Source organism: Centruroides vittatus, unplaced genomic scaffold (assembly GCF_030686945.1).
Source record: "Centruroides vittatus isolate TY-2023 unplaced genomic scaffold, ASM3068694v2 contig_905, whole genome shotgun sequence".
Taxonomy (NCBI): domain Eukaryota; kingdom Metazoa; phylum Arthropoda; class Arachnida; order Scorpiones; family Buthidae; genus Centruroides; species Centruroides vittatus.
Window position 1 is genome coordinate 54,259 of NW_027122595.1, and position 221,470 is coordinate 275,728.

General features: G+C 30.0%; 2 protein-coding genes across 2 annotated transcripts; one reads left to right on the top strand and one right to left on the bottom strand.

Moving 5' to 3' along the window:
* The first annotated feature begins 16,309 nt into the window (after nucleotides 1-16,309).
* On the top strand, nucleotides 16,310-28,606 carry LOC136984186 (DGAT1/2-independent enzyme synthesizing storage lipids-like). Its single transcript, XM_067281118.1, has 9 exons — nucleotides 16,310-16,521; nucleotides 16,692-16,837; nucleotides 17,194-17,365; nucleotides 26,557-26,724; nucleotides 27,048-27,241; nucleotides 27,313-27,376; nucleotides 28,116-28,191; nucleotides 28,305-28,368; nucleotides 28,445-28,606. The coding sequence occupies exons 1-9, from the start codon at nucleotides 16,515-16,517 to the stop codon at nucleotides 28,550-28,552; spliced, it is 999 nt and encodes a 332-aa protein (XP_067137219.1). The 5' UTR covers nucleotides 16,310-16,514; the 3' UTR covers nucleotides 28,553-28,606.
* A 1,918-nt stretch (nucleotides 28,607-30,524) lies between these two features.
* Nipped-A (Transcription-associated protein Nipped-A) lies at nucleotides 30,525-219,509 on the bottom strand. The gene is given in 67 exon segments (XM_067281093.1): nucleotides 30,525-30,878; nucleotides 32,799-32,898; nucleotides 32,970-33,166; nucleotides 35,439-35,580; nucleotides 35,723-35,938; nucleotides 39,077-39,301; nucleotides 43,736-43,864; nucleotides 46,931-47,024; nucleotides 48,095-48,184; nucleotides 48,611-48,918; nucleotides 49,264-49,412; nucleotides 49,497-49,664; nucleotides 50,515-50,761; nucleotides 55,079-55,172; nucleotides 56,256-56,476; nucleotides 58,154-58,265; nucleotides 58,850-59,205; nucleotides 61,647-61,838; nucleotides 65,512-65,647; nucleotides 66,668-67,068; nucleotides 72,637-72,780; nucleotides 72,859-73,146; nucleotides 74,185-74,578; nucleotides 76,968-77,289; nucleotides 79,614-79,774; nucleotides 79,842-79,996; nucleotides 81,446-81,595; nucleotides 84,716-85,060; nucleotides 86,519-86,695; nucleotides 94,727-94,933; nucleotides 95,006-95,159; nucleotides 99,283-100,136; nucleotides 101,788-101,985; nucleotides 109,461-109,703; nucleotides 109,773-110,062; nucleotides 112,686-112,884; nucleotides 113,887-114,043; nucleotides 114,936-115,076; nucleotides 118,782-118,867; nucleotides 119,118-119,389; nucleotides 119,460-119,560; nucleotides 121,774-121,925; nucleotides 122,056-122,145; nucleotides 123,482-123,682; nucleotides 129,910-130,076; nucleotides 131,892-132,057; nucleotides 136,630-136,724; nucleotides 148,598-148,694; nucleotides 148,910-148,948; nucleotides 149,045-149,098; nucleotides 149,480-149,537; nucleotides 152,752-152,893; nucleotides 158,227-158,353; nucleotides 162,363-162,564; nucleotides 167,218-167,309; nucleotides 167,393-167,597; nucleotides 167,684-167,762; nucleotides 172,507-172,645; nucleotides 173,560-173,656; nucleotides 178,887-179,053; nucleotides 179,800-179,994; nucleotides 188,261-188,344; nucleotides 189,455-189,559; nucleotides 189,903-190,013; nucleotides 196,171-196,220; nucleotides 202,092-202,280; nucleotides 219,355-219,509. Coding segments are annotated over 66 exon segments (11,739 nt in total). The 5' UTR covers nucleotides 202,192-202,280; nucleotides 219,355-219,509; the 3' UTR covers nucleotides 30,525-30,768.
* Between the last annotated feature and the right edge of the window lie 1,961 nt (nucleotides 219,510-221,470).

Consider the following 221,470-nt stretch of genomic DNA (forward strand, 5'->3'; position numbering starts at 1 on the left):
TGTGGTCCTGGGCGTCTTCGATAGTCGATCGAGAGTGGCCCCGGGACAGTGGTGCTGACGAGTCTGTAAGGCACGGGGAGATTTCGTCCGTTGGAGTCGGGGACACGGTCTAAGTCCGAAGTGGCACGGGTTAGAGGTTGGCACAATAGACGAGAAATTGTTTTTTTTTTTCTTGCGCGTTGACACACTGCGTTTTGGTTATTCGAACGTTAACCGAGTGCCAGGTGTCCTCGATTGTCGGAGATTGATATAATCTCCGTTCTTTCTTTCGTCCATTTGATTGGTCATTCTTCCCCAATCACGCTTCCCTGGTTACTAAACGTAACGAGACTCTTACCTGGAGCGGGAGAAAAGTCAAAATCGAAGACGAATTCGATCTTCCACCGATCATAGGACGACTTCCTTCCGTGATTTATGATTTCTGCTTCGCAGTTTGATATAAACAATGGATGTCCGACTACAAACGACTTTTACTTATGTTTTTTTAAACTAATAAATTTTTCTCTAAATTAACCGTTTTTTCGCGTCTTTCGTGACGGGTCAGACCTGTCCGGAACCTCACATTTCCATAAAAGTTTTAAACAAATACTGGAAATGACAAAAATAAACAATTTATGTATTTTAGTTCTAAAATACAAATAATACAAATTGATATGATACAATGATAGAAAAACTTGTTTGTTTAATTTTTTATAAACTAACTCTATTTGGCGATTTTTTTCTGCAAAGTCGTTAATTACTTTATCGTAAAAGTCGCTGGTCGTCGACTCCATCGACGTATTTAAAAGCACTTTTTCTATCGAAAGCAACGCTAGCGACGCGACAATCTTTCCTCTGACCGGGTGTTCCTGGCCAATGTATGAATTCGCTTCGTGGTCGAAAAACTGCGCTCAGCAGACCCACTGGTAGATGGTACCGTAAAAATTAATGATACTAAAAGAATTATATGATTTAATATGTCGTTGTTCGGATCGACATTAATTATAATATGTTTTATGTCTAAGAGTTACTCGTCAATATAGTCCGGACACGAATATAAATATTGCGATTCGCTACGTAATTTCGATAAATCAAAAAATTTCCCATAAAATTTATTTAATTTAAAGAATTAAAACACGCTCGGAAAAATTGTTAATAATTTTAATATGAAAAACATCTAAAAGTGATAAAAATTCTAAAGATTTTTGTCTGAAAATCTGTCAATATAATTATAATTTTCTTATAATTATACTGTAATTAAATATAACTTTGCAAAAAAGTACATAAAAATAACATTGAATACTCTTTACTTTTTAAATCTTAAACAATTCACTTAGTCAGATAGCTCCTTGCCAGTGGCTAAGGGATGGAATCGTTGGAAGCATTACAGGGTGTAGTTTCCACCGGCTAAACCGGCTGAGGTTGGTGCTCTGTAAAGCACATGCTCTAATGCCCTCTGGCTGCTTTACTCCATTCAGTTATTCTCGCCATGGAAGCTGTCTCGGAAGCGCTTCCATTCCGCCACTGACATTCGAATATGCAATAGCAATCTTATCGTTTTTTTCACATATAGTATAGAATTTTGGAACTTTGAGTATATTTCTGAACTGAGGGGACCGAGACGAGTTAAGTCCTAAAATATATTTTGTCAAACCTTTTATTTTTTGTTTTATTGATCAAATATGACGGATGCGAAAAGGGGAATCGCGAACATTTTTAAAAAAACTAAAAAGAGTCGCGATTAAAAAAAGGTAGGGAACCACTGGTATAGAGACATTTTGAGCCCCCTGGACCTAATAAAATAAAAAAAAAACGGAAAAAATTCTGTGGGTGAGTGTGTGTCTTGCCTTCTATTTCGTTTATTATCTAAGGATGGGGTAAAGATAAGGAACGAAATTTGGCAAGATAACTTGTATTTAAGAGACATTGAGGCGATTAAATTTTGAAGTAGGGAACTCAAGTGGGTGGAGAGATAGAGGGGGTCACGATTCACATCTGCCGTGTGGTCGGACTTAATAAAAATTTCATTCGTTATTGGCATTTATATTATTTTTAAAAAATGAGCAAGATCCTTTACCATTATTTACCTATTTTTTCAAATAGTTATTCTATTATTTTTGTTGCTTTTTCCAATACAGTATCAAATATATCATCTCGTTATAACTTGTATGATATAGTATAATGCATATGTTATAACACTTTTATATCCGTTTTCATATAAATCTAAGACCATACTTACACTTCTGATGTCAACGTTGTTTAAACGTGAATGCTGTAACACTAGTATTTTATATATATATCTTACAAACTAAACTCTGTGAGATAGCCCGTGAGAGTAAGAGATTAAGGTTAATAAATATGGATGAGAAAGGAGGACAAAAGCGAAAAAAATTATGAAACAATATAAAAAAAAATTTTTAAAGTCAATTCCTACTTAGATCAACAAAGAAAAATTTTATTTTAGTTGCTTGTGTGCTGACCACTTGTTCTAACGTCCGTCTCCTGTCGTTGTTGGTCCGAAAAGTGAATGAGTAGTTCAAAGTTCGCTTTTTTCTCCTCGCGCCCTCTATCGGTCGGAATTGACATATTGCTGACGGGCGCCACAGTTTAAATTTAATTAATTAATGAATTAATATTTGAAAAAACTGTATTAACATCAAGTGTCATCCATTACAAGTTTTAAAAAATGTATTTGAACTTGAGTGGATGAATAAAAAGTATTTTATTAACGATTGAAAATTTGAACAAGATATATAAATACAGGAGAGTGTGAACTAATAGTAGGAATTGAAAACGAAGGGCACGGGAGTTCGCAGGCAAAAGGTCAATTTTTATTATACCGAAGTGGCATTTTATTATATAAATTACAGGATGTATAATCTATATTTATATTTAACGGCATTGTGTTCTATATATAATTCTTATTTAGCAGTTCCTTATTTTTCATAGTTTCATTCAAAAAAATTAAATTTATCCATTACTATTTATTTTTATAATACAGTATCTACTAGCATTTTATTTCTTATAAAATTTTATAAGAAAGATTTTATAAGATTTTATAAAACTAAACATTCGGTCGTGGCTCTGTCCGGATAGAGAACATATATATTGATAGATAGCATATATATATATATTTAAATTGGGAGCACGGTTTTAAGGTTCGGGGTTGTTTACTAATTGAAAAAATACTGAAGTAAAAAATACCACCAAATAAAAAAGAAAATAAAACAATCTCTTCGTCTTTGCTCTTAAAAAGAAGAGATTGGACCACTCTCATGGGCCCCACAAATTGCAACACTGAACGAAAACTAAATGAATAGAGTAGTAGTAGTAGTAAATACGTTTATTGTAATAGGGTTTAACCTGTTACAAGGAGATTTCAGATGGTAACCAATCACAGTTGGTTTAATCTTATTATATAACACATTATTTCTGCTACAAAACATGGTATCCATTTTCTTTAATTTACCTCTTTGGTAAACCTCTTTGGTAATCATACATTTTTGTAATAGTATAAACTTAATTATTTACAGTCACAAAACATATTTCTCGATTACAAAAACTTAAATAAGTTATTTATAAACTATAGATATATATAATTTTTAATAAATGAAAAATTAGTTACTAAATATGTTCATTAAAAAACTTGTTCAACGCTCGGAGGTAGTATCTGAATCATAATTCCCGTGCCTTCTTACAAAGTTGAAACTTATCATTTTGCATATAGCCTTACGTCTATGACATCAACAATTGGATTTCACAAGCACACTATGAGCTGTTAACTTCTTTTATTAATCATAACATAGAGACTATTCCAATTACAATCCTTGTTTTCTTGAACTAGCAGATTCAAAAGTTTTGTATCAATTGAAAAACTTCCAATATAACAGTCTCTAGTATATTGGTACTCTTCACACACATGAGTATATAATTAACAAATTTAATGAGGAAATACACACTTTTTAAATTGTTTTCGTTAAGTCAAATTAGTATAATTGTGTTTTTTCAATATTATATTCTTGCAAATAATGAATCGATGTAAACGTATATAACGATCAACCCAAACTCATATAGAAATTATTAATACAAAACTAAATTAATTTAACTAATGAGTAAAATTACAATAGAAAAGATTATGTTGACTATAAAAAACATTGATTTATTACAACTGCTAGCATTAATTTGTTCTATTGTTTTCGGATTAAAAAAAAACACGGAAATTATTTACTAAACTTTCCCTATGATTATAGTGCATATAATTATAGGCAAATTTCTTCTCAATACATTGAAAATACAGTACTAATTTTGATAGTAATATAACTAGTTTTGTACCATGTCGAGTGAAAGTAAGCAGAAGGGCCCAAGGTTAATGAAAGTTAACACGGCATATACAGGTATAGGACAAAATAATAGGAACACCTGTAAAAGAATGCAAAATATTTATTAGTAGGGATTATATTAATAAAAAAAATATAATCATTTTATTCGTACAATTAAATATCTTATTTATTAATTATTGAGAAAATTTATGCTTTGTTTTTAATTATTATTTAATGTTAATTTTGATAATGGGATGAAACTATTTATTTGCAGTCAGAAGAATTTAAATTATTTGAAATCAGTTTGACAAGTGTTAAATGAAAAAACTACTTTACTTTCTTAACAAAAAGTTGATTTGAATATCACGTGATACTTCAACATGCAGAATTGTTCTGACTTTAGAACAGTCGAACTTTTTAAGAAAACGGAGTATGAAATTATTGATTTTTCTCAAAAATGTTTATAGAATATAATGAAAGTAAAATTATATTAGCTACAACTATTGTTTATAATATTTAACATAATGATGTATAATATACAAATAGCAGTTACAGGAAAGTGCATTTAAAGATCTGACAAAAGAATTTCCAGCAACATTCGGTGGCACATTCTGTTATCGTATTTTATTAAAATAATTTTTTTATTTAACTATTACGAAATGGCAAAAGCTGAATTTTGATCACATGACAGGAAATGAAAATTTACTTTATTTGAATTAATCCCTTTTCTCTAAATATTATACAATTTTAGATATCTAAATTGAATCACTTCAATCTTAAAACACGAAATGTCAGAGAAATACGTATACTAGAATAATTATTTTAGAAATGTAGTCACATGACGGGAAATAATTGGCATGAGTATTTTCAGAATTTTTTGTCTTGTTTTGAAGTAGAAATTATTGGTGGAAATTGTAGATTTCCTAGTTAAAAATTAATAATTTATAAATCGATTCCTTTCTATCTCACTACACTAGTCTACTAATTGAATCCAATTCTCAACATATAAAATTGATGGCAAATTTCTTTTCAATACATTGAAAATACAGTACTAATTTTGATAGTAATATAACTAGTTTTGTACCTGTCGAGTGAAAGTAAGCAGAAGGGCCCAAGGACCAAATGCTTAACATATTTAAAACGTACATTTAACATTTAGAATAGTTGGTACTGCAGAACATTCGAACGTTTTAAGAGTAGAGAATTGTCGATTTTTCTCGAAATTGTTTATAGAATATAAAGAACGTAAAATTATAGGAGCTACAACTATTGTTTATATTATTTAATATACATTTATGTCTCTAAATATATAGGTATATTTAGTTTAATCTTATATATAAAATTGTCGTGTCACAGTTTTTGTTACCGTACTCCTCCGAAACGGCTTTACCGATTTTTACCAAATTTTATATGCATACTCAGTAGGTCTGAGAATCGGCTACTATCTATTTTTCATACCCCTACACCATTTTCCCCCTTTCAAAAATATATTTATATATGGATTACGGCTTTTATGTCCAACAGATGGCGCTAAATTCCGACGACCTAAGTTTGCTTTTCTGTGAGGCATTATGCTTTTCTGTGAGGCATTATGCTTTTCTGTGAGAATGGACTGAAGCAGATCATTTTCTATCTATCTATATAAATAAAATAAAACGTTTGTTTGTTCCTACCGATTCCTTTGAAATTTTGACATAACGTTGCATTCGAATACGCACGTGTTTTTATATAATATACATGTCGAAATTCCCCCAGTGGGGGAGATGGACGGGATTAAGGCTTACTGTGAAGAACTCTGTTTTTATTATACTATTTTAGATGCGTTTTTGATTGCGTTTTAATAGGGTACGTCAAGAGAATGTACACTAAGAAGGGATTTTTTGAAATTCTCCCCACGGGGGAAGTGTTATACATTTATAATAGATACATTTTGAGCCACAACAACGCGTGGCAGGGTCAGCTAGTAATATATAAAAATTAAAACCAGAATGTAAAAGAAAATTTCCCTTGTATGATAGATCTGTGAAGATATCTAATTATCACTGAACTACTTATGTTTATCTCATTTTTTTCTAATTCTTAAAGCCTACTATAATTGTAATTTTCTATTATTAATATAATCGTGGATAAAATAGAAAAATTTGTTTTCGTTTCAGAGTTTTTAATAAATCGCCTTAAATGACGTAACCAAATTATCGTCGTCAATATTGGTCCTATAAAAGGACTGAAATTCATATTAATCTTATTCTAATGGTTCTAATAAAACAATAACTGAAATCAGAATAATAAATAGAGGAGGTTATTATGGAATACCATTTACATTTCTAAAAATAACTTTACTGCTTTTGATTAAAATCCCCAAAATCATCATGAGTACATACTATAACTAGTTGTAATGAACTGTCACTTGTAAAAAAATACTATTTATTTTGTTGTTATAAAAAAAATTATTTATTAAAAGTCACAAATGGAGGTTATTATGAAATAGTCCGGTAATGTGGAGTAGGTGTTTTAAACCATTTAAAAACTAATTATACCTCATAAAACATAGTTATTTTTAACTATAAAAAAACCACATTTTTACGATTATGTGCATGTCATTTCTGCTTCGAGTCTATTTACAAAGTCACAGATATAATTTTCTTTCTCTGCTCCGGTACAGTCAAGGTGAGCCCACAGAGAACAGCTGAAGCATTGAATCCAAATTTCCCCTCGTTGATTCGGAGAATTTTCCGTTACAGAAGATACATTTAGCGTCTTCGTTTTCCAGTTATATGGAATACTATACTTTTACGTCGGGTATTATGAAATACCTAGTATTCCATAATACCCGACACGCCATCTTGGAAAATGAATCTTTACACTGATGGACAAAACATTGTCAGCTAAAAAACGACCACAGTATAACAAACTACAATTCTTTTAGTGTACTGTACATTATGCTTAACATCAATGTTCAAGTCACATGTGTACTAGTAGATTAAAATGTTTGAAAACTTGCTTGCAAAAACTCTTAAAAATCACAAAACACACTTTGTTCTGTAGCGAGGGGTACAACAACAAGCGGTCAACTCTCACTGGACTGCACCATACGAGTCTTTCTTGAGTAGTTTATGGTATTCCCAAGTGATAGCAGCAACAAACAGAGCCGAAACCTCAATATTCCATATTTCCCGACTATTCCACAATACCCTCTTCTCTATAAGTCAATGAATTATTTCATACGTAAATTCAAAGATTAAGTTTTTGCTAACCTAAAAAAATTATAATAATAATCTTAATCAATGGCATATACCGGGTGGTTATAAAATAAGTGTCTATTTGGAGCTGTCGGTACCTTGAAGGAATAAATCACTCCTGGGCCCACTAGTGGCCAAGTGGTTCCGTTCCCTGAACACTGGGAGTTCGGACGTAGGACGATATGGCGCGAACCACATGGCTGGCCACGTGGAGTTTTCTGGGTTTTCTCCGTGTCTGTAACGCCTTAATAGGGGCTAGTTACTCTTAAAAAGACCTCTCGGAAGGCATTATTCCTCGCGTATGAAACAAAAAATATATTCGACAACTAACCACGTTGCATAACATGTCCATTGCAAAAACTTACCATGGGGCGTCATAGCCTAGTAACTCTCGCCCAACATGAAAGACGAGGGGGGGGAGAAACCACTCCGATGCGTTACATTCCGCAGTTGAGCACGCCGTGCACTGGCTGGAATACCGACATGTACCGTAGTCCAGCACAATGGATACACCAGTATCGTGGAACCTGAGCTACATTAACTGTGACCTTTTCCGATAAATACCTCTATGCCATCATTTTTGCACCTTAATTGTTTTTTGTATTACACATTTCAAACTTTACAGCGCCCTCTATCGGCGATTTTGTTCTTATTCCATTCTTCTTCCCCTTCTTAAATAGTAGTGTACCAATTTTGGTTTCATTTGAGTTACTCCGTCAAGCTATCGACAGCACCAAATAGAGATAGTTATTTTTAATTTTATTCGGGTTTGTTTTTAAGTAAACAGATTAGAGTAGGCTACTGTAAAATTTCTAGCCTCCGTACGTCAGAAGAGTCGAGATTAATTTTCCGTGTACTAACATATATAGTACAAATAATAAAAAAAATGATTTTATCTGACTCCACCGATTTTAAGATAAGAGTTTTTTCGAAGTAATTTTTATCTTTTACATTATTTTATTAAGAAATAGTTATCTTTTGACCACGTGGTATAGGCTATATGCTTAAATCTAAAGGAAGATTTAATGTACAGTATATTAGTCTTGTTTGTACTATTTAACAATACACGGAAAAATTAATTTTCCAATCTTTTCTGATGTATAGAGGCTGAAAACTCACAAAACTCTAATCTATTTACTTAAAACTGAACTAGAGCTAGGACTAAAAAAATTAAAGACAGACAGGTTAACTTTGAGAGAGAAGTTTTTATTCAGTTTACGTTACCTCAAATGCATTTCGCCGTTATCGGCCTCTTCAGTAGAGATTTTCACAAAAGGATCTTGGTACAAATTAGCCATTAGTGGTAGAAACATCACCCATACAGTGAACAATGCTGAACATCACGTTTACAGTTGTTATATCTGATCAAGCTATCCCAGCATGCCGCTGGTATCACACCATTATTCAAATTCATTATACTAGTTTGCATAATGATTGCATAGTGTTCTTTAAATTTTCGTTTAAGTATGTGAAAACCGAGGGGGGGAAAGAGCGGCGAGCTTCTTTCTCCCTCTTACCGGCGCGGACCTTCGAGGTCCGTCACTATGTCAATGGATGGCGGTAATTCGAGTGGAGGGCTAAAGGGGGGGGGAAGCCGGGAGTAGAGTGGCCAGGTTGTCCGTAGTCAACTAAGAGACAGATTGAACAAAACAATACACATTTATTAGCTCTAAACTAAGGATTACAAGTGGGATAAATATGAATATCTAAAACTATACAAAGATACAACCAGCGCGACAATCTAAAAGTCTATTCGGCGCGTTCCGCGTTCCTTTATGACCATAGAGACGCGAATATCCCTTTAGTAACCGCGGATATGCGTTACCCTTCTACTTAACCTATTATTCTAATAGTGAGGGAATGATCAGAGAGAGAGTTTACAAACAAGTTAATACCTCTGATTAAAGACTCACTGTTCATAGATCTTGATTATGCGTCGTGTGGAAGACATACGCTGATCTAGCTGAGTGGTCATCGGAGCTTCAGGCGATACATATGGCGGAGGTGGGTTGGAGATGACCGTCGGTGGCTCCGCTTCTTAGTCCGCCGAAGCGTATGGCGGGTGGACTTCTTCTGGAGTGGACGCCGCCCTGAGGACTGCATTTAGCCCCTTTTTATATTCGTCTGAACGGAGGCTGATTCATACATCAGGTGATGAGTGCACGTGTGACTAAGAATTGTTGATGTCAACTGTCCCGTATCGAAGTTTCTAGTTCTCCACGACCGGATGGAAGGGTCGGGAGGTTAAGCTTTTTGTTGGGACTTACATGATGATTGTTGCTCTTTTTTGTGAATCATCGGTTTAGTCGTAGGCGAGAAAGTTTAGTTCGAACCTCTCAGCAAGGTGACCCTTTCTCTACTCTCTATCGAGGGACTTGGTTATCTATCGGTGATTGGGCCTGGAGGATGTCCTCCGAAAATAGACACATATAGTTGAAACCTCGGTGGGAGGGGAGGAATTTTCTGGGACATCTGGGATGTCGTTTTTGTAAGAGGAGGCGATCCCCTCATATCTGCGTCGTAGTACGAAGGGAAAACAATAAGGTCGTTCTCGTGACCTCTCCGGAGAAATAATTGGGGTGAAAAAAGGAAATTAATTAACATCGGGGTGTAAAAAGTTTAATTTGCGCGGGAAATCTCACAACTACATTTTTTCCCGATGTAATATTTTTATATTATTAATATCAACATAACAATTATTCGCGTGACAATGTAAGAACGCTGGAGAAGTATTAACTTTGAGACGTATCGAGGCCAGGTGTTCCGACAGTCTTACTTGTAGTTTCCTTTTCGTTTCACCAACGTAAAAATTCGGCGTTCGACATGTACTGTACTATTATTTATAAAAGACTACGTGAACAAATTTAAAAATATAAAAATGTAATAAATTCGAATGAACAATTTATTTTAAGAATTTTATTTTTAATTATTAACGATCTTTTTATTATTATTATCATTAATCAACATCATAATATTCATTTTTATATTAATTTTAATTTTCACAAAAGGACGCAAAAAACTTCGACAGATCGACCAGCTAGTGCACGTGTAAACAGAAACTTCATACATAAAACAAGAGAGAATAGAAACCACATTCTCTTGCCATATTGGTTACATCTTGACTAAGGCCAAGAAAATAAACTACATGCTGCTAAAATGTACTAGGTGCACCGGGGGACTAAATCATAAAGCTTATAAAACTCTATATAATGGGACAATACAACCAATGCTACTTTACGCGGCCTCTAGTTGGGGTCATGTAACTACTAAAATTCAGTAGCAAGTAAATTACTCTCTTCAAACACAGTTTGCCATCAGAATTTCAAAGTGCTGCAGAACTGTTTCTACTAATGCCTCTCTGATTCTAGCAGAGCTCCTTCCTTTACCACTATGTATTGTAGAAAAGGTTCTAAACTACTACATCAGAACTACAAACATCAAGGCTCAACAACAGTCTCTACTCTTATCTACTGCTGTTCAAATGCTACCATATTGCAATTACCCTATCTGATCATCATCCTGTAAACAAGGTTATCCCCAGGTTACGTTTGGTGTCATCTGCTTCCTCCATGGATAACCATGCAGGACAATGGACATTATGCAGACATTAATATCTACACAGATGGGTCCAAAAGCCCCCTTTACGTCTGCTCAAGTATCTGTATCTTCCTCCAAACTGACATATTTTGCCCAAAATATGTTAGAAGATACACATACCCCCACATATCAAGCTGAAGAAGATGCTGTCTACCGAGCTGTTCAGTGAGCCACTTCACTACCAAACAAAACTCTATCAACATTTACAGTGATTCTTAGTCCGTCCTAAAAGCTCTATTAAATCCCAATTGCAATAGCAATAAAATCACATATATTCTGCACCATATTAAAAATCTTGTAAATAAGATAACTTTTATGTTTGTTCGTGGCCATACTGGCATACTAGGAAATGAAAAAGCCGACTATGAGGATAAGTCAGCCGCAAAGGACACTGACTTGGACTACACTCACAACCCTCTCTCACGCAGCTGCCTTAAAAATTATATTTATGACAACGCTATGCAAAAGTGGAATCAACAATAGTTGAGCAGTAAAACTGGTAGAATAAGAAGACTATTTTCTCAGTGTTGAATGCAGGTTCTCATCACCACTTAGAGATTTAACGTTTGCTACTGCTCAACTACTTACTGAGCATGTATAACCGGGCAGAAACTGCCTCTTGCTTTTACTTTACAGAAAACCTAGACACCGTCGACCACATGATCTATCATTGTCCAATTTACGATCAAGATAATTTTTACGCTTGGTTTCAGGTGGCCATATCCACTTGATAAGCTTGTTCAGAAGCCACTGTTTGATGCTTTTTACAATTATGTTCAAAAAATATGGAAGATAAGACTATTTATACAGTAATTTCTAATTTCTAGTTTTACATTTTAGTTTTCACTAAAAACCGAATACTAATCTTATGTTAACTTTGTATCATGTATTTTGGTTTATGTATTCTTAGTGTTATACACCCTTAGGAGTGGTGCACTTATTCAAATAAAATAAAACGAGAGAGAAACAACTACACGGCCTTTCTCCCACGATAAAAAATGTGTAGAGAGTGATTCTGCTAGCGTTATTATTCTATCACGTCACACCTGATAGCGTTAGTACAACGAAGGTTCTTAACAGAAACCGCCAAATTAAAGCCAAATTCAGAACTCCACCACTCAACCAGATCGAAAAATAAAAACAAGAATAATACGTAAGACGAGATCTATTATCTCTACCCCTGAGTGAGAAATCGTAAGAAATCCTTGACCCCCCACCCACCCCAACATACCTTACATAATTTATAAACGGCCCCTAATCTCAAATTAGGTTTTTTTTGATATAAATTGGTTTTATTTCTCTATTGGTCAAGGTTATTTTCTCATAAACAATATAAACAAACGTAAAAAGACATTCTTTTCATCGAAATCTGTCTAAAAATTGTAGTAGTATCTATTTTCCACCGTAGTACATGGTGGTAAATAAATATTTATTTACATAAAGAAATTATTAAAACTAACTGACAGACTGGCATGGCCCGGGTTATAACTAAATATCTACGCAAGACGTGAAACAAAATCACAACTGCAATCAAACGGAAGTTTATTAATTTGACGGAAATAGATAAATAAAAAGAAATAAATAATAACTTCTTAAAAAATTGTTAGTTGTCTTATAAACGGAAGTATATAAGATGATTAATTATAAGATTTTTGTATTATAAAATGGTTTAAATTTAATGCATTCATTCATATTCGCCTGCAATAAAATTATTTAATTTTTCCTCTTTTATCACCAATTATCATAGGAATCGAAATTGCATTTAATAGTTTATTTTACAGAAGAAATTACCAGATTCTCGATTCCCATATTCCTAAGAATTGGGTGTACTGTACGTTGGCGCGGAAAAGAGACAGTCTCATTGAGCGTATTTCGTTATATTTTAATAAATTAATTAAGCAAAACTGCTATTTTAGTATTTAAAAATAGCACCATTAGATTCCTCTTGAAAAGTTACGCCTATTAGATCTTTTTTAGGCCTGTATACAGTTTCTCTTCAACTTTTATAGCGGACAAACACACAGTATAAAGAAAAGATGAGCTGAATATACTACTCGAAAATTATGATAAAATATAAGGTTTTTCTTATATAAACTTTAAATTATTCAAAGAAATTTTAAACCTCAATAAAACAGGAATAAATTTAGAACTATATAAAATAAGGATACCTTATTTACAATATAAAATCACGCAATAATTTATTTATTACATAATAAAATCTTTTGTTGAACGAGATTTATGATCGCTATTTAATTTTATTTCTACTCGTTCCTTTTAAAGAGATTATTGAAAGTGAATGCTATACGGATCCATTAACCAATTTTTGCAGGAAAAATACTGATTATACAATTTTCTATCTAGGTCTATAATTTAAAATTTCTGACAAACTCAGGAAAAACTTGAATGAAATAATTTTACAACCAATCTTGATTATTTTATGGTCACGATTTAATATATAGAGTAGGCCCGCTGGATAACGCAATAGCGTATTTTGACCTAATTTGCATATTATGCATGAAAACTTATCTAGAATCTTCACTTTGATAAAATCTCCGGCAAACGCCATTTAAAGATATTATTTATATAAACTAGTGCATAAATTTTTAAACATACAAAAACACGTTTATGTTTATTTCTGTAGCCTACGACACAATAAAAAAAATTTGTCAAATTGCTCGTTAATTTTCGTCACCTCTTTACTAACAAACAGGTTAAATCAAATGTAAGATAATTGTTATTTATATACACAACCTTTAATTTTTGTAAAAGGAAAATATAACTTTACACGGGATTTGTTCTGTTTTTGTTTAAATTTTAAGTGATTATTAATTTTTTAAATGTGCGTTTTATACTTTATAAAGCCACCAAAATACCGGATAAAATTTAATATAATATAGATTGTATTCGTTCTAAGTTTAAATTTTGTGGGCTCGCGTGAACCTAAATTAGTTTATATACATATATTATGGCCTATTTCTTATGCAAGTTTTTAATTTGGAGTGTGGGAGAGAGCAAAAAGTACCCTAATCTAGTCTAGAATTCAGTATTAAACACCGAGGTTAATCACCCACAAAATCAGAATGTATTAACACGGATGTAATAACAATAATTTTTTAATGCTTTTTTAATGAACCGAACCGTGAGAAATTTTCAATAATCGGAAAGGTTTTTTTTCCTCCGAATTTATCCAGTGTCTATCGATAATGCAGTGGCGCGTTATAGCTTCATGGGGCCCAGGCAAATTTGAATCAGGGGGACCCATGTATAGTGTTGACTTTAGCCATTTTTCTTTAGGGAAAATCTTTGCTCATAAGATTGTTTCAGGCTCCCTGTTGGTGGTGCCTCCAGGCAATTGCCCTTTTCAATTGCTCATAGAGTAATGCGCCACTGCGATGATGGCGTAATGTACAGTAGACCCCCTATAACACGGTAGATACGTTCCATGTTATATGAATCCGTGTTGTACGAGTCACTTAAATACATGAGGCAATCACAGCCCGGCACACGGGCTGTGATTGCCTCATGTATTTAAGTGACTCGTACAACACGGATTCATATAACATGGAACGTATCTACCGTGTTATAGGGGGGTCTACTGTAGAGAGATACTGAAACTGTTTATATGAAATATATACTGTTTGCAATATTATAATTAAAATTTTATTGTATTTATGAATGAAAGGGTAACATAGCCATTTTTCCTAAAAAAAAATTAATAAATAATTTACAAAACCTACCCATTACATGTCGTATATTCTAACAATAAAGGAATTTAATGAATGTTGATAAATATAAAAATTAGATTTTATATCACTGTAATATGAATGTTATGTTTTATTAACGATTTAAAAGTATGTCTGAATAAGATCTTTCTAAAAAACATTATCTTTAGCTTTTTTTTAACGTGTCATATTTTTCTTAATATAAAACATAAAAATAAATTCCTTACAAGCTTAATTTAGTTTATAGATTAAGATTATAAACTACGAAAAAGTGAGACAATTATTTATTTTTCGTAACAATTACGTAAAAGATGTGGATAAATGGACAAAAAAACGATCACAAAAATTACCCATTATGTCAGGAGGACAATGGAAACTACCGTAATGTGGTACAGAGCGAGATGGTCCTAAACATTTTTTTTTTTTCAATAAACACGTTCTACTTTAAACCTTAAATACAGGAGTTTGTTCAAAAGATTTACCACGCCTTCGCCAATAGCTATCATGTGAATGAACTCGACCGGACTCAACGGGTCAATAAAAAAATATAACTTTTATGCCGGTTGTTGTTATCATACAACCTAAACATGTTTTGGTACTTCATTCCTCTTTAAAGTTCAATAAAATTACGATGAAAGTTTATTTTGGAAGAAATCAATCTATCAGATTATAGAGAAAAATAATTTTCTGAAAGAATGAATGCAAATGGGAAAATCAAAGAAAAGCAGTTGATATAAGGAGAATACAAAGTATCTGTAAGTAGTACGTGTAGATAATAGCCTATATTCTAAGTATAATTTCACGAATAATTTATTAAAAATAAATAACATAAATGCAGAAATTCTTATAATTAAGATCTATAAAAACAGACCTACATTTTCTAGTATTTTTTTTTTCTTTTTCTGTCATTAATATAGTTTATTAAGCTTGTTTGAGAAGTGTTTCGGAGCATAAAAATTTTCTGAATGTTTATATTTACATTTCGAATGCTAGATCTAAGAAACATAAATAAAAAAAATGCAAAAAAATTGCCTGTAATGCCCTTCTCGACGCCTAATTAGTTTAAATTGTTTATGTGGACTATTTTTAATATATTAATTAAATATTGTTTACTTTTAAAATTGAATTTCTTATTAAGTACAGACACAAAGCGGAATAAAAATTAAATCAGAGAGAAAGATAGAATTACATTAAATTATTAATATAAAAGTATTTGATTCATTTTACCAAAATAAGTGCGAAACGAAGTATAATAATTTTACAAATAATTCATTTAAAATTCAATTTGATTAACTGTATAATGTATAAAATTAGGTTTAAAATTCTAGTTTTATTTTAAGCAATTGTTATAAAAATAGAAGACAAACATTTATTCTACGTTACCTCAATTACACAAATAAATCAGAGAATTAACATTTATATATATATATATATATATTTATTTATTTATTTTAAAATTTTAAAGTAAATGTTCTTTGTGGTCTGGTGATATACTTTCTCCATCAGAGTCTTTGTCCTACATTCAAACGTTGACGAGGAAGTAAATGTCCTCTGGCGTGAACATTCGGACAATCGCACTAACGACTGTTCTTCACGCTTAAAGGAAAAGAAAATTTTCTTAAATTTCGAATGGAAATCAAACAGTGGAGAAAATTGTTATGACGGGTGAGCAATTCTTGGATTCTTGGTGAATGTATTCTTGGATAACTTTAGACAACGTGTACCTATTTTAAAATTTTTTATATTCGGTTTCCTTTCAAAAAGTTATTGTTCCGAATACATTTCTGCAATTTAATGGCTAAGTGTTACAACTTTGTATTCATTATTTTTTACAGACAAATTAGAAATGTCTCTATCTAATCATACCTACGAATTTATGGTGGAAGAAATGTTTAAAGCCTGTAGTATCCTAGCAAAAGATGTGGCCGGAGGATTATCCGAATTTTCTTGGATTTTTGCTCCTGTACTGATCAGCACTGGGGTAAGTTTAGAAATAACTCCTTTTCACATTAGTAGACAGAATTCTGTGGGAAGAAACTAACTATTCTGTATAGTAATAATAATAATAATTTAATTTTAAAAATATTAAACCTGAAATGGGCTATCTTTAAATACATCTTTTGTACCAATAAACCGGTGATGGCTGATTTGTTTAGATGTAGTACAACAAATTGAATCGATTGATGTAAGAGAATGACATAGTTATGTAATTCTATTAAAGTTTAAAATAACGGAAATTTCCTTAATTAATTTTCCCATATTAATTTACTTAGAAACTATTTCCAATTTGCAAATAGCCTCTTAACTGATATTTAATTATCATTTAAATTTTTCTAGGTGTTGTTCTTGATGCCAATGCTAACAATTGTATTTGTTTATTTGAATGGAATATTTCTTGTGTTGTATCGTTGTTGGTACGGAAATAAAGATCGATTATCTCCGGATTTTTGGGATACGGGTAGACGACTGACTATGAAATTTTGGTCGACGTATGGGAAAATATGGCACGGTAAGTACACCCCTTTTTAATAAATAACGCTTTCACAATGTAATCTATACTATTTATTGATTTATAGCGAAGCTAAATCTTAAGCTAAAACACACTGTATCGTTTTTAAAATTTGAATTCCTTTTAAAATTACACCAGAATTAAATAAGTTCATAAAATGCCTATCACATATGTACTGTACATTATAGTCGGATAAACTTGACTTCATTTTTTTTTCTATATATCCGTCAAACAGGTTTAATTTTGATCGTTATCTCGAAAGTTATGACCGTGTTTCGAGAATTAATTTCTAAATATAGTTGTAGTTCAAAATAACACAGTATTTTGAAAAGTTTGAGTAGTTTAATAAATAAGCTAAATATAAAATATAACTTGAATGATATTGTTGCGCTGTCGACGGATACAGATATTGATTTCTACACGAAATTATAATAATTATGCCAGCGTATCTTTTAATTATGTAATTAATTAAATATACATTTTCGAAACACCGGCAAAAAGTGTGCATTTTTTTAATATCTCATTTAATATCTGTATATTAAGAACACGAAATTAATATAAATGATGAAAAACTTAATTGTTATCATTAAGAAATAATTTATTGAATTAACTTTATTACACAGACAAATTCAAAAACTTTCTGCAGTTTATTTAGTAAGAGCCAAATCAGTACCTTAAAAAAATTGATATACTGTAGGCCTATTAATATAGAAGTGTTGATTTATAGTTTGTGAATTTAAGCTTTTTCTCCTTGCTTTATATATACCGTTAACAAATGTATATTATGAATTGTAATATTATAATATACAATTTATTAACAGATTTTAATAGTTAAATTTAGTTATAGGCCTACATTAGGATTATCCACGATTAAAAACTTAAGATTAAATACAAAGTTAAATGAAGATCTAAAATTTTTCTTTAATCGTTCAATAGCCAATCGTTTATTTTATCCATTTTTTAAAAACTACTCCGAACTCATTTTCCCATTCTGTATGCACGTCTATTGTCGATTTTTCCTGTATTTTAATTTTAATATTTTAATTAAATTTGTCTTCCTGTTACCTACAGATTTACTGACACAATACTTTGTTTTTCATCTATTAAATAATTAGTTCCTTTTTATTGTTATATGATGCTAATTTATGCAAGTTTTTCATCGAGGTTTGTAGTACGTTTGTAGCTTTCGACTTCTTTCTTCTTATTTAAATACACGATTCTCGCAGACAAAAATACTTTATCTTAATAAACAACACATTGCACTGATAAAAAGCATAAAATAAATATATTTCACTTAAATAGCCGTAAACTGTCAATATTAAAAACAGCTACACACACACGATATGCAGATTTATGCATTAGAATCAATACGTAAAGACAAGTAGTCTCAATTGTCTTCTTTATTTTTAACTTCAGAATTTTATGTCAAAATGCACAAATAGAAAACTTATCTAAGAATAGTTAAACATAAAAATGATCATAGTTTATTTGTATCGATATAATTTTATTAAGACATTTAAAAAATGAAAAAATTACAATTACATATTAATCAATTTGTAAGTAACGGGACAAGGTTTTCTTAACGTTTTAAAAGTTAAGAAAATCTTGTTTCTTTAAAATAAATGTAAAAAATTAACAATAGATGTTCAAATAAATAGAAAAATGCGTGTTGCGTGGTAGAAAAGGATATAACATGGCTGTTGAACGATTTAAAAATGAATTTTGATTTAATCCTATATTCAATCGCAGATAATCCCCGATGTACGACGAAATCTAATCACCTGAAAGTATTAACAAATTGTATGTTATAATATTTGTATAAATTCTTAACGTGGTTAATAATTATTGCTATGAAACTATCTCAAATAAAATAGGAAAGAAATGTTTATTAGGAATTTGAATCCTAAAGATATCCTTCAGATTAATAGCATTAATAACGAGCAAATATTTATTGTGGCATCGTGACAATGCCGGGCTTCAATTTTTAATCATATTTTTAATTAATTTAATTTAAAACACATCCTCCTCACCTCAAATTAGTATTGGCTGGCCCCTGTACTTTTCCTGTGAGCAATAAAATCGTACCGGTCATCTAACATCTTTCAGGGAAAAGGTTTTTATATTAAAATAACGTGACTTCTGTTTTACATCAGAGGTTTGCATATAGGTAATCGGGGTCTTCTACCCCAATCTTTCCATGTCTGGTTTCGGCTCTCATCCACCTAACTCCGTTCTTGAGATTAAGGAAGGACGGATAGACAGCGGGAATTTATAGGTCTACAATTTTTTCAAATTGCAACCCAATCATTTGTCCAGTAAGTTTCTTTGAAGAATGTGGATATTTAAAATCAATTTGATACTCAATTAAATAAAATTTTAGGATTAAAAGTTTTCATCATCGAAAGAATTTAACACGATTAATTTCAGTAACAATGATAGTTCTCGTGTACCCATAAACAGTATCAATATTAATAACTTACAACAAAATTCCATAAAATACGATTTTTTTATAATCTCACAGGCACTCATTCAATAGCCAACGTCGTATAGAGCAGGGGTGGCCAACAAGTCGATCGCGATCGACCGGTCGATCGCCAAGCCAATTTTGGTCGCTCGCTAGCGATGTCTTGACTTAATGTATTATATTTGTAACCGAACGCAACTGTATGCATGCAGTTATGACTCGACTCATAAGCAGTGAGTGCACTTCGTACTGAAACAGTGTATAAACATAGTATGTATTTCACACTTCCCCCTCCCCACTTAGACTATGCCTATGACAACGAGTCGATCGCGACACATTTTTACGATAAAAAGTAGATCTTATGTGCACAAAAGTTGGCCACCCCTGGTATAGAGAACAGACCTTAAATATGTCTTTAAATAAAACATTTTCAAATAACATTTATACAATATTACTAAACATTTAAAAGATTCTAATCCTGTCCAGCATCGGTTTTAGAGTTATTTCAAGGAAGTGGATAATAACAACAACAACAACAACAACAACAATAATAATAATAATAATAATAATAATTGAAGGGTAACTCTCCCTATGAAAGCTTTGAAAGTCCCTACAAAATGGTTATTCTTAATCAATTCTCACATACACAGACAAAAGAAAAATAAATATGCAACACTCAAAGTCTTTCTTATTTGCGAAATTTTCCATAAAAGCAAATGTACTGTACCCTAAGCGAGAACAGTACAGTCCCGACTGTTCGGCTATATCATAACTTATGGCAACGATGATGATGATTAATCATCATCGTTGCCATAAGTTATGGTATATATTATACATTATATATTATACATATTATACATATATACATATATTATACATATTATATATTATGGTATAAATTTTGACAATGGAACGATGATTAATCATCATCGTTGTCAAAATTTATTTTATGGTTACTGGAGCACTAAGGCGTACATGGAGCCTGACATTGTATGCAGCAATGGTTCCTAGTGGACAAATTCAATCTAATATTACGTACAGGATATTTATATAAATATTTTCAATAATAATCAATAACAATAATATATTCTCTTAGCTATGAATATATGATACGAATTTTTTAAAGAAGGAACAGTAAATCTGCATTAAAATTAAGCGCAGCTTCTTTTGTCGACATCAAAAGGCCATTATGGAAGTAAAAAACTTACTGTAGATCTCAACCACCATAAATTTAAATCATACTGTAAAAAATATTGTATAATAACGTCGACTAACAACTTTGTTTTGTATATTTCCGACTTGTTATTCATTTTAAATTAATTGTTTTGTTTTAGATTTGTATCTATGGGTCTGTTAAATAAGGGATAGCCATTATTTGCCTTGCGGCATAGCTTGAAATATTTGTAAAAATAAAATGAACAACAATCGATAAAAAAAAATGAAAATTATATACATTGAAACCTGTCTATGACGACCACCCACGGTTCCTTCAAAAGTGGTCTTTTAGACAGGTGGTCGTCCAATACAGGTGTTGCTGTAATACCGTATTTCCGTACGTATTTTGCGCACTTTTTAGGCATTTCTACTAAGCAAAACTCGAGATGAGCAAAAATAATCGAATTTTTTCAACGATAGAGCTACATTGGTATTGTATTTTATTCTTATCGGATAACTCGATTTACAGGAGTCGTCGTGATTTTATAAGGCAGATTTAATACCAATATTTTAAAGATTAATATTAATACAATACTCGCATTTTCTCGATTATAATGCACACTTTCTTTTTTCCGATTTAATTAATTCAACTTGGTTCTTTTCGTTCGCTCCTCGGTAGTGATGCCACCAATGTTCCCTCTAGGCTGCGCCGCCGCGCACTGCTCAAATTGTTGCCGCGCAGGCGAGCATGCACACTGATTTGAATTGTTGTTTACTTATTTCTCACTCTGTCTGCAACATGATTATTGCTACGTATATTTCGACTAAATACATTAAATCATTGACAAAAGATAATATTTTGTATGGAAGTATGTTTTAAAATGAATTTTAATCTCTACTTTATAATTAATTGCTTTAATTTTTATAGGAAAAAATAAGATTTCATATGTTCAGAAAATTTTGTTTTGCTCAGAGAAGTATATGTTCCTCTCATCTACAAAAAAAAATTAGAGGGAACATTGGATGCCAGCTTTTCAAAATTGCTGACCCGGACGGCAAATCAGGTTTATCCGAACAAAAGTCTCTGACGCATGCGCAATGTTATTTTACCATGCGAAGAATAACGTGCACGCCAGTTTTAAACCAGTTAGAGACTTGTATAGGAACTTAAATTAAGAAATGAAATAACTTAGATTTAAGAGCTGAGAAGCAAAAAGAAAAAAAATGATCGACAAGTTGCACGAAATCCCGGACGAAATTAATTGTTAACCCGGACTGTCCGGGTGAAAACCGGACGGGTGGCAACACTACTATTCAGTTACGTGTGTTATACAAGCGCGTCGTTTCTCTCCATCACTTTGGTTTTGGTTTTCGTTAGTTTAATCTTATTTTAACTTTAAAAATACTGTATTTTTTAATATTTCAATATTTTCTTAAGTACAGTAAGAAAAATTATTAATTAATAATAAAACGATTTTATTATTTTTTCTCATAATACGATTTCATTACATTCCGCGATTGGCAATCGCGGAATCAAAAAAGGAAGGTTGCCTGACAGTTAAACTTCGCTGCTAATTGCCGTTGTGATAAACCATTTTCACATTCTCTGATAACTTTAACACGATCTTCTAACGACAGCACTACGCATTTCTTTCGTTTTTGGACAATTTCGAACAAACTGAAATAAATTTCTTGTCTTGCTAGACTAATTCATTAACACCTGCACTTAATTTCAACGGTGGGAGAAGTACCCGAAGTGGGTTCAAACAAGAGTTTAGACTAATTCATTATATTAGGAGGGGGAAACGTTGTTGAGATGGGTTCGAACAATAGTTTAGAACGGATATATTCGCGGAGTGGTCGCTTATTACAGTTGTATGTTGTTTCGGATCAAAAATCGATGCCCGCGGTCGCGTTACACAGGTGATCGTTTAATAAGGGTAACTTATACGAAGACTCCATGTATAAACTATTCCGTGCCAGAAATTTTTGCCCGTCGAATGCAGGTGGTCGTCTAAGCAGTTTTCGCTGTATTTAAATTATTTTGAAATGTTTGAGAACTCTACAATTTACAGAGTCCACAGAAATAGTAAGCATTAGAAACAGAACTCCATATTAACATAGTATAAATAGCCTAAAATATATTGTTGTTGTTAATATATTGCAAATTTTAATTATAATTTGCATGAAACTATAACACAAGCAAATGTCCGCGAAAATATCTCTCATCTGAAGAATAATTTGTTTAATTATTTTTGAGACATGATTTTTAAAAGTTAAAGCGTTTTTAATAATTTAAGGCCTGGGATGAAATCGATATAAGATAATCTGAAACTTGATTAATATATTTTCGTAAAGATTATTATTTGTAAATAGATTATTCTAAGTTAGCAAGTTCACTAAGATATTAACACTTCTTAATATTGAAAGATTTATTAAAAAATTCAAAAGTTTTAGGTTATTTACATATGCTAAGTTTGATCTTTATTATAATAAAATAAAAATTAATTTAATGTAGAGTAAGCATAAAGCACAATAGTTCTTTAAAAAGGAACTATACATATTAAGTCTAAAGAAAAATAAAATACAAATATACATACGAATGCGATAAATCTTACTTAAAAATAATTATTCAACCAACTAATAATCAAAGATTAAAGAAAAACAGTATCTATTGCTTAATTAAAAACAACTATTTATTTTGAAAATATTCCAATTTTTGTCGTTATTCCTTAAAATTTAGTTTCTCTTTTAGTCTGGGTTTTATTTTTTTAAAAGCTTTTATTTTTGCCTATATAAAGTTTTTAAAAAATACTCATCAAAGTATGCCAAATATTAATAAGATTAATATTTGATTTTTTAACTAAATTGTTGCAACAAGAAACATGATGATTCTTTTTATAAATATATATATAGTGTAATAAAATATACTTTAAACAAGGTGTTTTGCCTTATTCGAATCTAATATTTTTCTTGAAAAAAAAGTTTAAAATATCGGCTTATTTATCTATCATCTAACTGACAAAAATGTTTATTTGATATTCAATAAATAAGCAGGGTTGTATAGCATTTGCTTAAAGATATATATATAAAAAAAATTAAATATTTAGAAAATCAATTCCTCTGATGATCAGGCATTATGCATTAGCTGCCTCATTGACTATAGTAAGTAAAAGTTATTTTAAAAACAAATAATAATAAGAATAATTTATGCGATAGGATCGAGTAACAATGTAACTGGTAAAATAAAATTTCAAAAGTATTTCAACTGCAACTTTAATCCTGTTGCATAATTCTTTAATTGCATTTATATGTTAATCATAAAGATTTTATCTGTAATCTGAAAAATTACATTCGTCACAGTTGAGTATACTTTTCTGTCCTTTTACGAGAAATAATTGTTTATTTCGTAATTCATGAATTCAGTCACGTAAAGAAAATAAAAGGAAATGATAGAACGGATGTGGCATCATGTATACATGACCTAGTTTAAGTAATGGCATTGTTTCTATAGCTCTTCAAGAAAATGGATCACGTCAATATTTTAATTACGCATAATTGATATTGAATCTCCCCGATTTATCAGTAATTCATAAAATCACAAGAAATTCGGCGTTATGATGGCGACTTTCACAAGAATTTTGAAGTGGTATATATCGAATATCTGTTCTAAAAACTACCCTTGAGTTGCGCTTATTGCATTCACGTAGTATTGTAATAAAACTTTATTTCAAAGTGCATTATAAAATTATTCATTCGACATTTACAGTATAAATAATTTGCAAACATTAGAAAAAGTATTTATTAGAAAAGAATTTCACAGCAATTGCTTAAATCAGGTGGACCCAAAGAGATGGATAAGGCATTTTCTAGGATCGATTGAATATGATTCATTAAAAATTATTAGTCCAATGGTTTTGTATATGACAGTTTAGAATGTCAATTATAAGATCTTTTCTGTGAAAACGGTGTGTGGATTAATACTCTGACTCACTAGATTTATTTATTTATTATTAACTGTATTAACATAAGATAGGGATTCGATAAAAGGTCAAAGAATCCTTGAATGAGCCGATAGTCAAAAAAGTTTGGGATCCCTGGAATCAAAAAAGTCATGATGTGGGAATTTAATACTGACAAAATATTACTATTAATTACATCCAGGAGTATACTTAACAAGACATTTTCTGTCGAGCGTAAGGATTTTATCTTCCTTATTTGTAACTATGAATTTCTGATTTATTTTGAAAATGAGTCGTGTCAATCAACGAAATAATGACCGAAAAAAAACGAATTATAGTCATATAAATTTCTTAAGACCCGCTGACAGCCTAAGATTTATCACTTTGATGAGTAATATAAATTGTTTTATGGAAATAAGACTTTTAATACAATTTTATTATTTGCATAAAATTCTAATTTATTAAGAATATAAAGTTATCGTTATTGAAAAACGAGTTATAAAATCATTTTTATTTTAAATTGTTTATAAATATTCGCACTAATGTTTAAAATCCATCTATAATTTCAACACCAACTTGTTATTTTTTTAACCGTTACATTATCGTTCATTAACATATCTACAACCAAATAAGACTTATTTGGTTGTAGCGTTGTTAATGAAAGGTTTCTTAAAGTACAGTGTACCATTTATTATTTTAAGTGTCTTTTATTCATAATAGTTATAACTGTTGCCGGCTTATAACGCTGTGTAATTTTACTGTTTTAATTGTATTGCTCTAGACATCGTTTCAACATAATTAAATACTTAATGGAGATCTGTAACCGATAATTTTATCAAATGTTGAGATTTCATTGTATCGTACATTTCCAGACTGAAAATGTGTCAATTTCATGAAGATTGGTAAAGAAGCTGAGGGACTGTAGGTCCGAAATGCATTCTTTTTTGGAAAATAAATTGATGTTCTAAGGCTGATCTTGTGTCTAGGACGGTGTAATAGCTAGGAATAGAGAGGCCATCATAAAGCTAATTTAGCTACATTCGCTCCCAACAGATATTATTTCTACAGTATTTAAGTCTAACATTTAGTTCTATTAATATTATCCCTTCAGTCGATTTTAGCGTAAGAACAATTGTAAAAAGCATAAATATTAGCAATAAAATTATGGAATAATTGCAGAACACTTATAATATGCACACACAAACATACCATTCTTGTTCAAAATTAAACTGGCTCTACTCTAAATGAAATCTAGTAAAAAGAATTTAAATTCAAACGACCACGATAAACGAAGATTTGAATTCTGAAAAAACATGGCTCCTCTATTTCTTCCCCAGTCAAAAGAATCTCATCGCAACTGTCTTAAAAAATTACTTGATTTATGCTAGATGCCTCTTATCCGAAACAAAATATTTCAGCAAACAAGTAAAAATATTCGGTTGCTTGTTTGATAAGCTCTATTATTATTTTTTGTTTTAAAGTATATGTAAACAATGAATGTGATAAATAATTTGTTAGAAAGTTATTCAGAAATTAAAGAGAATCTATGATGCTTTACTATTTTAAAATAATTTTGTATATTATGAATAATAGAATTTTATCATTTATAGGACACGAAATCATAGGATTAGAAAACATACCAAAAGAAGGGCCGGGCGTAATCGTGTATTATCATGGTGCTTTACCTGTGGATTGGTACTCCACCCATTCTACCATCTACTTAACACTAAACCGATTGGTATATTCTATTGGAGATAAATTCGTCTTTCAATTACCAGGTATTGAATAAATCCTTTCTGGTTTATTTTATAAATATAATTAAAATTTTGTTTAAAAATCTTCCTTAAAGTGTAAATGAAAAAATTTCGAATTTACGTTCAGCGTGAATTTTATTTCGTGGCGTTGACAAGATGGACATTTATCAGAAAATTTAGTTTAGAATTGTGCTTATAATTTTCCTCTTAAGAAAATTTTCTGTTTCTTACTAATCATCCTGTTCATAAAGTGCTGAACCAGGACGATTAGAACTTTCGGTGAATAATTACAATAGCATCATTACTGGAGCCTGGTATTGAACATTCAAACATAAATATATTTCCAGTCTTCAATTCTTTTATCGAATCTTTGAGAATTCATATTGGTACGGTTGAAGAATGCGTCAGTTGTCTCCACAATGGCGATTTATTAGCCATAGCTCCAGGAGGAATGAGAGAAGCACAATTTGCAGATAGTTCTTACCAGCTTTTGTGGGGAAAGAGATTAGGTTTTGCTAAAGTCGCAATAAAAGGAAAAGCGGTAAGTAGATTTTTTATTTGGTACATTTTTTGAGAACATTTTGTAATTAATTATTATTTTTTTTTATGTAGCCAATAATTCCAGTTTTCACAACTAATATTCGTGAAATATTCTGCCCTTTATCTATAGGAAAACGTAAGAATTTTTTTAAATCTTTAATATTCGATTGCATTTTAATGACTTACAAGATTAGTAATAACTATTCACAAACATATATAAATTTGTTTTTATTTAGTACAAACGTGCTTATTTATTTAGTCCCTAAAGATATCACAAAGCAGTTTTTTGACTAGTAACATGGAAGCAGACAAAAGTGTATAGCTACAGTTGATGCTTATTTTGAAATGGTGTGATAGTAAGAGTTTGTGTGTTGTGTAATAAAACCTGTTCCAAAAATTAGACTTATTTTTGGCTTTACCACGTCCATAACACTAACTTTTAATAGTTTCTTCTGTTACTTTTATTATAATAAATCTTCAATGCCCCATTACATCCATCTATTTCAATAATTTATATTCCACTTATTTCATTTTCGTTCCAGAAATACATTATTAATTTCAACCAAGACCTAAGTTACTGTAGGTAAATACTTGTAATGAAATTAGTGTTTCTTCTATTTACATCATATAATTTCAATACACAAGTAAAAAAAAAATCAGCCTGATCATCTTCCATCACACTTATCAATTGTTTAAACCAGCATTTCGTTTTTAGGGTTTTTTCTTTTTTAAATATCTATGCTAAGAAATGATCTTCCTATTTGTTATCTAATTTGTCAATTCCTGTAAGTTGAATCTATTATTAAAATTCCTGTTTACTATTGAAAAGTTATCTACACACAAAACAAATTATGAAAAAACTTTTTTATTAACAGATTGGTTTAGAAAGTGGTACGAAGCAACCAGAATACCAATTGTACCTATTTATGGAAATTTCCCTGTAAAACTGAAGTAAGCTGCTTAATTTTATGTTGAGTCTGAAATTTACTGATTTTAGATTTTAAAGAATTAGAACAATACCTATGCTTAATAAACATTTAATCAATAAATTTATTTTATATTAGAACAGTAATTGGAAAACCCATCCCTTACGATCCAAAAATGTCAGCTGAACAACTGGCAGAAAAGGTAGATTATTATTATTATTGTATTGTTTTGATTACATTCAATTGAATTTTTTATTTTGTACATTTGTAATTTATAGACGTCAAAAGCAGTTAAACAACTCATTGCCCAACATCAACGAGTACCTGGAAATGTCACTAGAGCTCTATTGGAAAGATTTCCTCATCTTTGCAAAAAAATATATTAGATAAATTTGTTTTTTTTTTTAAATATTTACTCATGTTATAAAAATACTCATTTTGATATTAAAAATATACTTAATTTTTTAAATGAGTGAATTAATCATTATTTTGCCATATAAACACACTTTTAATTCACAAACAATTCTATTTTTTAAATATTTCTAATAAAAAAGCAGCTGAGTCATTATGCTTTTTTTTTGAACATGAAAAAATTAGTTAATTATTGCTCCTTCCTCTTATTTTAACTCTCTCCATCCTATGGGCACTAAATGGGCATTCTAAAAAGACCCTCTATGGGTTTGACCAGGCCAACAAAGTAGCAGATTGGGAGGGACAAAAGATGACATATCCAGAACTAGATAACTACTACTAAAACATTCTTGGAATTTTTTGACCCATCCAGATTCAATCCCAAGTTCCCCAGAGCGTCAGACTGCACTTTAACAATTTCAGCCATCACGACTACTTGCTTTTTATTTATTAATTTTATAATTATCTGAATTAAATATTTTCAATCTTTAAGTGAATGTACAGATAATCAGCAAAAATTACAAGAATTTTTTTTGTTAGAGCTTTTTGTATGGAAAATTAATATAAAATACATTAGCAAAATACAAATCCTTAAACTGTTTTCCCTAAAATTTATAGCATATGGCCTAATGAATTTAGATGTTTTAATTTTTCACAGAATTTATAATAGTAAGTAGCCTATGAGATCCAGATACTTTTTATTTTTCATTTTTTTTAGATATTTTGTTTCAATTAGAGTTGGCAATACTGAAACTTACACTGGCCACGTCATTACTGTGCATGTCATATCTTAGTGGAGTTCAAATTGATGGTCGGCATTTGCGATTATTTTTTACTGTACAGTACATTAAATTCATTTAATCTCTAAAATGCCAAAAAGAAACCATGTTTTTACTGATGATTGAAAAAATGTCTGTGATCATATTGACCAAGTGAAATATGAACTGTGCTTTTCAGAATTTTCAGTAACTCATGGTGGGAATTCAAACATTAAAAATCACTTAAAATGTGCAAAACATAGGCAAGCAATAGAAACTTCCTCAAATTTACCGATTTAAGTGACAGAATTTTTAAAAAAGTTCACACTAATGATAAATATTAATAACTTAACTGAGCACAACACATATATTAAAAATTGCTTTTAACTTGTTTTTGTTAACAACCACTTTATTTAGCCTTTTCAATCATAGGTACAGTACTTATCCTAGTAGGTTTAATTTTCTGTTGCTAGTATTTTCTCAAAATTGTCCTGTTTTGAAAAAACAAATATTATGGTAAAACTAAATATGTGTAATTAATTTGCACAATACTGTATATTGTGCATATTCAAGAAACGAAAGTCAATTCAAATCTCAACTACTAACATTATATAACAATTTAATGTAATTAAAATGGAAGTTTCAAATATAATTTGCCAAATAAAAAATTTTAATGGATATTTTAAATATTTGTTTAAAATGTGATTCAAGAGAATTATTTATTTTCCACAACACCAATAAATTTAAACTCAGAAAAATGAATATTCCAATAGAAAATATAACTGTAAACCTCACTATTCATGTACACATCTTTCGATGAAAACAATTAACAAGAAATTAAAAAATATACTTACTTTCAAATAGAAAAAGTGAATTTAAAATATTTACACAATATTTTAAATTGACATAAACGTTTTTTACATTGATACTGAAAATGAAACAGATTAAATAATAATTATTCATCTCAAATACATTACTTTTGCACTTTTAAAAAAGTTTCTATGATTTCATATATAACGCATATGCTCATTTTTATATGATCAAGTATATTTTTATTGGATAAAGCATATCAAAAACTTGATTCAGTACAAGAATTCACTGCATTAAAATAGTATTTGTTTTCAATGAACAAATCAATTTAAATTTGTCATGAAAATGTTTCTAAATTTAGAAGTTAAAACAAACAAGATTATAGCATCTAATACAAACTGATACTTTATTATAGTTTTTACATTCACAAAAGTATGCAAATATGCAAAATTTTTGTACATGTCATATTAAATTCTACAAATGTTACTTGGCTTGTTTCATTTATACATTTACAATATGGAGACTTCTGAATCTTAAATATGGGAATGGAAATGATTTTTTTAAATGTTTAAAATAAAAAAAAGTTGATGTTATCTGAGATGAATATTTTACAAGATTACTACTCATAGCCAAGGATGCCATGCTGGATCCATTCTGCACAAGTTGTCATGGCTGTTTGCTGCTGCAACAAGAGTACTCACTTTACTGTCAGCTCCATCAAATGTTGCTAAATCTAAAAGGAAAAATGAGAATTTTTAATCTATTTTATTTTGTAATGTTTTAAAATTTTAATTTTATTTATATAAGACTAGCAGGTAGGCCTGGCGCTGCTCGGGCAAAAGTAACGATAGCAAAGATTAAGATTATTACATTATAGTCACAAAAGAAAAAGAGTAATTTCATCAACAAACTAAGTATTTCTAAAGAAAGGTCGAATTTAAAAGTCGAATGTTCTAATATTGTTCGATTTTCGTCGAATGTTCTAAAGAAGAAAAGTCGAGAAAAACCGAACTAATCTGTTTAAATTTGAAAATCGAATATGTTCTAACATATTACTCTCTTTTTTTTTTCCTCCAGCACCTGTAAATCATGCACGTCGCTTTCTCTTGTTCTCCATTGTTACTTAACACCTTGGTATTTAAATTTGGTACCCTGTGTATCGAATTTCAACTTTCAACTCCTAACCGTTTTAGCAAAAATTAAGATTATTACATTATAGTCAACCTTACCCGTTTTCACAGAATGCAAGAATTGGGTCCCCCTGTTTCCAGACTAATTACAGAATTTTTAGATGGGTCTAAAAATATGTTCGATTTCCCGCAAAAACGAAAAAAACTGCATCTGTGTCTTGCACATCGCTTTCTCTTTACACTTCCATCAACAATGGAAGTGTTAAGCCTTAATCCTGTCCCTCTCCCCCGTGGAGAGGAATTTCAAAAAATCCCTTCTTAGTGTGCATTCTTGTGACGTACCCTGTGTACCAAATTTCAACTTTCAACTCCTAACCACAGACCCATCTAACGTCTCGATAATGTATATAGATTTAAGTTCAGTTGAGGTGAAATAATGTAATGCTTCTAAACATTTATCATGGACAAAAGCATTTTCTGATAAATTAAGTAATAAGAATCAATAAACAGAATATTTGCAAGCTTGTTTGGTTATTCTACTTTATGGTGAAATATTGATAAGCAAAAGAGAAATACATTCAAGCTAAGTCAATGGTTTTCAAACTTTTCACAAAAGGACGATCATTTTAAAAAGTTCTATATCTTACACTTTTTGTAAAAGCATATTGACTTAAGATTTCATTATAAAAAATGATAATTTTATTTTTTGATAGTACACAATTATATTTCAAACAAAACAAATGGTATTTTAGCATGCTATTTTAGTTTACATCATCAAAATTTTTTTTAATATATGATTACATTATAGTCACAACTACATCAACCTACAATAAAATAATGCTAATGAAATAAATTAATTATGATTTGATGGATTTCATGTTTTAGATATGTCTTATTATAAGTGTAAACGTTATATGTATAACTTCATGTGTAAGTTTTTAAACTTTGCATAATCTCTAACTATAGGAAATGATATCTATGAATTATTTACATTTCTATTTTTATGCAAGTAGCATTCAGTTGATTTTTTAAAGAAATTTTTTCTTACAAAACATAGAGTTTATTTGACTTCACCTTATCAATCGCCAGTTGTTTTACACTTGACAATAAAAAAATAAACATGTAATTACGAACCTAAGGAAAAGCTTTATACAATATAAAATAATCAAAATTGCAAAATTGTTGTTTGAGTGTTCTATTAATGTGTGGGCATGATTGGTTCATGAGTTACATTCAAGTCAACACTTACATATATTATAATAGTTAGTATTCTCATAGTCAACAGTTCTTTATTTAAGTCATAAGCAGTTTTTTGGACTTTAAAAAAATTTTTTTTTCTTGACTCCCAGCATTTCATACCCAAAGACATGTATAATTGAAATTATCTGAGATATTGAATATCAAAATTGATACAAAATTTTGTATCAGAGTATCCATGTTCTAATTATAAATCTTCAAAATTTAATAACAGTCTTTTTTATTAATTATTATTTTAAATAAAATATGATTACAATTTTACTTACTGTGTAACCTTCCCATAATGGCAACCACAGCTTTTGTAACCATAGTAATCAACTCCCCTTCTGTGTCACCTTGAGCAGTACAGGGTGATTCATCTTGTCGCTAAATAAGACATTTTGTTATTTATTTTATAATTATAATTAATGATGCACCTTGAAGTAAATTATTTTTACCTTTTTATACCAAGCCAGAATTTCATCAATCAAAATTGCTCTTAGTAATGCCTGAACTCTAAAATTAGGCTGAACCAAACATCGAGCTGTGGCAATCATTGCTGCAGTCATAGGACCACCAACACCAATGGGTGTGATAAATTCTGATATATTTGGAGTCAAACGGAAAGGAACAGGTCGATTGGCATCCAATTCACCTAAGAAATAATAAACAGAAATATTTAAAAACTAAATTATGTTTAATGAATAAAAATCACACTTTGTCAAAGACTTATTTTATTGAAGTGTTTAAAAAACTTAGAAATAATGATAAATGACTGCTAAATTTGTTAACAAGCTATTTTACAAGTGATATTATCACTAGTGATAAATTTTTTCAGTGGGCCACTAGTGATAATATCACTAGTGGCCCACTGAAAAAATTCCCAATTTTCTGATGGGCTAGTATATTTCACTTAATAAATAAAATTGCACTATCTATTTTTTCTCAATTTATCACATATTAAATTTTTAAGTCTCATTCTAATATGTATGGTCCATATAAACAGTTAGATTGCATTTGTGAGATTCTGGAGCAATTAATTAGTTTAACTGTGTATTAATGTTTTCCCTTTAATTAAATTTGAGAAGTGGAAAACCCCACTTTCTTTTTCCCACCACCTGGCCTTTCCATTGACCTCTGACCAATAGATAAGGCAATCAAATAACCATACAAATTGACAAGAGAAGCTAAACATATGGTTATTAATGAGGAGAAATGTCAAAATCGGTTAAATTATGAGGTAAGAAGAGTCACAACACCTCGATGGTGATGTTTAAGAACTTCAAATTTGTTGCCTTATATGGTAAAAAGAGTCAGAGCACCTGGCAAAAACTATCAACAATCTGGACATCATCGAAGCCATACGGCCCGTATCAGCCAGACCAGTGACACATCTCGATTTTGATTTAATGTGGTCTAAGTTCATCTGATTTGACTCCCACGTTCTGGGAGAATAAAAAGGGCTTGAACTCGATTGTCTGGGCGGACTCCACCATAGAAGCAGGTGGCCCAAGATTCCTGTCCAGCCATTCTCCAGGCCAACTTGTTTCTCCAAACGTCTCTCCTCCAAAACCGTTGCTAGATGCCTAAAGCAGGGACATTAAGTAAAATACCTCCATTGGACCAAAGAAATGTAAACTCTCTCTCTCGGTTTACTTAGATCTTTAGTTTGGAGGTAGTATATGTCCCATAGATATTGGATTGCATAGGGATGAGTTCTATACATATATTTGTAATCATAGCTAGTTATTGTAAATCGCTTTATTTTCCTATAAGTTATTGTTTAGTTAAACTGGCATTAACTTGAATTGTTCAAACTAGACACCTCGTCAACTTATCCGCAACCTTTCCACTCTACTTATAGCCCTCCTAGCCATCCAGTGACAGCATGAGTGGGTTTTACCAACTTGATGCTAATAAAAAAAGTTTAGAGCTTTACTCTCTAATCCCAGGCTTCTCACACATTTGTCATTAACCATATATTACTTGAAATTTTAAAATGACTGTCCTCATGTAGACACAGACTGCAGTGGAATGGCCTATGAAAACTGACACTGGCCTGTCACAATGTGCAATTTTTAACTCTAATTTGAAAATAACTGATCACAATTTGGGCTGTAGGTCACCATGACGGAGTCCACATTGTACTAATACTTATTTTACATTTTACAGCCATTACTAAAAAATCAAAGTAGTAAATAATACTACTTATGAAACTTATATCAACAAAATACATTTTTACACAGTAGTGCATCCAGAATTTTGAGACTACGCATGCTGCTCAAGGCAGATTTAGGATGACCAGACATGTGCCCCCTCCTGTAATTTTTCATAGAATATTACTCAATTACACTAGAATTACTTGAATTAGCTGAGATTAGGTAACTAAAGTTATGCAATATGCATTATTTTATTTATTTTAAAGTAACTGATTGCTGAAGAGGGTGCCGCAGCAACATAAGTGTCCCCTGGATATGTTAATTTTTTAAATTATAACTCATTGCAAGAAAATCCCTACAATTTTTCTGACTGCCTGGACCTTAATCTGAGATCCCCAGAGCAGTGGACTGATGCTATAACTATCTCAGTCATTTGACCAATTATATACATATACATATGGGTCTCTATTTGGTATATATTCCCAGGATAAAATTTGTAACTAGTCTAAAGCTGAAAAAGAGAGGCTCTGTCCCCAACCCAATGTTAACTCAGTGTTTGGAGGCCACTCCAAACATTATTCCATAGCACTCTCCATATCTGTGTTTATAAATAGTAAACATAGTAATAAGTAAAACAAAAATTTAAATAATGTTTTCCATTGATGTATATTCTGTACACTTCAAGTTTTTGATAATTTGAGGTGGTCTCATTCACAATAAACTTGAATTATCAGGACTCCATTATATATTTAATTTTTAAATAATTACCAGTTCCATCATCCACATCAAATTTAAAATATGAGATATTCATGAGACCGGAATCTTGATGAATGTACATCATATCTGGATTCAGACGAGTCAAATGAAGCACAAATTCTGCAAATCCTGCTAGAGACAACTGCAATGTAAACTAGAAAAAAAATTTATACACACATTGTATAATTGTATAGAATTATGTATTAAACTATTAATAATTTTTGAATCTGGTTTAGTAGTCAAATATTACAGATATTAAAGTAATTATTTTTACAGTAATTATCAAGTTTTATTACCTGTTTCCGGAATGTCCAATAATTAGTAGCACCTGTATAAGTGTGAGATGCCCATTCACGCATCATATCTCTAGGAACCATAATACTTTGTACATCTTTCAGAATGTCTCTTAGTACTTGATGACTAGCCTGAGAACCTCTTGCTTGTACTGTAGCCAATCTTTCATAATAGCGAGCAATAGGAGCATCATGTTCAATACCTCGCTTTGCACATCTCTAGAAAGTTTTAATTACCATACGAATATTAAAATTACTAATTTTATGATACACTTGAAAGTAATTAAATTTCTGAAAAGACAACTAATGTGTAATTAATATAATTAATAAAGTAAATTCTACAAAATTTTTATAATTTTCTGGATATTATTATTCTTAAATGTCCTAAAAATGTTTCCAAAAGAGAAATTGCTATGCAGGAGGGTCCTATCTGCACTTTTGATCAAAATCGAGTTATTGCTATGCAACTCTATGACCTTGCATGCTGTATTAATGGCATTAAAATTTTATTAACCATACCAGTTTATGCAATTTAATTCCATCTGCATTCTATACAATTAGAACTATTTTGTTAATAATAGTTAATCTATTGGTTGTGTCAGATATATAATGTCCAATTCCATAAAGGTCTTCCATGCATGCACATGCAGAGTGAAGGGAAGTTTCCCATGCCACAGAGTTACCATCTAAATATCAATAGAACATCAGATAATTATTGACACAAAGTGCAAGTGTTTGACAAGTGGCTATCATATGAACAGGAAGACACTGAATTTGGTGGGGTTTTCCCAGAATTACTTTACAAAATTAGCAATTTCATTATCTCAGTTTCAAATAGCAATTAGCAGTATCCACGAGAGGAGTACCTTTTCAAAGATAAAATAAGAAATATATGTCACAGATTGTGAAGAAATGTTGTCAGATGATAAAATACAACCAATATAAGACAAGTAAATAAGATTTGGATGATAATATATTTACACTTAGCATGCAAAGCCTTAAAAATTTTCTAGACACTTGTGAAAATGTTCATGCTAACATTACAAAGTAGATAATGTAGAGTGACAGCTGCATTCTAAAAAAAAAAAAAAAAAAAAACATTCAATTTGTTCTTTTGCAATGGCTGATTTGCTTCAATGTTTTCTTAAGGTAAAAAACATAGTTATGAAGTATTCTACTCTGGGACATTTCTGCATTCAAGAAATAGACAATGTCCATTCATGAATTGAAAAAGCATATGATGTTGCTAAAGTATAGTTACCCTTTAATGCTTATATGAATCTTGTTCAAAGTGGACAAGTAAAATTCATACGGAGTCATTCAAATGAAGGAGAACCAATTCCTTGATTTTCAGTCACCCTCAAAAACATTGCATATCAACAGGTTCCTTATGCTCAGGTTATACAGTTGTAGTTCTCTGTGAATCTTTATTCTCTTGGATGCAAAACAGGCTACAACAGCAATGACTCATTTACCATTGTTGACATTTAGTTGCACCAAAGATAGAACAGATTGACAACAACTAGCAAATTTCAGTCATGACATTTTCTATATAAAGAAGAGTTCCATTGGAAAGAACCACAAATGTTCTTTCCAATGGGACAGATTTCTGAAGCTAAGAAGACTGGTATCAAATCCATGTTCAAGTGGATACCACAGACTGATATTGAATACTACAAAATTGCTTCGAAAAATAAAATAAACAGTGATGACAATGCTACTTAATTACAATGTGAAAAGTTTTGTGATGATAAATTGTCTACACAACTACCACGCTAAAATCCTAAGGACTATAAAGAAATTATAAAAACATATACTTTTTTGTAAATATTTAGAAAATAAATTTCATTAATAGAAGTAGGTCCCTGTTGGGTTTAGTTTAGTGAATACAACCTTACAGGATCATAAGGTTCTACCTGCAAAGTTGTTATTTTTTTGCTGTGAAACTATTAAGGACAATGACATTGAAACTACATGTGAAGTCCCAAAAACGGGTTAACATTAATTATTTATATTAGAAGATTGTTAAAACGAATGTAGAAAATCGTCCATTGTTAAAGGGGACAAAAGCCGATCAAAGATCAGATTAGATGCGTTAGTCATTAAAAACCGCGACGCATGAAAAAAAAGGGAGAAAGGTGTCAAAAGGCTAAAAGGGCCTAATGTAAAGTAAAACGCAATAATTGTAATGATTAATAATTGTAGACGAACGTCCTCCAGCAGAGATGGACCTTTGATAAGTCGCTTGTATACAAAATTTAATCATCAAAATTTGGAAACAGGGAGAGGTTTTCAATAAAAAGAAACATCATATCAAAGCATTAAATTTCAAAAATCTCTCAGACTAGACAACAATGGGGAAAATATGAGCGCAAGTTTCAAAGTTCCATCAATTCTTTCCATCCTGAGTAAAAGGAGGGTGTCAAGTAGCTTCGTCGAGGCGGCTCTTTCTCGTGACTCGAACAGGGGTCGTTTTTCGCTTGGAGACAAGCGAGGGACCAATCGAGAAGCGAGAAAGGAGGGACGTAGAGCCAATCAACATGAACAATACGAAAAAGAGAGATCAAGATAATCGCAGAGCAAGGAAGAAGAGAAGTCTTTTTCCTTCCACGTGTGGAGAGGCCGGACAAAAACTGTGAATCTGCTTACGGCTAATACGCGCTCAAAGACAATTTATTTTTCCTGCATCATGCCGATCTGCTAATTAGTGCCACTAAGGACAGACCACCAGCGACCTGAGGCGAATATCTCCACCTGTTGCTGCCCCGGGGCCTACAGTAGAAGACGTCAGGAAAACGCCGGCGTGACTGAGACCTTTCGAAAAATTTCATCGTTCGAGAAGAAGTCTGTGTTAAGTGTAAGTTCCTTTACGTCTAAATAAACGACTTTTTGTGAGACACTTGTCTGTGTCACCTCCCTCACACCCACATGCGAACGACCCTAGACCATCCTGTCGCGGGATTAACGATTCCCCCCTAAAGGTCGGCAAACTTACATACATCACTGATACACGAGCTACAATTTCGTGTAGAAAAAATTATTCATCTGCCATTTATACTTTTGTCCATATCTACTGTCAAACTTTGAGATCATCTGAAAAATTATACTTTTTGCAGATAGAACACTCTTGTTCTAGTGCAACAAAGTGTCTATAAAATATAACTACTTATTTGAGACAGGATGAGGAAAACCTATTAATATTAAGATTATCTTTTCAGATACGTAACTTAATCATTAGCCATTACTCAACAAATGAAATTAAAAGAAATTTTTAACATTTCCCAAAAACTTAATATCTTAATTGAAATTATTTATAATAAGAAAGAAAATAATATTTTAAAGCAAATGATGAAATACCTGCTTATAAATATCCAAAAGTGACACAGATGTTGGATTATCTTCAACTAATCTCATTTGTGGACTGATAGGAACAACACGTGGCACCGTAAAATTTAAAAATCGACGTGATGTTTCTTTCTGTTTACCCAAATAATTGTTGAGCATTCTCAGCAACTGAAGAACACGCTCTTCACGCCTTGCATCACTCAAACATGCATCGTTAACAACAAGATATGGACATATCTATAAATAAATAAATCACATATTTTTATTTAAACACAAAATTTTACTAAAATAAATATCATCAAATCACAGTGTCTTAGAGCTGCCACAAACTACAGGAAGCAGGAGCTAGTGTATGCTCAGTTGTGCTCCAAAGCTCTGCCTTCTTTCTCCCGAGGCTGTGAACCATTTTTGCTAGGTAAGTTATGTGGGCACGAAACAGCTGCAATCTACACAATGTTTGCTCGTGTAAAAGTGCTGCATCATGAGAGATTAGCAACTAGTGTTTCTACTAGGCTGGTTTTCCCCAGCCTAGTAAAACAAGCCAGTTTTTAAATTCATGGTTAGGATTAATCATCAATTTGTCTGGTTTTTGTAGAAATTGTGAAATTATGATGAAACACAAAAAATTTATAAAATATTTGCAAGTATTTTCCAAATATTAGTGTTTATGGACTTGTGTTTGTTCCAACACAAGTCCATAACTGGTTTAAAACTGGCATGCACATTATTCAGTTCTTGGCTGTAAAATGACATTGCACATGCCTCACTCTCTCTTGCTAGCATGACTGCTCTGTCTTAAATTTTGTCAACAGTGAGTGTAGGCTCATATCACTGCGCTAGCAAAGGGATAACCATGTGGGCGTGAAGAAAGGGATGGGGCCTTTGATATCATCAGGTGTGCTAGCATTTTGCTCTCTCAAAGCTGTAGTTTGCAACAGCTCTTACAAAAGCATATATTGTTTATTGTTATAAAACTTATAGTGTAATTTTAATCAATGTTAATTATTATTTACAGAATAACTCAAGATTAGTTTGTCTAGAAAAAAACAGCTAAGAAGTTCAGTTTTAAATTATTCATTGGTAAAAATAAATTTGTTTAATCATTAAATCTATTAACAAATCATGTTGCTTACTTGAAATAATTTACTATAATTATTTAAAAAAAGTATTATCATAGCACAGTATTTCGTCACTATCATTGCAATTATTTGATATAACTAATTAGTTAATTTAAATGTTATCAACAATATAATAAATAGGTACATAAAATTCAGAAAAAAAATTAATTTTTGCTATATACATATATAATTTGTTGAAAGTATTTTTTGATCATCAAACAAAATGTGAAATTTATATATTATGAAAAACTTTGAAATTATATTATAGAATTTATTATAATGGAATTACAGTAGAGCATCGATTATCCGACCGTGTTCTAGTTGGCAAATTCAAATGTCTGCTAGTGATGTGGTGCTACAATATTTGGTTGTCTTGGCTAGTTTAATATTATTTTTGTTAAATTTTTGCATGTTTTAGCTGGCAGCACTGGCTCGACCATGAAAGGGAGGCTAGTATTTAAACCAGGCCTAATACACTATACTAATAATGTATTTTTTCATACTTTTCGATTATCCGACTTTTCAGTTATCCGACCAACCCCAGTGCCCAATTAAGTCGGATAATCGATGCTCTACTGTAATTACAAATTTAAATTTGTAATTACAATAATTTATATTATATAAAATATTCAGATTTTTATTTAATATACCATATATCTCAGCAGATATGATAGTTGAATCATAAAAAAAGGCCCTAAAATCCATGGTTGTCTTATAAGACAGATACAAAAAAAATTAGATTGAAATTTATATAAATTAAAACCATTATAAAAAAACGGACAAACCATAATTATTTACTACTAGAGAGTAGGGCATGTGCACAGAGTAGAATAGCCCATACGACGTTTTTGTGAATAGTCAAGGTCATTACCTGAATGACAAATCACTGCGAATGTTTGCAACAATTGCAAGGCAGTGCTGCCAGATGCAAGAAAATAAAATTTGTTCATTTGAAAAGTTACAAATAGGACATAATTCTGTATACGCTATACAGTGTTGTTATCCAGATGATGATAGCTGATCTAAACTAAATTCATAGGCCATTGATAGTTTGGGGTCATCTTATAGGACAGATATATGCTAAAACTGTAAAACTTCAATGAAAATTTATACCTTGTCTTATCTGAAGTCATCTTATCTGCCAAGATATACGGTATTTTAATTTAATCTATGTTGAAGACTACTCAAATGCTAGAACTTTCTTATAATGAACAAAAAACTACCTTTCTTACTTTTTCCAGCAATTTTATAACACAAATGTTTTCAAACTCATTTAAGGGTCTGCATCAGGTTTTTGAAAAAACCAAGTGTTTCAAATTACAACATTATATACAATAGAACATTGTAATAGCGATTACTTGGTTTTTTATTTAAAAACTTGATGCAGGCCCCTAAATGAGTGAAAAACATTTGTGTTATAAAACAGTTTGCTGGAAAAAGTAAAGGAAGGTAGTCTCTTGTTGGTTATAATCTGTGTTATTTCATTTATAACACAACCAGTGATTTTTAACCAATTTGTTATCCAGTAGTCATATTATTTGGTTTTATTTCTCTATTAATTTTCACCTTATCATATGTAAAAGCAAAATAATTTCAAAGTTAATTTCTATCATCCATTATTTACGAATATATATATAAAAAAAATGTTGCATCAAGTGAAATAGACCCTTAATTAGTAATAAAATAAAAAAATAAATAAAAAGATCATTCAAGGGTTGTTGAATAGATAAAAATAAATAAAAAAAAAGAAACAAGAATAAAAGATTATAATCTTTGTATAAAATGGAATTATATCTGTAATTCTAGAAAAGTTTATATTAAAAATATAAATTATTTTTAGAATTATTTATACAAACACTTGAAAGTTAGAAAATTTGCAATGTTAAATTTACTTTAATAGAATATTAAGATATATTTTAATATTTCTTTTATATTTCTTCTAAGTGCTAATTTTTATAATGTTTTACTATTGTAAATTTTATTGTTAATAATTTTAGTTTTGTTCTGTTGTTTCTTTTTTTCCTTAGGAAATATGGAAAAATTGTTAGAACATGATATCCTATGATCTACAATGTAATATTTATTTTTGTACAAATATTCTAAGATGAATAAATTTGAATCTAAAAATTATAAATTAACAATTTGTTTTTCAAAAATCAAAATTACCATTATAATAACTATTTTAAACATACACAAAATATTCATAAGACTTCTCTAATTGCTATTTTATTATTTTGCTTGTCTTAAAATGATTTATTGTTTACAATGATGTTTGTACAAAAATAAATATTACATTGTAGATCATAGGACATCATGTTCTAATAATTTTTTCCAGCAGATTATTTTATAATTTTCAAGAAAAAATAGTCAATCTGATTTTAACCCTTTCAAAGGCATGTTTAGTTTTTTTGCCTTTTTTAATAGAAAATATTTGCAACTTCTATAATAACAAAATGGTAATTTTAGTTTTGTAAACCGGTAAATTTGTAAATCTAGTCTAACTGTAATAATTGTAAACATTTGATTGTAACTGTGATTTAATTGATTTACAGAACATTGTGATTATTCAATAATCAGATCAATTACAAATGATTATAAAATCTTGGATCTGTGTAAACTGCATATTTTGTATCAAATTTATTAAAAGTACTATTATTATTATATCATAATTATAGAAATCTTGGAAATTGACTACTACTGACTTAACAATGTTTCTTTTATTAGTAATAATCTGATTAACAGAAAAGAACTTAATTTTAACTAATATCAGTTTAACTAATCATAGTTTTATAGTTTGAACAATTTTGTATTTTGAAAATAATCAAATATATACAAAATTCAATACTGTAAATAGCTGGCTTAAAGTTTTGGTTCTTCTGAACTGTAATACAAAATATTTTTTACATGAATAATTTATATCTTGCACCATAAATGTAATAAAAGTTTTCACATCTGATTTTGCATAAAAACAAAATTATTTATTTTGTTGTATTAACAAGTTAAAACTATGATACTCCTAATTGTATTGAGCAGTATACTGCTATGGAGGATTAAATGAAAATAAACAAAAAGATCCATTATTTGAAAAGAATTAGACCTAGTATCTGAATATATTTTACAATTACAATTTTTAAAAAAGTGTCTTCTTTTTTTAAAATTTTTTTTTAAATATTTGAAAATAAAGTATAAAATAATTCCTATATTAAAATACATGACATACTTTTAAAGTGTTAGTCATTTAAAGATTTTTTAAATTAGTAGGTTGGAATTGTCATAGAAGATTTAAGAGAAATTCCAATTATAATTGTTCAAGAGTTTGAATGGTCAATCTGAATGAGAATGATCATGTGATCACGGTTTATGAATAAAGAGAATGCATTTTAATAAAAATCATCTTCATTTAGTTTTTTTATGGTACATTTAATTTCTTGTTTTATACACAAAAATTATATTTCTACTTTATTTTTATATGAATATAATTTTTATCCTCATTTAATTCTAATTATATTTTTAAAAAGTTTAATTTTTATATTATCTTAAATAAATTGCTTACTTTTCCATTATGGCCTCTAATATAGAGTCGTCGAGCAGCAGTATTATGTTTCTGTACTATCTCAACTCTTGGCATAAATCTTCCTATCCTCAGAAAATAATGACCATGTTGCAAAGTAACAGAGAAGGGCTACAAAAAAAATATGCTTATATATAAATCTATCTAAGAACATCCAAAATATTCAATTATCAGGATTAATTATGATTATTATAATAATATATTTAAGTTGTCACAATATGGCAATAATAATATTACTGTAATTTTGTATGAATGATCTAAGGCAGTGTATAACCTGCACCAGTATTTACTCCATAGAAAATTACTAGAATGGAAATAAAACTGCATAACCCATGCTACTGTATATTCTGAATCTCCAGAGCAGCTACTGAAAGCATGAGATTTGACTAAATGTAGTTTAAAAAGTATCATATCAAACGTTAAAACATTGCTTTTTCTGTTTTACTTTCCATTAGAAGTTCATTATAGATGTAAATATAAAATAAAAAAAAACAGCAAACAGACTGAACTTCAAGTACTTAAATACAAATGGCTACTGAATAACAAAAGTTTTTAATTGTATTGCTTCATTTCTGTTTTACTTATTAAATAACATTATCAAATAAATAAAGTATTTATTTTTGAAATTTGAATAAATTCTTTGATTCACTGAAAAAAACATTTTCAGCTTTGTAAAATAGGGGTCACGGAAATACAGTATTAAACGTAAAAACACGTAAGCAGATAATAAAAATATCTTCTTTACTCGTCATGTCCAATCACCAAAAACAAACTATTCTCCACAGTAGAGACGACCTTTCTTTAGAGGCTATGCCTCTGCCTTTACAAAGAAATCTTATATTTTTAATTGTGAAGGGATTGTCACCCGTGGACATTTTAGACTGTTTTACATAATTTGGCAGAGGCGTAGCCTCTAAAGAAAGGTCGTCTCTGCTGTGGAGAATAGTTTGTTCCTGGTGATTGGACATGGCGAGTAAAAAAGATATTTTTATTATCTGTTTACATGTTTTTACGTTTAATACATTTTCAGCTTTGTTTAAGCATTCTCAGTTCAAAATATACAAACTTCTTTGACTTTGTTAAGGAATAATATGATAAAAATATTTGATTTCCTTATAGAATAAAATATTTAAATTATTTTCTAGCATGTTCTTCAATTTAATGTAAAATTTTAAAATATAACATAAACTGTACATGAATTCAAAACAAACTAAAAACATAAATAAATACAAAGCAAATTAAAATCAAATAATTACTGTACACTACTAATGTCCCTAGAATTGTTCTTCACTGCCTATTTCTGTTTCTGTTTGATTATGTTAACGAGTTTTTCAAAATTTAATTCATCCATTATTATTATTATTTTCTAGTTATTAAGAAGCACTGTTGCATTCTTACGGCTAATGATATTAATATACTTTGATAGGCAATAAATATAAATTTATTCTAATATCCTTAAGGGAAATCTTTCCTTACTTTTTTGCTTGAATAAGGACTGGTTTATTCCAATATACTACTGCATTAGCATATCATGCTGATTGTATGAACAATGTAATCATATTACATTTACCTCATGCTATTGAATTAAAGTATTCTTTTATCCTTTTAGCTATAGACCTGGTTGTGAATTCAACATAATTTTTCTTGTAAAAAGTTAAAATATGCTTAACAGTATTTACATTTAATAAATATAAAAATATTACATATATACAAATAAAAACATTGCTTTTGAATTTTTGTGGACTGTTGCTGGTCTGTTAAAATGATGGATAAGAAACAAGAGTAAGCAAAGTTTTTCTTTGTATATATGTAATATTTTTATATTTAGTAAATTTTTCTTGTTTTGAGAGTAATTCTCAAAACAAGAAAAATTTATTAAATATAAGACTATTACATATATACAGCATAAATCCCTAGTTTTGATACTTTTCATTAAAGCCAGATGAAGATCATCTGACTTTAATCAAAAACTGGGTTTGTGGAGTTGTTGTTTGGTGATACTAATAATTAAATAATTATATTATTATTATATAATTAAATAACTATATTATTATTAATAAATTTAGAAGTTTGATATATTTTAGAAAATCATGAATATCTTACACAATAAAAAATCTGAATTAGAGCCAAGTCTAATTTTTACTTAACCTAATAAATTTAAAAAAATCAATTTATTTAGCATAAAAATTCTGGTGGAGATTTTCATTATAAAACAATAAATTATCAAAAAATGATAACTTCACAACATACAGTCAAAATTTGGCCATTGCAATCAATTTTTTTTATGATCAAGTAATTTCTCATATGAATAGTTTAAAGAAACTTATTTGTAGATTCAATCAGATGGCATTTCTGTTTGTTAAGTGTGCATTGTCATTCAAGCTGTTTGTTGAATATGTATGTGCTGGTATTATAATAATATGAATCTAATCTCAAAAGTAACACTAATTGAATTTTTATCTCTACTACTTGACTCATTATCAATTTATAAACATTGTTAATTTGAGATATATATTAATCAAAATTTCTGTAATGTCTAAGCATTAAAACACAAATTAACATAACATTTTCTAAATTTTGACTTCAACTGTCTTCAGTTTGATATTCAAAGATACAAATTTTGTAACTATTTCTGAAAAAAATAATAGAATTACTGACATATACTTCTCTACTCTAAATATATCTTAAACTGAAATTAAGTAGGATTCTGAAGCAGCAATATATAAATAATTGAAATTTTGTGTTCATATAATATATCACATTCAAATAAATCATGTGATTCAATAAAAAGCAAAATTAGGATTTGCGATTAGTCATTACGATAATGGAATAAGATATCAATTTTTAATCAATATACTACAACAACTTTAAAACATTTCATAAATTTGATAATGCATTTGTAAAGTTAATGTCTTGCAATTAGCAACAGAATAATGTATGAAAAGAACGAATGTTCTACTTGTGGTGTAATATATCATATACAGTTTCTCATTTTAAAAAAATAAATTGACATACTGACGATTTTAATCATTTTTGTGAACTGCTTTTACTCTTTTGATATTTCAGAGAATAGAATATAATTTCAATTGTGATAAACACTTCAAAGAGCCATATAGAATTTGACTTAAAAATAAAATTATATGCATATACCAAAAAGAAATAAATGAATATATTTACTTTTGGCAAAAGAAATTCTCCTGGAACTTCAACATCTGCTGTTTGTTGAGAAAAATTACTCAAAAATCTACATTTTTCTTCTATCAAAAATGATCTATAAAAAAATCAATTTATTATTATATGGAATTTAATAATAACTAATTAATTAATAATAATTTTTTTATTACAAAACATAGTATTACTATATTAAAACTGATTATTACAGGTCTATAAGGTTATAGCTGTTAATTCAGTCATGCTGAATTTAAAAATAATGCATCTTTTTCTATCACAGTTTTCTCATAAATATAGAAATATTTAAATTAAAATTATTCAATATACTTTTTATAATGAAATGATTAAAAAACCAAAAAAATTGTTTAATCAATACAGGTAAATATAAGATAATGTTATCTGAATATTTAATAAGTATTTGACAGACAGATTTATATTTTTCATTTTCCTATTTGTTTCAAAAAAATTTTGAAAATTTTATAATTATTTCAACATAAAAAATTTTGATATCTCATTAAATTCCTAAAAAAAAACAAAAATAAAATACTTTAATTTTATCCTATATTGCATTCCAATGGTTTAAATTCAAGATTTTATTTAATAGCTCATTAAATAAAAGCTTGAATTTAATAGCAAATAGAATTCAATGTTTTTCAATACTATAGAAAATTTCCCTTTATGTTCTTGTTTTTGAATCTCAGCTTGCATTTTTGTTTTTTCTAAGTGAGCCTGAAGCAGGCCCCTAGAAGAGGCTGAAAACATTTGCTATTGTGCATTTGAAATTAAAAACACTATCCTGCTAGAAAAGTGTGTAAGATTATTGCATGTTAATACATAGAAGTTCCAGTTTTAAAAGTATTTCATGATAAGTATTTTCTTTGTACCATATATTATATATGAAAATGAAGAAATATTTTAATATATTATTGTCAAAGTGTATTTATATAATTCATATAATTTATACATTAAGCAGCTGCTGTTTTGTTTTTTTAAAAAATCTGTTTTTTGTTTGTTTGTTGTTTAGTTAAATTACAATATAAATTAGACGTATAATTTTACATGAAAAATTTTAAAAATAACATAGAATATTAACATTAAATCATAATTTTAAATTTGCTTTTTAAATTGCAAAATTAATGAAATTCATAAACAACAATATATAATACTTACTTTGGTAGCAATTTTGTTTTTGCTTCTAAAATTTTAATCCATTTCTTCAATTTGTTAATTAAATTATGAAGTTTCATTGCACCTGGAACACTACAAAAAATATTTTTAAAAAATTATGAATTAAACTTAAGAACATATATCATAATTTCTTAATAAATGTTTAAATTCTGAATTATTCAAACTAACTTTTTTATAAGCAGAATAAAAAATTCTAATATAATGCAAGATTAATTATTTGTAATTTTCAATTACCAAAAACACACTTATTATTTTCTTTTAATATATCTAACTTTCATATTTGTTATTAAACTGAAATTTAAAAATTTTATTAATTCAAGAAAATTGTATTAATAGAAAAATTTCATTTTTATATAAAAATATATTTTATCCAAAGATGAAAACTGTTACAAAAATAAACTATAGTTATGAGTAATTTTTTTGTTGCTAATTTAAAGTCAAATTATCAGTTTATTAATTAATATACATTTTAACCATTCTTATTTTATCTTAATTCACCTAAAATCAAAATCAGCTGTAAACTGTCCTTTCATCTTTTGAAAAACTGGATCTTGTGCTGTTGCTTGAGCACGTCTAGCAAGAGATTCAGATGCAGCACTAGAAAAAGTTGTTGTAACACTAGAAACATTTTCAATACCAACTCCAAATGTTGAAACCAGTTTTTTTACAAAATTTAATGTATGCAGTGTCACTGGTGCTTCTGATACAGCACCTCGGTTTTCAAATGCAACTGCATAACATTTTGCCAAACCCTGTCTCAGCTGCCTTAACACTTCCTCATACCAATTTTCTCGAAACCAAACCATCTAAATAAAAACAAAAACGTCAATTGTAATAACAGGTATTCTTGAAATATGTTAATCATAAATATTTCTGTTATGAAATGGCATTAATAATACAAATAAATTTTGTAATAAATGCTAAAAAAAAATGCCCACTAAATTATATACATAAAAATTTAATTTCAATCTTATAAATTTTAAATGAAAAAAAAAAAAAAGCAGTGTATATAATTGATATTACTTAATCAGTAAAATAACACAAAAATTATTATTATTATTAAATTTAGTAAAGATTAGTTCTTTCTATTTCATTCTTTTCAGATAAATCATCCTTATATATATAAATACAAAGTTAAATTTATAACATACTTGATCAACAATTCCTTCCAAGGAAGAAAGTATTGTTGGATGTAAATCACGCTGCATGTGCATTATGCGACTACACCGCCACATTGGTGGTGTGGCTCGAATAGGACCCGTTTCTGATGCTTGTTGTTGCTGAGAAGATTGATGTGATTCTATAGAAAATATATGAGAAATATAGTTTTTATGTATGAATAATAATTATAAATTATTATTTTATTATTATTTCTCATATCAACCTGTTGTATTAGGTGAATTGACAGGAATGTTTGGAACACCTTCTGTTGAAGAAGTGGATGTTGATGGAGATGAAGATAAGCTACCAATTGAGTGAGAAGGAGCAGGACTAGATACTTGATTTCCAGACCGCCGTACATCAGCCTGTAAAGTCAGTTCTCCACTTTTATCTGTTAAAAATGAATGAAGAGATAATTCTCAAATTTCTGCACATATACACACTACATATAATCTAATATTAGAATTTTATCATTTAAAAAAAATTTTAATTACAGACTTTTATAAAATTAAATTATTTAGAGTTCAACATAACATTTCAATGTTGAAAATTTCATATGCAAATATGTTATTTTGATAATTATAATACATACAAAGATTATGTCAAACATATTTTCATATAATTTATTATTATTATTATTATTATTATATTTTTTTAAAATTTTAATTAAGTAAATTTAACATTAAATGAAGGTAAGATCATTAGAAGTCATTCATATCACATTCATATTAAAAAAATGGCAATTGTCATCATAATTGTAAGCTTGAAATTAACAGCAAAATAAATTTAAATGTAACAGTTTTAATACTGATTGCCAATTACAAGCACAGTTATTTGATATGACATGTTATTAAAATATATAAAATATATATATAGTTTTATCTTTTAAAATTAAAAATAAGAAGTCAATAAAATTTTTAGATGATAAGTATTATAAATTTCTGTTGTTATTATAAATCATTATCAATTAAAAAATAAATAAATATTAAACTAATCCATTTCTTAGATATAAATTTTTCAGTCTTCAAAAACATCATTTAAAAATAAATTTGCTTTGAATTTTTTAAATAAAATTTTCACTCTTTAACTAACTTCTTTCTAATAAAGATATTATACAGACTTAAAGTATTTAAATTTAACAGCATGTTTTTCTTGTTTGATTAAATATGTAGACAGTCCTGGAAAACTAAAAGTTTATATTTGCAATTAAAATAAAGATCATTTATAATAGATAGACTTACATCTTTCTCTTTGTTCAATTTTTAATGTGAGATATAATGTGCGTATAGGAAAATATACAGCTTGAGGAAACATACGTCCTACATGACTTAATAAATTCATTATTACTCTTCCTTCAAAACGAACAAGGCAAGTTAGAAGTTGCGGTATCCAAGGTAACCATTGAACAGGTGGAACACCAACATTATATTTATCAACTGCTTCTGCCAGCGAAGATTTTTCATCATCATAATTTAATAGCCACAATACCTTATAATAAATAGAATTAAAATACATTTATATTAATTTATTATTATGTTAATTTAAACACAGTTTTGTGTATCTAGTATAAATAAAAAAACAATGTTAAAAAAATTTTTAACAACTATAATTCTAAATGATTTAAAATCATAATTATCAAAAGAAAACCCATATATTTTGATGATTCTTAGGAAAAATAAACTGCATTAAAAATTGTAAAATATTATAACAAAAATAATTATAAGATATCATGAATGATCCTAATCATAAACAAGATTGGTCAAGCCTATTTGATAGCATGCTCCACAAAAGCAAATCAAATATTTTAAAATAAATTTATTATAATTATTATTATTCTATTAATTTATTATTAAAATTTAATTTAATACAATATACATGGTACTAATCTATTTTACTATAGCTTACAGTGACCGTAAACAAAAATGTTCAGTCTCCTTTTGCACATGTACGTGGTGGTCATGTGCAATGAATGGATTCAATGGAACCTAACACTTAGATAATGAAAGTGAACAGAGTCATTGCACATGCATATGGATGAATCTGACAGATCCACAAAAATCCTAATATAAGCACTTCACCGCTATCATGGAGAATGCTAAAAACATGAAATATTACTACAAAGGTAATCCCAAAAGTAAGATCTATTTTTTTAGAAATACAAAGAAATGTTAATTTTCAATAATGTTTAAAGCTTGAACATTTATCTATATTTTTACATAATTGCTATTTAGATCAATGTATTTTGTAGGTGCTGTGGCAGTTTTTGTATACCATGTCATACCAGCTTGTGCCATATCGTGTTAAACTGATTGAAATTCATCGCCAATTGATGGAAGTATATGGAGAGTCATGCATGGATGTCAAAAACATCTGCAAGTGATGTAGGAAGTTTGCAGCTGGTCGTACTGAAATTCACGACGAAGAAAGAAGCAGGAGATCATCAATTTCCGATGAGACAGTTGCAAAGATAGAGCAAACCATGCGTGAAAATCAGCAGATCACTCTGGATGATCTCTGCATTTTGGTTCCTGGGATTTCCCGAAGCACTATTCATAAGATTTTAACGAAAAAGTTGCAGTATTGGAAGGTGTGTGCAAGATGGGTCCTGCAACTTGGCAGCAAGCTAGTATGACATGAGCATACAAAAACTGCCACAGTGCCTACAAAAATGCATTCACTGAAAAGGTGATTATGTAGAAAAATAAATAAATGTTAAAGCTTTAAAATGATGTAAACATTATTAAAAATAAACATTTCTTTGTATTTTTAAAAAAATAGGAGACCTTACTTTTGGGATTACCCTTGTAATTTAATTAAGAAAACTAAATTTAAAATTTATTAAAACTGTAAGATATGACTAAATTTAGGTCATCTTCAGCCCATTAAAAATAAGCAGAATGCACAATTAATAAAACTGAGTATATACAGGGTGCAGCGTGAGAAGTTCCTTATTTGAAACGCGTGCCACACAGCAGTCGTTACTCCTTCAAGAGTGGGGTTGAGCACATTCGAAAGGGTGGGGCCTAATGTTTTTTGTACGGTTAGTTTAGTAACGATCATACAGTGGATAAGAGAGGAGCGCACATTTGCCGTGGCAACTTACTTTTCCAACAGCTGTTTGGTCATTGAAACCCAGAGTGCATTCAGGAAACAGTTTAATATCGCACCTGCAGGTTGTGTTCCTGACCAAAAATTGATTGTTCAGTGGGTGGACACATTTATGGATACTGGTAGTGTGCAGAAAAAGAAATCAGGACTTTCAAGAACCACCAGGACACCAGAAAATGTCAAGAGAGTAAGGGTGGTTATTTTGAAATCATCTAGGCAATCTGCATGCAAACATGCAGCTGCGCTTAAAATTTCTGATCGCACAATGAGACAAATTCTTCATGAAGACCTGAGATTTCATCCATACAGGTGATGGTGTAACAACTTAATCCACATGATTTTGTTTGAGGAGCGATCTTCAGTGGCCAGCATACCCACCAGATTTAGCCCCCTGCAATTTTTTCTTATGGGGATATCTTAAATCCTTGGTGCATACCAATCATTCAAAGACCCTGGATGAGCTGAAAAACAATATTCATGCTGCTATTGCCAACATAGACACAGACATGCTGGACAAAGTAAAGTAAAACTTCTGATTTCGACTTTCCAAATGTATTGATCAGAACAAAGGCCACCTTCAAGATATCATTTTCAAAACCTAATGAAATGAAACTTTAAATGTACCTCTATGAAAAAAAAAAAAAAAAAAAATTAAATCAATATCTCCAATACTTTTTGTTTTATAATTTTTTAAAATAAGGAAGTTCCTGTGCTGCACCCTGTACATTTAAAATTATAGAACACTAACATTTTAAAAATTAAAACAAAGAAATGCTTTGCTTATAGGAACAGTAATTCACAACGTTATCAATTTATGGACCACTTAAACTGAGTTATAGATGAACCATGGACCACCTACATATATCCCCATCTACTTCTTATCCTGTAAATATCACCTGAAACAGTAAAAAATTGTAAACCAAAATATTCTCACTATCTCTCAACTTAACATTAGAAATATGTAATCCATGAAAATGTTCTTTTCTCTGGCTAAAGCATAGAATTACATTTTGGAAAAATGACTAGGCTAGTCTGTAGACAACCTGGAACATGCTTACACACTACCAATATTTTGAGAACCACTGATATAGAACATGCTACAAAGCTATATATATAAACTTATACAACATAATAATTTATTAAGAATATATTAAATAAATCTTAGTTGTTCAATACTATGTTCCAATAAATAGTTGCAACAGAGAATTAGCTAACTTTGCTAATCATGTTGTAAAGAGACGAAAAAATCAATGTTATTTATTCACAATAGTGCCAAATTTCATTCATTTCAATGATCCTAGTTATGTTTCAACATATTTTAATTAATATAAAGACATAAAAGACTTGATCAAATGAAACCAACTGAATTCTTTCAAAAGTTTCTATTAGAGTCTTCAAAAAATTGCAACTACAAAAAAAAAAAAAAAATACAGATATCTAACAAATTAAAGAAGAAAATATATACCATATACAGGAAAACGTCCTAATTAACAAATTTTAAAGAACAAAATTCTCAATAGTCTGTTAATTAGGATGTTCTTTATTTAGAATTAACAAATTTGTGACAAATTCTATGCATACTGTAGCCAGTATATAGTTATAAATGCTATACACATTTCTTGTCAAAAACTCTATTTCACTTGTTTGTCTTGTTTTTAACTAATTTAAATCCTACTGATTTTATCTTTGTCTATATTGTTTTGGCCCACCAGTGGCCAAGCAGTTCCATTCCCTGCACACTGAGAGTTCAGTTGTGGGCTCACACCTCACCAGGACCGGCTGGCCATATGGAGTTTTCCAAGTTCTCTCCACATCTGTAATGCCTGAAAAGGAGTCAGTTATCCTTAAAAAATCTACCGAAAGGCATCCTCCCTAGGCAGATCGCCCAAGTGTTGCATTGCCGTAACTTAACAAACAAACATTGTCTATATTGTTTTGGAGGTAATACTGGCAGCTCTTTCATAGTATCTTCAATTTGAAATAATGCAATGCCAAAATGGAAGACAAGAAGAATAAGCAGAAATTACTCACTGGTAAAATATTATTCAAAGTCAGATGGCATTTGATCATTTCAGACAAATGCCATCAGACTTTTTCTCAGATTTAATCAACTTTGATAGAATGATTTTCCACTAGATCAACAGGAAGTTAAAGAGGAAGAAAAATGCATGTAAATAAATATAAAAACAAAATGTTTGCTATTAGGACTTTTCCTATATTACAAACAGATATGATAGTGACTCTTACGAGAATTAGAGACTCAATCATTTGCACCAGTTAAAAAAAGTTTGCATTAAGAACTGTAAAAATTTAGTTGTTTCAAAAATTATTATTATTTAGTTAGATTTTATCATTTTTTATTCATAATGCATCAACTATAATAAAATACTGTCTTAATCAAAAGTGTTATGAAATTTTACAGTATTGTATTATTTTTACATTAAATATTATTACATAATTTTTTTAATCTAAATGTAACACATATGCAATTTACATAATAGTTAATTCAAAGTGAACACAATAAACAAATATTTAAAGCAAATGAATAATTTTTCCTAGAAATATAAACATTAAAAGTTTTTATGTTTAGAACAATTTCAGCTATAAATTTTCAAATAAAGCTTGATATTAAATCTTAAGCTGCACAATATTAATTACAATAAATTTTTGATTGATTATTATTTTTTTCACACTTACTTTAGCAAGATACTTTCGAGATTTGTTTTCATTCTGATGACGACAAGCATGCAAATAACAAGTAAGAGCAGAGATCCCCACATGAATCTGTCGACTGTAAATTTAAAAAATTTACATTTAGTAACTATTCATATATCTGTAACAATTAAGTTTTATGCTATTTTTAAATACTAGAAACAAAACTATCACAAAACAATGATATCAAAATAATCATTCAATTATAAAGGAATATAAACTTTTTGATGTTTTATGTATAAAATGATTATTTGTTATTGTTTACAAAGAATTTTTATTAACAAAAAATTTTATTGTAAATATAATTTAAAAACAGAAATGAGCAATTATTCATTGTGACAGTTATAATGCTGAGCTGTAATTTTTAATCATATTTTTAATTTATTTAATTTAAAATATATGCTCTCCCCCTTAAGTAAGTAGTGACTTGCTCCTGTATATCATACTTTTCCTTTAACAATATTCATGCTGGTCATCTAACACCTTTCTGTAAAAAATTTTTGAATTGAAATAACATGACTTCTAGTCTGCATTGGAAATTTGTATATAGTTAATCGTGGCCTCCTGCCCCTAATGTTTCCATATCTGGTCTTGTCTTTCATCTATTTAACTCCATTCTCAAGATTAAGGAAAGACAGACAAACAGCCTTACTTTCAAAAATTGATATTTTATTATATTCTTTCAGCATTTATTTTTTTTAAACAGCTTACTTTTATAATTTGTTATTAGATTAATTTCTTAAGTTAAAAACTTCAAACTAAACAAAAAAGTTTACTTTATAAATTAAATGTTCAAAATTCCTAAAAACTTGTCATTTTAAGTAGCAATTATCAAATTTATTCTATTTCATGTTTTTTTTTTTTCTAATAAATATAACAACAATAAAAAGAAGCATAAACATCCCACTATTATAATAGTTTCCTGTTAAAATAATTAATATACTTTTATTTTTTATTATTTTAACAAGAAATAATAAAAAACAGAAGTATTTTAAAACATGCTAGTAACTCTGGTTAGATTTAACATTCAAATTGAAAAATTCTCAATAGAAATCAGAAGACAAAAAGGATGTTATCAGAAATAAACATTACATATTTTAAATTTTACATAAATATTGTTATAAAATATAAATAGTAAATGTTTAGTTTCAAACAAGATTACCTTTCCCATCGATCTCTTGTGAAGATTGATTCTAAATAATCACCCCACAATGCCCATGCTTTGACTAAAGTATCATGCATTTGAACTGCAGCACTGAAAGCCTTATTGGCTTCATCAGATCTTCCACTTTGAGCTAAAAACATTCCTTTAAGTGCATAAAACTCTGCTATCATCTCTTTGCCAAAATATTTAAGATTAGTTGATTCAATTACTTCTAATCCCTGAAATTCATAAAAATTCATATTATAAAAAATATGCATCACTAAAAATTTTTAAATTCAAATTCATTCAAATGATTAAAGTAATATAATTGTTTCAATATTAGTTATTATTAATTAAATACATATATAACTGATAAATAATACAAAGGATGTCATTTCATAAGAATTTTTCATAATTGTGAGAGCAATTTTGACTAAACTGAGGTAAATGATACATACTTTGAGATGCATATAGTACTAGAATATTAAAATTTTTAACCTAGTGAAAATGAAGAAGTAATTTTCTTTAAGTTATGTCTATGGAGAATTTTTTTTTTTTCAAGCATTTAATTTAAACTCCTTCCAACTTAGGCAATAAAATAAAAATTGGTTACTGAAATAAAGAAAATTAATAGATGTTTTTGAAATAGGTATTTACTAATTTTTTCAGTATATGTATTTTATATGTAATGAGTATTTGGTATAACTATGTCTATAATGCATGTGATTTTGTTTCATCTGTAAATAATGTGATATCTGATCTGTTAGAATATACTGTTTTGTCTATAATTATAGCTTAGTCAATATGTATTTTGTGAATCTTATTTTCAAATGATTATATGAAAATTGTATTTATGGTTCCTGAGTATATAAAAAGCTTGTGTTTGGGTGCAAGCTTTTGATGTAGATATTAGTTTTGCTATTTGATTATGGTGATGTGAGTAGTCAATTTGTGTTAAAGGCTTGCAACCAGACATGTTATGTTGTATAGTTTTGTGCACTATGTAGCACTTCCTACAAGTGTCATGTCTTTTAAAAATGTGCTTCCCTGTAGTTTCATGTATTTAAAACTTAGTCTTGTATGGCAATCTTATGTCTCTCCAAAGAGGCATCCATGAGTCAGCCAATAGTTTGACACAGTTCTTTCAACATGATCCTGTTGAGATGCCTATTATGGAGCTTGTTCCAATTCCAAGACTAAATGATGGTTTCTCTGCATTTTGTGGTCAACATTCTGTAAATTTAATGATATACTGTTTTTGTCTACAAGAGTTACAGCTATGTGTTATTGTGATGTTTCTTGTTTTCTGCAGAAAAATTCTTGTAGTGTCTGTATTTGTTTCTAGTATGGATTTAAAATATTTGTGATGCTTTGTCTTCCCTCTTTATGAGAAAGAGCCAACCTTTTTTATAGAAGAATTAGGCTGATATTAGACTATGTTTGTTAATGTTGTTCATGATTTCCTTTGGAGTTGTTCTAGTTCAGAGAAGTAGAACAACTCCAAAGAATGTAAAACACACATTTAGAACTAGAATGCAAAACACACATTTAAAGCAATCAATATACAGGGTGTCCCAAAAAGATGTACTCACTCTTTGATAGACGATTAATAATATGTTTTTTTAAATTTAGTAATAGGTTTTAAATTAATGTATTTATTTATTTGTTTATTGTAACTTCTTAGGACTGTGTGTTGTCAAGACACGTCTATTTACAAAAAAATATTTATATATTTGACAATCAAAGAGTGAGTACATCTTTTTGGGACACCCTGTATATGTATTGATTTCTTTAAATGTGTATTTTGTATTCAGCTGTGTTATTAGTATTTTATTATTATTATTATTATTATTTCTGGTAACAAACAAACATTTTTTAAATTTAATTTATATAATGTTACTTATTCGTTAGATTACCTCTTGTAATTCATTCTTTCCCATAATGCTAGACATCTGCAAGTAACATTTCACCTGCTGACGAATTTTTTGGAAACAATCCACAATTGGCACACTTGGAATGCTATGTATTCTAATAATGAAGTTAGTCATTACAAATCTTGAAATAAATAAAAAAAAAAAACAGTCAAAATGGTATTTGGTTGATAATAAATTACTATAAAATTCTGTAAACATATTAAAATATTAAATATTTGAAAAATAGACAGCACATTAAAAAATTAGTCCTAAGAATCCAGTTTTCAAAGATATTCCAACTAGTCACAATATATAATTAGAATAGATTATATATTGTGACTGACTGAGTATTCTTTAAAAGTTTGATTTAATATAGTGCTTCTGATCAACATAGAAATGGATAAAATCTTAATAATTTTGCTATATTATAGATTAGAGGCATAATTTATAGATGAGAGAAGTTTCTTAAAGCATTCTGATGGCATAAATGACAATTATATGAAAGATTTACAAGTTTGAAGTCTATTCAAATTGTTCTTTTCTCTGAGTTTAACCTAATTTAATACATTAATCAGACAGTAGCAATACGTTCTTTGTATCTATAATAATTTATTAGTAATTGGAATAATTAATTTTTAATTTTTAATCAAAAATATTTCTTTAAATATTTCTCTATAATGCTAGAACACCTATAATTACCTGTTCAAAGTATCTAAACAAACTCCTGTTAGATTATGCTTTCTTGCTATTTTTCCATAATGAATAATTGACTGAGCAGATGCATGTACACCAAGCATTGCTTGATTACTTTCAACTGCAGTCTGTGTCCCTTGATTTACTTCATAATGAGATACAATTGCTTGATAATGATGTTGTCGCCATGTAAAAATATCACTCCAATGTGAAAGATCATCACTCAATACTGGTAAACGATTACGCCATGTCTTAACAATTGCTTTCATATCATGTAAACTAGTTGTACGTGCCATATGAGTTGGTAAAAGACCTTGGTGTATCTGTGCAGCTTCCTGTAATTCCATAATTTGCTGAGCTGCCTGTACAAATATATTAAGAAATAATCATTAAATACATAATATGAAAGAATAGTTTTCTATCTAATATGGCTTTTAAAAATTTTATGATAATTGAAAGTAATTTTTAAGGAACTCAAACTAATAAAAATATTTATGTAATGTCATCTATCCAATAATATATGATTGTGGAATAAATGACATTTCATAACACTTAATGAAAGAGAAGGAATGCTCAAAAGATGAGTGAGTTAAATGGATGACAAGGAAAAATTATAAGTAAACATTTGAAGACATCCAGACTGAGTTCTTTCGCTGTATTTATTTTTTCAAATAATATTTAATTAAATAGTATTGTTTATAATGATTAACACATCTGAAATTTCTTTTTTTTTTCTAAATACTAATCCACAATATCTTTGAAAAACCTTCTTAGTTTAATTACTGTAGAAACCCTAACCTGAACTGGATGCATATAATATAACAACACTTCCAAACCTAAAGTCTAGTGAAAAGAATAAAAACATTTATTAAACAACAAACATTTTCATCCTTTACAAAAGACCATCCTCAGGTTCTACTGGTAGAACGCAAATCAAACAGAAACAAAATTTAAATAATGTTCGTACACAACAAATGTTATTTGAATTCTGTTTCTGTTCAATATGCTTTCTACCAGTAGAACCTGATGATGGCCTTTATGAAAGTTGAAAACTTTTGTTGTTTAAATGTTTTTATTCTTCTCACTGGTTTTATGTTGTATTACTTTAATGCTTTCAGAATTACTCACAAATCTTTTTTATAAGGTTTAATTTGATTATTCAAGATTTCTATGTTTTTCTTTCAAAATTTTGGAATTTACTTCTGAAGTAAAACCAGAAATTAATCCAAAAACATTAAAATACTTTAATTACTGTAAAGGTCTGCTTTTAATGTAGCGGGTCGAAAAGCCACGCAACTGAGATAATTGGTCCCACCTGGCGTTGGGGCTGTAAACAGCCAAGAAGAACAAAAGAAGTAGCGTCTCCGTTTAGAGGTCAATGTGTTTGCCACGTGTCGGTCGGCTTGGAAAAAAATGTAAACAAGGGACGAACGTCTTTGGAAGCTCCCAGGGGAAAGGAAGGACCCGATTGGTCGCAAGTTGTCGCCGTGGAACTCCTTAAATTGTAAGGGTGGCGAGAGGAACGGAGAGAAGGGCGAGAGACCGGATACGTGGTAGTCTCTGACACTTAGGAAGCCCATGAGGTGTAGAGAGTGTGTTCTCCTCTTAGGAACTCCTCGGAGAAGGGTTAGTGTAGAGACCGGACAGCCACGTGGTTGAGCCAACTCCAAAAACCAACCGAAGTTTTCCCCAGAGTCTAATAGTCCCTAACAGACAAGCTGTACGTGAGATACCACACCTTTGTTGCATCGTGTGTGTAATGTTGTCAAACTTGTACATCCTGTAAATATTTGTTCTGTAAATAAACTGTAAATATTCATTGAACTGAGTGTGGAGGTGTACTTTTCTACGAACCAACGTATGGATATTCTCAGGTCGTAAGAACCAACTCGAGACGGATCATCGTAAAGATCTTAGCGGATTACATAAGGATCTTCACTATTACATTACTTTCAAACTATATAATGATAATATAATTACATTATTAAGAAATTTGGCTATTAAATAAAATTATACCCTTACAACAATTACATGAATGAAAACATTTATCTATCACTTGCAATATAAATTTAAATGTATTAAAATTTAAAAAAATAAAAAGTTCAATTAATTTTACTTCAATTTAAGATTATTATGAAGAATTTTACACAGCAATAAAAAACTATTACTTATAATTAATTATAAATAATAATAAGTACATTTTTTATAATCTTGGAAGATTCCAAAACTTTTCCCACATTTTTTGACATAAAATATGGGTCTTAATATGCAAGTTAATATAATTAAAACAATTTCTGTTTGTGTAATTTGCTGTATCATATTTTCAACTAATATAGTTTTTTCTGTACTGTTTCTAATCAAATTTTAAGAAAATGTTTAAAATCCATGCAAGATTTTTCAATTTATATACAATTTAAAGATACAGATGTAACTATAAGCAAATATATATGCAAGACATTATATGAAACTGTTAAAATAATGTAGGGATTATTGTATTTGAAAGATTACAGAAAAATTATATAAAATAAAAACTATAATTTTGTTACTTTTATATCTAAATAATTAACTTCAAATGCGTCTTATTACTTTAAAAATTTATCAAAAGAATACAAACTTAACTCTTAAGAATATTTGCCAAAAAGAATTGCCATAAAATATGCCACACAAATATGCAAATAAAGTTTTTACATCATATAAAAAAATGAAAATAAAACAAAATTTTGTTTTTTTTTTCCTATTAATTTTTAAATCATAAGAGAACACCAATAAATTTAAAATTATACTAGAAATAAAATTTTCATACTTGTAACATTGGTAAATGTATATGTGATACGATATGTGGAAGTCGTCTCCATTCTCGAATACACAAACCAGTTGCTACTTCTACAACACGTTCAACAATATTTAAATGATGTTCATCAGGATGGCAAATTGCAAGATAACCTCGATATAAGTTCACTTTCCAAGGCATTTCTTTTGGAGAGCTATTTTCCACCTAAATAAAATAAAAATTATTGAAATTTACTCTAATAAAATTGTTTGTACAGCATTCAGAAAAAGTAATTTAATGAAATATTAATTTTAATTAAAAAATTTTAATTAAAAAATTTGATATTGTCATAAAGTAAAAGCAATAAAATTGCATCAAAACAGATTTAAACATTTTCAAAAAAAACCTGAAATGTTTAAATCCATCTATCTGACATGATATGCCTTTATACAGTAATTATTATAATTTGACTATTCAATAAGATTTATCATTGTGTATCTAATATTATCACTTACCATTTAAAATATGAATGTAGACAGGAATAAAAGGTGGAAACCTTACTTCATTTACAGGAAATGGTAAGCACGCCATTGTCACAGAAGTATATAAATAAGTTTTGTTTTAGTAAACAAACATTTTCCTATGAATTCTGGAAATTTGTACATCAACTCTGGTACTAGACCAGATATATCTTTCAGTGTAAATTATCTGAGCCAATTCCAAAATTGTTATGATGAGACACATTTTAAATATGCTTTGCGAGTTCTGAAGTATTTGTATTTGACAAAAGATCTTAAATTAAAATATTGTAAGAATAATAATGCTGATATCTCAGATTGTTTTGTGGATGCTTACTGGGCAGGAGACATTCTAGATAGGAAGTCTACCACAGGATTTATAATTAGATTGTTTGGAAATATAATCTTTTGGAAATCCAAAAAGCAGAACAGTGTAACAAAGTCTTCTATGTTTGCTGAGTATATTGCTTTATCAGAAGCTGTAACAGAAATAAATTTTCTAATTTGTCAAATCAAATACAATATCAAATCCCAGATTCTATGAAGATAAGCTTAAATGCCTTCTAATTTATAAGCTTATATTTAGTTTTATTATTGTTGTTAATAAAACAGAGAAACTACATTTATCTTTAAGCCAAATTTCAAGATTACAAACTAGCCATAATTTATTGCAAAACTAGTCTGTTGTTTGGGCTTATCTTTAGAATTTGTGTAGTTGTGTAGTTCATGAAAATACTTGCTTTCACAGATTACTGGGCAGTAAAAATATCTGGAACTTAAATGACAATGATGGGTTTCTGTTTGTTTCCTCCACAACAAATAGTTTTATTTTTGTCTATGCTCATTTTTCAAAGTAGTGAATGCCAACATTGGATATGTGGTAATTAATCTTATTAATATATGTGAATTATAATATTTTATTGCTATTTCATTCTTAACTCTCATCCAAGTGCTGTCAAGTTTTGTGATGTCACTTGGCACATTGTATCTGCTGAATACATAAAGCAAATTAATGTAATTTTTAATTTATATGCCTCTATGTCCTTATTTTCTATTTGTTATATATTTTGTCTACAAGAACTTAGCCTATTAATAGGATGTATTGCAATAGTGTTTTGGCTTTAGCAATACAGGAAAAAACCTATTCAGAGAAAACAAGCAATCTTTATTGATCATCTTGTATAATACCTGTACACACTTTATACAAAAATAAACTTAATACCAGAAAAACTAAATACAACTAAACAATATTTAAATTATAGAGAGATAAAAATGGATAAAATAGAAGAAAAAGATGTAGATTATTCATTTGATTGCAGCTGCGGACTAAAAAAACATACATAGGAGAAACAAAAAGAAAATTAAAAATACGTATAAAGGAACACATCAAGCAATAAAAGGTAATTATGCAAATTCGGTGGTGGCTGAACATTATAATAAAGAAAATTGTGAAATTGTTTTAGATATGACAAAAATAAAGAAAAAAGAAAAAAACAATTATAAAAGACAGTTATACAAACATATTTACATAAAACAGCAAAGCAACAGAATAAACAATAATTTGGGCAGAGAAATCCACCAATCATGGAATCAGTATCCTCGATAACAGAAGCAGTGAAATAGAAAGTTTATAAATGCGTACACTAAGTGAAAAAGCTATTCATTGTATGCTGCTGCAAGGCACAGCTCTGTACTGTGATATTCAGATAAGAATTTTTTTCGGTTTATTCATTTACATATCAACCTGATCAACCTAGGTTGCCAACATGTCCTTCCAATGCAATATCATCACTGCCTGGACTGTGATGATATTGCACTGTTAACTATCATCACAACTGGTTCTGTAACTTCCATCATGGAAACAAACCTCGTCCACACCATACTATACGAGAGTCACAGCATCAGAAACAAACTGTCTACTTGTTTCATATAAGCTAATCTTTGATTCACAATAAACAGTTTCTTATGTAAAGATACCTCGTATCTGTCTCTCCACCATCACCACCCACATACAGTATATCCCTTGACCATTCTGTCATTGGAATTTAACAATTCCCCTGTTGTCTAATCCACACTGGTGTCAGAAGTGCAATCTTTAAACCTAATCCAGACTAGTGTCAGAAATTTGGGATATTTTACATAACATTGCACACCCAAATGTAACAGATATGTCCATTTTACTTGGTCCAATATACTCAAAATTTCTATTTATTTTTTAATTGCTGAATTTCAGGAGTTTAAAACAAAAAAATTCACACATTGAATAAAACAATATTAAACGTTTTCTATAGTTTACAATTTCTTTTTTTTTAAAATATAAAATATCTGACGAATTCCAAATGAGATTAAAAGCATTTGGAATCATTTATTTTTTATTACGGATTTCCCTAAAAAGTAAGAATTTTAGATTTTGTATGTATTGATTCTCTTAATATTTCCAATCATCAAATGATACAGAAAATCACATGAAATGCAAAAAATCAGTTAATAATTTCAAGAATTAATATGAAAAATTTTATGCATTATCTACTGATTCAACTACTAATACTAAATATTTGTTTATATGATCAAATGTTTAAAATTCTATAATTTTAATAACATTTACTTAGGATCATTGAAACAAAATACATTAACATTAATCAAAATCAACAAACAAAATAATGAATAAAGATGAATGAAAAGGCTTTATAAAATAGAGTTTTACAGTTTATAAATTAACTAATTATTAATAGTTCTACTAGTAAAAATCTAATAGAAAATAATCATAAATTCTGCAATTTTAGAAGTTAAATGTAAATTGATAAAAACTTTGTAACTGCCTGAGTAATATATACAGAAACATTTTTAACAAATAGAATTCAACTGTTCACAAAGTAGTAAAGTAGTAGATTCTTCTTATTTAAACAGCCAGCTCTATAATAAAATCATAAATATACTGTGCTCTTCATCCTTTTATCAAATTTTCATACTTTTCATACTTTTTCACACCTTTCTAAGATGAAACAATTTTAAATTTTAATAAGCTTCTTTATGATTACAGCTTTGAAATGATGCTTATTAAAAGACTTAAGAGTGAAAGAGAATAATTCAAAACATTTTTTCACAACAGAAAATAATAATATATTAAATTCTCTTAGAAAGAATTATTATTATTTTTTAATTTATAAAGCTTATTATACTTAGTAAATTATGTAAAAAAATTTACTACTTGATTATAGCTGTCAAATTACTTTTAAATTATACTCTTTACTGGTTTTTCAATAAGGTTTCTGGATTTATATTGAAATCATTATTTTTAAATCAGATTATGTTCTTAATTACTTTGAAAAATTTTATTTTTATAAGAAAACACTTTTTTAAAAATAAATATTTTATTTCACCTGAGCAAGAGCTTCTTTCATCAAAGTCCAATTAGGTATTCTCCAAGCACTTTCCAGAATCAGAGGTGGATTACTGCAACCTTTTGTAGTACTATAATCTAGCAGCATATCCCACTGATTAAGCTCTTTTGAACATCTAATGAAAGCATAAAGTAACTTTTGAAAAATGTTTTAAATAAGTTTAATGTTTTATAAGTTAATATTGTATGAAGTTTCTTGTAAATTAATGAGTTAAATACATTTTATGAAACACATTGTATTTAACATTGGATAGTTTTAAAATTTAAATCAAAACGTTATTATAATTTTATGTGAATATACCACAGCAAATTGCTAGTACAAAAATAAAACATCCAACATAAACCACAACTTCAAAATAGCTGTTAAAACAATACTTATCATTATGCAATTTAGAAAGTATCATCTCAAGCATCCTGTTTTACTTATTTCTTTCATTTCACTTCCATTATCAGTTCATTGCAGAAGTAATTATAAAATAAGTGAAAAGAAAAAAATGAAACATTTAGATAGACCTTTTTAAAGTATATAAAGTTCCAAAAGATGGTTACCAAATTATTATATAGCAAAGGAAATTCCTGAAAACTTATTAGCTTTCAAAATACAACAGAAAATGAATGGGAGAGAATCATATGTAGGATGTATACATATATGCCTTTGGTAGTTTCAAAAAACAATCACAATGGCAACAGACAGGTTTTTTTTTTAATTCTGTATAAAGACGATTTTAGCAAGTTTAAACAAAAGAAAAGCTCCTTGAGATTTTGTAATAAATTAAATTAAAATTAGCAGATTAACTTCATAATCAGATACCCACATCTAACTTACAATCTGCAGGTTATCCACACAAAATTAAGGAAGTTATAAAATTACTTTTTGAAATAAAATAATTATCATAAAACTTTAATTTCTATTCATAATACACTTCAAAATTTAAACAAATCTCAGATCATAAAATGTTTCATTTCTATAATAAATCTAATAACATCAGAGGATGCTTACACAAATTTCATTTAAACTTGAACATAAATATTCATTTACTTTTTTGAATAACTGAAAATACTTTTTTAAATCTAATAAAATTTAAATTAATAACTAAAGACTATTTTACTAAAAGTCATAATATAAATAAGAATACCTAATCCAGTGCTCCTCCCATAATCTATATTCACTATGTAAAGCTGGTGAAGCTGGTGCAGTATTATGATCTTGTCTAGCTTTACTCATTGCCAATTCAAATGCACCTTGAGCTTGTTCAAAGAAACCTTGCTGTTCATAAGCTATTGCAATGTTGGTTTCTGTATATTTTGCTCTTTTTTGCCATAACCCAGCCCACAGATCTTCTTCTTTTAACATTGAATACATATCTGCAAGTGCATCAAGTGTTTCATGTTGTGGTGAAGTAACTGGCTCAAATTCATAACAATCAGCTGCAGAAGCTCCTCTTGACTTTACTTGAGGTGCAACTCCTTTTTCAAAAGCCATATTTTCAAGCAATAAACTTGACCTATGCCATAGATTATGTGATTTTCCTATATACTAAAATAATTTTAAAGATTGGTAATTATTATTTATGAATAATAAATAAAACAGATATTTATTTTTAAAATAATAAACCTGACAAATAACTAATAGAATCAAATATTTTATTGTCATTTTTTAAATTTTTATCACATAAGCTTGAAGTGTAAAAAATGTTAATTAATGGATTCACGAATTTGACAATTATCAGTTAAATATTATATAAATTATATTTTTTGTGTAGGAAAACCAATCAGATATACAAATAACAACAGTAACAAATACACCTTTAAAATTCCAGAAACTCAAAACTGCTGAAAACATAAATAAATAACGACTAACCCGTTACAAAGCTATACATCCACAAGAGCCGAATTATCGGGCTAGAGTTGGCTATAATAAATAAATAATTAATAAGACAATTTGGCACTAGAGCTTAGCGTTAGGCGCCATCTCTTACTAAATTTAATAATTATAATTAAATTAAATAAATAATTTTAATAATTTGGAACTGGAGGAAAAGAAATCGGCCCGAAGCGGGACTCGAACCCGCAACTTCTGCTATCCGTGCAGACACGTTACCAGTTACGCTACCCGGACCTTCAGTCCGATCGCCTCCTCCAGTATATATAACTATATATACGCTTAACTATATATACTATATATAACAGTATATATATAACTATATATACTGTTATATATAGTATATATAACAGTATATATACGCCTTGCCGGGGTGGCGATGGCCGGTTGAGTGCCTTGGGAGGACGTGGGCACTTGATGTGTTTCCAGCCGGCATTGTAATGACCGTCGATGGTCGTCATGTTAGCTTATATATACTGGAGGAGGCGATCGGACTGAAGGTCCGGGTAGCGTAACTGGTAACGTGTCTGCACAGATAGCAGAAGTTGCGGGTTCGAGTCCCGCTTCGGGCCGATTTCTTTTCCTCCAGTTCCAAATTATTAAAATTATTTATTTAATTTAATTATAATTATTAAATTTAGTAAGAGATGGCGCCTAACGCCAAGCTCTAGTGCCAAATTGTCTTATTAATTATTTATTTATTATAGCCAACTCTAGCCCAATAATTCGGCTCTTGTGGATGTATAACTGCTGAAAACATTTTGAGTTTCTGGAATAAATTAGAGTTCCAAATTATATTAGATTATATTATAGATTATATTTTGAGTTCCAAATAAATTAGAGTTGCTGAAACTTCAAAAGGTGTATTTATTACCATTATTAATTGTATGTTTTTTGCATCATTATTTTTAACAAATATTTACATATAAAAAAGCCAAAATGGGAAAGATCTTCATTAAAGTTAAATGCCAAATATAAAGATTAAAATTTTTTACTTGGCAATTCTAAATGAGGCATTGATACAGAAATATTTCTGACAATATAACTTAATAAGCAATAATTAATACAGTACAAAATAAAAGTGATAAAAATACATAAAAATGACTGATTATAAACATTAGAAAATAAATAGTATTTTAAAGATGTATTGAAAGTAACAATTATTTCATGCAGAAACTTAAGAAAAATTAAAATATATTACATTCTTTTCCATTAATATAACAATTTATTATACAATTATACTATAAATATGTGAACATTTTATTGAACTATAAATATAAAACCATCTCATTCATAGTTGATGAATGAAATAGATTTATATTAGACATCACGAAAAATTTTTCATAAAAATTTTGAATATAAATGAAATAACTTAGTTTATTTGTATAGAACTTCCAATTAATTAAATAAACTAACAGAAAAAGGTTTATATCAATTTTTGGTATTCTTAATGCAATTTACATGAAATGTTAAATAATGACAGATTGTCAGAAAAAAAGAAAATTTAAAATGCTTGTACACTAATTTTACCCTCTTCAGATTGCACAAACTGTTGATATGTTTTATTATGTTCTATTCACACATACAAGTATATTTTCATTGATAAAAATAAAATGTCAAAATGAACAAAGAATATTTTTAATGTGTTATTTAACTGTTAATTGTCTACATCTTAACTTCAAAATAAAACTTTTTATACAAACTATTATTCTAAAAAATTAAATTTTGAATTTGTTGAAATTATTAGAAAAATAACACTCTATTGAAATACTGCATGCATATACATTTACGTTTGTGAAAATTGCAACACCATGAAGGAATTGTGAGAAATTAATGAAATTTATTCCACATATTACTGATAATAGTACAAATAAATGATCAAATTTACAAGACAAAAAAACAAAAAGATCGTCAGAAAACAGTACTTTGTGTGTCTGCCAAGCTGAGCGATGAGAGCCTGTACACGTCATGGCATTGAATCATAGAGGTTCTGAATGTAATCCTGGGGAATGGCATTCCAGATGGCTTCGACTTGACGCCAAAGTTCAGTCTTATTGTGTGCCCCACCAGTTGTATGAGCAAGTTGCCGACCAATGAAATTCCAGATATGCTCGATGGGTGACATATCCGGGGAATAAGCAGGCCATGGAAGAAGCAAAACCTGTTGTGAACCAAAGAAGGCTTGTGCAGTCTGAGAAACATATGCACGGGCATTATCCTGCTGAAATACAGCACCAGGAATGCATCGAAGAAGGGGAGGACCTCTGGCTCCACAATTTCCTGTATGTAGCGATCACTGTTGAGGTTGCCCGCAATGTGCACTAGATGGGATCGACAATTATACCCGATAGCTCCCCACACCACGATGCCAGGCGTTTGTGCGATATGATGCTGGTAACACACTGTGGGAGATGTTCCCCTCTGTAATGTCTGATACGTACTCTTCCATCATTGTACTGCAGATTGTAGCGAGATTCATCGGAAAAAAAAACTTGTTGCCACTGGGCACGCCACTCGCTGTGTTGCTGACCCCACTGAAGTCAAAGGCATCTGTGAATCAGCGAGAGGGGAATACTGCATAGAGAAACCCTTGCACGCAGTTCATGCTGCAGCAGACGGCGACAAACTGTAGAACTAGACAACAAAACACATGTAGTCGTGCTCCAACGTTGTGCTAACACACAAGAGGATGCTGTACGGTCTGTCACAGCCATGCAGACGAGGTGTCTGTCATCCCGTGCTGTTGTGCTATTGCTTGCCCCACTGCCAGGTTTTCGCCTTATTTGGTTCTCCTCTGTCCATTTCTTCCAAACACGCATTACTGTTGTGGCATTACACTGCATGCGGGCTGCGATTTCTCGATATAAAATTCCACCCTCTCACATACCAACGATGCAGCCTCGTACGAACTCCGTTAGTTGTTGGTATGGCTTTCTCTGCATTTGACGAGGCATATTGATCACCAATGAAACATTTACCACAGAAAGAGGAAGATAAATGGATTTCAATGCATCTTTACAGTCCTTTATATACCTGGAACAAGCGGCTGATAAGGAGCTGTTTCTCGTTCCACGTATGCGCAATTGCTTTGTAATTCTAATCATTTGCATGTCTTACCTCACTTTACATTTCCTGTAAGTTTGGTTTGGTCCTGTAAGTTCAATTTGCACAATTCCTTCATGGTGTTGCAATTTTCACAAACATGAGTGTATATACATATGCATGCATGATACTATCATAGAGTTTTATAGTTTGGATTCTGTATAAATATCTATATTATATATAACAATATATAACATAACAATATTGCATTTATTTTATATTAATTATCATCTTCTACAGAATAAAAACTATAGATAAACATAAATAATGCAATATAAATATCAAATGCAATTACCTGAAACAGACTAAAACTAATTATATCAAACCCATCTTTATTATATAAATTTTTAAAAATTAAAGAAATCAGTTGAATCCCATGAAAGCTAACTTTGAAGATACAGTAGCCACTCATTATATTGTGCCTCATCATATCATAGATTCAGATATATCAAGCTTTTTTCTGTGCCCCAAATTTTAAAAGCACTTGAATCGATAATTTTTAAAATATCAATTGCCAGTGAATTTATTTTTGCAAGGAAATACAGTACTTTATTCCTAGCATTGTCCTTAAAACTACCACTGCAGGTGAAACAATAAATTTGTCAAGATCTAAATAAGCAAAAGGTGAACAGATCAATTATCATTTATTTTCCTTTTGATATTAAAAGTTGTTTATTTATTGGTTTTAAGTGCTGTCTCCTCATTTACAAGTCTCTGTGAATTTGAAATTTCACACATCTATATGAATTGACTTATTGTGTCAATTCACATAAAGGTGTGAAGTTTAGAATTGGCAGCATGTGCAAGGAAAAGATTTCTTTATTTCTGAATGGACAGTTTTAAAATTTTTATACAGTAGTAACTTTATTTTGCTTTTTAGAAAATTTTTATTCTTTATAATTTTGTAAGTTTTGATGTTCTATTATATAGTCAATATTTACTTTTTAAATTTTCAATTACTGTATTTATAATTTTTATTGAAAAATATAAATTATACAAATGTTTAATAAATGATTTATTATGAAATATAGCACTGTAAAATAAAATTGCAACTGATATTTTGTTTTTTATATCAACAGTATTTATCTTTAGATGTCATTGTTAAAGAAACAATGATGCTAAACAGGGCATTTGTGGTAGCCACATTTATGTAAACATCATTTAATACAACATAACCACGAATAAAATTCAGTATTGCAAAACTAAGCTTATTTTATATCAGAAACACTTGCTGATGAAAGAATGAAAGACAGAGATTCCATTGCATGCTTAATCTATTTAATAAAAGCACAAAATTTTTAGTACTCTGTTATATTGTGCTTTTTCTTTGACTCCCAACACGCATGATATAATGATGGACTACTATATTTTGAAATCATCATTAATATCTTTTTTTAAATAGTAAATTGTGTTCAAACTATTTTTATGTAACGAAAAAACTACTTAAAACTGCTTTATGTAAAGAAAAAACATTAAATCTATTTTCACCTACTTAAGTATTTGATGGCTTACTATTTTAAACTAACTATTTCTTGTAAAAAATATTATAATATTATTCTCTTCATAATAAAATAATTTTAGAGAAAGTGTATATTGTAAAAGCTTTATATCTTTCTAACCAAAATATTAGAAAAATATATTCCACAATATATATATCTGCATGTATGCACACAAACCACACATTCAGTGTGGTTTGTGTGCATACATGCAGATATATATTTTTACTATCTGTAATATAGAATTAGATATATATTTTTACTATCTGTAATATAGTTGTGCAGTAAGCACAACTATATTACAGATAGTAAAAATGTAATAACAGTTTAAACAGTTTGGATTCTAATTAGAATTCTATGACGGCAAATATTTGTCACACAGAATTTCCTATCTTATGGATTTACAGTCAACTCAAATATTGAAAACGCAATTAAGCAACTGGAAATAAAACTTCATAATCATATATTGAATTCTTATTTATCATGTATAAAACAGAATAATGTCTAAAAAGTCTTTTATGATCAAGAACAAATTTTGTTAAACATTATTTTCTGTATTTTTTCCTGTACATATATTTATCAAAAAGTACATAATAGTATTATTTTAATAATTTTATACATTTACCTTAAGAAGTGAAGGCTTGATTGGAACAGATGGTACACATTGAGAAAGGGCTTCCATAAAAGTTCCAATTGCACTCGGATGACAATCTTTTTGTACAACATGACTGCCACTACACAGAAAAGGTATCAATTCACTGGCCAAAACCTAAGGAAAATATATTTAAATATTAAATAACATTTTTTATATTCATAAATTTTATCAGTGTATAAAGTTACTTCTTACATTCTGCTGTTTATCACTTAAAATTTTCCATAATTTAGGAAATACTTGAATCCAAAGATGCTGAGCAAGTGATGTATCAAAATGACAAAGCTGACTAGTTGCTGTCAAAAAACTGATTGTTTTTACTTCTTTTAATCCTTCTATAAATTTAGCTTGCCTAATTATTTGTTGTTGTAAATTCTGATGAGGATCTGTTTCTTTTCTTAAATGCCCAATTGATGTACTCTCAGAAAGAACACTTTTAGTATGACCATCTTCTGTTGATGATAATTCAATATCTATTTCTTCCTACAGAATTATTCATGCACAAACATTTCATGTTTTAAATTCTTAAAATTATATTATTAAATTATAGTTAAATGATTTGTAAATTAAAAATAATCCAGTAATATTAATATAGTTCATTGTCTAAATCATTTTTGCTGACAAACATCTTTATTTAAAATCCTAATCTGAATTATAAATAAAAACATGCTATTTTCATAATTCCATATCCTATAAAGAAGTTATTAAACATAGGTATCCCTCATACAGCATGATATTTCTACAACACAGTTTAAAAATTGGGGATATCCCCATACAATACAACTTCCAGTTTCACTCTAACATGGTTTTGGAAACCCTCTGTACAAAATTTCACAATTTTTAAGTGTAAACTTCATTATTTGATATTTTCTTTTTATTCAGGTAATCATACATGTTATCTCAAATTTGCACATGGATTTTAGATTATTGAAATTTTAAATTATTTTGTGCTTTTTGTCAGGTCTTTAATAAAAACTGAGAGGACAATGAAGACAAAAATTGCAATAACTTTCCTATAAACCAGGTGTTGATGTTGTTGCTTTCAGACTTTAGCCCTTAATAAAAACAACCAGTTATAAAATATATTTTTAAAAATGTTCAATAGAAACAGATAATGATGAAATTAAATATTTTCACTTTTTTCCAACTTAAATTTTATATTTTTAATATAACAAGTTCATAAAATTTATATTTATTTTTTTGCATTCAAATTTAATTAAATATGTAAACTGTTTTATGATATTAGAAGTGTTTCATAAATTGAAATCTTAACTAAGAAAAAATTTATTACAAAAATTTAAATAAATAAATATTGGAAAATACTTTAATATGCTAAATTTCAACTAGATGTTGTCTTATAAAATTTTATATACATTAAAATAGTTAAAATAAAATATTTTATCTTTATACTTAAAAACTATTTAAAATAAGAAATACAACAATTATATATATTTTACTAATGAATTGTGCAATATTACTTAATTCTGGGATTAAAAATATACTGGAATCATAAATACTCACATCATCTTTGTTTTCAACACAATCAACATCAGCTGGTTCTTCTTTTACAGATGTTACCATAGCAAAGTTAGCTCTTTCTTGAGAATCAGCTAAGTTAATAACAGATGTAACAGAAGGAAGCAAAGAAGTAGTTGTTGAACTTTGAATAGTTGTTGTAGTTACTGCAGTTACAAGTAGTAATTCTAAACATTGTTTAATCCAGAAATGAGGGCCCATAGTGTCCCAATTCTGTGAACAAACAATGTATAACAATCTATCATGTAACCGTTTTCTCATACTTGCATCAAATACTTCAAAAAATTTTGCTCTAATATCAGACTGTACACAACGCAATCCTGCCATAAAAGCAGGCTCCAATTTTGAAGTTAATTCAGTTCCTTTTAAGGTTTCATCTCTAAAAAAATAAATAAATAAGCTTTATATTTATTATTTATATATCAACAACTTCTCTAAAACCATTTATAGTTAATTAAAACAAAATGATCTGCCAAATTATCAGGCTATTATATGCAGATATAGCCCAATAATTTGGCAGATCATTCAGTTTGAATACTTTTATTTCAATTTTTATAATAATTAATAAAATTATTGAAAACTTTGAAACTCAATTGATATTCATATTTTATTTAAAGAATACAGTTATGTAATATTAGACTTTTTACTGGAACAAAAATTTTAAATAAGATGAATTATTATTATTCCTTTAATTTTACATAAGAGAGAGAACTTTTCAAATGCTTTGATATGTACATTTTATTGTTTCTAGGAGATTAAAGAAAGAATAATCCAGATGTTTTCTGTACCTTTCAAAGCAACTTCAGTTTGTTCATCTACAACACACAAATCTTTCTTAATTTTATTTAGAAATAATGACTATGTTTTATTTTTCTGATACAAATATTGCTTTTGTTACGAACAGATTGATTACAAATCTGTTCATAACAATCTGTTATTTGACTTCTATAATTTAATTATTTTTTTGACAATTTGGTATTTATTTCAATACTCTTAATTAGGATAATTCTGATCAAAATTTATAAATGTTTTGTTAAATTATTATAAATAATGAAATAATACCAGTAATACCTAAATAATAACAAAAACAAGAATTTGACAATCTTTAAATCATCATCATCAGGTTAAAATAGTAGTCAAACATATATATAGAAATTTAAACATCACTTTAAACAAAATGAAATAATTATTTCATTGGTGGAAAGTGTGGATGTCAACAATGACACAGATATTTATTAGAGATAAGACTTAAATTTATAGGTATACTTCAAAGACGAACTAATTAAGAAGTACCTAATTGATTATAGGTGTACCTAAAGATGGACCTAATTAAACTGGATTCTCAATTAGCAACTGGACAAACGTGAAACATCTGGAGAAACTAGAAATGTACAAAGCTACTTTCTGAAACACTGCAATAAATTACAGAGATGTCAAGACAGTCTATAAAGCATGGAGATCCATCTTTGAAGTACATCTATAATTTTAAGTCTTATAGTATCTTTAATATATATCTGACTACATCATTGTTGACAACCATACTTTCCATCAATTAAATAATTATTTTATTTTGTTTAAAGTGATGTTCAATTCTTTATATATATGTTTGACTGCTACTTTAACTTAACTTGATGATAATTTAAAATCACCAAACATTTGTTTTTGTTATTATTTAGTAAATTGTTGGATATTACTGGTATTATTTTGTTGTTTATACTTAATTAAATCCAGTTTTTCAGATATTGAATAATTATCATTAAATTACTATATTTTCATGCATAAAACCAGCAGAAAATTTCTAAAACAAAACTAAAATCTTTGAATAACCCACTCCATGTCTATGGGAATAATAATTGCTCCATAGATGCAAGTTCATAAATGCAATTTAAAAATTGATGGATAACCTGCCTAATCATATAACCCAAACCCCTTTCAACAAATAACCTGAGGGTTACATGCATCAAAGTAGAGTAATGTAATATTTAGGTACAAATTGATTATATGCTAAATGAATTACTGTTAATTAATTAATTAATTCAACAATAAATATGACATTAAAATAATAATATAATGTAATATTTTAACATGTCATTTTAATGTGAGTCAACCAAACTAGAATTTCCATTAATTAGAGTCTTACTTACTTACCCTTCTTAATGTTATTTGTTAGTTATTTTTATCAGTAAATGTAAATCCTAAAGTGGTTACAGTAAGTGTATTTTACTATAAAATACACTTATTGTCCAGAATGAGACTCAAACTCATTTAAGTTCCACTCTGAGCTGATCTTTTCTTTCAGAATATTCTAAATATAAGTTAAAAATTAATTTATTTTCTAATTATTAAATGTATCTTGAGATAGCAGTCTGATCCATACTTCTATTCAAATTGCTTTATATCTAATTATTAAATTAGCCTAGATACAATTGAATAAGTAATCTGGCATACTGTTTGGCAAAACTTAAAAATAAACCTAACTTTAAAATGTGAACATTTAATCCTTGCTTTATCTGTTTGAAGTTGAATAATTTCTGAACCCAAAATTTCTGTAAAATGTAGTTAATATGTTTTAATACGTAATTAACTATATTTTACACAAATAAAAATATTTTGATACTGTTGTAAATTCATGCAATAATTTATAAAACTAAAAAGATTACATGAATTTGTATTAAAATATCTTGACACTTTTTTATAATCAAAACATCTTTCCATGTAGATTCTGTAAAATTAAATATATATTTTAATGAAATTAATTCAAAACTTACCTATATACATAATTAACTAATTCTAGAAATTGTGCATTAAGCTCCAAATCATCAGGGAAGCGTTTTTCAATAAATTGCATCATTTTGACTAATAAGATTGATTTTTCTCTCAGTGTTGGAGATTGATTAACTGCTATTGGGCTTTTGCTTTTAACCCAATCTTCTACCATTTTGGTTATTGCTTTCAACACTTTGACATCTGGTGATTTTTCAATTAGACCAACCAAAATTGTTCCAATAAATGCTTTTCTCATTTCTTGCCCCATAACTCCAACACGATTTTTCACAAGATCAAGACTAAGAATAAGTAAATCTGTACCCACTAAAAGCAAAAAGATGAATGAATTAATAATAAATCTTATAATTATTATTTATTTAATACTAGTTAAAATATTACTTCAGTTAAAAAAGAAGAGGATTACTATACATTTCTATTTTTAAAGATTAAATTATTACAAAAAATACTGAATAATACCTACACAACAAAAGTAGATTTTAATTAATCTACATTCATATCTATATTTATTTGCAATGATTAAAATTTTTACCTTTCAAATAAGGTAACTCTGTCCATTTATCAAATTTATCTTAAAATATTCCTTTCTATTAATATTAAAATATATAATTTATCATATTATAAATAAAACAAAAATTTCACACACTCACAAAAATAATGCTTTCTTTTTAGACCAAATATTTGTACATTTGTCACATTCTATTTAAATGTAATGAAATTATCCGAATTATATTGGAATCTTCCACTTTTTCAACTATAAAAAGGAAATTTTTCAAAATAACATTCTGTTATTTTGTCCTGGCTAAATGTACTGGTTTCTTTAGTGATTCGTGTTTTATGCAACAATTTATCCAGTTAGTTAACATGTAGAGTTAAGGGAAAATAACATGATATTCTATTAGCATTTGAACTATTAAGATAAGATAATAAAATGATTGACAGTTTTGATGACAGTTTTTGAATGATATTTTAATAGTATCAAAAATATAGAATTAAATTTGCATGGATTCTTAATTTCCCAAGATCATTTTCTTCTTATTTTATCTATTATTCTTTATAATCTAATTTATATTTATTTATAAGAATTCATCAAAAATTAATTCTAAAATATCTTGTTTCATTTTGCAGAAAAAATTTATATACAAGGTAGGATCCAAAAGTTTCTGGCCTAACTATATTTTAAACAAGATAGGAATAAAACAATGATAGTATCAGAGAGCATCATCTGTATGTAGACTGATAAAACAGTTTTTCATACCAACTTGCATAAGTTGCTTGGAAACATTCATTTTAGTTAGACTTGTTGCATTAATTTGCATCATATTCATTTCTTGCAAAACAATGTGCCAATGCACACAGCTGCCAATGCTGTTATGAAGGAATATGGGATTTAGGAGCTTGACCATCCACTCTATAGCCCAAACCTGGCTACTACTGATTACTATCTATTTTTGAGTTTCCAAAACTCTAAAAAAATACATTTGAAAAACTGGTGAATAGTTGCAGGAAACAGTTTAAGAGCATTTTTCAGACAAAACTGCAGATTAGTTTTTCAAGGGTATTGAAATGCTAATTCCAAGATGTAATAATTGTTGAACTGCAAGGAGACTATATTGAAAAATGATATCATTGTTTTGTACCTACTTTTGGCAACTACTATGTATAATTTAACTCACTTAAAATTTGTTTTATTTATAATTTCAACAAGCTGAAATGTAAAAAACAATGACTTTTTTAACAATAAAAAAACATCATTATTTTATTACATAAATATAATGCTACTGATTCTAAAATTTCTATCAGTAAAAGTATGTGTTGATTATCTCACCCAATTTTTACTCTACCTTCAGTTATTACAAAAAAAGCATCTTTATATAGAAATCACAGTAATTAAAATCATTTATTTGATTGTCAAAAGGATTCTATTAAACAGAATTAAATAACAGGTTATAATTACGTATTTTTCTTTTTTTGAATTAAATACAGGCATTCCTCAACTTTACAAGATCTAAATAAATAAAACACTTTGATACCATTAAACTGCTTTTTGTACACTAAATTTGCAGTTTTCATGCATTTTCAACTTCCTAAAAATTCCTAAATATCACACAGTGGTTCTTTCTGTCAGTTTTTGTTTCAGTAACAGCAAAATAATTTGTGCAAATTAATTTTTATTGTCTGTTTTCTGTTTAATATGATTTTAATGTTTTAAAAAACACATTATGTAATATAACATACTCACTTTAAAAAATTAAAACTTTTTTACCTTAATAAAAAGGTTTTATAATATTTTTTATTTTCCTGAAAACAAAAAACCATTTATAACATGTAACTTTGTTATTTGACTTTTTAGCATTTTCAAGAATGCACTACACACTCAATTGTCAGCAACTACCTTTAATAATTTTTGATCAAATACATTAAATTTTGAAAATTAAATGTATTCAGCCTATGCTGTCTGTTCTATTTTTAAATACTAAAAAAAAAAAGTTCACTTTGTTAAGGCAATGTTTATCATATTAAAACTTTTTCTGATCCTCTATAAGTTAGTTAAGTGTACTATTTTCTATTTTTTGATTAAATATATAAATTCTTAATTGAAAGAAAGTTTAAAATTTAATGTTACTAACTTGGACTTGTTTCAGGAGGAGAAGGATTTAGATGTTCCCTTGTCATCTTTTGCAGAACTTTCATAAAGGATGTAATCAGTCGATCTATGTAACATGGGTTATTAATACAAGCTGCCTTCAAAATCATTAGTGTGCCAAATAAACTAGAAGTAGTTGCTCCTCTATTGAAAGTTTACAACTTAAAAATCAAATAAATACAAACAAATATTTGTAACAATAAATTTTTACCTTTCATAATTGCTGAGCCCTTCATATACAACTTTACTTACAGAAGCATACAGGCATTCTAATTCTTCATATTTTGAAGCTACATTGGAAGTTGTTGGTTCAGTGGGAAAAATACTCATAAGTCTTGACAGAAGACTGTGTACAGATTTGATTACCTATAAAAAGAAAAAGCAAATATAAATCAGTATAAGACAACAGCAGATATAAGTAATGTAGATATAGATAATAGTAGATCTGTAATGAACCAATTCTAGTAGAAATAAAAATCACACAAAATTTTCATATTCTTTAACATAATATATTTTTAATATGTATGTATACATACTAAACATCTAATCTATTCAATTATAGTTTTACCTATAACTAAATAATTTACAAAAATATCATATGCAAGTTATTTCATAATGCAGTAAACACGTTTGGGAAATTACTGTAATGAAAATAGCAAAAGGATAGTGGTAATATTTATTGTAAAGAAACTTTTTATACTCCAAAATTCTTTCAAGCAGTATCAGTTGCTCACACTTTTTTAGCAGAGGTAGTACTGGTAACAAGTCTTAGAAAATGTCAAGTTTTATCAGTACAGAAAATGCAATCTGTATGTGAAAATTTTATGAGACAAATAAGCCAGGCACTCAATTGCAGTGATATTTTTGCATCATTGGTATATGGTTTATACATATGGTATTTCTGTCCTAACCAGAAAAATGATAGAAAATAGATTTCACTGAATGATGTTACCATGTATAAATCATTCAGTGAAATCTATTTTCCATGTGTAAAGAAAAGCACTGAAACTGTGGAACAGAACACTATCCACAGTTTGTGCATAGTCCTAAAGGAATGAATCAGAGTGGTGAATAACGAATTAGGAAATGACCAGGGACTATTAGGAATTAGTTGATGAGGATAGCTTGAACAAAGTATGACAGGATATCAGATTTTATTGGGATGTGGGTCAAATCATTGGAGGCCACAATGAAAACTTATAGATATTGATAAAACTAGAAGTGTTACTCAGGCCCGTCTTTAGGTGTGCGCCTACTGGGCCTGGGCTTCCTAACATTTGAGACCTTGACAATATGAAAAATTGAACAGAGCAACAAATAATAAAACTATTATAAACAGTAAACAATCAAAAGATATGTTTGATAAGTTTTCTTAAACATAAATATAACAATAAGTTTAGCAGAGAAAGCTAATTCAAAAAATGTATGAACATTAACCCTCCATTACAAATTCCTTAAGGGGATCTCTAAGCTTTTCTTGGCCCAGGGCCTCGCATGTACCAAAGACAGACCTGGTATTACTGCATAGTTCAGACAAATCTCAGATCTATATCATTGATAGTGTAATCACAATAAAGTGTCAAAATCATTTGTTGTATTATGAAGCATCTTATATTTAAATAACTAATAAATATTAATAATCTATTGACAAATTGTTAAAATTAAAGTTATGACACCCAAATTTTTAAATTTACATTTAACAAAATACACGTTATTAAATTAAATATTAATTTTCATAATTTTTAATTTAACAGTACTTTATATATTAATATTCAATATTACCAATTTTATTTTATAATCTTTTTCATTACTTACTTTACAATTATTACAGCTCATACATGCCGCAATACCACGTTGCAAAGGCCGAAAGCTTGCAAGTATAGTTTCTTTCCTTAAAATTGTTAAAAGAAATGCCAACAATTCCAATGCTGTACAAATGTTTCCATAATTTGACTGAGGAGTATCCTATATTTAAAAAAAAAAAAAAAACATTTCTAAAAATTTTATTTAAAAAAGCTTACATACATTAGAAGAAAAGTTATTTCTAGTTACAATATTAAATAAATTATTATATTTTAAATTTGTTTAAATCAATTAAGAAAATTCACATGAATGACAATTTGTTTTTAAATGGAAAATAAGTTACTTTAACACTTTTGACCTGATAAACATGTATTTGACCATGAACACTGTCATATCTCATATGATGCATTTAATCATTAACACTCTTACATACTGAAAAACAAACATATGTTCATTTGTTTATTATAGTTTTAAACGTGTTTTCTCATACTTCCAATGAGCACAGATCTTTTGTTACATAATATAACACCTAGTACCATCTGTTGACAAGACTCAAAATAAAATTTTGTAAGTCTTTCAATTTTTACCAAATTTTTTGTAATGAACAGTTTTTCTGCCATTTTTTTTAAATCACAGTTATCACTATTATTAAATAATTTAATATTTAGTTCTTTTAAAACAAAAATACAAATGAGTAAATAAACAAAAGCATCACAATTATTGTAATTTAATGCATTTTTTTATGGAGTGCTAATTTGCTTATTTACTGGGAAGGTATATAAACAAAATCAAAAATTAAACTTCTGTTGAATACACTGTCATAAATCTTTGTCATATGATAGAAAACAATCTATAGAATGAAAATAAACCATTACCAAATCAGAATTGAGTGCAGATTTTTCAAACAGTGCAATTATAAAAAAAGACTGAAACAAATTGTTTTCTCCATTTTTCACATTAAATTCAGATTATATATAATCAAACCTATTATCAAGAAATCCTTACTTATTATATATCAAATTAAATTGGAACAGCAATTATTTATTGTGACATTGTCACAATGCTGGGCTGCAATGTTTAATCATATTTGTAATTTATTTAATTTAAAATACAGGCAGTCCACTACTTATGAACATTCGAGTTACGAACAAAGCCTACAGATGGCAGATTAAAGTGCAGTTGGTTATTTTTTATGTATAGTTAAGTTTATTTTTGAAGTTTTACGTTAAAACATTTACAGTACATACATATGTACTGTAAAGAACTGAGTTCGAGCTGTATTTTTATTTTCTATATTTTGTTTTCGTTATGTGTATTTTATTTTGGGGCTTATGTTTAGTTAGGGCGAAAGTTCCCCACTCACCTTCTGGAACAAACAAAAAAGATAAAAGAACCAACTCACTGTTACCGACGAAGCGCCATAGAAAAAAAAAACGAACGCGCCATTGCGCGCCCGAAATCGGAAATTCCTACGAACAGTCCGATTTGAGAAAAGGGGGGGTCCACACACACATTTAGAAACAGGAGTGCTAAACGACTTAAAAAGATATTTCAAATGTGTAAGTACTTTCACTTAATTATTTTATGTAAAAGTCGTTAGTCAATTGTAAAAATCTGCTGACCAGGTAAATGTAAACCATTGTTAGCAACTAAGTATGTAAATGAGGGGGTGGTCTCAGCAAACAAATTATAACGTCACCTCACCACTATAAAGAAAACGAATTCCAGCAAGAGAGCGAGGTGAGCTTCCAAACTGATTGCGAAGGAGGTGTGCTACCTAGCGAGACTGAAATCGAGGTTCGAACAGCTGATTCCAGAGTGGGAAGGAAAAGGATAAGAAAGTTTTCGACAGAAAGGAATTGGAGAAAGGGTTCTTATAGTGGAGGTGACGGATAGGCTTAGAGTCTAGGTTTGAATTGTAAATAGTCTTAGCTTGAAAATTTTGATTTTGTGTCGGAAGTCTCAGGGGACTAGTTGTAAATAATAATGGATAAGTTTTCTAGTGTTGGTTCAATAGAAGTGTCTTTTATATAATAAATTGTGTTTTAGAATTTACTAATTTGTATAGTCTTAGTTCATATTAAAACTTGATTTTTTTTTCATTTAGACTTGATTGACTCATTATAGTTATATTTTCCGGGGCCGCGAAGTCCAGGCCTGGCTTAATTTTTTGTACGCAAACCTGCGTAAGGTATCCGTTGGGTCTTAACATCATACTTTAGTTATTCGGTTTTGATTTAGTACTTTACAGTACATTTGTATTTGTTTTTAAATGAGTAATTTTAATAAATAATGTACTGTACATGTGATTGATTTAAATTTATACTTCCCTTTAACAATCTTAATTCAACATTATTCAAGTAGCCTAAACATTACATATTTGTAAAAACAACGTTGTATTTGAGTTTTTGCGCCAAACATCGTCTTTTCGAGCTATGAACTTTTCGACTTGCAAACAACCGCTACGAACGGATTAAGTTCGTAAGTAGAGGACTTACTGTATACTCTCTCAATTTTAGCAGTGCATTGCTCCTGTATATCACACTTTTCCTGATAACAGTAGAGTCATGCAGTCATCTATCTAACTCCATTCTGAAGATAATATTTAAATTGAAATAACATGACTTCCATTTCAAACCAGAAGTTTGTACAGTACATAGTTAATCAGAGCTTCCTGTGCCTAAGCTTCCCATATCTGGTCTTGACTTTCATCTATCTATCTCCATTGTTGAAATTAAGGAAGGACAGACAAACAAATGGACACCAGTGGAAATTTATAGGTCTGCAACAATTTATAAATTGCAGCTCAAAAAAATGATCTCTAACACAGACTAATAATAAAAACCTAAAGTTATTTGTTTTCAAATGTACACAATTTTTAAAAAGATCAGTCCATAGATTCATAATGCAAAAAAAAGTCAGCCCCAAAAGTGTTAAACAAAATCATGCAGCAAGACATTATGTACATTTTTATTTTTATCATAATCATTTGTACATTAATACTATATAGTTTTTTGCATATTTTATGAAAATTTATCAATATTTATAATTTTCAATCATAGGTTAAAATCTGAAAAACATAAATAACTTGCAGCCATTGGTTTTCTTAAATGTATTTAGAGAAATCTTTGTATAGAGAAAGAGAGAGATTACTCTGAATAATAATTCAAAAAGGATTAAAAATCTGATAATAGTTCAATTTAATAATGTATCTAATGTGTTGCTGATAACAAAGTATCATGAAGTTTAAATAATTATTATAATACTTTATATTGCACTTACCACAGTACTTAATAGTTTATCAAACCATGCTAATTTTAATTCTGCATTAGGCCAAACATCAGGTTTCAATGCTGTCTTCAAAAGACCAACACATTTTCTAGACAGAAGTTCACCTGAGGATCCAGCTGCAGTTGCTGTATCATTCACTTGACATGCCATACGTAATAGAAAATTAACAACTGCATCAGCATGAGCTTTATCCACTGGTCGATTACTGTCTGGAACTGGTTTTACATTGGTGCCTGAAGGATTTCGTACTCTCTTTAATTCTTGCGGATCATTTGTCGGTATTGTTCTTCTTACATTCATAATAGATGATGTTGAAGGACCAGCTTCAACATAAACCTAAATTATGTGCATTAATTTAAAAAAAGAACACATAGTATATATGCATAAATATTAAAGACACACCAATTTGTTTATATCCAAAAACCAAGAGAAAAACTTACATAGAAATCACATATTTGGAGAGAAAGAATGAATAAATTAAAAAAAAATTAATTGTATTTTCATTATAAAATGTTTCAAGAACTCTGTGGAAATACATAATTTATTCTGTTCAAGCTAATTTTTATAGTACATAAAGTTTTAGTTTCTTCTCATTACCAAACATTTGTTAAAAAAGAAAATAAAACTGAAAATTTCTTTTTTATATTTACAAATTTTTGTCTTCTCATTATAACATGATTTATTTATTAATAATGTCTAATTTGTTAATATTTTTAAAAAACATAGAATGAATTATTTAAAATGTATACCTACAAAAAATAAATTTAAAGAAATTTCAATTTACTTATCACTATTTAAATTTTCTTTAGTTATGGAAATATAAAAATCTTCAAGCTGAGTTAATCAAAGATTGAAGTCCATGCCATATCATGAATACTTTAAATGTAAGTTGATATTAAGTTTGATTGCCTTCCATTCAATAACAAAATAATAAATATGATTGAAAATAGTAATCAGATTATCATTCTTGAATCAAAAATTATTAAAAGATTTAATTGCACATTCAAATGGAAATGAGAAACAAAATGGAAAAGCATTATAAATAAATTATAATCAAAACCGATCTTTTCATCAGAAATTTGGATGAAAAATATCCATTTTTAGACATCTTAAGAAAAACTTGAAAATTTCAAAACATGCAAATGAATTATGAATATAAATAAATTAAATATAAAGTTATAGATAAAACATTAAAAATATCAAAATCTATACAAGATATAATTATATTTACCATTTACAATTAATCCAAATTATTGTTCAAACTTTTTATATTTTTTGAATAAAGGATTGGAGGAAATTTTGTATGATCAATACACTTCAAAAGATTGCATTTTAGCTTTAATACAAGGCTAAAACTGTAGAAAATTTAAATTTTGTTTTTGGAAGTTATACATGACTAAGCATAAAAACTTCTCTTTAGTCATTTATAGCTTTTAAAAATAAAACTAAAATTTCTAAATACATAAAAATTATGATATTTATGTTTTTAGGAAATTTAAGTTTGTGTTTAATTCCAAAGAACATTATGATTTTTCAATTTCTGAAGAAAAGCTCATTCATTCATATGAGTTGATACAATGTTCTTTAATGCTAACAAAATATAATTTTTTATAATTTTGAAAAGATAAATTTTCATTAAAAATATGATAAGGATAATGGTTATAAGCAGAATGTATCACTAACAGATCTCAAATATAATTTTAATACAATGTAGTATGTGTTCTTTATAGACAACAGGTTAATAAAATATATGAAATTTTAAAACATATTATTAAAAATAATTAATGATTATACTTCTGCTGGAGGTTGTTCAAGTTCTTCTCTGTGATATTGAAGTTCCCAACGAATGATCACTTCGGCTAAATCAACTGCCAGTCTCTTATGTTCTATTGTGGCATTGGGAGTGAAACACAGTCTTTGTACAGAACTAACCATATGTTGAATGAGATGATGTCTTACAGGATAATATACCTAGAGAGCAAAAATTTGAAATTACATATGACTACATTAAATATTAATTATTTATCAAACTAACTCTATATACAGTGGACCTTCGTTATAGCGCTGCTCACTATACCATGCACTCGGTTATAGCGCGGGTGATGTTCGCGATGCAATAAGCTCAAACACATTTATACAGGTCCATGCGATGTTAGCGAGTAGCGCATTTTACTGTTACTGCGTATTGAGTAATTGTGTATACATTGAGTTCCTGCATGTATTTTGAATAGTGTTTAATTATTGTATGCATGATGAGTAAAAGAAAAGCTTACAGTGTGAAAGAAAAGCTTGACATTATTGCTAAACTAAAGAGGTGAACCGCATCACACCACTCCGCTCGGTATAACGTGGTTCACCTTATAACACGAGTGTTGTTTCCAGTCTGACAAGCGCGTTATATCGGGGGTCCACTGTACTGTACATAGCAATCAATAGAATAAAATCATTTAAGTAAATTTAAAATATTTAAAAAAGTATCCAATTCTATATTGAGAAAAGGAAAAAAAGCAAACCACCACCACATTAATCAAATAATTAACATTTTAATATTACTGAGAAAGTTTTAAAAAAAGTAAATTTTAACAACAAATTTTAAATTTTCAAAAATATTGAGCTATATGATAATAAAACTTTGCTACATAAACTCTATGCAATTCTTAATATTTTTTAATTCTCTTTCAGAAAACAAATATATATCAAACAGATATATATTAATCACAAATAGATTACATATAAGAATACTCAAAAAATATTTGCAACATATTGTTAAAAATTAATACAAGAATGTGAAAAAAATTACTTGAGCATTATTTTTTATAATATAGTGTATTACTTTATCATTATATTTAGTTTAATGTTAGACAAATTTTTATACACTGTCAGAAAATATGGATTTCCAATTGAGTAACAAGGTTTCATTTTGGAGAAGACACAAAAAATTTGCTTCTGAAAACTTCTGTATCTTCAACAAAATGAAAGCTTTACTGAAGAATCATGAATTAAAATTAGCAGAAGAGGTAAAAAAGTGCTGTAATAATTGCAGTCATGAAAGTAAAAAAGAATGGGCTGTATGACTATTTTATTAAGAGATATAAACATTAGCAAAAGTGTGTAGATGATGCTTATTTTGTCTTTTCTGTAAATACTTGCACTATTAACGTAATGAAAATTACATTAAAAGTTTATTTTTGACTCTACTATGTACAAACATTTCAAAAGATTTAAGGAAAAAAAATAAAATTAACTAAATATTTATGAATTTTTTTATTTAAAAGGAGTTATTATGTATAAATTCTTTATAAAAGCATTATCAAAATATTTTAAATTAACTAATTCTATAAAAGTTTTTGTACAAAAGCAGAATAACCCAGAAAATGAAAAATCTAAATTCAGAAATAATACATTAACAAGCATAAAACCAAAAATTTTCTCTGATTAATTTATAAGAATTTATATTATTTTTGGAAATCTCATATAATATTAAAATTACAATATTTTTTTAAAATTTCAATCCAATTAAAAAGGAACTCATTTTACCCAGTAGATAAACAATAAACCTCTTCTTTCTAAAAAATTTGTTTTCTAAAACATGTTATTTTTAATTTTTAAAGACAAACATGCTTTATTGAAAAACAACACACAAATCAATACTATTAATAATAATTAGCTGATAACAAATAAAAAAAAAAAAAAAGAGTATAAAAAGTTATTCATACAAGATGTCAAGATTGTAAAAACAAAAAAGTACACTTAAACATTTGATGTATCTTGAGAACAAATAAATTGAATTGTTTTAGAACACCTTGTGTGAGAAAAACAAATACTTTTATGTATATTTTTTGTACTAGCACACTTTTTCCAAAGACAGACTTAACAAACTAGAATAAACACAGAATGACATGGAACTGTTCTGTGTGATAAGTCCAGCATTGGGAAAAGTGCACTAAAACAAAACATACAAATAAGACAGTAAACAAAAAGCAATCAGAATAAAAAAAACTCTTAAAGATTAATAATATTCATTAAAGTGTAATTGTTAATATTAAATCAAATAAATAAATAATTTGCAATTTTAAAAAATTTTTAAAAACTGAATAAAAAAAAAGAAAAAAAATAGAGTCAATTTTATGTAAATTTATTATAAAACTTTATAAAAAATGAAACAAAGTAAAATTCTATAGCACAAAAATCTGATATATTTTGAAATATATTAGTTAAGAAGACCAGTTTTTGTCTTCCATTATGAATCTACTATTTTTAACTTATTTAGATCTTTTGATCTATCGAGTATACAAAATTTACAATAAAATTATTAAGGATGCACCGATTAATCAGTAAATAATCGGTAATTGGCCATATCGGCCATTTCACCGATTAATCGGTTTGAATAATCGGTCAATTTTGCATTTTAATATTTTTGTTAGAATGTCATGTATAAGGCTAGTAATAAAAATAAATTTCTGTTATATATTTATTATATATCACATGACAAACTGAATATTAAAAAATTTTAAGTTAAGTTATTTATTTTATCAATACATATTATAAGGTATAATATAACCTTTTCAAAGCTATCTCTTTTATTTAAAGTTTAAACTTTAAATATATAATACCAATAAAAATTTAATATTCAAACTTTAAAACCCTTAAATTGTGATGTAAAAACACGAGAATTTCATCATTTTCAGGGCATAGCCTATTTCTTGCCAGCTCAAAACTGTTATCTCCAGTGCTGAAAATTCTTTCACTTTCAATGAAAGATGCTGGGGCATTGAGATATTTCATAGCTATTTTGCTAAAATTAGGAAAAAGTTCTTTTGAACTTCACCACAAAAATGGGTGACTTTGTACAAAATAAGAGGTAAATGTAAATATTTTTCTAATTCTTGATCAAAACATTTGTTCGTTTGTTTCGTTTTTTCTTCCTTTTTAAAAACATGCTCTTATTCATGTTTTTGTTTACCAAAAGCTAATTCATCAAATAAATTAGAAAAACTTAGAACTCCATCTTGATCATCTCCAGAAATGGAAGCTTCAGGATTTAATTCTTCTTGAGATTTTGAATTATCAACATTATCTAAGCTATCGATTGTCCATCTTTTTATTTCCTCTACCATATCTTTTTTTTTTTTTGAAATTTTATTTTGAATCTTGAATCTAATAAAGATGATAGGCATAAAGACTTGTTTTCTATATATGCTGAAAATCTATTTTTATTGAATTTTCTAGTCCTATTGTGGTATTAATGCCACTAAAGGAACTTTAGTGGCATTAATGCCCTTTGCTTTTGATAAGAATAATTTCAGAGTCTCTGCTGCGTGAATTATTGAAGATGAGGTGGTTTCTCGGTTGCTGGCTTCCACAGTAAAAGAAAAAAAAATAGCTTCATATTGAAAATTATTTTTATAACAAATTGTTATAAAATTATTTTTATTGTATGAAATTTTATATTTTCATTAAGAATATATAATTTCATGCAATAATAATCATAATATAATTACCTATTAATACAATAAATTATTAACACTAATCAGCCGTTTAATCGGTATCGGCCGATAATGCGTGACCGATTAATTGGTAATCGGTAATCAGCCATTTTGCTTATCGGTACATCCTTAAAAATTATCATTAAAATTCTATTTAATTTAAAAGATTCATATAAAAATTATATTTAATTTAAACATGACTATAATAAATATTAACAAAATTCATTCATATATTAACTAATTATAAATAAAGCTTTAAAAAATTAAGACACAGTCGTTCCGGAAAAATTTTTCCCTAGACGATCTCCATTCTTTCTTTTGTTATAGAACAATTTTTTCTCCTTAGATGACCAGACCTTCCTTTATAGGCTACTTAGCCATCTAATATTAAAACTTTCTTTAACATTTGAATTGTTTTAGTTGAATTGTCTAGGAAATAAATTTTTCCAGAACAACTGTGTCTTAATTTTTTAAACTAAAAATTTAACATCCGACGGAACTTCAAAACACTTAAAATGAAAAATCGTTGCCAGAGGGAGACTGAGTTAACAAATCTACATTTTCCAGTGCCTTTTTTTTTTGAGTGGATAAAGACCCGAACTCCCGAATGGATATGGATGTAAAAGAAGACATCATAAGATCCCATTTTCCAATTTTTAAGAATTTTTATAATTTTAATTGGACTAACTCTGTTTTTTAAAAAACATTTTAATATTAGATGGCTAAGTAGCCTATAAAAAAAGGTCTGGTCATCTAAGGAGAAAAAATTGTTCTAGAACAAAAGAAAGAATGGAGATCGTCTAGGAAATAAATTTTTCCAGAACAACTGTGTCTTAATTTTTTAAACTAAAAATTTAACATCTGATGGAACTTAAAGAACAAACAAAAAAAAAACAAACAAACAAAAAATATATATATATATATATATATATATATATATATAAAGCTTCAAAAATACAGAATAAATTGAATACATTTACCGTATTAGCCCGAATATAACGCGATATTTTTTCTACCATTTATTTTCCGTTAAAAAATCGACTCGCGCTAAATTCTAAATTCGGGGTTTAAGTAATGGAATGTAATATAAACAAGGACATTTTCCTACAGAGATTGAAACGCAACTGAACGTCAGACCTAGCTCGACAGACCGCTTCAAAACAACCATGTGATTTAGTTAGTAGGCCTGCGCTTTTGTTTGCATAGCGCTACTATAGTAAGGCTATGTCTCCGCTTGTTCGAAGTTCATTAGTCACGTGATATTTCGACCGCCTTTTAGTCACGTGGGCTCTCACAGACGCCATTTTTTATCTTAAAATTGTGAAATTTTTGGCTTTGCTCGAAAAATTATTATTACATCTTTCTTTTCTTTATTTTCTCTACTTTTAAACAATGTAAAATATTTCTATATTGACAAAAATGCTTTCTTTGTGTCGAATTTAATGTAATTTGATACGTAAAATGCAAAAAATAAACATATCAAATTTCAACTCGCTGTAATTTATCTCATGTTTCACTGATTGCCATCGGGTTTGTTTGTAAATGGGGAAGAAATATGACTCATTCAAGTTAAGTCAGTAGAAATTTCGTACTACTGCGAGAAAATTTGTCAATAGACCCGCTTTACCCTCTAACGCGAAAGTCAATAAACGCTAATTGTTTTATAACCCTATTTTCAAATGCTTTTTTCTGAGTTGTAAATCGACCAATTGACTAAGTTTTTATTTTGTTTTACTCAGAAAAATGTTGTGTTTAAGATTTAACAGATATTTTCTTTACATTTTTACACATGAATTTTATTTTTAATTTTTTTATGTGATATAGTCATGTGTTAGGCTTAACTCGATCATTGACATGAATGTAACCTGTGTTATTAGCTATAAATACCTAAATAAATGCTTATCTGATTGAATTTTACTTTCTTTGAATTCTTTTATGAGTATTATTATTTTTTTTTTCTAAATATCTTTATGAAAATTTTGGAGTCGCGTTAAATTCGGGGTTGCGTTATATTCGGGCTAATATGGTAAAATTCACAAATTTAGCAAACATTTTAGAAATTACTGTTAAAGAATACAGGATAAAGACACCAAAAAAATGTTAGAGAGAAACTATTTTCACTATTTAAAAAAACATTCTGGCTTCTAGCAGAGATGACAACCTTAAAAAATAGTCATCAGTATCACAGGATCATATGTCATGGCTAGAGAGGGGAGCAATTCCCCATCCCCCTCCTATTTCTGACATGATGTCATCACTCCAATTTTAAGATATTCACAAATTACCTTAATTCTGAAATTTGATCTAAGGTTTTCAAATTTTAATTTTATAATTTGTTTCAGATGATAATATTACAAAGGGTCTTCAGTCTCCCACTTGCTTTGCTTTCTCGCCCACAGGTTTCACCCATTGTTAAAAAATTTTATGATTATTCATCAATTCTCCATGCCATCATTTCTGTTTTCTTTTCTTTGGTGACAGAAAAACATGTCATTACCCTTTTAAGCCAAGTAAATTTTATATATATAAAAAATATAATTAAATTTATAAAATTAATCTGAAGTAACTGAATATATAAATCAAACACAAGCAATTGCTAGATTAAATATAGTTACTATTAATATTATACAAATTATGTAGTATTTAATTATACTACATGATTTGTCCTAGAGGTAGGCATTATCCACCATCTCTTATTAAATTTAATAATTATAATTAAATTAATATTTATGAAATAATTTAGAAGGTTCTGGGAGAAAAGAATCAGCCCAGAGCAGGATTCAAACCTGCAACTACCACATACCATGCAGATGGGTTGCCAGTATAATATAGCTCAATTTAATCCCATAATCATTTAGCTTTAATGTAACTATCAAGGTTCGAGATGTTTATATTTGTATACGTAAATACGAGGGCTATTTTTAAAATAAGGTCTGTTTGTGAATGAAAGTGAGAATAATGCGCAATCACGGCAGTATGCATACGCTTCTGCTTCGAGCAAGCTTGGCACGCGTTTTGACGCCATTTGCAGCCATATCGCCTGTCTGTATGCTGAGCTGTAGAAGTTTAAAATGTTTAAGAAAATTGAGTCTCCCGCCGACTTTGAGATACAATCTGTTATTCGATTTTTGAATGCAAGAAACTTGGCAGCAGCGAAAATTTACCATCAGATTTGTGAAGTTTACGGTGATAATGCTTTGAGTGACAGTAAAGTTCGAAAACAGGTAAGAATGTTCAAGGATGAGTAAGTTAATGTGCATGATGAGCCACGCCCTGGTCGACTTTCTCTGATTTCTGAAGATTTGATTCATGATGTGAATAACAAAATTCGAGAGGACCGACGATTCACGATTTCAATGTTATCAATTGAATTTCCACAGATTTCAAGATCAGTTTTGTATACCATTGTTTCGGAGAAACTGAATTATCGAAAATTGTTTTCTCGGTGCGTTCCAAGACTGCTTTCTGACGATCACAAAACAAAAAGATTAAACATGCTTTATCGTTTTGACTCGATACAATCATCCACACAGTCCAGACCTTGCATCCAGTGATTTTCACTTGTTTCGATACTTAAAGGAGTTCCTTGGTGATCAACATTTCAACGACGAAGAAGAAGTGAAAACTGCAGTCGTGGATTGGGCTTCTTGACAGGCAGCAGATTTCTTTGAAGTCGAAATTCAAAAAATTGTTGAGTGGTATGACAAATGTTTAAACAAAATGGAAATTATGTAGAAAAGTAGATAAAAGTATGTAGAATATGGAAAAAAATATATTTTAACAATATTTACAGTATCTTTCTTCTTATTAAAAAACGGACCTTATTTAAAAAATAGCCTTCGTATAAAATATTCACTTTAACATAAAGTTCATAAAATTTTGAATATTTCTTATTAAATTATTTTATAATAAATTTTTTAAGATAAAATTTATATTTCTCATTCAGTAGAATAAAATTTATATAATTGATGGACTCCTTCATTTTGTCTGTCATGTACTATTCATACTATAGTCTTTTCACTTGAGCTTTTCCGACACACCTGATCATGATGTCAGAATAGCAGGCATCATTTTTAGATGCAACAGTAGTCATTTGTTGACAGGCTTCAACACAATCATACAACTCTGTTGTTCACAAAAGAAAATTTTAGACAGGCTGAACTAACCAGTTGCAAACTGGAAGAACTCAGTCTGTACATTCCACATTATTGGTATGAATATGCTGATTGATTTCAAATTTGGCATACTGGCAATTCTATGTGGACAAAGTGATAACTTACACCTATGTATGTTGTTGCATTAACTTACTTATTTGAGAGTATAAAAATCATTCTATAGTTTTTAGAGGATTATTTGTAAGTTCATAATTTACACATGATTTCTGTAGAAACTATGGAAAATCTATAGTGACCAGCACTACTGTTCTACTAACAGATTTAAATAAATTTTATATATAAATATATTTTAGACAATTTGTTTTATATAATTTTAAAATTAGAATTATAAATAGTAATACCTTGTAATGGCGTACTAATAATTGAAGCATGTGCACTAATTGCGCAAGGGTATGTCCTTCTTCAACAATTATTTTTTTAGTCCAGTGAGTGAGCATTGTGTTACCATCTTCCATCCGTGCTGGCATTGCAGGGGTAAGAATTTCCAAAGCTTGTTTTACAACTGTTCTTGCTTCTACAGCATGAGCTTTCAACAGACTATGAAAAACCTAAAAAATTTCATCAAATTAAAAATAAATTATTGATTAAACTATCAAAAATGAATGAAAAGTATAACTAACCTGTAGTACGATTCTCTTATGAATAGCAAATTTGGCAATGATGTGAGCTAGGAGAAGATGGCCATGATATTTAGTTGCAGGATCAACACAGTTTTTAGCCAATAAACAAGGCCAAGCAAATGTCATTAGTCTGCGAAGTTTCATACCCTGTCTCCTAAAGTATAATAATTTTCTAAAATAGCTTTTCATTACAAGAGAATTATTTTAAAAAATACATTTTTTTTATTGATTTAAATTACTTTAAAAAGTTGAAATTTTTATTACTTACTTTATACATTTTATATAATCATCATTATTAATTTACTCATTGCATATATTTATGTATTAGTAACATTTTAATGGTTGCTTCAGAAATTTCTTTTATTTATATTAACTTAAGTACCAATTCTTTTATATAAATTATCACACAATATATTTTATAATTACTAAAAGCTAAAAAATAAACAAATCAAAAAAAAATATATATATATATATAGCTATAAGAAAACTATCAAACAATGAATTGCCAAATTAAGTTGATATGTTATATTTATATAAAAAGTGAACAAAAATTCTGAGTAAAAAAAAAAAAAGCAGTCTCTGCTGCCAATAACAATCAAATCTGATGCTAGAGTTAAAGTAGTTTCAAAAACACCAATTTTTCATCTCACTTCTTAAAATCAAGCAGATTTAATTAAACAAAACGTAATCAAGCATTATAACATTTAGAAGTTATTAACACCAAAATATATGCATATATGATATACTAAAATTTATAACTTAATAGTAAATTATTAATAGATAAATAAAATAAACTGCTTGCTTTCAAAAAAGCATAATAAAAGTTGTCAATGTGATAATACAGCTCAATCCCATCATAACACAGTTCTCAATGTGATATAAATGTGAAAGCACACGTAACATAACCACCACCAGAGGGCCTGAACCAGTAATATATTGTGCTAAAGGACAAGGTAGTTGTGATTTAAATGTTGTAACCATGGTTTTAGTTTAAAGAACGCTGGATCCTCTAATAAAAGGTCGGCGTTTCGATCAATTTTAACTTTGTGTAAAAATTTTTTTATAATTTACCTGTTGTTCGAATGAAGTTTATTCAAGCCAATACGCTGTTACTTCTGTGGTGGAGTGAAAAAGGATGTAAGAAAGGACTCGAAAATTTTAAAGTTTTGTAAATAGTCATATTCAGTTTCTAAGTGATATAAATGGATGTTAAAAATCACAATGTGATATAAATGGATGTTAAAAAATTCTAGCGATTTTCTACATTCAACTTGTATACCTGCTATTAATTTTGAATGCCTTTTTGTTTTTGTATAAAATAATTAAAATACTATAGAAATACAATATATAGATCATGTTTCAATCTTTTATTAATACATTTTGTACAATAAAAGATAATGCACATTTGTATGAATCTGAAATATCACTACACTCTCACATACCATAGAATAAAAAGTATATATTCAATAACAAAATAATTTCAAATAAAAGTACATGCAGTTTAATGGCAGTTTTTTGTTATTTTTATGGAAATACAAGTAAAACATAACATCGTTTGGCTTAGTTCAAATTTTCGTATTTGAGTTTGATCCAGCTGATTTACCTGAAGAAGAACCCAGAAGGGGTTAGAAAAATGTTTGTTTTGGATGATTAAACTTTGTACGCACCGGTTAAAGGTTCAAGTAGGTCTTATTTTGTTAAATACAAGTAAAACGGCAAGGTCATATTTGAGACAAGACTATGTCTTGGAGACTCACTACTAAGCAGGATCACTTTGACGCTCAAGGCAGGTCTCATTCTCATTCTCCAATCTTATTTGGTATCACTGGTTTTGAGCATGATTGTTCAAACTTTGCCGGCCTTGGCTACAGCCATGAGGTCATCCACAATGCATTTTCAGTGAAATTAACCTATCCAATATCGAAATTTCTCTCCGTTGCATGTCGTCCCAGGTTGAATTTTTGTTGATGCCTAATAAAAATTTCCAGTTTTTGAAAAAATAATTGTGGCTATTGTATCATCCGAAATCATTTTTTTATTTTGCACAAACAATATATATATATATATGTTATGGACAAAGTGATTAATCGGGCATTATGAATAATGCCCGAGCATTATGAATAATGATCAAAAAGGGCGGGCAGTGTGATAAATATTCATTCATTTATCAAATTGACCGGTCATTATGAATACTGCTACCACCTAGTTGGGCAAAGTGATAATAATACGTTGAGGAGTGATCATTCGACATACGCTAGCCAATCGGCACTCAGTTGCGTGTGCATATCGTGTTTAGTACCAAATTTTAAATTTGATTAAAAAAACTCCACTTATTTAGTTTAGAAATATTTATTTTTTGTAAATTATTTCAAAGTACTATTAACTATATAAATTAAACTAATATTAACAAAAAGTATTTATTAACAAATTTATACTTAATTAAAAAATTAATTTACAGGAAACTTCTGGAGTTTCATTTTTGGTATAAATTATATAAAATATTAAATGTTTTATAGTTTATTTATTTGAGCAATTAAGATTTTGATGACATTTGGAATTACATAATTTTTTTTTCTTTGTAGCATTTGCATCTATTAGATTTGCAACCAATTTTGCAGCAGCATCACTATAGCCTTGACCTCCAGAAATTGATGACATTCTTGCACATTCTCTAAGCGAAATTTCTTCACCTGGTACATCTTCAACAGAAATGAAGTTTTCTTTACAAACAGTAAATTGGTTTCTTGAATATAATACATTTAATATGCCATATTTGGTACCCAGTTTGTAAAGGTTTTTATCTTTAACCGCAACAACGACACCTAAAATATTTTTTCCATCACTGCGGGCTCGATCTACATCAGGTACACGAATCCTTACTGTATCACCAACATTAGCTGCTGTGTATTTGGAATTTGATGTACCAATCATTTTTTCTGCTTGCTTTTTAAGATTTAACAAAGCCATCTCCCTTGTTTTAGATACATTTCTTATTTTTTCTTCTATTTTTGGATCAATTGTTTGGATTGTTTCTTCTTCACTCATCAATTCTGTAATACTAATAACATCCTGGTTTAGATTTTTTTCATGTGAAGACGATGTAGATCTTTGAACTTCATCAGTTATATTGCTATGTGAGGATGGCATTATCGAATAATCTTTTATAATGTTTTCTTGGATGGTACCTGAACTTTCAGAGTTTGAACAACTTTGACTTACTTCGTCGACAGTTTTAAAATGTCGGATGATCACTTCTCAACGTGTTATTATCACTTTGCCCGACTAGGTGGTAGCAGTATTCATAATGACCGGTCAATTTGATAAATTGTTGAAATTTATTACAATGCCCGATTTTGTTGGTCATTATTCATAATGCCCGTATTAATCACTTTGCCCATAACACATATATATATATATTAATAAATGTAAAAAAAAAAAAAAAATTATATTTGGGAAGTTAGTTTTAATATAAAATTATAACAACTAGCACCATCTTGTTTCAAAAACGTTCCAATGCTGAAATGAGATATCTCAAGTCATAGTCATGGTCAGCATGTTGCAATCAGAGATATGTTGGAAATAACATGGGACAGGTAAATGGGTTTTTTTTAAAGATTCGTTTGTAAAAGTTCAATTTTGCAACATTTGCAATTCGAACTTCCCAACGAGCAATGCATGCGCAAATCTCGCACTAGTGTCTGTTTGTAGAAAGAGTGTCACCATTTTGTATTTTATTTTGACTTGGTTCTTGGTCCTCTGACTACCTATGAGTCTGTTGTTTTTTATATGCACATGATTTTGGCGTCTAATACTCTGTGCCAAATTGCAACTCCTGACATGTACTCCTTTATACCTCTAAGCTGGTAAGCCAGGACGGCAGTGAATTTTATAAACAAAACATAGTCTTCTCAAAAATAAGAATGGATATTCTGTATTTATAATAAGATGAAAACATTAACACACATTCAAAACAACCATTTTTTTAAATTTTTAGTAACTAAAAATACATTTCAGCTATCAGCTAACAAAAATTGGGAGTCATGCTTGCATCCCATTATAAGCGGATTCACTTTGTAACAAACTGCATTATAATGGGTTGAGCTGCAATAATATTTATTATTTTTAATTCAAACTTTATACAGCCCAGTCTATAAATAATTTAATTATCATCATTTATTTCATTATTTAATAAGAATATTGAGACTTTTCCCCATAACTAAATATTTAAAATTTTCATATATAAAAATATTTTTATATAATGTTGTGCAAATACATACTTGTTTGCTGCATCATGAATGTGTGGTGATGCCTGTTCTACTAGCAAGCAGGAAAACTGAAGTAATAGAATCCTGACTGCATCTGATGTTCCAAATGGTTTTTCTGGATCAATTACTTTGTTAATAAACATACTAATAACATTATCTGGAAGATCCTGATCAGGAGTTGGTGGCCCACCAATCAGTCTCTCACCTTCACCACGTTCAAAAGCAACCGCAAAAGATGGTATAATAATGTACTGTAAAATTTTTGCTTTTAGTTCTTGAGGGAAAGAATTGTCATGAAATAATTCAACAAATTTAAAAAATGCCATTCTCTTCCATTCAACAGTGTAATTATTTGCAACTGTATTCTCTAAAAAGTCTCTTAAAAACTCAAAATCTGGTATAAATCTACCAGTGAAAGCCCTTAAAAGCTGAAAAAGCAATTCAATTTCATTTGGATGATGTTTCACATAATTCAGAAGACATTTAGCTAACAATTTTGGTTCTTTCCACTGTACAAAATCAACAGAATCAGCTTTTTGGTGCCTTAATTGAAACTCATCTGATATCCATACTTTTCTAAGACATTCAATCAAATGTGGTTGAGTTGATAACCATTAATCATCATGCTGCACTAATAAACTTACAGTTCTAATTGCTTGATACTGTAATTCATTTCTGGAAGCTGATTGACATAAAGTACTTCCAGACTGACTGGGAGATAACTGGCCTACCATTCCTGGAACAGGAGGTGAAGGTGATAACTGTGCTTGTGACTGGACCACTCCCAGTGCCATATTGATGAGATGGGCAGGATTCTGCTGAAGAATTTCACGAAATGGTCTTCCTGATTCTCCTTTCAGAAGATACTGTAAATATATTAGGAATTAAAAGGTAACTTTGATATTTTGTTTGATAACAAAAAAAATTCATTTAATCCACTAGTTATTATAAAAATTTTTTTATAAATATTCAGTTTTTATAAGATTAATATGCATATTAAGGCCGCAACTCCACTAACACAAAAACGGCTGTAAAAGCTTTTAATCATGTGACCAAAATATTTTATGCCTGAGCAGGTCGTAAAACCAGAGTAAAAGCGAGTTGAGCAGTGTTCAACTTTCAACACAAATATGGCTGTAAAACAGTACCATCCACCAATCAGAATTCAGTGAAATCTAGGTCATTGTGACACGTGTGAAAATGGCGAAAAACAAACTTTTGTGTACATTTTCTCGTGGCTACTTAAAAAAGAACTACAGTAGATCCGGAAAGATTTATCAAAGACATTGGAAAGTATTCATATATCTATGACAAGAGGTATCCCGATTATAATAATGGATGCCTAAAACACGAGATATGGATGACCAAAGGAAAATCCTTCATTTAGAGAAGTATATAATAAAAAAGCTAAGCTTATAAGTGCTGTATATTATCTTAGTAATACAATAATAATCGTTAATATATGAAAGTAAAGATATTATTTTTACTACATTTGTAATTATAGTACAGAAAAAACTCGTAGAATATACCGTATTTTATGGACTATAAGATGCACCTTAATTTTTAAGCAATTTTTTTAAAAAATGCCTATAAGACGCTACAGACTATAAGACGCACCTGAATTTTGGAGGCAATTTTTCGAAGAAAAAAGTGCTTCTTATAGGGTCCATAAAATACGGTAATCATTGTCTTTATATCGATATATCACGTATACAACTGTAATAGTACCGTCGCCGTAAAAACTTTGCTAGCCGGACCTCCATCACAATCCGAGTGCAAACACAAATAAGTCACGTGATTAAAAGCTTTTGCGGCCGTTTTTGCACTAGTGGAGTTGCGGCCTAACAACTTTTTATTATGCAAGAGTGTCTTTATCTTTCAATTTATAAATATTTATAATAATAATAATTTTAATTAATAAAAAAAACCCTAATTTCCAGATTAAATTGATGAACTTTTTCAAATTTTACTAAAATATTTATTATTGAGATTCAATACAGGCTGACCATTAGTTTTCCAGTATACTTGGTCGCAAAACCACGCTGATCACTAAATGATGCCAATGTCTAAAGCACTAAAGATTGCTAAAAATGTAAACTATGCATACATTAAACAAGCATATAACAAGCAAAAAAATTTATATTAATGGGTCTTTCCTATATTAAAGCATTTCTGGCTTTTAAAACAGTAGTCTAAAAATCCAAAAAAACAAAATAACTATTCAATAATACTTAAATACTTTTCAACATTTTTTAGAGATTAACCAAATATGTTTATATTTCTTTTAAATTTAAATAATGTAAATAATTTACATTAAAAACTACTTAGCTTCATTTATTTATTTCCTAAGGAATAAATAAAGCTAACTAGTGAAAATAAATAAAAGCTAAGTAAAAATAAATAAAACATAAGAAGAAATTCATAAATTTTATCTATCATTTTTATATCATATTGAAAAAATTATATAAAAATGAATGAATAGTAATTTAAAATTAAATTTAAATATATAAAGCTTACCTCCAAAAATCTGCTTACAGACTCATCTTGAATATATGTCTCATTAAGTAAAAGTTCTAATGTATGACTTGGATAATGTTGTAAAAATTTTGTAAGTGGTTCACGAAAAGGACTGCTGGCTTCCAATAATAATGCTTTTTCAGTTTTTAAAATAAGAGTTACTAATGGCTCAATGAACTGTTCTGTGGCAACTGGCATCTATTAAAAAGAAAAATAATATTCTTAGACTTCATATTCTTATATAAATTTTATCTAATTCGAATTTATACTTTTATTTTACATAATGAAGTTCTAAATTTGATTCGTGAGAGCTAACTATAATATAAAAGATGAAAAATGAGTGTGTGTTGTGTATGTGTATGTATATATAATATATATACACACAACACACACATACATATGCATATATATATATATATATATATATATTATATAAAATGATAATTTAAATATAATATAATTTAATGCATTTGATGCTATTTGCCTCCAAGTGACATCATGCAGTTTTTTCCAATAAGCCAATTACTTTTACTGATATCATGACCAGTCATAATACAAAAAATTATGAATTAGTCCTGTGTACAAAAAAAATTGTATATTTTCAAACATCTGTTACACATTTCCAAGCAGAATGGTATGGTCTTGTTTTGTATTTAAAGGATATCTTACTTTTATCTAAATATTTTAATCTATATATCATAATAAACAGAGCCTCATTGATTATAATTTTTCTTCACTATTTTTTTTTATTAATAAAAAAAAATAATGAAGAAAAATTAAAAACAAATAGATCTTCAGAATGTTTATTTTAATATCCAAGTAGTATCAAATCTTTTGAATCATCATCATGGATTAAAAATTACAGCTTTAAAAAGAATGAATATGATTGAATTTGAAAATCAATAATGTTCTAATTGTCTCCATAGATGGCACTCACAAATAGATAATTCAATACCACAACTTTGCTAGACAAATATTATGTAGAAAATGTTTACAAAATAAAATCAAATAATGCAATTTTATTTTTACTGATAGTTCCAATTAGGGTTTCACTTCCCAGTCTTTTGCTTGTCCTGGATTTCAGGAAAAAAGTGAACTGTTTCCTGGGATCCCAGGATATAATTAATTATTTTTAAAATATAAAAAATGTCTTGAAATCAAGTGATATAATTATTTTTCATTTATAAAAGTAATTTAATACATTCTGCAACTTCCAAAATCATAACTGTAATAATGCTGTGTAAAATATATATTACAATTACCTTTGAATTACCATATATCTCGGCAGATAAGACGATAGTTGAACCATAAAAAATGGCCCCGAAAATCCGGGGTCGTCTTATAGGACAGATACAAAAAATTAGATTGAAATTTATATAAATTAAAACCGTTATAAAAAGACAGACAAACCGTAATTATTTACTAAAAGAGAGTAGGGTATGTGCACAAAATAGAATAGCCCATAGGATGTTTTTGTAAATAGTGAAGGTCATTACCCGAATGCCCAAATTAGTGCGAATGTTTGCAAAAATCGTCAGATGCAAGAAAATATTTGTTCATTCAAAAAATTACGAATAGGACATAATTCCATATACGCTATACAGTATTATTATTCAGATAATGATTGCTGATCTAAACTAAATTCATAGGCCGTTGATAGTTTGGGGGTCATCTTATAGGACAGATATATGCTAAAACTATAAAACTTCAACGAAAATTTATACATTGTCTTATCTGAAAGTCGTCTTATCCACCAAGATATATAGTACGTAGAAATTTTCACAAATAGAAAAAATTTATTAAAGTTTGCTGGAAACTGCATACAACAACAAAAATGCTTTAAACTTAGTTGAAAATTTAAAAAAAATGAACTTAGATCAAACTTCTAACTTAGAAGGCAATTTCCATTTTTTAAATAAAACATAATACAAAATATTGTAAATTTTTATAAGATTTTGAAAACCAGATATGGTCAATACTCTGATCACTCAACCTGGTTATTATTTTAAGAATGAAAAGTCCCACTACTGAAAATGCCCTTTCCAATTCAATGGATGTGGGTGGAATTGTCTTTAATGCATTTAAGAGAAGGCAAATGTTATGTGTTTTTCACCTGTAGCCTCGAAGATTTCTAGTTTGTTTTTGAGATGCTGTGAGATGTCATAAAAAGCAAAAAAATTTCCTCAATCTTAACACAAAAAAAAAAAAAAAAAAAAAAGTGAACTTTTAAGAAATTTGTGGGATTTCCCAGGATATTTCCCAGGTTAAAAAACAGCTGGGATTCCATTCGAGAAACCCTAGTTCTAATGATGCAAAAACTGCACATGTAACTACAGTTGAAAAACTTTTTCCAACTAAGTATAAAACAGAAATTTATTTTAGTATTGCAGACAATCCACTCAATACTTCTTGTAATTCATATCTGTCATTTTTATTGTTGAAAAATTAAAATAGATTAAAAATATTATATGTAAAAATATTGATATCTAGTACTATAAGGACTGAACTAGTGTTTCATGTGATAGTGAAACTCTCAGATAAAACACTATTTTTCATTTATATAATATTTATTTCCCATATATAACATATTTCTTTCTAATTTCATTTCTCAAAATTTTACTTATTTAATACATTATACTGGCTTATAATTATTATCATTTTTTTGCCAGAACTGATATTACTAAACTGCAAAATAAAATGTAAAAAGACTGTTTTTTACTTTTACCTTTTATTTTGGAAAACTTAATAAACACTTTTATTTTCCCTTATAATTTAGCAACTAATTTTTTGTGTAGAGTTGTAATAACTTATACAAGATCCACAAATAAGAGAATTTAGAGAATGACAACTAGATATATATATACACTCAAACCTGTTTTTGTGCGGTCTTTTTTTGTGCGATTTTTTATATGTGCAATGTGTTTTGTGCAATTATTTTGTGCAGTATACCAATTTGATTGAAATTCATATACCGCACACAAAAAATCACACAAAACAAATCGCACAAAAATAGACCGCACAAAAACAGGTTTGAGTGTAATATAATAGACAAAAACTTACAGAATAAAAGAAAAACCAAACAAAACCTTATATAAAAATACAGAGAAAAATAATTCTAAACAATTTAACAAAATGAAAATAGTATTAAAAAAGATCCATTAAACAGACTAATCACAATTTCTTTAAAATTCATTTTTATTTTATTTCTGAATAATTATTAAAGCTGTTTTTTCCTCTCTCTCTCTTTTGTGCACTTCTTGTTTTATTAGAACATTAAAATTTCATAATTTTCAAGAATTCTGGTTTAACTTGTTGTTTGTGGAGAATTAAGATAACATTCTTATATTCATATATTGTATTTAACCCATGATCAAATGCACTTTTTTTTAAAACAAATACATGCATAAGATGATAATCTGCAGATTTTTTTTACCTGTAATTATGCTGCATGTAATTACCATTCTTGAATTTGTGTAAGGCTGCCGACAGGTGGGGATAAGTTAATCCCGTGTCAGGATGATCCTAAGGGACGTTTGCATGTGGGTGTGGCGGAGGAGGCAAATGATGACAAGTGTTTTACATAAGGAAACCCATTTATTGGAGAACATATATGCTTACATCCACAATAGACAGTCCACTTCTCTACAGTCTTTCAGAGAGGCGAGGATTTCCCTTCCGTCGAAGCCCCGGGGCGAACGAGATGAGATCGCTGGACTGATGCTCGCAGAGGTGCGGAGGCGTCGTACGTCGTTGGCGACAACACAACACAGATCTCAGCTCTTTGCGGGATGCGGAGGAGACTCTCTCGACCTTCGGGATCCCGGGTTTTTATAGTTCTTCGCTCGCTATTCTGATTTCCGATTGGCTCCTCATCCCCTTTCCCGTTTTCCGATTGGTCTTTCCCTTGTTTCTAGGCGAAACTCGGAATGACCCGAGTCATGGGAAAGGTCCGATTCGAAGTGCCTATCTGGCGTCTTTTTGACCATTGTGTTTGGAGGCTCGTTGTTTACATTTTGCGTCGCGATGTCTAGATCAAGAGTTTTTTTCTTTTTCTCTCTCTCTCTTTTCTATATAATCTATTGTTGTAATTTAAATGGAAGAATTTCGTGATTTACGGACCTCGTCTGCAACCTCACATTTGTCAATTCTGAAAAATCATGTAATATGTCTTCTCAGCACTACCAAATTTCATTTTCATATACTGTTTAGTTTACAAAATACTGTTTTATTTAGAGAATAATGTACTTTCAAGTGCTCCCTATGGAAGCCCTTGAATTATCAAGAAATGCAAAAAATTTGAGAATTTTTTACATATGTATGGACGTTAGTATGTGTGTAGAAAGCACATGATTTTGTTCACTCACTTTAAAGCTTAATAACTCCTGTGTTTTTTATTGAAAATTTCTGAAATATTAAATTTTGGTGGTTAAAGGTCAAGGAGATGGTGAGATAGAGCATGTCATATCTTGAGTAGGATTAGACTTAAAGAAAACTCATTAGCATTTACAATTTTTTAAATAAAAACTCATCTCTACCCTTAAAATTAAGCTTTTTCCCATTTTATAATAATTAATAATATAAGAAGTTTTGGTTAATGTTACCTACAGTTCCAAAATGGCGGCTCATCTCTGATTCCAGCAAATAGAACAGTGGTTCTTAACCGGTGGTCCATGGACCACTGGTGGTCCCTGAAAGCACCCGAAGTGGTCCATGAAGTCATCCTAAAATTATTAAATAAATGACGACGAGTTTTGTCAGTTCAAATTTCAAATACATCTTGCTTATTTAGTGGATTTTTTTGCACAAACTAAATAAATTGAACCTTCAACTACAATAGTCAGGAAATATGAAATTGGAAGGCACTAGCAATATATTTGCATTTGAAGATAAAATCAGTACGTTTATCGCTAAAATCGACCTATTGATCAGCAAAGTTGAAAGAGAATTTTTCTGCATTTGATACATTAAACCCAATTATTGACAGACAGTGTGCTGAGATGCCCACCAGTGGCTGAGCGGTTCTGTCGTGGGTTCCCACTGCATTCGGACGGGCTGGCCACGTGGAGTTCTCCGGGTTTTCTCCACGTTTGTAACACCTGAATAGAGACCAGTTTCCTTTAAAAGACCTCCTGGAAGGCATTATTCAGAAACTGATCCACAATCCTTTCATAGTCAACATTTCTGAGGTGCCGGATAAAATACAAAAAGAGTTAATTGAAATGTAACACGATAGTAACTGCAAGAATACTTTCGAGACAGGAATTAATCTTGAAGATTTTTGGAGCCATAAAGCTATTGCTTTCTCTAAAATTCGAGAAATTGCTTTACGGTACCTAACTTTATTTTCAACCACATATTTATGCAAGCAAGGATTCTCAGTGCTTTTGATAATTAATTAAAAATAAACATTGAAATCGGTTGGATGCCAGTGCCGACATGCGTTTGGCTTTGAGTAGCACTGAACAAAGAATCCAGCAGTTGGTAAACACTATGCAGTTACAAAAATTGCACTAAAATAATATAATTAATGTAACATTTTCGCAAATAATATACAGCAGAGAGTTGTTAATCAGAATCAATTGGGGACTGGGGTTGTTCAGATTAGTGATTTGTTCTGATTACCGATTATGTACGAAAAAATACATTAATCTGTCCGATGTTCAAATTTTTCTCCATTGCGTGTCACTTTGTGTTGAATTTTCATCGATTTTAAGCCTAACGAAAATTTTTATAATAATAATCAAGGCTATTGTATCGTTAAAAATTATTTCTTCATTTTGTACAAACAAAATAAATATATTGAAGAATATAAAAACATGAAAATTATACTTTAGAAGTAAATCTAGTATCAAAAACGTTCAATTCAGCACGACACAGTCCGACTGAAAATCGTTCCGATTACCGGCGATTCTGATTACAGGAGTTCCGATTAACGACTCTCTACTGTAATACTCTTGGTTTCGAATAATTTTATACATGTTTAATTTATAGAACAACCTTATAAGAACTTATATTACTGCCAAACAGCTCGTAGTCCATGGCAAGAGAAAAATTTTGATAAATGGTCCCTCATCACTAAAAGGTTAAGAACCACTGAAATAGAAGAAAGGAAACAGTGGGGACGCACATTCTAACCTAACCTAACCTATTCTAATAAATTACCATAATTATTACCAACAAAATTATTAGAATAGGTTAGGCTAAGTTAGAATGTGCATCCCACTGTTTCTTTTCCTCTATTTGCGGGAATCAGAGACAAGCCACCATTTTAGAACCATATGTAACATGAACTAAAGTTTTTAAATAAAATCTCATAACAGATGGTGCAACATACAATTCAACTTTTTGCCAGAAAAATTACGTAACTTGTTACTGAATTTTCTTAATGCACTTTTATTTTCAGTAACTTATTTTTAGAAATGCATTCATTTTAATACTGTAGAAGCTTTTTATTTGTGCATTTCACATATTCACAGTTAAGTACTATAAATTAAGCCCAAGAAAAGTTCATTTTTAAAATGTATGTATCCACTGGAGTTTATCTGAAGGCATGTTTTTTGAGACTGGAGTTTATTACTTGCAACAGAAGACAAGTGGGTAAAAATTGAAGAAAATACCTTAATTACTGGTACATTTTCTGAAATATCAAAACCATTTATTGACTGTATTTGTGGGTTAAAGCTACAACATTTGAAATAATTACTGTTTTCATAGTTAACCCAATTCAGTGTCTTCCAATTTGGTTATCACATTATCATTTATTTCTCCTTTGATGTCATTGTAGAAATCAAGATTATGATTATCATCATCTGATTCAAATTCACAATCTCCTTCCGATTCAAATTTTCCCAATTATCCTTTGCTCAATAACATCTCAACTTAAGACCTCAACTCTGACTTTCCCACACTCAATAGTCAACAATATTTATAATTTTATCTAAAAAAAAATGTCCATTAATCTTGGAATAGAACGTCTGACTCTAAACAATTTGAAGAGGTAGAATTTTACTTGTACTCCATACCTGTCACTCTAATCTATACAGTATGGTAACAGGTAGAATTTTAAACTCATACCTTATACAATGCAGTACTTCAACATGTTTCCTGTGATTTATTTGAGACCTAGTTTTATTTTTAACAGCACCTTTATTATTCAGGGTTTAAAGGAAATATTTATAATTATTTTTCATATTTGTAAAAACTTAAAATTTGTGTATTCATGAAAAGATTAACAACAGCAACAAAAAATGTACAAAGAGATAATTAAAAAACTTTTTGTCATTGTTAAACTCATTCTATTGCAATTTGTGTTGCTGACTATGTATAGATTGTGCTATTGGATATCATCTCATAATTCCTCGCATTATTTTAGCTGTGCATTTGCCCATATACCAGACATTATGTTTTATGTTAGTATGCATTGTGAATGTCAGCATACTTTGAGAGGCTTTTTGTTTTTTTCTTATTTTAGATTTATAAATTAACAATATCATCTAAACAAAAAGACTTTAGTGGCAAATACCAAAGAGGCCATTACTTTCTTTGATTTCTCTGATATTTTTCCACTAAAGTATTTTTGTTTAGATGACATTGTTGATTTATAAAGATAAGTACATTTAATCAACAAAACAAATTTAAACATTCTAATTTCAAATTATTTTAAAATTGATTACCTGATGAAATATATTAACAATACAAATACACATCTTCATTTCTGAACTATTCAATCTTTGAGAACCACGAGAAACAATTATTTCCAACCAGTGTTTCAGATGATTTAATAGATGTTCACAGAATTTTTTATTAAATATATTAGGAAACAACTGAGTTAAATAACTGTAATGCTGAACTATACCAAGATTTAAATTTCTCACATCTCCCAGCTGTCCTAATAATCCTCTGATCATGTTGTGAATCTAGAGATGAAATAAAATGAATCAAGAAATAATTATTTTTTATGTATTAAAACATTTAATAAAACTTACCTTTTCCATATCAAATTGGGCACCACCTAAAAATTTTTTCATACATTCAAAGCTCGCTACCTGCAATTCTACATTTGAAGTATTCAGGGCTTTATATAAAATATTAAGAATTTTATCTTTGCACTGAGGAATATAATGACATGCTGCAAGTGCTCTTAATGCAGATTTTCTTAATGGCACTAAATTAGTAATTGATTTATAACAAGGTAATCTCAATAATAAATTATCTTCTGTTTCACAAAGTGCTATCAGTTCTGTAAAAAATACTTTATGTTCCACTATGTTCAAATCTGAAATAAATTTATTAGTTTCATATTTAATCTTGGTATAGTTTAATAAAGAATGCTTTAAAAAACATTATAAAAATATATTACACTAATGTTATTTCAAAATTAATTCTCAATAAATTAAAATTAGTTGTTGAATTTCCGTAGACTCATCTGAATACTAACCTTGTATAACTTTGCAGTTAACTACTTAAAAATGTAACACAAACGTTTTTGACCCATTTCTAGGGTCTTCTTCAGGTGTTTTATAAGTTTTTCTGGTGCGACTCCAATTTTTAACAGTTCAGGTCTCCAATGCTTCTGTCTTAGGAGTTTTTTAAAATTTCAAAATTCAAATCTCCAAACGATGTGTGCCTGTGCCAGTTGTTATAGTGTTGCATCATAAATAGTCTGCCATGCTCTTGATAGTTGTTTTTCTTCTTTAAAATTGATTGACAGGCCTTTGTAGTCCGTTTTAAAAATTTCTGACGCCTCTAGATTTTGTAGTTGGTTTATATGTTGGGTTTATTGACTTGTTGCTTGTTGTAGGTTAGGGATAATGCCGTTTTCGTTGGAATATATCGCTAAGGCGGTATTGCTTTTATTTTTTCAATGTCCGTCTTGTGCTCAGAGAGGTATTGCTTCAGGTTTTTTTTGTAGATCCAACATACACAGTGTATATGAGGTCCCTATCGAATCTTTTATCTTTTAACAGGATTTTATATACTCCTGGCATTCTTTCGATTTCGGCCCGATCTTTTTCGTTTCTCAACATAGCGAATGTATCTGGCTTACGTCTGTAGGCTATTTTTGCATTAGTGTAAGCTCCAATTTCTTGATATAGGGACTGCATAGGGCACTCATATGTTATAGCTATACAGTAGGGAGATGCATCTTGTCGTGGATCCTTTCCTGGGATCCTATTCAATTGGTCTTCAAGCTGGTTTCATTAGTTATCAGCCATTCTATAAATTAGGCCATTATTGTAGCCGTGTCTCTCAGAAATTTCTGCTATTTTCCTTATTTCTCTCCATTTGTCTTGTTCTTTGCTACAGTCCAGATACATTCACCATGTTGAGAAACAAGAAAAATCAGACCGAAATCAAAAGAACATCAGGAGTATATAAAATCCCGTTAAAAGATAAAAGATTCGATAGGAACCTCATATATGTTAGATCTACAAAAAAAAACTGAAGCAATACCTCTCTGAGCACAAAACGGACATTGAAAAAATAAAAGCAATACCGCCTTAGCGATATATTCCAACGAAAACGGCATTATCCCTAACCTACAACAAGCAACAAGTCAACAAACCCAACATATAAACCAACTACAAAATCTAGAGGCGTCAGAAATTTTTAAAAACGGACTACAAAGGCCTGTCAATCAATTTTAAAAAAGAAAAACAACTATCAAGAGCATGGCAGACTATTTATGATGCAACACTATAACAACTGGCACAGGCACTCATCGTTTGGAGATTCGAATTTTGAAATTTTAAAAAATTCCTAAGATAGAAGCATTGGAGACCTGAACGGTTAAAAATTGGAGTCGCACCAGAAAAACTTATAAAACACTTGAAGAAGACCCTAGAAATGAGTCGAAAACGTTTGTGTTATGTTTTTAAGTAGTAACTGTAAAGCTATAGGTTAGTACGATGTATCTGTAATTATCGCTTTGTTTGCTAGATGGATTTGACTCATATGAATTTTAAAATGTTAAAATAAATTTATTTAAATATTCTAAAATAAATTGTTATTCTTAAAATAATTTTATTTTGACTTCATTTTAAAATTAAAATTTATATTTGTTAGTTAGAATAAAATATCTGAGTATTTGTAATTATATAGCTACTTAAGCAAAGTGGTAAGTATTCTATTATGTCTATTTTTTCTTCAAAACAGTGAGATTTTAGAAAAGTTTAAAAAATTATTTATATCATCCAGACTGTTTTATCATCTTTCCACGTTCTTTCCTAAGCTCAATTAATATAAATATTAATATATATAATTTCTTTAAACTCTGTAAGCAAATGACCCTTTCACTTTAAATCTTAAATTAATCTAAACATATTTATTTATCAGCTCAAATATTTTTTTCAAATAAATAACAATCATTAATAACTGAATGAGTCAAAGTTTAAAAATCTTTTAACTATTTTAACTATATTTAAAAAGTCATCTGAAGATGAGATTAAAGTCTCTGTGGATACAGAGAAACTCATAAACATCATTAATAATTACAATGTTCCAATGTTGTAATACTTCAATAAAGAAATATTCAAAAACCATTTTAAAAATCCTCCTGATAATTTTCTGTTTGTTATTTTCTTCAATAAAAATATTTTATATTTATTTTGGTAAATAAATTATTATATTCAGATTACTTTGTTCTTATTCTTTTGCTATTAGTTTGTTTTAATTTTATTTTAAAAATTTACTCAATTATTTTAAACATAGTTTGAGACGTTTTCTTTTCATATTCTTTTAAGCTGTTTTTGTCTTGATATTTTTAAGTACTTTCATTTTTTTAACATTAAATGTGCATATATTAGTATGTTTATAGAAAAAAGTTACCATTCTTTGTTTTATAATGTATGTTTCTTCTTTAAATTAAATAATATATTGAAATACGTTTCATTACTCACCAATTGTAAACAATCTTGGTTCAAGTGTAGTACAAAAAGTGTTTCCATCCATGAGTCCAATCTGGGCATTTGCAGGTTGATGACGTAAAAGATGTTTTTTAGGAGGAATCATATCTGCTAAAACATCTTTATGTGGATCCATTATTTCTGTAACACTCTTATTAGATACTTTTGCTAAAACTTTTAAAGAATGCATAGCCTACATAAAAAAAAATATTTTAAAATAAGAACAGTATTATCAAAATTAAATAATTTTATTACATTATTATCTTTCAAATAAAAGAATTATATGAAGTTTAAATTATTTTTATAGCTATTACAATTTCATTACTATATTAAGTAAAGAAACTAATCACATAAAGTTATTTAATTTTAATTAACATCATAAAAGTTTCATATAACGTAACAACCCGGAATTAATTAAATGCCAAAATTTATTAAAATTCAGATTACAATAGGATTCAGAATAGGATTTAAATCAGTAATTTTTATCTAATGTCATTCAATTTCTCTTTTGATCACATAATTTAAATTGCCAAAAGTATCATGATTTAAAACCCAAGATATATTAAAATAAATTATCTAACTGAAACAAAATTTTATATATCAAACTAAAAACATAAATATGTTTTATAAATAATAAACTCTAATTTCTTAAATTAATAACAAAATTCTGCTTTATTAAAGTTCACTTACATTAATTAACATTAATTAATGTATGTGAGCTCCAACAAAACAATTTATTTTATTAATGTTTTGTTTACCTTTAATGAATTCAAATAGCTGTAACCATTTTTAACATGATTTATTAGATATTCTCAAAAATAGTTTATGAATAAAATATATTAGATGTTTTAACTTTTTGAAATATGTTATTATAAGAAAATAAAAGAGAAATTTGTAGTTTAGAAAAAATTGAAAGTAATTGAGATATGATTCTTAGTTATTCTTCATTTTCATTCAATTATTAAATATTTTAACAGCTTTTTAATTTATAATAAATGTAATTAATTTACAGATTTTTAAAACTTCATTAGATACTTTTATTTATTTCATTTAATAAAAATTAAATAATTTTCTGAATTTTTATTATTAATGGTGATGTAAATGAAATTTAGAAAAAATCTGTATAGCAAAATTCTTTTATAATTTGTTTAAACAGATATTTATAAACTCCAATTAATTTCATGTTTATACATACTTGTTCTCGTACACATGTATTAGGAGATGTTACTTGACGAACCAATTCTTGAATAACTTCATGAAGTGATTTTGTTTGTGCATCAATAAGTTCTTTATTTGTTCCATCAGGAATAATAGGTGTTCCACAAAGTGTAAGCATTTTTTCAAGATTAGATCTAATTCAATATATAAATAAAATCTAAGTTATTCTAGCAAAGATTAAATATCATGTATACTTAACTAGTATTTGTAAAAATTTAGTATTAATAAAATGCTAAAATAATCATATGCTATATTAAAATTTTACTTATCAGAATTAAAACTTCAAAGTATTAAATAACTTGTAATATATGTTATCATAAAAACACAATCTTTTAATAATTTTACATAAATATCTTCATTACTTAAATATAAATTATACATAATATAGTAGATTTTAAATTTATAGACAATCAATAGTAAATAGAACTAGATTTGATTATAAATATAATATTTTAAAGTCAAGTAGTAATGGAATATTTATGAAATTTGAAGTTTAGAATGTTTGGTTGTAATAATAGAATAATTATGTTCTTCAGAATTAGAATGTTTTGTAGCTATATTATTGATAATGGATTAGTATTCTCACAAATATTACAATTAAAACTTTCTTGATTTTTTGAAAAAAGTTTGAAATGTGTGATTAAAATGTTACATTAAATTATGATACTGTTTTATTTCTTTATTTATAAGAAAATGAAGTTTTGTTATTGAAAATGTTACAAAATTAGAAATTCACTGAGATTAATGAAATTGCAGATTATTATATATAAAACTAATAATATGTAAAAATGGAAGTTTAATTCTCTGAACTAGTAATCATCTTTACTACACAAAGTATCATTTTTAGCTGAAAATAAAAACATGAGAATGGAGCATGCAACATGTCATATGTATTAGAAATTTATAAAACAAACACATAATAATTGTTTGAAAATAAATACATTGGTACTGACAGATTAATAGCTTCATTTCACAAATTCTAAACAGCTGAAATATGAAGAAGTATGAAAATAAAATAGTACTCACTTTGCCATATCTACTGCACCACTTGATACTTCTCCTGTTAAATCCATCATGACAAATAATAATGCTCTCAAAAATAAGTACTGATGAGCAAATACCCATTTTAATGTCATCCGTTCAAATAAGAATTTTAATGAAATACATCTGAAATTTTAAAGTATTTCAAAATTTTAAAATGTGATATTAAAATGTCACAAACTTTTACAATATTAGTTAGAACATAAATAAATTTATGAGATGAAACAGATTTATTTACAGATTTAACTATAAAATTTGATAATTTTTTAAAATATTCTGATGTTTTATTTTAATTTCTAATAAAATTATTGAACCAAACAACAATTATTCAGAAAATTGACCTAAAAAAAAAAATTTTATTAAATTGTAATTTATTATAAGCCATTTCAGTCAGCATCTGAATTCATTTTTATTTCCTTTCACTATAATTAATAATATAAATTAATTGATATAATTAATGTAAATATAATGTATGTCTATCAATGTAAATTAATCAATAATTTTAAAAAAAAAGCAAAAACTTCATTATAACTTACATTACCTAACAAACATTTTTCAAATTCATTTATTTTATATTTGCTATTTGAAAGCTATCTTAAGTCATGCCTTGAAAATTTGGTTTGAACCAAACCTGATTTTGATATATGCAGTATATAAAAATAGTTTACATAACAGAACTATAAATGCAATTATTATTTACTATAAAATGTCTCGTTTTGATCAAAAATTATAATAAAATTATGATATAATACTTTAATTTTAAATTTGGATATTTAGGTCAAGTCATAAGTAACTTCTGTTTTTTTATCAGGCATTTATCTTGCTTTCATTAAATAACAAAATTATATTAATTTACTAGCAGATAAGCCCAACGTTGCTCAGGCAAAAAGTAACGATAGCGAAGATTAAGATTATTACATTACAGCCAATCTTAGCCATTTTCACAGAATACAAGAATCAGGTTCCCCCTGTTCCAGACTAATTAAAGAATTTTTAGACAGGTCTAAAAATGTTCAATTTCCTGAAAAAACCCACAAGAGAAAGCAATGGGCCTGTAAATCTTGCACATTGCTTTCTCTTAACACTTCCATTGTTAACAATGGAAGTGTCAATCCCCCACAGGAAATTTCGAAAAATCCCTTCTTAGTGTATGTTCTCATGACATACCCTATTAAAATGCAAAAAAACCACATCTAAAATAGAATAATAGAAGCCAATTTCTTCATGGTAAGCCTTAATCCTGTCCCTCTCCCAGCAGGGGGGAATTTTGAAAAAATCCCTTCTTAGTGTACGTTCTCATGACGTACCTTAACTGTGTACCAAATTTCAATTTTCAACTCCTAACCGTTTGGGCCCTGCACTTATTGTTATTATCGTCAACCCATCTCAATTATATATATAGATTGTGTATGACCTTATCCCATCTTTCTGGCAGTTTATCAATTCCTTCCTTGTAAAATGTGGTTGGTTTGGACTGGAAAGAAATTTTCAACAGTCTGACTGACTTTCTCTTCAAAATTGAAGGTTTTTCCATTCAAAAAGTTTTGTAAGGAACAGAAAAGGTGGTAATCTGTCAGGGCAAGGTCTGGGAAGTAAGGTGAGTGTGGTAAAACAGACCATCCAAGCTCAAGAATTTTTTCTTGAGTCACCCTTGCTGTATGTGGTCACGCATTGTCATGTAAAAGAATGACATTTTTGCAATTGACAAGTGCAAGACACTTTTCATAGAGTTTCTCTTGCACTCTTTGCAGCTGCTGAATGTATCTATCCACAGTAATCATTAAATTTGACTTCAACAACTTGTGATGTATCATTATGTCTTGACAATCCCACCATATACACAATAAAATCTTTTTGCCATGAATGTTTGCTTTCAGATCTGGTAGGGATGGTTGATCCTTATCGAGTCGCTGTCTTTTGCAAATGATATTGTCATAGGTAACCCATTTTTTATCGCCTGTTATAATCCTGTTTAAAAAAGGCTCAATTTTTACCCGTGAGAGCAGACTTGTGGTGATTGACATGCAATCTTCTTTATTCCATTCACTGAGATTGTGAGATACCCATACTCCTTACTTGCTGACTTTCCCTATTTCTCCAGGTGATAGTTAACAGTTGATTGTGATGTATTCAACCTTTCTGCTATACCTCTTGTTGATTTTGCTCTGATATTGCCTTTAAAAGGTTGTCATCAAAATCAGAAAGACATCTCACCCTCGATTCGTCTTTTAAGGTTGTATCTCCAAAACAGAATTTTACAAACCAATTTCTAACTGCCTGATCAGTTATCAGTCCTTCACCATATACACTGCATATTTTCTTCAGCTGTTGCCTTAGCACCATTGTCTTGTTTAAATTCCCAAAGCATTACATGACAAATATGCACTTTTTGACACTCCATTTCAGATGTTAAGAAAACAGTTTAATGTAACGTGCATCATACAAAACAAATGACATAAGACTAACTGAACCCTCATCTATATAGTGAAAACAAAAACTCATTTGTCCCAGTGACTCATAGTGGGTAGATATGAACAATAGATTCTATTTAGCTGCATTGGAAGTTACTTATGACTTAACCTGATATATACACTTATAGAATGTGTTATATATATATATATATAAAAATGACACATTTATAGTAGTTTGCAAGATGATAATCATCAATCAATGTCAAAAACATTAAAATGACTGATCAAATTTGGAAACTAAAAATTTAAATAATGGGTATTATAGAGATATGTTTATGTGCATGAATATAAAGTAAAATCTTGTTTTAATGGATCACTCAGGCCACAAAAAATCATCCGTTGTATTATGTTACGTTGTGAATCAACATAATACAATAATATTATATTGCAAAGATCAGATTTCCTGCACACCCAGGAAAATATCTGTTATTCAAAAAAATTTGTTATTTTAATCACCTATATATAAGAAATACAAGTGTTTGAAATTATTTAGCGTCTTGAGATCTCTGTTCTTTATTCTATAAAAACATATATGTTAAATGATCATATGTTTTATATGTTTACAACAAAGTTAAAGGAAACTGTATACTGTATGCAGAAAGAGAGGCAAATTATGTATGATCATTAGCACTTTACTCGACTTCATGAGTTGTTAAAAAGCTGATCCATCTTGGTTTGTTATGATGCCGCTCTTCTGCTTATTGAATACAACAACTGCTTGATATTAGCAGTGTCATGTACAGCCAATTCATTTATGCTGGAACTCTTCAGGAAGGTCTTCATGACTTGGAAAGACTTGATGGCCTCACTAAATTTTGTCACTACACTTGAACCAGAGTCAAAATGTCCACTAGGCGGCTCTTCCTCAATCATATCAGACTGCTGACTTTCTTCATACAATTCTTCAATTGTACATATTCCAGATGTAACAAGTGCATCATCAAACTTTACAAATTTCTGGAAACACCCAAATATTAACTAAACATTAAAAAAGTGTGAAGTGTAGATAATGCTAGAAAAATCCACTATTCTGAGTTATAGATCCACTAAAAGGAGGTAAAATTACATTGATTTGTCACAACCTAGAAAAAATAATCTGTTATTCTGAGAAATTTGTTGTTCCACAATCCATCTAAATAAGATTCTACTGTATATATAAATTATAACAACTATAACTAATAATTATTATAAGTTATTAATTATAGTTGTAGCTTTTATAATGGGCAACTATTTACCTTTTATTTGAGCAATTTAATTTTTACTTATGATTTACTTATGAAATTATGTGTTAAAAATTACAGTTAAAAAAAATTGTTAAAAATCAAAACATAATTGATTAACAAAATTTATAAGAACTTACCCTCCTAATTTTGCATACCAAGCTCTTTCATAGCACAAAGAGCACATTCTTTCTGCAAGATATTCCAAAAATGGTAACTTGCAAGCCTATTTCATAAAAACAAATTTTTATTTATATATAAAAGAAATAATGCATAGACTTAATAAAGAAATTATTAATAATTGTAAGAAATAAATAAAATTATCAATTTAAATTCATAGTATGATATAGTTATTAAAAAATTTAAATTATACAGTATAACACAAAAACACTTGAAATTTCTAATTCTCTTAAAATTACTTTTAAAATATGTTATTAATATTTTTCAAAAATTAATTATTCTAATTAATGTCTTACTCTTTCTTTTGATGACAGGATAATTGTTGCTGTATCTAAAATGATCATCAATGCGAGATGACCAGGTTTACAGAGTTCCTTTTCTTCATGGCCCATTATTGCTACTAATGCATCGACCAATACTAATGGATCCATACCTTGCAATTTATTTTGTCTTCCCATTGATGCAAATGGACCACACTGCTGGCTAACAGCAACCATTGTATAATGTCTTACCAATGCTGCCATAAATGGAAGAACCACTGCACGAAGTTCTTTGATTGCAGCGGCAACTAAATAAAGTAAAATAATTTAATTTTATGCTCTTTGTACTTACAAATAAAAATAATGACATTAACATACCAAACATTCCAGTCAAAGCCATTTCATGAATTTTTCGTGTTTCATTGTCAAGACATTTATAAAAGGGTCCTTGAACAGCACTGATATCGGCATTTGCGAAGCTATGAAATATTTAAAATGTGATATAATAAATTTAATATTTTACAATTCAATAAAATTATAGAACATAAATTTACTGAAATTTATTAATTCACTAATGATTATAAAATAATTTCCAGTGTTTAGAACAACAGATCTCCAGAAACATTTCACTAAATGAACTGAAACTCTGGAAGTGCAATTTATTGTGGATACATTGAAGACTTTTGTAAAATTATATAATATAATACTTTTCTAAGAAATATATTTTTGGAGTAAACAATGAACAGTAGTATGATTTCATTGAATTCAAAATACATTTCTTATGCATTAAAATCTAGATACTTATTGAAATCATCTATTTTAAATTTTTGTATTTTAGATAGCTTATATAAGAACACTTTCAATGAATTTCACAAAACCTTCCATATGGTTCATTTTTCTAATCACATAATACTGATTGTACGCTGTACTGTCAGCCATTACTAAAATTTTCTTGGTAAATTTCCAACTATGCTCTAGCTATATCTTGAGTCTGTGACCACTGATCACAAACAAAACTTGCTTTTATGACAGCAATTGTTTGCATAATGAAATATTGCTTTCTTGACAATTCATATTTCAGATGCAATTCAGATTTCTTCAAATTTATGCATCAGATTCTGTATCACAAGAATAGTACAAGAATTATACCACAACTTCTGATAATGTTATACTTATGAACTGCAGCTTCTACATTGAAATCCTGACAATAATAATATTAAATTATTTCTCTCTATTACAAGATGTCAGAGGTCTTGTTGATTACTGGGTAGCTGCACATAACTGCATCCTACTATGGTGAAGTCTAATTCATGATGAGGCTGAAAAAAGGCCATCTTAGTGCAACAAGGCAGAAAAATTAAAAAACAGATTTTTAATCTTAAAAATAACAACTAATAATTATCCCTAAGTTATCTTAAATAAACATTCAAATCTTCACTAGAAGTGAAGGGCTACATCAGACATTATCTGTTTTCTCAATCAAAGAAATATTTTCCTATCAGAATACATGTATTCAGTGTTCTACATACATTTTCAATAAAATAAACTGTTATTAAGTTAGCATTTATGAATAATTTGTAAAATTCTATTTCATCTAATGACTTTCATGCAGATGACAAGAGTGAATAAAGGTTGATAGCTATTAGTTGAGTATTAATAGCTATTAACAGGGATATTAGATAATGGCAGATCAAGATCTTCACAGATGCATAGTATCAATCTTTATAAATTAGAATCAGAGAACAATTTATATTTTATCTTTTATAATATAATATCACATTTCATATACTGTATATCAATATTTAAAAATATATATATATGATATGCTTGGCAAGTCAAAAAGAGATGAATCCATTATCTTGTAATATTTTAACTTCCATATACTATGATACACATTTTCAAAATAATATAAGAAAATTTACTTGTTTAAAACCAAGTACAGGATTTACAATTTACATATTTTCAAAATACCAACAATAATTTCTACTGATGCAAATCTTGCCATTTAAATTCAAATGTCTGTAGTTTTATTGCTTAATTTATTCACAACAGACTATAAAAAATATCTTAAAATATCTATACACATGTTCACAGAAGTTTTCATTTATGTTATGATTTAGTATATAACGTTAAAATTCATTTTGAAAAATTTTCATATGAAAACAAATTATCTATAAAAATTTAAACAACACTTTCAATTAAGTTAAAAATTTATTCAACAGCATTAATAACAGATTGAGTTGAAATATGAATATTTCAAGACTTACAAAACTCATTCTAAATCTGTTATCAATTACAAATCATTTAGCTACAATATTCTGATAGTAGTAAACAAAATATGTATTATATTGTAAAAATTATATTCATAATTAAAACAAATCTTTATTTTAAATATTTTTAGTATAATAACATTATGATGAGCAATTATCAATAATTATTGATAATTTCTCATCGTGTTATTTTGTTGTATTCATTGCATTTTCAAACACAAGTTGTAATATGCATACTTTAATTTTTATTATATAAATTAAAAACATAACAGCATAGTAAACAGAATCTAATAAATATATAACTTAAATAATAAATTTAGATAATAAATAAAATAAAATAAAACAAAACTGTTATTTTAAATAAATACAGTTTTTTTTATTTTATGAAAATGATCTCTTAGATAAAAAAAACCCCCCATTACCTAGGATGAGAAAATAATTGCTGCATGTTATGTCTGTTATCATCTTGTTGTATATTGGCAACAAGAAATCCTTTTATAACTTCCCAACATTGTTTCCTATAAAATGGATCTGTTGTACTTGATTTCAAAGCATTAAATGCTGTTTCAACAATCTGTAAAAACACAATTCCAAATATACTTAATTGTAAAACTATATCAAATTCTATAAAATTTATGTAAATTTATAAATTAATAATTTGATATATCTATCTATATTATAACAACTGCTATTAATTGCCAAACCTTATCCACAGGTAATGCAATAGGATTTTTTTGTTCTTGAAAATAAACAGTTATGCATGGTCCAACACTTTCACTATCATTATATTCCAGCTGAAATTAAAAAATAAAATATAATTCTAATGCATAATACCTAATAATCAATAAAATAAAAATAATTTAAATTATAATTTAATGTAATAAGCAATCATCAAATGTTCAGTAATATAGTAGTTCATCAACAAAATCAACATTCACATGACTCACACACAAATTTATTTTCCAGACATGTATTAAATTTCCACCTTAAAGTCTTATCACATCACATGTCCAAATAAATTCCAATTCATAGAATGCTGTACTATTAATAAACAATTCCAGATAATTTGCTACTTTTCAGATGCTAAACTAGTGGACATTCCAGATTATTAGATGCCAGAACAAGGTTGGAAAACAGAACATATTTGTAAATGAATGGAACAAATTTAAAATATAAAGTTTTGAAAGAATATAAAAAAGTTAATTATAATAATAACAATTAAAATTATAAAATATTATACAGAAGGAGGAAAAAATTGTTTTCATATATATAATGATATATTACCAATGTAGATGTTACAAGTATTTTGTATAAAAATTTCTAAGAACTCTCTAATAAAAATTAGAGTTTTCCTGTGACAAGAGGCAATTTGTTAAATATGATCCCCATCTGGAGAATAGCTTTCTGTTACCATTAGCTTAGCTAATTCTGTTGTAATCCTGTTGTTTAATGTACTGTCCTTATGTTCTTTAATTTTTTCTTGTAACATACAAGCTATAGCATCAATGTAAATAGTTGTATTTGTACCAGAACTTAAAAAGATTTTGTATACCCTGGATTATCGTAAAAATATTAATAAATTTCTTTCATTTTTAGTAGTATAACAATGATACAGAACTTATGGAGATATCTAAACCAAGATTTTTGGCATGACTTTTAATTTTATTTGAACAGTTACCAAAAACAGGTTAAAAATATGATAAATTAACTTTTCGAAGCTGAGGAGAAGTGAATCATGAAAGATGTTGTGAAGATAATTAAACTTACTTAGAGAAGATTTTCTCTATATGGAAAATAAGAGGATAGTTTCCAATGTTCTGTATTTTCAATGTTCTGTATTTGTCTCAGTTTGCACTATTTCTATTTACACAAAACTTATTTTGAATCCAATCTATTATGTAATTTGAGGGTTAGCAATATACACATTCCCTTTCAATATCCATGTATTTTACCAATGTATTCATTGATAAAATATTGATATTGATAAAATTATTTTTTATCCAGCTGAATATTTAATTATTTTATACGTATTAGAAATTTTGTTCTATATGAAATTATATCATTTCAATTTGTAAAATTATTTATCTTAATAAAATTTTAGTATTACTATATTAAATATTTTTATGATACCTTCTGTGGCTCCATCATCATTTTTCTATTTCCTCCTCCAAACTTTCCAAGAACCCTAAATGCTACCTGTGCAATTCCATCTACTGGGTTTCGTAATGTTCTCCACAATGCTTGCATCAACTCTGCTCTGACAGGTTGAATATGATCATATAAAAAATCAGGCTGCAAATTATCTACACATAACTCCAATGTCCTCAATCCCTGAAATGATATTAAAAATATCAGCAATGATATAATACAAATACGTTGTGAATTAATATTTTTAAATATCCAATGATTTCTATTGAATAAGATTCCAAAATATACAATTATATAATATTTAGATATCCTAGTTTAAATGTACTATCAGTACAAAAATTTATATTCAGATTATATGTATACATGATCATAATGTAAGTTTTTGTGCTGATAATAAATGTTAACCAAATAGTATTACTATGATCAAAAAGTATCAGAAATGGTTCATTTAAGCTTTACATATACAAGAGGATGGTGTCTTCGTTCTTTTCATCAATTGGTTTGACCTTCATTAACATCTAGCAGTGATCTGTATATCGTCATCTGTTTTCATTTGCAAATAAACACTTGTTTTGTGTGTACAGAACTTTTGTGATTTTTCAAAATGTCTAGCAATGGTGGACAAATAGACTATCAAAAACAAGATGTCTGAGGAAAGCATCAAAGATGAATTATGCTCTGGTAGACTAATCCACTTCAATTGATAAATGATGTCACTCAAGTCAGAGATTTGGTGCTCAATGATTGTCATTTAACACATTAGGACATTTCTGTAATCCTGTGCCGATTGTAAGTCCGATATGGCACCCAGGACCTTCCCAAGATGGGAACTTGTCAGCAAAGGTTGTCGCGAATGCTTGCTTTTCGTGTATTGTCGTGGTATTGTTCTGTTATGTCGAGCCCTGGGGCTCTCACCGGGTGTTCGTCTTTGCACCCACGTTCGGCTTCCTAAAGGCTATCTCATTGTGTTCGGTTTATCGGGACCGAGTGTTCTGTCGGGCGCCTCTTCACTATCGGGCTCTGTTCTCCCACTTTGGGAATGTTATGTTCTCATCTGGGGAATGTTCATCACGCGACCTTTCTTGTACCCCTGAACCTGTAGTAAGTCCTACATAGTACTCAGGGTCCCCCAAGACAGTGGTTCGTCAGTTTATGTTCATCTGCCACCTGTGCTTTACTCGGAATTCCATGTAACGGCGTTTGCTTCGTGGTGTTTTTCGTCCATTCCGAGTTGGTGTTTGTGTGCTACCTCTCCTTCGAAGGAGCATTTTGTTCTTGTTTTAGTTAAGTGTACTGTAATTGTTGGGTTTCATCTGTCACCTCCAATTTGGAGCACCCACACTGTTCTCTGTGGGCCTAGGCCCACATTTTGTAAAAGCTTATCTTGGCATTCTTATCTCTGCCCGGTACTTACCGCTCACGGCCCTCTCTTCACACTTTTCTATCATCCTTGCCCCATCTTCCCCCCCCCTCTTCCTCTTCTCACTTCTCTTCTAAGGCTAAGCCATAGGTACGGCCTTCTAAACTTTTATAGTAGTAGTAGTAGTATCATTCGAGCCTTGTCAAGCATTTGAAAGATCATTTGAGTTTGAGGTGCATTGCTTCTCAAGTTGTCTAGAAAACATTAAATTTTTTCACAAAAACAACATGTTCAAGTGGCCAAGGAAATGCTTTTTTAAGGTAAACCATTATGAATAATGAAACATGGATATATACTTTTGACACCAAAACAGCTCAACAATCAAATAAATATGACTCAAAAGGCGAAGCAAGACCAAAAAGACCACATCAAAGTCAGTCAAAAAATTAACCATTTCCTGGCTGGTGATCTACAGAACATTTTTGAGTGGAATTCATTCTGTGGCGCATTTTTTGGATAATTTTTTAAATCACGATATTTTGCTTCAAAATCGCGCTATGTTTAATCAGTTTTTTTTTGTGTTTGATTAAAAACATACTACAGTTTATGACTGTTTAATTTATAGTTTAATACAAATTTTAAATAATATTAAAATTTGAAGTTTACAAACAAAAGAAAAAAAAATTAATTTACAGAGAATCGCTGAACTTTTGCATCTATTAAGTAGACACATCTGTCTTCTTTTAAATAAAACAAACGTCGGGGAGAAGTTATTGCCATTATTTTCACTATGTCTCTAATTACTTAGCAGGGAGAGGAGTTGATTGTTATTGTAAAGTGACACATTAAAGTTTATCATCATATATTTCTGCTTATCATCATATATAAAGTTTATCATCATATATTTACTGCTAGTGAATTTTTGACACTTTTTTATATTTTTTCAATGCTTTATACAATAATACACTAAAATAAGTGATTAGTTAATTTTTTCCTGCTATTACACAATATCCGGAAGTAATGAGTTTCCCGGTAAATTTTTCAGCTAGACGCTTTTGATAAGAAATCTTCTTGTCTAAGTAAAGTCAAATAACATGAAAACTAGTAGAATTAAGACTCTAAAATGAAGAATATAGCTATTTTTTAATGTTTGTTTACATTCTGACTTTAATCACGTGGACTGGTTCTTGGCAATAAAATCCTGACCAGATGGGTCTAAAAAAACCTCACATTTGTTGAAGTTGATTCAATCATAATATAAATTACCAATTAGAGCAAAATAGACATAGAAACATAAATTTTAAAGCCAATTAACAGAAAGAAGATCTTCCATAGACTTACTATAGGGAGGTCAAGTTTCCCGAGAATATTTATTGCTATATAGTTTTTAAAATATATTTATTCGCTTAAATATTGTTGAATTAGCTAATTTAATGTCTAAGTGCATTAAATTAGTTAATTAGAGCTAAAAAACGATATAAAAAGCAAATTTATTGCAATTGTTTACATTTTACTTGGAATATTGGAAGGTTGGAGGCGGGGCTTTTCGCAGCAATTTTTTCAAGTCTGTGATTAGTTAAAGTAATATCAACAAAGACAGAAGATACCCAATAAAACTGTAGAAGGAGTTTCCTTTTGATTGTTTTAAGTCAACTGTGTAGTTAACTGCGAAGATTTGCTGTAGAAAGGTAGGGGGTTCTTTTTACCGAAATATTTATGGCCCAGGGGTGGTAACAAACCACTTATTGGTTAAACAAAGTCAATCGACTTACAGAAGAGCGAATCACAGCTAAGATCATTGGAAAACTCGAATATAACGCAAATTAATCAAATTTTTTGATTAATTAGCCTAAGGGAGAATCTCGCATCACCGCTCTCGCCCGCATCACTCTAATGGCGAGTCACGTGACATATGCCTAAGGGCGTATACCACCATGAAAAGGGTTAACCCCTTTTCATGGAAAGGGTCATGCTGACTGTTTTCTTTGATTGTTGTGATGTTGTGCATCACAAATTCCTTCTGCCTGTCCAAACTGTCAACAAAATATTATTTAAACATTTTGCATCATTTGCATAAAGAAATTCATAGAAAATTAGCTGATCTGTGGCAAAAAAACTCATGAATTTTGCACCACAATAATGCATCTGTTCACAATGCAACAAGAACATGGTGAACAGGTGCATTATGCATTCATGAATTTGTTGTTCAAGAATTTTTGGCCAAAAATTCAACAAATATGATTCCATAAGCTCCATATTTATCTGATATGTCACCATGTAACTTTACCTGTTTCCTCAACTAAAATTTTCCCTTCATGGACACTATTTTGAGTCGATTGATGTCATAAAACAAAATTTGCACAAGTCTTGAAGGGGTTTCACAAAAACTATTTTAATGCATGTTTCAAGGATTGGAAAAAATATTGGCATAAGTGCATTGCAGTGGAAGGGGATTACTTTGAAGAAAACAAAATAAATTTTGATGAATAAATACAAATCTTGTGAATGGTTTAGTAAACTAAAGCATTCACAATACTTTTTAATCATGGGAGTATATTTTCAAAACCATTCTTGGCATGTTTTATATTATATACAGTGGAACCTCACTTAACGAGCATAATTCGTTCCAGAGTTTTATTCTTAATGCAAAACACTCGTTAAGCAAAACAATTTTTCCCATAGAAATAAATGTAAAATATGATAATGCGTTCCATGCCAAAAAAATGCTCAAATGTTTTATGTATAATGTTTATTCAAAAAAAATTGTATAATATACATTGTTAAAGAGCATGAATCATTATCATCTTTTCTTCTAGCATGGAATGAACCATCCTGGAATGAGAATTCAATTTACAGAAACAAAAAAAAAAAAAAAAAAAATCACGGCTAATATGTTAGATAAATACTGCAAACAATATGCCAAATTCTTGGGTTATGTATAGGCTATATTTAAATATTAGAAATTAATTAATTTGACTAGAGGTAGGCAGTTATGTTTCCATATCATATTAAATTTAATAATTATAAATAAATATTTAATTCAGACATTTCTAAAATTTAATTTGGAATTGGTCATTAAATTTAATGACCCAAGAATTTGGCATATCGTTTGGCATGTTTATTATATAACGGGCTATGGTTGTTGATGTTTATAAGTAATATGTGTAAACACAAGTTTTGAAAAATATGTGATCACAAGCAACACTAAGATGCTAGTGGAACGAGTGGAGATGAAGCATGCTGCATGCACATAATTCAGGACTTCTACTCTCCTCATTACTTGTTATGCAAAACATTGCTCGTTAAGCGAAGCAAATTTTTACAATTTGTGTTTCTCATTATGCAAAATACTCATGCAAAGTGCTCATTAAGCAAAGTTCTGTACTTAAAAACAAACAATTTCTGATTTCAATGATGCAATTATATTATAAAAATATTTTAGAAAATTCTTAAACCTAAAATTAGAATAATAGTCTTAAATAATATTTGAGAATATCTGTCAAATATTATTTAAGACTATTCTTCAATCTCTAAAACTGAACTTCATTGTGTTTTATTGGAGTACTCAATATAATAAATAAAGCAAAACAAATAATGTCTCTATTATTTTTGAGCTTTTCAGCTCAATCTTTGAAACTGTAAGCATAAAATAATTTTTCTATTCAATATGAAACATTCTTTTACAGATATATCTCCAAAGACGAAGTTAAAGATAAAGTTAAATATAATCTAATAACATTCCATATAACAATATTGTATATTGTAATATGGAATGTTATTAGATTATTAGATGTTATCTAAAATGTTATCTAGCTAAAATTATAAATATCTGCAGATAAATATACAGGTATCCCTTGTACAACACAATACTTCTACAACATGGTTTCACTCCAACATGGTTTGAAAATTGGGATATCTCTAATACAATATGACTTCCAGTTTTGGAAATTTCACAAGTTTTAAGTATAAACTTCATTATTCAATTTTTTTTATTCAAGTGAGCATTCATGTCATCTCAAATCCGCCCATGGATTTTAAAATATTGAAATTTTCAAATTATTTTGTGCTTTTCCTCTGGTTTACTTTAATGAAAACTATAAAGCAAGGAAAAAAAAAATTGCACTAACTTTCCTATCAACTAAGTATCCTTGTCATTTCTTTCAGACTTCAGCCCTTAAGACTGTAACTGTGTTTTCTTTTTATAGATTAATCTTTGTATTTAGTAAAGTTTATTAAACTTTTTTCAACTGTAGGTATTACTTACCTACGAATGATTACTTCATTTGTAAAAATGATGAACAAAATACGGCAGTATCTTAGTACTCTAACAATTCAGTATCCAATACAAATTCTGGAAAAAAGTTGCTCAGTAACTGACTGAACAAATGTAACCTGCTAGAACAAATTTTCAATTAATAACATATTTTTATTTTGTCATCCATAAAAATTTTTATAAAAATAAAAGATATGAAAATGTTGCTGATACTTCTGATCAAGATCAACAAAAAAGCTGAGATGATGACAATACTTTGTAGAAAGAAAATGCCCTCGTTTAACTAAAATTAATATTAACACATAATACAATACCTTTAATTGTGATTGTTAATTAATTACTGATTATTAATGAAATTGATAATTTATTTTCAAACATATTTCTCTCAGTAATGAAAAAAAGAGTATACTTTTGCTAACTTCTGGAACATAACCCTATGTTTTGCATTAGTTCTTTGTTTCTTATAGCATGGATTCACGTAACACAGCACACTTTCAAAAAATAATTACCATGTTATACGACGGATATCTGTATATTGTTTGTGTTTTTTACAGAATCTATATAAGAATTCCTGTGATTTTACAATAAGTAATTCTATAATTTATGTTTCTATGAAGGATATTTTAAATATTTTCTATTTACTGTAAAATATATGTTATAAATAAACCAATTCTTATAATTAGAATTTCAAAATTACATATTACTTATATTAAAATTCTCTCTCACTTTCATAGATGTGATAATGAATTAATTAACATTTTAACCATTATCACCTACCTGGCTAACCAGAGTCTGTGATCCATTCAGAGCTGAAACTAAAGGATCCATAAGCATTGGCAGATACGGCAACAGAGAACTTAGTCTTACAGGAACAGTCAAACATAATTCTACAAATAAATCCTTCATGTGTTGCTTATGCAAACCACTCTGTAAACTATTTAATCCTATTAAAAAAAACCATCAATCAAAAATGTTAGTTATAAAAAATAATCCTCTAAATTAGTAATAAAATTTCAAAAAAGTACACACATACAGTGGTATACTTCATATTTAATTCATTCCAAGAGGCTGTTTGAATTCTAAATTGTTCATAGTCTGAATCAATTTTTCTCATTAGAAATAATGGAAAGTGAATTAATCCATTCCCAAACCTTAAACATTTTGATAAACTTTAAAATAAGTGTATTTGCTGTTTTAAGTAAAAGTAAGACAATTAAATGCCCTAATAATAAATTAAAACATGAGAACAATACATAAAATATGTGAATACTGCTTAATAAAATAAAATCTCATTTATTGGTTGCAAACCAATAAATGAGATTTTATTGAAGTACTCAACTGCTGGATATACTTTGGCATATTAAATATGGCTACCATTCCACCTGACATATATTGCTTTCCTGCTTTGTGATTAGTTCTCTTTCACTTCAATCATCAGTATTACAGCTTTCCTCTTAAGCTTTGTTGCTACCACACATTTCTAGGATGCCATGATTAACAAGTAAAAGTTATATTGAATTGAACATAAAATTCTCCTATTTTTAACAGTCATGGTTGTGATTTAATTATAACAGTTGTGAAATTTAACACACATTCCTAATGTAAGATTGTATTCTTTGTTTAGAAGCTTATTTTAAACTTTTTACTTCACATTTTGTTTGAATAACATCAAGTTGAAATATCTTCAGATAAAAAGCATATCAGGTATATTAAGCTTTGAGTTTGAAAAAAGATATAAATCTGTATGAATAGTAAAAAGTATCATATTTTATAAGGGGAATATTATCTTAAACTTTCAAACATGTCAAATGTGGTTTAAAAAGTTCCATTTGTAAAATTTTGAACTGAAGGAAACAAAATGTATGAGGTGTCACTATATATAATTCTATGAATTAAATTTAATTTGTGATCAGCTTAAAAATTATTTTGGAGCTGAAATTTAATCTATCAATAAATCAATCTGTATAATAAGAAAGCCATATGATTACAAAGATAAAGAAATTGTTTACTATTAAAAATTTAAATAATTATTTTCTGAAAGAAAAAGACATTTGAAAAACACAGGAGTTATTTTAAAATTTACTATATTTGCATGACAGAGAATACAATTAAGAGAAAGTAACTGGATTTATTATTATTTTGTTAGTTTAGCAAACTTATTAGTTTTAATCTACATATTTTATTGTTAAATACATTTTAATAAAAATGTTGTAAGATATCATTACTTTTGCAATAGAAAAACATGTGTATTTTAAAATTATAGATATCAAAATTAAATTTTCTTTAGATGTATGTTATACTGTAAAAATAAAATATTTGGAAATTGAGATATGAAAGATCTTTTTAATTTTTCTAAAAAGCCCTCTTGGTTTAAATAAATCTTATTTAAATACTTCTAGCCAACAAAATATTGCTTAAGCTAATAACTCTTTATAAAAGCACTAAACCATTACAGATAAATTGCAATTATAATAAAATGATTGCTTAGAAATATGTCAACTTTATGGCCTATCTATAAATACAGATAGGCCATAAAGCAGTTGTAACTTTCTAATTATTTTTAATAGCCATTTAAAATATAATTTATTACTGTCAAGGCATGAAATTTTGAAAACAATTTTTAAAAAATAATAAGACTAAATTCCAGAAAATGGTGACTATTACAGGTAAACAAGAAAACTGAATAAATGATATAAAACAAATGCTTCAAAACAAAATTTATATTATCTATTATAAAAAATTTATTATAAAATAATTACCTTGAAGTAAATTAGGTAATAATGGTAAAAATTCTTGATACAAGAGATCATGACTTCCACCTCCTATAGATCGAAACAGAGCTCTCAATAAAAGAAAATAATTGTATGGTTCTTTTGCACTCAATGCTAATTCCATGGATCTGTTTACAATTTCATGTAAATGAGGCTTCATAAAAATAAAAATAAATATTTTAAATTTCTTTTTTATTCAAAATGAAATTCTTAATTTAAAAATTTATTAAATTAAATTTCTTAAACATCATTAATGTTCATAAAATTTAAATAATTTTTAAATTACTTGAATTAAAAATAAAAATTTGCATAATTTTGTGTAGTTAACCTACTGACATAGTACTCACACTGGCATTTGTCTCAAAAACTGAAAATAAAAATATTTGCATAACACACACCTCCAAAGTGTCCAGTAAAAACATAACATTTAGCAAAATGCAGTTTAAAATACAGATTGATCATCACTAATCCATCATCACTAGGACCTGTAGATGCCTGACAAGCGATTTTGCCAAATTACTGATGGTTAAATTAGAATATACTTAACCAACAGCTAACCAGTTAATCTTATTTGTAAACAGTTAACAACAGCTAAACAGTTAATCTTATTTGTAAAATAAGCTGTAAATCAGTATAAGTTGGCAACATCAAACAGTAGAGGCACACTCATGAAATGACCTAAAAAATTTCAAATTGCTCTTGTGGAAATTAGTGCCAGATTATTTATTGAACTAGATTACCAATTGTCAGATTGGTGATTATCAACTTATAATTCCATTTTTTCCCATTACTTTTATTTCACTTCCATCAGCAATTCATTATATAGTTAAGTGAAATGGAAAAAATAAAATATTTCAGACAATAAGTATTTTAAATGTTAAACTGAATAAGAGTCAAAAATACAAATGATGCTAATCCACAAAATTTTTTGTTGTTTCACTTTGTTTCTACTTTTTTATAAAATAATATTAAAAAATAAAATTATTATAATAATAATAATAAACATTAAATAACCTTAAAAAATACAATAGAAAATATTTTAAAAACTTAATAATCAGTAAATTTTAATTAATTCTAATTTATTAATTATTAAAATTTCAAATAAATGACAAACCCATTAGTACTAAATAATCAATAGTCTACAAATTTAATTCCAGTTCAAAAATGTTTTAATATATTTGGTAAGCTGTCATATAAACCAATATATATGTTACAATAATAATAAAATAATTCTAATTATATTTTAAAAGTTTATATTTTACAAATCAATATTTTAAATTGTGAAATTCATGAATTGATATTGTAAGTTCAAAATACAATATGTAATCTGGAAGAGGGCAAAAACATCACAAGTGCATTTCAGAGCACTAAGTATTAATTAAAAAATAGAAAGGTGTGTGATTTGTCCAAAAATTGTAAAAGCAATGCAAATATGCTTGTATAGTTACTTAAAACCCTTAGTAGATTGTAGACAGAAAGCTTGTAATGCATGTTGAAAGCATAGGATTAAAAATAAATTATATTTTAATTCTAGAATTAATTTTATGACAGAATAAAAATATCTATTAGAATAGAGAAGTTGCGGCCAAAATTTTTATCTCTAAAATGTGAACATTGAACATTGCACCACCATCTTATAAGCCTAGAAGTTTGACAATGGCATTTGGAACATCAGTGGAATCATGATCAACATTCCAAACACCATTGTCAAACTTCTAGGCTGACAAGATGGTGGCACTCAACATTCGACGTTCATGTTTTAGAGATGAAAACTTTGACTGCAACCTCTCTATTAACTATCTATAATTTTAAGTATCTGTAGAGCAAATATTAAACATCATTTTAAAGATTTCAAATAAATATATAAATCACTGCTGATTTTGGGAAGTCAATGTTTTATTAATTAAGAGAAATGTTTTCAATCAAAATCCTCTGCTTAAAATCTTAAATTTAACAGTTTAGAATAATATAGCATAGAATATATTCTAGGCTACATTATTTTAAACTGTTAAATCATTATTTAGTTACAAAGATGTTTCTTTTTGTCAATCAGAAACCATGTCGCCATACATTTTTGCTGTTTAAACACTATGAAGTCCAATTAATCGACCACTAGGAATCCTTTCATCTTTTATTTGTTTATTTAATTGATAAGTGTTGTTTTACAATAGATATTTGAAGCTGGTTGAAGAGGAGCAACATAGAGCCTGAAACATGTAAAACAACGCATTTCAACTAAATCTATATAAATAAAAATTTAAGTGTTCATTTGTTCAAAATGTTAAATCTCCGAAGGTTATTCACCAATTGCTTTGAAATTTTGACACAACGTTGCATTCGAGTACGCACAATTTTATATACCTATTATTATATAGATGTCACACCTGTGACAGGTAAAGACACGCTTTTTTTTAAAAGCAGTGCCATCTGTTAAACGTGAAAGTAACACATGCTATACTAAATATTTTACAATTCCATTTCAATGTTTCTGATTGCATTGTTAAATTGAATTTATTTTCATTTTGATTTAATTATTTTGTGTGACATTGTGATAAACAATAAATAAAGTTGCAGTTTATGTTTTTATTTGTTGGTATTGTCTAATTGTCTACAATTTAATTAATTTCTATAGATATACTTATTTAATCTAAATATATAAAATTACTTGTCCTGACTGACTGAGTGATTGATTCATCATTGCCCAGAGCAAACCGCTGAACATAGAGGTGAGATTTGGTACATGGTTAGGGTACATTATGAAAACGCACACTAACAAGGGGACCTTACGATCTTGGAAATTCAGTTTGGGATGAGACTTTGCAGGTTAGTAGTATACCTCAAGGGTGTCCACCTAGAAGAATTGTAAAGCGCACTAGCCAGAAAATTCCGAGAAAAAGGGCTCTAAAGTTTTAAGCGTAGCTCATATACCGATCGATTTTACATTATGGCAGCACGGCGAAATGGCTGAGTCTGTAGTGAACTTTCTTGCCACGCATGTGAGCTAGGTTTGATCCTACCTTTGGCTAATTTTTTTTTTTTTAATTGTTTTAAAAATTATAACAACTTTTAAACAAAGTTAACGACCTAAAAATATTATTAATTAAATCATAAATAATTTTATTTTATTTATGAAATGACTGTTACAGCTAATTAAAATGTGAATTAAAGATAATATTTTATTTTTAAAAAGTTGAAATAATTTCAAATGCATTTTTAATGGAAATAATTTAAAACTTTAATTACCACTATAACAAATTTTCGGGTAGGGTTTTATTTATATAAAAATTTTTACAATATTGTCTTTATTTGTCAATTTTTTATTTTACGTACAAGCACCAGAATGATAATTATCATAAAAACATCGAAAACAAAAACTATTTTGACATCTTGCACAATTTATGAAGGTCGATTATTTACACGAATAACCTTTTTTTAAAAGATCTATTGAAAAACATACTTCGTTTACATTCATATAAATTTAGGGTCTTGAAAATTCCTGACCTTTTGCCTATCTTTCAACAAATATTTTTAACCTCTTCACAGCTTATAATATCTTAAAATTTGTAATAACTTTTTAATGACAATAGTAATTAAAGGTTTAATTTACATCCATTAAAAATGCATTTGAAATTATTCAACTTTTTAAAAATAAAATATTATCTTTAATTCACATTTTAATTAGCTGTAACAGTCATTTCATAAATAAAATAAAATTATTTTGATTTAATTAATAATATTTTTAGGTCGTTAACTTTGTTTAAAAGTTGTTATAATTTTTAAAACAATTAAAAAAAAAAAAAAAAATTAGCCGAAGGTAGGATCAAACCTAGCTCACCTGCGTGGCAAGAAAGTTCACTACAGACTTAGCCATTTCGCCGTGCTGCCATAATGTAAAGTCAATCGATATATGAGCTGCGCTTAAAACTTTAGAGCCCTTTTTCTCGGAATCTTCTGGCTAGTGCGCTTTACAATTCTTCTAGGTGGACATCCTTGAGGTATACTACTAACCTGCCAAGTCTCATCCCAAACTGAATTTCCGAGACCATAAGGTTACCTTGTAAGAAGGGATTTTTCAAAATTCTCCCGCGGGGGAGAGGGAAAGCATTAAGGCTTAACCTGAAGAATGGCTTCTGCTGTACTATTTTAGATGCAATTTTTTGTTTCTGATAGTAATAACTTAATTTCCAAACGTACAATATTTATGTATTACTACTTTTTAACCAAATGTTCGAACCATTTTAAATTTGAATTTGTTATTACACATTGGTTCGATTATAGAACGATTGCAAATGTCCTAGAAAATTGATCAAATTGAAAACGTTTGAAACATTAAAAGATTCTCAGTAATAAGGGGTATGTGTAAAGCAAGAAGTACCGAAGAAGGGTTATTTCTATCAAATTGCAAAATCCCCGCAGGCGAAGCTGCGGGTAACAGCTAGTAAACAAATAAAGGATGATAGGATGCCTAGTGATTGATTAATTGCACTTCATAGTGCATAAACAACAAAGATGTTTCTTTTATTAAACAATTCAAATACATTGGTTAATATAATGATAAAATAATAATAGATTTTTAAAAATTCAGCTATTTATGTGAGATCCATTACTGTATTCAGCTATTTAATTTCAAAATTTTCTATTAATTTCACTTCTATTATTACTTAAATCAACTGAAAAAAATCTTACTTTTTTAAGTGAAAAAGTAAAAATAAATTGAAATAGTTACCTTTAACATTTGTTCATTTTCAGCAGCAAACAATGAAACCGAACCAAATACTAACTTGAAAAGTTTTAGGTACAAGTTAGAACGTTCCATATTTGCTATAACAACAAAATTGTTGTTTATGAAATAATAACATAATCTGAAATTTATTTTAAGAATAATATAATAATATATGTATAATATACTAGAAAAAACATATATACTGTTAGGTAATACTAAACTAAGGCAAGTGTTGATACAACATATTCACTGTGAACTGGCAACACCCATGCAAGACTCTCGAAACAAGGAGAAACCTGTTTTCAGTTGCCTGCCAAGTTATGGATATGTGAACAAGTGCATGTATAGTCTTAGATTAGAACAAAGTTTAATTCTAAGTTAAAGGACTGCCTCATCATTGTTCTAACATATACACACATACAGATATATATTTTATTAAAAATCTATAATATAAAGCTATACTTCTAAAAAACTGAATTGAATTAGTTGTTGGTTATGCACATAATATATATGTCGTATTATTTTGCAGTCGTAGTCGTGGGGTCGAGTGTAGGGTTAGCAAGACAAAAGAAAATTGGAGACCATAAAAACACGTCCGTTCACTTTCAGGTCCTCACTCGAACTCTCCTTTATTCTTTATTGGTGTTGTTAACCTCATTCCAAAAGGGGCGAGATTAACAAAGTAAATTACAGAAAAATATACAAAAATATATACAAAATTTAAAATATGTTAAATGCCCCCCTCCTGAAAAGGCGACATCATGGAGCCTCAGGGAGGTTGGGCTGGGTGTTATACAATTTATCGGCTTGAACTCTAAAGTTGGTTGGATTATAATACGGTATAATTTTATCTACATTTACAATATCAGTTAATTTATTTAATGATTGGACAGGTCTGTCTATTTCTACGTTACAAGGAGATACTATCTTTAATATGGTGAAAGGTCCATGATACTTTGGAGCAAGTTTTCCTTGGTCGGGATGGAAAAAGGTTTGTAGTAGTATTTGGTCTCCTACTTTGAAGTTTGGAGTTTGGTGTTGACTATTATATTTATCTCTGTTTCTTTCATGAGCTATTTCAGTTCTTTCGGTGGCAATCTTACGTGCTTCGCTGAGAGAGGGATAATTCAAGTTGTCAGGTGAATCGGGGATTTCTCCGTACATTAAAAACATTGGAGGGAATCCTGTTATAGTATGAGGCGTTTGATTGTATTCTTTCACAACGTCACGTAACATTTGAGTCCAGGATCGTTTTGGATTCTCTGAATATTTTATTCTTAGTCTAGAGACAAGTGTGGCGTTTAGTCTCTCAACTATCCCGTTGTGCTGAGGTCGCTGAGTACTTGTTAGATGTTGTTTGATTCCATTCTTTTCTAAATATCTTCTGAATCTAGAGGAGGTAAATGAAGGTGCTCTATCTGTTAGTAGACGTTTCGGGCTGCCTGTCTGTAATATTTTGCCTAGACAATCTATGTAGGCGTTTATAGAAGTAGATTTGGATGGAAAACACCAAGCAAACCTAGAAAAGTGATCGATGGCAACATGAAGGTAGCCTTTAGTAGATCCGTATCTTTGCATTCCAGAGACAGTGTCCATAGATAACATGTCAAATGGAGCTTTTGATGAAGGTAAATCACCTAACAAGCCAAACCTTTTATGGTTGTATGTCTTTGCTTTCTGACAAGCATCACAATGTTTAACAAACTCTACAACATCGTTGATGACATTCGGCCAATAGTAACGTGGACTAATTAGTTTCAGCATCTGTGTTATACCTGGGTGACCATAGTGTGCATGTGCCCTGGATAGCACCTTGTATTGAAGCGATGGAGGTATGACTTTCTTTGTAAATCCCTTCTTTCTGATACAGATTACATCTTCACGATCTCGGAAGAATTTGGGTGAGGTGAGTAATGAGGTATCCTGGTTGGAAAGGACTTCCTCAGTGGTAACAAAATGGCTCACGGGGGCTCTGGATAAATAATCAGCTTCTACATTCTGGCTTCCCTTCTGATGTTTAATATCATACTGATACATGCTTAGTTTCAAAGACCATCTAAATAACCTTCCAGATGGGTTTTTTATACCTTTCAGCCACTGTAAAGCCTGATGATCAGTGTGTATGGTGAAATAGATATCATGAAGATAAAAGTGAAACTTTTCAATAGATGCTACAATTGCAAGGCATTCTCTCTCACTAATGGTGTAGCTTTTTTCATATTCACGTAAGGACCTGGAGAAATAGGCAATAGGAAGTAATCCTTTAACAGGGTGTTCCTGTTTCAAGATACTCCCTATACCATCTCCGCTAGCATCTGTATAAAGATGTGTAGGAAGCAAAGGGTTATACATGTTTAAGATGGGTCTGGAGATAAGTGCTCTTTTTAATTTCTCAAAAGATTCTTGACATTTAGTCGTCCAAACCCAGTTTTGATTTTTCTTTAGGAGCTTATTTAGAGGAGCTCTTAAATTTGCATAATTTGGAATAAATCGATGGTAATGGTTTATGGACCCTAAAAAGCCCTGTAATTGTTTGATATTGGTTGGACATTTTAACTTTTGTATTGTTTCTATATTTGGTAATGAGGGGGAGTAACTTTCTGGTTTGATGTTGAACCCAAGATAATTAATTTCAGATCTAACAAACTGACATTTTTTAAGATTTAAGTAGAGACCCTCCCTTGAACATAATTCAAATACTTGTGTTAAATGTTTTAGGTGTTCGTCCACGTTCTGACTAAAAATTAACAAGTCATCAAAATAATTGATGAGAAAAGGAAATCTATATTTATTTAGGATATTTTTTAGAACTAGCTGAAAAATCTGGGGTGAAGTCTTTAGGCCAAATGGTAAACGATTCCACTGGAAATGACCAGAATTCGTTACAAAGGCAGTTAGTTCTTTGTCTTCAGAATGGAGAGGAACCTGCCAATAGGCTGACAGAATATCTACCGTAGAAAATATTTTCGCACCTATAAGTCTATCCAGTAGCTCATCTATTCTGGGAATAGGTTCATTGTTAACTTTAATCCTCTCGTTTAATTTCCTATAGTCCATACATAATCTAGTTTTTCCCTCATCTCTTTTCTTGGCTAATGTGACTGGGGCAGCGTAAGGGGACGACGATGGTTCAATCAATCCCGACTTTAGCAATAGTTCCACCTGTCTATCAATCTCTTCCCTATCACGGTAAGATGCTCTGTAAGGTTTTAAAGTTATGGGTCTTTCGTCTTTAAGTAATATTCTAGGGGAAGCTATTTTTAGGGCTGGCACTGAAAACTTCTCAGCAGAAAAAACTTCCCGAAATCCTAAAACAATGCTCTTTAGCTTCTGCTTCTGATCATCCTTCAGATTAGGGTTAACAACATCCCTAATGTTAAAAATATTTAACAGAGATTCCTTTAAGGAAGTAGAACTGTTCCTACCCCTACAAGTTCCTGCTGCATTTTGAGCCAAAGGAGGTGGGAAGACAAGGTTAGGAGCCTGAGGGGTCTCCTTCTGATCTATCTTATATAAGCTATTACTATTTTTACTTATTCTATTACAAAAATGATTAATGTCTCTACTATAGTAACTATTTGTGGAACTAGAGTGATTTGAACGTACTTCAAAAGTATTAGGATCTAATGCTAGGATAGTCTGATTTTGGGAGATCTGATTAAGACTAGAATCTATGACAAGACTAAATTTTCTAATGTCTGGATAAGATAAAATTAAATAAGGGAAATACCTGGATACTACATGTAAAGTAATGTTTTTTGTCAGGTTTCCAATCTTAAGAGGGATTGATACATTAGCCATGCTTGTGGTAGATCCTGCAGCTGTAGTGATAATCTTCACATCCGATTGGTATTGAAAGTATTTGGATAAAGTATCTAATAGTTTTTGGGATATAAGGCTGATGGAACTTCCTGTATCGATGAGCGCAGGCATCGTCTTGTTCTCCATTGAAACAGTTAGTAGTAGTCAAGATGGTGAAGTTGGTTCTGCCTCATTTGCTTCAGATACCTTGTGGACGTCTCTGTGAATAGGAGCTGAATATCTTTGGGGACAGTCTCTTCTCCAGTGCTGTGCTGGTAATCCCTGCTGATAGCAAAAACGGCAAGGGGATGGCGGTCTGCTCATGTGATGTACCAAATTTCTGTACTGGGGTTGACCCCGTGGTGGAATCCAAGATGGCGTCGTTTTCTTTGTGTGCGGCCATGACAGTATCTGGTTTTTGGCAAAGTGTTGGGATCCTGTGTAATTTTCTCGATTCGGTTTAGTTGCCGGATGATTTTCTTTCTGGGTCTTCGGCGGATGATCTGCTTCTTCTTGAATTTTTATTAACTTAGTAGCCTTCTGAAGCCATTCGACAGCGGTGGCTGGCGGTGCGGCTATCATATATTTTCTAATTTCCGCATTTATGCCGGCATTGAGACCTGTAATGGTCTGTTGCATGTTTAACTTAGCTTTTTCCGCCAAGGAGGTTTTGTCCCTATAGTAAGTTAAGACATCTTCATCTCGCTGGTGTTGTCGATTTACAAAATCGGTGAAGTAATCTTCTTCTTCCTGTGGAAAGTACTCGAGTAATTTTTGTTTAATTTTGTTCCAATCCGTTTCCTCTACTAAATTTTCACAAAAATAGTCGAAAGCTTCATGCTGTAAATACTCTGGTATGTAAAAGTGGAGCTCTTGTTCGTCAATCCTTTGTCTCGCCGCTTGCTTCTCAAACAGTCTCATCCACGAAGTTAGACTTAGCTTTCCACGTGGGTTAAACGGAATAAGATTTAGTTTAGGAGGAGAGGTAGAACTACCTGTTTCTGGGATGGATTTGTCTCTAGATTTACTCATTGCTGGATAAGGTAATCCTGTCGACTCTTATAAATTGTCGTATTATTTTGCAGTCGTAGTCGTGGGGTCGAGTGTAGGGTTAGCAAGACAAAAGAAAATTGGAGACCATAAAAACACGTCCGTTCACTTTCAGGTCCTCACTCGAACTCTCCTTTATTCTTTATTGGTGTTGTTAACCTCATTCCAAAAGGGGCGAGATTAACAAAGTAAATTACAGAAAAATATACAAAAATATATACAAAATTTAAAATATGTTATATACATGTACTATAAATGAATCAAAATATCCTTAATACATTACAGAAATTTTTATTTATATTAAAAATTAGCATGACAATATGGATGATATTTTGATTTAATTTCTTTTCACTTTCATTTACAAATACATTATAATTATGTATCCTTATATTTGGGTTGAAATAAAAATTAAATTTGCAAAATCTTTTAAAAATCAATTACTGAAATAATTCTTTTTAAATATTGTTCTGAAATGGGGGGCGTTACTGTTGTTCGGTGCTGTTGGCAATTTTTTCTACGCACTAATCTTCACTGGAAAGACTGACTACTGTCAATCATCTTCTTACTACTGTTTTTTTTTTTCTTTCAAAGTTTAACTTTAAAGTATTAAGAAGAATTTATTAACAAATTAAAATGCAACGTTCTCTGGTAAAAAGGGGCAGACCACCACTCAATTGTACCAAACTAGAAAGCAAAAAGGATTCAACTTTGTCTACTACTGTTAGACTCATAACCGACTATAATGCACATACCGAAAAACACTCTTCGGAAATTCCTTCTGTGTCAATTGGATCGAACCGCGACAAGCATTTCAAAGTTCATTAATCCCAGGTGAGCAGTTGAACCTCTTTCTACTTTTTCTCCTAACTCGACGAACACATCTGACATCTCAACTACAACATTATGGAGTAAACTCTTCGATTTGATAAACACCTCTAATGAAAAAATACTTAACCAAATGTCCTTTATCAAAGAAGAATTAGACATAATCCGTATTAGTGTACAGGAAACCAAAGATCAAAATAGAATGATGAACAGTCAAATCTGTAATCTTGAACAAGAAATTGCTAAATTGAAGATAGAAAACGAAAGTATGCAATTTAGAATGGATTCACTGGTCAATAAGCAGTATCGTAATAGTGTAATATTATATAGATATCCTGGCAAAGAAATCCCCACTAAACTGGAAGTCTACAATTTAATTAAGTCAATACTAAACTTACAAGAACTTACAATAGATGATTTGCTTGATATAATTCCAATGTCCAAATTATAACATCCACCTATAAAGATAACCTTCAAAAATATTCAGATTTGAGATTTCTTCTTTATGAATTTTATAAAAATGAAGCAGAAAAACTTGCCGAATGAATGGAAAGCCACTCAAATTGCCCAAGACCTAAGTAAGAACTCTAGATTACAACGGAAAAAGTTGTTGCCATTTCACTATGAGTTAAGAAAGGAGGGTCATCTCTCCAAGCTCTGTAGAGATTGTTGACCGAATAACAAACTATCTCTGACTTATAGCTCAGCTCCGTCTTGAAGGGATTGGTTTTTTCAGACTCCTTTACTCCATTTACTGTACCTACTTCACAATCAAAATGACAAATTACCAATCAAAATAACCTTCATCAAGAACCAAATATGGTAATTGATCATTCGCCAATATCTTTGTCAGTCATATACGTTAAATCAAAAGATGTAAGCTATATTAACTGTAACCAAAGAAATTCTTACTTTGTAATCACCAATTGTAACTGTCAGGGGCTTACAAAGAAAATTCTTACCAGTGAATTTGCTTTTCTATTGAAAAACACAGACATTCTGGCTATTACGGAGACTTGGATGACTTCACCACCTGACCTTCATGTCCAAGACAAAGATAACTATTACATTGTTACGCAAATGGCTCAGAAACCTTCAGATCCGGGACGTCCTTCCGGCGGACTTAATTTAATAATTAAAAAAATGCTAGGTGAAATTATACTTATTCAGCAAAACGACAATTATATTATTGTTCATCTACTAATTACCAATCCAGACATAGATAATTTGAAAAATAAAGTACTGATAATCAGGGCGACATACATTCCTCCTGAACAACTGCAAATTTTAATTTTAATTGAAATATTTCGTCAATATGAAAATTTGAAAAACACTTCTCCGTATATTATCATAGTGGGAGATTTTAATGCCCATATCGCATAAGCCATGGACTTACACTATAAAGGACCAAACTTAAAAATACATAATATTCATAAATCTAAAGACAGTAAAAACAACAAGTTGGGAATCCATCTCCTTACACTAACGAAACAAGCTCAATTATTCATATTTAATGGAAGAATCAAAAAAGATTACCCCTCAGAATATACTTGCGTAACAGCTACTGGTAGCTCAATTATCGATCTAATAATTTGTTCAGATCTACTTGCAGATTTATGCTCAGAACTCCAAGTTTTGAACCTCAACTAATCGGACCATTTTCCAGTCAGATCAGTATTCGGATTAAAAGAAAATATCAACTGCAGGCAAGTTTCTCCATGCTACCAGACAATTGTTTATAATTACGATCGTTTCCAAACTCAAATTAGTAATAAGATGAACCATTTATATATACTATCTGAAGGATTATATACTATCTGAAGCACATATATATACTATCTGAAGCACATATATACTATCTGAAGGATTGTTAGACGGCATAGAGTATTATACTACATTTGAAAGTATATTAAAAGAGTATATTAAAATCCGGAAAATCAAAAACCTGAAAATTCATGGTCCAAAAAATCCATGGTACGATCTTGACTATCAGTTTAAAAAATAAAAAAACCAAAGCACTACATTTGTTCAGAAAATTATCTACAACTGAATCTTTTAAGCAATACCGGCAAACTAAAACTACATATTTCAATCTACTAAAAACCAAAAAATTAAATTACTTTAAAAAGTTACAACAAAAAATTATAGAAAATAAAAATAATGATTTATTTTGGTCAACGATTCAGAAACTAAGACGGCTGAACCTTGAGCAATCAATCCATATAAAATTTTCTGATTGGATCGCCTTTTTTTAACAGATTTACAAAAGTTATTATCTCTCCATTGACCGAAGTAACAAATTCTGGAAATGAAATATTCGATTCACAGATTACTGTCGAGGAGCTGGACGTGTCGATCCGGAACTTGAAACTGAAATCATCCCCTGGATCGGATCAAATCACAACCAAATTCATTAAATTACTACCGCCATCTGGCAAGCAAGTTCTTCTCAATCTATTTAACTACTTTTATAACTACTCAAAATATCCACAGTCTTGGAACACAGCAAAAATCCTAATGTTTTATAAAAAAGGAATCCAAACAGATCCCAAAAATTACTGTCCTATTGCTTTGTTATCTGTGTTAAGGAAATGTTTTACTTCAATATTAACTTCTCGATTTCAAATCTGGTCTGCTAAACAAGGTTTAAACTCACAATATCAGTATTCTTTTACTAAATCAAGCTAAAAGGTACCGAGTTAGCTATTTTCCTACTGTTGTTAATTATTCAAATTTATCTACAGCATAAACGCAGAAAACTTTTTACCGCATTTATTGACATTTCCAAAGCTTATGACTCCGTGCATGTTTCCATTCTGATTAATAAGCTCAGACGAATGGGGGCTGGAACCAAATTTTGCAGTGTAATTAAGTGTTTATTTTCATCTTATACAATTAATATAGCTCACAACAACCAAGTATATCCGGATCTAAAAGTACACCGGGAATTACTCCAAGGCGAACCTCTGTCACCTCATTTATTTAACTTTTATATCTATGAAATCGACCATCTGTTTGCTAATGAGAACGAATGAATTTATATTAATGGCCGTACTTATCATTACATATTATATGCCGACGATCTTGTATTATTAGCTCCAACCCGAACTACTCTACAACGTAAAATCAACTTAGTCAATGAATTCTTAAATTCCATTCTTTTAACTATTAATACTGAAAAATCTAAAATCCTCATATTTAGAAACAACGTAAAAATATCAAATCAAGAAAAAAGTTTTTATTTAAATAATCACCCGATTGAAGTGGTTAATCAAATCAAGTATTTAGGAATTACTTTTAACTGGGATGGGGTATTCCATCCACATCTCGATCAACTCAATATTAAAATTAACCAACTCATCAATAATGTAATTTATCTAGCCTCCAGATTAAGGATTTCAAATTTAAGAATTCACTTAAAGATGTTTCACTCATTTGTAGTTCCAGCACTCTATTATGCCAGCCCAATTTGGGCTTTAGATTATTACCCAGATTTAGAGAAATACCATATTATATTTCTGCGAAAACTTCTTCATATCAAACAAACGGTTCCTGGCTATGCAATTAGATCTGAAACAAACCGTTATCAACTTTTTCCTTTTTTTTTTTAAATGTCTATTAAAATTTTACTTTTGCATTCTAACTTCTGAAGACGATAATATAAAATTTCTGTTTCTCTTAATGGCTAACCAAAGTAAAACCGCTGGTAACAATAATCATTCATGGTATCAAAGATTCAATGAGATAATCCAGTCTTGTGGCATTCCCAATTTGTTACTCAACTCAACTGAAGACAACTGCAAGTATGCCTACTCTTTAATGATAAAAACCGCTTTATCACAATCAATAGTTAAAGACCAAGACTCTATATTAAACTCAACTTACCACCACTGGTATCTGAATATACTACATTTTCCATCCAAATCGTGTATCGCCATGGCAAATATCAGTCTAAACTTAAGTGTATGTTACTTCAGATGCGGCTTAACTATAGTTCATTACTGATAGACAATGTATATATCGATTTCTCCAAGGAATGTTACTGGTGCAAATCTCGACCTTTTTCACTATATCATATACTTACAGTGTGCTCAGCCATCGAAGATGATCAGCGTAAATTTCAAATAAAAGAAATTTTTGTTTCCACTCACGAATTACCTTTGAGATCTAATCATGATAATTTATTGTAATGTACAATATTTAAGATTTACAATTTCTTTGTTTATATAGTTAATATGTTAAAAAATAAATTATAATGGCTAATGAAGTATTGTGTAACATAAGTCTTCATCTTTTAAATGGTTGTTATAATTAAGACTAAAGTTATGAATGTCCAAAAAATTATTTTATTTGTATATCAATACTTATGTAAATAACTATTTGGCAAAGTTAAAATCAAATTTGTTTTTATAATACAATTATTTTCCCCTGTAACAAGGTATCATTACAATAAACGGATTGATAATAATATTGTTCTAAATACTTTTTAAAAACACTGTGTTAGGCAAAATTATAAATTTCAGAGAATTCCTAATGATCTAATATTGATAAAATTTGTTTTTGAAATATTTAAATGTTTTCAAAATCCTCATAATTAACCCTTCACACCTAATGAACTATCTAAAAATGAAAACAAAGTGCAAAATTATAAATTATTATAATTTTAATAGTACTGTTTAACATTTTTTGATTTTCTTTTTAATTAATAATTTTAAGCATGTAACGAAACAGCTAATTTTCAATTATATTTTCTTCCAGTTTATTGATGTAATATAAAATTCAGGAAATTTATTAAGGGACAAATTTAATGAATGTATACTTTTGTAGCAAATTATATGATTTACTAATGAATAAACTGCACTTTTCTTCAAAATGGAAGTCACATAGTTTTATAACAAGATTAATTCTTAAATAGATTAGTATAAATTATTTTAATATGTCTTAAATGTCTTATTTTAATCTTATTTTAAATCTTAATAATTTTGTAATTTTAAAAATATATTTTAACAATTTTGACTTGCAATGCTAAAAATAGCAAAACAAGATAGGTAAAAAATTGTTGATTTACACATCAAACATGAATAAGCATGAGCTCTAATTATCTTTGCCAATCTACTAGCACATCCAGTTTAAGATCTTTGAGATAATAAAAACGTGAATGGTAGAGAACTTGGATTAACAAAAATATGCACTGTACCAAATGTGTTGTGAGCACATATATACTGTACATACAACATTTACACATACCATACAGAATTTTGAATAATTAAATGAATTTAAATGGTTGCTCTCAATATGTTGTTTGTGTTCAACTTTTGAATTATAAATGTTCATCTTTTTTCTTTTGTATCGTCTAGTAAAAAGATCTCTCTAGATAAAAGACAGTATTATAATAAAACAGCATTATATAGTTGTAGTAATAAGCAGAATATTACTATAAAAATACATGCATAAAGGTTCACAAAACAAAATCTCTACGTCTTTGTGTGTATTTTTATTTTTTTCTCAGAATATAAAAGCATTTCAGGTATGATTCATATTCTTTAATTTTAAACTTATAAAAAAAATTCTTAAGTTTTATTAAGATACATCCAAAATCTTGTTAAGAATCATAGCCCAAGCACTAGCAAATTTTAAAAGTATAAAGTATATATATATATAAATAAACAAAAAATTGAACGATGTTAATACTTTACAGCTGTGTTATTTATTTTACAAATTTTCCATTATTTCTTTCATATTAAAAAATTCAATTTTTATTCTTCATCTTTGTTGGATAAGTCAAGAATTATCTAAGTAGCTATAGTATAAAACATTATTATAAAAACATATCATAGATATTTTTTTAATTAAATTTAATTATTTCAATATAGTAAAATCTGTGTAAACCAGAATTGTACAGTACCAAATATTTTTTCCAGTTTGGTGGGTTTCCATTCTGAACAAGTTTTTTCCCCATAGAAAATCTTTTTTTTTTTCTGTTTTCGAGTTATGAACTGGTGATGGTTTATTTGGTGAGTGGTATAGTTACAATTATCCAGTTTTTAAGATATATTGAAAATCATTCCATTCTGAAGAATTTTTTTCTCTTTAGGCAGGTTTCTATTTTATCCAGGTTCTGTTTTGGACAGATTTTACTGGGCAGTAATAAAGCCAAAACACTAAGTTACCTTTTAAGAACTACTTTTTTGACTTTATGAAAAAAGTTTTAAATATTTTACATCATTAAAAAAATTAAGATTTAGATTAAAAAACCTAAATAAAAATCTTTTCAATAAAAGTTGAAAATACTTACATCCCATTTCATCCATTCTATTTAATAAATATTCTACAAGAATTGTCGCAAAAACTGGTGAAGTTGACACATTTGCAAGAAAGGAATTAGCAACAAGCTAAAATTAAAAATATATAGATTTTATAAATTTTAATTCAAATAATAACATTAATTTACAATAATTATTCATATAGTAACTGATTATCTAACATTTTTTTTTATTTAAAAAATATTTTAGTAATATCTTTTTCTGGCAATCTAATTAAATTTTGTTTTACTCTCAATTTACATAGTTTGTAAAAAATTATACAATAAAAACTTTTTCTGATTTACCTGCAAAGCAAAATTCTTGTATATCCTTTCAACAACATACTAAAAAATAAATGAAAATAACTTATTTATAAACATAAATCATTATAAATGTTAAAAGTTACAACATAAATTATTGTTAATTTAAGAAATCTTTACCTCAATAGTTGTTGAAAACACTTCTCTAAAAGTCATTGGATTCATCATTGTAAACTAAATAAATAAATTATTTATTACAATAATAATTAAATTATAAATAACAAAAAATAATATATGATGTGCAAAAGTTAACATAAAACAAAAAGTATGTTTTTAACTAAAAATAAAATACTGCATGTCAAATATTAATGCCCTAGAACTACAGTATTTATAAAGAACAATATGAATAAAATATGAAACCATCAAACATCCATCCATTTTCCATTTAAATTTGTCTCAATTTACATGATTTTGATTTTATACAATCAATCCTTCTAGATAAACCATGGGTTAAGCATACTTATTAAAATAATTACTTTTAATAAAAATAAAATAGCAGCAAAAATGTATTTTTATTAATTCATTTAAAAATAAAGAAAAATTATTTTCACTTACAACACCAGCAAAATGTTCTAATACTTCTTTTTCTTCCTTTGACCGCACAGTCTGAACACTAAATTTTAAACAAATTTCAAATTTTATAATAAGTGAACTTAATTTATTCAATTAAAATACAACAACAATAACATTATTTATATATCTTAATATTCAATAATTGAAATAATCTGATATATATATGTGAGATCTGGGGACACCAGAATATTCCAGTTCCACATTCAGGATGAAATGTAAAATGAAAGAAAGATCAAGAAATCTTTCTCAAGAGTCCTCACACCAGTTAGGATAAATTATCTTGCATCCTAATTTACAAATTAGTTCATTTCCAAATGGAAAAAGTATATTAGAAACTTAATCAGAATTTTAGGATTTTAGTTGAATTGCTAATAATGTGAAATATGTGAATTATGTGAATTTCATGGGCTGATGATGCAGTTAAACACTAACAAATCAAAAGCGATAATTAAAAGATAAATTTATTAATTAATAAGGGATGATCAAAGTTATTATACAAATGTTAATTATATAAAACATGGTATAATAACAAAAGTAAATCTCAAAATTATAAATGATTCCAAAGAAGATAAAATAACAACAATCTACTCCCTAAAGCTTTTCTATGAGAGAGTTTACATATTAAAATTCATACTACCCTTATTCGGTGTGGAGAGTTGAATGTTCTTGGGAATGAGTAAAAGTAAAGAACTGGGAAAAGGATAAGAGCTTTGGCACAAGCGTTAGCAAGAGCAAGAGCATGTTTAATGATGACTTCTCACCTTTTATGTTAAAATTTCATCCTATAGGATTACTAGAAAATCTCACCATGCTTCCGCCACATGACGGAAGTTGTGTGGTCCCACAGATAGAGTGAGACATCCACTTGAATTATCACTTTTGGAGGAACTAAGCTGTTTTCTCCTACATGAGAAACAGGAAGGTCCTTCTTTAACTTTATCAAACTTTGTGACAGATAATTTTTATTGAAAACAAATGACAAAAATTTGTTATTTAAATTAAAATTTCAAATAATTAACCCCAGATTCTTGCATATATCAGATTTTATTAAATAATTATCAAGAACAAAAACAATTTATATATTTTTAATTAAACAGGGAAGCACAAAAACCATGATTCAATATTTTCTATCAGTTATAAAGTAATGTTCCTGCTTTAATGTGAAAGATATTATAGAAGACATAGTCCAATAATCTTCAATTTTTGAAGATTATTGACCTTTAACCTTTTCAAAAGACTATATGTAATATATAATAAATAAATAAATAAATAAATAAATATATATATATATATATATTTATTTATTTATTTATTTATTTATTTATTTATTTATTTTAATATATTATATTTATTGACGAATTTTAATATATTAAATTTAATGACCAATTCCAAATTAAATTTTAGAAATGTCTAAATTACGAGGGCTATTTTTTAAATACGGTCCGTTTGTGAATGAGAGTGAGAACAACACGTGATCACAGCAGTGTATTTGTGTCTGCTCCAAGCATGTTTTGTGCACGTTTAGACACCATTTGCAGCCGTATCGTCTGTCTGTGTGTTGAGCTGTAAAAGTTTATAATGTTTAAGAAAATTGAGTGACCGCCGACTGTGAGATACAATCTGTTATTTGATTCTTGAGTGCAAGAAACTTGGCAGCAGTGGAAATTCACCGTCAGATTTGTGAAGTTTATGGTGATAATGCTGTAAATGACAGTAAAATTCTAAAGTGGGTGAGAATGTTCAAGGACGGGTGGGTTAATGTGCATGATGAGCCACACCCTGGCCGACCTTCTCTGATTTCTGAAGATTTGATTTGTGATGTGGATAACAAAATTCAATAAGACCAATGATTCACGATTTCAATGTTATCAATTGAATTTCCACAGGTTTCAAGATCAGTTTTATATACCATTGTTTTGGAGAAACTGAATTTTACTCCATTACTGCTCCATGACAATGCAAGGCCATATGTTTCTGCACAAACACAAGGTCTAATCAGTTCTTTTGGATGAGAACACCTGGATCATCCACCTTACAGTCCAGACCTTGCAACCAGTGATTTTCACTTGTTTCAATACTTAAAGGAGTTGTTTGGTGGTCAATGGTTCAGCGACACAAAGAAGTGAAAACTGCAATCATCGATTCATAGGCAGCAGATTTCTTTGAAGTTGGAATTCAAAAACTTGTTGAGCAGTATGACAAATGTTTGAACAAAAATGGGAATTATGTAGAAAAGTAGATAAAAGTATGTAGAATACAGAAAAAAATATATTTTAATGATATTTACAGTATTTTTCTTCTTATTAAAAAACTGGCCTTATTTAAAAAATAGCTTTCATAAAAATTAATTATTTATAATTATTAAATTTAATATGAGATGCCAGCATAACTGCCTACCTCTAGTCAAATTAATTAATTTCTAATATTTAATTACACCTTTATATAACCCAAGAATTTGGCATATCATTTAGCATGTTTATCAGACATATTAGCTGTTTTTTTTTTTGGTTTTCTGCAAATCGAATTTGCATTCAAGTTGGTTCATTCCGCACTAGACCAAAAGATGATGATGATTCATGCTCCTTAACAATGTATATTATATAATTTTCTTTGAGTAAACGTTATATATAAAATATTTGAGTATTTTTTCAGCATGGAATGAATTATTGTATTTTACATTAATTTATATATGAAAAATTGTTTTGCTTAATGAGTGTTTTTTTGCATTACAAGTAAGATTCTGGAACGAATTATGCTCATTAAGAGAGGTTTCACTATATATACATATATAAAATTCTTTTCTGGTAAAGGAATCTCACATAATCAAAGTTCATACAGTGCTATAAATGAAACATAAAACTAAAATTTTTATTTTTAGTTGTTAATAATATACATTGTAACTAGTAGCCTGGGATACCCCTAGTGGGAGTTCTAGCAGCAGCAGTGTCATGCCATGGTATAAATAACAAATTCGTATCAATAATAAATTCCTATTACAAATAAAAATAATAATATACTAAATTTCTCATGGCATACCCTACTAAAATGCAGTCAAAAACACAAAAAACCCACATTTATTGTTATTTTAATATTGTTACACAAAAACCTGAATTTATTGTTAATTTAAATAATAGCTAGGGGCACCCCTAGTGGCCGTTCTAGGCATACTGTTACAGATAAACTGACACGCGATCAATTTCAAGTCTCCATGACTAATAAAAATGTATAATTTATAAAAGAAATTAAAAACATACGATGATTGTCTAGGTTGTGGTTGTCCTTGTGCTGGAACAGAAAGAGTATAGATATCTAAAGCTTGCAGAGCATATTTGGCTAAGCGAATAAATACAAGTGTTTCCTTTGGTTGAAATTGTTTATTTTGTGTCAAAGTTGAATCTGTAATAAAAATTTTAAATTTTTATATATTTAATATAAAATAAGCAAATATTATTTAGTACTAATAATGCAGCAAAGTCATAGATTGATTATGAATAAGTATTTAGTTATGAATATATACATATTATTATATAATTTTTAAATATTTCAGCTATATATTACAAACAAAATAGCAAAAATATTCAATATATATTCATTATAACAACAAAAAAGTTTTACAGCAATTTTATTTTTTACAGTATTATATTTTTCTCATTTATTTTGACATAAAATTTCAACAAAAAGTAGCCTCTACATACTACATATAGATAAAGAACGTTCTGCAGTAATATTGGATTAACAGTTTTGAAGTGTATTGAGCTTTGTCTTCAGATCTTTCCAATTTCTTAGAAAATGAATTTAAAAAAATATCAGTTTCAAAATAAACTTGGAATGTTTTTCCTTAAACAACTTTCATTTAAATGAAAAATATTCATTAATTCCTTCACTTTTAATATTCTTTCAAAGTCACCAAGTCAAAAATCTAGGGTTCGGGTATCCTTAAATCTTTGTTTCCAATTTCATTAAATTACTGCTTTAGTATTGAGAGACTCAAACTTCAATATAAGCTTCTAATCTGTATTATCAATTAATTAGTAATAAATAACAGTCTCTCATTGGCCTTAATGCTATAAGTATAGATTCATCACACACCTTTTTGATTTTTACTTATTAATGCATGATGTCTCAGTATGTGTTTTGGCTTATTCAACACCCCTCTTCACCAGGTTACATACAAGATCTGCAAATAAAGTAATGCGACTGGTTTCATAGAGAACGATCTGGCGACAGTGTGGAGTTCTTCTTGCCAGTGGTGTAAGGACAACGTGCCATATAGCTTCAGTTCAAGTGAAAATCTTGTCACGTTAACTAGTGGACTGTGAGTGCACATTTTGCAAAAAGATATTTTGTTGTGCGTTCCAAAAATGAGCCAACGTAGTTACAAACAACGTTTCTTACAAACGTCATTATGGGTGATGAAACATGGATCTTTGAGTACGATTCAGAAACAAAATGCCAAAGTGTAGCACACAACAACCTTTCCACTGCCAAAAAAAGCAAGAATGAGCAAGTAAAAGATCAAACTCAAGCTCATGTGCTTCTTTGACAGCAATGGAATTGTCCATAAAGAATTTGTGCCTCAAGGACAAACTGTCTTTGAGGCAAGAATTTTTACCGTAATGTTCTTGAAAGGCTATGAAAATGTGTTGCTCGTGTGAACCAAACATCAAAGAGACCTGGATGCTGCATCACAACAATGCACCTTGTCACACAGTGATTTCAATTACGGAGTTTTTGACACAGAAAAATATTCCTCTTGTACCTCAGTGCCGTATTCACCTGATGTGAGTCTATGTGATGACTTTCTCTTCCCCAGACTGAAACAACACTTCAAAGGGCATCATTTTGGCAGGACGGAAAACATAAAACAGGCTGTAACCAACCAGCTGAAGGCCATTCCACTTTCTTCGTTCCAGCACTGCCTCAGGCACTGAATCGCTTCCCAATGAGACTATTTTGAAGAAGACCGAGTTGATTTGTAAATTAATTATGAATACAACGTATGTACGTTTGACATGATATTATAATTAAAACATTTATAAAAGAATTTAATAAATAAAAATACAATATTTATATAAATCGATAATTACTGTATAAATAACCATGTTCAACATTATAACAATAACTATAAAAAACATACATAAAATTGATGTTAAATTAGTAGACACCATAACCACGTCAGTGAGCCTTCGCAATGTTTCCGAACAGATGATACAACGAAGCTTAAAGTCTCTTAGTTATCTTTAATATAAACTGAATTAATACAAACTGGACAGGTACAAATCGTCATCACAACATGCCATACGTAGACGCCATCTCTCCTTTCTTCCCTCCAAACCAATCATAAGCCGTTACACCCGCGCCCCCTGCCCAAACATACACTTTTTTCTGAACTAATACGATTGATACCGAACACCACACTTAAAGTTAATTTTATACCTGATGTACACTGTTGCACAATATTCAGTTCTTGATGGTATTTTCATTTTGGTATATTCTTATCTTCTTTAAGTTTAATATACTATGAAATTGAAACCATCATAATTTACATTAAACTGTCTCTTGACCTCCGTTTTACATCGGTCAGATACCTACACTGTACATTCTCTCTCTTTTTAAGATCAGTCTATTCTAATTATGGAGCTGTTGATTTTTTGTTTGTTTTGTGTAATAAAATAAAATATCATTATGTTATGTGATTTTGGATATCAGAAGACAGAAGGAATGAAAATTTATCAAGTAGCACCGGTAAATTTTAAAAAATTTTCGAAAACAATATAAAAACCACTCAGACCGATTTTTCTGGAATTAGAACTATGGGTTAACTGGATTTCACTACATTATTATATCTGCTCTGTTATTGTAACTACTGTTACAAAAATTTGTGGTCCTAGGACCGATATTTAGTGAATTATCTAAAATTTTCAACTAACTTCCAGCCTGCAATTGAATGCGATTATTGGGCTTCCAGCTGAATATTTTTGAAAAATTTTTCATCCCAGCTGAGAACACACTTTCAGTAATTCGTGTTTAAAATTTCATCTAAATCCCAGCAACAGAATTCAAATAATGGCAATTCTAATATTGAATTCCATTTTCCACTTTCCATCTTAAACTTAGTTGCTATAGTAACAATCAATGACCTCTGAGAAGAGAAAAATTCTGAAAATAAAACTGGAAGTTAACCATTCCTTGTCTGGTGTTCAATATATATAAGGACTATTATATATTTATCAATTTATATAATATATATTATATATATTTTTGGAATCAGCAGATCATAAGGAATTTATTGACAATAATTATTAAGAATTTGTTTAAAAGTGGTGGTGCCGTCTGATCCTGTAAGGTGGTGGTGAGCTGAACGTGGACCCAATGTCAGGCTGTGGAAACAAGCCAGTTGGTCAACTCCTGTTGCAACCCAAGGATCAGAAATGTCACTTTTAGAATTATTGATGAAAGCTAAAGCATACCCCAGAGGCGACACGCGTTGGCCATGCCTGACCAGAGTGAAAATTTCCAAGGGCTACCGGTTCAAGGGCAGAACTGGCTAAAGAAGCTAGCTTACCCAAACCCGAGCCAGAAAACTAAATTTTCAAAGTCAAACCGAATAGCTACACTCATCATTGGAACATTAACTGGGCATAGCTGTGAACTCACTGATATACTTAAATGATGTCATGTGAGCATTGCCTGCCTGCAGGAAACACATTGGAAGGGAGAGAAGTCACGTGACATTGGTGATGGGTTTAAACTTCTGTACTACGGCAAGACAAACCAGCATGGTGTTGCCTTGGGTTTTTTTTTTAAACTCTTTCCGCCCTATGAGCACTAAGAGGGCCTCTTTTAGTAGGCCCATTATGGGTTTGGCCAGGCCCACAATGGGGCAACCGGGTGGTGAAGGATGGGGCCCGACATATCCGAATGGACCACCCCCGAAAAATTCCTGGGGATTATTCGACCCATTCAAATTTGATCCCGGGTCTCCCAGAGTGGTAGGCTGCCACCTTGACCACTCAGCCATCTGGTCCATTGCCTTGGTTGTTAGCCCTGACTTGTGTGACTGTGTGGCAGAAGTAAATTGTCATTCTGATTGCCTTATGTCTGCTATCATTGACATGGGCACTCGCCGACTGCGTATCTTCTTGGCATGTGCTCCGCAAACAGGATGTACTGAGGAGGAGAAGAAGCAGTTTTGGTGGAATCTACATGACCATGTAGCATCATGCTCTACGGAAGATATGCTCATGGTGTGTGGTGACTTAAATGGCCATGTTGGGAGGGTCAAGGATGAGTATGATTGCCATAATGGCTTTGGATATGGTACACGAAACAATGACTGTTGTCAAATTCTTGACTTAGCAGAAGCTAATGACCTTGTTGTCTGCAACACTTTTTTTCAAGAAACGCACAAGTCATTTGGTTACTACACCAGTGGAAACAGCTGCAGCCAGAATGACTACATGCTGGCACGGAAATGTGACTTCAATGATAGTGTCACCAACGTGAAGGTCATTCCATCTGATTGTCTGGCCCCACAGCATAAGTTGCTAATCAACAACATGAAGATCACCACACATCAGGGCAGTCACACGAGAGGGCCGATGAAAATTAATTGGCAGAAGTTGCGGAAACATGAAGCTGCCATAATCAACAGCATTACCTTTCCCGAAACCAACGAATCCTGAATTGACACCATGTGGGATGTGCTCCATGACTCCATCACCACAGCTGCAATTCTCTTTATATTATTTCCTGGTTAAAGGGAATAGGTACTAGTGACCAGTTTATAAAAATTTACCAAGAAAATACTCTGGTACACTGCCTTCATAAGCTGCCTCAATCCTAAAGAACTAGTTATAATTAATAAATTAAAGTGAAAAAAGAAAACAACAAGGTAGGTTACATTTGTAATTTAAGAATTGTCAACGAATTTCATTTAATAGACTTGTAATCTTAGTTTTATCGGTTTTCGGAATGTAAAGAATCAATGAGTCCATACTACTTCATGGAAAATAGATGTAGTGTGTAAAGATTCCTTTAGAGTGCATGACATGAAAAACTATAAAACATGTGAAGGTACGTCTCATATATCTATAAGGAATTTTGTTGATTAATGCGGAAACTAATAAATATTTTATTAAATAACTAGGAAATGACTAAAACCAACCATCTGTTAAGTGAAAATGTAAAAAAAATTTTTATAGAAATTTTTTTTATAAAGAATTTTACAGAAAAAGTATTTAGGATTATAGAAATTATTGATCTCAACGTATGTTTAGTACAATTGTAAAAATATTTTTTTATGTATATTAGTATTTGTAATTCGTATGTATTATGTAATTTTAGTTGGCTGAGGAGGGGTCTTACAAAAGCCCAAAATGTGTACAAAAAAACAGGTATATCAACTAAATTGAATAAACTTAAGGTGAAGATTGCCAAGTATTCGTGTGTTTGCACTATATAGTGTTTAAGAGACCAATTTATTAATTTTATTAAAGAGCATTTTTATGTACAGAACATCTAATCATAAAATGAAGTAAAAATTTTTGAACAAGAATACAATACTTAAAATAATCCCATAAAAGTTTAGGCGTAAAAGTACACAAATAAAAGTTTTAACTAAGAGTAAATAAATTTATTGTACACCATTTCTGTGTAGTAATTTAAAATAAATTATTATTCCATGCATTACTTTAATTTTTATCTGTAATATAAATTAATATACTAACCTCCAATAACTTTACAAGAAGCAATACCCCAAGTTATTGTCTTAACTCCACATACAAGTGTTTTGACTAAACTACGACAATCAGAGACAGTATAATTCGAAGCTTGTGAAGCTGGAAAGCCAAACCTCTGAAAAAAAATGAAATTTTTTATTTATATTTTACAACAGAAAAAACTTTGAAGCTAATAATTCATTGCTGATATGGCTATTTAAACATAATCTATAGGTCATTAAACAAACAGGACAAAAATATTTTTAAATACTGATATAATGAAGATATAAACAAAGTTATTAGAATATTACATTTGCAAAATAAGAATGATAACATTTGTTAGATGATGAAAATTAGCAACATGCTAGTATCCTCACCATTATTATTCTCTGAAATAATATAAAAATATTTTTTAGTCATTTAAAATTTGTAATAAATCATCATCCCAACAGTTCCATATATTTTATAATAATCTACAGGTAATTCCATCTGTGATTCCTTGACATATACTGACCAATTATGACATTATTCCCTGACTTATTAACACGTATGTATTTCCCCTTTCCATTATGTAATATTTGGCCAAGTCTATTTAAGCCCCATTTTATACACAATTATATAAATTTTTTATTAAAAACACTTTATTCACTTATAAAATGAAAAACTTTGTGTGAAATTGATTATGTAATTTGATATGTCATTTCTATGTTGTATAAAAAATTTCATAATTAATTTTAATTCATAAATTTTATTTAAGAAAAAGACATGCATCACATCATAAAAGTGAATTTTCTTAATCTGAGGAGGTGGTAAATTCACAATAAATTAAACAGAAGAAATTGCACACACTGCAAGAGGGAGAAATTGCTTATCATGTGCTATGTTTAATCCAGCACAGACCCATTCAAGGTCATTAAATTTCTTCCCATCCTTCCCTGAAACTTAAAGTGGGAACAGCAGAGTTTTAGAGGGAAAGCAGATATTCATTGTTGATGGTGTTTTTTGAAAACCTGATTTTAACTCTATAGTGATATATTGGTATACTTCCAAAAAATGTGGAGTTTTGAAATTCTGCAAGCCATCTGAAGATGGAAATTTGCAGTTAGAGAGAAGACAAATCACAAACAGTAATCCTGCCAATTTTGATGGATTGATGATCACTACATATTGTATGTGGCCAGCAGCAAAAAATACAACATATAAAAAAACAAATTTTATGAGGTCCACCATGTGTTCAAAAATGTCCTGTACACAATATCATTAAGCCAATTGACAGTTTTTTGCCTACCACCCAACAGCATCAACTGACTGCAATAAGTTAACCAAACATCATGCAGGTAAAAAAAATTAAAAGGGTTGTGTACAGGAAAGAATCACAATCGTTTAAAGTGTGAAACCATCAGTATTATTAGAGGAAAAATAAAATATAACCAAATAAAGTCTTGATAGTTATCACATTCCAAGTCAATATCTATTAGTATTTCTCATTTCCCAGTGTTTTCCTTGTCCCGGGATTCCGGGATAAAAGTGAACCGTTTCCTAGCATCCTGGAAAATCCTGGGATATAATTAATTATTTTCAGATATACAAAATATCTTGAAATCAAATGACATAATTATTTTTTATTTTGTAAAGTAATTTAATATGTTCTGCAACTTCCAAAATCATATTAATAACATTGTAATTGTAGAGATCCCTAAGCCTATTAATCCCAACCTGGTTTGGATGCCATTCTAAGACCGTTGTTCTGACATCCTCCCACTTCTTCAAAAGATGTTTAAGAGCAGATATCGGCATTAATCCTCTTTTTCAGAAGAAAACATATCTCGCTGAGTTTCTTAGTGTTCTTCATTCACGAGTTCTTGGTGTTCTTCTGTCATCAGATCAGTTTCAGGTTCCATTATGAGCTCTTCAATGTTCTTTATTTCTCAGATGTGATTTTTGTTACTCCTTAAGCTGCTTGAGTCTTCTTGATAATACAGTATCTTTCTTAGATACGATTGAACTGCGGCCTACTGTAGACCTGTTCAAGCAATACTGCCCAGCAACATCAGACATCTGCCCACTCTCTACCTTTGCTATTATACTCTCACCTTTCGAAAATAAAAACCGACACAAAACTTAACAAATGCCCACCCGACAGTCTCACAAATACTATAAAAGAATTGTTTATGTCAGAAAAATAAAAGGCTGGAATTACAAGGGAGAGTTTCAAAGTTTGGAGGAATACTATCCGATCAGTATATACCAGGTTGAGCTTCAATGTCAACGTCTCCCATGCTCCGAAAAGTTTCAAATTGTTGCCTGAAGACAAGAGAAGACCAATCAGTATTCATTATTTTACATTGCTTCTTCTTGTGTTTGTTCTGTGAACATAAAAATCTTTGGCGAACATGTTCGTTATTCGATTTGTTTGTTAACCGATCACCCACTGTAATAAAACTTACCTTTGTATTAGGTAAGAAATTTTCACAAATAGAAAAAATTTATTAAAGTTTGCGGAAAACTTCATATGACAACAACAACAAAAAAATGCTTTGAATTGAGTTAAAAATTTTTAAAAAATGAACTTAGATCAAACTTCTAACTTAAAAAGTAATTTTTGTTTTTAAATAAAACATAATATAAAATATTATTGTAAATTTTTATAAGATTTTAAAAAGCAAAGATGGTCAATACTCCAATTACTCGATCTGGTTCTTATTTAACTAATGAAAAGCCTGCTACCAAGAATGCCCTTTCCGATTCAATTCATGTGGATGGAATCGTCTTTAATGCATTTATGAGAAGACAAACATTACATGTTTTTTCACCCATAGCCTGGAAGATTTCTAGTTCATTTTTGAAATTGCAATACTTCTTTTTCTCTCTAGTATTCTTGATTTGTCTACCTCGGCTGCTTTAAGATCAAGAAGCCCAATAATTCGACAGTCTGTTTGTCTTTAATAATCAGGTTTATGAAGAAAAACATCATACTTGCAGACTTCGTACTCATTTGTATCCTTGCCGAATTTGCACAACGTGGTGTTACACAATTATCGAAGCTATTGGGCATGGTTAAAAATTAAGACAGCATAAGCACAATTATTCCAGATATTACAGGTTCTGACAAGTAAAGAATTTTCAGAATCCTGCCACAAATAAGCTACATATTGTTTATTGACCATTTGTGACATGCCATAACAAGCAAAAATTTTAAAAAATTATAAGTAGGTTTAAAATTAATAAATAGGAATGTATTCTGATAGTTTATGAGTTAATTATACTTTTTATTTGCAAAATTTCCTCAACCTTAACAGTAAATAAGAAAAAAGTGAACTTTTAAGAAATTTGCGGGATTTCCTGGGTTAAAAAAAACAACCGAGATACCGTTTGAGAAACCCTAATATCTATCAGTTCAGGTGGCAGTGCACTTGATTTTATAGTCTCAATACAATCTGCATTGTTAAATTTTTTTTTCCAATGATATAACATTTCTTACATTTCTGTTCATATTTCCTTTGCAATTTCTTCAACATTATGAAAATTTTCTTCAACTCACACAGTTATCAGCCTATAACTTTACAAATTCTATTTTATTGATTATTATTGCTAAATAATATTGTAGATCCTGTCATTCTGTACAAATCAATGCAATTTTAATGCCCTATCTCTTTGCAATCCAAAGTTTCACTGTCAAACTGCCACACCGTGTTGCCATTTTCAGTGTTCACACACAACACTAACCCTCTCCACATAGCTGAACATTCCCCACTACTCACCATTAAATACAGACACAAACCTTCTATCCAACAAAATTTATATCATTAGATTATCATTTATAGTTTATGAGATATAAGAGCAACAAATTTTGTCATTTGTTTGATCACTCCAGTTTTGTAGACCTCCCTCCCTATACCGAACTGAATTTAAAAGACATGTTCAGATCAAAAAGGAATGAAAGTAACAGATGGATTCCACAGATCCCTTGACTTTTTCTGCTAAAAATCTTTTCTGACTTCCCCTAATTTTCCCTTACTTTCCAGGTCTGTTTGGACCCTGTATATATAATTTATATTTCAAATTTTTCAAATAAAATAAAAATATCACTTTTCATAAAATAAAGAGAAGTAATACATTTATTATACAAGAATATAATAAGTTACCTTCTCATCTTTACTTTCATTTAAACCACCAACAGAAAATGATGTTTTTGTATCATCTTTAACCTCAAGTTTCACTTCTCCAAATCCAGATGGTACCAAACCAATCATTGGTGGTGCAATCATTTGGGGTGTAGTAGGAGTTGCTGGGGGTTGAACAGAAGTCTGGGAAGAAATGGAAGTTGTTGTTCCAGACTGTTGACGACTATAATAAATACAGATTGAAAATAATAAATATAAAGAAAACAATTAGTTAATGACAAAAAAAAATATTTGATTTTATGATAACATATTCAACAAAAATAAGTTTCGATAATACATAACAAAAATTTCTTTTTAACAAAGGTGTATGTCTACAAACACAAAAATATATAAATTTTTATAATAAACCAACTTCTCACACAATCCCTGGAAAGGATAAATCAACACACTAAAAACCTTTTTTATATTCCAGTACAAATAGCTTTAGATAAAACGTTAGTTTTATCTAAAGCTATTTGTACTGGGATATAAAAAAAGGTTTTTAGTGTGTTGTTTTATAATAAACATTTATTAATGAGCATTGAATTATATACTAATTTATTTTACTAATTAAAAGAAAAACAAATTCAAATTTTTAACAGAATATTCTATGAATTTTATTGTTGTTTCCAATTATTCTTCAAGTCATAATGTTGCCATACTGTTTTAACCATACTAATCATATTGCATAATAAATATTTTTGAAATTTTAAATATTCCAAAATGTTAGAAAATTAACATTCACTTTCCAAAATATGTATCTTTGTGACAAAATAATCATACAAAATAATAATAATAATAATAATAATAATAATAATAATACTCTCCCGTGGTCACCACCTGGTCGTGGTGGGAGAGCCCAGTAATTTTACTGATCCATAGGGCAATGCAGGCTGGAGCATAAGCTCCTGGTAGGGACACCCATGCCAGTAAGGTCTATGGGGAGAAATGAAGCTAAGAGTGACCACACCCACATTCTGTGGAGATATTTATTATGGTAATAACTAGATCAAAGTGTGATACCGGCTCGGACGTCGCCCGGGTTAACAAGGTCCGCGTTCGTGGGTTAGGCAGAGGCTCACGTTCGAAAAATAGGCCACAGTCTCCCTTGGTTACCGGTGGCGAAAGCAGCACCGGCCCAAGCATGGCTACTGCAATGCCCTCAACAGATGTGAGGAACCAACCCAGCCTTGGTGTTTCTGTGGCAATGCATCCACAGACCACAAAGGCTGGAAAACCACGCCAACGGATGAAATGGACAGTAGAAATGAACAAGTTTATCATCCGTAGTTACTACACCATCACAAAACTCGAAACAAACATGACAGCATACAGACAACAACTACACCATAGATTCACACAACAGTATCCTCACCTCACTGTCACCGAACAAAGGGTTGTTGATCAAAAAAGAACAATTATACACAACAACCTTATTCCACAAACAACACTTGAACTTATCAAACAACAGGTTGCTGATCAAATACATCAACAGACAGAAACATCTAACATTAATGAAGATCATGTAACCTGTCAGGATAATCCAGCAACAAGCATTGATAATAACACACATACAACAATTACCACTAATGATACTACAGACATTTCCTCATCCATCACTGATAACATAGACATGGATTTAGTTAATACACTCTCACATATATTTCAGAAAACACTCACTAAATATACAGGCACAGATCCCACACAACGACCACGAATACCAAAAATCAACACGTCAAAGGAAGTAGGAAAAACACTAAATTACGTAAACACTCACTTACTACCACACTACATTCATTCAATTTCTACACTCGCAGACATTCATACATTAGTTTATGCTGGAGCAGTCACAGTAGTGACACACCATGGGCTGAAAGTACAATCACAGACAAACACACAGAAAACAAAATTCTATCACAAGCCTGCCTGGCAGAGAAGAATAGAAATACAAATAAATGACATTAGACAGCAATTAGGCAAGCTGACACAATACACTAAAAACAACATAACACCCAAATTAAGGAAACAGCTCAAAAACATTTTCAAGAAAATAAAAACACACACAAAACATGAACATCACAACACACGCATTACAGAATACATTGATACACTAAAACAAAAACTTGCTGCCAAAGCACGTAGACTCAAACGATACAAAACATGTACACTACGAAAACAACAAAATAAATTATTTACAAACAATGAAAAACTCTTTTACAGACAAATCAATAACAAAGCAAACACTGATACACAGCACAGTGGCACACCAACAGAAGAAGAACTCACAACATATTGGTCTTCTCTTTGGTCCAGTGCTGTCACGCACAATGCTGATGCAGGCTGGATCGAGGAGGAGAACAGAAACTTGCACAACATACCAACTATGCCCTGTGTTGAAATAAACATACATGATTTCCAATACACTGTTAACAGAACACACAACTGGAAGACACCTGGTGTAGACAACATTCACAATTTCTGGTACAAAAAGTTTACATCACTGCACCAGGAACTAGCTAAACATCTAACACACATCATCATCAATCCACAAGACATGCCAAATTTTCTTACTCAGGGCATCACCTACATGAAACCTAAAAACAACAATACCACAGACCCCACACAATACAGACCAATTACATGTCTTCCAACACTCTACAAATTATTGACATCCTGTATTGCAAACAAAATATACAAACATGTTGAAGAACACGACATTCTAACAGAACAACAAAAAGGTTGTCGTAGAAACCACAGGGGATGCAAAGAACAGTTACTCATAGATTCAGTCATTCTACGGCAAGCACACAGACAACACAGAAACATACACATGGCATATATAGACTACAGAAAAGCATTCGACAGTGTTCCACACAGTTGGCTGCTACATATCCTACACATGTACAAAATACATCCATCACTCATTGCATTCTTTCAAAACACTATGCAGCACTGGAGAACAACACTACATCTCAGGGTTAGTAACACTTCCATACAAACAAACCAAATTTTTATTAGGCGAGGAATTTTTCAAGGAGATTCCTTGAGTCCTCTCTGGTTCTGCTTAGCCCTGAACCCATTATCCAACATGTTAAACAACACGCAATATGGTTACAATATTAGACACAAAAAAACAACACAGTTTACACTGTCACATCTTATGTACATGGATGACATAAAACTTTATGCATCCACACAAAAACAACTTCATCAACTCCTACAAATCACACATTCATACACCAAGGACATACAAATGGAATTTGGCCTAGATAAATGCAAAACAGTTCACATAGAAAAAGGAATCCTGAAGAAAGAAGATTTTGCACTTGGAAATGGAGACATTATTGAATCCATGGAAGAGGGCGAGTTCTACAAGTATTTAGGATTCCAACAGGCCAAACTAACAGAACATACACAAATAAAGCAAAGATTAATTAAAGAATACCAAAGTAGGTTAAATGCTATTCTCAGAACACAATTAAATGCAAAACACACAGTTAAAGCAATAAACACATATGTCATCCCAGTACTCACATATTCTTTTGGAGTTATACATTGGACTCACACAGATCTTGAGCAACTCCAAAGGAAAACAAGAACAACACTTACTAAGCATAAACAACATCATCCTAAATCCGCCACAGAAAGATTAACCCTTCCACGTAAAGATGGCGGACGTGGCCTGATTGACATAGTTAACCTTCACTACAAACAAATACAGTCACTGCGAGAGTTTTTCTACAAAAAACAAGAAACATCACAATTACATAAAGCAGTAACTCTAGCAGACTCGAATAACACACCATTAAACTTACACTCACATCATATGGACACAACACAACATATAAAAAGCATAGACACCATTAAGCAATCGTGGGCTCGAAAGGCACTCCATGGCAGGCATCCTTACGATCTGGCCCAGGATTTTGTTGACAAAACTGCGTCAAACAGCTGGTTAGCGCGGGGATGCCTCTTTGGGGAGACGGAAGGATTCATGATTGCCATACAGGATCAGGTCATAAATACTAATAACTACAGAAAACACATACTCAAAGATGCAACACTCACAAATGACACATGCAGAAAATGTCACATCATGCCAGAAACTATACAACACATCACCTCTGGTTGCAAGCTCTTGGCACAAACAGATTATTTACACAGACATAATCAAGTAGCAAATATAATACACCAAGAGCTTGCAAGGAAACACAAATTAGTAGACATCCAAGAACCATATTACAAATACATTCCACAGACAGTATTGGAAAACAACACGCACAAAATGTACTACGACAGAGCCATAATCACAGATAAAACAATTTACCACAACAGACCAGACATCACACTCATTGACAAACACAATAAAATCACATACATTATAGACATATCCATTCCAAACACTCACAATATACAAAACACATGCACTGAAAAAATTAGCAAGTACACAGAACTCGCCCAGGAAATAAGGCATCTGTGGAGGATGGATAGGGTGCTTATTGTACCTGTTGTTCTCTCCTCTACAGGTGTCATACCACACACACTACACAAAAGCCTGGGCACATTAGAATTGAATAGAAACACATATATCACTCTACAGAAGGCCACTATATTGAATACATGTCATATTGTGAGAAAATTCCTGAATACAGACACACACACTGATACACTTCTTTAATTTCTGTTTTGGTTACTATGCCTTGACTTTGGTCCGGCATAGTACTTAGCCACCGGTGTTAACCGAGTATATCTAGCTTAACCCAACATAATAATAATAATTTTGATTCAAAAAAAGAATTCTCCACTCTTTCATTTTCAAACATATAAAATTACTTACTATTTTTGCATCAAAACTGGCAATTGCAATTTTGCAATAGTTTTAAATTTTAATACAAATACTTCTAACATTCTCATTAAAAGCTCTCTTCCCTAAAAACAAATAAAAATTTAAATCAATACATTTTTAATTTTTGATAACTTAATTAAAAATTTTAATTAATAATAAAACATACATTTCCACTTTCCCTATCTGATTTTCCTCTTATACATTCAACGAGATTTAAAAGTAATTTGCAAGACATAGTTTGAATAGAAGTAGGCAAAGATTCATCATGTACATTTTTAGAAAATACAGTAACAGCAGATGATAATTCTTTCAATGGAAGATGTTGACGAACATGATGGACTAGATCAGCAAGAGTGCTGTAAGCTAAAGGTCTAAAGAAATTTCCAAATATTTTAATTTATGACATTTGCAATTTTATATTAAAAAATAATATTAATATTAAGAGTGTGTATTATACCTTAAGGATTCATATGCTGTCCATCCAGATCCTATCAAAATGGTTTCATCAAAAAACTGGTTTAAGCAAGACACAAACTCTAAAATAGAAAAAAATTTACTACACTTGTACATTTTTATTTTAATTCATATAAATTTATTTAATAAAATAAATGGTTAAATTTCAGATGCGAATACTGTCATGGCGGCACTTCCTTAATCTAGAAGTAGACTGGCACTAGTAATATCTGCTGTTGATGTGTGTTGCTGATGCAGTGAATTTGTATTCACAAGGTTTGGATTATTCAAGTTTTGAAATGGATTTTAAGAATTTAACATCAAGGAATTTTTTTCATTGTTTGGAATTATATTAATCAGAGTTAAGTAATGATGTTAGGATTCCTTCTGATATAAAATTCGTGATTAAGATGGGTTTGCAACCAATCAATGCAATGTGTGATAAGTGCAATGGTATTTGTAAAATTAGTTATAGAAAAGTCACTAATTCAGTTTATTTCTGATGTCATAAGTGTAATGTTAATACTTCAGCATTCGAAAGAACTTTCAAGGGTAAATTTGCTAAAATATCATGGGGTACAATATTCGCTTTCATATGACACCTCATTTGCATAGATAGTTCATTGAAATCTTCATGTTTGGCTGTTGCAATAAGTTGTAGTACTGGTGTTGATTGGGCTAATTTCATTAGGAATGTGATGATGGTTTCTTTTATTAATTTAACAAGTTTGAAAATTGGCGACCTCGGAAAAACTGTTAAAATTGACAAAACAGCTGTAAGCAAGCGGAAATACGATAAAGGAAGGAAACTGAAAGGAACTAAGTGGGTTGTTGTTGGAATTTGTAGCGAAGATAAAAACTGTTTTTTGTGTTTTGTAAATGATCACTCTGAAACCAGTCTTAATTGGGTTGTTAGTAAGTTTGTTTGGGCTGGATCTACAATATATACTGACTAATGGAAAAGATATAATCATATTGATGATTTAGAAGGAATTCAAATAAAACATGAAACTGTAAAGCATACCAAAAATTTTGTAAATCTGCTTAACAGTGTACTGTACATATGCAAAATATTGAAAGGTTGTGGGGGTTTCTTAAGAACAAAAAAAATTTACCGATTCATTACACAGAGGAACTTCGTGATTCATATTTATATGCCTTTATGTATAGAAAGTTTCTTAAATGGGATAGTTTGAAGCCAGATGAACGTTTTGAAATTTTTTGTCAACATTTAAGCAAAATTTATCCAGGAGCATGCCGTGTGCCTGAATGGAAGGAGCCAGAAACCAGAAACCATTCCAGCAGCCCCGGAAGTGATACCGAAGTGTGCAAGTGGGTGAAGAGACAAAAGGAGGAAGTGTTGTTATGGTGTAAAGGAACAATTATTGATGAAAAAGGATAATACCAAAGTTTGTGAACATAATACTCGGTCAAAAAAGTGTGTTAAAGTCGAAGAATAACTGATACTAATGGTGAGTAATTTTTGTAATAATTCATTTAGATTTATATTTATCTGTATGTTATTGTTTGTATAAGTATTTCATGCGGTATTTTAGTATAGTTAGTTGTTATTTATATTAGTATAAGTTATGTTATTCTATCACATGATCCAGGCCTTTAGGGTTGTCACACGTGATAATTCGCTCCAAACTGATGGCGTTGGGAACGAGACTAGTCGCAACAGGAAGTGCTGCCATGACAGTATATGCATCTGAAATTTAACCAAATAAATTAATCATAAAAAATTAATATCTTTAAATCCCATTATATTTTTATATATAACACAAAGGATGCTCAAGCACATTATTTTTATTATATATTTGGTTCATATTATATTTCTATCATATTAAGGTGCATCCCATAAATATAAAGGCACTAATAGATTTCCGTGTAAAATCATTCACACTGAAAACTTTGTAAAAATAATTTATTTTCAGCTTGCTTGAACTTTTCCAAATGCACAAATAAAAACTCAACCCTGTATTGATACAGAAAAAAATTAAAATTTTTAAAATTGTTGTTTATCAGCTTGACTGTCCCAAAAATATAAAGGCATATAACAAAATTGATTAAAACAATGACATTGCAAGAAGCCGGGGGCACAGAGTTATTCCCTAAATGCCACTTAATCAGCAACAGTCTGGCAAAGACTGCCCATGTTGTCTGTGGATGGCTTAGGAGGGCAAGTAGTGGGAGAGGTCATGAATAAGTCAGTAGGTGTCTTGGTTACTAATGAATAGACACGTAGACAGATTTAAACATAACAAACAAGCATTTATTATATATCTAAATAATAGAACTAAATACAAAGCGTACAATATATATATTTCGAGCTAGTTACATGGAAGCTACTAATTTGCACAATGAATTTTCATGTGAAACGCATTGCATCACAAGTCATGTTTCTGGAGAGAGAGCTTACAATCGTTTTAACTAAAATACCTTAGATAGAGAACCAATTCATCGACCTCGGGGTGTATCGGTCTTCATATAGAGATAGGGAGCTGGATCAGTCACTTCTTAGAGAAGTCCACTGAGGGTGGCGTGATGAGAGACTTCTTGCATGGAGGTCTAGGGATATGTCAAGCCTTGGGTCCTTTTCTATGGCAGGGTCAGCATTAAATGGGCCTGGGGATGTCTGGTTCTGGCTATGTCTGCTTTGGATATGAAGAGAAGGAAGCCTTAGTGAAGTTTGCCATATATGGCATCTGATGATAGAGTCCAATTTAGCTCGGGAAAAATAGTCAGGAGTCAGGTGATCGACTGTTTGGATGACGAATCTGCAGGTTTGAGGTGAAGAGTTAATGTAAATTACTGTAGCTGATGTTATGACGTCGTCCAACTGCAGCTGTCATGTCCATATTTGGTTTGAGACTTGTACTCTTCCGTCTATTTAGACATCAACAATCAACTTTCTCCTCCTTTAACACTGTGTTATTTATTGTTTAGACTCAGTTGTTATATTTCTCAGCCAGTTGTTGATAGTATAAGTGATATTCAATCTGTTTTCTGTGCGATGTTTGCTTTATGATCGCAATGGAGAATTAAATTATAATTTTTCTCTAAATTTTGTAAAATCAAACCTTCAGTTCTCACAACATGTTAATAAATTAATATCAAATGAAGCCTCCTTTGGCTAAAATAATAACACAAACATTCTAAAGCCTGATATTTTACTAATGTGCCAAACACTGCCAGATTAAATCTGGTATACTACTGAAATAATAACTTTGTAAATATGATCTGGCATTGACTGTAAGAGTTTTGGAAAATACATGAATTTATTTCTTCCCAGTGATGAATTATAGCTTGTTTTAGATCCTTCACACTATTATATTGCCTCCCATTTGTGTATAAAGCTCTAACCCAAACTTTTCAAGCCACCACTTCCTTGGTTCCATAAACTTATACCAAACACCCCCAATGCTCCCTAAACCATTTTCCCTTGTGTGAGAAAGGCTTGGAAATATTCTTAGAAAAATTTTATTATGAACCTCAAACTGTGTCCTTTATCGTACATTGTTCTCCACACTAAGAAACCATTAAATGCAATGTTTCTTCTTATGTGTTTTAATGAAGGAAAGGGAAAGGTTATCAGGATCGTGCCTCCAGCACTTCCTGTTGACCCCTTGCTTCTTATCATCTCCCTAGATTTACTCACTGCCCCAGGGGAAAGTAGCACCCATTTGGGAACCACTGTTCTAGCCAGAATCCCCAAAGATTTCCCATTATATTAAGATCAGGAGATAGAGTAGGCCAATTGATAATAGGCAAACCATTAGCTAAAAACTATTCAGATGTAAAGTTTGCTGTGTGAATAAGAACAGGAGTTGTGTATAGATTAAATTGTACATGTGATAATGTAAAAAAAAAATTTATTATATAGGAGAAACAAAATGAATGTTGAATGATGGAGTAAAAGAACATGAAGTAGCAATTCAATTGGAAATATGCAGTGTCCACAGATTAAACATTTTAAAATTAATAATAATAAAATTGATAGAAATAATGTAAAAATATTATTTAAAGAAAAAGATCTTTTTTAAGATAATTTAAAAACATATAGTAATAGTTAATCTCAAAAATTTGATTAATTTAAATACTGGATATTTAAATTAATCAAGTTTTACATTAAGTAAATACATTAAGTATGGATATTGATGTAGTTTGGAAAGACATCGTAATCAATTATAAAAACTGTAATGTGTGTGAAGATGGATAATTTGATGAAGTTGATTTATTAAATCTCTTAAATTTTATAAATTTGGTCCTTGTAAAATATATAAGTTAGTAATTTTTTAGTTTTATTTTATGGTTTTAAAAAATAATTTTTAAAAATAAATCCTGTATTTTTTAGCCTCAATTGACAGGTAGAGTTCCAATCTAAAATGCATTGTTTTCAATAAAGGGCAATTTTATGTCAAAGTCTGTTTTACTCAGATTAATATTAACTATGTAATGAAGATTACATACATAATTCATTACATAATTAATATTAAGATCTGTGTTAAGTCTCAAGCAATTTCTGAAGAAAATAAGTTAAAATAAACATTATATCTAAGCCATAAAAAAATCTAAAAGTTACTATATAAAACTATCAATGTTCAAAATAAATTAAACAGCCAATTGCATTTATCTTTAATTTTCCTATTTACGTAAAATATATATGATTAAAAATAAATTTTAATCATGAAATCCATTAACAATACATACTCTTTAAAACAAAGTTTTAATTTATTATTTAAAAACACAAGTTTATTATGTAATTATAAAAAAATTAACATACTATTACAGTAAATGTAAACATGCATACACATACAAACTTACTTTCTCGAAGGTCTGTTGCTAAAATATGACGTGCAGCTATCAACAATTCTTTCCTAAGATGCGCTACTTCATGAGGACATAAAGTTAATAAACCTAGCATTCCTTTAGCCAACTGACTTGAATGAATGTTAACTATATCCTAAAAATATTTTAATAAAAGTTAAATTATAAAAAATATTTTATTCACTGAATACAAAATGCATGTTATTGAAGAAAACAAGTTATACTTTGCTTATATTTTTTATATAATTATTGTAAATTTTTTAATAAATAGCAAAAATTACTTTAATGCAGATTAAATTTATGAAAAACTTCTTAAATTATATTTCTCTTTAACAAAGAAATGTTATATTTTAATATAAAACTAACTTTTGTCAAAAATAAATAAAAAAAATGAAATAAAATCATGTTTTAACTTAAATTAATTTTTATTGTGTATTTTACACATTTCCTGATTTATATATATATATAAGTCTAGATAAGAAAAAAGTAAAATAAATAATATATGTTTTGTTTTAAGGAATAGTAATTACACTCAAATATAACTGTTACTTTATATTAAAAAAAATTGTATCCAGACTAAAATATATTACAGATTATTAAAGTAATTTGTTTGCTTGTGAAATATGAAGTTTCACACAGTACAATTTTATATTCTAAATTAAGCTAAATTAAAGTTATAAAGTGAGATTTCATACTTGAAAATTATTATAAATATTTTTCTGTTTGAAATTATTATTTTTATAAGCATAATACAAGAAGATTTTATGCATATCATTTAAATTTTAAAGTTTCTAAATTCAGTTTTTGAAAACAAAATTAAAAACAAATGACTTTCATATTTAATTAAATAAAAACGACCATCTTTTTTATGAGACAAATCAAACTTAAAAACTTCAGTCAAATATAAGTATGGTAGATTTTTTATATTTTCTTTCTTATGAAGTAGAGTGAAGCAAAACAACAATTAATTGTTTTCCTATAAAGAATTGGTGTTGTAATATACATATATAATTTAGTAATTTTAGTTTTGCTATAAAACATTTAATTTACCTGATAAATTCTCACTATATATGCTAAGAAGGATAATGTTTTTATTTGGGCAGCCATAAAATCCACAAAAACTTCTTTATTAAAAGATGAACTTGATCTGAAATTATAGCAAATAAAAAACATTTATATAGATATATCTGCAAAAAAGCCAATATATGCTAAAATACAATTAAAAATTAAAAATGAGAAGTTGATATAGTTTTCACATTGTCAGTGATATTGTATCATCAAGTTGTTTTATACCACTTTGTTAAGACATTACAATTCTGAACAATTATAAATTAACATATTTAAATCATAAAGAGCTTATCGCATACAATAATAACTTATTTAGTTTCAAATCACTACAAAAATAAGCATAAATATCTTTTTTCATTTACATTTGATTCATATTAAGGAATAGGTATTATTATAGCACTAGAAATTCTCCTGTCAAGCATGACAAAATATTTTTTTATGAGAAAGTAGAAATTGAAGAATTAAGAAGAGTAGATATTTCAAGAAATTCAAGAAGAGTTGCTAATATTTCTACAAATTGAGTAGTTTATACTCAAACTTGACATTGTAATACTGTTTCTGCAGCCCTTGACAAAGCCATTTTTACTCAATGTTACTGAAGTCAGACTTCATGGCTTTCAGGAATCTCAGTTGTTCTTATTCTTTTAGATCTAGAATCTGCCTGACTAATTTAACTCTTATGCTTTCTCCTATGCATTTCCCCCCCAATAAAATAGCAAGTGTTTTTAATTCCATGTTGATAAAACAAAGACAATTTGTATGTATGTAAGTTAGATGAGCAATAACACTTTCTAAATAATGGGCTCATTAAATCGTTACTTCTGATTGAATAAAGGTCTATTTACACATAACAGTGCAGTGATATTTTGCCAGTGGGAAATCGTTGACCTAGTTTTAAACCACCCTGTCCAGACTCATCCGTCACAGTGCCATGCAGTGGCAGTGGTGACCATACTGTGAAAGTACAGTACATTTGACAGGAACCATATTTCACTGACGGTAAATTTTGTTTTCTTCCAATGGATGATAAAAATTTAATTAAAATCATATATCAACATCCTCTTCTATTTGATTTATCTCATTTGAAATATATGGACATTGAGTACAAAATGAATATTTCTCTGTTTTGTTTAATAAAATATGAAATGCATGTTGAAACATTCTAAAATATTCAAAAAATATAGATTCATCCTCTCAATTTTTATAAAAAGTATGAAACTCCCATTTCGTTGATATTTTTGTCCATGCTTGATGTACCAACTTGTGGCACTTTCTTGATTGGATGAAGAAGAAAAAGAAATGCAAACATATAGCTATCATAGCCAATTCATCCTCAGAAAAGTCCATGACCACTCACCGACAGCACGGTCACGTCACTGTTGTGTGTACATACTCATCACTGTGCCATGCTCGACATCACTGTCACCAAATGATCACTGTGCTGGCATGTCACTGCTGTGTGTAAATGGACCCTAATAGAATGACACATGGTCACTATGAAAATTTTTTTTTTTAAGTTTGTTATAGAAGTGGCACAATGCAGCTATCTTTTTTTAAAGTTTAAATTTAATGAAGTAAGTTTAAAACATGCCATTTGCCAAAATATTTAAAAATGCAACTTAAGAGAAATTCCCTTTAACAAAATTGAAGACAAGTCTGCTCAAAATGGACCACCATTTATTTTCCGTTCTGGACTATACACATTCACAGTGCCTGTTCCAGTAGATATAAAGCTGAAACTCCTCATAGGATGGATGAAACGTAAGATGTCTGTTTGTCACTGGTTCCTTTTTAGTTGGATGTTTGTGATTTTTAAAGGACTTTTTAACTTCTGGCAGCATGTAGCCTATAAAGAAAGGTCAGTCACCATGAATGTGAATGTGTATAGTCTAGAACGCAAAATAAATGGTGATCTCTTTTGGGCAGACTTGTCTTCAATTTTGTTAATAATAATATATCCATCAGATGGAAAAAAAAATTTTACAAAAGAAATTCCCTTGTCAAGCATGAATGTCATGCAATCATAGACATCACTGCAACGTAAGTGCAATAACCAATCCCAAATCAATAAAATGTTTATTCTACAGCTAATATTTCCACAAAATTAGTAGTCTATACTTTCCATCAGAACATAAACTGGATATAACCAAAATTTCATCTAAATCAGACAAAAATTGCAGGAGTTATAATGAATCCATACACAGAGAGAAAAAAAGAGAGAGAGACAACAGCTTTTATATTAATAATTGCAATGATTCTAACTCACAAGTATGCTAGTTGTAATATCACATATATTTTTGTTTCCAATTTTCAAATCATAATATTCAGTATTCTTACATCTAAGTACAAGAATTAAATGAATCAATAAAATTCATTATCATAGCATTAATTATTTTAAAAAATCCAAAAATAAACTTTCTGTCCTATATATATTAAAAGAATATCATAAGTTCATGTCCATTATGATTTGGTCAGAATCACAATAGAGAAGTTAGGAGTAAACATCAGGGCATCACATATATACAGTATGATACCCTGTTGTTTAATCCTAACTTCTCTATTGTGGTTGGCTTCTCATAAGTTTTCATTAATATTTTGATATATGTATACAAGTAAAACAGCAAGGCTGTATTTGGGACAAGACTATGTCTCGGAGACTCACTACTAAGTGGGATCACTTCGATGCTCACAGCGGGTCTTGTTCTCATTCTCCAATCATCTTTGGTATCACTGGTTTTGAGCATAATCATTCAAACTTTGCCGGCCACAGCCATGACCACGAGGTCTTCCACAATGCATTTTCATTGAAATTAACCTATTGAATATTGAAATTTCTCTCTGTTGCATGACACTCCAGATTGAATTTTTGTCAATGTAAAAATTTCCATTTCTGAAAAAAATAATGGTGCCTATTGTATCGTTTGCAATTATTTTTTTATTTTGCACAAACGAAATATATATATATATATTAATAAATGTAAAAATAAAAAATAATTCTATTTCAGAAGTTAGTTTTAATATAAAATTATAACGACGCACCACCTAGTTTCAAAAAGTTCTGATGATGAAACAAGATATCTCCAGTCAATCGGTCAAGGTTAGCACATGGCAACCAGAAATATGTGGGGAATAACACGAAACAGGTAAATGGGTTTCTTCAAAGATTCATTTGTCAAAATTCGATTTAGCAACATTTGCATTTCCAACTTACCAACGAGCAACATGTGCAAATCTTGCACTACTGCCTGTTTGTAGAGTGTCACTGTTTTGTATTTTATTGTGTTTCGGTTCTCGGTTCCCTGACTATCTATTGGGTTGTTCGGAAAGTTCGTGGCGATTTTTGATAGCCGACAGTTGAGACACCGATTGACGCAAAAATGATTAGAATTGTATAAACCAATGAATATTACGATAAATGACCTTGAGACGCGTCCGTTACAAAAAAACCGTTAAGATTATTCAAATAGCGTTTAATTTGGCTCATTGCAAAAATGGATGCGAACAACGTGCATTATCGACACTTGTTTCTTTTCTTTTTTCGTAAAGGCAAAAATGCTGTACAAACAGCAAAAAAGATATGTGATGTTTATGGTGGGAGTGCTGTATCAGAATCAACTGTTCGAAAGTGGTTTGCAAAATTTAAAACGGGTAATTTCAGCCTTGAAGATGCTCCTCACTCAGGAAGACCTCCTGTTATTGAAGAGGACCAAATCAAAGCATTATTGGATGAAAACCCTCATTACACAACTCGAGAGATTGCAGACATAGTGAAGTCATCAAACAGTACTGTATTTCAACATCTAAAGAAGCTCGGATACGTGAATCGTTATGACATTTGGATACCTCACGACTTAACGGAAAAAAACTTACTGGATCGCATCTCCATTTGTGATTCTCTTGAAAGACGAAATGAAAATGACCCTTTTCTGAAGCGTTTAGTGACAGGTGATGAAAAGTGGATCATTTATAACAACATCAGCCGAAAACGATCGTGGGGTAAGAAAAATGAATCACCATTAAAAACTCCAAAGGCCGGTCTTCATCCAAAGAAGGTCATGCTCACTGTCTGGTGGGATTGGAAAGGAATCCTGTACTACGAGCTGCTTCCACAGAATCAAACAATTGATTCTGATAAGTATTGTTCCCAATTGGATAAGCTGAACATGGCAATTAAAGAAAAACGTCCGGAACTGGCCAATAGAAAAGGCATTGTGTTTCACCAAGATAATGCCAGACCTCACACGTCTTTACGAACACGCCAAAAATTATTGGAACTAGGCTGGGATGTTTTACCCCACCCCCCTTACTCACCCGACCTTGCCCCGTCAGACTACCATTTGTTCCGTTCTCTACAAAATTCCCTTCATGATAAAAACTTTGATACTTTGGAAGCTTGCAAAAACCACGTGGATCAGTTTTTCGCAGAAAAAACTGGAAAGTTCTACGAAGAGGGTATCATGAAGCTGCCCCATAGATGGCAACACGTCATTAAAAACAATGGCGCATACATAATGGAATAAAAGTATATTTTTAGTATTAAAACAATTTCTTTTATTTCTCTTAAAAATCGCTACGAACTTTCCGAACAACCCAATACAAGTCTCGTTTTTTTTATGCACACATGATTTGGGCACCTAATACTCTGTGCCAAATTTAAACTCCTCACATGTACAGTACTCCTCCATACCTCTAAGCTGATAAGACAGCAGGCAGTACGATTTTATAAACAAGACATAGTCTTGTCAATAATATATCAAAATATTAATGAAAACTTCTAAGAAGCCAACCCAGGCCTGAATCCAGGTCTTTCAGAATAACAGTTTGAAGTATTTAGCTACTTCAGTCATCCAGTCTCAATCCAGAAAAAATTTGTCTATCTTAATTTGTTATAATATAAATATAATATAAACCAGTTTTAAATGGTTAGATTGAACAGGATTGATGAAATAAGGCAATGCAATACATGGACAATATGCTAAGGGTATACCTTAGGAGACCTGAAGGACTTTCTATGAGAAAGTGACCTACATACTCTCAAAAGAATGTCAAAATGTATTATTTTTATGGCCGTCTTTCCAATAAACATGCTGTTATTTTCATAAATCACACATAAAATTCTTATTTCTTTATACAAACAAAATAATCAAATTTTGGTGAATTTACCTATATAAAACCAAAAAAAAAACCAGCAATTTTTGATCAATAAAGATATTATAAGTGTAAAACTTAATTCTTTTTTTTTCGTTAAATTTAATTTACAGTTTATAAATTTAAAATGGAATAAATTTACAATGGCAATTTTTACTTACCTATGAGTAGATGTTGGCTGTAATGTAATAGTTATCATAATCAATGGAATAAATTCAGAAACTTCTTGATGTACACTTTGTTTATATAATTGATACATTAATACAACAATAATAGGTAGTTCAGCTAATACTTTTAATGATAAAACAGCTTTGGGAATGATGTTATACTGAAAATAAATTTTAATTTTACTTATGTCGAATTGAAATAATATTGTTAAAATTTATTTTTTGTTTTTTAACATTAGTAAGTAAATATGTTTTGCTAGCTATCATTATTTTCATGTTTCTATAGGCATAAATTTAAAAAATTATATATTTTGTGAATTCAATGTAGCTTTTTAAAAAAAACTAATATTTCAAATTCTAGACATAAACTGTTTTTCTATAAAGAGAATCAACTTATATTTAAAATGGAAGCATTTCTTATAAATATTAAATGTCCAGAATTTTTCAGTTTACAGCTAATTCATCTTAAGAGATAATATTTGAGTGAACAGAAGAGCAAATCATTTGCTTGTATTTAAGAAAAAAACATTTAAATTTTATATTTTAAATGGTGTGATCAAAAACATTTACTCCCTGAAATATCACATATTTATTTAATATTTATAAGAAAAGTTTTAATTAAAATTTTATAAATTTTAAGAAATTAACATAAATAATGAATAGATTTAAATGAATAAAAAGCCATTAATTATATACTATAATTTATATTTATAAGATTATTTGTTGATTTTATGTTTTTCTGAAAAAAATTTAAATAATAAAATAAAAACAGATCATATCTACTCTATTTAATGCTATCTTTTTTATTGCTTTATCTGATTTATATTAATATAAATCATGAAAAATCTTTCATATTAAGTTTTAACTGTCATTAAAACTTAATATGAAGGACTGAAAGACAACTTACAGTCAATATTGTAGCATCTTGATTTTTTTTCTCAGTCTGAATATTGGTTATTGTAAATGTTTCCATTAGCAAAGCACTTATATTTACTTCAGAAATATCCTTTACTTTCAACGTATGACGAGGTTCAAAAATTTTATTTAAATGATTAGGTAATTCTTTATAAATATTCTTTACAAATTGTAGGAATCTTTGAATCTGAAAAATTTAATTCTTTATTTATAAATATAAACTTAAAATTTTAAAGTGACAATTCTAATCATAAAAAATAATCAATAATATCATTAAATATAATCAATGAACACAAAATGACCTAATGAGAAAAGGAATATAAATACAATTTAATGTTTCTGATTTAATTCAAAAATTATCATTTTGTATGTAAAATGATGTATGGACAGATTACCAAAAGCATAGAAATCATATTTATTACAATTTTAAAACATACAGATCCACCTTCAGACTTAGTTACATATTCTACTCTATCTGGTACACTGTTCATTAATTTTTACTACACTCCCTGATATAGCTCTCCATTCTTCGCTCAGACACTGACCAAATTCTATCAGATTATATGATCAATTTGGCCTGCCTCTTATTTGTATCTCTAATTAATCTCGTAGATGCTCCATGGAGTTGAAGTCTGAAACTCAGTTGCTAGTCAATCAATCAATTTAATATTTTTCTTCTCAAATCAGACATTTTTTTTTTGCACAGAATATGAACATGAAGATTATTATAGTGGAACATGTAGAAGCTATTGCTGAAGAATTGCCACAATGTAGGCAACACAGAATTCTCCAGAATGTCTGTAATGCATTGCATGCAGTAGCCTTTCACAATAACTAAAGGTCTAACACTGTTCCAACTGAAACATTTCAAAACCATTTCACTGTAAACACAATGCATTCATGCATTAGGTATGCATGAATGTAGGTATGCTCCTGGTATACACTTCACCATTGAATGACAAAACCTGAAACTCCACAAAACATATCTCTAATTCTCTTGCAACCAGCCAAAATGACTACTGCACTATTTGAGTACAGGTCTAATATTCATTATTATTACTTTTTGGATTATGAGTAGCAACTCTACTAGAGTTATGCAGCTCAGAACAAATGGTTTTACTGTGCCATCCAACTGAGGCATTAAATTCCTGAGTTATTCTTCTGCTCTTTGGATATGCTCTCTTTATCATTTCCTTTAGCAGTATAACATATAGTAAATTTAGAAAGTCCTAGCTTCAGGTAACACACATAAGTTAGAAGATTCTTTGTGAAACACATACAGAAAAGTGGCATAGATGGCATCCAACAATTTGGATGCCATCTATGCCACCTTTCCATGAATATCAACAATATCTAGAAATGCTAAACTGAGATAATTCAGTACATCTAAGCATAATTTGCAAATGCTTCACAAATGTTCTGGCTTATGTAAACCTGCCTACCGACACATGGTAATTCATTTCAGGATGATAGGGATGTCCACATAATTACTTTCAAGAAGTGTAATTCATTAGATACTAAATAATAGTCCAATAAATATTAATATATAGTAATAATTAAAATAAGCTAAATTTTAATTTAAAATAAAATATTATAATATTCTATTTTATGCTATATATTAATAAAATGTAATATTCTATTATTAATTAGCATGAATGTTTATTAGCATTTTTTGTCTTATGATATTGCCTGTAGAATAATTTCTTACTAAACATTAAACATAACTCAAAATATGATAATCAAGCAGGATGCAAATAGCCAAATGCCATACTTAGAATGAAAAAAATGTGTTTTTATATACAAGGTGAGTTTTTTATCTTGAAACAATGAAATATCTTAATTGGATCTCATTATTTCAGAAAAAGGTTTAGACAAAATTTGTAGGGTTTTAAAGAGGCAATCAATCAATGACCTTGGATTTGACCTTGACCTTCAAGGTCATTTGAAGATCAAGTCTGTTTTTTTCAATGGGAATACATATTAAAAAACTAGCACACATAAATTGGAACTATATACTAAACCAACAAAATTCACACCTAAATGCTAATTCCAGCAGTAAATGAACAAGTAACTTTAATGCTCAAATGTTTTTGGCCGTCTTTCAGAGGCCCTTGTCGGGTAAAATGCACAAAACAGAAAAAACAGCTCTATCTTTTCAAAAGTTTTAGCTTTCGAACACAGCTGTGTTCTAATTTTTTAAACATTTAACCAATGTTCAATACAAAGATCATTACGTAATACAACATATGAATAAATTAATTTTTAAATAAAGTTATAAATAAATTCATTAGTAATATAATATATGGTGTTGTAAAAGTTAGCCCAATGTTTTAACGTATAAATGATGTTCGATAAGGAAAAGTGTTTCCTTTACAATGCCTAATGCTAAATGCCTAATTACAAATCAAAAATTATCATTATACTTTGTGGCATTGTAAATAATACATCCATGATTGTGGAACCAGAATGTAATTGGAGTTAATGCAACCTCCCTTCATGCCAGCTATGTAAATTTCAAGATCCTCCAACAAATGTAAGTCATGTCAGTCAAAAGTCCTGTGTAAAAGAGTAGCTTTATCCCAACGAGAAACCCCACATTCAGTAGTATACTGGGCTAGTGCAGTATTATACTTCCCCTTAGACACATCATATTTGTGGTCCCGTATTCTAGCGTCTAGTGATCTGTATGTGGATCCAATGTATGTTATACGTCTATTGAAACGTTCATCTCGCAACAGAATTCGGAACACTCCTGGCGCTTTCTTGTCATCAGACTTGTTTTTTGCATTAGATAAGTGTCGAAAAATGTTCCGTTTTCTCTTATAAGTTAAGCGCAAGTTTAAATCCTTAGCAATTCTATTATAAATTTGTTGGAAGGACAGCTCGTAAGATATAACAACCCAATTGCGCTCTGCACACTGGTACAGAACACAATCATGTTGGTGGTAGTTGTAGATAGCTGGTTGGCAGTGAGCCTGTTTATTAAGGACTGGTGGTACCAGTGTGCAGATCCTATACATTTGACGTGTTTCAGTTCATTGTAGAGATCAGAAGTTTCCAAGCAATGGGAGTAAGCCCTTGAGACTAGAGCCCAGAATGCCACTACCTTAAAAGGCCAAGAGTCTGCTAAGTTAGAGGTATGACGAGAGGAATGTACGTGGGTTTGCAGTAAATAGACGTGGTTAAATTTTTATTTGCCACACGAATCTTGATATCCAAGTAATTAACTTGTGTGTGTTAGGCATTTAGTTTTAAGCATTGTAAAGGAAACAATTTTTCCTTATTGAACATTGTTTATATGTTAAAACATCGGGTTAACTTTTACAACACCATATATTATATTACTAATGAATTTATTTATAGCTTTATTTAAAAAATAATTTAATCATATGTTGTATTATGTAATGATCTTTGTATTGAACATTGGTTAAATGTTTAAAAAATTAGAACACAGCTAAAGTTTGAAAGCTAAAACTTTTGAAAAGATAGAGCTGTTTTTTCTGTTTTGTGCATTTTTCCTAACGAGGGCCTTTGAAAGACAGCCGAAAACATTTGAGCATTAAAGTTACTTGTTCGTTTACTGCTGGAATTAGCACTTAGATGTAAATTTTGTTGGTTTGGAATAGATATTTTTGACCCTACCAATGAAAAGAGCAAGAAATTTTACAATCAGATATACCTGACATTAAGGTCTAGGTCAAGATCGTTTTAAGGTTAAAATTAAAAGCTTTTTCTAATGGGAAACGAGACTCTTTAGTACTGGAATAGACAGGGAGATAAAATTTACATTTTTTCACAACCTTATTACTTTGACCTTTAAAAGCATTCACTACTTTTAGCACTACTCAAGAGTAATGACATGGACATAGTAGTTTTTTGCTCCCTTTCAGTGAGTCCCCTTGCCACTCACTATCAAGGTGCTTAGTTTTCGGTGGGTCACTCTACTTCTCACCGTTGCTTCAGATATTGGTTTTGAGAAAAAATTTTATAACAAATGTTCAAAATAATGTCCTTCCACTTCAATGCATTTGTTGAGCCACACTTCAAATGATCGTGCTTGAGATGACCTTCAGAGATCAAATTTGGGGTACTCAAGGTTATGGCTGATTGTGAAATTTCTTGCTCTTTCCGTTGCCAGGGTTGAAAATATGTATTCCCATTGAAAAAACAAACTTTACCTTCGAATGATCTTGAAGGTCAAGGTCAAGGTCACCAATTGATTGTCTCTTCAAAACCCTACAACTTTTGTCTAAACCTTTTTCCAAAATAATGAGATCCAATTAAGATATTTCATTGTCTCAAGATAAAAAACTCACCCTGTATAATGAAGTAATAGGCAGCATCAATAAATGATTTTCAATCTGATACAAGAATTTCAATTGAATTTATGAAAAATGGTTTTTTTGAAATATCACAGTTATCTAACAGTTTTTTTCAGCAAGATTTTTATCAAATACTAAATTTAACCAGTCTTTGAAATATCACAGTGATATTTCAGACTTGTAAACTAATTCAAATAGATGAATTCTATCGATTTCATTGTTTTTATTTTGAATTCTTACATTTAAGGATATGATCAGATCTTATCAGCTATCAATCATATATGCTCAACTGAATTGGTGAAACAACACTACAGGAGCACCATCATTGATAATTTGTCATCATATCATTACCCTTAAATGATCAAAATCTTGTATCCATGTAAAATAGCACTACAGAAAAAGTTAAATGTTATACATGACTATTTTAAGAACTTGGCATCAAAAACTAATTCAGATAAATTACCAATAATGATTAATAAAATTAAAAGTAGGATAATAGTTCATTTCAAATTGAATAATAGAAAAAAAATCCAGTGTCTTATATAATTTCACCCTTTTCACATGTCAGGAATCTGACCATGCAAAAATTGTCCATACCTCTGGCAGTAGTACAATTATAAAATTATAATTAATAAAATTAAAAACAATGATAATTTTATAATTATATCACCATCAGAAAGACATTTATAAACAATTTATGCATGATGATGTGGAAGAGAGCCTCCAAAGAAAAATCAACAATGCAATGTAATTTTGTTGTTCCCAAAGTGAGAGAAAGAAAAAAATTATGAGGACATAGAAAAAAAATACTAAAAAAATTTACAATTTTTAATTTAAAATCAACAATATTTGCATTATTGTATTATCAATGTATTATTTCTTTTTGAAGTGAAGATCACTAATGCCTTTTTCACAATTTACATGATAGAAAATTGTCAAAAAAGAAAACTATTTTTGTTCTAGTAATCTACCCTTAATTTCAAATGCTCAATAAACAAAACCCCATATAGAATTAAATTCAAATTTTTCTATGGTATTTTTACTTATAGGAAAATACCATATAAAAATTTGTAGTTTTTCTTTGGTTTTCATAGCAATTGGGAAACAAAACTTTTTTTATTTTTTTAAGCACAGAAAGAGTGCAGAAAAGTTTAAAAATTGTTTAAATTTTCACTGTTACATACAGAAAGAGAGAGTCAATAATCACTAGAAAGTGATAATGGTTTTGCTTTCTGTAGAATAACATGGCAAATAAAAGGAAATCATATTAAACACAAATCACCTACAATAAATAGAGGCTTATCTTTTAAAAAGCTTTCAGATATCCATAAATATTTAACTTTTGAAAAAGTACACAAAGGGAAAACAGCTAAGAATGAGATGATATAAGACCAGAAAACAATTTGTCATCCACCATACCAGCACCAATCTCCAAATTCTAAAATTATTCTAACAACACTAATAGAAGCTATTTGAATTTCTGTTTTCTAAAAAGAGAGATGCTATATTTTTGGAAAATATATATATATATATATTTTTGTTTTCTCTTTGTTTTCCATCAATGGAATTTTTCCACGTGTACACATGCTTAATATTTAATATGTGGACTGAAAAAATAAATGAAACAGAATTTTCCATGTATTTTATTTCTATATGCTGACACAATGAAGTGACTTTTTTCAAACACTTGGCAGGTTATTCATCTTTACTCAGTTATCAAAAAAATATTTTATTTCTATTATTTTCATTTAATTTATTACTGATTTGTGTCACTCTTATTATAAAATTGAAATGATTATCTGAACTGAGCAGCTCCATAAAAAGCTAATTTCATTTTTTGGTTTTTAATGTGACAAACACAAATTAGAGTAAAACATCAATAAACTTACCAGTTATTGTTATATACAATGTGTTTATTGCCCATTGCAGTATTAAATTTAACATTTAATTATTGTTTTGTTCCATTAGCAAATGCAACCACTTGTTTGGAAATAAAAATAATTTCCTTAACTCACTAGTGTTTTGATGGCCATAAATATAAATGGTTGTAAAGACTAACTACAGTGGAACCTCTCTTTGATATTTGCCATATTTTGATGACTCCCCCCCATATTCATCAGTATTTTTTGTATTCATCGTCATTCCCAACACCGACAGTGGTGCTACAATCACATGCCTGTGCCAATCAGCTAGCTGTGTTAACTTAGTGTTGCCAATTTAGCTAATTTTTTGCTAGATTTAGTGGATTTATGAACAATCTAGGTATGCAAATTACCTAAATTATAATGGCCTAGCTATTTTTATAATGCTATCTAGCTACAAAAAATCAAACCATTTTAATGGAAACAATACGATTTGAATACTGTATTTACTCATGTATAAGACGATCTCACATATAGGATGAGGTGTGACTTTTAAGATCAAAATAAAGAAAATTAGATATATTAATACAATTCTAATTTTATTTTGTTAAATCACAAATAAAATATCAAATTCACGTAAACGTACACATTGTTCTGCAAAAATTACTGGCATTTTAAACTTTAAGGAAAAATCTTGTAAAATCACCAACATAATTTGCTTATGCAAAGCCAAACAATCAGGAACTATTTTTTGCCAATTCTTAACAGTTGATTACACTTACAAGTTTCTCCAAATTCTAATTTCCAAATTATCATTTGTTTTCATCTGGGAATGGATTAAAACTTATATTGGGCTCTCGTGTAATTTTGGAATTTCAATTTGGAATTAAATTCAAAAGCTTTGTCTTTTCTAATGCTATTCATCTTTACTTTTGACAATATACAAGAACAATTCAAACGACCCAGATAAAATACTTTTGTTTTTAAACATCATAGGGTGAACATCTGGTAAAAAATGCAAATACAGTCACAAAAATTATTGTAAAAAGGCAAAAAATCCTTCGCTTGCACTTATAGGATGATCTAGGTTTTTGAAGCAGTGAAAAAATGATTAAAAACCTCATTTTATGTGCAAGTAAATATGGTATTTTTATTAAAATGTCTAACTATAAATTTGAATTTTGAGTTAGCAATACTATGTCAGCTAGCTGTAGTTAATCAGTCTGCTTTGTGGAGTCATCATGTCTGTTCTTGCTTTCTTGCAATGATTATTTTCAAAAACTCAAGTTCCAATGGCTCCAACAAAGCACAGTGAAGATAAACAGCAAAAAAAAAGAAAGCTGTTAGAACAACAATAGAGATTAAAAAAAATTATTGCTAAGTCTGAAAATGGACTAAGTAAAGAGGTTGTGGCCAAAATTTCCATCTCTAAAACATGAATGTCAAACGTCATCTTGTAGGCCTAGAAGTTTGACAATGGTGTTTGGAACGTCGTTGGAATAGTGCTCGATGTTCCAAACACCATTATCAAACTTCTAGACTTACAAGATGGTGGCGCTCAATGCTCAACATTCACATTTTAGAGATGAAAACTTCTGCCACAACCTCTCTAGTGTTTCCAACTTAGCCAAAGAATTTAATATGCCGAGATCATAATTGGAATTACCTAATGTTTTAATTGATGGTATGTCTTCTTCTAAACAATAATGATCTTACTCTTCTTCCCCTTTACTACTATACTGTATTTATTTAGTACAATAAAGATAAAGTTTTACAAAAAACAAAATTTTTATTCTTGTATATTTTTTTAGGATGGGAACGGATTAATTGAATATCAGTTATTTATTATGAGAAAAACTGTTTCTATATTCATCATTTTCCATATTTGTTAGATCCTTATGAACAGATTACTGACAAATATAAAAGTTCCACTGTATATAGTATAATGATAATGATTTGCACATATTTATATGTACTGTAATTCTATAAACATATATTGTTTTAAAGCTATATATAAAGTTGCAATTGTATGCACCATAGTCATAACTTTACATATAGTTTAATATCTTAATATTTTACCCATAATTTAATGTAATCTTTTTTTTTTATCATTTGTTCAGACAAATGCTGTTGAAAATGTATTAAACAGATTATCACAATAATTCCTCTTATTCTGTCTATCATTACAATAATAAAATTTTCATTATATTCAATTTATTGTATTGTCACATTAATGATTTTAAATTAATAATTAAGACTGTATACTTACTTCGGGACTAAACTGAGGACGAAACTGTTTATGTAATTCAATGATTATGCGTAAGCATACTAAAACATTTTCTTCATTTTCTATCTACAATTATAAAAATAAAAACTAAATTAAACTGGAAACATACTAAGTTCTAAACATTTCTTAAAATAATCTCTAATTTAAATTTTGTTATATTTAACTTTCACAAGAACATGTACAATACTGAAATATAAATAATCATTTTGATCAATTTTAATTGTAAGTTTCTTTATAATTTTAATATTTTTTTTCTGATTACATTTATATCATTTATTTATTTTTATATTATATTTTTATTATTCATATAAAATATCAGAAATCATTTACACAAATACCTTGTATTATAAGTATTCCTCAAGTTGTCAGATACAAGAAATCTTTATTCACAAAGTACATTCATTCATTCAATTTTTATTAAGGCACAAACACGCATACTCAATACCGTCAAAATATAGCTGAGTGTAACATTTTTACAGTATTTATGGTATATAAATATAAAGAAAGAATTAACATCTAGATGGAATGGTTGTACCATAGTTGTTACATGAGTTGCAATGAGTAATGGAATTACAGAAGATAAGAATAAGTAGTTACATAAGGCATAATTTATACAAAAAGACAGATTGAATTGCAGGTATTTGTTTACAGATTGACAGAGTAGAATAGATGGTGAAGATTGATACGACACATGGTAGTGGCATGAGGTGAGGTACCCCGCCACCTCAAAGTACACTGTACCTTATGATATTGAAACAATGTCATAAATACTACAATAGCTAATAGCTCTCACAAGTCAAAAAACTGGGAAAAGATGGTGGCCAAATATTTTTTGTAGAGTTGACTTTGTATATAATTATATAAATTTCAAATTTATTTACATAATTAAATGATTGATTATTCATTATAAGAATCTGATTTAGAAATTATATACCATTAAAAAAGTTTCTATTATAATTATTCATTTGATAATTTAAAATATAAAAAAATAATTAAACTTATTTGATATTTCTGTAATTCATAATAAAAATGTTATTTATCAATATCTATGTTACAGATAATTAAGTGAATAAATTTATAAACTATAATAATCATTATATATCATCAAACATTATTTAAAACAAATTATTATTGTATTTAATAAATGCATAACATTAATATTTTAAAATTATTTACCTCTAATAATTGGAACATTAATGATAATATTTGCCTGGCATGAGGTTTCAAATGATCATTTGCAGGTATACGATGAATTATTTCAAGAATTAATTTTCGTAATTGCTAAAATAAATAATTTTAGTAATTACCTATTATATACAAAACTCTCTCAGTACAGAATAATTAAAAAATAATATAATCCTTTCAAGTATTAATACTTTAATATAAAATATGTTATTAGGAAGAATGAATTTTAAATATAAAAAAATTACTTTAAATGAAATGAAATATTAATTGTAATTTAATTTTATGTATTATCTAATTTTTCCAAAATAAAAAAATTACTTTTACCAAAAGCAGTCAATATTTGTAAAGTTGTTAGATATCATTTCATTATTTGAATTAATCTTAAGAATTTTATTGCATTATAAATATTATCAGAATAAATTTAATTATAAATACTAACTTGCACATTATGTTCTGCAATAAAATAAGGTTCTCCTTCTTGTAAAATTTTTAAAAATATTTTCAATGCATGTTCAAGAAATGAAGGATACTGTGGTGATGATACAATTGTCTAGAAATACATAAATAAAAAATATTTAAATGATTTTGAATTAATCAATCCTGAAATGTAAACACATTATATTATAAAAATTTGAGGTATTATATATGCTAATATAACAAAAATATAATATAAGGTAGGAGCCAATTATTGCACAGGAAGTTTGGACTGTTATTTTGATCAACTGAAATTTTTTCCCCAAGAAACAACTAAGTTATCATCTAACTCTAAGTGATAGTTTAATTCTTGGAAAGAAAAAAATTGGAGTTAGTCATAATACTAGTCCAAACTTGGTGAGCCATAATAAAGTCTCTATCTTACTAGGAAATGCCCAACTGTGGCATTTCACGTTACTCAATGGTGTAGTTTTGTAATTTAAGATCATATATTATTTTAAAAAATTCTTTTAAGTTAATATTTGTTTATTAGTTGTTTTAATATAGCTTTAATAACAATTAATTGATATTATGACAAAATAAGTTTAATATAATAAAAAACAAATTAAAAATAATAAGTATCTTCAAACCTAAGTATATGGTACTTAAAATCATTCAAATGCCATTTTATTGTATAGGCATGAAGAACTAAACTTTGATGCCTCAAAATAAAAAAATTAATTTTTAAAATTTTAAATATTTCTGATAAACTCAATATCTCTCTGCACTAATTTTACTAATTAAATTAAAATTGCTTTCATTTTTCTGTAAGAAACTTGTTTCTACTCATAAACGATGTTAGTAAATGAGTGAGCCTTTGTAGCAATGTAACTTTATTACACTATACGATTTAAGTTATAAAAACATTATGTCTAGCAAAAAAAAATATGTCTACATATCTGCACATATATACATATTTAAAGTGTATATTTCAAGCTGTAAATAATCTACCACCTTTCCTTTTTTTTCTTTCTTAGCACTTTTCACTCTAGAGTAAAGCATTAAGAGAACCTTTCTTCATAATCCACCCATCACAGTCTGACAAAGCTCACAATAAAAGTGGCTATAGTCAGGGGTGCAGAATATTTTCAAAACCCAAAATTTTCCCAAAAAATTGTTGTACATTATAGCATACAAAATAAAATTTTATGAACAAATTTATAATTTCTACTAAACAGTTTGAAATATTCTAATTAAATCATACAAATAATTAAAAGGCCTACTGTATAATTTGCAATACAACACTAAACTGATAAAGTAACATAAAAATTTTTAAATTAAAAGAATAATTAAGCACTGTCATCATAGGATAACATATACAATTATAACTTGACATAATAAGTTGATTAATAGAAAAAAATTGAAGTCAAATGCAACAGGCATCATCACTAATGCCATGCATGACCCTATTTTTACCATAAGGTGGGGACTTTTAATTTAATTTTCAAAAGTGCAAAATTTCTTTATAATGACAGTCATACAATTTTTTCCTGAAAAATTATGTAAGAAACACACCCGATTTTTCATAAGGAAACAACTTTTTTTAAAGTTTTTGACTGACTTTTCCTTTTTGAAAATGTGTCCATATTTTGTTATTTTATAATAAATGTTAAAACATAATGTTGAAATATAGCTACAAAAAAGTCTGCTTAATAATGGTAAAGAGTTAATTCCAATATTTAAACTTAACTTTTAAACATTCCTCGTTATTTTGAAATATACTCATAAAAAGGAAAAACTAGTAGTAATGGGGTAGAATGCAACCTTTACTGTCATATCACAAAAAGGTCCTAATATTATTTCTCCAGCCGTTATATAACGTATAACAGAGGAAAAGTATGGTAAGTTGTCAAAAATAACCCCCAAGATTTTTACATTTTTGAAACTTGGGACCTTCATTGAGAAATGTAAAAAAGTTAGGAGGATTTTTTCTGTATGTATAGATGTTAGATTTTTCTTTCTGCATGCACATACGCATGCATGAGACTGCTCACCACTTAGTGCAATCACATTGCCCTCATTTGACAATTCATTGAGTGAAACAATCGCAGCCCTATGTGCCTACACACTGCATGAAATAGAAAGTGATTTACAATGAATTATGGGAATTTTTTAAATGGCAGAAAAACTTTCAACTTAAAATAAAGTTTTATATTTTTCAATCTAATTTTGTATTTTTTTGACATTTAATACTAATGTCTTACCTAGCCTGCCACTATTTAAAGCCATTTTCTTCCATACTTCTGTTTTCATATTCTCATTTCTAAACTTGGATCTTTTTTTTGTCATAACAAATAGGATGGCATCTGATATCCCCGAACAGTTTTTCAACAGCAGTATCAGACAATCTAATATTTGCTATTTATTTTAGTTCTTTTTTTGTACTTTTTTGAAATTTCCACACCATGCCATCTATAGTAGTAAGGACAATGGGTAATATGTCATGTACTGTACATTTGTAATTATGGCTGATGCATGCCAATTGACTGAGACAGAATTGCCACACACAAATATACATTGTCTACTGTTAGTACTCTGTCACCAAAGTGCTTGAAGGAAATTCTAATTGGAAGGTGATTTTACATAGTAACAGTGACAAAGGCAACTGCCTCAAATTCAAGCTAAGTGGAAAGCCAGCATAAATATGTGTATATGGGGAGGCATGATTTTGTTCACCCACTTTTAAGCTTAATAATTCCTGTGCAATTAACAAACATTTTTGAAATTTTGCAGGGAGATTTGCTTACCAGGGAATTGATGCTATTAAATTTTAGTAGTTAAAGGATAAGGTAATGAAGAAATAGAGGAGGGGTCATGTGTCATATCTTGAGTGGGATCAGACTTAATGAAGATTTATTCTTGTTATTTGCATTTACAAGTTTTTTTTTACAAACTCATCTCTACCCTCAAAATTAAGCTTTTTACCATTTTATAATAATTAATAATATAAAAAGTTGTTTTAATAAACTTTCATATTAGATGGCACCTCACACAATTTTAATTCTTGCTGACAAAGTTACACAATTTATTTTTTAAATCTAAGAAAATTTTATTAGAACATCCATGCATTGTTATTATTAGCTTAATTTCTGCAATTACATCACTCTTATATAGCAACTTTCCCTACTACTATTTCAATTTAACTATTCTTGTAGAAATTTAATATTATAAACTCTGCATTACGTTTAATCTTTTATAAAGTTTTTTGATTTTATCTGCTTCATATCCTTTATTCAAAATTTTTGTTGTATGATTTACATTGTTCAGAACTATTTGATTGTAAATAAAAGTATATTTCTGCTATTTCATCAGACTGTGAAGAAGTAGCCAAAAAAATACTTCTATATAATATATGAAAGTTTGACTTGACTAATGTAATTTAGAATGCACTTAGGTGCATCGCCCGTAATTACTGGGGCTTAAATCATCAAAACAGCAGGACAATCTACAAGGGGGCCGTAGAGCCAATTCTCACGTATGGCTGTGAGATCTGGGGCCATGCTGTTGCCAAGACCCACATACGCTGTAAACTCCTCTCAGCACAACGGACCTCAGCCATTGCAATTACCAAATCCTATAGAACAGCTCCTACGGATGCCCTATTGGTTATTGCAGGGCTACTCCCTATTCATCTGACTATCTTATACAGGTATATTAAGAATCTCTTCATAAAGATGATCACAGCAGACATCAATCAAGATCAACTCCATAAACACATCTCCGACTTAAAGCTTCCTGATCTTACCCACTCTCTTGTCAATGAAATTGTTAAGAATGGTATTGACCTTAACACGAAAATGGAAAACAAACACCCAGCCAATAATATCTCTAGCAACTTTTACCTCAAAGAAACCTCTATCCCGAACGGCCTCAACTTCTTTACCGACGGCTCGAAAACGTCAGATGATGTAGGTGCCTTAGTATGCCTCAAAGATTCTTCAAAAAGGAACTTTTGGCAAGCAGTATACAAACTGCATAAAAACTGCTCTATTAACCAGGCAGAATCACTAGCAATCTTCAACTCATTAAAGTATATTCATACTAATATCCAATGGCTACAACACAGGACAATCAATATTATCAGTGATAGCCGGATTGCCCTCCATCAAATTAAAAATGAAAATGTCAAACTCCCCATAATTGAAAACAGCCTCAAGTTAATATATGCACTCGAAGACTCCACCAAAATAAACTTCTACTGGATAAGAGGTCACTCTGGAAACGTCGGGAATGATAAAGCTGACCACTTGGCCAAAAAAGCTAAGGATATTGCAACGAATTGCAACCACTCGTCACTCCCAATGTCCTATCTCTGTAGCAAACTTAATAATATCATCATGGACAGGTGGCAAAATGAGTAGGATAAAAGCAACACCGGTCGCATCACTCATGAATTCATCCCTAATGTTAACAATAGGATGTTTAACAAACACCTAGAAACCTCGCATGCTCTCACTCAGATTATGACGGCACATGGTAACTTTAAGGCCTACCTTTGTCGTTTCTTAAAGAAAGGCAACGGTCTGTGTGACTGCGGTGTAGAAGGTGATGACCCTCATCACCTTATCTTTACTTGCACTAAGTACGTTACTCACCGCTCTCATCTGAGGCAACTGGTGGAAAAAGACGGGCACCACTGGCCCTGTAAACTAAACACCTTCATCGACAATAGGAAAATCTTCCGTGCCTTTACAAACTTTGTTCACAACCTTAATCTTATGAACTATCAACAGACCTTCTTAAGCAACTCATAATTCCACATCCTCGTTGCAGTGTTACCATGCTCCTATTCAGCCTAGTGTGTTGTATCCTGTTTAACTTTGGCATCATCGAGCTCTTTCTCATCATGTTTAACCATTATATTTTATTTATCCTTTATCATAAGGCTACCATTGTATAATGTACTGTACATTCTTTGCTTATTGTATAACCACTGTATTTCGTCTCCCCCCGTATTATGTACAATCTCCGTATCCTGTACCGTTCATCCTCTGTTACATTTTTATCCACTGGTCTTTGTATTTCTGCTGTTTTATGTTCAACATCCGTTCTACGTAACTTCCTTGCCATACCCTGTATCTTGGTGCATCATTTTCCGACACCTATCCCTTACTAACCTCTACCTCCTCTCTCCGGTTCCCTGCTGCTATGGTTATTCCTGTAGCTCGCTCCCCCTAATCGGTTACCGTCGCGTCTTACCCCCTTTTTGTTTACTTTCTACTTGCGGTCCCTTCTGTTTCAATTGCATCCTCCTCAGTTCCCGGCAGACGCCCTACAACCCTCCTTTCCTCCTTTTTTTTTTTTTCCTCCTCACCCCCACCCACCCCACTCTCTACTACCTTACCTATCCCCCTTTCTTTCCCAAGGCTATACCATTGAGTCAGGCCTTTCCTTTAACATCCTATCCTAATGTAATTTAGAGATACATTGAATTTTTTTCAGATATTGATGAAGAAATAGCTAGATCATTTTTTCGAATCTTTTTGTAATAGTGGCTCCTCCCAACTTGGTAGTTTTTTCTTGCATCACCTCTACTTCTTTATCAATGTAGATTTATTGTGCTTTTCATAAGTTTAGTAATACATGTAAGAAGTGTTACAGTGGTGCACAGTCCTATATTTCACAGTATCCCTAAACTGTTGTAGCAGCACTCTAGTGTGCTGCAGCATACTGGTTGAAAACTATTGTTACATAAACTTTATAAAAGTTGTATTTATCTAAAACATTTAGCATTTCAAATTACTGTAACTAAAATTTTGAAATCAAATAATTTTTATAGATATTTCAATTATTTAACATTTTTAATAGATCTTAGCTTTGTCCTTAGATAATGAAGCCAAGTTAAATATTTTAAAAATTTTTGATTAAAAATGTATCTAATTAAAAACAATTTATTTATTTGATGAAAGTTTAAAAAAAGACCTTATGTATCATGTTTTCTATAAATTACTCCATAAAGATGTTTTTCATAAACATACATTAAAGTTAATATAAATATTTAATAAATTGTTTAAGTTGTTCACTTTTTTACTTCTGTAAAGTTGTTAAACCTTTTCTAAAAACATTTAATCAACAGAATAAAAAAAAATCATCTAATTTAATATTATTTACTTATCTAATGATGATAAAGATATATTTTAATAAATTCACTTAAATATATTACTCATATGAATTATACGTAAATAATGTCTAACTCAATTTCTAAGGGAAAAAGTCTTAATTCTGATACATACTTCTAAATCTTCACTTAGTTCTTGAGCAGCCTTTAATTTGCTTTCATCCTCTTAAATAAAAATTATGTAATTAATAAAATATATGTAAAATGAGAACAAATTATTAAAGAAGTCAAAATAAATAAATTAAGCATAAAGTGTTGAATAAAAAAAGATAAAAGAACATGTTAAGAAAGTACATACACAAATATTAAAGCAACAAAGTAAGTACTGTACATTTAGTTACATACACACAGCACCCACTGCCAGGTAAAAGTCTTTAGCAAAACCCTATTTTCTCAAAATATTGATATTCTCTTCTCTATATGCAGCATACTTCATGACATATAAGCCCCAATAAACTATGCTTCTGAGCAAAACAGCAGAAAAACTATGAAATATCTGATTTTTAATTTTTCAATTTTAATGTTTAATAAAAATTTTTATTATAAAATGCAAATTTTTGCTGTTTTTTTATAACTATAAATTCTTGAAAGTATTGTAGTTTTGTTTTGAGTTGTGTATAGCCTTGTTATAGTTATAGTGTTGAGATGACATCACTTGACATATATTGATTTATTATATTTCAAATTCCATCAAGATATTTTTAAATTCAGTAAGATAGACTGGATTTAATTTCATAATCTTTCTGAATTTATTAAATGAAATGTTCACATATGATGGAGCATTGCAGTTAAAACTTATAGATTCACACTGGGATCAAGCAACATGGTGTGTATTCCAAGGCTGTGCTGAGCTGTTTTAATAAAACAACAAACTTTTTCTTTAATATTTAGTTTACAAAGTAAAAAAAGTCAAAATTACTGTTAAAATAAAAATTGATCAAAACAACTTTGTACAGTTTAAGTTTTGGATCAGTTTATTATCACTTAAAGGAGTGGAAAATAATTGAAGAAGGTCAAAAATATTCTTATAAACAATATGAATTCAAATGTTTCAGTTTTAAGATCATAAAATTGTAATTTAATAAATAATTATTAAATTACAATTTACATGAATGCAGATTAATTTGACTAAATATGTAGAAGAGTAAAATGTCTTTATTTACATACCTCAAAGCCTGTTACCAGTGTGAAACTCAAATAATATTAAAAAATATTCTATAACTTAAATATCTACAAAATATTAATTGGCATGGTTCATTTCTATTGGTCAAGGATTGCACTATGCAAAATATTTGCTTAGTGGCAATGTATATTACTTATCAGACTTAGACTCTTACTGATTTTGCCAATCCAATCCCAGCATTTTGAGTTCTTTTGTAATACTCTCCATATCTGTGTTACAATTTATAATAAGTTTTGTAAACAATATTCGTTTTGTATATATTAATTATATACAAAACGAATTATATTATATAACTACATAATGGTAAAACAACAGAAAATTCTGGAATTTAAAATAATGCAGAGCAAATTAATAAATACAGTGAAACCTCGCTTAAGGAGCACCTCACATGAGTATTTCGCATAACGAGCAAAACAAATTGTAAAAATTTGTCTCACTTAACAAGCACTGTTTTGCATAACAAGTAATGAGGAGAGGGGAAGTCCTGAATTGTGCGCATGTGACATGCTCCATCAGTCTGTGTTTAGCACTCGTTCCACTAGCATCTTAGTGTCGCTTGTGATCACATATCTTTCCAAACTTGTGTTCACACATATTACTTATAAACATCAACAACCATAGCCCGTTATATAATAAACATGCCAAACAATATGCCAAATTCTTGGGTCGTTAAATTTAATGACTGATTCCAAATTAAATTTTAGAAATGTCTGAATTAAAAATTAACTATTTATAATTATTAAATTTAATACGAGATGGAAACACAACTGCCTACCTCTAGTCAAATTAATTAATTTCTAATATTTAATTATAGCCTTTACATAACCCAAGAATTTGGCATATCATTTGTAATGTTTATCAAACATATTAGCTGTGATTTTGTTTTTTTTTTTTTTTGTTTCTGCAACTTGAATTCTCATTCCAGGATGGTTCATTCCACGATAGAAGAAAAAATGATGATGATTCACGCTCCTTAACAGTGTATATTGTACAATTTTTTTTTTGAATAAATGTTATACATAAAACATTTGAGCATTTTTTCAGTGTTGAACACATTATCATATTTTACATTTATTTCTATGGGAAAAATTGTTTTGCTTAAAGAGTGTTTTGCATTACGAGTAAGACTCTGGAACAAATTATGCTTGTTAAGTGAGGTTCCACTGTAGCTTTAAAAATATGCAGGTAGCATCTAACTTGATTAATTGTGCAAATGCAGTGATAGTCAATGAGACATCAAGAGCTGAACCTTGACACCAAGTAGCATAAGAAATATTTTTCTGTAAAATTTCAAATTTTTCCAACACACTTTACACCTAACTTTGGACTTTTATTTTTGTAAGGAGATTGAAGCATTTCAGTAAGTATTATATGGTCAATATAACTTTATGAAATTCCCTGAATTATTTGAAACATGCCTTTCTGATAAACATTTCTGCATCCTAAAAAAAAAGAGGGAACTGAAAGTGTAATTAACAAAGCTTTGAGAATTTTATAAAGAAATTTTAAAAACTGACTATAAATTAGTTATAAATTATTTGATTTGTAAGAATTTGTGTGTAATGAGTTTCAGAAGTTGCAGAACAATATGACAAGTATATTAACACAGCATAATATTGGTATTATATAAAAATATAAATATTTTTGAATAAATAATTTTATTTATTTATTTTTCTTTTTTAGCTTCTTTCTGACTTATTAATTGATTACCCTTCATAATAAAATTATGCAAGTTTAAACTAATACAGAAAATAAATAATGCAAAAATAATAATAATAAAGGCTTTTATAAAATAAAATAAATAAATAATAATAACAAGACTTTTATTTAAAATAATCATTTTCAGGCATTTACAAGAGAATATTGTAAATGACTGAGGATGATAATTTTAATGTCAACATTAATATTTTCAGAGAAGTGGAAAGAAACACAAAAATGGAAATAAACGCCTTTTGTTTGGGATTTACAACATAAAGAATTTCATTTTATCCAAAATATACATATAAATTTTATTTAATGTCAAATTATTTTTAAGATATGAATTAAACTTGAAATTCTCTTTTATGTTTATTTTGTAATACTATAAAACATGTATTTAAAAATTACAAATTTTCATTTTTTTAACAATGTAAAAATCAACAGGCTTTTAAACTAATTTATGTCTATTAATTCCACATATTTTAGTTTTAATTTAATTTAGTTTTAAAATTACAAATTTCAACTATAAAAAGTTTTCCATTACCAGAGTATTCACACAATTTTTTCAAACCCAACTATTTTATCAAATCATGTTTATTCCATTTTAAGTAAAAAGTTTATTTAGAATCTGTAAATTTTGAGAAGTCTTAACCCTTTCCCGGCCAGGGTACCGATCTATCGTCACCCTAATTGTTTTGCAAAACGGCCAGGGTACCGATTCATCATTACCCTGTTAAAAATCGATTTTTATAAAATTTATCGACAACAGATGTCAGCACTTGATGGTATCGTCTTGTTTATCGTCTGTTTCACATATTTTTGTCCAGGTGGTGTTTTGTTGACTTAAAAAATTTTAATTATCGATGGTTTTTCCTTAATTTTTCATTTTCTGATTATTTTTTATTTTATTTTTAGCATATTTATGCAATAATATTACTATAATAAGTTCATTAATGCTATAATAAGTTTATTCAGCTATAATATGTTAATGCATCATAAATATTCAAGTTATGACCTTCAGTTCTGATATTTTATATATTTTTTTAATTTTTAATTTGTAATTATTTTTTAAATCTAAAATATCCGAAAATGTTACATCTATTGCTACTAGTAATCATATGTTTATTACAAAAATAAATAATCTTGTTTGATATAAAATGAATAAAGTATATTAGTTCATTATATTAGTTGAAAGCAGAATAAAGTTCAGATTTTATGCAAATGTTTGATATAATGTGCGATAATTTCACAATGAATAAACGTACATGCATAAATGTTATATCAAATTGTACAGAACAATATTGTACGTTGTATTGGCTCAGTGACAATAAGAATGAAGTAACCAGGCAATGTTAATTTTGACAAATAGTAACAAATTTTCAAGTCTGAATGTCAGTTATCATATATTATTTTTTTTTCTCATAAATTTTTCAAACAAACTTTATTGAAATATGTCATATTTAAAACTAACTATATTGATAAATATATGTGATTTTTTTCATATGAATAAAATAATAATTTAATTTTTAGTGAATTTTTAAAATAATACTGCCTGACGTATATATATATATAAATAAACAACAACTAACCCGTTACATATAAAGATCAACAACTGCCGAATTATCAGGCTAGCAAATGGCTATAGTAATATTAATAATTAAAGTTAATTTGCTACTAGAGTTAGGCGTTAGGCGCCATCTCTTGCTAAATTTAATAATTAGAATTTTAATTAAATAATTTAAATAAATTTAGGCCTAACTGGAAGAAAAGAATCGGCCCGAAGCGGGATTCGAACCCGCAACTTCTGCTATCCGTGCAGACACGTTACCAGTTACGCTACCCGGACCTTCGCTCCGATCTTCCCTTCCAGTTCATATAAGATTACCGTACCACCATCGACGGTCATTACAATGCCGGCTGGGGACACATTAATTGCCCACGTCCCCCAAAGGCACTCAACCGGCCATCGCAAACCCCGGCAAGGCGTATATATATATATATATAAATAAACAACAACTAACCCGTTACATATAAAGATCAACAACTGCCGAATTATCGGGCTAGCAAATGGCTATAGTAATATTAATAATTAAAGTTAATTTGCTACTAGAGTTAGGCGTTAGGCACCATCTCTTGCTAAATTTAATAATTAGAATTTTAATTAAATAATTTAAATAAATTTAGGCCTAACTGGAAGAAAAGAATCGGCCCGAAGTGGGATTCGAACCCGCAAATTCTGCTATCCGTGCAGAATTTCCGTGCAGCTTCTGATATCCGTGCAACTTCTGCTATCCGTGCTTATTTAAATTATTTAATTAAAATTCTAATTATTAAATTTAGCAAGAGATGGCGCCTAACGCCTAACTCTAGTAGCAAATTAACTTTAATTATTAATATTACTATAGCCATTTGCTAGCCCGATAATTCGGCAGTTGTTGATCTTAATACTGCCTGATTCAACTATTTTGACCTTGGCCGTTTTACAAAATAAGGGGGCGTGGCAAACGGCAGGCTAAGGGTTAAAACAATACTGTCAGATAGTCATAACAGTTAGCTTGAAAACAAACAACAATGACACAAAAACATTTTGTTATAATGAAAATACTATCCTTTTTTTATAGCCAACTTCAGTCAGCACAAAATATTGTAGTTAATATTAAAATTAGTGGTAAATTAACATGAAATATTAATATTTCATTTAATTTCCAAAAAGATATTATAAAAAGTTTAAAGCTTCTAGACTAGTTGTTCTCAAAAGATGCACCCACAAGCTTCAAATAGATGTCCCATTTATATTATGAAAGTGTATTTTTAAAAAAATGAGAATAAACCCATTTGCATGAAGATTTATTACATCCATGACAAACTAATAACTAAGTTAGTCCTATAAGGTGGCAGTTATTATATAGTACCCAATAATTTAAATTTAAAATATATTAAAATATTTTTAATTTTGTATATGAAGTGCACCAGAAAAATTTTTATGTTTTAAAGTATGACAGAGCCAAACAAGACTGTTCTAGACCATCTGTTCTAGAATAAGAAATTTTTATAAGCACTTAAAATTCAAATTTTTTACCAAATTATTATGAGTTTCTAAAAATAAATTATTAGTTTATATTTAATAAAAAGAAATGATTTTCAAAATCAATTACTTGCAGCAGGATCAACTAGCATTGATACGAATGAACGATAGGTATTCATCTGTGTAACTGGGTCCTGTTGAGTAAGAACTGATGGTACCATTCCAGGCATTTTGACTTTCAGTTCTTATTTAACTTTTCTTTCTTCAAGTAACTATTTCTTCTACTATAGTTATTTCTTTATAAAACATCCATCACAACCTATTATAAAATATTTAAAATAGTTTTTCAAGCTGTAATAATAATATAATATAATCAATTATTTAAACATTATGTATTAGAATGTATAATCAATAGATTTTTAAAGTAATTCAATATTAACAAACCACATATATCTTAAAACAAACTTACTAAAATGTATTAATTTGTTAAAATATCATTTGTGTATTCCTTAAAGTAATAACTTATATTTATTATAAAGTAACCAGATATGTTAGGTTGAAATGCGAGACGCTTCTGTGTTGTGGGAGCTAAAAATGGGGTGGACCTCCAACATACATATATATAATAACTAATTCATTAATAAATAATTTAGTAGAAAAATATATAAATACATAAATGCATAAATAAACAATTTTTTTTTCTGTAAAGAGGTTTTTTTTTTCACAACTTGATGACACTGTTTGTATATCTGTCATGGTATGCCTAGAACAGCCACTAGGGGCACCTCTAGATATTATTTAAATTAATAATAAATTCAGTATATTATTATTGCAATAGGAATTTATTATTTATACCATGGAATGACACCGTTGCTGCTAGAATGCCCACTAGGGGGCGTCTTGGGCCACTAGTAGTAAAAGAAAACAACTTTGTGCTCTTGACAACTTGCGAACATGTTGAAAATGTTACATGACCAAATGTGGGACACTTTCCGGGACGGTGTTCAATGTGGAACTAACAACCCAAATCCAGGACAGTCCCGTGCAATCTGGGACGTCTGGTCACCTTAATTTATTAACTACATTTATTATTTTTTAATGCATAGCTTTGAAAAATAAACGCAATTAACTTTCCTATTTTTTTGACATGGAATTATTATAAGAAATTGTTTCCAATAACTTATTTATAACATAATTTATGTAATATAATTGCAATATATAATTTATTTTTATTAATTTTTCTGGATAGTTCGCCCAATGATTTTTATTTAGGTTAATAATTTCTTTAATTGATTATTTATTGTCGGTTTTGCAAATTTTGTATTTGTGTATTTATATTCTATAATAATTCATTATAATATCATGGTGGTTTTTTTTACTGTTGTATATTGATCTCTGTAATTCTTTTTTATAAGTTTGTATTCCCTAATTCACTCCCAACAACCTTTGAAAAAACCAGTAATAGTTAATTGAAAACAAACGTTTTCGACCGTTAACTCAGTCTTCTTCAGGTTCTAACTATTGAGATTCGTTACAAGTTCAAAACTCTTTCAGAACGTATTCAAACTTTCAAATAGAACCATTGCGCGTTTGTGTTGCCATGGTATCATACATACTGTTGACATACATAATACGTGTGGTGCAATAACACAATGTAATTACATTCCGTATATAAACGAAGGGATAGGGATGTACATTAAATAGAGCTGTGTGGAACTTCCCCTTCGTAACAAAACTTCCAAGCTTGAGAAATGTTACACGCATCTTTAGAATTGATGCAGGTTGTGCGCAGTCCAGCTTTGTATATTTCCAGAGTTTCCAGGGATCGCAGATGGTCCAATCGGTGGGAGAATTTAATCAATTCTGCGTTTTGCAGATCAGCACTTATGCCTGGGGGTCGAGGCATAGGTGGAGAAAGCATTGGTGCCTCTGTTGCAGTCAATATCATACTTGTGCTCGCATAGACGCTTGTCGAGCGACCGTTTTGTTGAACCGATGTATAAAAGCTCTCTTTGGAATCTGCCATCCCATAATGGAACAGAGTATACCCCCGGTGCCATTCTTTTATCTACATTGTCCTTGGAGTTGCGCATGAGGTCATATATAGTGTTACGCCTCTTGTAAGTGATCTTTTTGTTAGTGTATGTGGCAAATTCCCTGTAAATGGAGTCTAGGTATTTATTATATTCAACCACAACAAGTGATTGAGTGATACTGGAGTCGTTAGTGCGTGTGTTGGTGTTGTCAGTAAGATGCATTTGTGCATAATATGCAGACGCAAGGTTATGAACCAATGTATGGCTACGGCCGTGTCTTGTGGCTATGTTCTGGATGCGCTCTATTTCAGATATGGTGTCCTCGATTTTGGAGTGGTGCGTGAACGCTCTTTTCGTAAGGGCCCGGAAGGCAGCTACCTTGTAAGAGAAGGGGTCCTCTGAAACAGCAGGGATGAATAATGGCGTGTAGCAAGGCTTGTAATGGACCTTAGTAGATATTCTGTTGCCATCTACTTGCATATGGATATCTAAGAAGTTTGCATTTGAGTTGCTTATTTGGTCAAGCATGATGTGGAGTCCATATGGGTTGTTATTCATTGCATCGATGAACCTGTTTATATTGGGCTTAGTTTTCCATAAAATAAAGATATCATCGATGTACCTCCTATAAATATGTATGTCGGAATTAAAGAGGGGTATGATTCTTTGTTCCAGTTTTCTAATGACGCAACTCGCATAAATCGGGACAGCGGACTGCCCATCGGAACACCACGTTTCTGAAGATATGTTTTGTCGTTGAAACAGAAAAAGGAAGTGTACCACAGAATGTGGGCTAGTTCTAAGACTAGTTTACAGTGCGTTCCATGCGACGTTAGTAAGAGGTCTCTAATCGCGTAAAAGCACGGTTGGATTTTTATCGATGGGTACAATGAAACGAAATCGAGAACAGTGATGTATGCCCGGTTGGTTACTTTGAGGGGTCTCAATGCGTCTAATAATTCTTGTGGGTTCCTGACTATCCAGGGATAATTGTTTAAGTCGTAAATTATGTGCTTGTGCACCGCCGCATCCAGCTCTCTAATGGGGGATCTTGCCTTGTCAAGGACCGATCTCAAGGATGGTGTATCTTTGTGAGTTTTAGCGAACGCAAATAGCATGGGGGTATCAGGGGAAAGCACCACTGCCCTGTTAAGGTTCATCTCTCTGGCTAAACAAGTGTGTGTAAATCTTTTCACATGTGCTTGTAGCTTATTGACAAATCCATCATCGATGTGTTCACATTCTGTGTCGTTGATGTATGTTTGCATCATGGAAGTGTATGTTTCTTTCTTCAATAACACGAGAGCCTTGCTTTTGTCTGCCTTGAGAATGATTATGTTACGATCCTTTAACCATTTTTTGGATTTGGAAACCTGTTTCCACATCGTATCCTTCTGTTTCTGATTGTTAGCAGCTATTATCTTGAAGGCAGATTTCCATCTGTAATATTCCTTGTGTACGTCATTCATTCCAGAAATGAGGTTTTCGACGTCAGGCATGACCTTTTCCGGTCGTATGCAAGGACCACGTGGTGCACACATAAGACCATGCGTTAAAGAACGGAGGAGGAAATAGTGCTGATCTGCAAAACGCAGAATTGATTAAACTCTCCCACCGATTGGACCATCTGCGATCCCTGGAAACTCTGGAAATATACAAAGCTGGACTGCGCACAACCTGCATCAATTCTAAAGATGCATGTAACATTTCTCAAGCTTGGAAGTTTTGCTACGAAGGGGAAGTTCCCCACAGCTCTATTTAATGTACTGTACATCCCTATCCTTCGTTTATATACGGAATGTAATTACATTGTGTTATTGCACCACATGTATTACGTATGTCAACAGCATGTATGATACCATGGCAACACAAACGTGCAATGGTTCTATTTGAAAGTTTGAATACGTTCTGAAAGAGTTTTGAACTTGTAACGAATCTCAATAGTTAGAACCTGAGGAAGACCGAGTTAACGGTCGAAAACCTTTGTTTTCAATTAACTATTACTGGTTTTTTCAAAGGTTGTTGGGAGTGAATTATTTGATTACACCAGTACACAAGTCGATGATTAACCTTTGTATTCCCTGCATCATGGGTGAACCAGTATGCATAAATAAATAAAAATAAAATATAATTGCTAATACATATGACAATAATATAATAAATAAGTGAATTAATTTATAAAGTATAGTAAAACCTCAAAAGTTGGACACCCTGCTAACTTGGGCACTTTTCCCTTGCATCAGACGAAAATATACATATTATAATGTACACTCATGTGTAAAACTTAAGGATAATGTGGTGTAAGGTATTTATGACAGGAAAAACAAGGAGAATTTCCCATATATGCATTGCAAATGGTATCACTGCTAAAGTGTGAAAAAAGGTACACAGTCGGCAGCATGGACGACAATTGAGAATGGTGTGCAAATCAGAAAATGTACTCGTGTTAGTCCAGGAAACAAGGTGCGGCACAGGGAAATTAATAATGTGTGGGATCACCCCGCACTGCAAGACATGCATCACAATGTGAATGCATGCTGAGAATAAGGTTATCAAGAAGTGGTTGGGGTATGGCTTCCCATTCTTGGACCAGTGCTTCCCTGAGCACAGGAATGGACCTTGGAGCCATTTGATAATGTGCAATCTGCCTGCCAAGCATGTCCCATGCATGCTCTATTGGTTTTAAGTCCAGTGAGCGACTGGGCCAATCAAATCGTCTGATATCTTCTTCTGTTTCAAGGTACTCATCCACTGTACCCAGTCAGACTTAGACGTCAGACAGACGTACTAAAGATCCATCCGGCCCATCGGATTGGACTTGACTGGGATGTCGGTGAACCGACACACATCGGCGTTGAAATATACACCGATGGCTCGAAAGACGGCAACTTAGTAGGAGCTGCGTACTGCGTCTTCTCTGACAGAGTAGAAGTGCACTGTCAGTCGGTCAGACTGAACGAGGAAGCGTCCGTGTTCCAGGCGGAACTGGTGGCCCTGGTGGGGGCGTCCCAGTGGATCTTACTACATCCAGGTCCAGAGCCGGTCACGGTTTACTCAGATAGCCAGTCCGCGCTTCAGGCTTTGAGCGATGGATACCACAAAGACCCGTTGGTAAAGGAGATCAGAGGCAAGGTACTGAGGGCGAGGCACGAGCGACACGTTGCTCTGAGATGGGTCCGAGGCCACACCGGGATCCTGGGTAACGAACGTGCCGACCATCTGGCTAAGGCGGGGGCCAGAGGCCCATTTGTAACGAGGACGGTAGAACCCTCGGAAACTTACATAAAAGGTACTTTGCTGCGACAATCGATGACATGCTGGCAAGAGAGCTGGACTCAGAGTGCAGTAGGTAGGCCAACCTATGCCTTCGTGCCTGATGTTGGCCTTACTCCAGTGAGTTTGTGTTGGTATACGACGCAAATACTGACCGGACACGGGAGGTTTCCCCATTTCAAGTCCAAATTCGGACAAGGAGATGGTAGCTGCTCCTGTGGGTGTCCTCGCGGAGACGCGAGACACTATGTGCTTGACTGTCCTCTAACTGAGGACTTCCGCCTAGGGGCCGACCAGGTCAACTGGAGTATGCCCCCTGAACAAGTGCTTAGAACGCTTGCAGCTAGTAAAGGAAACCTAAAGAGACTAAAGGAATTGATGGCTAAAGTAATAGATCTATTTGATCTGTAGAGCCCAGCAACCACACTGGGCGGGGTGTTTTCTTCCTGTAGAGAGAAGCGCCCCTTATGTCTGAATGTCTGTATGAAATATAATACTATGTGCTAATACATGACAGAGCAAGTTAAAATGCGGCGCAAGCTGCATATATACACACAAAAGTTATGCCAAAGTTAGAGCGTTGGGCCTAAAGGAACGGATGGGAGCCCGAAAGAAGTACCTGGTGGCCCAACTAAAAGAGTCAAAGACTACCTTACGATATGAGACCAAAGCCTATGATTAAGGCATAGTCTCTTTGAACCCTGTAATGCCAATAGGCGGGGCAGGGCAAGAGTTTGCTTTATGAGGTACTCATCCACTATGCCTGCCCAATGGGGAAGAGCATTATCATCCATCACAATGAAGTCACTGCCCACTGCACCTCAAGAGAAAAACATATTGATCCAAGATGGCATCCCGATACATCGCACCTGTGATCGAACCCCGTGGGAAGACATGCAGGGGAGTATGAGACCCCAGGATGATGCCACCCCACACCATGACTCCTCCACCTTTGTAATGGTCCAGTTCAGTAATGTTCTCTGGATGGAACTGTGTCCCAGGTTCTCTCCAGATGAAGACACGTCATGAATCAATGCTGAAACTAAACCTGGATTCATCTGTAAACAAGACATGACTCCATTGCTCCTGCGTCCATGTGTGATGTTCCCTGGACCAATTCAAACGAGCTCTTCTTTGCACTTGGCTTAATGGAACACATCTTGCTGGTCTTCTGGCACACAGGTGTTCCTCAGCTAACCATCTGTACACTGTAAACCTTGAAATGTTGGTCCCTGTAGCAGCTTCAAGATCTCTAGCGAGATCTGAGGCGATGCTATGTCTATTGCATCTGGCTGTTAGGCGTAAGTAATGGTCCTCTTGGCCAGTGAAACACCTTGGACGGCCTCCACCACACCGAGTGACATTTTCACCCTGCTGGAATCATCGCCAGACCCTTGAGATGACACTTTGAGGAGCACTCAATGCATGCGACACTTCCATTTGGGTCTGACCGCTCTCCAGTCATTCGACGATTTGTCCACACACAAAATCATCCAAATGGTGTCTCTGTACCATTCTCCTACATGTGCACTACCAGTATGGCCACCAACATTGCTGTGTATTCAATCTGTGATGCAATGAACACAACTTTTGGTGTGGTGAAACTGCGCGCAGCTCGTATCTGACTACAACAAGTGTTTAAAGTGCCACCAAGCTTCATGGAAACAGTGTAACACACAGTCAAGGACTTGAACTAAAAAACACCACTACATGCACTTACCACTGTTTCCCAACATGTTTTCTATGTAAATGCAGGCCCACCGTAAGCAGGCGTGCAAAGCGTGCACCACACGTGGGCAGCACGTCCAAGGGGCGACAAATTGAGCGATCAACCATGTAATATTCAAAGTCATTGATATCAAATAACTAATAATCAAAAAACAAAGTCATCAAATAACTTATTTAATTACTCCAATGATGAATTAATAAAACATTGTAAAGATTTAAATCTGAAGCTTAAAGATGATTCAAGTAATGAAACAGACATTGACGGTATTGATATGATTAATGAAATCAATGCTTTAAAAATTATAAAAAACTATTTAAGATCAACAATGCACCAGCAAAGACTAAGTAATATAGCTATAGTTTCAATTGAACATGAAATCTTAGACAGCATGGATACAAGAAAATTGATAGCAGATTTTGCAAACATAAACACAAGAAGAGTTCAATTTCTGTAGATAAATATTTATATGATTTTACACTTAAGTAAACAAAAATAACTTAGTAATAAAAATAAATAGTTTTTCTTTGTAAAGTATTTCTTTTCTTTTTTCACACCCTTATGAGACAACACTAAAAGATCATTTCTGGTAAGCTCATCATAGGTAGTCGTAGTTAAACAGGGGTGGCAAAATCAGTATTGCACACGGGCATTCAAACAGCTAGCGGCGCTTCTGTGTAAATGCACATTATCCTTAAGTTTTGCACATGAGTGTATTTCTACCTCCATAACTGGAAACCTCACTATCCCATATCCTTGGACACCTTTTACTCCCTGTCACTGCAACTCTATCTTAGACACTTCTTGGTGGCAATTCTGAGTTGAGCACTAAATAATGCTTAGTGATAGATTAAAGCTTTTATTGTAGAAAATTTAAGCAGATTTAATTTACCAGATCACATTTTGGATTTTATAAATTTTACCTTTAAAAATAACTATTTTGCAGTTTCAACACAGTACTATCACCAGAAGGATGGAATAGCAATGGGATCGGTTGTGAGCCCAAAGTTGGCTGAAATTTGTATGATCACAATTGATGAAAAAGTCTTCCAATTTAAAGGTATTGTCTTCTATGCAAGGTATGTAGATGACATACTAATTTTATATGATTCTGATATTACTACAACACAGAACATTGAAAGTTATGCAAATACTTTGAACGAAAACATCAAATTTACTTATGAAGATGAGATACATAATGAGATTAAATATTTGGATGTCATAATAACGAGACAGAAAGAAAGAGTATTGTTCCATAAGTATGAAAAGACATGTAATATCAATAAGGTAATCAACTACAGATCATACTGTCCTGAAAAAATTAAACAACACGTATTTCTTATGGAATTGCAGAAAATATATAATAGAACATCTTTACAAAAACATATGGATATTGAGGTTAAAAATGTTTTTAAGAAATTTTTGTTAAACAATTATCCACGACAACTTATATATAAATGGCATGACCTTTACATTAATAATAGATATAATGTTAAAAATAGAAAAATTGATAATGTATTTATTAAAATTCCTTATGTTAAAAAACTGTATGAAAAATATAAATATTTTTTAGGAAACTACCCAGTCAATCTGATAGGGAAACAAAGTAATAGATTTAGTAAAAGTATTTATTTAATTAATAAAGGAAATGCTACGATTAAGAAGAATCCTTTGGATGTGGCAGGAGTTGTTTATAAGCTACAATATACATATACAGATAAGAAGGTTTACATCAGCGAGACAGGAAGAAAACTCGGAATAAGATTGAAAGAGCACGAAGCGGCAATACGAGTGAAAAGTAATAAAACCTGTATTATTGACCGTGATAATATAAAAATATTCTATAAAATAGAAAATGTACTTATAAGACATATTGTGGAACACTATTGTATTAATAATTATGCAAATACCATTAATTTGAATACGGGAGTCAGCATAGATGCATGCTGGAATATGTTAATAGAATATAAGAGAATAGATAATGTTAAACGAAATGACCACTTATGAGGCTGTAAAGTGAAATGCATAAAAGTTTTATAAAGTAAGAGGTGATTGTTAACTTCAATTCTTTCCACTTGTGTGTCTTGAGTTTCTTCGAAGTTGGGAAAAACTGAGTAATTTTAACTCATTAGTTTAAAGGAGATAAGTATTTTTTAGACTTTATAATTTTTTAAAATAGATTAAAGCTTGTTTGCTTGGCCAATTGATAGCACATGGTGATTGTTATTGTAAAGAAAAGGGGATTTGGAGGAAAAGGGGTACAAGAATAAGATCACAGTGTCTGTATAGATTCTCACACACAGGAAATTGGCATCATAGAAGGTATGCAGGCTATTACAATACAAGATCACATAACTTTATTAAAATCCAAAAATCCTATACATTCATTGCCATGAAAATTAGCACACCAAGGAGTTGTCAGAATTGAACAAAACTGTACATGTGTGAGTGTAATAGTAATATAAGTGATTACAAAATGAAAGCAAAAGGATCATTTATTGCAGTAAAAACTACAAATGAACAGAGGTTCTAATAATCTGTTGGGACTCCTCTAGTATGAACACATGATGTGATACAGGTGAGCATGGAAGCATACAGATGCCATATGGTGTCCTGTGACATCTCAGTCCACAGTTGTTGCAAGTGGTTCTTTAGTTCGGCCAAACTCCTAGGATGTTCAACTTGGTGTCCCCAAACATGTTGGATCGATGACAAATCAGGGGGCTGGGCAGGCCAGAAAAGTGTGGCAATGTGGTGATGGCAGTCCTGTAACACCCTTGCTGTGTGTGGTCGAGCATTGTCCTGTTGGAAAATGGCTCTTGGGAGTCCTGCTATGAGAGACAACAAATGCGAATGCATGATGTCTAGGATTGAGGAGTTCTCCACAGGGCACAACATAACTCATCAGTGCCCAAACTGAATCTGGATTCATCACTGAAGATGATCTGGTTTCATTCTATTGCAGTCCAATCCCATCAGGAGTGACACCATTCCAAACAGAGGCAACATTGGTGGTGTCAATGGCAGCTCACTTAGTGGCTTCTGCAATACCAAATGTTCCTCACTCAGGCATCTCAAAATGGTATAGACAGACAAGGAGCTTGTAATGATGATACCACCTGTGTCCAGATAGCAGACAACGTTACAGCTGGCTGTGTGCATGCTTGTTGGAGGATAAGGAGGTGTTGAATAGTGGTCTGCTGAGGGCTTCCTACACCTGGGTGCCACATATGCAAACTCTCTCTTGTCCACTGGTCCCAACATCTCCTCACAGTATGTCAGAACAGCCTAGGTGGTGGGCAATTCGGCAAGATGACCATCCAGCTTCTCTCAATCTGATGATCCTTCCCCTCTCAAACTCTGTTAGTTGTTCACATAATCTTCAATTATGACATAGACATCTCTAGTGATACTGCATCTCTCTATAACATGTAAACTACAGACACAATGCCTTTTCATGCTTTTTATAGGCCAAGGAGGATGCACTTTAACACCCTCTGCTGGCATTATGCAATGAGTCATCATGCTATAACTAATCATTTCCATATCTGCTTGAGACTTACCTGCATACCAAGTTTTGCAGCAATACAACAACTCCTTCTTGGTACACTAATTTTTATGGCAAAGAATGTGTATTGGCTCATTTTGACAAAAACCTAAAGAACAGATATATTGGATAGTTGGAAACCAATCATTGGCTTGATACTTTAGTTATCATATCTCACAGATGTATGCAGGAATAGCTTCTAGACAACTGTTTCAGATTTTTCTCTAGAGGACATTGTTTTCTTTATAAAAACTATTTTTTCAAGAACAAAAAGTTTATAAATTGACATTTGTAGACTCCAATGAATGTTTATATACATACTTCTTTAATTAATAGTAAATATAACACTGTATATGATAAAGTATTTTTAAGGCAGAATTTTGTTTTTATTATAAATTTAGATATTAAAAATATAATGAAAATATATAATAAATAAATTATTGTATAAACTATTGATTAATAACATGATGAATGGTGACTCAGGGCTAGGTCAAAAGGTTCTCAATATACAGTGGTACCTCGTATAACATACGCCTCGAATAACGGATGCTGCAAACAACAGACTTTCTGTTTGGCCATTGCGTGACTTGAGCAATGGATTTGGAGGAAAAGGGGTACAAGAATAAGATCACAGTGTCTGTATAGATTCTCACACACAGGAAATTGGCATCATAGAAGGTATGCAGGCTATTACAATACAAGATCACATAACTTTATTAAAATTATTGCAGTAAAAACTACAAATGAACGGAGGTTCTAATACTCTGTTGGGACTCCTCTAGTATGAACACATGATGTGATACAGGTGAGCATGGAAGCATACAGATGCCATATGGTGTCCTGTGACATCTCAGTCCACAGTTGTTGCAAGTGGTTCTTTAGTTAATCAACTTCTTTAGTTAATCAACTGGCTGCAAACAACAGACTTTCCGTTCGGCAGATATGTAAAGCGAACAACGAACTTTCTGCGAACAAGTGTGAACGATGTTTCCACTCTTTTGTTGTTGCCAATGACAATCTGCCTTTTTTTAGATGTTTTCCCCTTCTTGGCTTTCCAGAATAGCTTCTTGATGTAGGTATTTTGGGAGCCTTTGAAAACAGTTGCTCTTTGGCTGCAGAAAAGTAAGCTGTTTTTTTTCCTTCTTCTTCTTTGTCCAACCTGCTTGTCCATTGGAAGTTAATCAAAAAGCCTAAGTGAACACCCAGGTTGTCTTCAAGGAATGGATCCTGGAAACCTTTACTCCTGCTGTAAAGAAATACGTGCTGGACAAAAAGCTGCCGCTCAAAGTCCTACTGATACTGGACAATGCCCCTGGTCACCCAAAAGACCTGGAGGAGATCCTGGAAGAAAGCTATCCTTTCATCAAGGTGCAGTATCTGCCAGCAAACACCACTGCCATCCTTCAGCCAATGGATCAGCAATCATTGTCAACTTCAAAAAACTATACACCAGAGCTCTCTTCATGAAGGTGTTTGAAGAATGTCAGCTTTGTGGAGACATGACTGTCCTGGAAAGAGAAGTTTGATGTTCTTGTGGCAATTAGATTCATCCAGAAGGCTTAGGGAGAAATCATGCAGAAGACCCTCAATTCAGCCTGGAAGAGGCTTGTTCCTGAATGGACCCAGGAAGAACCAGTTGAGGATACAGAAGTAGTGCAGGAAATCATCTCGATGGCCCGAGAGTTGGAATTGGAGCTGAAAATGGAGGATGTGGAGGAGCTCATTGAAGAACACCAAGAAGAGCTGACAACTGAAGAGCTCCAGGCACTTCTGGCCCAGGAACACGATGAAGCTCAAAGGGAAGCTTCATCTGACGAGGAGGAGGAGCAATCCAATCAACTAATTTCAACTGTTGCCATCAAGGACTTCCTTGTCAAATGGGGAGAGGTTCAGGAGTTTACCAACACTCACTATCCAAACACAGCTGAGGCCAACAGAATCAATTATCTCTACAATGACTCCCTTGCCCGTCATTTCCGACAGGTGTTGAAGAAGAGAGAGAAACAGACCACCTTGGACATATTTTTCAAGAAGGCAGCTGCCAAAATACAAAGGGTGGAACAAGAGGAGTTGACCCTGCAAGCCTCAGTAGCCTCTCTTGAAACTGACTTCGATTAAAAAACAATAAAAAGAGACCTGCTGCATGGTGTAAAAAGTGTGTGTCTGTATGAATGTGTAAAAAAAGTGTTCCTCCACCTCCTCCTCACAACATCTGACTACCCGGCATAATTGGTGACTGTTCCATTTTCATTTTTTTTTATGGTACAGTATGGTTATTTTATGCAGCGGAACAAATTAGATGTTTTAACATGTATTTCTATGGGAAAATGAGTTTCGTATAACAAACTTTTCATTTAACAGACTTGCACCTGAAATGGATTAAGTATGTTATATGAGGAACCACTGTATTTTAAAATACAGTATATTAGTTCAGAACTATAATAATTAATAAGACAATTTATTTAAATTTACTGTTAATAACAAACACAATATTTTAAAGCTTATTTGAATTAAATTTTTTATGAATTTTGTTTTGTAGGTTTAATCACGTATTACAGATTTAAAAGCATCCATATATTTTAAAGCACCACTTGAAAACTGGTAAAGTAAACTGGGAAAGTAAGTTAAGTAAACTGGGAAAGTAAAGTTAACGTAAAGTTAACATGCTATTTTAAAATCATTATAAGTTAACACCAGTAAACAAAACAGGCATGGATATAGGTAGGAGGTAGTGAGTTATACTAAACTAAAGCCATTTTCACATTATCAGAAAACAAATAAAAAATGGAAAAATTAATAAAATCTTATATTTAATAAAATTTAAATAGCAGTTTTTTTCATTCTGGAAGCCATAGGCCTACTCCAATACAAAATATATATTTCAGTTAGGAAATGCATTTCTAGCATTTTTTTTCTCCCCTTCAGTCCAATCTTTTAAGAAGTTCCAATTTAATATCATATTCAACATGAAGAAAAACATTTGATTATTGTAAAATATATTGATGTAGAGATACAATGTGTTTCTTTACTTAACAATAAACATTGCCAACAAAAAAATTCAGCAATGAGTTACTTAACTTTCCCAGGAACATTTGATGGTGCTATCTGTTATCATGTTTTATTAAAAATCTTTTTATATTTTTTACTATTATAAAATGGCAAAAAGCTTAATTTTGATGGTAGAGATTAGGTTTCATAAAAAATTGTAAATGCTAATAATGAGTAAAATCATCAAGTCTGACCTTATCTGAAATACACACAACCCCCTTTATCTCCCCACCCTGCGACCTTTAATTGCCAAAATTTAATAGCATTAATTTCCCTAATAATAGGGTTGCCATAATTGCCAAGCATTGATATGGGATGTTTATTTAAGAGCTAAATAAATAAAACATGAAAAAAGTGGGTAGGTAATGGTTTATTTTACTCTGATAAAAAAATCAGTAAAGTTTAAGCAATCTAATAAAATGAACATGTAGAATAATAGAAAAGATGCAAGGCTAATCCTTTTTAGCCCAATCATATTTTAAAGTTGATTTTACTTTCTTAATTATATCATTTTCTTCTTTCACATAATTATAAAATTGGGTACAAGTCATTTTAAAATTATAATGACAAATCAAAATTGCTTCAATTGTCTCTACTGACAACCTGTTTCTTTCATCTGACCATTGAGTTGACATTAGGAAAAATATTCTCTCCACATTTGCATTGTGGGCTGTAATGGCAAATATGTATTTGCATACATGACTTCTGATCAATATGCTTTGTATCTGCAAAAAACTTCAGCCATTTCTTTTCTATACTCAATTTCATCATTGCTTTGCAGTTTTGGTTGGTATTATTTTTCTCTAAATAATCTTTTAGATATACAAACTGGTTGAATAGAATCTCAGTGTTGCCAATATCAATGTTTCTTACTTGTAAAAATGCAATAGTATGCTCTATTTCTTCCCATACTATATACTCTTCAAAGACTGCGTAGATTTGCACTATAGACTCTAGTATACCTTTTAAACACAGCCGTTTATTGCTAATATTCGAACGTTTTCGGTTATTTTTAATAAAATTTCTCAAGAACAGTTACATTCGAATGCGGTCGTAAAAATTTGAACACGTCGCCAATCGAAAACGAGAATAGAACCATTTCAAAAGCTCGTTTTCGATTGGCGACGTGTTCAAATTTTTACGACCGCATTCGAATGTAACTGTTCTTGAGAAAGGTTATTAAAAATAACCGAAAACGTTCGAATATTAGCAATAAACGGCTGTGTTTAAAAGGTATACTAGAGTCTATAGTGCTATTTCTTCCCATTCAGAAACTTGGTTGGGAGTCTTCCAGTTGAACGCATTGAATTTTTGGACTGATTGTGACCATTTCTCAATATAGCAGTATTAAAGAAATTGATAGCCTGTTTTTTGAAAGTTTCCACTTTAGTGCTGCTTCCAGAATCAAGCTTTAAGCGATTCAAGATTTGTTTTGTTGCCATTCCAATAAAATTGGATTTTTTTCTTTTGATAATATTTCGTTTTGTCTCTTATAATACACACTTTACTTCCAGGACTGTAATGTTTGATTTTTATATTTTTTTTTTTAATTTGAGTTTCAAATGTATTGAGCTGTGAATGCAAAAAGCAAAAATAAGTTCACTCATTGGATCATCAAAAAAATCTTTAGTAGCTTTTGGTAGTCTCTCTTCGTTAACAAAAAATCTTTTAATGGTTGCCCAGTTTCAACATTCTTTCAATTACAAGTGAAAGTGATAACTATCTGTTCCCAGTGTAGGATAATAAGTTTTTGTGGGCAACACCAACATATTTACAAAACTCCGAGTTTTTCAGCCCTCACAGTATAAATGCTAAAGTACTTGAATATCTTGACAACTATTGATTCAACATTGACAGTCAAAACATCAGCAGCTATTGAAAGAGTGTTGTGCAAAATGTGTGCTGGACATCCTATGCCTTCAATATGTCTTTCAAATTCAGAGTTCAGTCTAAAAAACACATTATTTCTTCCAGCTTAGTTTAGGCCTACAAAGTCAGTGTTTGTATTATCTCTGCAAAAAGCGATAAGCTTATCTATGGGAATATTTAGATTTCCAAGAGATATTTTGCAATTGTTTCAGAATGGTCATTACATAAAGAAGCCAATTTTAGTAATTTGGATTGCTGTCCGTCTTTTTCATTGAAGAACTGGATTAATAAGGGAAATATCTTTTCAGCATTATGGTTACTGGCATCTGTAACTATTCCAAAAAACAGAACCTCATTTAAATCTTTAATGTATTATTGCACATTGTAAAGGGAGAGTATATTTTTCATGATTGCCGTGGCCTTAGTTCTGGCAGTAGTTTTGTTTAGTGGCTACTTTTGAGTCAGCATACATCAATGCATTCAATTTAGTAGTACAATATAACGAGTTAAATGATTGGTGGTGACGTACTACTTTGTATGTCGTAGTCAGCTCAGCAGCCACAACTAAAATTTCTTCTTCTGAATCTTTCTTTATCATAAAACTAGAAATATCCTTAGAAGTTGCAGTAGTCCTGATATTTGATTTATGAAGGTTTGTAGCAATATGTTGTTGGATGTCGGATTTTCCACCACAGTTAATGGCAATATGAGAATTACAAATAGAACACAGTGCTTCAAATTCAGTTCAACCTCTCTTTATAAATAACCAATTTTTGATATATTTGTCTTTAAAAGTGACACTTCCTCTTAGGCAACTTTTATTACAGGTATAAAAGTGGTTTTACCTAAAAAAAAGACTCAATGTGCAGGAGCAAGCAATTATTTATTTTATTACACACACGCAAAACAAATTCGCATTCGCCGAGCTCCAACAGTTGAGACTGACTGAGAGATCTGGAGCACAGTGGTGCACCGGCCACCTCACGCAGAGTTTGGGGAGAAAACAGGACAAAAACAAAACAAATAGTAATACAAGACTGAGTAGTGAAATACTGTGACAGTCCCATATATACAGAACATACGGCAACCCTACCTAATAACAAACATCCCTGCAAAATTTCAAAAAATTTCAACAAAAAGCACAGGAATTAAGCTTCAAAGAGGATAAACAAAATCATGTCCCCCACACACATCCACATCCACATATATAGAAATTATCCCCCAAACTTTTTGCATTTCTCAACATTCTTACTCCCAAGTTTAAAAATGTAATAATCCAGGGGGTCACATTTTTTCTGATCTCCATACTTTCCTTCTGTTATATATAATAGTCGGGAAATTAAAAATTACAATCGTAAAATGAGATACAGGATTTAGAACAGGAAAGTATTTGAAAATACAGATAAATCCAAAATGATCATTATTTATTAACAATTTAGGCCTATAATTTGACATATACAGCAGCTGTAGCAGAATAAATACAGCAGAGCTCTACCACCACATCTTCATGCTGTAACTGAACTATAAACTTGTCTTTAGTAAAAGCTGGTGTTACTGATTGTAATTTCTCCTTCAACAACAACAAAATCATCAATGGTGACATGCTGATCATCATCAAACATTGCTATTAACTAACTAAATATTATTTTAAAATTCAACGTAATTTGTCAATGATGATTGGTTATAATGTTACATTTAAAATCTAGCAAACAAATTTATTATATAAACAAATACCTAATTTATAGCACTCGATGAAAAATTACTTTTAATACGGACTTAAAGTTCTTGTAACTTAAATAAACAATTTCATACAACTCGTTGCTACTGTAAATATCACATTTGTTTAATTCGGGAATTATTAATATAGTAAAAACGAAGACAAAACTTCACTTGCCATTCCTTTTACAAAATGCCGTCGTAACTCGCGCCACATTAAGTTGCCATCTTGTCGTTTAAAAAACGTTCACATTAATATAAAAAAAGTTTTGTATATAAAATTTTACTATTAAGGTGTTTTTAATTTTATATAGATGTTTTTCAGTTTTAATATTATATGACAACAGTTATGTTCTGTGTTAGTTCAATCTATTCGTTTTATAATAAAAATTAGCTCAGCTAACTATAGAACGATTTTAGCGCCCCTATAAGTAACGGTTACAAGCAGGACCGGATTTACATAAGGGCATTTGGGGCCGGTGCCCAGGGCCCCACAAAACTATATTTAAACATAATTTTTTTTTCCATTACCGTGACAGCCTATTGTGGCCTAATCATGAGGGCCACAGGCAGAGAAAACCAAACCCGGAGAAAAAAACCTATGAAATATCGGAAAATTTCGGGAAAAATATTTTACATAGGTATTTTTCAGTTAAATTAAAATAATTAGTTTTACACAATAAAATATATGTATGTTTACAACAACCTTATTTTTAAATGAAATTTACAACTTCTTAGTTGAAATCTAGTTAAAAGTACAGTATTTCGTGTAAATTTTCTAAATCATCAAATTTGCCTACTCTTAAAGGGGGGTCTTCACCGTATTTGTGCCCACGGGCCTCTGATTGTTAAATCCGGCCCTGGTTACAAGTGCGGTTATCTTTATTTTTTTTTAACTCTTTCCACTCTGTGGGCACTAACAGGGCCTCTTTTAGCATTCCATTTTGGGTTTGGCCAGGGCCACAATGAAGCGGGGTGTCCGACATATCCGGTCGGACCACTCCGAAAAATTCCTGGGGATTTTTCGACCCGCCTGGATTCGATCCCGGATCCCCAGAGCGGTACGCTGCCACCTTGACCGCTCGACCATCCGGCCGTCCTTTTCGTTCTATGGTCACTAAGAGGGCCTTTTTTTCATACCCATTCTGTGTGTCGGCCGGGTGGTAAGGAACGGAGCACCCAGGGAAGACCGGCAACGAAAAATTAAACATTGTTTTTTTTTTAATTCCGTTTAGAATTAAATTCCGTCTGTCGACGGGCATTCTAGAACGGAAGTTTCTAAATAAATTAACGATTCGAAAGTTCTTGTGGAAAATGAATGTAAAGACTCCCCCCAGAAATTATTGTTGCTTGTGACTTTTAGCCATATTATACTGTAAATAATCGTTTTTATACAAATCCTTGTATATATTCGTCAAAATAACAATTGTAACAAAAATTCAGCAGAAAACTTTTTTCCAAATGCTTTTTCCTGTTTAACTGCTGCCAGTTCTTTTGCATTTAGAGTTTACGTCCGGCGCTACCATTTAGGCAAACTAGGCAACCGCCTAGGACGCAAGCCAATGAAGGGGCGAAAAATTTCAAGCTATGCTTTATTCATACTTCACTAAGATTTTAAATTAAATAATGATATAGGAGGTATCGATTCTTTTTCCTTATCCCTCATGCATCATACTATTGGTTCTTTTTTGTTCCTTACCTAAATGATTTTAATTTACCAGTATTTAAAATTCAGTTAAGAGGGTCTCTTTAGCAAGCCCATTATGAATTCGGCCGGATCCACAATGAGGTGGCCGGGTGGTAAGGGACGGGGCCCGACATTTCCGAATGGACCACCCCTGAAAAATTCCTGGAAATTTCTCGACCCGGATCGAGTCCGGATTCGATCCCGGGTCCCCAGAGCGGTAGGTTGCCACTTTGACCGGTCGGCCCTCTGACCTGAAAGGCGCACTTATAAACTTTGCCTAGGGCGCAAAATAATCTGACACCGGCACTGGATATACTGCTGTAGTTATTCACGCCACATTATATAAAAACCATAAAGTAAATATAACACAGAAACGTCAATGCCAATCCTTTACGTTGCGTTATCATGGATTCGTCCGAGAATTTTAATATGACTTCCGAATGCACGCAATCGAGTGAAACGTATGTTATCCGAATGAACTTCGATAAGATTTACTTCGATTAATTAAACAATTCAACTAATTTTACACATACGCAAATCCAGAGCCGTAACTAGAGTATGGCCAACGTAGCCCCTGCCATAGGCGCCGATTTAATAAAAGCGACAA

Bases quoted from the DNA above. Each gene is read 5' to 3' on its own strand.
- LOC136984186 (XM_067281118.1), top strand. The intron at 27,242-27,312 runs GTAAGTAGATTT...TTTTTTATGTAG, and splicing joins TCGCAATAAAAGGAAAAGCG to CCAATAATTCCAGTTTTCAC. The intron at 27,377-28,115 runs GTAAGAATTTTT...TTTTATTAACAG, and splicing joins CCCTTTATCTATAGGAAAAC to ATTGGTTTAGAAAGTGGTAC.